Raw genomic sequence first — 234,477 nt, 5'->3', positions numbered from 1 at the left:
TCTATTTTCTTTTTTTAATGTTACACATTCAAGTCACTTTTCTTCAGGACCCAAAAGAGACAAAGTTCAGCTTGCAGTATTAAATTATGGCCGTGCACTTTGTATACCATGTAGTCATATGTATACATAAATATATATGTATATAAAATCTAAAATACTAGTCTTTGATTTTCAGATAATCATGATTTAGAAGTTATTCTATAGTTTGGTCTATAGAGGTGCACAAATCATGCAGTCGTTTTTTTTTTTTCTATTGTATTTATGCATTTTCTCCCATTTTCTCCCAATATAGCCTAGTCAGTTTGTCTTCCGCTGCTGGGGGATCCCTGATTGCAGTCGAGGTGGGTATATTGCTGCTCATGCCCCTTTCGACCCGCGTGCAGCCCTTAGCATTCTGCACAGGCGCCTCTCTATCTGCTAGTCAGGGTCCTTACACAGTGTTTGTAGACCCCACCCCATAGTCCGGTCATCCTGCCCTAGCAGAAACGTGTCTGCTGCAGGCACTAGATGGTGCCCAGCCGACCGGTGGCAACGCCGAGTTTTGAACCGAGGAGTTCAGAATCACCACCTGGGCGCGCCTATGCAGTCAGTTTTATGGCCCAATTCTTTCTTTTGGTTGTTAAATGAGTGTGTTGAACCTACCAAGTTTAATGCACTAGTGCAGGTCCAGTACTTTTTATCAATTGCTGCATTAAAGTAATCAAAGCATTAAGTAATTTTACTTAAATGAAGTTCACTTTGTATTTAGAAAGGTTGACATGATAGAGAATTATGCTGCACATTTTAGTAGGGATGTAACGATACTCTCTACCCACGATGCGGTGCGATTCACTATACTGGGTTCACGATAAGATTTTTTCCTGATTTTTTAAAACAAAATTAATTTGATGACAAATTATGACAAAGTTTCCTTTTATTATTTCTCTTTAAAAAAATAAAATGCTGTATTTGTGCTTATCTTTTATTTAACGAAATAATGAATGTCCTTTTGGCTGAAAAAAGGCTGGAAAATTCCGAACTTGGCAAAACTTTAGTGACGTCAACCAGGCGAGGTGAATAGCACCAGTGCTCCTCTGCTGTTTAAAGTGAATATAAATTCATTATACATGTAAACAAGGGTGGCTCGGTGGGTAGCACTGTCGCCTCACAGCAAGAAGGTCCTGAGTTTGATCCCCAGGCGGGGCGGTCCGGGTTCTTTTCTGTGTGGAGTTTGCATGTTCTCCCCGTGTCTGTGTGGGTTTCCTCCGGGAGCTCCGGTTTCCTCCCACAGTCCAAAAACATGCAGTCAGGTTAATTGGAGACATTGAATTGCCCTATAAGTGAATTGGTGTGTGTATGTGTGTCTGCCCTGAGATGGACTTGCGTTCTGTCCAGTGTGTTACTGTGTGCCTTGCGCCCATTGAAAAGCTGGGATAGGCTCCACCCCACCGTGACCCTAATTGGATAAGTGGATAAGAAAATGAACTGATATACATGTAAACCGATTTGAATCGTTACACATGTGAATCGATTTTTAACCGTCTTGTGGTGCATCGTTACATCCCTACATTTTAGTCATTTCCAGTCAGCTAATATTTAGGTTTAAGTGAAAGTAAATACAAATCTTGATTGGTTGCCAGTTGCTTGTTTCCAGCAAAAAATCCGCCCAAAATTCTGATTGTAAACTCCACATTTTGTCTCGGTTAAACTTGAAAGTATTCTGTTATGACCCTGATGATTTAATTGAGCTAACAATGGCATAGCTGAAATGCAAACATAATAATTCAGCTCGCTGTCTGTGAACTGTGTGGACTTATTAATTTAAATATTAGATGTGACTCGCTTACAGTTCAAATCTCATGTTTAAAATAAAAGAACAAGTTGTAATGACTGAAATGATACCTGCATTTACCATAATTAGTGAACAACAAAATGAAATCAAGCTCAAAATATAGAATGTATAAGCAAATAGATATGGTCTTAACATTTCAGCAGCAACTTTGTAGCTATAAATTGTAAAAGATAGCAGATGGGAAAGTGTTTTCCTTTCCATATTAGAAGCTGTTAATATTGAACAAAAGTTAATACATTTCTCACCCCACCTACAGATGCTCTTTACTGATACTAAATACAAATGTTGCACATCAGCATTGAAAATAAATGGTAAAATTTTGATGATTTTGCAGCTATAACATTAAAACCACCTCCTTGTTTTTACACTCGCTGTCCATTTTTATCAGCTCCACTTACCATATAGGAGCACTTTGTAGTTCTACAATTACTGACTGTAGTCCATCTGTTTCTCTGCATGCTTTGTTAGCCCCCTTTCATGCTGTTCTTCAATGGTCAGGACCACTACAGAGCAGGTATTATTCAGGTGGTGGATCATGATGGTGGTGGTGTGTTAGTGTGTGTTGTGCTGGTAAGAGTGGATCAGACACAGCAGCGCTGCTGGAGTTTTTAAATACCATGTCCACGTACTGTCCACTCCTGCCTAGTTCGTCCATCTTGTAGATGTAAAGTCAGAGACGATCGCTCATCTATTGCTGCTGTTTGAGTTGGTCATCTTCTAGACCTTCATCAGTGGTCACAGGATGCTACCTAGGGGGTGCTGTTGGCTGGATGTTTTTGGTTGGTGGACTATTCTCAGTCCAGCAGTGACAGTGAGGTGTTTAAAAACTTTATCAGCGCTGCTATGTCTGATCCACTCATACCAGCACCATGTCAGTGTAACTGCAGTGCTGAGAATGATCCATCATCTAAATAATACCTGCTCTGACCATTGAAGAACTGCATGAAAGGGGGCTAACAAAGCATGTAGAGAAACAGATGGACTACAGTCAGTAATTGTAGAACTACAAAGTGCTTCTATATGGTAAGTGGAGCTGATAAAATGGACAATGGGTGTAGAAACAAGGAGGTGGTTTTAATGTTATGGCTGATCGGTGTAAACATGACTGTTATTAATGAAATAACCAGTACAATGTACGGCCTTCTCGACAAGGACCTTAACCTAAACAACGATGATTTTATCAATCTATCGACAAAACACTGAATATAATATATAACTAATGTGTTTGTTATGACACCTTATGGAAAGCTTCGCTGAGTCAGCAATCATTAAACTGTATCATTAAACTGCTTTAATAAATGTTACCATGTGACATACAAATGATTAACTATTTTGATTATGTGTTTGAAAGATTAATGTCTTAATGTATTTTAGTATATGTAATAAAATTTCCTATTGTGAGGTTGAGTGGTTGACTAGCTTATTTGTTTTTGTGTTTTTTTCATTGTGGAGTTAATTAAAGCTAATTGAAGGTTTTTTTTTTATTAAACAGTAACCATACACACATCCTTTGCAGGTATGATAAAACCTTTTAGTCATACATATGTCATTTTACATTTTACATATGTCATTCACAAGCAACTTGATTGTATGAGTGCACTAGTAACCAGAAGGTAGCTGGTTCAAACCCCACCAATGCCAGGTTGGCACTGTTGGGCCCTTGAGCAAGGCCCTTAACTCTCAATTGCTTAGAGTGTAGGTGCTAAGTGCCGAAAATGTAAATAGCTGTACTGATTCAATACACACTTGTACTTATAAGCCTGAATTTTAAGATTTAGAGTCAATTATTATTAGTGATAGCTCAGTGGTTAAGGTACTGGACTAGTAAACAGAAGGTTGCCGGTTCAAGCCCCGCCACCACCAAGTTGCCACTGTTGGGTCCCTGAGCAAGGCCCTTAACCCTCAATTGCTCATCGTGTAAGTCGCTTTGGATAAAAGCGTCTGCTAAATGCTGAAAATGTAAATTATTGTATTAGTATTGTAACCCAACAGTGGGTCATTCAGAATAGCAGTAGATTTTATTAGGGCAAGCCGTAGCCTAGTGGTTAAGACACAGGACTAGTAATACAAAGGTTTCCTGGTTCAAACCTCACCACTGCTAGGTTGCTGATGTTGGGCCCTTGAGCAAGGCCCTTAACCCTCAGTTGCTCAGACTGTATACTGTAATGTAAGTCGCTTTGGATAAAGGCGTCTGCTAAATGCCAAAAATGTAAATGTATTATCAGCAGTTTTATTTGGTGGTAAATAATTGCAACAGTATTAAAAATGTCCTGCTACTATAAAATAGCCATCATTAATTTTTTGTTCATTGTTCTGTATCATTCAACTGGGGTGGCATGATGGCTCAGTAGGTAGCACTCTCGGGGCGGTCTGGGCCTTTTCTGTGTGGAGTTTGCTTATTCTCCCCATGTCTGTGTCCTCCCACAGTCTAAATACATGCAAGTGAGGTGAACTGGAGATACAAAATTGTCCATGACCGTGTTTGACATTAAACTTGTGAACTGATGAATCTTGTGTTATGAGTAACTACCGTTTCTGTCATGAATGTAAGCAAAGTGTAAAACATGACGTTAAAGTCCTAATAAATAAAGTGTATTATTATACTTTATAGTTGTATTTTATAGCCTGAATTTTAAAATTGAATAGCTGTAGATTTTATTATCAGCAGTTTTATTTATCATTGAACTGATAAAGACTTTGTTTAAAGCAAAATCAGCATCCTGTGACCACTGATGAAGGTGTACGAGATGACCAACTCAAACAGCAGCAATAGATGAGCGATCGTCTCTGACTTTACATCTACAAGGTGGACCAACTAGGTAGGAGTGTCTAATAGAGTGGACAGATCCACTCATACCAGCACCATGTCAGTGTCACTGCAGTGCTGAGAATGATCCATCACCTAAATAATACCTACTCTGTGGTGGTCCTGACCATTAAATAACAGGGTGAAAGCAGGATAAAACAGTATGTAGAGAAATAGATGGACTACAGTCAGTAATTTAGAATTACAAAGTGCTTCTATATGGTAGTAGCTGATAAAATGGACAGGAGTGTATCTTCCATTGAGGGTTGAATATTTCCCATTACAAATGTACAATATATGGTGTGCCTAATAAAGTGAGTGTACAATATATGTAAATATACCTTTTATTATCTGTAAAGTGTAAATACTTTATATTAATAGAAGCTGTAAGTGTCATGTTTGGCCTTCATATTATGAGGCAGATTTGAAGAGCTGATCTGAGAACAGTTTCTGCGCCTCCTTTAGTCAGCTCTGTTACTGTCGGTCATTGACCCACTTTACCTCATTTCACCTAGCTTGTATTCGGTTTGTTTTTGTTAGGAACCTCATTGTTGTACCACAAATCACTTAATATCATTTAAAATTATCTATATATTCACTTTAATAATTCTATATGTTTAATTTGAGACTTTACATAATAGTTTTAACTAATAGTTTAATAGTAAACATTTTTTATTTGCGTACACTATTAAATAATTCAGTATTTATGACTTTAATTTTAATACCTGAGTGTTTAATGCGTAATTTTGTCATATTATTTATTATACTATTATTTTTATATTATATTAAATTCTGTATTGGGAAATTGCATGATGTAACGCGGGAGCCACAGCTGTGACGTCACATCGCACCACTCGGATCCTGTCTTCCTATTGGTCGGTTGCGCTGGCTCTACAGGAGGAGTCGACTCTGCAGATCGGTGAAACTTGATTGAGCAAATCCCTCCCTAGGGCGCTCTGATTGGCTGATAGAGACAGGCCCACTGACTGTCTTGTCTGCCGGTTCTTATCTGGGATTTACATGTGAGGTTTGGTAAACAAAGAATAATAATTATAATCATTATGGTATATAAATGTATTTCTTAGTAATACGTTTATGGATTTAATATAATAGTTGCACGAAAACTGTACATTCATGCAACACGTGTAATTTGCGCTTGACAACAATAAACACATGAAATTAAATTTGTGTCGTTTGTATTATTTTATATTGTATTTAATTTAATCAATTTTACACAACTATTGATACAAAATTGTTGTTGTTATTAAAATGTGTATATCCACCATGCAATGTATCCTATTAGGCGCTCAGTTCTATACTTCCATACTACATAGTATGCCAAATTGCTCAACCACCAAATCTACCATTGTTCTTTCAACATCCTATGAAGTATGATAGTATGCAGTATGCTGAAGCAGTTAGTTTGACTTTGCCGGAAAGCTGAGCTCTGATTGGTCGGATCAAGTGTCAATCACACTCCGCTCTCAGGCTGGGTTAGCACGCTGCTGCAGCCACTTAACTCTGTTTAGAGACAAGTTTTTCCTGTGCGCAGTGTGGAAATGGAAGCAGGCAGCTTGTTGATATATTAGTAACTTCTGCTATGTTTAACAAATGTAGCTTTAAGTAGACTCTTTGCTTCGAATTTCAGGACGTTTAAATGGAATAACGTGTGTTTTTTTAGTTAACTGTAAAAAGAGAAGCTCGTTTTGGGTGCAAAATGAATAACTTGTCGTTTGACGATCCATCACTGGATAACTTGGATCCAAGTTTATCCCTAAATGATCCGAGTGATATTGATACAGCCTTACTCAACGATATTGACGGTAAGAGAACATGTTTTACCCTATCTGCCCTGCTTGTTGTGTATTAACAGCTTCACTTTACCTCGTGTTGCCCTAATCCTGGGGCAGTTGTAGCCTAGTGGTTAAGGTACTGGTCCAGTAATCAGTAGGTCACTGGTTCAAGCCTACTGTTGCAAGTAGGGCCCTTGAGCAAGACCCTCAATTGCTTAGATTGTATTCTGACACAACAAAGTAGCTTTGTATAAATGCTGAAAATGTAATCCATTATATGTAATGTTAGGGGCTCAGCAGTCACAGCTTTAAGATTAGATTCCTTTATTGATCCCTATGGGTGAAATTCCAGTGTTACAGCAGCTCCAGTACAGTGTAAGCACAGTAAATAAAAAAAGTAAGGAAACTATATAAAAAAAAATTACCTATACTATGCAATTACTATTACACAAGAGTATGGTAATTATTACAATATAATAAAAACACTACATATTCTATATGAAATAATAATGTAATGAAACAAAGGGTAGGGGGGATCTTGAGTTAAATTAAATTGAATTAAAGCTGCTATATTTAATTTAAAGTAGATGCTTTCTGCTCAGATTCATATTTCAGTACCTTAACCACTGAACCACAGGCATGTAACCAGTAGAGATGCTTTTATACAAAGACACGTGTTACTACACATCTGAATCAAAGCTGCTATATTCAGTGAAAGTAGATGCACAAATTGGGAATAGTAACTATTCAGTAGCATTGAAATGCTGGCATAGTGATCAGACTATATCTACACATACACATCAATGTCTACAGTGCCTACCTGTGTGGTAGAGTCATCCACATATCCACAACCTTTAACTGTGTGCCATTTGAAACCACAGTGATTCTAATAAGCACCTAGGACAGGGTTCAGCCTTGTCAACAAAGGATCTGTGTGGCTGCAGGTTTTCAGGTTTTCCTACCATCCAGGAATAAACTACACCCTTGTTTGATTATTTAGTCTTGTCTATTAAACTATTACATTTAAATTAATTGGACACTCATGAAGTGCTAGTTTATTTGCTTAATTAAATGTAGAGAGGTTTTGAAGGAGCCATTGTTGCAAGTTGCAGTGGCCACGCCCCCTCTGTGACGTCGGCAGGGGTTACTCCCGTTCATCCTGTGCAGATTTTATATGTCTATATAATTTTATATTTATATATTTTTTTAATATATAAATAGGAATTATATAAACTATTTGCTTATATTTAATTGCATTTATATTTGGGCTTTAAAATAAAAATTAAAACGGTTTTGTCTTATGTATGAATTAAAAATTAGGAGTAAACAATAAATGTTAGTTGTGATATGTAATGCACACAACAAATTTGTGTTTTATATCTATAATTACATGAAGCATTTAACACGTAAATTTGACAATTTAAAACAGACATTTACAAAGAAAGCACTGTTTGTTTTTTATAAATGTCAAATTCACGTTTAAATGTTTTAGGTAATAACTAATGCCTATTCAGGCCTCTTTTTGTAACATGAAATAGGTTTTTTGCGAGTAAACTAATCCTGTACGTTCATTTCTAACCGTAATTCAATGTGGACGACGAAGCTAAATAACCGCAAGTAACCCCAGTGTCCGATAGTAACCCCCTATAAACACGCGCTCCTTCCCTGAGCGAGTCTGGTGGCGCTGAGGCTGTAAGGCGCTTTCTGATTGGTCGAACGCGATCACCTCATCCAAAACACTGCTATGCCAATTCCAACCTGGCAGGAGGATGCAGACAGAACAAGAGACTGGCAGAGTGAGAGCAGCATGTTGATGCATGGTAACTGTGCATTGTGTAGAGCTAAAACCTGCCCATTAGTCAAAAGATTACTGACACACTGTAGCCTTAAATGACCTTTATAAAACGGATAGTTCCGGTCCTAAAATCTGATTGGCTGAGCCGCGTTCGAAGCCGTTGTAAAATCCCCGATAAACGCACACCTAGGACCACCTCACATCATTCCATATTAATACGCCACTGAATCGAAAAAGTGAATGTTATTTTCGCCCTCATGTTGCCTAGCAACACTGTTAATCGAACTATTTTGCGTCGCGGAAGAATGCTTTATTGTAAGTTTATACACGATAAATACATTTATGAATTAAACATTGTTGTATTTATTATATTTTTTGTTGACCGCCGTTTTATGCACGCTTCGCGTCGTGCCAAAAACGTCATCCCCGTGCTAAAATCACAGTAATGCACGGCCTCTCGTGGCTTATTGCTTTATTTAACACTTAATAACTACAATAATGTATGTAGATTATTGTTATTATTTACTTTATGTAGAGACAAATTGAACATGTATCTATTGTAAAAGAAACTGCTGGGTCACATTGGGCCATATTGAAAATGAGGCAAGCTGTAGCCGAGTGGTTAAGGCACTGGACTAGTAATCAGAAGGTCACTGGTTCAAGCCTCACAACTGCCAGGTTGCTGCTGTTGGGCCCTTGAGCAAGGTCCTTAACTCTCAATTGCTCAAGACTGTACACTGTAACTGTAATGTAAGTCGCTTTGGATAAAAGCGTCTGCTCAATGCTGGTTTATACTGGTACTGCAGGGTGATACTGTGAATTAAGTCGGTCAAGAGTATTACCGCCACTGGATCAAGATATGGGCACAGTGGCACAGCTAGTTGGACCTGGGGTTTATCCTTCCCTCCATTCGCTATTGATTAAATTCAACTGCCAGGTTGCTGCTGTTGGGCCCTTGAGCAAGGTCCTTAACCCTCAATTGCTCAGACTGTATACTGTAACTGTAATGTAAGTCGCTTTGGATAAATGCCGAAAATGCCGAAAATGTGGAAATATAAAATATCATATTGAACGAAAGAACACAGTTGGTCCTGTCGGAGAGAGAAAGGACCACACGGGGGGTCTCATAGTCGCTGAATCATTGACTCTTACTGTCTGGTGACACAAGCAGTGGAAGAATAGGGAAAGACACACGTGATAGACAAGTGTAATCGGCAGTTTATGCTGAAACCTTTAAAGAAAGCTTACTGGTTGTGGAGCTGGCAGATGTTGTCACGGGGAAATATTTATATCCAGGAGTGTAATCTTAAATAATGACATGATAGAAATTATAATATAGCTACAGTTCGTGCACTGCTTTGTATATCCTGTACAGGGTGGCGTGTCCATGAGAGCAGTGAAATTTCTCTAATAGAAAACATAGGAACTATTTTACAGGTTTGCATGCATCATGGCGATGACACATGACTGATCATAACTTTTAAAATTAACAGTATATTTATTTATATTTATACTGATACTGCAGTGTGACACTATGAATTAAGTTGGACAAGAGTATTGCCGCCACTGGATCAAAATATGGGCACAGTGGCACAACTAGTAGGACCTGGGTTGTATCCTTCCCTTTATTCACGGTCCTTGATTAAAGAAAGGCAACCTCAGGTCAGCTAGTTGAGCCCAGAGTCCAAAATAAATATGGTGCTGCATACTACTGGAACAAACTGCCAGAAGATCTTAGATGTGCCCCAAATGTAGAACTTTACGTTAAAATAAAGGGGTTTTTTCATGTGTTTATGATTGTGCTCTAATATATGGCTAATCCACTTTAAAACAACTTAACAACCTCCATGTGTCTTTTTTTCCAGACATGCTCCAACTCATCCACAGTCAGGACATGGAGTTCAACGGGCTGTTCGACCCCCCTCAGTTCCCTCCACCCCCGTCTTCAGCACCCGATCTTTTATCCCTGACTCCTTCCACCTTAGCTCCCTCTCCCCGAACACCCCCCACCTCCACACCCAACTCATCCAACTCCTCCATCCTGAGCAGCAGCCCCCACCTGGATGCTCTGCTGGGACCACCCGTCAACCGCACCACCTCCACTCCTGAAAAGGTCTTTCATCCGACCCCGTTCCAGCAGTCACCCCCGACCCAGGTGACCTCTACGCCCGTGACCTCGAGCCAGGTGAATCAGCCCAAGGTTCAGACAGCTCAGCCTGTCATCCGCCCTCCGAGTCAGGCTGCACAGAGCCCCGTGTTTACCCCCAGCCCTCAGCAGACGCTGACTAACTACGTGAACCAGAATGGATACGTGGGTAATGGAGCACTTTATTTTCTTTGTTTTATATTGTACATTTTGAGAACCCATCAGCACTGAGATCTTGAGCATTCGACCTTGAATCGAGCCGTGCTGTCGACCTTGCTGGGCATCGAACAGGCAAACTTGACTGTGTGTTAAATGGTCGATTAGGTTCCTCATTGCTGCTTTAACTGGGGCCTCTGCTGGCCCGTCGAAGTGCCAGCACTATAGATGGTACGCTATACAGCTCTCTAAAAGACTATTTGTCACATCACCTACTTGGTATTTTTATTACTCAGTGTTATTCACCATGTGAAGTGTATCATGATGTCATTTATTGCATCATAGTGCATGGTCTTACTTAACACTCCAATAAATATAAGATACCTAGCTGGAATCTTCCTTATTAGACCTTATCCTAATCTGAACTCTTAATCAGCAATCATGACTTTATGGGTGTCTTTATATTCTGGTTGTTTTGGCTTCACTATTGTAACCTTTCACCTATATTAATACACCTGAAATAGTATCAGGTGATGCATGACACTATTTGATTCTGATGTTACATGCCATATATGGCCAGAAGTATATGGACACCTGACGTTGAGCTTGTCTGACCTTCTGTCCTGTAAACCGTAAACATATAGGGCCCTTCTGGTGAGGCTTTTCATATAATCTTTAAGTCATTCTTGTTGGACCAATCGACGGTCCAAAGTAGGGCTGAAACGATTCCTCGAGTAACTCGAGTAAATCGATTACTAAAAATCATCGAGTCACATTTTTTGCATCGAGGAATCGTTTAATCCGCACAACCATATACAGCTCACGGTGTTTTACACGGACGACTTTCACTTTTGCGCAGCGTGTTTAACGCTGTGTGCAGGTGACGTGAAGAATCTGAGGGCTGCGTCCCAGATATCTTAAACATAAACAGAACTTAACAGGACTTAATCCGGGTTCTTTTTGCGGACAGTTTAATGAACACTACGTATTTGGACACGTTCGCCGCTCCTGCGAACTGAACGTATCGGTTTAGGACGCAGCCGAGATTTGATAGCGCGGACTGCAAAATATAGAGAGAAAATAGCGAACAGGAGGAGACTGGACAGAGAAAACCACAGAAAGTTTGAGATCATTTTAAGCTGACAAAACAAAAACTCAGTATAACATCCACACCATCAGAGCGTCGTGTTTACTTTACTCATGTTTACTGACTTTACTTCGTTTCAACCACCACAGGCTTTTATGAAGATTTAGGCAAACACACACATACACACACACACACACACACACACACACACACACACACACACACACACACACACACACACACACACACACACACACATACACACACACACACACCAGATCTACCTCATCTAGAGACACAATCCTGACAGATTTTTATCCCCCTACAAACACCACAAAACCTCCCAACAAAATATTAAAGTATTAAATTATTAAATTAAAAAAATATTAAATTATGTTCTGCGTGAGCTGTAGCTGAAACTTTGAGTTTTGAAAGTTGCACAAATTACAGGCTTATGTTCATGTATTTTTGTTTATTATTATTTATGACTTGATGACCTGATGTTTCAGGTTGCCTGTTTACATTTTAAAAGTAAATTGATTTATTTTTTATTTATTTATTTTTGCATTTAAAAAATGTTAAACTGTCCTGTATGCAAGGAATACAAATGTACAGTTTGGTTTAAGAAACGTCTTATTTAATCTAATATGTATTTGTTTTGGCTCTTTGTTAAAGCAAAAGTATTTCTTATCCGATTACTCGATTAATCGCTGGAATAATCGATAGAATACTCGATTACAAAAATAATCGATAGTTGCAGCCCTAGTCCAAATCTTCCCAATAGTCCAGTACTAAGGCACAAATCAGTGCCCCACCCCCCAAGTGGCTAGGCTCATGTACCGCCATGCATCTTCTGTATTTGTGATCAAGCAGCATGGATCTTATACGCCACACAATCTCACTGAAAGCATATGATTGAACCTATATAACATATATTTATACATTTTAGGCCATTGTTTTAATCCTAGAAACTCTCTGACCCTAGATCGTGTCTAACATATGCTTATGCTTATCTAGACTGTTACCAAATACTGCAACTCTGCATCTAGACCTACAGTGCATTGCTCTCTGTGGGTCTGTCTGTGTATAAATAAGCAGGTCAGACCTCATTTCACTATGGGAAAGTTGTACAAGAGATAGAAGAACGGGTCATGGTGCACAAACCACGTCGCACAACCCGTGTGTGAGTCTACTGCTGGATTAGATCGACTAGGCAAGACATTTGTTGTGGAATGGATTGAGCAGATGCTTTGTGTGATTTCTATATGTTTTCAAAGGTGTGTTTATACATGAGAGCGTACATAGAGAGCGTACATAGGACTGAGGGAGTTATGTTGGTTGCCTGACCTCCCATATTAACACTGCTGAAACATAATACACATTGCAGTATATGTCCAGGTGCTACATTGTTTTACTAATTCAATGCATAATTGCATTAGATTTTTACTATAGTGTTACAAGAGCTCGGATGCTGCAGCACCCACCACCCATGAGATCCAGGTTTGAATCTCAGTAGTGCTGTTGGTCAGCCGGGGTTCTGCACATTCCATTGGGCATTTCTGGGGTGGGGGGTGGGGCAAAAGTCATGCGACGGATTGGCGCCCTGTTCATGTTACCACCTTGCGTCCATTGTTCGATGGATAGTTTGGTGGATGGGTGGGTGAATGGGTGGATGGATGGATGGATAGATAGGTGGATGGATGGATGGATGGATAGATAGATGGGTGGATGGATGGATGGATAGGTGGATGGATGGATAGATAGGTGGATGGATGGATAGATAGATGGGTGGATGGATGGATGGATGGATGGATAGATAGATAGTTTGATGGATAGATAGATAGATGGGTGAATGGGTGGATGGATGTATTGATGGGTGGATTGATGGGTGGATGGATGGATGGATGGATTGATGGGTGGGTGGATGGATGGATGGGTAGATGGGTGGATAGATGGATGCAGCCCCAATTAGACCTGCATCATAATCTTGTTAGAAAATTATAGATCAAAGGACAACATGCTATTAATCTGAGTTACATTTGAATAAGGATTGTGATGTATTTTCATTCCTCTGATTTGCAGCAGTTGCTCAGCAGGCCTCTCCTCAGCCCCTGCCCAGTGTGCCCAGCCCACCACAGACCATTCAACCAGTGACCATCCAGGTCCAGAACCTGCCCACATCTTCCATCCTCACCACCTCCTCCAGTCCCCCAATACAGACCATCACCCCCCATGTCCAGCAGGTTCCTGTAAGTCTGCGTTTGCACGTTTATACTGTGTCAACCATGCTGTATGCTGTATGCTGTAATTCTATTTAACATTTAAACAGAATCAATACAAACTGTACCGCCTCTCGTGTGTGTTGCAGGTCTTGCTGCAACCTCAGTTCATCAAGGCCGATTCTCTCCTGCTTACCACTCTGAAGCCTGACATATCCATGGTAACTACGGTGGCATCGCCGTGCATCACGACTCTCGCTACGTCCACAGCCCCAGTGCAAGGCACCTCACTGCAGGTACAGGTGCACGTCTTTCATCCCGTTTCGTATAAGGATGAGGATAATCTAGGACATATAGGGTCTGTTCGAAAACCTAGTGAGCTGCCTTGCTGCCTACTGCCTACCTGGGCAGCTGCCTAAGTAGAGAGGATTCTAATTAGTCATCGACTTAGAAGGCAGGTTATTTGGACGCACTACTTAGACAGCGATTACGTCATCACAGTTCATCGATTACTAGGCTGACACAGTTAGCCCTAGGCCATTCAAATCAATGGGCTGAGGCGGCACCACCCGCTAGGATGCCAGCTAACATCTCCCACCGTTTTTGCAAATAAATGACACTTGTGCACCTTTATACAAATTAAAAATCAATTACAATTTATTTACATTCAGCAGGCCTCTCCTCAGCCCCTGCCCAGTGTGCCCAGCCCATCACAGACCTTTCAACCAGTGACCATCCAGGCCCAGGTCCAGAACCTACCCACATCTCCCATCTCCCATCCTCACCACCTCCTCCAGTCCCCCAGCACAGACCATCTCCCCCCATGTCCAGCAGGTTTCTGTAACTCTGTTTGTTGCTCTGCGTTCGTCCACCGTATTTGTAATTTTTTGTGAGAAAAGTTGTGCCGCACTGAATGCTGGGATTGCCTTCATCGCTAAGGACGCAACGGATGCTCCCTCGTCATTCTGTCAGATTATTTCGAAATAAGGCACCTCGGTAGGTGGTTAAAAATCCATAATTGTCAGTCGCTCAGGTGGCGCAGCGGTAAAGTACGCTAGCGCACCAGAGTTGGGTTTCTGGATACATCGTATCGAAACTCAGCTCTGCCTTTCCGACTGGGTTGGGCAGTATGAACAACGTTTGGCTGTTGTTCAGGGGCTTAGAGGTAGAGTCGGAGCATAGGTCCTCATAACTGGTACGACTGCAGCCCCTGCTGGTTGATTGACGGCGCCTGCACAGGGCTGAGGAATAACGTTGAGGGGGTGTGACCCTCCGTGCGCGGTGTCTCTCTGTGTATGAACTCGGCTCGTGCAGGTGAAAAATGCAGGCTGTACTGATTGCGTGCCGGAGGGGGCGCAAGTCAGTTGAGTGGCGTCCTCAGTCAGCGGCAAAAGGGTCGAATCAGTATAGAGGACACAATCAGGGTAATTGGACATGACTAGAATAGGGGTAAAAAATCCATAATTGTCACCCAAATATTCATTTTAACTCCTGCTCTCGTCTCTTAATGTCTTAGGCTCTGATGACTGGTGGCACCATCCTGACCACACTTCCAGTAGTGGTGGACGCAGAGAAGCTGCCAATCAACCGTATATCCATCAGTAATAAGCCAGGTGTACAGATTCACAAGGGTGAAAAGCGAACAGCGCACAACGCCATCGAGAAGCGCTACCGGTCATCCATCAACGACAAGATCCTCGAGCTTAAGGACCTGGTGGCCGGCACTGAGGCTAAGGTCTGACACTTTCTGGCACAAGTTTAACAGACTGGTTTATGTTTACTGGTTTATGTTTAATGTATTTAATTCCCAGCACGTTTTCCCTATATACATTTTGGCACAAATCCTTTCACAGAACGATTTCCCGGGTTAGTTAGTGAACCGTGCAAAGGTGGTGTATGCTATATTTAAGGCCAAATACACCGATCAGGCATAACAATATGACCACCTTCCTAATATTGTGTTGGTTCCCCTTTTGCTCCCTCATACGCAACAATCTGTGATGCACTGTGTATCCAGACTTCTTTCTATCAGAACCAGCATTAACTTCTTCAGCAATCTGAGCTACAGTAGCTCGTCTGTTGGATCGGACCACACGGGCCAGCCTTCGGTCCCCACGTGCATCAATGAGCCTTGGGCGGCCATGACCCTGTCGCCGGTTTACCACTGTTCCTTCCTTAAACCACTTTTGGAAAACAAATTTCAACAGGCACATAAACAGGCACGTTGTGGAGGCTTTACGTTACATCTTGTAAACCACAGTGGGACCAGATTGCCATCATTTGAATTAATTGGCAAAATTGGCAATCATGGACCAAATATGGGTCACTTGAAAAAAAGCCATAGACAGTCAAAACCAAGTTTAGTGAGATGGCACATTGACGTAATGCATGGGATCAAAGCTAGTCGTCCAGTTGGAACAGGGTATGAATACTTTTTTTTGGGATTTAAATGTGTGTGTGTGTGTGTGTGTGTGTGTGTGTGTGTGTGTGTTTTAGCTGAATAAGTCAGCAGTCCTGAGGAAAGCCATCGATTACATCCGCTACTTGCAACAGTCCAATCAGAAGCTCAAGCAGGAGAACATGGCTCTGAAAATGGCCAATCAGAAGAACAGTGAGTCCTTCTACATAACATTATGGAAATGTATTTCAATCTATGACTCTGTACTTATATACTATATGGTCAAAAGTATGTGGACACCCTGCTAATTATTTACATTACATTTACATTTTAGGCATTTAGCAGACGCCTTTATCCAAAGCGACTTACATTACAGTTACAGTCTTAGCAATTGAGGGATAAGGGCCTTGCTCAAGGGCCCAACAGCAACAACCTGGTCTGGTGGGGCTTGAACCAGCAACCCTCTGATCACTGGTCAAGTACCTTAACCACTAGGCTACAGCTGGCCCTTATTTTTGACTAATTATTGACTTTAGGAGTTTCAGCAACACCCATTGCTACCAGTTGTATGAAATAAAGAACATCTCCTGTTCCTGTGCACTAGGTAATTGACATTAAGACATGGCTTGGTGACTTTTGACTTCAATCTAATGGGAAGAATTGGAATTCTGATGGCACTATATCCCACACACAGCCTTCTCAGAAGATTGGAGGTTGTTAAAGCCACAAAACGTTAATCCAGCTTAGTATTAACGCCCATGGTTTTGGAACGACCTGTATAACGAGGTCATAGTCAGGTGTCCGCATACTTTTGGCCACTTGGTGTATATGCTTGACTATAGTCGCTTTACTGGACCTTGGTAGACCTTAGTGGACCTTAGTAGACCTTAGTGGACCTTGGTAGACCTTAGTGGACCTTGGTAGACCTTAGTGGACCTTGGTAGACATTGGTAGACCTTAGTGGACCTTGGTAGACCTTGGTAGACTTTAGTGGACCTTGGTAGACCTTGGTAGACCTTAGTGGACCTTGGTAGACCTTAGTGGACCTTGGTAGACCTTAGTGGACCTTGGTAGACCTTGGTAGACTTTAGTGGACCTTGGTAGACCTTGGTAGACCTTAGTGGACCTTGGTAGACCTTAGTGGACCTTGGTAGACCTTAGTGGACCTTGGTAGACCTTAGTGGACCTTGGTAGACCTTAGTAGACCTTAGTGGACCTTGGTAGACTTTAGTGGACCTTGGTAGACCTTGGTAGACCTTAGTGGACCTTGGTAGACCTTAGTGGACCTTGGTAGACCTTAGTGGACCTTGGTAGACCTTGGTAGACCTTAGTGGACCTTGGTAGACTTTAGTGGACCTTGGTAGACCTTGGTAGACCTTAGTGGACCTTGGTAGACTTTAGTGGACCTTGGTAGACTTTAGTGGAACTTGGTAGACCTTAGTGGACCTTGGTAGATTTTAGTGGACCTTGGTAGACCTTAGTGGACCTTGGTAGACCTTGGTAGACCTTAGTAGACCTTAGTTGACCTTGGTAGACTTTAGTGGACCTTGGTAGACCTTGGTAGACCTTAGTGGACCTTGGTAGACCTTGGTAGACCTTAGTTGACCTTGGTAGACTTTAGTGGACCTTGGTAGACCTTGGTAGACCTTAGTGGACCTTAGTGGACCTTGGTAGACCTTAGTGGACCTTGGTAGACCTTGGTAGACCTTAGTGGACCTTGGTAGACTTTAGTGGACCTTGGTAGACCTTGGTAGACCTTAGTGGACCTTGGTAGACTTTAGTGGACCTTGGTAGACCTTGGTAGACCTTAGTGGACCTTGGTAGACCTTAGTGGACCTTGGTAGACCTTAGTGGACCTTGGTAGACCTTAGTGGACCTTGGTAGACTTTAGTGGAACTTGGTAGACCTTAGTGGACCTTGGTAGACCTTAGTGGACCTTGGTAGACCTTAGTGGAGCTTGGTAGACTTTAGTGGACCTTGGTAGACCTTAGTGGACCTTGGTAGACCTTAGTGGACCTTGGTAGACTTTAGTGGAGCTTGGTAGACCTTAGTGGACCTTGGTAGACTTTAGTGGACCTTGGTAGACCTCAGTGGACCTTGGTAGACCTTAGTGGACCTTGGTAGACTTTAGTGGACCTTGGTAGACCTTAGTGGACCTTGGTAGACTTAACTGGACCTTGGTAGACCTTAGTAGACCTTAGTGGACCTTGGTAGACCTTAGTGGACCTTGGTAGACTTTAGTGGACCTTGGTAGACTTTAGTGGAGCTTGGTAGACCTTAGTGGACCTTGGTAGACTTTAGTGGACCTTGGTAGACCTTAGTGGACCTTGGTAGACCTTAGTGGACCTTGGTAGACTTTAGTGGACCTTGGTAGACTTTAGTGGAACTTGGTAGACCTTAGTGGACCTTGGTAGACCTTAGTGGACCTTGGTAGACCTTAGTGGAGCTTGGTAGACTTTAGTGGACCTTGGTAGACCTTAGTGGACCTTGGTAGACCTTAGTGGACCTTGGTAGACCTTTGTGGACCTTGGTAGACCTTAGTGGACCTTGGTAGACTTAACTGGACCTTGGTAGACCTTAGTGGACCTTGGTAGACCTTATTTCAGCTATGGTTGGTTTGTCATTGATCAGATATGATTTTCAGAGTCTCTGAAGGACCTGGTGGCCATGGATGTAGACGTGAAGAGCGAGCTTCCCACTCCTCCAGCGTCCGATGTCGGCTCCCCCGTACCCAGCGGACCCTTCTCCCACTGCAGCAGCGACTCAGAACCAGATAGCCCCATGGGAGATGACACCCGGGTAATACATCTGCAAAGATTTGAAAATTAGCTTCACATGTATAACATGAATCCAGTACTGTACAGTGATCATGTGTCTCCTTGTATTTTTTAGCCGGTTGCTCATGCTGAGAGGGCTGCTGGCGGGATGTTGGACCGGTCACGCATGGCTCTGTGCGCCTTCACTCTTCTCTTCCTCTCTTTTAACCCGCTGGCGTCTCTGATGTACGGCAGCAGCAGCAGTGCTGGAGAGGTCACTGGCTCCGGGCACTCCGGAACTGGCAGGTCCATGCTGGGGTTAGAGGACACAGGTATGGTCACTATGACTGCAGGGTCTTAGACTGACTCCGTCACGTTCTTCCACTGCCCCTGTCGGTGCCTCGATTAACCAATAGGAGGCGCTGTTGTCTTGTATCAGTTATTTACATGATTATCAGCCACATGTGGTGCTAGCAGATGTGTAAATAAATAATAAGCTTCAAAACATTGTAGCAACAGTTTGGGGAAGGTCTTTTTTAATCCAGCATGATAAAGTGGCTCAGATTGCCTGACCATGACCTTCTTATTCAATATCAGTGCCTAACCTAACAAATCTCTTTCACAAAGCTACTTTAAGATCTTGTGAAAACCCTCATAAATGAGTGGAGCCTGATAGCGCTGCAAAGAGGGGACAACTCCATGTTAATGCTCATTTTTTAAAATAAGATGTCCACTCCTGCTTTTAATTTATTTATTAATGTTAATTTTTATTTTTTTATTTGTTTTATTATTATATATATATTTTTATTAATTTATGTTTAATTATTATTAATATTATTAATAGTATAGTGCTAAATATGAGGGGAAAATGTTTTTGCTGTACTTTGAACTCCTGCTAATTTTTTTTATTAATATTTATTTACATTTTTTTTATTTACATTTTTTTTTATTTGTTATTTATTTTTGTGATTATTTATTTTTAATTTATTAATAAATATTAATTTATTATTAATATTATTAATAGTTTTAGGATCTTGTGAAAACCCTCCTAGATTTATTTATTTATTGTTTTTTTTAAATTAATATTAAATAATATTTAATAAATAATAAAATAGTTAATAATAATCATTTAATAATTGATAATAAAAATCGTAATGTGTGTGTATGTGTGTGTGTGTGTTGCAGCTAATTCATGGGGCTGGATGGACTGGATGCTACCTACTCTGCTTATGTGGTTGTTGAATGGAGTTCTAGTAGCCGGAGTCCTGATCAAGCTGCTGGTTTATGGAGAACCCGTGACCAGACCTCACTCTGAATCCTCAGTCCTCTTCTGGAGACACCGCAAACAAGCAGACCTGGACCTGGCCAGGGTAAAACACACAAACAAGGGCAGAACCAGCATCAATCAGCTGTCCGGACTGTCGGCTTTTTTGGCTACTACAAAGTATTGAGTAATGGGGGTTGAACGTATGATTATCCGTAAAAACCCTCGTATTTATCCGGGGCTTGGGACCGGCACTAAGAGTGCACTGATACGTGTCCCCTGAATGGCTAGGTTCAGGACCTACCATGCCCTATGTATTTGTGAGCCCAGCACGGGATTTGAATTTTCGTAACTCGGGCACTGCTGTTACCACTATGCCAGGGTTTTAAAAAAAAAAAGCCAAAAGAAATGGGTCGCAGACAAAAATAATAATAATTAACTCAACAAATTTTAGCAGGAACATAAACATGAAATAAACTTCCCCTTGTGGAGGCTTTACGGTACATCTTGTAAACCACAGTGGGACCAGATTGGCCAGATTTTTATTAATTATGCAAACAAACCCAGGTACCCTAGCAGCTGCACCACCCACTTTAATGGATGTAAAACAAATGAATATATATAGTGTGTGTGTGTTTCAAGTTTAGGTCTTTCAGCTACACCCATTGCTAACAGATATATAAAATCAGTGAAAACAGTTTGGGGAAGGCTCTTTTCTGCACCCATCCCCATTAAACACCTTGGTTCCAGAATAGAATGTCCGAAAAGCTCATACTTTTGAATGTCCACATACTTTTGGCTATAGTGTATCTAGTTCTATGTACTAAAACTACTACTGTCCTCACTTTACGCAGGGAGACTTCGCCCAGGCCTCCCAGAACCTGTGGACGTGTCTGAAAGCTCTGGGCCGACCCCTGCCCACCTCTCAGCTGGACCTGGCGTGCGCCGTGCTCTGGTCCACCCTGCGCCTGTGGCTGCAGAGGATGTGGGTGGGCCGCTGGCTGGCCTGCAGAGCCGGGGCTCTGCGAGCCGACCGGCCTCTGCAAGAGGACGCCCGGAAGAGCAGCCGGGACGCGGCGCTCGTGTACCACCGTTTGCACCAGCTCCATATGACCGGTGAGGCCACCTAACAGGCTGTTTGTTAGAATCTCAAGGGCTGCTGGGTAGAGCGGGTAACTGAACGGTTACTGTGTCTGTACAGGGAAGCTGGGTGGCAGCCACCTGTTTGCGGTGCACATGGCCTTGAGTGCGGTCAATCTGGCCGAATGCGCTGGCGACTGTCTTTCCGTGGCAACGCTAGCCGAGATCTACGTCTCCGCCGCCCTGAGAGTGAAAACCAGCCTTCCTCGACTGCTGCACATCACATCTGTAAGAGCTCTTATCATGATCGCTGTATGATACACTTCAGAAACGACTGATTTTGTGGATTTTTTTTTGCTTTTAACAGTAAAAACACATCAAAGGAGAGTAGCCAGACTGGTTGATGATTTAATTATGACTGTAGTCAGCCTAATTACATCTCAGTAGGCATTCCAGAACTTAGAACCTTAAGGCAGATCGACTACAAGAGTGTAGAGCATAATTGTGGTCTGGAAAAATGTGTCTAGTCTAACGAACATACTTACATCTGCCTTAAAGCTCAACCTCACATGTTCAGATATGCCTTTCTGCCTACCACACTTGTAAGGAGGGGTTATCTGACATCGTAGGTGGTTATTTGATTATACCATTAATACCAAAGTAGCAAACAAGGTGACTCACTCATTTACTCATTCACATTTGCCTGGCCCAAGTTTCTTCAGGGGGTGGAGTTAGTGCTGGGCGATAAAACGATCTCAAATTGTATCACGATAAACTATTATTTTTTTTTTTTTTTGCATTTTCTCCCCTTTTTCTCCCCCTATAGCGCGTCCAATTGTCCAATTTGCATCGTGCTTCCTCTCTGTCCATGCCGAACCCTGCCCTGACCGAGGAGATCGAAGCTAACCCACATCCCCTCCGGCATATGAGCAGCAAGCCGGATGCATTTTTTGCCACCCACACATTGATGAGTATTGTGCCACCTAGCGTTGCATGCGGAGACACACACCCTAAGGGCACTCCTCCTCATCTCTGTGCAGGCGTCTCTAATCAGCCGGCAGAGGTCGTAATCGCATCCTGACAGAGAGAGACCCACATCCGGCTCTTTGTCCCGCCCCCCCAAATGAACAACCGGCCAAAATTTTTTATTATGATGGAAGACAATGGAGGATTAAAAGCCGTAACCACCAGAGGGCAGCAGAGCACGAGAACCTCGGTATTGCTCATTTAGAGCGGCTTCATTTCCGCTGCTCCTGTATTTAGGCGTCGCCACAGTTTTTACTCTCATTTCCCTCACAATGGCTTGCCTGTTTGACCACACGCCCATTTTCTGACATGGCAGATGCTGTGTAGTTGCCCAAATGACGACCAGATAGCACAACAGAGATTTAAACACTGGGTCTCAGCAGTGTTTTTACCGCTACGCCACCCAAACGCCCCCGTTGTATAGTTTATCATAGAAGATCCAGTAGGATGGTAGATAGCATCCTTGGTGTCATCATTTTGTTTAACTATCGTTGCTAATTCCTCATCTTAGACATGGGTACAGCCTCCTTAAATATGCGTTTAATGAATGTATAAATAAATGAATTAATTATTGTAACTTATTCATTGGGATTTTTTTTTTGTCGTTTTTCTTTGGCAGCGTGGCTTCCTGAGTCGAGCTCGTCAGGCCTGTCTCTCCTCCAGTGGCAGTGTTCCTCCTGCCATGCAGTGGTTGTGCCACCCTCTTGGTCATCGCTTCTTCGTGGACGGTGACTGGTCTGTGCGCAGCGTCCCCAAGGAGAGCATCTACAGCCAGGCCGGGAACACGGGTCAGTCCACGCTGTGGTCAAACATCCGAGCAGCCAGGTGCTGCAGGGCTGTTTTAAAGTAGCCGCACATGATGGTCAAAAGTATTTGGTCAAAAGTCTTAATAGATTTAAATCAAGCTCTTCTTCATGCACTTATAGACCTTGCTTTGTACACAGGGGCATAGTAATTGAGGAACATAAAAGGGCCTTCTTTAAACTGTTGCTGCAAAGTCTAAGGCATATCATTTCCTTTTTACATTATTGATTTAATACACCTCTTAGCAGTTGCTGTGGCTGAAACATTCAGTATTTAGAAGGTGTGTCCAAATATTTTTGTTCATATACCGTATGTGATGTTGATTCTAGACACTCATGCTTGTTTTGCTGGATTTCTGTGCTTGCAGTGGACCCGTTGGCTCAGGTGACCCAGGCATTCAGGGAGCATCTGCTGGAAAAGGCTCTGTACTGTGTCGCTCAGCCACATGGAGACAAGAGTCCAGATGAGGGCCAAGGGTGAGTGATGTATATTACCCTGGTATTTCATGTTCACTGACCAGGTAGGCATTACATGTACATTTTCAGCATTTTATCCAAAGCGACTTACACAGTGAGCGGAACACAATGAGCAATTGAGGGTTAAGGGCCTTGCTCATGGACCCAACAGTGGCAACTTGGTGGTGGCGGGGCTTGAGCCGGCAACCTTCTGTTTACTAGTTCAGTACCTTAACTAGGGGTGGGCGATATGGCCCTAAAATAATATCACGATATTTCAGGTTATTTTTGCGATAACGATATTTTTGGCGATATAACAAAACACTGAAAAATATTTTATTTATTTCGAGAAAACACTATTGCAAAAAAAATATAATGTTCAGGTTTTATTTAGAAGTAATATAAGTTAACACATCGTAAAAAAATGTAGGAAGTATGTAAGAATTACACACACTTTTCTTTATTTTGTCTTTCCAGTAAAAATAATGTAACATAATGTAATGGCGAAGTCAGACGATTTTCATAGGGGTGGCCAGACTGAGACCATTGCAATATATAGCAACCTTATCTATCTATCTATCTTAGTAACCTCCTTAACATTATGAGAAAGAATTTCAAAGATTTTCCTTTGCAATACTTTATCATTTGGCTGCCAACTTGTGTGTAATGATGACACTCAATTGAACCCCAGAACATGCCAGTGTGAATGCATGGAAAAATAATTTTCTTTCAACAATATGATACAGACTGACCAACACTATTAAGCCAAATCAGCATTGAAATTTGACTTTACTTTTAATAACCTTCTTCAATGCTGGAGCTTTTTAAAACGGAATATTTTCTTTTAAATAGAAGTGTTATTTAACTGCTATTAAATTGTTTGGCGGATAACCGCCCAACCTGGCAACACTGGAACTCGTAGCGCGCCACAATTACTACTAAGTACAGTATAAGTATTAGTACTAAGTAATCTGTGTTGGTGGTTGATATTAATGTTGAGAGTATTCCTGCGCTGTTTGGGCTGTTGATTTGCGTCCCTGTAAACCTGCGTGCACAAATACTTCTGCAAAAAAGCTGCCGGCAATCTGTGATTGGGGTTTGGGTTGCCAAAGATTAATTTATGGTGGACCTGGAGTTTTGGAACGAGCTCCTCCACCGCAGAGCCGCGTTCCGCCATACTCGTTACTGTACCCAAATGACCCACGTAACGATAACGAACGTACGCCATTTGCGTAGCTGTGTGACGTCATTACGTAAAGTACGCAGAATATCGCTTTTATTACGATATGGTACTTTTTGTATCGTTTTAAAAATTATACCGGTATTATCGTGAACGATACGATATAGCACACCCCTAACCTTAACCACTGAGCTATCACTGGCCCATTAATGCTGACAAGGAACTTGCTGACATCCCATTCCAAGACTGCTGGCATTAATATGAAGACAATTAGTCCAAAATTCTTTGTGAGGTCTGGTTTGTGCATGCTTGGCTTGCAGTAGTCTAATTCATCCCACAGGTGTTTACTGGGGGTTGATAATGGGGCTCTGTGCAGGCCCATGGACTTCCTTCACACCAGACTCATCAAACCATGTCCGGGATAATCCGCTAGCACACCAGCGCCGAGATTCTGAGCTCCCGGATTCGAATCTCAATTCTGCTACCGGTTGGCCTCCAGTCTGCTAGGTGGGAAAGACCGGATTAAGGGGTGGGATTATCAAACGCTGTGTAAGAACCCTGATTGCCCAGTGCGCCTGCACAGAAAGTGGAGGAGGACAGAGATCGGGGCGTGGCTCTCCGTATGGGATGCCGACCTCGCATGCAAATCCACTGAAGTGTGGGAGAATAAGAAGGGATTGGTGGTCTCTAAATCAGTGTGGCTGGGGCATGTCCAAGAATTTGCAGCTGGAATTGCAACAAAGGGTCTGTATAATTTTGTGCATAGTAGTTCCAAGCAAATGTCCTTTTATGATCCCATGTGTGGACTGGTTGTCAAGCATAGTGAAAGAAACAGTCTGATCTAACTGCCAGGGACCAAACTGACTGTGTTTGTGTTGTGTGGATCAACAGAGAGTATGCAGATGCTCTGGAATATCTACAGCTGCTGACCAGTGCCTCGGACGCAGCTGGAGCTACCACCCAGGCCTTCGCCATTGGTTCCAACATGGCCACAGTCACCGGTCAGTACCACCTTGTTCTGATTCACATGCCTTTTGAGTCCGCATTAATCTGGAATATGACTTATGACCTATGGCATTGATGTTTACATGTGGAACCCCCCCCCCCCCCCCCCCACACACACACATTGATATGTGTGTAGCAGCTTCATAAGGACATCATTACAATAATGTCTAGTCTGACAGGTGTTTTAAAAATGCTCCAGGCTGTGACCCTCACTCTAAATGGTGGTCGTCGGTTGCCGTGGTGATTATAAACTGGCTGCAGGGAGATGACGTAGCGGCGGAGAGATTGTACCCAGCTGTGGAACATCTTCCACGCAGCCTGCAGTCAGCTGAGTGAGTATCGATCACACACACACACACACACACTCACACACACACGCATAATAAAATCTGTGCTTGTACATTTCTCTAGTTTAGAACATTCATGCCTGATAAACAAACAGCCTATTGATGATAAATAAAACGTGTTGAAATGCATTTATGTCTGTGTTGTAGGAGTCCTCTGCCCAAGGCTTGCCTCAACACCTTCAAAGCAGTGCGCGCCCTGCTGGCCAAACCCGAGAACAGGCAGCTCAGTCTGAGCTACTGTGAGAAAGCCAGCAGCCTGTTCAGAGACAGTCTCAATCTGGGGCCACACGGCAGCAGCAGCACCCTAGACAAGGTACTGTACATGTAGCTCTCTCTTTTTATCACTGCATATTTTTACAGGGTGTGGTAACTGAAAAAGTTGACAGCCAACACGTATACACACACACAGATGTGGTTATAAAAAGAAGAGTTGTGGGGTAAACGTGATTTACTACAGCATCGGCCACTGGGACACCTGGGACGACGCACTTATGTCATATGTTTGTGGGCTTCACACAACACTCATGTAATACATTGCATGTTTGGCTATTTATGGCAGCCTTTACGTGGTCATAAGCTGGACGCTTGGATGCCGTCGGGGTCCCCGGCAATGAATTGGCTATGCTAAATTAGGTTAGGAGGGTGGGTGGACGTGCAGGTTCTGTTTTCTGTTAGATGGGAGTTTATCCTGCCTTGACCCGAGCTGTGGTGCATTGTAGTTGCATTGCATGTGTATGCACTGGGTGCAATGCTTCTTCAGTGCAACACAGAGCTGGGTTGCCATGCAGCTGCTTTGTCATTTCTGTCATCGTTTGTCATCAGAATAGAAGTAAAAGTCAATATTGTGCTAGAAAATGGCACGGGCATGTGACTGTGTTTATATAAAGAGAGAACTTTAATGGGCCCAGATCAGAACCTAAAGGGACATGATACTGCATCCTTCAAAGCTATGTTGCGTGGTCGATCGGCTGCTTGACTGGATAGAGCTCGGAGACATTTGGAGGCCAGGGCAACACCTAGGTGCTAAAAGAGAGCGACTTCACTGACCATTGCCTTAAAAAGTCTGCGTGGTCCATCACACTCTCTCCGCTGGCTTGCCATGGTCCTACTGTGCATCCTGGTGTTATCTTTTCTGATTAAACAGCGCCCACATGCCTGACTGTCCACATGATCTAAGAGGAAACTGGATTCATCAGACCAGGCAACCTTAATTGGGGTCCAGTTTTGACGCTTGTGTGCTAATTCGTAGGTCCTTTTGGTGGTAGACAGAGGCTAGAATGGGCAGTTGGACTGTCCTATGGCTATGTCACCCTTGGGACAACAGGTATTGTTGATTCTGGATTCTGCCCAGTCCCAGGGTCCTGAGAGTTCAAATCTCGTCACGAGAATGACTTCCCTGTATCTGTGTGGGTAAAACAGTTTTATCACCTTTGAAAGATATGCAGATGGTGGATTGGTCTTAGGTGTGAGTGATTAAATGAATGCGTGCGTAGTCCCTTGTGCTGTATTGTTTTGTCTAGAGAGTATTCCCATGGTCCAGAAAAGGTTAAGAAGATAAATGTAATAACATAGGGCCTAGAATAGAGCCTTGTGGAACACCATGTTGCTGTCATTTATATGCAAGATAATATTTATGCATCCCTGTCTTAATTACTTGCAATATAGATTTTAATTAATAATTAATGAACAAACCAGGTGCTGATTATGTACCGTATGTCTATGTTTCTAACCCCTCCGTACGTAGTTGGTGCAGCTGTTGCTGTGTGATCTGCTGTTGGTGACGCGTACCAGTCTGTGGCGGGAGCAGCAGGCCTGTCCACCTTCGTCCCCCCAGCAGAGCTCGACGTCGGCAGCCTCTCCGGTCGAGCTGCAGGGCTTCCAGCAGGACCTGAGCTCTCTGCGCAAACTTGCCCACAGCTTCCGACCAGCCATGCGCAGGGTGAGACACACAGACACACACACAAAGTAAACATACAGTTGCTATAGTATATATTGTGAATTATGGCCATGTGTACAGCCAGCTATTTATTAGTACAAGCAATTTTGAGTTGAAATCATAAATGCCTTGTTACCAATGGTTTAATCATGTTGTGATCCAACTTTAGGTTTTAAAGATTAGTAGGTTATAAGATGAGCAATATTATTAACATTAAATCCAACTCTAGCTCTGCAGATAAATCATTATCTTCTATTAGATGTATGTTACCGCTCTGCTGTTGAACAGGGTACAGATGGTAAAACTAAAAGTGTGCAGGGATTTAGCTGCATTCGGACCGGATTCCAGCTCTTGATCTGGATTAAGCGATTTGAACCGAGTTAGCACTGTCATGTTGACTCACTGGTAATTTCCCCTCTGCACAGCACCGAATCGGGCCACTACTCTACTGCCTTTGCGGCCAAGTGCTGTGTGTTAGAAAAGTGTTTTACCCACTTTGGCATAGAATGTGCGTCAGCGTTTGGACGTTTTTTTTTTTAGAATGGAATAGAATGCCTTTATTTGTCATATATACATATACACAAGTGCAGTACAATGAAATTATTTTTCCACATACCTCAGTGCAGTGGGATATTCCACTAGCACATCAGCGCTGAGATTGTGAACACTAGACTAGGTGTGTGGGGTCTTTAAACACATACCCCAGTTCGTTAAGAAGCTGGGGTCAGAGCAAAGGGTCATCCATTGTATGGCGCACCTGGAGCCAAGAGGGTTAAAGGTCTTGCTCGAGAGCCAGGATTCAAACCCACAACCTTTCAATTGATAGTCAGAAGCTCTAACCACTAAGCTATAACTGTTTCACAATAGATGTATCTGATAATACAATGCGATTAGGTTCCTCATTGCTGCTGCAATTGCGGCCTCTGCTGGCTGGTCCAGGCACCCGCATGAGGAATGGTACATACGTGATACGGCTCTCTGTTCGACTCAGGTCAGAAGTCGCTGGCAAGTGCCTAAGTGATAAGCTGCGTCCGGAATCGCATACTTAGAGAGTATGTACTAGATTGGAGGAAGTATGCACTACTCTGCCGATAAAAAAGTACATACTTCCAGTACAGAAGTATGCAGTATGCACACAACACTGCTACGCACTACATCCGCCATCTTTCCAACGTCAAGTGATGACGTGGGACGTGATGACGTAATATCACCATGGTTACAGACTCATTACAAACCCCACTCGCCAAACTTTTGGATATTTATCGTCTTTTTGTTATTTATTCGTCTTTAAAATGTTTTATTTTATTTATCTTACTTACACTTGTAAACAGAGGACCGCTATCTTTCTTCTTTCTTATTCCGCTTTGAACGCCTACGCAGCTCCAGTTGCATTATGGGATACATTAGTGGACCGCAAGTGTGCATCGCTTGCATACTCGCACTTCTCGCGTACCTCTTTGTGTATACTGTGTATTCGGACATACTAACCGCTCTCGCGTCCTCATTTCGCGTACTATTGAGTATGGAAGTGTGCGATTCCGGACGCAGCTATAGTCTGCTTCTCTGGTAGATCAGAAAAAGGGGGGAAATAAAAAACAATAGAATAAACATGATCGAATGAGGGGTGGCACGATGGGTAGCGCTGTTGCCTCACAGCAAGAAGGTCCCCGGGTGGGGCGGACTGGGTACTTTCTGTGTGGAGTTCGAATGTTCTTCCAGCATCTGTGTGGGTTTCCTCCGGGAGCTCCGGATTTCTCCCACAGTCCAAAAACATGCAGACACTGAATTGCCCCATAGATGAATGGGTATGTGTGTGTCTGCTTTACGATGGACTGGCACCCCATCCAGGGTGTTACTGTGTGTCTTGCCCTCCCATTGAAAAGCTGGGATGGGCTCCGGAACCCCCCCCCCCGCGACCATAATTGGATAAGGGGTTAAGAAAGTGAGTGAGTGTATCTCATAATACAAAAGGCTGCAATAGCGGCCTCTGCTGGCTGGTCCAGGCACCTGCATAAGGGATGGTACATACATGATACGGCTCTCTGTTAGAAGTCTCTGGCAACTGCATGAGTGACAGTCTGCTGCTCTGCTAGGTCAGGTTTTGTGGAGGAAAAGGGGGGGGGGGGGGGGGGGTAAAAAAAACAATAGAATAAATATGGGAGAAGAAACTGAATTGAAGAAAAATTTGTTAATACAGAATCACTCAAAAAAGCAAAGCTCATGTACAGAGCAGTCCATTCATTTTAAGCCATTAACAGAATGTAATAGATATATAACTTACTAAAAGTGCAGTAAATCCCTTCACTGGTAACATTTTTCATACATAAGGATGAGCTGGTGCGTCATCTTTGATTCTCAATATGTTTATGCATGCTTATGCTCATTGTTAGACAATCACTCTAACCACCATACGCACGAGTAAAGAAAGCAAATCGACCCACCACTTTGACGTTTAAAGACTATTCTTTAAAATCTATTAGTTAGCCATGATTATAGCCATAGGAGCTGACATGGCATTAAGAATTAAACAACAACAACCCTGTGCTTCATCTGTCCTAATCTCCTTCCTTCCTTTGTCACAGTTGTTTCTGCATGAAGCCACAGCCAGGCTGATGGCAGGAGCGAGTCCAACACGCACCCACCAGCTCCTGGACCGCAGCCTGCGCCGCCGTGCCACACCTGGAAGTAAGAACGGTGAGTCCTCAGATGCTGTGGGTATGAGTGTACAATAGCATCTTTAAAATTCCTCCGTTCATTTCATTTAAAGGTCATGCTGTGTAGCATGATGTTCAAATGTGAATTATACACCGACCGGGCATAATATTATGACCACTGAGAGGTGAAGTGAATAACACTGATTATCTCTTCATCAGAGCACCTGTTAGTGGGTGGGATATATTAGGCAGCAAGTGAACATTTTATCCTCAAAGTTGATGTGTTAGAAGCAGGAAAAATGGATTTGGCGAGTTTGACGAGGGCCAAATTGTGATGGCTAGACGACTGGGTCAGAGCATGTCCAAAAACTGCAGCTCTTGTGGGGTGTTCCCGCTCTGCAGTGGTCAGTATCTATCAAAAGTGATCCAAGGAAGGAACTGTGGTAAACCGTCGACAGGGTCATGGGCGGCCAAGGCTAGTTCTGATAGAAAGGTGTCAGAATACACAGTGCATCGCAGTTGAAGGGCTGTTTTGGCAGCAAAAGGGGGACCAACACAATATTAACAAGGTGGTCGTAATGTTATGCCTGATCGGTGTAAATGTTATATTACAACTAACACGCACACCATCGCTTGGCACTAACCGACTCTTTGTGTACATGTGCAGAGGAGTGCGAGACGCAGCCAGGCCAGCGGGAACAAGCCGAGGCGGCCATGCTGGCATGCTGGTATCTACCCCCATCATTCCTGTCAGCCCCAGGCCAAAGAGTGGGCATGCTGGCGGACGCGGCACGCACCCTGGAGAAACTGGGGGACAAACGCACTCTCCAGGACTGCCAGCAGATGATTATCAAACTGAGCAGTGGAACCACGGTCGCGTCCACCTAGACCAACAAAGAAAAAGACTCCACCCCCCTCCCACCCCCACCCGTTCTGCTTTTCACTAACACAATAACAGTGTCGAATATAGTTCATCAGCCCATTTCGTTCAAATCGTACAGATACATTATTTTCAGATTCGTTCTACTGTATTTAAACTCCTCGTTTCTTTTTATTTAAATAAGTTAATTTAAATTGTCCTGATAAAAAACGAGGATGCTTTTAGTTATTGTCATATTTATTTAAAGCATTGTCACTTAGTCTTGTCCCACAAACGCATTATTCCTGTAATAAGGCGCTTTTAACCAGCTCTGGTCCATCGAAGCCCTTATTGATTGGGTCTACAGGGTCTGAGAATTCTGCATTGTAGCTCTGGTCTTCACACGCAGATTAAGCCTAGTCGTAAAATGATAGGACAGTGTTCGGACTAGGAACTAGATTCAGTTCTAGCCAGCCAAAAGTCCTAAACTTGATCCTGATTTCCTCTGGATTTAGCGCACTCAATTTTGCCTTCTGCTGCCGAGAGATACCAGATTCCATCCGAGGGGAGCACGTCGCTGTACTCGCCTCCTCCGACACGTGCACAGCCCTCCTCTTCTCGCCCCTGCGTTCTGCGCAGCAATCTATTCCACCAAGCAGACGCTTTTATGCAAAGTGACTTGCAGTACTGTGACAATATATATTGTCTGTGACGATATATATTGTCTATATTGTCAGGGTCCTTACACGGCGTATGAAGCACCAACCCACCCACACATAGTCCGGCCCCCACCCTGCAGATACAGTGGCCAATTAGTATCTGCTCCAGGCACTGCCAGTTATGCCCGCTAGATGACGCCCAGCCGACCGGTGGCAACGGCGAGTCTCGAACCGACGAGTTCGAACCGACGAGTACAGAAACTCGGTGCTGGTGTGCTAGCAGAATATCCCGCTGCGCCACCTGGGCGCCTATTTTTTTTTTTTTTTTTACGAGGGTATTAGTACGAGGGTATTTCTGTCCCAGTGTATTGTGTCTGTTACTACCTGAAATAATCTGTATATATAGTCCAGATGTGTTTGGCTGCTCTGTGCGGTTGCCTAGGAGACAGTTCAGAGGATGCGTCTGGCATCGCATGTTTCCCTTCTATATTAAGAGCAGTTGTGCAATAGATTCCAGAGTTGTTCTTACCCAGAATGAAGGACGGCACGGTGGCTCAGTGGGTAGCACTCTCGCCTCACAGCAAGAAGGTCCTGGGTTCGATCCCCTGGTGGGGCGGTCCGGGTCCTTTCTGTGTGGAGGTTGCATGTTCTCCCCGTGTCTGCGTGGGTTTCCATCCGGTAGCTCCGGTTTCCTCCCACAGTCCAAAGACATGCAAGTGAGGTGAATTGGAGATGCAAAATTGTCCGTGACTGTGTTTGACGTTAAAACCTGTGAACTGATGAACCTTGGGTAACGAGTAACTACCGTTTCTGTCATGAATGTAATCAAAGTGTGTAAAGCATGACGTTAAAATCCTAATAAACAAACCCAGAATGAGCTCGTATAATGACCACAGGTAGCTAATTGGGAGAAAAAAATGAGACCCACTGCAAAAAATGAAGGTTTGGACTAGCAGGTGGGTCCTGGCTATGACTTATTTGGTTGGCGGTTGGTGGCGAAAAGCATGACAGGCAGATTGATATCCTTCTGATTCTCTAGCTGCCGGAGCAGATGTAGATAATCTAGGATCTGGGCTTACTCTGCGTCTGGAAACGAAGCGTGAAGTGAAAAAGCCGACTTCCTTTTTTTAACGACGTCTGTACAGAACTCTCTAATCTGCACTACCCTAACCGGGACGACTTCTACACGGTTTGAGAGCGAATGAGGCTTTACGAGGTTTTTGTGTCATTTTTCTTGTATATTTTTACAAAGATGTGTATTTATAAATGTGTTGAAGATCTGGGTGAACAGTATTTTTTTGGCAACGAAGAGACGCTATGTAGAGTTTTGGCTGGAAATGAATAGTAATAGAGGAAGAACCATCGGTCACTAAGGGACACCCAGGGTGGGGTTTTAGGATCAGGTCATGGTCAAGATCATGGTCCATTTGCACTTGAGGTGAAGACTACCCACTAATCAAAGATGTACAAAAGCATTTGCTGGTGACTGTGCGTTTTTAATCCTTGTGTAGTCTTAACATTCTGGATACCCCTGTGTGACCCACCTTTTACTAAACCCTATATATATATATATTTTCTTTTATTATTATTTACTTATGCATTCTCTCCCCTTTTTTCTCCCTTTAAGCGCGTCCAGTTGCCCGAATGCGTCATGCTTTCTTTCCACCAATGCCAATCCCTGCTCTGGTTGAGGAGAACAAAGCTAACCCACGCCCCTTTCCGACACGTGGGCAGCATGCCATATGCATCTTATCACCTCCACTTTGACGAGTGCAGTGCAGCTCAGCACTGTGTACGGAGAGACACACCCTGAGAGCACTCTTTTCTCATCTCTGTGCAGGCACCATCAATCAGTCAGCAGAGGTCGTAACTGCATTAGTTTAATCCGGCTTAATCCCACCCATATCTGAACAACAGGCCAGTCGTTTGTCCATGTTGCCGCTCAGCGTAGCTGGCAGGGCTGAAATTCGATACTCTGCTCTGGTTCCAGCGTGTGTTTTTACCGCTGTGCCACCTGAGCGGCCTAAATAATGCAGCTTAATTCCATTTAAAAACCCAAATCTATTTTGCATAGAGAAACAACCAGCCATTCTTTAGCCAGACTTTTTTGTATTTTTGTATTTTTTATTTTTCCCCTTTTTCTCCCCCTTTAGCGCATCCAATCGTCCAATTTCCATCGTGCTTCCTCTCTGTCTATGCCGAACCCCGCCCCGACAGAGGAGATCAAAGCTAACCAACATCCCCTCCGAAACACTGGCAGCAGCCGGATGCATCTTTGCCACCCACACATTGATGAGTTTGGCGCCACCCAGCGTTGCATACGGAGAGACACACCCTAAGGGCACTCTTCCTCATCTCTTGTGTAGGCGCCTCTCAGTCAGCCGGCAGAGATCGTAATCGCATTCTGACAGAGAGAGACCCACCCCCTCCGGTCCCCAGTCCCGTCCCCAGATGATCCTATCTGCCATTAATCATACTGGTGGCTCATTTTTGACTCCTAAGACAACACAAGGGTTAAAAGGGTTGCAGAATAATCACTAAGCACCATAAAAATACCAAAACTGACCAGACTGTAAACAAATATACTGCTCCTCGTGACTGGATTGTTCTTTCAGCCATTGGATGGAAACCCTTTGGTTCTGATATCTTTCTGTAAATAGTAAAATCACAACCTGTACGCCAATGTCTGTAGTGCTCATAGTCAGAATTTCATAAACGAAGGCTTTGTGGGCATACACTTTGTTCAATTCTCAGCTTTTTGATTGATTCTAGCGTGTAAATAAAAGTCTTTTGTAACATATTTTCTCTTTCATGTTGTTTAACTTAATGAATGTCTATAACTTGCATGTTTAGGATTTTATGCTTTCTTATATAACCTGAATTCCTAATAATCCACAAGCTCTTGCTTGTGGCAGGCCGGGCACCTGTACAGACAATGATTATGGAGGATTCCTCATAACGACCTCTGCCGGTTGATCGATGGTGCCTGCACAGAGATGGGGGATAATGGAGATAAGTGCGTGACTCTATATGAACCTGCCTCATTTACATTATGTGACAGTATATAGTGTCTAAGCAATTGAGGGTTAAGGACCTTGCTTACGGGCCCAACAGTGGCAACCTGGCAGTGGTGGGGCTTGAACCAATGACCTTCCGATTACTAGTCCAGTACCTTACCTGCTAGGCTACAACAGCCTCGTTTAGGATATAAGATGTATTTGGTACTGCACACGTGTTCGAGGCGGCGTGTGTTAGTCGCTGTCTTCCTCGGTCATAAGTGGAGCTCAGTAGCAGTAGAGAGTAGAGTATCGATGCCGCCTGCACAGTGCATGACTCTCAGTGCGCGATACGGATCTCCATATGAACCCATTTCATTTATCCAAAGCGACTTGCAGTACTGTGACGATATATAGTGTCTAAGCAATTGAGGGTTAAGGACCTTGCTTACGGGCCCAACAGTGGCAACCTGGCAGTGGTGGGGCTTTAACCAACGACCTTCTGATTACTAGTCCAGTACCTTACCTGCTAGGTCACAACTGCCTCATGCAGGATATAAGAAGTGGTTGGCTACTGTGCATGTGTTGGAGGGGGCGTGTGTTGCTGTGTCGCTGTCCTCCTCGGTCATAAGTGGAGGTCAGTAGCAGTAGATGACCCAAAATGCAATCGGATAGTTGGATATGACTAAAAAAAGGCAAGTTTTACTGATGGAACGGGCACGAATGCCTACAACTGGTGTGAACAGGGTATGTGGTCCTAATAAAGAGGCCAGTAGAATTAAACAGTATTTAAAAATCCCAACAACACTGTTGCACCTGCTACATTAATACCAGAACAACACACACTACCAAGTCATTACTGGTAGTGTCCTTACAGTGCTGAGAATGCTCCATCACCCAAATAACATCTAGCCAGTGGGGGTCCAATGGGAGTCCCTTTCGATGAGGGACAAACAAGGAGGTGTACAACAGCTGTACTACAGTCAGTGAATGTATACTCACCAAGTTCATGTGTATGGTAGATACAAAAAGGCTTGGCTCATAGTAGACCTACCAATTCATCTTAAAGCTGATCACAGAGTTGAAGTAGTGAGTGCTCTGTGTAAGCCACTGGGGTTCCTCTATATCAAACTCAGTAAATCTTGTCTTTGTGGACCTGGCTTTGAGAAAAGGACCTTCCCTAAAGTGCTGACAGAAGGTTGAAGGCATACAGTTCACATTATTGATATACACCGTATACACATAAAATTAGCAACATATCTGGCTGAAAGACTTGACCTACATTGATCAGCCATAACATTAAAACCACCTCCATGTTTCTACACTCACAGTCCATTGTATCAGCTCACTTTGTAGTTCTACAATTACTGACTGTAGTCTATCTGTTTCTCTGCATGCCTTGTTAGCCCCCTTTCATGCTGTTCTTCAATGGTCACCCCCACGGCACCACTACAGAGCAGGTATTATTTAGGTGGTGGATCATTCTCAGCACTGCAGTGACACTGACATGGTGGTGGTGTGTTAGTGTGTGTTGTGCCGGTATGAGTGGATAAGACACAGCAGCGCTGCTGGAGTTTTTAAACACCTCAATGTCACTGCTGGACTGAGAATAGTCCACCAACCAAATATATCCAGCCAACAGCGCCCCGTGGGCAGCGTCCTGTGACCACTGATCAAGGTCTAGAAGATGACCAACTCAAACAGCAGCAATAGATGAGCGATCGTCTCTGACTTTACATCTACAAGGTGGACCGACTAGGTAGGAGTGGACAGTGAGTGGACACGGTATTTTAAAACTCCAGCAGCGCTGCTGTGTCTGATCCACTCGTACCAGCACAACACACACTAACACACCACCACCATGTCAGTGTCACTGCAGTGATGAGAATGATCCACCACCTAAATAATACCTGCACTGTGGTGGTCCTGTGGGGGTCCTGACCATTGAAGAACAGGGTGAAAGCAGGTTAAAGAAGTATGTAGAGAAACAGATGAACTACAAAGTGCTTCTATATGGTAAGTGGAGCTGATAAAATGGACAGAGAGTGTAGAAACAAGGAGGTGGTTTTATATTAATAATAATAATAATAATAATACAAACTGTGACTTGGATGTTAATGGCAAGGACACCCGTGGATCTTGACATATTTGTTGTATTTGATGGCAGCAATACAAATCACATTCCAAACATCCAATAAACATCCAAAACATCAAAACATTGCAACAGTTCTTATGGGAAATGTGGACAAATACAGTTCTGAAAAAAAGGCCTTTGAATTCATTGTTTTTAATAACATTTTATAGTCAATAACATATTTTTTATAGAAAATAAACATCTCTAAGAAATACTATACACCATTATAATAGTACAACACATCTTACATTTAAACAGCAGCGAATACATATATACACAAGCACTCCGAATTAAGAATCGTAAGAAGAATTTAACTCGGTGGTTCGTTTACTTGAATCGTCGATGTATGACAGCGTAATGATGCTAATTCTGAATGTAAAGTAGCATACAGTAAATATCCTACAATACCGTGTTATCACATACAGCGTGTGGTGAACGTAAAGCACATTATCTCAGCTCTGTTCATGTGTCGAGTCCTTTTTACCGTTCCCGTTACAGGTACAGTCTTTTTGTTTTCAAGAAAAGCAAAACAGTCTTCAGCGAGGAAAGTGCCCTTCACATTTTAAGGTGCAAAACCTGTACGTACTACTGTCTCCAGAACACATACCAACAGACCGGACAGGTACCAACCAGCGTTGCCTACATGGTGCGACGTTTGCAAACGCACATCGAAATACGTCTTGGAAGAGCGTCATAATAAAATATTCAGATGTTTTTTTTATTTGGAGTATTTATCTGTAAAGCACACCATGTACATTTTAATAACATGTAAGCGTATACTGAATTCCATCCAATGGATGCTTGATGCATGACATCGTCAAATCTGTTGCCTCTCGAAATCAGCGGGCGGGCTGCCGGGCCTAATTGTGGCAGGACTACGCCAGCCAAATTGACCTCCAGGTGTCCTTCACTGATAGCATCCCTTCCAGAAAAAAAACAGCGTCTGGGAGGGGAGAACAGATCCAAGATCCATGGATGTGTAAGAGGCCCGGTGAGGTTTTTTTTTGGCCAGCGGGAAACACGTGATGCCCAGGCTTGAGTTGCAGGAACTGAAGGGATGCAGGGATGATCTCAACTCGGGTCAGTATTGCTACAGTAGCTTTTTTACTTTAGCCGAAGCCTCATTTTCGGTTCCAGTGGGTCCAGTTTACTGTGGTGATCGATGTTCTTCATATATTAAATTGCCTGAAAAGCAAAATGGATTGATTAGGGTAGTTTAGGGTGATTTGTAGAAATATGTAACAAGCTTTCTAGATGTCTAGATTGGAGGTGTGATGATACATTGGGATGACGTCACAAGCATCACAAGCAAAAACGTCACATTTACATTTTCTGCATTTAGCAGACGCTTTTTATCCAAAGTGACTTATAGTAGTGTGACAGTATATTGTCTAAGCAATTGATTGTTAAGAGTCTTGCTCAAGGGCCCAGCGGTAGCAACCTGACAGTGGTGGGGCTTGAACTGGCGACCTTTTGATTGCTAGTCCAGTACCTTAACCACTAGGCTACCACTGCCCAAGCAGTATTGTAATTGACTATAAACTGAGGTACAGTAGACCCTTGAGTTACAAACAAATTTCGGATTACGAACCGAAATTCGCGAAACACGTGACGTCACGAACAAGTTGGCTCCGACCTACTCTCTCTCTCTATATACATACATACAGTGAGCGAACTTTCAAACAGCGGACAGTGTCTTTCCGGTGTTTTCTTTTAATATTGAATTTTGTAAAATTCAATATTAAAATATCCCCAAAGAAGGTGCAGAGAAAGCGTAGTGTTGAGAAATGAACAAATCTATTACATTTGTTGTTGTACAGTATAATTACTCCTGCCAGTAGATGTCACGGTGTATCAGACAGAGGGGACAGTGAGTGAGAGAGAAGAAGGAAGTCGCCTGAGGAAAGTATTCTTTCTTGCGTGCAGTTAGACCTACAAAATACAACACTACTGAAATAAAGAGGGAAATAATAGAGAAATATGAGAGTTGTTTCTGGTAGATACATTTGATAAAAAAAAAAAAAAGAAGGAAATGTATTATCGTGTATGGTACTGCACACGTACTGTACTGAAATGTGATGTGTGTTTTTATGTACTGTACAGTACTACTGTGTATTGTTGTTTATTATTGCTTATTACAGGATGTCTGTTCTATAATTTAAGATTTAAGAGAGAATATATTTTTATTTATAACAAAAAAGAGCATTTAAGACATTAGAAAGGTTAGGTAAGGGGGTGGTTTGGGCGGTCTGGCACGGATTAATTCTATTTATATTATTTCTTATGGGAAAAATAGGTTTAACTAACGAACATTTTGGCTCAAGAAGTCAAGGGTCGACTGTATTTACAATAAATCTTTTGTATCAATTGCACTGATTGAACACCAGAGGTCAGACTTGACTCATGAATCATGATTCATGATTCACACACTTGCTAAGCGCTGCGTGCAAAAGGTGAAACAAAAGTAAATAATAAGCAAATAATAAATCTCAGAATGTCAACTTGTCAAATCTTAAAAATTTGTTCATTTACTGAGCTTTAATTAACTCATTTGGGTTTATTACTTTGATAATATTGTCTCTTTCAAACCTTAAAACTCAACAGTCACGGGCTCCTGCTTTTGGCAGCTAACTGAGCTAACTATCTAAAAAGAAAGCTAATTAACGTCTATAAAACAAAACAAGCCGATAAAAGGTATAAAAGTTTTTAACGTGGCAATTTTCATGTCATTCCAAAATGGTATTTAAGAGAAACTGTGGAGATAAAGGCAAAATCTTTAAGACTGAGACAACTTTCATAGATAAATGCTAGTATTCTGACCTAAGGCTAAGTGATACCCCAATTTTACCTGTAGAAAGTTTAGCTGACAGAGATAGTGGGTTAAAAAAGTGTGTAAGCATAGATTAGGCATAACATTATGACCACCTTCCTAATATTGTGTTGGTCCCCCTTTCGCTGCCAAAACAGCCCTGACCCATCAAGGCATGGATTCCACTAGACCCCTGAAGGTGTACTGTGGTATCTGGCTAGGGTGGCCAGCCGTCCGGCTTTAGGTCGGACAGTCCGGTTTTTCAGCTGCCAGTCCTCCGCCCATGCACCGCAAGGACGGACACTTAAAAATCCTTCTTTTGGACTGAACTGGTTACATTTTTGATCAATATTATCTGTCGTTGGCTCGGGTACATGTCAAAACAAATGCTTTGTATTTCATTGGTATAACAGCCTCATTTGACTGCTTCTGGCCAATCGCAGAAGGTCCGCCCTCTAAATGCTAGTCTGTGATTGGATGGTTGAATTTCGCCCGCTCGCTCTGTTCTGCATACACCTCTTAAATATCAAAAGTAGACATAACATTTGGTGAGTAAAACAGTAATTTGCTTAAAATGGTCAAAAAACTGTTCTTGGAATGACGTCCTCCTTTTGGGGTGTAATGTCCTCCTTTTTGTGACTATGAATGTGGCCACCCTATATCTGGCACCAAGATGTTAGCAGCAGTTGTGAGGTGGGTCCTCCATGGATCGTACTTGTTTGTCCCGCACTTCCCACAGATGCTCGAATTAAATTGAGATCTGGGGAATTTCGAGGCCAAGTCAACACCTCAGACTCGTTGTTGTGCTCCTCAAACCGTTCCTGAACCACTTTTGCTTTGTGGCAGGGCGCATTATCCTGCCATCAGGGAATACCGTCTCCATGAAAGGGTGTACATGGTCTGCAACAATGCTTAGGTAGGTGGTACGTGTCAAAGTAACATCCACATGGATGGCAGGACCCAACGTTTCCCAGCAGAACATTGCCCAAAGCATCACACTGCCTCCGCCGGCTTGCCTTCTTCCAATAGCGCATCCTGGTGCCACGTGTTCCACAGGTAAGCGACACACACTCACCCGGCCATCCACGTGATGTAAAAGAAAACGTCAGATTCATCAGACCAGGCCACCTTCTTCCATTGCTCAGTGGTCTAGTTCCGATGCTCACGTGGTAATGGTCAGCATGGGCACCCTGACTGGTCTGCGGCTATGCAGCCCCATAGGCAACAAACTGTGATGATCTGTGTATTCTGACACCTTTCTATCAGAATCAGCATTAACTTCTTCAGCAATTTGAGCTACAATAGCTCGTCTGTTGGATCGGACCACACCTGTCAGTGGTTATAATGTTATGCCTAGTCGGTGTATACACTGCCTGGCCAAAAAAAGGTCACAAAGTTTTATATTTTGTTGAATTTATTACACTTGAATACATGGTGCGTATGCTGTAGCATTGTTTTGACAATTATATGCAACGTTATATCCTTGTTGAATCCAAAGTTGAATCCAAAGTTGCATTCGTTTGTGACTGAGATCTAGTATTGAGGACAGACAAGTCAAACCACTCTGTCAAGTCCTCTTCAGCACGTCCCAAAGACTTTCAATAAGGTTAAGGTCAGGACTCTGTGTTGACCAGTTCATGCGTGAAAATGATTCCTCATGCTTCCTGAAACACGCACAGTTTGAGCCAGATCAGTATTGGCATTGGTGTCCTGGAATTTTGACCATACCGTCAGAGAAGAAGTTATTGAATGTATAACCTGTGGAAATGCTTTACTTTTACTATCATCACATTCTGACCACATTTCTTTAGAGAAATTGACAGTTCACCACAATCCTTGCTGGAATAATTATTCAACCCTAATCAATGACAGCAACTTCACAGGAAACGTCTTGGTTGGTTATGGTTGTTTGAGTAATGAGAAACTACTCTCATAAATCACTGCAGTAATTATCAAAAGCTGGTAAGTATTTGCTTTTTAAATCTAAATAGCACCTATATTTTTGACCAGGCAGTGTACTATTGTTTGGGATTGTGTGGCAGCCAGTGTCACAAGAAATATTGCACAGGCAAATGAAAGAATAGATTTTTTGCTTTGGTCTCTCTTGTACCACTAGCAGTTACAGTGGATTCAGAAATGTTTAACCTCCATTGACTTTTGGGCAGTTTATTATATTGTGGATGGAATTTTGGATCCCAATTTAGCATAGCCAATCCACTGTTTATTTTGACCCCAATCCCAAAGTCCACCAATCCCCTTTTCACCCACACTACGCTGGATTTGCGCATGGATTTGCTCATTCAGTCTTGTGAGGGATAACTAGAATCAGAGAGCTGAGAGCAGTGAGCTTCTAATTAGCATCCTGCACTAGCATGACTATTACTGGAGATATGACTAGTCAACAAGCTGCTTGCTAGACTTGCTAGACCCTTTGTTGCCATTGATAGTGGATCTGATGGTCGACTGCACCGTAAACCCTCATTCAGTCTCTTTGTTAGGAGGGTCAGCAAATGGTTCAGCAAGGGCACATAATACAGTGAGGCTATTTTTAGGATTAAAGAAGTCTTTTAATGTTCTCGAACACTTACCTGGTGATTTGGACATTTTATCGAAAAAGTTTCCTCATCAAAGATGCAGCCTGTGTGGGACAGAGAAAACAGAATGGTATGATGTATGACTGGGCTGATTTATCCACTCCAGGTTTTAAGCTCTGGCAGAATTAATTACATGATCCATTGGATAAATGAAAGTCATCTGACTTACACAAACACAGTACTCTAGCTTACCTGTTTCTTTAGCACAAACGTAGTGATACTTGTAGGTACAGTTATTCCAACTGCAGGAGATCGAGGCTTGTTCTCTCTGGCACGTGAAGCATTTCTGTAATAACAAAGGCATTTGTTAAGAGTGGTAAAAAGGCATAAATGGGGATCAGTGTTCGTCAAGTTGCTTTTATTCTTGAAATTTTTAAAGATGGAAGTTCATAAAGAACAAGGTAAAGCAGCACACTGTAGGGGCGACAATGCTGATTCTGGGATTTACTGGGATGATCGCCAACTCATTCACATGTCATTCAACAACCATAGGATGACAACACAATTGGTGACCCACAATTGGAATTGGAATCTAACCAAGGGTGTCACTGTAGTCCCCTTCACAAAAATTGGCATCCTTGGAAATCATAAACAAAACAGTAAAACTGTAAAACCATTCTTAATTCCCTATCCCCTTTGTTAGAAGTACCAGTTTGACCACACACAGTGATGGCATGCCTCAAGAGGTCCAGGAAGCCTAAACTTGGGCATAGTGTGATCTTTCAGCAGGACAATGATCCAAAACACACCTCATAATGACCCAGAATGAATCAAGATTTATATAGATGAATCAAGACACTACAGAAAACCTAAGGGAGAAGAACCTGCTATAGAGAAGACTCCACAAGCTTAAATCGCAAGATCAAAAGGACCTCTGTCCTAAAAGAATCTGTATGGATCCCTTTCATATCCCTTTCAATTTGATCTCTAGTCTCATTACCAGTTCTTTGAGTTGTTATCTTGGCAAAGGGAAGCTGCAAATTGTGCTAAATAAAGGGGTGCCAACAAATGTTGCACAAAAGGAGTTGAGAAAACGTAGCTTTTTTTTTCTCTCTTTTCCTCCATGGTTCATCATAAACTTTGATAAATAAAGAGCCTTAACATGAAAAAGATGAGATACTCTGACATATATACAGTCTTTCCATCCATACATAAACAATAAATATATTGCCCATATGCTTACTGTGTGTGCAGAGTCCTGTGCAGCTTCCTTGAGTCCGTACAGTTTGCCTGCGATGAGGATCACTCCACTCGTCCAGACAGCACAAGACACATGCGCCCAGTGTTCATTAACCTCGGCCTCCAGCTGCAACCTCTGCAAAGCAGAGTAACAGTCCTCCTCACCAGCAGAGGGAGCTCCTTTAACAGCTCTGCCTTGCAACAGCTGCAGTCTTTTGAACCTCATATGCAGACCAAGTCGAGTCCGGAGCTGTGACCTTCTTTCTTTCATCGCCGGCTTGCAGTCTGCTTTACTCGATTCCTCTTGAGGGAAGTCTTTTGTGTCCTTTTCCTCTAAAATATCGGTCTGCTCTGCGGTGCACGTGGTCGTCTTGTCTTGCTGTTCGTCATAGTTTCGCCTAAAGTCTTCTCGGTACTCTAGGGACAGTGTTTTCCGTGGTATGGTGTTCTCAGGGTAGTATGGGCCACACAAGTCTCCAAGTTCTCTGTAATTTGCTGGCTTTCCACACAGACAGCATACAAGACACTTGTCAGATAGGCTTTTGTTAACTATTGGGCCCTGAAGCATTACTGTAGAGTCTGGAATTGCCTTGGTTAAAGTGGCTTCATTTTTAATTCTTACCAAGTTCTTCCTTTTTGCTTTTTTCACAGTAAGCAGGTGCTCTTCTTCCGGCCTGTTCACGATTGTGCAGAAAGAGGCCGTCTTTCTTGAGCCGTCGATGTGTACATACGGTTTGAATGAACGTTTGATGCCGCTCTCTTGTGGTTGGAAAACGTCCTTGGAAAACAGTTTTCCTTTGACTGTCGGGATTTCCTTTCTGCGTTTGGTTTTGTGTTCAGATTCATTCACGGTGGTCATTACGACGTTAACGTTCTGTTGAATCATTTTTTTCAGCCCAGACTTTTTTTTAATGCCTGGTCTTTTGACTACAGTTTGCTGACCCAGAGCTTCTCCTTGTTTCTTTTTATTTGATGACCGTCTACCTCTTTTTGCTTCAATGACTCTTGAGCACAATTCCACTGAAAGCTGTTCAGGTTCTGTACTCCCATCTGTAGCATGGGGGGCAAAAGAAGCTGGTGGTAAAGTTGCTTCAACTGAGGTAGGGACGGGCATGTCTAGTTGAGTCTGCTCATGCAATTCCACAGGTGGCACGCTGTTTGCTAGTTTGATTCCTTTTCTTTTCTTCTGTTGCTTTAGATGCATCTCGTGGTTATTTTTAATGGCTCTCTGTTTCGCTAACCTTGGTGTGTTGATAATGAGACTCGTAGTCTCAAGTGTATCTGCAGCATTGGTGATCTCCATAATGGCCCATTTTCTTCGCTTTTTAAGAGGAGTTTGAATACCTACTGCTTCTGGAGTCTCCTCAATCTTTACTGGGTTCTCACCTTCTTCTGGTGCCGTTATTGTAGTATTTACTGACTTTCTTTTCTCGGTCACCAGGAATTCTAGGGCTGGCTTTAATGTTAATTCATCCTGGGTTGCATCTGGTTGGATAGGTAGAGGCTGTTTTTTGGATATAGGTGATGCGATTTTCTGAACCATCGCTTCATATTTAAGTCCTCTGCCTTTTCTAGGAGGCAAATATTTTGTTTTAGTGGGACCCTGAGGGGGCAAACTAGATGTATCATCTTCAAATGGAAGGCTTTCTTTGGTCATAGTGCTACATATAGATGGTTCTAAGGTATGTCCTTGCTTTCTTCTCCCCTTGGTACCTCGGGTATCTTGAAGCAGAGACTGTTGGACTGGTTGACTGCCTTTCTGATCTTTCTTCTTATTAATTGGGCCTTTAAATTTTAAACTAGATTTTCTTTTAACTGGAACAGAGATGATTTTCTCATTTGGCAGGCTTAGTGAATCTGCACAGATATTCTCATGTATAGAGGATTTTTGGTTTTGACATGGATGGGCTACGGCTACCTCCTGCGTATGTGTTTCTGTGAGCCTAATTGCTGATGCCTCAGCCGCCAAGGTCTCTTTCCTTTTTTCTTTTTGCTCTGATAATTTTCCCTGTGTTTGTTTCCTAGATCTTAATACCATGGATTTTTGATCTTTTGCTTCAGAATTTACAAACGAGGCATCTATCTCAGTATCTAATGAGGAACCCGTGGTGCTGTCTATAGTAGAGCACAAAGTAGTGTCAGTAACAGTTTCTAAAGTGGCTGTTGTATTTTCTTGCTGTGTAGTGGTTTCACTGATGCAACTTGTGCTGTTCATATTCTCAACGTGAGCTTGTATGTTGTCTTTATATTTTAGGGATTTGGTCTTTGAATTTAGGCTTCTTGGTCGTCCAGGGCCTTTATGAGTTACTCCTTCATTAGGCTTTAAGCCAGTTTTTGGACTAGACTTTGGGCCAGGCTTTAAACCTGTTTTAATAGTTAACAATGGCCCTGATTTTGGGCCTTGTTTTGGCCCAGACTTGGAGCCTTGTTTTGGACTAGACCTCAGACTAGACTTTGTACCAGGTTTGAAACTCAGCTTTGGGGCTGATTTTGTACCAGGTCTTAAATCAGTCTTTACATTTTGTTTTAGACCAGGCTTTTGTCCTGGCTTTGGACCTACTTTCGGGTCAGGTTTCGAAATGGGCTTTGCAACTGGTTTTCTTCTTTCTTGGTTGCAAACTTTCAGGCTACCTTGTGACCCTAGAGAGCGAGTACACATACGGGATGGTAAAACGTCCGCCAGTTTGGGTGTTTGACTGCTGTCCGGCTGTACCGCTCCCATTTGTTCAGAGAATAGGGCACTATTGCTTGAGGGCATATCAGGTTTTTGAGGAGATGGTGGGACCACATCTCGTTCCACACTCATCTGGCTCCCAATAGATGCATTTGAATGAATCAGCCTTTGCCTACCTCGGGTATGCTTCCTACCCAATAGTCTTGGATGTGCTGAGGGGGCTACAGGCTCTGCTTTCGTTGTTGGCATTACTGCACTGGGACAGCTAATCCCTGGCTCTATTTCTTCATCTCCTTTCTGTGGAGAGGGTGGTGTATTAGCCCAAGAGGGTGCAGAGTGCATTATTGACTTGCCGGGCAACTGAGGCGAATCAGGCTCCAGCACCTTTGCATCAATGCGATCCCTCGCCTGGGTCTGAGGTGTTGCTTTCTCATCGAAAGCTGAGAAGCCAGTCTTGACAGAGTGAGACTGGGGTGCAATGTCACATGGGGCTGACCCTCTTTCATTTCCTCTATGGGCTATGTCTTGAACGGTGGTCTCTCCAGCATCCGTTTTGACCAGAAGTCCACCTGCTTTATCTTCTGGCTTATCACAGGCTTCTGTAAAAGACTCTTCTTGTTTTGCTTTATTATTGACCACCTCATGAGTTGGTGGTAACCCTTCATTCTCGCTCACTTCAATGGATGAATTTAATAAGACAAACTGCTGCTTTTCAAAGAAGTCCTGTTTTTCAGAGGTTGACAGTTTCTCCTCTGAAAACTCACACTGAGGGGTTAGATAAGATACGTCTGAATCTTCCGTTTTCTCAGGTGAACTTTGATTTGAGTTAAGTGAATCTCTTGAAATAGCTGGTGATGTCGTCAGACCTTCAATAGTAAGCTGTGATTCCAATTTAAATACTTCTGATTTTGCTTCTGCAACTTCATTTTCATTTTCCTTGCTGCTGACGTCTAAAAAGCCCTTTCCAGGAAAGTCTTGATCCTCTCTATCATATTTGCTTTCCAGGTTCTGATAAATAGTGTCTCCTGTTTCGTAAGAATATCTTTCATTTGTCACAGCTTTATTCATCTTATGGATGAGGGAGGGGAACTTCTCATCCTCTGGCCATTCCTGTTGTTTCTCGGTTTCCTCAAGAACCCCTTCTTTACATTCATGTTCTGTAGGCAGGTTAATGGGTCCAATTTTCTTTTCATCAGTCGTCCTCTCGGTCCAGATAGACTTCTCTAAATTTTCCTTTTGAGTGATCTCTGGTTGCTTTATGCCTAGTCGAGAATTACTCTCCTGCTTCATAGGACTTGTGGCTGTTACACTAATGGGAGACCTCTCTTCTCTTAAACTCCCGAGAGAACTGTTCTGCTCTTCTACAATTGGCACTCTTTGCATTTTAGGGTCACAGTTAAGATGACCTTCAGAGGTTGTACTCCGCAGACTTCTATCCGAATCGCCTGATCTGACGGACATGTCATCTGCCGAGTTCATAGAGCAGGTAGACACTGTGTCTAAACTCAGTTGAGAATGTGCTGAGGCCTGTGTCGGGCCTTTGCCCTGACCGAAATAGTAGTAGTTCTGTTCCATCTGGTCTTCTGTGCTGCTGGAGTATCCTCCCTCTTGTACTACAGATGACAAAGATCTTGGTGTGTCGAAAGTGTCATTGGTTAGAGAACCATGTTGGCTCTCGGGACATGAAGAGTCCTCCATTGCCTTTAACTGGCCCCTATAGTCCTCTCCTTTTTTTGGCTGGTTTCGCTTGCCATTTTTTTTGTTGGCCATAAGAGCCTCTGAGAGTAATAACTGTTGGACGTTATTAGAGATGTTCTCTACCTGAGATGTCAGGGCATTCAGGCTCCACAGGCTCGGGTTAGAAAAAAGCTTCTCTGAGAAACGGTCCTTCAGAGAGCTTGAATAGCTCTGAGAGTGGTGGGTAACACTAGGGGATGACTGGGTGTGTGCAGGCATCAACATATTCTGATCTTGCAGACCGGCAGAAGAGGACGAACTTGCAGGATTGATTGTTTGACCATACTGAAACGTATCAGGATTGGGCATTAACGGAGACGGGGTGGAACTGTATGAGGGAGACCTGCCTACAGACCGAGCAGGTGAGTGACTGGAACTTGGACTACAGTTCTGGTAGTACTGCTCAGGTGACCTCACAGAAATATCTGTGATGCAGTAGTTTTGTTGGGACTGATTGTAATGTTGGAATTTCGGATGGCTCTCTGGTGTACTCGGAATCCCTTGCATGGGACCTTGCTGTTCAAATCCAGTCCGTGATGCGGGCTGTTGGTAGCCGTAATTATTCTGAGTTCGATACCCACTCTGCTTCAGGGTACTGTGGTTACTCATTTGCCTTGAATACTGAACGTTAGGGGGCATTCCAAAGCCACTTTTGTAGGCATGAGGGATTGAGTTGCATTTCTCCATGTAGTTTGAAGAGGTAGAGGAGGGTGGTCGGGCATGTTGAGGAAAATGAACGTGACTCTGTGGGTACATCAAAGGGGATGGGGAAGGATTGGGACGATGTCCTTGTTGATGGGGGTTCGTATACGCAGGAGCAGACGGTTGTGAGGGCAGATGGCACTGGCTTTGAGAAATGCTTAGCATATTTTGCTCGATGTACTGGGATGACCCGCTAGGCCGAGGTTCAAGATGACCCACCATTTCTTGCTCGTACTGAGACATTTGAGTAGACTCGTCCCACTTCTGCGGCAAATGCCCTTCGCTCATGTACTGGGCTGAGTATCCAGAACTCACATGGCCACTGTAGCCAGACTGCACGTGCTGGGTAGGAGGTTTGCCACCTCCGTATGGTTTCTTGGTTTGAGCTGAACCGCTGCCATAGCTAGGGTAGTTTTGCTGCCCATAACAGTCTTTAGACGCTGTTCCTGCTGGTGGCATCCCTGCAGCAGAAAGCGAGTGTGTCTCGTAGCCCTGTCCGGTCTGGCCGAGATGATGTCTGTAATTCTCAAGCCGAGATAATTCACGAGGTTCCTGCTGGTAGCAGTGTTGGTTGCCCTGGAAACCACTCCGCTCTCGGAAGGACTGCATGGCTTCGGCTAGGCTCCTATAAAAAAAAAAGAAAACAAGAGAGACTGCTTAGGGCCGTGAAATAATTTTCTAGTCGTAGATCACTCGTATATTCATGACAATTAAATGTTTTTAATCACATTTTTATCGAAAACAAATTCAATTGTAACGCAAACAGGCTACTTAGTCATTCAGAAAATCAAAACATTGAGCTTCATTTAAGCATTGCAGGATTTAATTTGCTTACAGCGGTTGTGTTCAGTCATTGTGTTATTCTTTCAAATCTGTAAACGTCAACACCTAAATTAGAAAGCATTAGCATAGTCCCAGTTTCCCCATAAATTGTATTTTTACATAAATTGTATCATTAAATTATACAAAATGATTGAACGGAATGATTCATTGAACGTATTTGATTCATCTGAAACAATTTATGCTCAATTGTAAAGCATTAGCTGCCTATTACGCTAGCCCACCACCACCACTGAGACGCTCTGTGCTTCTATCGACTGGCCAGGCATCCACACAGACATGATTACGAAGACTATCTCTGAGAGGGTTTGGATAGCTGAAGCCTTTTGAAGAATTGGCACGCTGTCCAGGGTATTCCTGCTTTTTCCCAGTGTTTCCCGTTAGAACTGGACCTAAAGGGAGCCTGCCCAGCTTAAGCACAGATGAAAAGGAAATTAAATTAAAAATAAAGTGTGGAACAATGGCACCGGTCTAATTTACTAGCCCACCACAGCCAGCCTTACCATATTGTGTCTTGTTTTTGGGAAAAGCGAACCTTGTCATGGTATGCCATCATTGAGGTGAAATCTGTTTACATGAAGTCCATGATAATTTCAGCAAAACAATGCCAGTGGGTAAATCAAAGGAGATGGGGAAGGATTGGGACGATGTCCTTGTTGATGGGGGTTCGTATACGCAGGAGCAGACGGTTGTGAGGGCAGATGGCACTGGCTTTGAGAAATGCTTAGCATATTTTGCTCGATGTACTGGGATGACATCTAGGTCGAGGTTCACGATGACCCACCATCTCTTGCTCGTACTGAGACATGAACTTCATTCAGGGCAGATTTTGCATGCATTACAACTTTGTATGCAAAGAGTGCATATGCTTGACTGGCCTGCCTGCAGTCCAGATCTGTCTTTTATTGAAAATGAATGTTGCATCATGAAGAAGAGAATTAAACAATGACAACTACAGACTGCTGAGTAGCTGAAGTCTTGTACCAAGCAAGAATGGGCAAAATATCCAACAATTAGTGTACGCAGTTCCCAAAACAATAAAAAGTGGAATTAATAGAAAAGGTGATTTAACAGAGGAAAACACACCTTTGTCCCAACTTTTTAAGAAAGAGTTTTGCATTTTTAAATACTGCTCTTATAACTATGTAACATAACATACAGAAACCCATGTGGACACAGGGGCTCTTATTGCTGTGAGGCCATTGTGCCGCCCACATCATGAACATCATTTGACCATTTACTCAATGTCCTTTCATTAATGTCACCCACAAATCTTTTCCGTCCTGAATGGGTTTGGCTTAAGCCTCCGATAGTCACCAACAAGGTCTTGTTTTATGAAGGATACAGCAGCTATAAAGGGTATAGTGTCGCCTAGAGAGTGAAATGCAAGCTCTTCTGTTTTTGCAGTTTCTGCACTCCACCAATGCCTATTGAGGGACAATAACCAGGTCCCATCAGGTCCTTGCATTACTCATCCAACTAACACTCTCTTGGAAGTCACCAGGCCCTGAGCTTGCTGTTCCCCTTCTGCAATGGCATAGCCAGCTCCCAGGAGGCTGTTAGCCACCTATTACTGAGTCAGTGATGCTGCAGCGTGTGCGAACCCGAATGGCATCACTTGGGATGCAAACGTCAAGATCTGAAATATGCATATTGGCTGTGGTAAAGAATACTCTCCTGAGAAACCTTTGTTTATATCATCACAGAATCACCAAGGTGCTTAAAGATACTGTTGATCAAATTCTTGTTTTTGGACATAGCCAATGTCTTTGTCAGCATAAAGAGATTTCTCATTCTGCATTTCATTCACATTACAGCCACCAATGGGTTTCTGTCAAACATACCACTTTTGACCAGAAAAGGTGAGTGTTAACCTTTTATCCCTCCCAATTTAGTCATATCCAATTCTCCAATTGTGGGAAATTAATCTGCAGACTACTGCATGCCCCTTCCCACAAGCACATGGTCACCAATCGCTTCTTTTTACCTGCCAGAGCTGATTTCTCACAGAGAGCTCTCTCATTCACGGAGAGTCATGCACTACTATCCGTGAATCCACCATCCCTTGTGCAGGTGCCTTAAGGCCATTGGGGGTATTTACCAGTAGTGGCTGCAATTAGAGCAGCCCTGAGGAACCCCTTTGACCCTTCCTCCCTCAGACACAGCCAGTTATGCCTGAGCTCGCACCCGGATGGTCAAAAGCCCAGAGATCTCAGTGGTGGTGGGCTAGCTCATTAGACTGCAGTGCCAGTCAAGCACCAAGCTGTTTGTTTTGTACGTAGGAATGAACTCAACATATTAAAATACAGTCTATTCATTAGAAAATACTAATATTTCAGCATGCTTTTTATGTTTCTACTCCCTACCACATCAGAATTTTTATAAGCTCTGTATTAGCCTTGAGTGTATCATGATATTGTACTTTTTATTACACTTTTTGCGCTTGCACTGCAACATTAACTATGCATTATTTTTCCTTTACTTAGTCAAAGCAATGCCTGCTCACAAAGAAAAAAAACAATTATGGCTAGTATTTCCACTGTGCTCTGTTTGAAATCTAATAAAACAACATAAAATGAAATAAAAAGCAAATGCACAATAAAAACACCAATTTTCAACCATTTCTCTGTGCTTAATTTCAGTCCCAGTCAAGGATTTACATCTGTGTACATCTACGTAATTCCATACTCTGTATTAACCCTGCTCTTATGAGGGTATGTTCTTCATTGGCGGTAAGATTTTGCACTAAAATTTACCAAGCATTTTCTGGCTGCTCCTAAATGAAAGCATTTATGGGTTGGATTTTCACTCTGCTGTTTTTTTTTCAGTCCAATAAACCAATAAATTAGGCGTGTGGTATTTGATAATCCCCAATATATTAGGTAGGGTTAAAGGATTAGAGGGTGAAAGTTGACCTTTAGAAAAAGAGCCCACAGCTGAAAATAGATTACCGATGGGAAAATAAACATGATGACCATAACAGGGAAAATGCCATGATATAAACTACTGCCAAATGTATGTGGACACCTGCTCATGAGCATGTTGGGCGTCCAATTCCAAAATCATCATCATGTGTTTTGATTTGGGCATTCTTTGCAACGGCAACAGCCTCCACTTTTCTGGGAAGGCTTTTTACAAGGTTAGACAAGAAGGTCTGGCTCGCCGCTCAGGTGGCGCAGCGGTGAAGTTTGCTAGCACACCAGAGTTGGGGTTTTTATATACATTGTATCGAATCCCAGCTCTGCCTTCCGACTGGGCTGGGCTGCTGCATGAACAACGATTGGCTGTTGTCCATAGGGTTAGAGGGTAAAAAGTTGGATTATAGGTCCTCATAACTGGTGCAACTGTGGCCTGCTGGCTGACTGATGGCGCCTGCACAGGGCTGAGGAACAATGCTGATGGGGGTGTGGCCCTCCGTACACAGTGCCCGTCGGTGTATGAACTTGACTCGTGCAGGTGAAAAATGCAGTCTGTACTGACTGTACGTGCCGGAGGGGGCGTATGTCAGTTGGGAGGCGTCCTCAGTCAGCGGTGAAGGGTCGAATCAGTATCAGGGTAATTGGACACGACTAGATTAGGGGAGAAAATGGGGGAAAAAGTGGGGAAAAATAGAAAAAAAAGAAGGTCTGGCTCGCAGTTGACATTCCAATTTAATTCTCTGCAGTCTGCAATCATCTGCAGTAAGTTTTTCCAAATTGTTGGCGCAATGCTGGAAGCATATTATCTATTGTGTGGAAATGATTTACACCTGTTAGTAATAGGTAATGAAAAAGTAAAGGATGTCCACATACTTTTGGCCATACAATGTATAATTAATAGTAGCCCTCTTTTATTTCAAACCAAAAGCTGTATTAGATGTTGCCAAACCATGATGCCAAATTTCAAGAAGGGGACAAATACAAATACGGGAGGCAGTTGTAGCCTAGCAGTTAAGGTACTGGACTAGTAATCAGAAGGTCGCTGGTTCAAGCCCCACCACTGCCAAGTTGCTCCTCTTGAACCCTTAATCCTCAATTGCTTACACAGTATACTGTCCCAGTAAGTCGCTTTGTATAAAGGTGTCTTCTAAATGCCTAAATGTAATTGTAAATTTATAGGGCAGTGGTAGCTCAGCGGCTAAAGAGGTTGTTGGTTCAAGACCCACCACCACCAAGTTGAAACCCTTAACCCCTAGATTCAAACCCTCGGATTGTGTTCAGTAATAATTGTAATTCACTTTGTATAACAGTGTCGGCAAATGATCGAAAGTAATCGAATGATAAAAGTAATCGAAAGGTCTGCCAGGCTGCCACTGTTGGGCCCTTAAGCAAGGCCCTTAACCCTTGGTTACTTAGACAATAAACTGTCACAGTACTGTAAGTCGTTTTGGATAAAAGTGTCTGCTAAATGCTGAAAATTTAAATATAAATGGGACCATAGACACCAGCCATCGACATGCCTACAGATTTACAGATCTGTCTTCAAAGCCTGTTTATTTTTGTATTCGGTTCCTTGACTGACTGTGTCACAACTGTCTTCATGTTAAAGCTTTCCTTTCATCTATCTGTGCAATGTTTTCTGTACTGGTTGCCACACAATCCCAACGAATAATAGATCCACCCCAGTGCTTAATACTTAACAATTAACCCCTAAACACCATCATTGTTCCTTCATCTTTGTACAATACTTGCTTTCAGAATGTCTTGGGCTTATTTGTTCTGTCTGCTAAACATTCCTGCAGGTCTTTTTGCCCCTTTGCTCCTCATATGCTGCTTTTCTTGGTGGCCCAACAGTTAATGTGCTGGACTAGTAAGCAAACGGTTACAGGTATCAAGCCCATCACACCAAATTGCCACATTTGTGCCCTGAGCAAACTGTACCCCCACAGGACCACTACAGAGCAGGTATTATTTAGGTGGTGGATCATTCTCAGCAATGCAGTGACACTGACATGGTGATGGTGTGTTAGTGTGTGTTGTGCTGGTATGAGTGGATCAGACACAGCAGCGCTGCTGGAGTTTTTAAATACCGTGCCCACTCACTGTCCACTCTATTAGACACTCCTACCTAGTTGGTCCACCTTGTAGATGCAAAGTCAGAGACGATCGCTCATCTATTGCTGCTGTTTGAGTTGGTCATCTTCTAGACCTTCACCAGTGGTTACAGGACGCTGCCCATGGGGCGCTGTTGGCTGGATGTTTTGGTTGGTGGCCTGTTCTCAGTCCAGCAGTGACAGTGAGGTGTTTAAAAACTCCATCTGCATTGCTGTGTCTTATCCACTCATACCAGCACAGCACACACTAAGACACCACCACCATGTCAGTGTCACTGCAGTGCTGAGAATGATCCAACACCCAAATAATACCTGCTCTGTAGTGGTCCTGGGAAAGTCCTGACCATTGAAGAACAGCATAAAAGGGGGCAAACAAAGCATGCAGAGAAACAGATGGACTACAGTCAGTAATTGTAGAACTACAAAGTGCTTCTATATGGTGGTAGTGGTGAGTGTAGAAACAAGGAGGTGGTTTTAATGTTATGGCTGATCGGTGTAGGTCCATAATAATATACTGCAGCACAACTGCTGATCAAAAGCTTTCTCTGCAATATCTGCATTGCAATGTAGGGATTATTTTTAGTCCGTGAATAAAATTACAGTTCATCTTTTTAATTAGCTTAATTTAATTAACCTACCCTGCTTTAAATTACGTCTACTCTCATCTCATAGATAAAGTATCTCAGACCTCCTGAAAGTTCTTGCAGAACACTTGGAAAATGCTAAAAAAAAAAGGATGCTAATTGGATCTGATGTGTTTAATTATTCGCTTTGTCTTGCTATAGTGCAAAATGTCTCGAATGGCATTTTGAGCGACGGCGCTAAAGTTTTCAACTTGACCTTTTAAGGAACAAAACCACACAGCAATCGCTGAGAAGAGATAGCTTTATGAAAGAGGACAAATAGAACGTCCAGGGCAAACTGTTTGTTTTCACGATTCACATAAGAAATATGAGCGAGACATGTTAAAGCATGCATTCATGAACAGAAGGAAGAGCATGGCTGCGATTTTGGGTTTTCTGGTGTTGAAATTTGTTCTACTGGTTCAAATATCAGATCGATTGGGCGGGATGAAAGTGCTCAGTGGGTGTTTATTAGGGCAGGTCCAAAACTAATAATCTAATAAACAGTAGTGGATTCCTGACCCTGAAGTGCAGAGGCAGAAACAGAATCAGAACCAAAAGAGCCAAACAGGAATAAATGGCAACCACATGACTAAAAAAAAATCCAATTCCATCTGAGAATCACTGGCAACCATACAATGAGGCACATGAAGAACATTTGGACCAGTTGTGTTAAACATTATGATTATGAACAAAATAGATTCATCCTGGTAGCCAGATTAAGTTAACATGAGTGAAATGTAATGTAAATTTTTAATTTAAAATTAATATTTTATTTATTATATTTACATTTATTTTATATTAATATTTTATAATATTTTATTATTTAAATTAATTTAATTTAATATTTATATTTTATTTAATATTATTTACATTTTATTTTATTTAATAAATGTATTTAAAATGTATTTTATTAAAAATTATTTAATATTTAAATACCAGCATTTGGTTTACTATATATGGGTTTCCACAAGCTCAGCCCTTGATAATACATATGAAATACACCGATCAGCCATAACATTAAAACCACCTCCTTGTTTCTACACACATTGTCCATTTTATCAGCTTCACTTACCATATAGAAGCACTTTGTAGTTCTACAATTACTGACTGTACACCATCTGTTTCTCTGCATGCTTTGTTAGCCCCCTTTATGCTGTTCTTCAATGGTCAGGACCCCCACAGGACCACCACAGAGCAGGTATTATTTGGGTGGTGGATCATTCTCAGCACTGCAGTGACTGTTGAACTGAGAATAGTCCACCAACTAAAAATATATCCAGCCAACAGCGCCCTGTGGGCAGCGTCCTGTGACCACTGATGAAGGTCTAGAAGATGACCGACTTAAACAGCAGCAATAGATGAGCGATCGTCTCTGACTTTACATCTACAAGGTGGACCAACTAGGTAGGAGTGACTAATAGAGTGGACAGTGAGTGGACACGGTATTTAAAAACTCCATCAGCGCTGCTGTGTCTGATCCACTCATACCAGTGGAGCTGATAAAATGGAAGTTGTGTGTAGAAACAAGGAGGTGGTTTTAATGTTATGGCTGATCAGTGTACATACATTTTCATGCCAATTTGTGTGCCTTGTTTACAAAATAAGTGCAGACAGATTGTGTATCAAATTATTAGTTGTATCCAAAATACAGTCAAATAAATGCCTTAATACGTCTGGTTTTCTATATGCGATACATATCCAGTTGGCCAAATTCTGTTTGTATGGTTCGGACGGCTCTCTTTATTAAGGGGCTATGCAGAGTGGCCTTTAAATGTCGAGCTCTGCCTCTGCCAGCTTGGTGACGTTTAGTGGGGTGATTGCGCTGTCTCGTTCACGCCGTGGAAGCCTGCTGCATGTTTAAGCAGCAGCAGCAACAGCAGCTGTGCTCTGGGCATCTGGTTACAACTGAAAAATTGGGCAGTTTATAGTGTTAACAGGATTTTTTTCAACTAGTGCCTTGAATTCTACTACATGTAGATCTGTATGAAAAGAGGAATCAAAACAAGTGTTTTTGATAAAAAATAATAGAGGTGGCGCAGCAGTAAAACATGCTAGCACACCAGAGCTGACATTTCGAACTTGATGGCTCTGCCATCCGACTGGGCTGGGAAGCTACATGAACAACGATTGGCTTGTTGTTCATACAGGGTGGTAAGCCGGATAGGGCCCTCATAACTGGTGCAATTACGACCTCTGCTGGCTGGTTGATGCCGCCTGCACAGAGCCGAGGGATAATGTGGACAGGGTGTGGCTCTCCATACACAAAGCTGATCCGCATATGAACTCGCCTCGTGCAGGTGAAAAGATGCAGTTGGCTACTGCACACGTGTCAGAGAAGCAGTGGGGCTCAGCATCAGTAGAGACGAAGCGTAATGCAATCGGGTAATCAGATACAACTAGATTGGGAGGAAAATTGGGAAATATGCAATAATAATAATAATAATAATAATTAAGTGAGTTATACAGTTAGCTCTGCTATCAGCCGGCCAGGCGACTACACAAACACACGATTGATACATGTGTCTGTAAGTGGGTGGGGCAGTGGTGGAACAGAGTTTCCTTATAACTGCTGCAATTACGACCTCTGCTGGCTGATCAGTGGCACCTGCACAATGAGACGGGGGATAATGGAGATCAGTGCGTAATCTCTAATGGAAATTATGAACCTGTCTCATGCTGGTGCAAAGATGTGGTTAGTACTGCACATGTGTCAGAGGGGCAATGTAGGGGTTGACACCCTCATCTGTCAGGAGTGGAGGAGCAGCAGTATAATTGGATTATGATTGGGTAATTGGATACGACTAGATTAGGAGGAAAATGGGGGGAAATGCATTAATAATAATAATAATAATAATAATAATAATAATAACAATAATAACAACAACAACAACAACAAAACAACAATAATATTAATAATAATAATAATAATAACAATAATAATAATAATAACAATAATAACAACAACACTACTAATAATAACAACAATAACAACAACAACAACAACAACAATAATAATAATTAATAACAATAATAATAATAATAATAACAAAACAACAACAACAATAATAATAATAATAACAAAACAACAATAACAACAACAACAACAACAATAATAATAATTATTATTATTATAGTAATAATAATAATAATAATAATAATAAAACAAAGCAGAAACATTTTGGTGAAAACTGATAATGCTACTACAAACCCAAATAAAATGCAAATTAAAATGATAAATGGTGATTTTGAAAATTAGAAACAATCTTTTATGCAAGTAAATGACAGGCAACGATGCAAGTTGTTGACAACATCCAGAAACGCCGCTAAGTTCTCCGGGATTAAGCTCTTTTGAGATAAACTGCCACAAAGTACAAACATGTTGTGGTAATTAAAAATGAACTTTATGTTAGTGGCACTTTGAAATGCCAACAGCAAACTTTGTGAAAGTTTAATTAGATTAAACTTTGATTGCAGCAGCAACGTATCAGAACTAAGCAGCTGCATCAGATCTAAGTGGCAAATATAAGAGAAGACACCAAATTATTTCATTTTAAAAGTGGATTTATTTTAAGTCTAAATGCTTTAAAATGAATATATATCTTAAAATGACTTTATGCAGGTAGCGATCTGGACATGCCTTCTTATTCTGCCTGGTGAACTCGAGCCTGGAATAGACGATGGTCGAGCCCATGTGCTGATCTTGATTACAGAATCATGTCTATTTTTAACTCAGTGCCACATAAAGGATTAAATGTCAAGGCCATTCAGTATTGATTTTTGGCGATGCCCTTTCCACGCAGAAATGTTTCCAGATTTAATAAATCTTTTAATAATATTATGCACGGTTGAAGGTGAAATACCAGAACCTAAAGTACCAGACAACTGGTAATTGAGATCCCCCCCCCCCAATTTTCTCCCCAATCTAGTCATATCCAATGACCCTGATTGCGTTACGCTTCACCTCTACCGACACAACCCTCCACTGAGGACAGGATGCAGACCAGCCTTGTGCACGTAGAGCCACACCCTGATCAGCATTATTCCCAAACTCTGCGCAGGCATCAATCAGCCAGCAGAGGTTGTAATTGCACCAGTTTGAGCCCCTATCCGGCTCCCTCCCTGGATGAACAACAGCCAATTGTTGTTCATGTGGCCGCCCAGCCCAATTATTTGCAAATTCAAGGGGGAGCCTATCCCAGCTTTTCAATGGGCACAAGGCACACAGTAACAGCCTGGACGGGGCGCCAGTCCATCGCAGGGCACACACACACACACACACACACACATTCACCTATAGGGCAATTCAGTGTCTCCAATTAACCTGACTCCACACAAAAAGGACCTGGATCACCCCGCCTGGGGATCGAACCCAGGACCTTCTTGCTGTGAAGCGACAGTGCTACCCACCGAGCCACCATGCCGCACTAAATTGATTCACTCACTCACTCACTCTTTTAACCGCTTATCCAATCAGGGTCACAAAGGGGGGGGGGGGGGGGGGGGGGGCTGGAGCCTATCCAAGCTTTTCAGTAACAGCCTGGACAGGGCGCCAGTCCATCGCAGGGCAGAAACACACGCACATACACACACACACACACACATATAGGGCAATCAGTGTCTCCAATTAACCTGACTGCATGTTTTTGGACTGTCTGAGGAAACCCACACAGACACGGGGAGACCATGCAAACTTCACACAGAAAGGTGACACTGCTACCCACCGAGCCAATTGACAGTGACAATTTAACTGTTATTGGTCCATGGATGGAGATGCTAGCGGGTTGTGTGGCCTCAGCCCACTGGTTTGAATGGCCTGAGGCTAAATGTGTTAGCTTAGTAAGCGCAAACTACAGTCTAAATAATCTGCCTTATGAGTTCAATGTCTTATTAGAACCCTCTCTATTAAGGCAGCTGCCTAGGTAGGCAGTAGGCAGCAAGGCAGCTCACTAGGTTGTTAGACAGACCCCTTTTGTGCCCCATGGACGTCAATGTAAGCACTCAGTTTTAGTCTAAGGATCACAGAGACTACAAACATGAATGTATTTTTAAGCATTTCCAAGTGCTTCACTTTCTGTCAGTTGGACATGATCCCCAGACTGATTCAACTACTTCAAAAACACAGAATTGATACATTTTTCTTCAAACCTTGGTACTGGTACGCCGGTGCCAAGTCGATACTTTTAACATCCCTGTGTACAACCCAGCTTCCCTGGCAACAAGACAACCGACTTCGCATATGCAGCCGAGTACTCAGCAGATGTCTTTGAAATTTCCGAGCGAGAGAGGAGCGGGGGAACGAAGAGTCTGTAAATTGGGGCAGGCTGATTAATATTCCAGCGCACGGAGGGAGCAGGGCGCAGCTGATGGAGGTAGATAATGAAAGGATTGAGGATTTAGGCAGAGGGAAGTCTTAGAAGCAGGTGATGCTGCTATGCTCTTGTCTCCCGGTCCCACGCTCCAATGAAGCAAAGGCCTCTCTTTGATTTCCCGCTCTCTCTCCGCAGGGGCGTTCCAGCTGGGCCCCGCGCACCTCTGCATGCTTTTTTTTTTTGCACCGCGCCCCGTCCTCCCGCTGCATTTTCCGTTCCAGAGATTGCTTACATTGATCTCTAAGGCGGAATGAGAAGTCTCAAATACTGGTTGTGCTAGGGGATTATTTTCTTTGAGACAGACTTCATCAATAATGCTGGTACAAAGGCACAATGACATTACTGGCCTGAAATGCTATATGCCTTGCTGCGCTCAATAAGGGCACAGTCATTTATTTCTTCCTGTGAGGCTCGCCGCTCTGCTCCATCTCCCCTCCACTTCAACTCACCTAATTGATGATGCAGAACGATTGCAGTGTCACTCACGCTAGCTCTTTCTTTCCTATCGTTTTCTCCCCCTCATCCTCTCGCCATCTCATTTATTTCTCCTCCTTCCTCTCGGTTTACCCCCCATCTTTCCCCTAAAAGCTTACTTCTACTCTGATCTATTTTAAATACAGATTAACATTTTAGATTCAGCATCAAGGCTTTCTCACTGTGACCTTGGGTGTACAGCAGGTGGTTGCCCGCAGTCTGATATACAAAACCCTTCTCTGCAAATCACTCAGCCAGCTCCAGTTCTTGAAGCATTAATGTACGCTGATTGTCAACAATGCAGACCAGCTCCTGGGCTCACCCTGCTATTGTCTGCTCATCTTTGACTGATTGCCAGTAGCCCAGACTTGATGATGATGATGATCATGCCATAAGCCAAAGAAAAAACCAAACCACCTTTGCACCGATTTGTCAGAGGGCCCTGCCCTGCCAACTGTACATCTTGAATAGCATCTGACATTTCATTTGTGCAAGTCTAACTGCTTTATGAAATACATGTTTGGCCGTTAGGTTGGAAATTGGATTGCCAACAATTCAATTCTGCCACAAAGCCGATGCGAGTTAAAGAGTTGAGGAAAGGGGAAGGGGTCAGTTTAAGAGCGGAATTGGAAATATACACTGATCAGCCTTAACATTAAAACCACCTCCTTGTTTCTACACTCACTGTCCATTTTGACTGTAGTCCATCTGTTTCTCTGCATGCTTTCTTAGCCCCCTTTCATGCTGTTCTTCAATGGTCAGGACTCTCCCAGGACCACTACAGATTGGTATTCTTTAGGTGGTGGATCAGTCTCAGTACTGCAGTGACATGGTGGTGGTGTGTTAGTGTGTGTTGTGCTGGTATGAGCACCTCACTGTCACTGCTGGACTGAGAATAGTCCACCAACCAAAAATATCCAGCCAACAGCGCCCCGTGGGCAGCGTCCTGTGACCACTGATGAAGGTCTAGAAGATGACCAACTCAAACAGCAGCAATAGATGAGCGATCGTCTCTGACTTTACACCTACAAGGTGGACCAACTAGGTAGGAGTGCCTATTATATTGGACACGGTATTTAAAAACTCCAGCAGTGCTGCTGTGTCTGATCCACTCAAACCAGCACAACACACACTAACACACCACCACCATGTCAGTGTCACTGCAGTGATAATACCTGCTCTGTAGTGGTCCTGTCATCTTTTGAAGACAACAAGAGACTCAGATGTTCGGACAGACAAGGGAAGCTCGTTCCACCACTTGGGTGCAAGTACAGAGAAGAGCCTTGATGCTTGTCTTCCTCGGGTTCTGAGTGGAGGATCAAGTCCAGCGAGACTAGTGGCTCAAAGGTTGTGTGGTACAGAATGGGTGTGATGAGTTTTCTAAGGTAGTTTGGGGCTGGTCCATTTTTGGCTTTGTAGGCGAGCATCAGTGTTTTAAACTGAACGCGTGCAGCTACAGGAGGCCAGTGAAGAGAATGCAGCAGTGGGGTGAGTGAGTTGTAAGGGTGTAATAGTGGACATGGGAGCACCTGCCAGGAGGGAGTTGCAGTAGTTCAAACAGAACTGCCACATGCACACTGAGGGTGGGTTAGAATTTAACACTGCTTTTGTTTGTGTAATTGAGATCTGTAGCTTTGCTCTTAATTCAAATCAACCTATTGGCTGTTGGAAACAAACTCTAATGATCATTAACTGAAAAAGTTAATTGTTTAATAATTAACATCACCAGTGTGGATAATAAATTTTTTTAATGCATTTTCTTTCCTTTTTCTCCCGACTTTTAAAGTATCCAATTACCCAATTGCATTATGCTTCCTGTCAAAGTACTGATGTTCACCTCCGCCCTGGTTGAGGAGAGCCGAGACTGACACACTCCCCCTCCGACACGTGTGCAGTAACCGACTGCATCTTTTCGCCTGCACGAGACGAGCTCATATGCGGATCAGCTTTGGGTACGGAGCGCCACACCCTGATCACATTATATCCCGTCTCTGTACACCCACAATCAATCAGCCAACAGAGGTTGTGATTGCATCGGTTATGAAATCCCTGTCCGGCTCCCACCCTGTATGAACAACAGTCAAACCTATCCCAGCTTTTCAATGGGCGCAAGGCACACAGTAACACCCTGGACAGGGCACCAGTCCTTTGCAGGGCACACACACATTCACCTATAGGGCAATTCATTGTCTCCAGTTAACTTGACTTGCATGTTTTTTGGACTGTGGGAGGAAACCGGAGCTCCCGGAGGAAACCCACGCAGACACGGGGAGAACATGCACACTCTACACAGAAAGGACCCGGACCACTCCACCTGGGGATCGAACCCAGGACCTTCTTGCTGTGAGGCGACAGTGCCGCCCAACTTATGATTCAGGAATTAAAACAGAAATAATGTATTTCTAGACCCCCAGCTGTTAGACACAGCTTCTGTTAGATTTCTTTTTTTAAGTAGAAAATTGGAAACCGTGAGTGTCTTTAATCTTTCCGCAACCCACTACGCATCACGAATACTCGGAGAAAATCTGATACGCGCAGGTAAATCTGACAGAACTGGGGGAGGGTGAGACGTGCCCTCTGAAAAGCTTCCGTTCATGTGATTGCACTGTCAGAACCGCTTTCTTTAACACTCGGAGGTCTAAGACAAAGGGATGCTGGAGCTGTTCCCCTCACTCCCTCTGTTCTCGCTTCCTACTGGCTGTCGCGTAGACCGACTGGGAAGAGTGTCTGGTCAGGGATGGGTGAGCGTGTCGGTGGGGCTCGGCCAAGCCGGCAGAGGGAGATGAGGACGTTCGAGAGCCCTTTGTTCTCTGTTGATGAAAAGCCGTACTGGATCCCGATTCCCGCACAGACAGACACGGAACATCACAAGCAAGCGGCACGACGTGATTAGATTAAACCCAGGCCTAAATGACTCTGCTCGCCTTAATTAAACTTTAATCTCCAATACCGCACAGATTACCTGCATTATAATTGAGTGGAGGAGTGAAGGCAGTGATTTAAGGAATGCTGTTTTTAAGATGGATGAGAGAGAGAGAGAGAGAGAGAGAGAGAGAGAGAGAGAGAGAGAGAGAGAGAAAGGACGTTGGGTTGCCTGAAGGTCGTGTCCCCCTGCGTGGAAAAAGTCTTTCTCTCTTTTCACCTTTTTTCTATCCTTTCCTTTTGTGAACAGAGGACACTGGGACGTGTGCTTGTCCAAAAATGGAGCACTCCGCTCCAGCTCCTGTCAGACCAAATGTCCCCTACACCTTGGTAAAAGTCAATAGGACTGCAATCCATTACCTACTGCCAGTCCGTCCCCTTCCCCCCTGCAAACTTTGCACCTTACTATAGCAAAACTCACAAACTTTTCCTAATTTGATCAAAAACCAGAACCAATGTGTAGTTTGTTCATAGATAGATAGATAAAGATAGATATTCTTTATTTGTCATATATACATATGCAGGTGTACAGTACAATGAAATGCTTTCTTCGCATATCCCAGCCTGTTTGAAAGCTGGGGTCAGAGCGCAGGGTCGGCCATCGTATGGCGCCCCTGGAGTTAAGGGCCTTGCTCAAGGACCCAACAGTGGCTGCATAGCAGAGCCTGGATTTGAACCGCCTATCTTCTGGTTGATGGCCCAATGCTCTACCCACTAGGCTACCACTGTCCCTAACTATATGGATATATAGCTCCAATAGCATAGGACTTAAATAGCAATTAAAATTGTGTGGACTGGGGACATGGAGGTAATGTAGAACAGCAAGATAAGTACAAGTAGCATAAACAAAGCAGGTATATTAATCATTATTAAGGGCTAATGTTATTTATTTTTATTTATTTTTTATTTTACATTCATAACAGGACAGGTAGTTTGGACTGTAGTTGGACACCAGAGCTCCTGGACCGCTCCATCTGAGAATCGAACCCAGGACCTTCCTGCTGTGAGGAGACAGTGCTACCCGAACCCGAACCACCTAGAGTGGTATGAAAGAATAGCCACCGGTGTCTTAATGTTTCTCCTGACAGTATTAATGTACTGTAATTATTGTATGATACAGATTTGTGATCTGTAAACAGAACTGCCACATGCACACCAGAGATGGGGACTCGAGTCCGAGTCGCACGTAAGTCGCACACACAGCGACTTCAGACTCGACTCGTGACTCGCAAAAAAATTACTTGTGGACAACAAAAGTCAGCAACATTACTTATGTGTGACAATTATATACTGTATATATATACTGTATATATACAGTGTATCACAAAAGTGAGTACACCCCTCACATTTCTGCAGATATTTAAGTATATCTTTTCATGGGACAACACTGACAAAATGACACTTTGACACAATGAAAAGTAGTCTGTGTGCAGCTTATATAACAGTGTAAATTTATTCTTCCCTCAAAATAACTCAATATACAGCCATTAATGTCTAAACCACCGGCAACAAAAGTGAGTACACCCCTTAGTGAAAGTTCCTGAAGTGTCAATATTTTGTGTGGCCACCATTATTTCCCAGAACTGCCTTAACTCTCCTGGGCATGGAGTTTACCAGAGCTTCACAGGTTGCCACTGGAATGCTTTTCCACTCCTCCATGACGACATCACGGAGCTGGCGGATATTCGAGACTTTGCGCTCCTCCACCTTCCGCTTGAGGATGCCCCAAAGATGTTCTATTGGGTTTAGGTCTGGAGACATGCTTGGCCAGTCCATCACCTTTACCCTCAGCCTCTTCAATAAAGCAGTGGTCGTCTTAGAGGTGTGTTTGGGGTCATTATCATGCTGGAACACTGCCCTGCGACCCAGTTTCCGTAGGGAGGGGATCATGCTCTGCTTCAGTATTTCACAGTACATATTGGAGTTCATGTGTCCCTCAATGAAATGTAACTCCCCAACACCTGCTGCACTCATGCAGCCCCAGACCATGGCATTCCCACCACCATGCTTGACTGTAGGCATGACACACTTATCTTTGTACTCCTCACCTGATTGCCGCCACATGCTTGAGACCATCTGAACCAAACAAATTAATCTTGGTCTCATCAGACCATAGGACATGGTTCCAGTAATCCATGTCCTTTGTTGACATGTCTTCAGCAAACTGTTTGCGGGCTTTCTTGTGTAGAGACTTCAGAAGAGGCTTCCTTCTGGGGTGACAGCCATGCAGACCAATTTGATGTAGTGTGCGGCGTATGGTCTGAGCACTGACAGGCTGACCCCCCACCTTTTCAATCTCTGCTGCAATGCCGACAGCACTCCTGCGCCTATCTTTCAAAGACAGCAGTTGGATGTGACGCTGAGCACGTGCACTCAGCTTCTTTGGACGACCAACACGAGGTCTGTTCTGAGTGGACCCTGCTCTTTTAAAACGCTGGATGATCTTGGCCACTGTGCTGCAGCTCAGTTTCAGGGTGTTGGCAATCTTCTTGTAGCCTTGGCCATCTTCATGTAGCGCAACAATTCGTCTTTTAAGATCCTCAGAGAGTTCTTTGCCATGAGGTGCCATGTTGGAACTTTCAGTGACCAGTATGAGAGAGTGTGAGAGCTGTACTACTAAACTGAACACAACTGCTCCCTATGCACACCTGAGACCTAGTAACACTAACAAATCACATGACATTTTACATTTTGGAGGGAAAATGACAAGCAGTGCTCAATTTGGACATTTAGGGGTGTAGTCTCTTAGGGGTGTACTCACTTTTGTTGCCGGTGGTTTAGACATTAATGGCTGTATATTGAGTTATTTTGAGGGAATAATAAATTTACACTGTTATATAAGCTGTACACAGACTACTTTTCATTGTGTCAAAGTGTCATTTTGTCAGTGTTGTCCCATGAAAAGATATACTTAAATATCTGCAGAAATGTGAGGGGTGTACTCACTTTTGTGATACACTGTATATATATATGTGTGTGTGTGTGTGTGTGATCTGATGTCATTCTGATCATGTCATTTTCTGCTCTCTAATAACGCTCCGGCCGCCTTAACCCGCAATGCACGCAATGTCACAGCGGTAAAAACACACTCTGGAACCAGAGCTGGGATCTCGAATACATCGTATCGAATCTTAGCTCTGCCTGCTAGGCTGAGCGGCCACATGAACAACGATTGGCTTGTTGTTTAGATATGGGCGGGACTAAGCCGGATGGGGTCTCTCTCTCATGACTGGTGGCTGATTGATGGCGCCTGCACAGAGATGAGAAAAGAGTGCCGTCAGGGTGTGTCTCTCCGTACACAACGCTGAGCTGCACTGCACTCGTCAAAGTGTAGGTGATTAGATGCATACGGCATGCTGCCCATGTGTCAGAGGGGGCGTGGGTTAGCTCAATCAGAGCAGGGATCAGCATTGGTGGAGAGGAAGCATGACGCAATCGGGCAATGGACGCACTGAAAGGGAGAAAAAGGGGAGAAAATGCATAAACAAACAAACAAACAAAAAAATAAGACGAGACGTAACTTTTTAGTGTCCCCACTTGATAAATAATATACAATTATATTAATATAAGTGGATATACCTTCAATATACTCCATTTGTACATCTTTACTGAAACCTAAAGTAATTTTTACGGAAAATGTATGATTTTTGAAAAAATAACCCTTGAAACCCCCAAAATGTCATTCAGTGCAATGGTCCCCCTACCTCTTTAAGTAATAAAACATTAAGAAAAAACGAATTATTCTTAAGTAAAACTTAAAATTTACTGCTTTGGCATAATTGTACAAATGTCATGTGTGACATATTAAATAATATTCAATCAGATGTGTTTTTTAATATTAATAATATTCAGGATACTTTCAGTCCCCATTTTCCCAATCTTCAGTTGTCATTCAGTACAACGTTAATAAAAAGCCTTATTTTAATATGCAATCAAGCTACTGCAGTCATATGACCAATTATAACAACAAAAGAAGACTCCTGGGGACCCTTCAGCACACAATGCATTTTAACATTATTTGATAAAAATGTCTTTTTACTGACACAGTACATTAAAGAACAAAACTGAGTGTCATTCAGTACAACACAGAAAACGTAATATTACGGTTAATCTTGTAAACAAACAAGGTTATTAACATTTAAATGTGAATGTGTAGAAATGTCTGAGTTAAGGTCAATGTTAGCTTTTGCTAACCACTGGGATAACTGTAAAATGTGCTAAAGTAAAATTTCTGTCATTCAGTACAACAACAGTCATTCAGTGCAACAGAATTTCGCTGTTGCACTAAATTGACAATGACATTGTTATACTGACTTTATAACGTTTTAAAATTATTTTAAAATAATAAAACCACTTTTTTTCATTCTAGTCTTCCTTAATAAGAGCAGTAATTACAATGAATATTAATAATTATGTTTTTGATGAAGTGGTCCCTGAGATTTTGTTATTGTCAAGTACGATGACCTGCCATTCGTTGGGCAGGTACTGCTGTCTGTAGGAGATGAGGTGCAAGTTAGCTGCATGCTACAAAACTGAAACAGAAATTCCTTTGTGTGGCCAAATCCACCTGATGAAATTTACTACCTTAAGTCTGATGTCAAAATCATAATCGCAGAACCAAAGCCATGTACAGCAAGAACCTCAAGGTTAACAACAAAAGACTGGAAAACATTTGTTCAGTTCATGAAATAAAATGCGACTTCAAATGGTTTTCACGGCTGAATGAATTTAGATTTACTGCAGCAACTTTTTCACGTGTTATGACACAAATTCCACACTTCCACACTGTTCTGGTGCCTTACAAGTTGTTATGATGGCTTCATTAGCTATGTTTTTCATTGCCTTACTTTTTTCATGATGTAGTAATATTATAACACATACTTGCCACTGGTGTGGCATATTTTTATTCTACTACTGCTACTTTAATCAATAAAGAACTTAAAAACAAATTAAGTCATGAATATTCTGATGTAACAGGATAATTTGGAGTATGTCATTCAGTGCAACATAAAAATCATCATACAGTGCAACAAAAACATTTGCTTAAAATAACTGTAATAAGTAATTATTATATATTTTTTTCATGTGAATGCAAGAGAATCCAGGCCTGCTTCATAGAAAACAGAGTTTGATTAGGTTTCAAATAGAATACAGTAGAATGTGTAGCAAAAACATCTTGTATACAAATAAACAAAATCCCAAGACGCATTAGAGTACAAACAATGCACAGAAAATTCAAAACAGAGTAAGTACAGTTTCTTCTGAGGTTTTAAATCTTTTGTAAGAGATATACTAAACTTATAAATTTGAAATGGCTAAGATTGTTCCTTGTGTGTGTATTTTGTCATAAATTAGTCGTTGCACTGAATGACATTTTTGTGCCCTTGTTGTGTTTCAACAACACTAAAATTATCAAATAAGCAAAATGCTGAGAAAAAAAATACATATTTACATAGGTGACACATTTGTGCACAATATTAAATGAAAAAATTATACAATTTAACCATTTTATTTTTTTGGTACTTGGAACACCCTATTCGTCTTTCACCCATATATAATATATATATAAAATTACAGAGAGAAACGTTGAGAGGAACCAGACTTGGCATTGATGCCTTCTAGAGAAAAGACGTCACCTCAATGGCAGCATATGCCCCTCTAATATACATTATATATTATACTGTATATTAATATACAGTATAATATATTATTATATATTACATCTTTCACTAACACCAGTCCGGATGGTCTTTTATATTTCTGAAACATGAACTTATCTGACCCAGCAGTTGTTCGATTCATCTTAGATGAGGTTTTGGTGGATTCTCCTCCTTACCTGCTTATTTTACAATGTTTCAAAACAGTGTAGCTTGAACGTTTTATCATTTTCTCGTTCCTAATTTGCCCGTCCCAACTTTTCTTTGAGTGTGTTGCAAATCTAATTCCAAATTGATTCTAAATTGATTCTAAATTAATACAACCAGTTGGTCAGTTGAATAAAGGTTCAAGAGAATGAGCAAATCACAGAATCATGTTGTTATTACATTTTACAGAATGTCCCAACTTTTACAGACATGGGGTTTGTACATCAGCATTTATTATTAATTATTTGCACAATTTTACAGTAGTTTTAACTAGGGCTGTCAAACAATTAAAATTTTTAATCGCGATTAATCTCAGAATTTCATATAGTTAATCGCGATTAATCGCATGGTTTTTTTTTTTTTTAAAAAGGAGGTGGTTTTAATGTTATGGCTGATCGGTACATACACTAACATACACAAAAACTCATTCACAATCAACACAGTCTTGTTCCCTGGGTTCTGACAACTCATACTAGTGACTATATTACTTGCATCTTTGCACAGTATTGCATGTTTTTGCACCTTATTCTCACCTTATTCTACCTGCTGCTATATAAACCCTACGCTGCTAACTGGATATCAGAATACGTTTTTATTAGGGCTGTCGAAGTTAACGCGATAATAATAACCACGCGTTCCAGTGTTGCCAGATTGGGCGGTTATCCCCCAAATTGGGCGAATTTTGTTGGAAAACAATTTAATAGCATTTAAATAACACTTCTGTTTAAAAGAAAATATTCAGTTTTAAGAAGCACCAGCATTGTAGAAGGCTATTAAAAGTAAAGTCAATTTTCAATGCTGATTTGGCTTAATAGTGTTGGTCAGTCTGTATCATATTCTTAAAATGATAAAGTATTGCAAAGGAATATCTTTGAAATTCTTCCTCATAATGTTAAGGTTGCTATATTTTGGTTTTTCACTTGTCAGGGAAAATTAAGAGAGAAAAAAGCTTATTATTATCATGCGTGTGATATATATCATTTACGTGATCTGCGTATCACGTTACCACTGTACGTCACTGAGCTGATATGTGTATCAGGTGACCAGCGGGTAACGGCGTGTTATGTTTAAGTGTGATGCTCCAAGTTGTGGATTAAGCAATAAAGACAAACACGTTCTCCACATAACTAGTGTCATTTGTATTTCGTGGTTAAGTACAAAACATAACAATGCGGGTCTTCGTGATGTAATTCTACATGGCACTCACTGCCTGTATAGGTAAATTTTTCCTGTATAGAATTTGCGTTAACGGCACTATTTTTTTTATCGCGTTAAATTGAGATCGCGTTAATGCGTTATTATCGCGTTAACTTCGACAGCCCTAGTTTTAACACTACTATGAAGCATAATTAGCAGACCACATTAAGTAGGCACATTTATGCTGATTAGTTACAGCATTAGTAAATTTCATATATGCTAGTTTCAAATTCATTGTGGACACATTGCGACCACATTGTCATGCCATCACACATCAAACCCTTGGTGTTCTGATTGCAGTCCTTAACCTGCTGCCAGTAGTCCTTCAATCTTCCATCCTCCCTGCAAACTATTTCCAGCGCCAGTCTCGTTCTTCTCCATTTCATACAAACGTTCCACAAAAATTTCCTGCGCAGAAGTGTGTGTGTGTGTGTGTGTGTGTGTGGACGCATGTGCGAACACACACCACTGCATTCAGAAATGTGATTGATGGAGCTGACTCAGAGGCAGGACAGCAGGTGTCTGCTCCCTCCCCCCTATTTCAAGCTACAGTCCAGAAGGTGATGGTGATATGAGAGGTGCCATTTTCTATCTCTGAGCCCTTCTGTCCACAAAGGCCACGTTGCCACAGAGATGAGCTGTGGTTGGTTGAACACGGGCATCAGTGCATCAACGTTCTGACTGAAAATCTCAGAAAGCTCTGATTATGGTTCGTCTGGCCTATTCAGTAAAATTTTTGCATTTCTGTAGATACGGGTACACATAATTAGGTGTGCGGTATAAAACGATCAGTATGTGTTTGAAACCGGTGTGTGCTAGTGCAGATCTGACATTTAGAGCATGTGTGTTTGTGTCGGTGTTGCGCACGACAGGCTGCGCTGGTACTGCTGCCCTGGGTCCAGCATGCCCTTAAGGCTCCTGCCTGGCCATCCTTTGGATGACTGAGCAAGAGGACAGGACAAGCTGAGCTCTGCTGGTGTCAGCAGCAGGCAGCCAGACCCCATTTCGTCTTGGCGTGTCCACTAGAGCACGACAAACATCTGCTGTAATGTGTGTGGATGGAATTAAAAGAATGAGGCACATAACCGAGACTTCAGTATTATAATGGATGGTTAAATCAGATCAGATTTAAATAGATTCAGGTTTGGAAAATTTGTTATATGAATGTCATGCTTATTAAAAATACTTTTATTAATCAATCTACTATGTCAGTATATGTAGAGAACTAATATTACTTAAGTAATATGCTGTTTTGTGCATTAAATCCTTTGTGCCTGAGGTGTTACTGAAAGTCTAATGTACAAAGATAAGCTACATGTCTATTATAAAGCTGTAAAATGTTGTAAACAGATAAGGACCAACCATTATCACAGAATGGAGGTTCCAAAGTCCAACACCCAAGTGTTAAAACACTGATGTGACGAGATCAATATAAAAGAAAGGCCACAGATCTGTCCTGGGTTCTTCAGCTCACAAAGTAAGAACCCACAACTGTGTTGTGGTACCGTGGGTACCATTTGCAGGATACTTAACCAAGGTAGAACAAAAGTGGAGCTAAAACACCACAAACAAATATGGTGAAGGAAAAATAAAAGGTGGCCAGAACAGCGGAAACTAAGTAACATATGAAGGAAGTGGATAGAAAAGGGATAGTGCAGAAATGAAAATTGGCTGTCTCAATGCGTGGGACAACACAGACAAAACGAGGAGCTGCCAAATCTGTAAAGAAGAAACCATTCTAAATAGAAACACTTCTACATGGAGCGAATTAACAAGGTGCAAAGATTGTCAGTTAAAAGGAACAGATGCATCAATTATCTGCGCCTTCATGCCCTTTCTGCCAGCCATATTTGGCAAGGCAGAACGACATGATACTGTAACTGAGCTGTGGGTCTCCGTGGCTGTTTCTTTTTGACAATAAAGCTTTCATTTTTTCAAAGTTTAATTTCTTAATATAAAGTCTGGTCCACTTATAAAGGTGCCATGATACCACCTCTGGAGGCAGCTCACCATCCATAAGCGTGAAATCTGGCCTCAGAAGGACGATAGAAACAGGTTGCACCAGAGAAGCCGGCAACACTGTTGCAAAGAAGCCGTGATTATACAGACATTCCTCCACCTGGAGCTAGATTGCACTTAATGAGGCGCAGAGACTGACGATTAAAGAACCGAGACCGTCATCTGAGGCTCCAGGTCTCCCATAGTGACCCGGCAGGTGGGTGTGATACTGTGAATAGGTCACTATATGGATTGGCCCCGGCTTTGTACCCTGTGATTCTGGACCATACCGAACCCACGGTAACTTCGACTACGATTAAGAATTTAGTAAAAATAAACGATTGAATAAATGAAGGGTTTCTTTTACTTTATTTACTGCTTATACTCGGTTATGCGATTTGCTACTAAAAATGCAATTCCTTTTTTAGTCCTAAGCTTTGACACTAAAACAACAAAACTGTTACTAAACTGTTGTTAATTAATTAATTGTTACAGTTGATTAATTAAGTGATGGTAAATGTCACTGTTGTTGGTGCAGACTTTAAGGTAATATACACAGATCAGGCATAACATTATGACCACCTTCCTAATATTGTGTTGGTCCTCCTTTTGATGCCAAATGCAAACTGTGATGCACTGTGTATAGCTCCTGGCAACAGCAAGCGACTCGAACGCATAGTCTGGCAGCTTAGGGTTTTAAACCTAAAAAGCCTCCCCCCCCCATGCAAACGACAGCGTGAGACGAGGGTGAGATGAGACCGAGAAGAGAAAAGACACATGGAACAAGAGCCATGAGACAGTGAGGATAGACGTGGCGAAGCGAATGTTTCGAATGAGGGAAATATGGAGACACGGGGATATAACATGTGCTTTGTGGCTCCAAAACATGAAAGCAAACGACGTCCTCGCCCCGCTAATTCTCCGAGCACAAGGCAGAGGCTGGCAGGCAGGGAGAATGCAGCTCAGCATTGCATGGAAAAGTTCAGAGCTGTTACACCGTTCAGTGTGTGATCTCCCCGCCAAAAATGCCGCAGGCTGGGTCCCGGTTGTAACCGCGGGTGCCAGAGCACACAGGAACCCGACGCAGATCCTGCTAAGCCTGCGTCAAGGGTTACTGATTGGAGCCTGATAGAAGTGCACCTCCATTTGCATAGGATGCCTGATTTGCATGCGTATGAGGCGAACGGAAAGACCTACGCGCGAGACACGGACCGTCCGCTGCCGAAAAGAAGGGAGCGTCTTTTCAGCTCGTGTCATTCGTGCCTCCTTTTCTCCCTCGGTCCTGTTCGCGCCTGGTTTTGATCTCTTTTATGGCCATAGGCAGCGCTGCACTGAGACCTCCATTAAAATTCTCTCTCCTTTTTTTCTGCATAAGGATGAGGTGATGACAGGGTAGTGTGTGTGTGTGTGTGTGTGCGAGAGAGAGAGAGGAAAAAAGCGAGAGGCTTTTTATATGGCTGTGTCAGGCCAGTTTAACTGCAATCCCTCACTTCAGAAACATTAATTCTATCTGAAGCTTGCATTCTACATACCCTAACCCCCCCCCCCCCCCCCCCCCCCCCCCCACACACACACACACACACATACACACAACCCCCCACGGTCATAACACCTTCGCAGCCCACTTTCTTTGCGTCGCGTATGCACACGTGCACACACATGGGACCTGGGAGATATATCCGGAATTTGATAGCATTAAGTCACGCGACTGCAGAACTGATCTGTGGATTCACAGGTTTGAGGAGGGTACATTGCTGCTCACATGCCCTCCGACGTGTGGGCAGTCCTAGCGGACCCCTTCTTTACACCTTTGCACAGCGTTTGAAGACCCCACATACTTGGTCCGGTCATCCCACCCAGCAGACACCAATTTGTGGCCAATTTGTTTCTGCTGCAGGCACTGCCAATTGTTGCCACTAGATGGCGCCCAGCCGACCGGTAGCAGAGCTGAGATTCAAACCAAAGCGAATATTGTGTTGGTCCCCCTTTTGCTGCCAAAACAGCCCTGACCCGTCGAGGCATGGACTACACTAGATCCCTGAAGTTGTGCTGTAATATCTGGCACCAAGATGTTCTCAGCAGATCCTTTAACTCCTGTAAGTTGTGAGGTGGGGCCTCCATGGATTGGACTTGTTTGTCCAGCACGTCCCACAGATGCTCGATTGGATTGAGTCGTAGGGAATTTGGAGGCCAAGTCAACACCTCAAACTCGTTGTTGTGCTCCTCAAATCAGATAGGACCAATCCTAATTAATCCTAATTATTTAAAGTATCCTCCAGGCCACACAAAGAGGATGGGCCCCTGCTGAGTCTGGTTCCTCTCAAGGTTTCTTCCTGTAATTTTAAGGGAGTTTTTCCTTGCCACAGTCGCCCTCGGCTTGCTCAACAGGGGTTTTTGGTCTGTTGGTCCTGGATTCTGTAAAGTTGCTTTGAGACAATGTAACTTCTAAAATCACCCAAACTCACAAACAACAGAGAAAAACAAGATGCACCGACGTTTTAGACCTACCTTGATTTAAATATTCAACCCCGCTTCATAATTTTCTCTCTTACGCCTCTGTTTGATCTCGCTCCCCAGCTGACAGCTTACGTCAGGCTGAGAATAATAACCCTACAATTGGGTACACACAAAAACAGGAGGCAGAAATCTACATTGATCAGCCATAACATTAAAACCACCTTTCTACACTGTCCATTTTATCAGCTCCACTTACCATATAGGAGCACTTTGTAGTTCTACAATTACTGACTGTAGTCCATATGTTTCTCTGCATGCTTTGTTAGCCCCCTTTGATGCTGTTCTTCAATGGTCAGGACCCCCACAGGACCACCACAGAGCAGGTATTATTTAGGTAGTGGATCATTCTCAGCACTGCAGTGACACTGACATGGTGGTGGTGTGTTAGTGTGTGTTGTGCTGGTCTGAAAAAGCGCTACATGCTGACAAATATAGTCTATTGCCTACCCTTCTAAAATCACCCAAACTCCCAAACAACAGAAAAAAAATAAGATGCACCAATGTTTTAGACCTACTTTGATTTTAATACTCAACCCCGCTTCATAATTTTCTCCCTTACGCCTCAGTTTGATCTTGCTCCCCAGCTGACAGCCTACGTCAGGCTGAGAATAATAACCCTACAATTGGGTACACACAAAAAAAACCACCCACTCTTTCTTTCCTCATCCCGTACCGAATACACACACATACAAACAAATGTGTACCAACCTCCCCCTCTGCCTGCGAGCTCTACAGTCCTGGTTGGGGAAGCAATATTTTGTGAAGGTGTGTGTGTGTGGGTCTGGGTGCAGAGCTCCATCACTCATGCGGGGGCTATTTTTTGGTGGTAGGAGACAGGTAGAGGTTTTCCGCCTCTCCCCTGCACTTAAAGCTCATCGATTATCTCCCTCGCCTCCACCCTGCGTTTATTAACGCGTCCCATCGGTGCCAAAAACCTCGCCGCCGCATCTCATGCAATTACCCGCCCGCCGCCTCGGAGCCGGGGCGACCGAGCGCGTAATACTGATAGCCCTCTCGCCCCGTAATGAAACGTGACCTGACACCACCTGAGTCGCCCGTCCACTACCGTCAAGACTTCAAGCGGTTTGTTTAGCGTGTGGGATTTTTTTCTTCTCGTTCTAGTCGGGTGCTACTGTAAAGGGTTTGACATCAGCCTCGTTACCTTGGAGGTTGGAAGGGGGGGGGGGGGGCTTGATGCGTGTTCGTTAATGAGCTGTGACGGATCGGTCTCGCAGAAGGTTCTAGAGAAGAGAGAGATGAGAGGACGTGCTTATGCTGGAATAGGGGGATCTGTGCGGATGTGGAAAATAGGGCAGCGCTGAGGAGATGGAACCGAACAGGACAGGTCTGAAGCTTCTAGAAAAGGAATCTGCTGTGAAAGAAGAAAGTTGTTGTTGTATTTCCTGGCTTCGGAAGTAAACCTGCTGACTGCAGAGTTACAGAGGATCGTTTCCTTGCCTTGTTTTCCAAACAGGAGGCAGAAATCTACCCTGATCAGCCATAACATTAAAACCTTTCTTTGTTTCTACACTCACTGTCCATTTTATCAGCTCCACTTACCTTTGTTAGCCCCCTTTCATGCAGTTCTTCACTGGGACTCTTCCAGGACCACTATAGAGCAGGTATTATTTAGGTGTTGGATCAGCACTGCAGTGACACTGACATGGTGGTGGTGTAAATACAGTGTCCACTCACTGTCCACTCCTACCTAGATGATCCACCTTGTAGATGTAAAGTCAGAGACGATCTCATCACTCATTTATTGCTGCTGTTTGAGTCGATCATCTTCTAGACCTTCATCAGTGGTCACAGGATGCTGCCCACGGGGCGCTGTTGGGTGGATATTTTTGGTTGGTGGACTATTCTCAGTCCAGCAGTGACAGTGAGGTGTTTAAAAACTCTGATCCACTCATACCAGCACAACACACACTAACACACCACCACCATGTCAGTGTCACTGCAGTGCTGAGAATGATCCATCACCCAAATAATAACTACTCTGTAGTGGTCCTGTGGGGGTCCTGACCATTGAAGAACAGCATAAAAGGGGGCTAACAAAGCATGCAGAGAAACAGATGGATTACAGTCAGTAATTGTAGAACTACAAAGTGCTTTTATATAGTCAGTGGAGCTTATGGCTGATCGGTGTATATTGAATGATAGAACAAATTAAAGCTATAATAAATAGTTGAATGTAAACCTAGAACATCCAGCAACGGTGCAAGGATCAGTCTCAAATACGAAAATACTCGTCCATGTTTTGACACTTCCCTTCTACGTCCACAGAATTGGTACAGAGTTTTCCAAACTCAGTTACCTGATTGTTTTTAGCCGCTTTACACTTTGACATCTTGGACATTTGACTAACCGATTGCTAACTGAATTGCTGTAGGATTGCTAGAGTAAAATACTTTTCTGGTGTGTGGTGTAGTGAGCTGGCAATGTTTAATGTATGTGTTTATGCACTGAGTGCATTTTGTTCATTCCATAATCAATGGTAAAGTGTGCTTCTCTACACACGTGATCATCTCTGTGTAGTCTGAGCTGCGCCTCTAAAGAACAAGCCAGTAAAGTATTCTGCTCCTGATAGTTTGTCTATGTGGGTAGAACTGTCGCCTCACAGCAAGAAGGTCCTGGGTTCGATCCCCAGGCGGGGCGGTCCAGGTCCTTTCTGTGTGGAGTTTGCATGTTCTCCCCATGTCTGTTTCCTCCGGGAGCTCCGGTTTCCTCCCACAGTCCAAAAACATGCAGCCAGGTTAATTACCCTATAAGTGAATGGGTGTGTGTGTGTATGTGTGTGTCTGCCCTGCGATGGACTGGCGTCCCGTCCAGGGTGTTACTGTGTGCCTTGCACCCATTGAAAAGCTGGGATAGGCTCCAGCAACCCCCCCTAATTGAATAAGTGGATAAGAAAATGAATGAATGAATGAATTGCTAACAGGTGGAATAAATCACTTATATAAAGGAAATGTCTTGCTTCCAATGCTGCAGCAACAATTTAGGGAATTCTCATCATGTATTCTCATCTCTGTGCAGGTCGTAATTGCACCAGTCATAAGAGAGAGAGACCCCATCCGGCTTAGTCCCGCCCATATCTGAACAACAGGCCAATTGTTGTTAATGTGGGCACTCAGCCTTAGCCGGCAGGCAGAGCTGAGACTCGATACGATGTATTCGAGATCCAGCTCTGGTTTCAGCGTGTGTTTTTACCTCTGCGCCACCTGAGCGGCCTGACTAGCTGTTGTTTTAGCTAAAAATATCACATATCACAAATCACATGAATACTATTTTCTTTTAAATTAGGTGTCCACATACTTATGGCTATATAGTGTTTGTCTCAATCTATGTCTGAATAACTGCAGTACATAAATGTATGCTATTTATTAAGGAGCATTCATTCAGTCAGTCGTGGACCTGCCTTACAGGCAGCTGTCGGTTGCCTGTGACTGCAGTCATCTCGCCTCATCCTTTTATACGGCATATTTTTGGCTGCCTACGTCACCGCCTCGAGTCTGCGGGCGCGTCGTCGTCTGACAGAACACCTCAGGACGCGCCGGTGTTAGCAACACCGCTAGCACTTTTTTTTTTTTTTTTACGCTCCGGCATTTCATCTCTGTCTGAAATAATTGCCACCGTTACGCCGTTCTCCATCCGAACGTTCGAACCGGAAGGGAGGCTGGAAGGCTTCGGTACCCGACCGTGGGAAGTGTTTTTTTTTTTCTGCTTCGCGGCTTCCGCCTGCCTCTCGGCCTCCGAGTGCACGCGCTCGGCGCAGATAAACAAGCGCGCCCGCCGCGGTGGGAGGGAGAGGTTACCATGGCAACCAGCGAGCTCTAAAGCTTTGCTTTTTTTTTTTTCCCCTCTCGGGCTGCCCGTCCTCAAAATTACACAAAAACAGGTTTCAAGGCCAATGTCACCTCTGTTTTCCAGGAGAGAAAATAAGCCGACGATTATTAATGACAAAACGCAGATGTGATGTCACAGGACAGGGTGGCATGTGGCCCTCATGTGCAAATACCTTCATGGGTAACGTCCCATGAAGGATTTTGTGGTATTTGATTGGTAGAAATTAGGTGTTTGTGTGACGCTTGGGTGGCGCAGGGTCTTCCCCACTGAGATTTCATACCAGGCGGTGCTATCGACCCGGGCGTCGAAACAGTCTGTGTGGGAGGTCAATTAGATTTTTTACCACTGGACAATGTGACCTCTGCTGTCTGGTTGAGGCACCTGCACTAATGCACATGTGGCAGAGTGGGCACCTATGGCCTTATCTCTTATTGGCCAGCGCATTAGAATGAATGAATGCCTCTATTTGGAGCTGAGAGGGTTAAGGCCCTTGCTCAAGGGCCCAACAGTGGCTGCATGAAGGATTTTGTGGAATTTGGTTGGTAGAAATGAGGTGTTTGTGTGACGCTTGGGTGGCACAGGGTCTTCCCCACTGAGATTTTATACCAGGTGGTGCTATCGACCCGGGCGTCGAAACAGACTTTGTCTGTGTGGGAGGTCAATTAAATGTTTTACCACTGGACAATGTGACCTCTGCTGTCTGGTTGAGGCACCTGCACTAATGATGGACGATTGCGTCGACTGCACATGTGGCAGAGTGGGCACTAAAGGTCTTAGCTCTTATTGGCCAGCGCAATACAATGAATGAATGAATGAATGCCTTTATTTGGAGCTGAGAGGGTTAAGGGTCTTGCTCAAGGGCCCAACAGTGGCTGCATGAAGGATTTTGTGATATTTGGTTGGTAGAAATTAGGGGTTTGTGTGACGCTTGGGTGGCGCAGGGTCTTCCCCACGGAGATTTCAAGCTTAAGAGTTTAGATACCAGGCGGTGCTATCGACCCGGGCGTTGAAACAGTTTTTTACCACTGGACAATGTGACCTCTGCTGTCTGGTTGTGGCATCTGCACTAACGATGGACGATTCGCGTCGACTGCACATGTGGCAGAGTGGGCACAGATGGTCTTAGCTCTTACTGGCCAGCGCATTAGAATGAATGGATAAACAAATGCCTTTATTTGGAGCTGAGAGGGTTAAGGGCCTTGCTCAAGGGCCCAACAGTGGCTGCATGGCAGAGCTGAGAATCAAACTCTCAACCTTTAGATTGACAGCCCAAAGTTTTACCCCCTATAGGCTACCACTGTCCACTATTATTGACGTGTAGTAATCTAATTGCACAAGAGAATTTGGCAATGATTAGCATTTGTTTGTTACTACCATTACTACTACTTACATAAGAGTCCTGGTCTGGGTTGTGGTGGGTCTAGTTTCACTAGCTCTGGAATCACTAGGCGCAATTCGAGTATCGCCCTTCGACCGTCTGTCATTCATTTTCAATTAGAGCTGTCAATTTCCAGCGACAGGAGGCGGAGCAAGCACTAGCAATGCAAAGTGGGCGGAGTCTGCGATGCTAAAAGTTGAGCAAATTCTGATTATCAATAGGAATTAAGCATTGAGCAGTGCAGTACCTGCATTATCTCCACCATCGTGAATAGGTACGCTCTATTTTGGAAGGAATCTAGCTAGTAGATACTAGTCAGTGCAATATGCCATACTGTCATGGCAACCGAACGCCCACAGACGATGATGCTGCTTCTGGTGTGAACACAGGGCGATAAGCGATGAACGATTTGGGCCACAAGAGGCGATAAATTGCTGCCGGTCTACCAGATATAGCCAATCATGTCGATCCCTGGATCCCAGAGGTAGTGGGTTGGCGCAACTCATCATCCAAGCACCCTGTTCGTTATGGTCAAGGTGTGCTTTTACCCACTACAGCTTCACATTTTTAGGTACAACTACCGACCTGCCCTCTTGTCTGGACAGTCCTTACCCTAGGCTGGTCTAATACCCCATGCGAAACTTGGAGGTTAAGAGATGATGTCCAACAAAGTGCCCTGTTTTAAGAAAATACCTCAGGAGAAGGAGGTTTTTAGGTACCTACCTGCCCTCTTGTCTGATGGATAGCTAGGGCTAAAGAACACGAGTAAATACCCAATGAATCGATTTGTGAAATAATCTATACAGGCTGCATACAAAACAAAAGCAGCTGCCTTGATGCCTTGCTGCCTAAGCTGCCTTTTGAGTCCTAAAGGGCAGCAGGCAGGTACATCCCCTGCTTCTGCAGCTATCGTGCAATCCCCCCTTTAGGACAGGGACTCGGGCAGCTTAGGCAGCAAGACATCAAGGTAGCTGCTTTTGTTTCGTATGCGGGTGTTTACCTGTGTTCTTCAGCCCTAGCCACCCATCGATTTGTGAAGTAATCTATACAGGTTGTATACAAAATAAAAGCAGCTGCCTTGCTGCCTAAGCTGCCTTTTGAGTACCTGTCCTAATGGGCAGCAGGCAGGTACATCCCCTGCTTCTGCAGCTATCGTGCACTCACCCTCGGTGCAATCAATCCTCACAGGAAAAATGGATACGGTTTAAGGAGCGACTTCGAAAGAGCTGTCAGGCTGATAGCCCGTCCAGCCATCTAATGGCCGGACATCAGAGACATGGAAGAGCACTCCGTCCTGTGAGGGTTGACACGAGACGCATAGGAAGGGGCAGACGGGATGAGACGAGGGAAGACAAGTCGTCTAAGAAGAGCACCGAGGAAGATATTGGATGAAACGCAAGCGAGAGAGGGAGAAAGATTGGAAATTCACGCCTAGCGGTGCAGAACCCGCAAGGTTTATCAATGCATCTGTCTGTCGTCCATCTATTCAAGCGGCGCGGTCTCATCTCTGCCGCGATCTCCGCCTATCTCTCCTTCTATCTAATGTCTGGGGGAAGAGGATGACAGGGAGCACATCACTAATACAGCAGGCATCTCTAAGGGAAGCCGAGTCAGAGGCGAAGCAATAAAGCAGCGTTCGTTCTTCTGATGCAGGATCCATATACGCGCCTGTGAACCTTAGCCATGATGAAAGTCATCGCCGCAGGACCACTCTCATTAAAACACACCGACTTTAACTCTAGCGTTAATAGCCTGCTCGAGTCACAAATTTTTTCCCCTTCTTTTTTTTACTGCTATCCGCAATAAAGCCCTCGCCTGCTATAAAGGACCCCGGCACAAGACCGTGCGCTGTCCTACTTAGCATCCGAGCTTTAAGAGCGTTTGTCATGGCGGGGGGTTCGTAGCCCCCGATGCTAATTATCTGCGCCCCAGAACGGCCTGTTTTCCTCTCCGTCTCCGGCGTTGACAGTCGATCCAGACGTTAGGAGGCTGTAGGGGGTGTTTATTGACACATCCGCTCATGTATCGTTGGAGCGAACTCCGACAGACTGCCGGGTTCGGGGAGTGCAGTTAGTGCAGCGGTGGGGATGAGTAATTAACCTCGCTTCGTAGGGAAAGGGAACACAAAGGCGAAGGCGATAAGCTTTAAACCACCCCCACAACGCAAGCTCACATCACGTCGCGGCACTTTCGGCTTCTACTGATGAGGCACACCTGAGCGGAATACTAAGGAGCTCCAGTTTGTGCTCGTGAGCGCATTACGATGTGCCGGTTTACTGACCCGAGACCTGTCTGATACTCTCGGCATGTCCTAGATTTGCATAGGAACGTAACGACAAGGACGTCTCTCCTAGGCTGGGCTAATACCCCATGCAAAACTTGGAGGTTAAGAGATGATGTCCAACAATGGGCCCTGTTTTAGGAAAATACCCATTTTTCTTCTGAAGATTGATTGTACCAAGGGGGAGCATGCAATAACTGTGCAGAAGCAGGGGATGTACCTTCCTGCTGCTCTTTAGGACAGTGACTAAAAAGCCAGCTTAGGCAGCAAGGCATCAAGGCAGCTGCATTTGTTTTGTATGTGGGTGTTTACCCGTGTTCTTCAGCCCTAGCCACCCATCAGACAAGAGGGCAGGTAGGTAGCTGTACAAGGTGGACCAACTAAAACTCCAGCAGCACTGCTGTGCCTGATCCACTCATACCGGCACAACACACACTAACACACCACCACCATGTCATTGTCACTGCAGTGCTGAGAATGATCCACCACCTAAGTAATACCTGCTCTTTGGTGGTCATGTGGGGGTCCTGACCATTAAAGAACACTGTGAAACCGATGGACTGCAGTCAGTAATTGTAGAACTACAAAGAGCGTGAGTGTAGAAACAAGGAGGTGGTTTTAATGTTATGGCTGATCAGTGTATGTATGTATTCAAAATGCTAACAGTCTGTAAACAAACACTTCCTTTTCGCGTTCAAGTACTGAGGGCTTAGTGGACAACCTTGTTAGCTCATCTCCATGTTCAAGTGTCATTGAACCGAGCCAGGAAAAACAAGAGTCTCCAGACTAATCAAATATCCTACTGACAATAGGAGTGAGGGTTGGGGTTTGAACAAATAGATAGTTTGCTTTATAAGACAGGAATAAAGGCTTAATGATGATGCACATAGACTTTAAGTAAAGGAAACTACAAACTTACATTCAAAAGTTTGCTTAATAGTCAGTCAGCCACCCTGACTGAAGAAAGCCGTGACTGACACACGCCCCCTCCGACACGTGTGCAGTAGCCGACTGCATCGTTTCACTTGCACGAGGCGAGTTCATATGTGGATCAGCTTTGGGTACGGAGAGTCACACCCTTATCACATTATCCCCCGTCTCTGTGCTGGCGCCATCAATCAGCCAGCAGAGGCCGTAATTGCATAGGTTATAAGAAATTCCCGTCTGGCTCCCAACCTGTTTGAACAACAAGCCAATCGCTGTTCGTGTAGGCGCCCAGCCTCCTGGTAGCAGAGCTGAGATTCGAAATGATGAGTTCCCTTTTGAGCAACACGTTCCCTATGCACTAATCATCAAAGGAATTATCAAAGGAAAAAATGGGGATCTGAGGGATTTGAAACGTGTTATCATTCCAGTCAGTGGCATTAGCCTCTCAGGAGCAGGGGGAAATGAACCGGCGGGAGGCTGGACACTATGTGTGTCGGCGGTGCTCAGACTCGACTGATTGAATCAGCGATGGAGAAAATGGGGGGAGGAGAGGGCATCGATGACGGACAGAGACACAGCTGGCTGCAGATACTGAATGACAAAAGACATGAAAGACAGAAAGTAAATCAAGGTGATCTTAATACAGTATTTCGTGTCTTTTTCGTGTTGGCGGGGGTATGTTTTGGGGCAGCTGATGCCCGGAGCTGTGTGTGTCAGGGTTAAATCTCCGCATCGCACAACGCTTCCCCATTACGCCTCATAAATGACGCAATTAAAGAGAAAGTCTGAGAATAACGAAGCATGAAATCCTTAAATCCTAATGAGAGTGCTGAGATTAAGCCGTCTCGCAGGCACGCAAACGTGCAGGACGCCTACCGACATCGATCCGGACGACGGCGAGGAATCGACTTTGCGCGTTTTTGACGGGAAGACTGAGTGACCTCGGAGTGACGTGTCCCTGAGATTATTGAGGCGCCATTTGCAGACGAGTGAATGGTAAATTCTTTATGAATCACTCTTAGCTGGATACGTGTTCCAGTCACGAATTGATGTCCTTCTATATGAACATACGCTGAGAAAAAAACTGCATTGTTGAAAGGAATGTATTGCAAAGGAACAATAGAATCTCATTTTAATTGCTTAAATACATTTTAACAGTAAAATACGCTAGCACACCAGAGCTGGGATTTCAAACATCGTATCGAATCTCAGCTCTGCCATCCGGCTAGGCTGGGCAGCTACAGTGTATCACAAAAGTGAGTACACCCCTCACATTTCTGCAAATATTTCATTATATCTTTTCGTGGGACAACACTATAGACATGAAACTTGGATATAACTTAGAGTAGTCAGTGTACAACTTGTATAGCAGTGTAGATTTACTGTCTTCTGAAAATAACTCAACACACAGCCATTAATGTCTAAATGGCTGGCAACATAAGTGAGTACACCCCACAGTGAACATGTCCAAATTGTGCCCAAAGTGTCAATATTTTGTGTGACCACCATTATTATCCAGCACTGCCTTAACCCTCCTGGGCATGGAATTCACCAGAGCTGCACAGGTTGCTACTGGAATCCTCTTCCACTCCTCCATGATGACATCACGGAGCTGGTGGATGTTAGACACCTTGAACTCCTCCACCTTCCACTTGAGGATGCGCCACAGGTGCTCAATTGGGTTTAGTCCATCACCTTTACCTTCAGCTTCCTCAGCAAGGCAGTTGTCATCTTGGAGGTTGTGTTTGGGGTCGTTATCGTGTTGGAAAACTGCCATGAGGCCCAGTTTTCGAAGGGAGGGGATCATGCTCTGTTTCAGAATGTCACAGTACATGTTGAAATTCATGTTTTCCTCAATGAACTGCAGCTCCCCAGTGCCGGCAGCACTCATGCAGCCCAAGACCATGATGCTACCACCACCATGCTTGACTGTAGGCAAGATACAGTTGTCTTGGTACTTCTCACCAGGGCGCCGCCACACATGCTGGACACCATCTGAGCCAAACAAGTTTATCTTGGTCTCGTCAGACCACAGGGCATTCCAGTAATCCATGTTCTTGGACTGCTTGTCTTCAGCAAACTGTTTGCTGGCTTTCTTGTGCGTCAGCTTCCTTCTGGGATGACGACCATGCAGACCGAGTTGATGCAGTGTGCGGCGTATGGTCTGAGCACTGACAGGCTGACCTCCCACGTCTTCAACCTCTGCAGCAATGCTGGCAGCACTCATGTGTCTATTTTTTAAAGCCAACCTCTGGATATGACGCCGAACACGTGGACTCAACTTCTTTGGTCGACCCTGGCGAAGCCTGTTCCGAGTGGAACCTGTCCTGGAAAACCGCTGTATGACCTTGGCCACCATGCTGTAGCTCAGTTTCAGGGTGTTAGCAATCTTCTTATAGCCCAGGCCATCTTTGTGGAGAGCAACAATTCTATTTCTCACATCCTCAGAGAGTTCTTTGCCATGAGGTGCCATGTTGAATATCCAGTGGCCAGTATGAGAGAATTGTACCCAAAACACCAAATTTACCAGCCCTGCTCCCCATTTACACCTGGGACCTTGACACATGACACCAGGGAGGGACAACGACACATTTGGGCACAATTTGGACATGTTCACTGTGGGGTGTACTCACTTATGTTGCCAGCTATTTAGACATTAATGGCTGTGTGTTGAGTTATTTTCAGAAGACAGTAAATCTACACTGCTATACAAGCTGTACACTGACTACTCTAAGTTATATCCAAGTTTCATGTCTATAGTGTTGTCCCATGAAAAGATATAATGAAATATTTGCAGAAATTTGAGGGGTGTACTCACTTTTGTGATACACTGTATATGAACAATGTTTGACTGTTGTTCATCCAGGGAGGGAGTCGAACAGGGATCTTATAACTGATGCAGTTATGACCTCTGCTGGCTGATTGATGGCGTCTGCACAGAGTAGAGAAATAATGCGATCAGGGTGTGGCTCTCTGTGCACAAGGCTGATTCGCATATGAACTCGCCTCGTGCAGGTGAAAAGATGCAGTCGGGTACTGCTCACGTGTCGGAGGGGGCGTGTGTCAGTTCGCTCTCCTCAATCGAGGAGGGGCTCAGCACCAGTAGAGAGGAAGCATTGGGTACGCAATTGGGTAAAAATTGGACACGCTTAAAATCGGGAGAAAAAGGGAGAAAATGCATCAAAAAAATACAGAATGACGTATTAGCGCAATACATATTTTTCTAGCCGTACAAAACGTTTTTTCCTTACTGATACATTCAGCCGTGTTTATCCGGGCTGCTTGTACCACCTTGAGTCGGTAGAAAAGAGCCGAGACGTTCACATGCCCCCATCGACACGTGTAGAGTCGCTAGCTGCTGCATCTTTTTACCCACCAGTGGCCAGTGGAACAAAGAAACTCTTGTTGTTGAGAAAGTTCCACAGAATGTTATTCTTAAAGGTTTGGGGATCAAGATATTTGGCAAATATATCCACTCATACCAGCACAACACACACTAACACACCACCACCATGTCAGTGTCACTGCAGTGCTGAGAATGATCCACCACCCAAATAATACCTACTCTGTAGTGGTCCTGTGGGGGTCCTGATCATTGAAGAACGGGGTGAAAGCAGGCTAAAAAAGTATGTAGAGAAACAGATGGACTACAGTCAGTAATTGTAGAACTACAAAGTGCTTCTACATGGTAAGTGGAGCTGATAAAATGGTGGAGGTGGTTTTAATGTTATGCTTGATCAGTGTGTGTATATATATATATATATATATATACTGTATATACAGTGGGGCCAAAAAGTATTTAGTCAGCCACTGATTGTGCAAGTTCTCCTACTTAGAAAGATGAGAGAGGTCTGTAATTTTCATCATAGGTACACTTAAACTATGAGAGACAAAATGAGAACAAAAAAATCCAGGAAATCACATTGTAGGATTTTTAAAGAATTTATTTGTAAATTATGGTGGAAAACAAGTATTTGGTCACCCCCAAACAAGCTAGATTTCTGGCTCTCACAGACCTGTAACTTCTTCTTTAAGAAGCTCTTCTGTCCTCCACTCGTTACCTGTATTAATGGCACCTGTTTGACCTCGTTATCTGTATAAAAGACACCTGTCCACAGCCTCAAACAGTCAGACTCCAAACTCAACCATGGCCAAGACCAAAGAGCTGTCGAAGGACACCAGGAAGAAAATTGTAGACCTGCACCAGGCTGGGAAGAGTGAATCTACAATAGGCAAGCAGGTTGGTGTGAATAAATCAACTGTGGGAGCAATTGTAAGAAAATGGAAGACATACAAGACCATTGATAATCTCCCTCGATTTGAGGCCCCACGCGAGATCTCATCCCGTGGGGTCAAAATTATCATGAGAACGGTGAGCAAAAATCCCAGAACTACACGGAGGGACCTGATGAATGACCTGCAGAGAGCTGGGACCAAAGTAACAAAGGCTACCTTTGTAAACCTCCTTCCATCAGTGAGAGCATTGAAGATGGAACGTGGCTCGGTCTTCCAGCATGACAATGATCCCAAACACACCGCTCGGGCATATATATATATATATATATATACTTTTATTCTACTGCTTTTATTCTACTGCTGGGGACCCCAATGGCATCCAAAGAGGGTATATTTGCCTGACACACGCTCCCTTTTCACCCATACTTCAATGGTTTCGCACGTGAGGCCCGTCTCGCTCATAGAGAGTCATGCATTGATCTCCACATTCCTCCACTTCTGTGCAGGCGCCTCGGGTTATTGTCCACAAGGTCCCACACAACAGACTAGTGGCAGATTTTGGTGGCCCACTAGGAGGCGCCTAGCCGACCGGTGAGAGATCAAACTCCTAGTGCAGGTATGCTAGCGCAATCACCTAGTTAATATTTCTTATACAGTGAGTCACAGGCTCACATCAAATGATGTTCCCAGGAGGTAAAAATTAATGAATCAAAGCAGCACAGAAGCCACTCTTCACAGTGGACAGTCCGCCAGTAAGTAAAACCCATTGATGTGAACAGGGCTCAGACTAATCACTTCTATCTACTTATAGTAATACCTTAGCGGGTCACAAAATCTAACCTCTAGATCTATCCCATGAAAATGACGTGATGTGATGTGATTCTTGGAGCCATACCGTGAGAGTTTACAGTGTTGATGCAAGCGCGTGTCCGTATTTGCCTGCGAGACGGAGGTAGGGAGAACAAAAATCCATTTCACATCGATTCTGTGTGCAAATGCTGCTTTCAGGGAATCGGTGAGTCTTATCGAGGAGCTGATACGCGTTCACAAGTAGTCCGGTGTGGGAGTTTAGGAACACGCGACTGTGTGTATGTGCTTGGGAGACTGAGAAAGGAAAGACTGGTGCTGCTTTCTAGACCCTTTTCATTGAGTTGAGTCTTTAAGGAGCCAGATCTGAGAGTAATACTACCAGAAAGGTTACCACCAACATTAGAAAACATGATCGATCTTCCATTGGCCAATGTTTTATCATTGTAACAAGGCAGAATGGGACCACTATAGGGCAGTGTTTCTGAACTTTATTACTATTTGGGACACAAGGGACCTCAACAGGCCGAAAGCCAGTCCCTTGGGCCACACAAATGCATTACATGTAAAAATAATAATAGGAATATGGCATGAAATTGCAGGCCACACGTCCAAGGGGCGAGCACTGCAAAGGGCCCATGGGTGCCAGGTTCTAAATCCTAGTTATATTTAATAATAACATGCTGTATGAAGTTATTTATTTTTTGTGTAATTCAAGTCTTATGTTGATGTCTGTATGGAGGCACTAGTGCAATGTGATTCGTTCTCCAAACCCCCCTCCAAAGGAAAAAAAAACACTATCCCATAAATCTACACTTCAGTCCCATTTAGTCCTAGAAACAAGAACGGGTACCTTAGTAAAAACATGCTAATCAAGTACAAAATGCTTCTATATTGACTGTCATGGACTTTGCTCCATAGACACATGACCTAAACCTTATTAAGCATTTATGGGGGCGCTTGAAGAACAAGAAACCCAAGTAACCTTTAGTAACATCACAAGATGCTCTTTGGAATATTGTGCAATCATGCTGGATCACAAGATTTTGCATAAACGAGTCCATGTTCCACTATTAATTTAGTCCTGTTTAGAAACAAGACCTGGTACCTCAGTAAAAATATGCAAATCAATAGTAAATCAAGTTTATTTTGGAGGGATACTGACTGTACCGGACTTTGCTCTACAGTCATGTGACTTAAACCTCATTGAGCATTTATGGGGGCGCTTGAAGAACAAGAAACCCAAATAACCTTTAGTAACATCACAAGATGCTCTTTGGAATATTGTGCAATCATGCTGGACCTTTAGATTTTGCACAAACGTGGAGTCCATGCACCACTGTCAGCTGTCTGAATATTTGAGCTGTTAATGTCATTTGAGGGCAGTTGTAGCCCAGTGGTTTAGGTACTGGACTAGTATTCAAAAGACTGCTAATTCAAACCCCACAACTGCCATGTTGCTACTGTTAGGCCCTTGAGCAAGGCCCTTAACCCTCAGTTGCTTAGACTGTATACTGTAAGTCGCTACGGATAAAAGCATCTACTAAATGCTAAAAATGTAAATGAATTTCAGAACTGCTTAGCGTTTGCTATGTTCTCTGTTTAGCTGTAAACGTTCCAATGATTCAACCCTTTGTTATTTCTTATTTTATGTTATTGTGATATTTTACTACTGGTTTATTCTGATGTCAGGATGGTGGTGGGACCTTGAATCATTGGCCGCAAAGCAGTAACACTGGACTGGACGTCAATACATCACAATTCCTCAGCCTTTTCCCTTCCTCAGACACAGCCAGACATGTCTGGATGTAGATGCTTGACTGGCACAGCTGAGGATTCGAACCCTGGATCCCAGCTGTAATGCGCTGGTGTCATTTGAATCATTCTAAAAATAAAATTGAATAACTGATGAACACATGAGCCTGAAACAGAAGCGGTGAGAGATTCGGTGACGTGGTTCATATTAAAAGACGCAGATGTTGCGGAAGATACAGAGGTTGAAAAAGCGAGAGAGTAGAAGCGAATGTATAAGGTTTTTATTTTTTAGTTTTGCAATACAATAGAGCCTAATGCAGTTTGTCTCGCTAGCTCAGTAAACACTCACACACAAGTGAGCAGGGTGACATTTCTTTTATGAACAGTTATGAACATACGTAAGGTTTAAATGCGAAGTGCGGCAAGCTTAATCTTTATTAGGAAGGTGACAGTTCCAGATATCTGCAATGCAGTTTTTATTCCTAATAGCAAATATGATTTTATTAGTAGCCGCTATATTTGGTATACGTATCCATAAAACAATTTTAGTAGCAAGAATGAGAGGATTATGGATAGAATAATGCTTAGGATTGTAATACTTATAGTACTGTGACAGTATACACCGATCAGCCATAACATTAACACCACCTCCTTGTTTCTACACACTGTCCATTTTATCAGCTCCACTTACCGTATAGGAGCACTTTGTAGTTCTACAATTACTGACTGTAGTCCATCTGTTTCTCTACATACTTTTTAAACCTGCTTTCACCCAGTTCTTCAATGGTCAGGACCCCCACAGGACCACCACAGAGCAGGTATTATTTAGGTGGTGGATCATTCTCAGCCCTGCAGTGACACTGACATGGTGGTGGTGTGTTAGTGTGTGTTGTGCTGGTATGAGTGAATCAGACACAGCAGCGTTCCTGGAGTTTTAAAATACCCTGTCCACTCACTGTCCACTCTATTAGACACTCCTACCTAGTTGGTCCACCTTGTAGATGTAAAGTCAGAGAGGATCGCTCATCTATTGCTGCTGTTTGAGTTGGTCATCTTCTAGACCTTCATCAGTGGTCACAGAATGCTGCCCTTGGGGCGCTGTTGGCTGGATGTTTTTGGTTGGTGGACTATTCTCAGTCCAGCAGTGACAGATCTGGGAGTAATACTGATCCACTCATACCAGCACAACACACACTAACACACAACCACCATGTCAGTGTCAGTGCAGTGCTGAGAATGATCCACCACCTAAATAATACCTGCTCTGTGGTGGTCCTGTGGGGGTCCTGACCATTGAAGAACAGCATGAAAGGGGGCTAACAAAGCATGCAGAGAAACAGATGGACTACAGTCAGTAATTGTAGAAATACAAAGTGCTTCTATATGGTAAGTGGAGCTGATAAAATGGACAGTGAGTGTATAAACAAGGAGGTGGTTTTAATGTTATGGCTGATCGGTGTGCTGTCTAAGCAATTGTGGGTTAACAGTGGCAACCTGGCAGTGGTGGGGCTTGAACCAGCGACTTTTCGATTACTAGTCCAGTACCTTAACCGCTAAGCTACAACTGCCTTGCTATGTGCATTCATTGATTGTTTTACAAGCTACACCTACCATACAAACAACATATCAATAGAAAGGGGTGCAGCAGTCTTGTTGTACCTAATAAACTGCTCAATGAGCGTATATGCATACTACGCATAGACAATTTAAAACCTACATGAATTCGCCCTACATGCTCCAAATTGTATCACAATAATGTGACAAAATAATGCTTCTATGATTTCTAGGACAACACTATCATTGTATTATTAAACGAAAGCGATCATTCATATAGCAAAGGAGCTTATTACTGATATTATTACTACATTATCGCTGCATAGAGTAATCTACTTAACTGCAGTCTTACTGCGAACGCAAATTACAGCCTGAAAACGCATGATGAACAATTAGCATTACCTATTATGTTAAGAGCATCACACCGTCACCTCATACCACGTTAAGTCGTTAGTCAGCTGATGTAGACCTGTCTACGTAATTTCTGACACCGGTTGACATACTGTTATCACTAAAAATTTAATTATATGACAGTTTCATCCTATAATTGTTATGATATATGTAAGGTGAGGACTCAATCGCGGGCACGCCGGCCGGAGGAGAGAGCGGCCGGTTTAGAGTACACAAATAAGGTGACTATCTCCACCGAATGAAAGAGGAGGGGCCGGGCGAGCCCAAGCCAACTGAAATATCTAAATATAAATAAAACCCCAAACGTAACACAACGAGTAGATCGCAGTCCTCCAAAGTGTTTAAACAAAAGAAAGATCCAAAAGGATCTCGTGTGCACTGCACAATAAATTACTTTCACCGCGCTCACGGCAACCCCGCTAGCGAGATTCGAACCGGCGAACTCAGACACACACACGCTATGACGCAACCGAGCGAGCCACAGCGCCGCTGACGTTGCTAGCGCCGGTGGGCAAATTGAAGGGCAAACTAAGGATCGCTTTTATTTGTTCTACTTGTATTAATAATAATGAGAATCTATAGCGATATCAAACTAAGGAGTTATTCTAGGTATAAGAACCCAGGAAATCCTTCGAGCGGATAACAACAAAAAAGGTAATAGATATATATATATATATAGTTATTTTTTGTGATCGTACCCGATCCGGTTAGTTCTCCGCGACTCGGGTTTATATCAAGTTTAGTCTCCCTCGAGACTAGTGGGTCAATATTCGCGTAAGCGAACAGAGGTGCTTAAGCTTTACCAACGCGACACTCAAGGCGGAGCGGGGATGGGTGCTGGTAGCGAACACCGCCGTGGCCAGCCAACACCGAGATCCGCTTGAGCGCTCGGCGCGAGTGCTCCGACCCCGCGGGTCCGGAGCTAGATGCGAGAGATAGCGAGAAAGATGCGTGAGGCGAGCCTCTCCTTCTCAGAGTACTGATCGGAGGAGGAGCCTGTGCGAGCTCGAACCCAAGGCGCGGGGTGGAGCTCGTGAGCACTGCTGGTTCACCAGGCAGCCAAAACAATGGAAAGATGAAGAGATACGGAGTACGCAATTCTCCTGGTAAAGTTAGGAGAGTGCAAAGGAGTCACACCAAAACCTAATCTTTCCCTGAGTTCCTTTTATTACCTCGGCCCCTGGGCCTACCGCAAACCCTCTATGAGGCCTCGCGTTACCTGTGTCCCTAACCTAACGTGCAAGAGAGCACAAAAGAACAAGGGTGTGACGAGGACACCTGGCTGAGCGCTGCTTTAAATACCAACTCAGCCAGGTGTTCCTCGTCGCTGCTGATTGCCTGAGGGTGCCTTGGGATTTGTAGTTCTTCTCCCCCTGGTCGAACTACGGGCTGTGCGCCCTCTGGTGGCAGCCGGCGGAAGCTCACGGGTTTGGCTCCCTCTGGTGGGCGCAGAGGGAGTTGATCGGCCTCTTTCAGTGCGAGCACTGGGGTTAACTGTGTGAATCGCGGGTCGGCCCCCCCTGGTGGCTGTCTGGGAACCAGACCGACTCCTAACAGTACCCCCCCGTCTAGGAACGGCTCCCGACGTTCCCATGCCCGCTGCTCTGTTCTCCCGGAACTCCCGGATCAGCGTCGGGTCTAGGATATGACGCGCCGGAACCCAGGATCTATGTTCGGGACCATAACCTTCCCAGTCGACCAGGTACTGTGTGGACCCTTGGACCTGTCGTGAGTCTAGCAGCTGACGGACAGTGTAGGCCGGAGCCCCATCCACCACCCTGGGCGGTGGCGGCGGTTTCTGCTGCTGGATGGTTCGGCATAGGTAGGGCCTGAGCCGCGATACGTGGAACGTAGGGTGGATCCTTATCGCTGGCGGCAGTTCCAAGCGATACGTAACAGGGTTTATCCTTCTGATGACCCTAAAGGGACCCACGTATCGAGGCGCCAACTTCCCCGACTCGCCCCTGAGAGGCAGGTCCCGGGTGGATAGCAATACTCGCTGACCCACTCGAAATCGGGGTGCTGCTCGCCTTCTCCGGTTGGCTGTGTGTCGCATAGTGGCGGTGCTGGCTTCTAAAGCAGACCTAGCCCTACGCCAAGCTCTTCTGCACTGGAGGACGAATTGCTGGGCAGCCGGGGCCCCCACCTCTCTTTCCTGAGTCGGGAAGAGAGGGGGAGGGAACCCAAACTGGCACTCAAAGGGCGACATGCCGATGGCCGAGTGTCGGAGGGTGTTGTGGGCATACTCGGCCCAAGGCAGCTTGTCGGGCCATGAGCGTGGGCACCCGGAAGTCAGGCACCTAAGTGACCGTATAAGGTCCTGAATGACCCTCTCGGACTGGCCGTTAGACTCTGGATGGTATCCGGAGGACAGGCTAACCGTAACCCCCATTAAGAGACAAAAGGACCGCCAGAATCTGCTGACGAATTGCGGACCTCGATCTGACACTATGTCGGTGGGAATGCCATGGGGTCTGACGACGTGCTGGAGGAGGATCTGGGCGGTTTGTCTGGCCGAGGGGAGTCCTGGGAGGGGTATAAATTTGCAAGCCTTAGAAAATCGGTCCACAAACACCAATATCGCAGACAGACCATTTGACGGTGGGAAGCCCGTAACAAAGTCCATTGCGATGTGAGACCAGGGCCTGGAGGGGACAGGTAGGGGCTGGAGGAGTCCCTGGGGTCGAGCCCTGGACTCCTTATTTTTTGAGCAGACTTCACAGGCTGCTATGAAGGAGCGAACCTCTTTTATCATGGTGGGCCACCAAAAGCGACGTTTGAGGAAGTCCAGGGTACGTGTGACTCCCGGATGGCCGGTGAGGTTAGAGGCGTGCCCCCAGGTGAGGACCTGGCGGCGCATGCTGGACGGTACAAACAGCTTACCTTCTGGCCCGCCACCGGGATCAGGTTCCCTACGCTGGGCTGCAAGGACCTTACGTTCAATATCCCAGAGGAGTGGAGCTACTATTAGGGTATTCGGGAGGATGGACTTGGGCTCTGGGTCGGGTTCTGGAGGGTCCCACTGGCGGGAGAGAGCGTCTGGCTTGACATTTTTAGAACCTGGACGGTATGAAAGGGTAAAGTTGAATCTCCCAAAGAACAGGGACCACCGGGCCTGCCGGGAGTTCAACCTCTTGGCCTGCTGAATGTAAGCCAGGTTCTTATGGTCTGTCCAGACCAAAAATGGATGCGGGGCACCCTCCAGCCAATGGCGCCACTCCTCTAAGGCAAGTTTGACCGCCAGGAGTTCTTTGTCCCCAATCGGGTAATTACGCTCGGCTGGGGTAAGCCGATGCGAGTAGTAGGCGCAGGGGTGCAGCTTCTGGTCCTCCCCTGAACGTTGGGAGAGGACCGCCCCCACACCCACGTCCGATGCATCCACCTCTACAATAAACATCAGCTCTGGGTCCGGAAGGCGGAGCACGGGAGGAGAGATCAAAAGCTCCTTGAGAGCCTCAAAGGCCTCTTGAGCCGAGTGGGTCCATTTAAATCGACCTGTCGACCGTCTAGTGAGCTCAATAAGGGGGGCGGCTATGGAGCTAAAATTCCGGATAAATCGCCGGAAAAAATTGGCGAACCCCAGGAACCGCTGGACTGAGCGTAGTGAGGATGGTACCGGCCAGTCTTTAACCGCCTGATTTTTGGCGGGGTCCATCCTAAGTTCTCCATGGGAAACTATGAATCCCAAGAACGAGACCGAGGGGACGTGAAACGAAGATTTCTCCAACTTAACAAAAAGGTTGTGCTGGAGCAACAGTTGGAGAACCCTCCTAACGTGGGTGATATGTTCCTTTAACGAGCGGCTGTAAATCAGGATGTCGTCCAAATAAACAAAGGCAAAACGGTCTAGAGTATCGCGAAGTGCCTCGTTAATAAACCGCTGGAAGACCGCTGGGGCGTTAGTAAGGCCAAAGGGCATCACCCTATACTCATAGTGCCCCGCGGGAGTGATGAAAGCGGTCTTCCACTCGTCCCCTTTTCGGATGCGGATAAGGTTATAGGCACTGCGGAGGTCCAACTTCGTAAAGATTTGGGCCTTCTGCAGTGCCTCGAATGCAGTTTGCATAAGGGGCAGTGGGTATCGGTCTTTGACCGTAATCGCGTTGAGGCCCCGGTAGTCGATGCAGGGACGCAGGGTTCCATCCTTCTTACTCACGAAGAAGAACCCTGCGCCCGCTGGTGAGCTTGAAGGCCGTATAAACCCTAACGCTAGGGCCTCACGGATGTATTCCTCCATGGCCCTTCGTTCAGGGGCGGCAAGCGCAAAGAGGTGACCGCGAGGGGGTGAAGTACCCGGAAGCAAGTTGATGGCGCAGTCAAAGGCGCGGTGAGGGGGCAATTGCTGGGCCTTCTCTTTGCTAAACACCTCTGCTACATCATGGTAAACAGAAGGGACAGTGGTGAGGTCTAGGACGGGCACCGACAGTTTACTCGGTAATCGAGGCTGGATCAGGCACGATTCCTGGCACCGGAGGCTCCATGAGTAGACCGAGCCCGCCTTCCAGTCAATGACCGGATTGTGGAGCCTAAGCCATGGGTAGCCCAGGATGACTTGCATTTTAGGGGAGCGAGTGATAAAAAAGAACAGGGTCTCTAAATGATCCCCCAGCCTCATTGTGATGGGAGGAGTCTTGAGCCGTACGGACCCCTCTCCCAATGGGTGACCGTCGATGGCCACTATTGGGAGTGGAGTAGCCAACGGCTGTGGAGTGAGACCTAGTTGTCTGACCAGTTGGTGGTCTATGAAGTTGTTGGCAGCCCCCGAATCTACCCAGACCGCCAAACTGTCCGATGACCCCCCTTCCCATTCCAAAGTGGCAGTTAATGCCAGACCTAAGTCGGGAGCAGTGAGCCGGCCTCGCCCCGAGCTCCCATTTAGGGACGGGCCGGCATGTTTCCCGAATGAGGCTGCCTGCGTCGTCGTCCCGATCCTTCGAAGCGCGTATTGTGGGAGGTGCCTATTTGCATAGGTTCCTCCCCGCTCGGGGGAGCCCCAGGGAGGTAGGAGGGCTGGGACCAGGACCCCCGTGCACCTGTATTCCGGCCCATTTCCGCCCGTTCGCGAGCGCGTTGCTTCAGGCGGAGGTCGAGACGGCTGGCCACCTCGTATAGCTGCGTCAACGAGGAGGGAAGGTCTCGGGTGGCTAATTCATCTTTGAGCCGTTCACTGAGACCCCGAAGAAAAATGGCTCTGAGGGCGGCCTGATCCCACCCGCACTCAGCGGCCAGGGTCTTAAACTCAATTATATAATCGGTGACGGAACGTGACCCCTGACTCAGCTCCAAGAGCCGAGGACCTGCTTCCTTGCCTCCCTGGGGAGCATGAAAAGTGTCCATCAAGGCCTTGGAGAACGCCTCCCTGGAGTTACACTCCGGTGCCTTCTGCTCCCACAGTGCCGTGGCCCACAGCAAGGCACGGTCCGAAAGAAGTGAAATCATATACGCCACTTGGGACTTTTCTGTGGGAAAGCGGGAGGCCTGCAGCTCAAAAACCAAAGAGCACTGCAAGATAAAGCCTCTGCACCGGTGGAGCTCCCCCGAAAAGCGTTCGGGAGGGACAATTGGGGGTTCAGGGGTATTTGGAGACGCACTGGGCGATGGCTGGGAAACGGCTAGCGTGCTGAAGCGTTCGGCCAGCTGGTTAAGCATAGTTTCATGACGATGGATAGCTACCTCCTGCAGCTTGACTGCCTGCTGCAGGGTTGTGTGACCCGCTGAGTCCATTGTTGGTCACACCCTTCTGTTATGATATATGTAAGGTGAGGACTCAATCGCGGGCACGCCGGCCGGAGGAGAGAGCGGCCGGTTTAGAGTACACAAATAAGGTGACTATCTCCACCGAATGAAAGAGGAGGGGCCGGGCGAGCCCAAGCCAACTGAAATATCTAAATATAAATAAAACCCCAAACGTAACACAACGAGTAGATCGCAGTCCTCCAAAGTGTTTAAACAAAAGAAAGATCCAAAAGGATCTCGTGTGCACTGCACAATAAATTACTTTCACCGCGCTCACGGCAACCCCGCTAGCGAGATTCGAACCGGCGAACTCAGACACACACACGCTATGACGCAACCGAGCGAGCCACAGCGCCGCTGACGTTGCTAGCGCCGGTGGGCAAATTGAAGGGCAAACTAAGGATCGCTTTTATTTGTTCTACTTGTATTAATAATAATGAGAATCTATAGCGATATCAAACTAAGGAGTTATTCTAGGTATAAGAACCCAGGAAATCCTTCGAGCGGATAACAACAAAAAAGGTAATAGATATATATATATATATAGTTATTTTTTGTGATCGTACCCGATCCGGTTAGTTCTCCGCGACTCGGGTTTATATCAAGTTTAGTCTCCCTCGAGACTAGTGGGTCAATATTCGCGTAAGCGAACAGAGGTGCTTAAGCTTTACCAACGCGACACTCAAGGCGGAGCGGGGATGGGTGCTGGTAGCGAACACCGCCGTGGCCAGCCAACACCGAGATCCGCTTGAGCGCTCGGCGCGAGTGCTCCGACCCCGCGGGTCCGGAGCTAGATGCGAGAGATAGCGAGAAAGATGCGTGAGGCGAGCCTCTCCTTCTCAGAGTACTGATCGGAGGAGGAGCCTGTGCGAGCTCGAACCCAAGGCGCGGGGTGGAGCTCGTGAGCACTGCTGGTTCACCAGGCAGCCAAAACAATGGAAAGAGGAAGAGATACGGAGTACGCAATTCTCCTGGTAAAGTTAGGAGAGTGCAAAGGAGTCACACCAAAACCTAATCTTTCCCTGAGTTCCTTTTATTACCTCGGCCCCTGGGCCTACCGCAAACCCTCTATGAGGCCTCGCGTTACCTGTGTCCCTAACCTAACGTGCAAGAGAGCACAAAAGAACAAGGGTGTGACGAGGACACCTGGCTGAGCGCTGCTTTAAATACCAACTCAGCCAGGTGTTCCTCGTCGCTGCTGATTGCCTGAGGGTGCCTTGGGATTTGTAGTTCTTCTCCCCCTGGTCGAACTACGGGCTGTGCGCCCTCTGGTGGCAGCCGGCGGAAGCTCACGGGTTTGGCTCCCTCTGGTGGGCGCAGAGGGAGTTGATCGGCCTCTTTCAGTGCGAGCACTGGGGTTAACTGTGTGAATCGCGGGTCGGCCCCCCCTGGTGGCCGTCTGGGAACCAGACCGACTCCTAACAATAATTACCTACAAATAATCTTTTCAACCTTATTTTTTCACTTTAATTAAAAAAAACCTCATTAAATACAGACTAATTTAGCTGTTTTAGCTAATTTACTAATTTACTAAATACCATGGTGGTACGATCTTGTTTTAGTCAAGTTCATTATAATTTAAACACACTCTGATCAGCCATAAGATTAAAACCACCTCCTTGTCTCTACACTCACTGTCCATTTTAATCAGCTCCACTTACCATATAGAAGCACTTTATAGTTCTACAATTACTGACTGTAGTCCATCTGTTTCTCTGCACGCTTTTTTTTAGCCCCCTTTCATGCTGTTCTTCAATGGTCAGGACCCCCACAGGACAACTTCAGAGCAGGTATTATTTGGGTGGTGGATCATTCTCAGCACTGCAGTGACACTGACATGGTGGTGGTGTGTTAGTGTGTGTTGTGCTGGTACGAGACACCTCACTGTCACTGCTGGACTGAGAATAGTCCAGCCAAATATCCAGCCAGCAGCGCCCCGTGGGCAGCGTCCTGTGACCACTGATGAAGGTCTAGAAGATGACCAACTCAAACAGCAGCAATAGATGAGCGATCGTCTCTGACTTTACATCTACAAGGTGGACCAACTAGGTAGGAGTGTCTAATAGAGTGGACAGTGAGTGGACACGGTATTTAAAAACTCCAGCAGTGCTGCTGTGTCTGATCCACTCATACCAGCACAACACACACTAACACACCACCACCATGCCAGTGTCACTACAGTGCTAAGAATGGCCCACCACCCAAATAATACCTACTCTGTAGTAGTCCTGTGGGGGTCTTGACCATTGAAGAACAGCATGAAAGGGGGCTAACAAAGCATGTAGAGAGACAGATGGACTACAGTCAGTAATTGTAGAAACAAGAAGGTGGTTTTAATGTTATGGCTGATCGGTGTACAGTATAATAACAAACATATCCACATGTGTCGGCATAAGTCTACTTCACAGTCTGTTTACTACTAGATTAGTGGTGTGTGTAAAGAGACGGGGGTTAGGGTTGGGGTTAGGGTTAGGGTTAGGGTTGGGGGGCGGGGTGGCAACGTCAGCCAGGACAGCAATCAGGATAACACTGTCTTTCTCTCCTGGAGATTTAATAATACGGTTTTAGCTTCACTCCTAATGGACCTCTTGCACAATGTAGCGTGACGTATGTGCATGAACCAATGAAATACAAGTCATTTCTTTTGACATGATCGTACGCTAATGGGGCAAATTAATTATGATCCTTACAAGCATCCGGTCAGCTTACAAAGAAGTACAAATAAGTGTCCGTCCAGGCATTGCACCGGACTGCGGATAGGCAGATGAGAAATCGGTCCGTCCGCCCTAAAATCTGACGTATGGACACCCTTTAAATTTTGCTAACTTTGTTGTTAACCTGTTAGTACTGGACCTACACTGAGTGAGCTGTTAGTCTCGGAATACAAATGCTAAATTAACACAATAGTAATAACAGTATGTATAATATTGATAGGAACTACTGAAACAGGTGAGGAGATCAGACGTCTAGATGCATAGCAGCCGCTAACCAGGAGTAAACAGACGTGACATGCGTCATGCTACCATGTCTAAGAAGTCGGCTGGAAATAAAATCAAATGAATTCTTTTTTAAAAAACCGCATTGATCGAACAAGTTGTTTACGAGATAATCTTTGAATTATGAACATCATTTCCTTGCGGGATGCTTTTAATACCTCATGGTTCTGTGTTTAAACGTGAACGAGCTCGTCATGTGTTTACGCGAGTGGAAGTGCACGAGCAAGGGCGGAGGCTGCGCTAAACACCCTGCGTGATGAAAACTGGTACAGGATGATTCATCCTCTCAAACACACAGCCACACACACCACCACCACCACCACCACCACCAAAACCAGCAGCACCAGCAGTTCTCTAGCTCTTTGTGTTTCACTGCACTCAATCTCTCTCACACACAGCGGCATCTCATCATCTCTCCCACAATTAGGGATGTGTGTGTGTGTGGAGCTGTGATTAATCACACCCCTCTCTCGGCTCGTCTCTATGCTTCAGTGCAGCTCAGTCCAGTCCAGTAGGGAGAGTGTGAGCATGGTGGAGGTGGAGTGGAGCTCTCCACTTCTGCACCTCTCGTATACGGACTGTACTTCGCACAGATCCGAATTTAATGTCTTCCCTATTGCAATCCCTACTGCAATTCATGTGCTCTGCGGCTTCTTTTTACCTGCCAGTGGTGGATTCTCACAGACCTCTATCTTGAATGGACAGTCACGCTATACCTTCCGTAAATCATCCACCATTTGTCTACAATAGAGACAGTAGAGACAATAGAGCTTGTGTTTCTGAAGCTGCAAGGCATAGCCAATTGTGCCTGTAGAGCACCCAACCAGGTCGATAGCACCACTGAGATTCAAACTCGACAGCTCTACTATATATACAGGGATAAAAACCTCATCAGTTCACCATAATTAGCTCCGCCACTTCTTTTCACCTGCCAGTGGTGGATTCTCACAGACCTCTATCTTGCAGGGACAGTCACACTATACTTTCCGTAAATCATCCACCATTTGTGCAGGTGCCATAAGCAGTAGAGACAGCAGAGCTTGTGTTTCTGAAGATGCAAGGCATAGCCAATTGTGCCTGTTGAGCACCCATCCAGGTCGATAGCACAACTGAGATTCGAACTTGACAGCTCTACTATATACTGTATATAGGCAAAAAAACCTCATCAGTTCACTATAATTATCTACGCCGCTTATTTTCACCTGCCAGCGTTGGATTCTCACAGACCTCTATCTTGCACGGACAGACACACTATACCTTCTGTAAATCATCCACCATTTATGCAGGTGTCCTGAACAGTAGAGACAGTAGAGCTTGCGTTCCTGAAGCTGCAAGGCATAGCCAATTGTGCCTGTAGAGCGCCCATCCAGGTTGATAGCACCACTGAGATTCGAACTTGACAGCTCTACTTTATATATGGGCAAAAAAAAACTCCTCAGTTCGCCATAATTAGCTCCGCTGCTTCTTTTCACCTGCCAGTGGTGGATTCTCACAGACCTCTATCTTGCATGGACAGTCACACTATACCTTCCGTTAATCATCCACCATTTGTGCAGGTGTCCTAAACAGTAGAGACAGTAGAGCTTAGGTATAGCCAACTGTGCCTGTAGAGCACCCGTTCAGGTTGATTGACATCAAATGTTCTTTTCACTGAACTGGCACAAATTCCCACAGACATACGTCAGTCTTCTGAGAAGGCTTCTCAGACCTCTATCTTGCACGGACAGTCACACTATACCTTCCGTAAATCATCCACCATTTGTGCAGGTGCCATAAACAGTAGAGACAGTAGAGTTTGCGTTTTCTGAAGCTGCAAGGAATAGCCACTTGTGTCTGTTGAGCACCCGTTCAGGTCGATAGCACCACTGAGATTCGAACTTGACAGCTCTACTATATATACAGGCATAAAAACCTCATCAGTTCACCATAATTAGCTCTGCCACTTCTTTTCACCTGCCAGCGGTGGATTCTCACAGACTCGTATCTTGCACGGACAATCACACTATATCTTCCGTTAATTATCCACCATTTGTTTAGATGTCCTAAAGTATCTTATATTCTTTTTACTGAACGGGCACAAATTCCCACAGACATACGTCAGTCTTCTGAGAAGGCTTCTCAGAAGAGTGGCTGTTGTTATAGCTGAAAATATCACACAGATGTCAATCTATTGTATTCCCATTTGTGATTTCTAATTGGGATGTCCAACAAGCTCATGGTCAGGTGTCCAAATACTTTTGGCTATATAAATAAAATACAGATATGTCCCCAAAATAGTAAATTCGATCAGCCTCTGCTTCACCAGGATGACGTGTTTGTGCGAATTTAAAAAAAGAGGTGAGATGAAAATGAAAAACAGCCAGGAATGACTAATACCCGAGACCTTTGTGAGAACCCACCGCTGCCTGGAGTAAAAACAAGGACGAGGACATGACATGTGCCACGTGCTAGTCTGCAGCCCTCTTCAGCCAGCCTGGAGGTGGTTTGGAATTGAAATAGGGAAATGGAAATGACTAAACAAAAGACAAAAAGCTTACATCCATGTGTGTGAGATTAATTTCAGTATATAATAAAACTAGTGTGCATAATATTGATTATACTACTACCAATAACTATCATTTGTGTATACACCAATCAGGCATAACATTATGACCACCTTCCTAATATTGTGTTGGTCCCCCTTTTGCTGCCAAAACAGCTCTGACCTGTCGAGGCCACACTGGCCAGCCTTCGCTCCCCATGTGCATCAATGAGCCTTGGCCGCCCATGACCCTGTCGCCGGTTTACCACTGTTCCTTCCTTGGACCACTTTTGATAGATACTGACCACTGCAGACTGGGAACACCCCACAAGAGCTGCAGTTTTGGAGATGCTCTGACCCATTCGTCTAGCCATCACAATTTGCTGCCATTTTTTGCTGCCTAATATATCCCACCCACTAACTAGGTGCCGTGATGAGATAATCAGCGTTATTCACTTCACCTCTCAGTGGTTATAATGTTATGCCTGGTCGGTGTATAATCTAATATTTATGTTGTTTGAGAGCCATTAAGATGACATTTGCTCTCCACAACAACCCATGAGCACGTCCAGACACGTCCACATCAGAGACAGACAGTGGGTGGCGCACTGTCTCATTGACTTTTTTCTACATGTGTGTGTGCCAGCAGCATGCCTGCGTCCATTATCAGCAACGCCAACATGCCATGCCTATTGTCTGCCGACGGCATGGTACTTTGCCCGTTTTTTCCCTGCTGGCACTGGGCCTGCAGCCACACATGCACACACACACACACACACAGAGCAAAACACCACTTTCAGTAGCCCACTGATGTGTTGCCATGGAGGATAATGCACTAGGAGGCTCGATTTATTATTTCCCTCATTTTTCTCTGCTCTCGCTCTGTTTGTTTTGTATGCTAAAATGATCATCCGCACACGATATAAATGAGACTTGTTCCTAAAAAATCCGGCGTATTCAATCAAACACGAGATTCGGCGCAGCATTTGGGCTAGACAGTGCTGTGTTATTTTATGATGACATTTTTTATTTATGGATTATATACACTGCAAAATATATGTATGCTAATAAATAACAGCATAAAAACTGTTAGTGCTTTTTAATCACACGGCACAGTAAAAGACATGTTCAAGAGCCTGTAAGAATCGGAGTGCCGGTTGGCGAAGTCAGCAATTTATATAGGTAAATACAATCCTAGAAATGTCTGAAAGAGGATGCGCCTTGGCATAGTCGGCACATAGTCATAAAAAAGGTTCTAGAACATGTGAGTAGTTCCTCTAAGCAGAGCTAACACCAATCATAGAAAACCAAAACGTTTGTTGTGGTGCCAGCACATAATGACAAAAGGTTCTAGAACCTGTAAGAAATGGTTCTGTGATGATGGGAAAGACCCAGCACAGTATATAATGGAAGAAGTTTCTAGAACTTCTGAGACAAGTGCATGTATGTGGAGTCAGTACACTTCATAATGAAAGAAGGTTCTAGAACTTCTTAGAAGAGTGCATGTGGGCAAAGCCAGCACACTATATGATGGAATAAGGTTCTGGAACCTTTCATAAGGAGTGCTTGTAGGCAGAACTAGCACACTATATACTGGAGGAAAGTTCTAGAACTTCTGAGACGAGTGCATGTGGGCAAAGCCAGCACACTATAAATTGGAAGAGGTTTCCAGAACTTCTGAGATAAGTGAATATGGGCAAAGGCAGCAGACTATATGACAGAATAAAGTTCTACAACTTTTATGAGAAGTGCTTCTGAATAGAGCCAGCACACTAAATGATGGAAGCAGGTTTTAGAACTTCAGTGACAAGTGCTTGTGGATAGAGCCAGCACACTATACATTGACAGAAGGTTCTAGAACCTTTTATGAGGAGTGCTTGTAGGCAGAGCCAGCAACCTTTATATTAGCAGAAGGTTTTAGAACTTCTGTGACAAGTGCTTGTGGACAAAGCCAGCACACTATATACACCGATCAGCCATAACATTAAAACCACCTCCTTGTTTCTACACTCACTGTCCATTTTATCAGCTCCACTTACCATATAGAAGCACTTTGTAGTTCTACAATTACTGACTGTAGTCCATCTGTTTCTCTGCATGCTTTGTTAGCCCACTTTCACCCTGTTCTTCAATGGTCAGGCCAGGACCACTACAGAGTAGATATTATTTAGGTGGTGGATCATTCTCAGCACTGCAGTGACACTGACATGGTGGTGGTGTGTTAGTGTGTGTGGACACGGTATATAAAAACTCCAGCAGTGCTGCTGTGTCTGATCCACTCATACCAGCACAACACACACTAACACACCACCACCATGTCAGTGTCACTGCAGTGCTGAGAATCATCCACCACCTAAATAATACCTGCTCTGTGGTGGTCCTGTCCTGACCATTGAAGAACAGGGTGAAAGCAAGCTAAAAAGCTATGTAGAGAAACAGATGGACTACAGTCAGTAATTGTAGAACTTCAAAGTGCTCCTATATGGTAAGTGGAGCTGATAAAATGGACAGTGAGTGTAGAAACAAGGAGGTGGTTTTAATGTTATGGCTGAGTGGTGTATATCAGAAGAACGTTGTTGAACTTCTAAGACAAGTGCATGTGGATAGAGCCAGCACACTATATGATGGAAGAAGGTTCTAGAACCTTTTATGAGGATGCATGTAAGCAAAGCCAGCACACTATTTGACGGAAGTACGTTCTAGAACTTCTATGAGGAGCACTTGTAGGCAGAGCCGTGTCCTTTCTGAAGCAGTTAAGAGGTCATCTGGAAGCAGCGAAAGGGCTCGTGGCCGGCTTTATTGGTCTACGGATGCTAGCGGCTGCACGCTGTCCCTAGAGAGCATGCCTCTGTCGTCCCTCCTGAACAACCCAGTAACCCTATCAAGCAGACACACACACGCATACACATTTCACAGACAGTATATAGACGTGTACCCACATCCCCACACATGCCCTACCCCCCACTGAAAGGCTATCTGATGCAGCACTAGAGTCGTCCAATCAAGGCTGGACTGCAGAGAGGGGGAAAGCTACATCATTCTCACCGAGACAAGACACCAAAGCACATCTCATCAAACCTGCTCCGGAATACGCACTCACAACGGGCACATACTGCATAGCGGCGTGCCCGAAACCGCCCGCTTTAAAGTGTCAGCCTGCATTAGTCTCTGCGTCGTTTCGCTCTGTGGTGGTTAAAGGGTTAATAGCCTACTCCCTTTTTAAAAGCACATCACCGCAGCACCTGTTAAAAAAGATTACGTCTCATTACAAGCCAGGTTTAATGCTTTTCGCAAGGCGAGCGCCCACTCGCTTCTTCTCGTCCGTGGCGTAATTCAAACGGGCGTTTGAAGCTGGAGGAAAACTTTTCTGCTCTGATCACGGCATGAGAAAATAGGATGCACGAGGCAGAGCAAAAGTGGCTCTACAGTCGAGCTTTCCCCTCATCTTCTGCCCGTCTTCGCTTCGAAATAGGATGCACGCGCCCCCGTTCTGCCTCGTCTTTCTACCTTCAAACGAACAGGCACTGCACCCTGAAAAAGTAGCGCGCTGTGCAGGGACCTGTCGGCCGTGTGCTAAATGCGGCTTTGCTGCCGCGCTCTCTCTGGGGAAGTTATATGGATAATATAGGGCTGAGCTCCTTTGCTGGAAATGGGACACAAATAAATCATATGCCGCTCAACACAGCCCTATGCGAGTATGACCCTGGAATTTAAATGAACATTGCTCCAGAAGTCTATTATCTAAACGTGCTTCCCTAGCATCAAAGCGAAAACAAATATTGGGGCTTTCATTCACCCAACAGTCCATCCCAGGGTATCACACACTTTATATATTTATCCACTCACAGATAGGAGCAGTCTTAAATAGCCAGTGCAAAAACAGGCATGTTTTCAGGAGGTTGGACCAGACCACACCAGAGTACCTAAAGCAGGGGTGGGGAACCTCCGACCCTTGGGACGTATATGGCCCCCCGCTCAATCAAATGTGGCCCGCCATATATTTCCTAGATTTTGTTGTCTGGACTTTATGCAATTAATCATCATAATCATCTGTTCCGGATAATTCATTCAGGGTCGCGGTAGCAACAAAGCAAGCAAAGCAGCCCAGGCGTCTCTGTCCCCGCAATTAATCTTGTGTATAAAATATGTGTAAAATATTAGCTTCAGAAAAGTTAAAACTGATCAAATATAAACACTACATACCATCAGCATCATGTATTTAAGAAGCCTATATTATTTGGCTGTATGTTGCATCATTGTAGTCTGTGGCCCTTGACCAGATATGTAATTATTAATCTGGCCCTCAGTGGGTAAAAGGTTCCCCACCCCTGACCTAAAGGAAACCCAGTCCTCAGAACCCATACTATTGTGTGGCACACACACTGAGTTCGAATCTGAGCTCTGCTACCAGACGACTGGGCGCCCCCTAGCGGACACGTTGTCACTGCAGACAAAATTGGCCACTAAAGTCTGCTGGGTGGGAAAAAAACAGACTGGAAAGGGGGCAGGGTCATCAAAGCTGTAAAAGGACCCTGGTTAGTAGTCGAAGACCCCGCCCCCTTTCCAGTCTTAAGTGGTCAATTTTGTCTGCACTGCCAATGTGTCCACTAGGGGGTGCCCAGTCGACTGGTAGCAGAGCTCAGATTCAAACTCTGGGAGTTTAGCTAATGTACATAAGGCGCCTGTACATAAGTGGAGGAATGCGGAGATCAGTGCAGGACTCTCCATGTGCAAAACTGACCACACACACGAATCCACCAAGTATGGGTGAATAAGAGGGGGTCGGTGGACTGTGCACTTGTTGGAGGGAGCAGGTTTCAGGCTAATATACCCTCTTTGGACACGATTGGGGTCCCAGCAGCGGAAGATAAATTTGCTATGCTATATGTGAGAAAATCCTTAAATAAAATAGCAAAAAAAATAAAAAAATTAATTAGCAGTCACTGGTATGAAGTTTCCTGTCATGAACATTGGAGGAATTACTCCTTGAAGAACAATCCAGAAAGTTTTACCTCATTTACTTCCAATTTCCTACAAATATCACAGTATTGTCAAGCCAACCACCTGATAATTGGCACCTGATCATTGGCTCATTCTATATACAAAAGCAGCCAGATCCTGATCCTTTGCTTATAGAGGTCAGTGTCAAATATCCTTTGTTGGACCCCTTGCCACTAATGGCTATGGCACATTTCTCATGAGGATAGAGATTCTTCAAATAATGGGACAAACCCGGAGGTTCTGCTGGTCTTTGGCTTCTATCATGTCAAGTAAACATTTTTTTCAGTTAGTTTCCCCCCTTTTTCCCCCAATCCAGTCGTGTCCAATTGGAGCTTGTCTCTCTCATTGTCTCTCTCATTGTTGCCGCTACCCCCACCCTTAAATGTGGAGGGCCGAGGCGGTCACGCAACCCCTTTAATATGCATGCATCCCCCTCCGAAGGGCAGCCCGCAAATAGCTTATTTTTACGTCCTAGGGGTGGGGTCTCACAGATCTCAATATTGCACATTGGGAACGATGCACTGCCATCCGTGATCAGTCGCCCCCCTTAGGAAAAGTAGTATTTGCGAGTGCCATTGTCCCTTTCCCGAAAGCCAATCGTGTGTCTGTGTGGGTGCCTGGTTGGCTGATACCATAGCAGCTGCTGATGTTATAGAAAAACTAGATTTTATGCCTACTAATGTTGCCTAAATATTAGCTTTAAGCTGCTTGTGCATTAAATCCTTAGTCATGTGGTTGCTCGAAATGTGGCTGGGAGTCTAAAGTACTTAGCAACAACATGTCTGTTGTAAGCAAGAATAGTTAGCACAGAATGGAGGTTCCAAAGTCCAACACCCAATGTGATTGTGACTAAAACAGTATGAAGGGAGGGTCAGAGCTCCGTTCCTTGTTTTTCAGCTATTCCAGTCAACTGTAATCTTTGTTTTCATTTATTATCCAACTTTATTTCTCCATGAGACTGACTATTGAACTTAGCGTTAGTAACAAGTGAGGAGGGAGATCAGTGTTGTGCACAGAGTGATGCACTGATCTCCATTAGCCCCCGTCTCTGTGCAGTCACTATTAATCAGCCAGCAGAGGTCATTATTGGGGGGGGCACACAGTAACACCCTGGATGGGGCTCCAGTCCATCGCAGGGCAGACACACATACACACACATTCACCTATAGGGCAATTCAGTGAATTCAATTAACCTGTCTGCATGTTTTTGGACTGTGGGAGGAAACCGGCGCTCCCGGAGAAAACCCACGCAGACACACGCACAGAAAGGAACCAGAAAGGACCCAGATCGCCCTGCCTGTGGATTAAACAAAGGGCCTTCTTGCTGTGAGGAGACAGTGCTACTCACCGAACCACCGTGCCGTCCAAACTCCAAATCATTGTTTGTAATTAACAATTCAACATATGAATATTCTGTAATAAATGTACATTTATTATAAAACATCTAATGTATTAAAATGCACATTTTAGGTGCTTGTGGAGGGATGCCGCAAACTGCAGTGTGTGGTGTGCTGTTGTGCGTCGTGGCGTCGCAAAGGACAGGAGTGGGTGCTGGCGTTCTGGGCCAGTGAGCCGGTAAATACAGCAGGCTACGAAGAGGAAATGAAGGCTGGATCTATTTGGAGGAGCTGCCGATGACCTTCTCGGAGCTGGATGACATCCAAGTGATTTCACCGTGCTGTGCGTCGCCAATGACGGAATGCACCAGCATGCTAAACGGATACACACGCAACCCCCCTCCCCCCACCCTTCCACACTTTCACACAAATGATGGCGTATCTGGTTTCTGACACTCGGATGTCACACACATGGGAACGTCGGGCGTTGGAAAACAATGTAATGCAAGTATGCGGATTATGTATTTAGAAAAATCATATTCCAGCATATTCATATTCAGTCCAAATACATTTTGTAAAGGAAGTATTTCGAATACAGTGGGCATTAAAATGTACTTTTAAATTGTACAATATGGATCCACTTGATTAAAGGTTTGCATACATTACAATTAAAAGTGGCGCCCTAGCTCACCAGTGCTGGGATTCTTAACTCCCCAAATTCAAAACTCAGCTCTGCTACAGGTCGGCTGGGCGCCCCCTAGCAGGCAGTGCCTGCAGCAGACAAAAATGACCACTAGTCATGCTGTGTAAATTAGTCAAATCAATTCAAATGTATTTTTATAGCACTTTTTACTATAGACATTTACAATAGACAATGCAACTTGACAGAATCCAGGACCGACAGACCAAAAAACCCCTGTTGAGCAAGCCGAGGGCGACAGTGGCAGAGAAAAACTCCCTTAAATTACAGGAAGAAAACTTGACAGGAACCAGACTCAGAAGGGTGGTCCTCCTTGGGTGGCCTGTACAGCGTGTGCAATACTGGCCTCATGTGCGAATCTACCAAAGTACGAGCGAGCAATTGTATTCCTACACAATTAGCTCAAACTAACCCTAAGCATTTTGGCCCAACGTAAACACATGTTGCCTTGGAACCAATACCAGACAAAGAATAGGTCTGGATTTGAGATGACCAAGCAGAAATGTATTTAAATGTAGCACCTACAGTTTGGAAACGTATCCGGAGTATATTGTGTGTTGACTGCTTCTAGATCACTTTGAATTGGTAGCATAGACATATTATGATGTGTTCCAGCTATGTTAATGGACTGCTGCCTGAGTGACAGCAGACCATTGCTCAGATTCTTGCACTAAAAACCTCTATTATACTTCTAACTTACTTGACCAAGCTTCACAGGCCTTCCATGTATGCATGTTATAATCTTAGCTATTGATTTCATGTGCTAATTCACCTAGTCTGTTGATTACAACAGGACCGACAGACCAAAAAACCCCTGTTGAGCAAGCCGAGGGTGACAGTAGCAGAGAAAAACTCTCTTAAATTACAGGAAGAAACCTTGACAGGAACCAGACTCAGCAGGAACCCATCTTCCTTGGGTGGTCAGTAGTCCGAGTTGCCTGCACAGTGTGCAATACTGGCCTCATGTGCGAATCTACCAAAATACGAGCGAGCAATTTTATTCCTACACAATTAGCTCAAATACTAACCCTAAGTATTTTGGCCCAACGTAAACACATGTCGCCTTGGAACCAATACCAGACAAAGACTGATCGCACCCACTGTAGTGTTACTTTTTACAGACACACCAGTTTACCAGTATATCATTTTGTCAATTACAACCTAAACAGCCGAGACTCTCCAATCACACAAGAGCTACAAATCAGTAGGTGATGGCTAGCATGTCACATGGCAGATTAGCAAGCTTTGAGAAGGTTTCCAACTGTCAGTTCTTGTACCTGAGCTTGTTTAAACTCATGATTGACCAGATTTGCTGTGATCAATAGGGAAAACCGGAATGCCGTCCATTTCAGTCCAGACAGCAGCTAGTGAGGCCACCTTACTAAAACCACCTCCTTGTTTCTACACTCACTGTCCATTATATTGGCTTCACTTACCATATAGAAGCACTTTGTAGTTCTACAATTACTGACTGTAATCCATCTGTTTCTCTACATTAACCTGTTTTTACCCTGTTCTTCAATGGTCAGGACTCCCACAGGACCACCACAGAGCAGGTATAATTTAGGTGGTGTATGATTCTCAGCACTGCAGTGACACTGACATGTTGGTGGTGTGTTAGTGTGTGTTGTGCTGGTATGAGTGGATCAGACACAGCAGCGCTGCTGGAGTTTTTAAATACCGTGTCCACTCACTGTCCACCCTGTTAGACACTCCTACCTAGTTGGTTCACCTTGTAGATGTAAAGTCAGAGACTTTAGTGGATTATTCTCAGTCCAGCAGTGACAGTATGGTGTATAAAAACTCCAGCAGCGCTGCTGTGTCTGAGCCACTCATACCAGCACAACACACACTAACACACCACCACCATGTCAGTGTCACTGCAGTGCTGAGAATGATCGGATCCACCACCCAAATAATACCTACTCTGTGGTGGTCCTGTGGGGTCCTGACCATTAAAGAACAGAGTAAAAGGGGGGTAACAAAGCATGCAGAGAAACAGATGTACTACAGTCAGTAATTGTAGAATTACACATTCTACACTGCATTGAAAACGTGTGGTTCATTATGAAGCTCAATATACAGCTACAGATACTCTAGACTGTGGAACAGTTGAAGCATGGAATAAAGAAAAACTACAATATTTAGTGTCTTTGGTTCCCAAACAATTACAAAATGTGGTTAAATGAAAACATCGAGAGGTGTGACACAGTGGTAAGCATGCACTGTCCCAACTTTTTTGAAACGTGTCGCAGCCATCATATTCAAGATGATTTATAAAATTGTTAATTGAATACAGGTCAAACAGTATTTGCAAATCATTGCTGTTGCTGTTGTCTTATGCATTTTCTTCTACTGTCCCATCTTTTTAGAACTAATTTTTAGCTAGTATTTAATTTCATATAAGATCTAATTTATCTTTATTCGATTTTGTCCATATGTTGCTGATGTCAGTCTGTGTTTTCCTCCTTTTTCTTCCAATCTAATTTCCAATTCTGGATTGCAACACCTCTGCAGCTTGCACCCTTGCCCTGCCCCGCCCTGCCCTGCCAGAGTGGAGCAGACTGGCACGCACCCCCTCTGACACATGAGCAGGTCGCCTGTCAAAGGTGGAGCCTTCCGAGCCATACGCACTGTGATCTCCGTGAACCTTCCACCACTTATGTAGGTGCCTTAACTATAAGGAACTTCGTCGACCACCCACCCTTCCTCTCTCAGGCACAGCCAAGTGTGCCTGTTAGATATCCAGCTTGGTCCCAATTCTGCATGTAAGAGTCTGACCACTTAAAAGTGTGCACTCAGGTGAACACATGCTAGAACTAGAGCTGGGATCTCGAATACATCGTATCGAATCTCAGCTCTGCCTGCCGGCTGGGCTGAGCAGCCACATGAACAACGATTGGCCTGTTGTTCAGATAGGGGTGGGATTAAGCCGGATAGGGTCTCTCTCATGACTAATGCAATTACGACCTCTGCTGGCTGATTAATGGTGCCTGCACAGAGATGAGAAAAGAGTGCTCTCAGGGTGTGTCTCTCCGTACACAGTGCTGATCCGCATTGCACTCGTCAAAGTGTAGGTGACAAGATGTATACAGCTGCTGCCCACGTGTCGGAGATGGCGTGGGTTAGCTCCTTGTTTCTGCACTCACTGTCCATTTTATCAGCTCCACTTACCATATAGGAGCACTTTGTAGTTCTACAATTACTGACGGTAGTCCATCTGTTTCTCTGGATGCTTTGTTACCCCTCTTTCATGCTGTTCTTCAATGCTCAGGACCCCCACAGGACCCCCACAGAGCGGGTATTATTTAGGTGGTGGATCATTCTCAGCACTGCAGTGACACTGACATGGTGGTGGTGTGTTAGTGTGTGTTGTGCTGGTATGAGTGGATCAGACACAGCCGTGTCCACTCACTGTCCACTCATAAAGTGAGTCAATATTGACGATACACCTTAAAAAACACGTTCACGCAACGTTAGACCCGTTTCGTGACGAGTTTAAAGGGTTTAACTGGCTGCACAGATGCCAGACGATACCCACATAATCCTTATTCTAATCTATCACAATATTAATTCGATATCGTTCAGCCGTAGGTGTCGCAAAGCACAGCGCTTGGCAGATCATCGATACCCCCCTTCACCCCCCTCCTCAAAAAAAAAGATTCTGCTGCCTTTCTTTTCTCCACATCCCGTGTCTACGCATCAAACGGCGCGCTCGCCGTGCCCGCCGGCGCAGCGGGAGCCGCATTTGCATCTGGAGGAAAAAAAAAATCCTCCTCGCATACCTCCCTCCCTCCCTCCCTCCCTTCGCCCGCTCTCCTCCCTTCGCCCGCTCTCCTCCCTCCCTTCGCCCGCTCTCCTCCCTCCCTTCGCCCGCTCTCCTCCCTCGCTCCTCCTCCCTGCTCTGGCCTGTCCTGACCTTACAGATTTGTTTGGAGCTGTGCGTCAGCGGGCATGTTCAGGACAGAGAGCTAAACACCTCTCCCTCTTTTACGCTACACTGTCATCTTTCATTACCGCGCTCCATCCATTCTTCTCACCTTGGCTTTCGCACTAATCTCTCTCCTGTCTCTCCCGTCGGCCGGAGACGTCCTCCAAGCGACGTCTTTCGGGACCCGCGCCTATTTCCCGCCCGTTATTTTTTCTGCCCCTGCGCTGACCCACCGCTCGGTGGCGGTTTCAGGATGTTACATCAGCCTTCATCCTCGCCGCAACATGCGACGTGTAAAACGCAGCCTGACAGAACCGGTGTTTAAGCATTCACAGAAGCTTCTAGAGTCTGTTTGTGTGTGCGTGTGGTCTGCGACAGGGTGCGCAGTTGCTAATCCGGGGCCCCTCGGTGGCCGTTTTTTTTTCCTCGACGCGATCGGTGCGTATCGGGCTCTGCGCGGTTCAACCTCGCATCGATTAGGTCTTTATTTCCTCCCTCGTTTTCTCTTCTTTTTCACCTTCACCCACTCAGCTGCCTCCTACTGCCTCACATCTCTCTGTTCTCCCACCTCGAAATCTCTTTTATCCACAAACATACGTACCCACATGCGCATGCAAAAATAATAGGCCACAGATCCCCGTCTTTAAATGCGTTCTTGCTGGGTACCAGGCCGTTCTGGCCATCGTTATCACCCAGCGGTGACACTGCAGTCTAGGAGGAGCGTAATAGGTTTGGGCTGGTGTAGTGTCTTTTCCGACATCAAGGGCACACACAGTATGCCTTCGTACCCATGCGCCAGAGAAGCTCATACATTGGCACAACGTGTTTAATAGTAACGTAGAAATTTACATACATTCACTTGAGTATGGACGGTGACGCTATTTGCTATTTTATTTATGCATTTTCTCTCTTCATCTCCAAATTTGGTGTCTTCCACGGCTGGGGAGGGTATATATTCCTGACACGCTTCGCCCGACATGTGGGCAGTCCACCGACCCCTTCTTATTCGCCCATATTTCACTGGATTTGAACATGAAGCCAGTCTCGCGCATGGAGAGTCACTCACCGATTTACACACTTACATACAGGCGCCTCAGGCTAATAACCTAGAAGACTCCACCCCCTTTTTCATTCCAGTCCTTTCCCAACTAGAAGACTTGTAGTGTGCACTGCCAGGTGTGCCTCCCAGGGGGCACCCAGCTGAGAGTTCAGAATGCCAGTGCTGGCATGCCGATACCATTGACACAGCAGTTACTTATTCATGGCAGACCTGCTTTAAGTGTTTTTAATTACATCTGACCAATCATCTCGACACATTCGCCTTCGGTTTGAGGTCAATTTGGATTTGCTTCCAATCTTGGCAGAGACCACTGCTCCACATGGTCTGTAATGTGTGCAAACTAGCCCCATTGATATGAGCACATAAAAGTCACCAGTTATAGTCAATTATAATCACATGTTAACTAACATCATTCTCAGCACTGCAGTGACACTGACATGGTGGTGATGTGTTAGTGTGTGTTGTGCTGGTATGAGTGGATCAGACACAGCAATGCTGATGGAGTTTTTAAACACCTCACTGTCACTGCTGGACTGAGAATAGTCCACCAACCAAAAACATCCAGCCAACAGCGCCCCATGGGCAGCGTCCTCTGACCACTAATGAAGGTCTAGAAGATGACCAACTCAAACAGCAGCAATAGATGATCTACATGGTGGACCAACTAGGTAGGAGTGTTTAATAGAGTGGACAGTGAGTGGACACGGTATTTAAAAACTCCAGCAGCGCTGCTGTGTCTGATCCACTCATACCAGCACAACACACACTAACACACCACCACCATGTCAGTGTCACTGCAGTGCTGAGAATGATACACCACCTAAATAATACCTACTCTGTGGCAGTCCTGTGGGGGTCCTGACCATTGAAGAACAGCATGAAAGATGGCTAACAAAGCATGCAGAGAAACAGATGGACTAGAGTCAGTAATTGTAGAACTACAAAGTGCTTCTATATGGTAAGTGGAGCTGATAAAATGGACAGTGAGTGTAGAAACAAGGAGGTGGTTTTAATGACCATTATCGTCATCATTTTAATTCCAAGAGTCTGAGATAAAATAATCAAATGTTCATACAGCCTGGTATGAAGGTATCCCAATGGAATACCTTTGCTTGTTCAAATGCTTGGGATTGTGTTCACGTCACAGCACTGTGATTGGAAAACCCACGGACTAGGTGGGTATGACTCCATATTGGGTATGTAAACAAAAGTCTACAGTCATGAGGTTAGTTTAGACCAGATTCATTGATACACTAGTTGGTTCACATAAACAAAGGTCTAAAATGTTACGGAGGTAAAGCTTGGATACAGGGTCGGGTTAGAATTCGCACCTTTAATTACGTCATACGTCAATAAATAATAATAATAAATAATACGTTATTTATTCATCCAGGCTCTTAGATAGATCTAGGTGCAAATCCAAAGACCAGGTTTTGCATGCTGTATATAGAGATAATCCTAGATTGAAAAGACTAATGATATAATGAGTAATGATACCAATATATAATCAAACGCAACTGCATTTTCCCCGAGTCCCTGAGTCTAAGGTAAAGGGACTATTGACAACAAAGATTTACAAATGATGCGATTAGACTTGTGGTCAGGTTATTATTCTTAGCTATTTGTACTAATTCATTCCAATAGAACTGCCCTTACTTCAAGATTATGCGTTGTCCTAGTAATCAGAGATCTACATTCATCCTGAGATAAGAGGTAAGCAGGTAAAGGTTAGATTTAAGGTTGGGGTTTGCATTCGCACCTTTCCTATTCTTCCTATAGCTTAATGCTTTACGCTCTTTTGAAAGCGTACACATTATATAAGACCAGGTTCATAAATAAACTGATCATGCTGAACCTACAGATAAGCTTCACATATCTACATTGATCATCCTCAAGCTTGGGCTTCCATTTTTCATAAAGCTAAATTCATAGATTTATTTATTTATTTATTTTATATTTTATTTATGCATTTTCTCCCCTTTTTCCTCCCTTTTAGTGCGTCCAGTTGCCAGATTGCGTCACGCTTCCTCTCCACCAATGCCGATCCCTGCTCTGATTGAGGAGAACGAAGCGCCCCCACGCATCTCATCACCTACACTTTGACGAGTGCAGTGCAGCTCAGCACTGTGTACGGAGAGACACACCCTGAGATCACTCTTTTCTCGTCTCTGTGCAGGCACCATCAATCAGCCAGCAGAGGTCGTAATTGCACCAGTCATGACAGAGAGACCCTATCCGGCTTAGTCCCGCCCATATCTGAACAACACGCCAATTGTTGTTCATGTGGCCGCTCAGCCTTAGCCGGCAGGCGGAGCTGAGATTCGATACGATGTATTCGAGATCCCAGCTCTGGTTCCAGCATGTGTTTTTACCGCTGCGCCACCTGAGCGGTCATAGATTTATTTATTTGAGTGTGATCGTGTTATTTATGGTATGATCGGTGTTACGTTCAAGTCATTCTTTCCTTTCTTCTGTGTCTGTTTTCCTTTTAGTTCCTGCCAGAAAGTTTAGGATCGCTCTTGTGTTTTCTTGGTTGAGGGCTTATCATATAATCAGAATATGCTTTATTGTCAGTTTGGAATCTTTAAATTCATAGAAAAATCCATCAGGTATTTTTTATCAATACGCCAATGTGATTCGCAAACCCAGAGATGAAATGTGTGTATGGTCAGCTTACAAACGTCCTTGAAGGAGGTAAAATGACTCATTATTGATTAAAATGATGTCGAGTTTACGGTTAGACTTCAAGGCGATGCTGGCCATCACGTCTTGTTCGGGGATTTAAACCCTACGTTTTAACCCTCACTTGTTTACGCTATAGATCTTGTGATCTAGCCTAGCTTGGAAAACCACAGATCTGTTCCAAATGTATACAAAATCTATATAACCAAATTATATTGATTAAGAGGTGAAATGCATCCTGATGAAAAGTTGGGATGAATATCTTTGGACTAGGGGTTGGGTTTAGTTTACGCATTTTCTATTAGAACAGGTTCATAGATCTTGTAATTGTGCCCAGCTTGGAAACCCACAGATTGGTTCTAAATGTATATAAAATCTATGTAACCAGACTGTATTGACTATAGACTTCTATATTATCCTGATGAAAAGTTGGGACAAATCATTAGGTCTAAGGGTTAGGTTTAGTACTATGTCTATGATCTTAATCTACCCAAAGGTTTTGTATGCTCAAAGTAAACAACAGACAATCTCATGATGAAAAGTTACAAAGGCAAATCTTACAAGCAAAGTAAGTGTTTGTACCCAAGGTAATACTTTAATTCTCACACAGTCTACCTGTTTTTTTTAAAGCCTACGATCAGGTTCATTGACATTGCTTCATCATCGATTAATCAATATCAACAGACGTCTAGTTAAAACTATGCCTAACATGAAAGCAAAGTTACATATAATATCTCAGCCTGTTTGTTGGCTATTTGGAGACTTCTGTGGTCTGGAAAGCTTCAAATATTGTCCGAATCAGTTCTACCTCGTTCTACCTCCAAATATAAAAAAAACAGCCATCCTTGACAGCACACACATCATGACCTGGCATCAAATCATATACAGTCCCAGCAAGTCCTGAGCTCAAGACTTCAAACCGCATTCTAAGCCCCAGCCTGGAATAAGAGGTCCTTTTATACTTATTTCAGACCCACTATAATTAAAGGAAGCTGATCCTGGACCGTTCTCCAGTAACGCACACGCCCCCCCGTATCACGAGCATCCGTGATGCCCGTGGTCCCTGCATTCCCTGCATCCAGCCTACCATAAAAACCTGGCTGGAAGTCCTCTGATTAATAAAGAAAGCGAACGCTTACCTGCAGTCGTACCCGGGACAGATGCCACTCCTGCGAGCACCTCCTGCAAGGCGAAAAATGGCAGCAGATATTTCCTGTCAATGCCAGACTCCTCTCTCCGCTTCTCTCTCTCTCACTCTGTGGCTATCTCACTTTCCTTGCTTGCTGTCGCTGCCATGTTTAGAGCGAGGCAGGAGAAGGGGGTGTGTCGGATGGGTTGGGGGGGTGCTGTTTGTGGGGGGAAAAGAGGGACAGAGATAGGGAGAGAGAGACGGGAGGGAGAGGGACTCTGGGGATAAGAAAGCAATTAGTAGGCAGCCCTTACTTTCACACTGAATGTATAATGGAATTGGCTGGTTGGGTGGGGGGGGCAGAGCAGTGTCCATGTGTGTGTGTGTGTGTGTGTGTGTGTGTGTATGTCACAGAAGGGGATGTTCAGAAGGGGAGAGGAGTGTGGCTGCGATAGCGAGAGGTAGGGCATCAGTCAAGACGGTCGGCCACCCACCCCTACGCTGTCAACTGGAGAGAGAGGGGTAGAGACACACTCAGTATGAGGGACGCCGTTTCAGACAACCTCACGTGTTAGGTTCAGAAACGGTGTTACATCCTAAGCGTGTGTGTGTGTTTGTGTTTGTTTGGATACGGTAAGCAACCTGGTCAGGATAATAGTTGAGAATATAATTCACCATCTAGGGCATTTTGGAAAATGAAAGGGGTCAACTGAGGACACCAGCTGTAGAAACGATTGCAGTATAAGGAATGTGTACGCCATTAAAGCATGTTTTAATCCCTTTGTGGGGACAAAAATGCCGCCACGATTCCATAAATATATTAGCATTCTGACCTTGCCGGGACAGATGGATAAATCCTTCGAGGAAAGACAAAAAAAGAACCAAAACACTGAGGTTAGGGTTAGGGTTTGGGTTAGGGTTAGGGTTTGGGTTAGGGTTAGATATAAGAGAGCATTGGCAACAGGGATAGTCGTACAAGAGAGTGTGTGTATGTGTGTTCGGGATTGTGTAGGTGTGCCTGTGTCCTTGATTGTGCCATGAATGAAAATGAGGAGGCAGAAAACAGAAGCCTGACGTTCCTTCTTACAGCTTACATCAACTGTAAGCTTTTACTCCCTAATTTTATTATTTCTTAATATATTAAAAAGACTATACGAGTAGGTGGCTTGTTTGGGGTACATATTGGGTCCTCATTATATCCTACGGTCAATCATATACATGGCATTTTAAGCAGCACACACACACACACACACACACCAATGTCTCTGACCCCGTATAACCCCCAAAACACTCATTAACATTAATGTTCCTTAGTATACATGGTACTCAGAAAGCACGTTCCCACCAATGGTGCCAGTGCCGATTCTGGTGCTGGTTCCAAAATCGGTTCCTGAACAGTTCTGTGCCTTTACACTGCAAAACAGGTTCTCGGACAGAAAAATCGGTCCCGTTCTAGCCCCATGATCTGTGACGCAGGCGGCCGATGGGTGGGGTGGCGGGGTTCCTAGCGTCACCATAGCAACGTTGTTTATCCGCCTTTCCGCCATCCAAAACTAAAAGCACGAGAGACGCAGCAAAAACGTCAGTAATGGATCGTACTTGGGATATGGCACCTCTCGTGCACGTAAATAGAAATCACAAAAAAGTGCACGCCGAGGTCACGTTATTTGACGGACACAGATGTCGGTGGAACTCCGTACACAATCAAAACAGACGAAGCAAACAAAAGAACTTGCCTTTTGTCTATGACAATCCCTTTGTCTCGCACACAGATGCTAAAAAAGTTGCACAAGAAAAGCATGTTCGTGTTGTTTAGAGTGTCTTCAGACTTCTGTTTCTGGATGATGGAATGCCCACGTCCACATAAATAATGTTACGATTGCATGTCTAAGATGAATCATTAAATAGGATGCATGCGTAGATAACAAAGAACACATTATGAACACTAGGGGGAGCTTCACTACACACTACACGTGGATTTCTAGGCTAAAGGCTAAGGCTATGCTAATGCTATGCTAAATTCTAACTGCTAACTAAAGCTTGGAAACACTCTTTAGGATATATAAAGTATCCAAAACCTTAACTAGACTAAACTAAGAATAATAGTTTCTAAGCTAAGCTAATATCGAACAAAGACACAAGAGACAAGGCACTATGGGGAAACTAGGACCAGGGCAAGGACATGAACTATGACAACAATAAGATTATTGCGCTATGACAAGGTACAAGGATCGCAATCTTGATGGGCTAAAACAAGGAACTCAAGGTTATACTAAAGCTAGGCTAAAACAAGGAACTCAAGGTTATACTAAAGCTAGGCTAAAACAAGGATCTTAAAGTTATACTAAAGCTAGGCTATAACAAGGAACAAGGATCTTAAAGTTATACTAAAGCTAGGCTATAACAAGGAACAAGGATCTTAAAGTTATACTTTGGCTCGGCCAGAAGAAGGATCTCTAGGTTATACTAAAGCTAGGCTAAAACAAGGTACAAGGATCTTAAAGTTATACTAAAGCTAGGCTATAACAAGGAACACAGATCTCAAAGTTATACTAAAGCTAGGCTATAACAAGGTACAAGGATCTCGAAGTTATACTAAAGCTAGGCTAAAACAAGGTACAAGGATCTCAGGGTTATACTAAAGCTAGGCTAAAACAAGGTACAAGGACCTCAAAGTTATACTCTGGCTAGGCTAGAACAAGGATCTCAAGGTTATACTAAAGCTAGGCTAAAACAAGGTACAAGGATCTTAAAGTTATACTAAAGCTAGGCTAAAACAAGGATCTCAAGGTTATACTAAAGCTAGGCTAAAACAAGGTACAATGATCTCAACGTTATACTAAAGCTAGGCTATAACAAGGTACAAGGAGTTTAAAGTTATATTAAATCTAGGCTAAAACAAGGATCTAAAGGTTATACTAAAGCTAGGCTAAAAAAGGGTACAATGATCTCAACGTTATACTAAAGCTAGGCTGTATCAAGGTACAAGGAGTTTAAAGTTATATTAAATCTAGGCTAAAACAAGGATCTCAAAGTTATACTAAAGCTAGGCTATAAAACGGTACAAGGAGTTTAAAGTTATATTAAAGCTAGGCTAAAACAAGGATCTCAAGGTTATACTAAAGCTAGGCTATAACAAGATACAAGGACCTCAAAGTTATACTCTGGCTAGGCTAGAACAAGGATCTCAAGGTTATACAAAAGCTAGGCTATAACAAGGTACAAGGATCTTAGTCATACTAGGGCTAGGCTATAACAAGGTACAAGGATCTCAAAGTTATACTAAAGCTAGGCTAAACAAGGAACAAGGATTTCAAGGTTATACTAGGGCTAGGCTAGTACAGAAAAACCCAAGGCTAGACTATAGCTAGGCTATAACAAGGCACAATGAATTTATCATAACTTCAACAAGGGTTGGGTTGGAGTTGGTTATAGTTTTGGTTCTGTTCAGCCTAGCCTAGCCTAGCCTCTGCAACCTAACAGCCCTCAAACACAACACAGAACAAGAGTAACTTATACACTGGGTAATCATTAAAACACAAGGGACAACTGGTGATCATGAACATAAAGGCGAATCAGTAGGCAGGGGCGGGGACAAGGGGGCTTGTAGCATAAACACAAACATTCGGTCCATGTGCTCCCAGAACTGAGGGGGCGTGGCACATAAACAAAACCTTGAAATCCTGTGTTCCAGGAGCCAGACGAGGCCTCTGAAACCAGTGTAATGTGGGTGTACCAGACCAGAAACCTTTTAGAGAACTAATGCTGGTCTGGGTGTTTTGTTTGGAACATCACTCCATATGGCTGTTGTAGGTGGCCTCACCTGATCATGAGCTCCTTGGACATTTCAAAAGCCTGTATAGATGATTTACAAGTGCAAAGGGATAAAAGCACAATAATAATGAGGTCACTGTAACAGGACTGGATGTGCCTTGCTACTAAAGTGAAAGATGACTAGAACCCAAGTGCAAATGTTTTACCCAAGGTAGAACAATATTGTGGCTAAAAAGCTACTAACCAACAAAAGGGATGATCGCACAATAAATAAGGTAGCCAAAATAACTGAAAAAAAACCCGAACAAAATTGAAAGACGCAAAACATCTACAACCTCCAATGGAGAGAGTGGATAAAACTGGGATAGTGCAGAAATATGAACTGTATGTGACAATATGACAGGCCTCTTGCGACAAGCCAGCTCTTCGAAAAAGGAAATATAGGGAACTTTTAGCACCAACTGGCGCACCCTGCGCATAACATGGATTTATGAGAGGGATCCGCTCCGGAAAAGGGAGGTCACACCTCAATCATAAGGCTCAAAACGTTGCAACATCGGGGGGTAGCTGGTATCACACCTAACCGAAGTGGCCCAGTATCACGGCTTCAGAATAATGCAACTGTCCCAATGATAGAGCTGACAAATTTGAGAGGAAGAAACCGTGATATATAGAAGAACTTCCACCTGGAGCGAATTAACACTCACAAGGTGCCACATCAATCATCTGGCCAAAATAGAGATGCAAAAGGTCACCACTGCTGGCTTATAGGAGAACTAAAATAAGTTGTTGTGCCTTAGTTTTGTCGATTCACATAAAGTAAAAATGGTTTCTGGGAAAAAAAAGCATAAGAATATGTCTGGAAATTAAGGGCACTACTGAATGTTGTAGTGACACAGTAGTTTCATGAGTCACCAGCAGGCAGAGCCTGTAATAAACCAGCTGAATCCAGGCTGCCCTGGCACTTCAGCACTCATAATCAATGAAAAGCAAAGAGATGTGTGTGTATATGCTGGATGCCCAATGTTGCCATAGAGACAAGGCAAGGACAGTGGTCAGCAGTCGGCGGACGTTACTGGAGTAGATAAAATGCTTATAAAGGGCTGGGATATATCACAGCGTATGCATTTGTAAACGGAAATAGAATGTAACACATAGGTGGGCTGGCTTGTTTACATTTTATCAGCTCCACTTACCATATAGAAGCACTTTGTAGTTCTACAATTACTGACTGTAGTCTATCTGTTTTTCTACATACTTTTTTAACCTGCTTTCACCCTGTTTTTCACCACAGAGCAGGTATTATTTAGGTGGTGGATCATTCTCAGCACTGCACTGACAATGACATGGCGGTGGTGTGTTAGTGTGTGTTGTGCTGGTATGAGTGGATCAGACACAGCAGCGCTGCTGGAGTTTTCAAATACCTGTTAGACACTCCTACCTAGTTGGTCCACCTTGTAGATGGAAAGTCAGAGACGATCGCTCATCTATTGCTGCTGTTTGAGTTGGTCATCTTCAAGACCTTCATCAGTGGTCACAGGACGCTGCCTACTGGGCGCTGTTGGCTGGATATATTTGGTTGGTGGACTATTCTCAGTCCAGCAGTGACAGTGAGGTGTCTTATCCACTCATACCAGCACAACACACACTAACACACCACCACCATGTCAGTGTCACTGCAGTGCTGAGAATGACCCACCACCCAAATAATACCTACTCTGTAATGGTCCTGGGAGAGTCCTGACCATGGAAGAACAGCATGAAAGGGTGCTAACAAAGCAGATGGACTACAGTCAGTAATTGTAGAACTACAAAGTGCTTCTATATGGTAAGTGAAGGTAGAAACAAGGAGGTGGATTTAATGTTATGGCTGATTGGTGTATATCGAAGTGCATTCTATTACTGGTGGAGGGAAAACAGCTGAACCTCCACTTTTACTTTAAGATTTACAGTTTAACTGAGGTAAAATGTTGACCATTCAAGGAGTACTTCTTATGTAGAATGTTTCTAAGCTTTGGGACAGACAAGATTATGATTCTGGTCTGTATGGACCTTAAAGTCCAAACACATCGAACCGGACACCAATGACCTGTTGAGTAAACAAACATAGCTAATTCCACTATGACTTGCCACCACTAATACTACAACATTATTAGTTATGCTATAGGCTAGCCAAATTGCTATTTATACTAAAATACCACATCTGTAATACCCTTCTTCCTCGGCCTTTGTCCCGTTCGGTTGCGGGGTCGGCTCTCGGCGGATCATGATCTGCATTGATTTGGCACAATTTTTTTATTTTTTTATTTGTATTTTTTTTTTACCCCTTTTTCTCCCCTTTTTAGCGCATCCAATTGTTCAATTAGCATCGTGCTTCCTCTCTGTCTATGCCGAACCCTGCCCTGACGGAGGTGATTGAAGCTAACCCGTATCCCCTCCGAAACACGAGCAGCAGCCAGATGCATCTTTGCCACCCACACATTGACGAGTTTGGCGCCACCTAGCGTTGCATGCGGAGAGACACACCCTAAGGGCACCCTCTCCCATCTCTGTGTAAGCGCCTCCAATCAGCCGGCAGAGAACGCAATCGCATTCTGACAGAGAGAGACCCACATCCGGTTCTTTGTCCCACCCCCCACATGAGCAACCGGCCAATCGTTGCTCATATAGCCACTCAGCTTCGAACCGGTAAAGCAAGGCTGGATTCGATACCACGTTCTCAGATTCCAGCCCTGGTTGCAGCGCGTTTCTTTTAACCGCTGCGCCACCTGAGCGGCTGATTTGGCACAATTTTTACGCCAGATGCCCTTCCTGATACAACCCTCCCTATTATATCCGGGCTTGGGACCGGCACAACAATGCACTGGTTTGTGCATCTAGCGGCTAGGTATCTATAAGACAATTCAGTGTTTCCAATTAGCCTGGTGGCATGTTTTTGGACTGTGGGAGGAAACCAGAGCACCCGGAGGAAACCCACACGGACACGGGGAGGACATGCAAACTCCACACAGAAAGGACCCGGACCGCCCCGCCTGGGGATCGAACCCAGGACCTTCTTGCTGTGAGGCGACAGTGCTACCCACTTAGCTACCGTGCCGCCCTTGTAATACCACTGCCCTGCCCTGCCAATTTTAAACCGTTCTTTCTCCCAACACTGTCCCAATGCTTGGTAATTAGCTCATGAGCTAATTAGGGAGTGTTAGCAAACTTGGAAAGTCACAGGATTAGAATTGATTAACCCTTGGAGGACAGAATTTCATTATGCAGTAACTGCTCCATCTAGTGTTGGTCAACATTCGATATCACATGAAATTTAATTTAACATTAACCTAATGTAAATGTCACAAACTAACCAGTTTTGCTAAAATGATTAATTTATCATATAAATATAAAAAATGGTTAAAGACGAATAGTTATGCATGACTGCCTACAGTCGATTAGCATTTTAGCATTCAAGTCAAAAAAGCTTATGGTGCCATCTTGTGGTCCTTCTTTAACACTTGAATATACACCGATCATGCGTAGCATTAAAAACCATATAGAAGCACTTTGTAGTTCTACAATTACTGACTGTAGTCCATCTGTTTCTCTGCATGCTTTGATAACCCCCTTTTGTGCTGTTCTTCAATGGTCAGGACTCTCCCAGGACCACCACAGAGTAGGTATTATTTAGGTGGTGGATCATTCTCAGCACTGCAGTGACATTGACATGGTGGTGGTGTGTTAGTATGTGTTGTGCTGGTATGAGTGAATACGACACAGCAGCACTGATCGAGTTTTTAAACACCTCAGTGTCACTGCTGGACTGAGAATAGTCCACCAACCAAAACATCCAGCCAACAGCGCCTCGTCGGCAGCGTCCTGTGACCACTGATGAAGGTCTAGAAGATGACCGACTCAAACAGCAGCAATAGATGAGCGATCGTCTCTGACTTTACATCTACAAGGTGGACCAACTGGGTAGGAGTGTCTAATAGAGTGGACAGTGAGTGGACACGGTATTTAAAAACTCCAGCAGCGCTGCTGTGTCTGATCCACTCATACCAGCACAACACACACTAACACACCACCACCATGTCAGTGTCACTGCAGTGCTGAGAATGATCCACCACCTAAATAATACCTGCTCTGTAGTGGTCCTGACCATTGAAGAACAGGGTGAAAAAAGTATGTAGAGAAACAGATGGACTACAGTCAGTAATTGTAGAACTACAAAGTGCTTCTATATGGTAAGTGGAGGTGATAAAATGGACAGTGAGTGTAGAAACAAGGAGGTGGTTTAATATTATGGCTGGTCAGTGTATAAGGTGTTGTAAGCTGTTGAGGTTGAGGTCAGGGCTCTGTGCAGGTTATATCAAATCATTATTTGTTATTCTGGAATGAAAAGTGTAGACACAAAGTTGAAAGCGTATAGTTTATTTTATATTACTGGTTCAGGCACACCCAATAATAAGTAAAGGTGTCCAAATAAGTTTAGTATAGTAGTAGAGTAGTAGTAAAATTAGTATTATAGTAGTAAAATTTCCTGTATTCCCTGTAAATGCTTCAGCTTCAGCACATCTGTGTTAAGTAATACTAGCTTCTTAGAGCAGTTTGGGCAAACTATGACCTATTTATTCTCTTTATTAGCATTGGGTTAGGATCTGGTGACTGGGAGGGCCATTTATATTGACTGAAGTCATTGTTATATTCATGATACAGAAGGTGAATGATCATGTGAACATGATCAGCAACAATATTCAATAATCTCAACATTTGTAAAGTGTACCAAACATCACGACTGTCTTAATTTTACACATTAGAATTTCTAGAATATTAAATGTCTGCAGATGTGAAGTATTAATGACAGCCAGGTAAGCTGATGTGACCCTTTAAGTGCACATCATGTTGCATTAGGTTTTGAATGTGTAGTGTAAGGGTTTAACTAGAGCAGTTGACTTTGTACACTTTGTACAAACGTAACCAGTGAAAAAGACATGAAAATAAAATTAAAAGAGCATTAATTCCCAGTTTTGCATACATTATTTTATCGATAATAAACTATAAGAATAAACTATAATAAACTAGTTAGACTGTTGTGCCATCTAGTGTTCAAAAGTATGTATTGCAAACTCACGATGAAGTAAAATGTAATATATATATATACGTATATATACAGTATATACACATATATACATATACATATACACACACACACACACACAGTGGTGCTCAAAAAAATAGCAGTTCAACATCATTAACCTAAATAATCACTGTTTTTAGTAGAAGTGATATTTCTACATAGCAAAAAATTTGCTTGAAAGTGTAGTAGAGTAATGAAAACGAAACAAACCCAACAATTAGAACATGCATGCCGCTCATTCTGAGTAATCGAAGCATTGATTGAAAGGGGGTTGTTCAAAATAATAGCAGTGAGGATTTCAATTGGTGAAGTCAATCATTCTGCAGAAGAACGGGTGTCAATTTTGGCCCTTATTTAAGGTAGGAGGGTGGCAAATGTTGCACAGGTTGGTCATAATGCATTTCCTTCTGAAATACTGGGTAAAATGGGTTGTTCCAGACATTGTTCTGATGAACAGTGTACTTCGATAAAAAATTTTAATGTAGAGGGAAAAACATACAGAGAAGTGCAGCAAATTATTGGCTGCTCAGCTTAAATGATCTCAAATGCTTTGAAGTGACAACCAAAACCTGAAGGACACAGAATGAAGCATGGAACTACTATTCGATTGGATCAAAGAATAGCCAAAATGGCAAAGGTTCACCCAATGATCACCTCGAGAAAGATCAAGGAACATCTGAAGTTACCAGTGAGTACAGAAGATGATTAAGTGAAGCCAATTTACCAGCAAGAACTCCTTGCCAAGTCCTGTTAAGAAAAAGACACGTCCTGAATGGGTTAATATTTGCCAAGGAACACATTGACTGGTCCAAAGAGAAATGGTTCAACATTTTGTGGACTGATGAAAGCAAAATTGTTCTTTTTGGGTCTAGTGGTCGTAGACAGTATGTCAGACCCCTGAGCACTGAATTCAAGCCACAGTACACTGTGAAGACAGTAAAGCATGGTGGTACAAAATTATGATATGGGGATGTTTTTCATACCATGGTGTTACGCCTATTTATCGCATACGACGGATCATGGATCAGTTGAAATATATCAGAATACTTGATGAGATCATGTTGCCCTATGTCGAAGAAGAAATGTCCATCATGTTTCAACATGACAATGACCCAAAACATTTTGGTTACAGACAAACAAGATTGAGGTAATATAGTGGCCAGCCCAATCCCATAGAGAACTGGTGGGCTGATATCTGAAATGAGTTTTTTGCGGCAAAACCCAAAAATGCAGAAGAACTGTGAAATGTAGTCTAATTATCCTGGACTGGAATACCTGTTCACAGGTGCCAGAAGTTGGTCGAGCCCATGCAACACAGATCTCGGAAACAATTGTCATATTGCTCTAAAACAACTTCAATAGCTTTAAAAGTATTTGTCATTTTGCTCTAGAACAAAGTGTATTTTATCAAGTGTAACACACATTACATACTACAGTACAACTCTTTTACTGACACTTTTACCCTTTATTACAAAATAAAAACAGATTTTTTTGATAACTTCAATAGCTTTTAAAGTATTCGTCATATTGCTCTAAAACAAGTTGTATTTTATCAAGTGTAACCCACATTACACTCTACAACTCCTAAACTGACACTTTTACTGTGTTTTACATGATAAATAGATTTTTTTTATCCATAACTTCAATAGCATTTGAAGTATTCAGCATATCAATAACTTAAATATAATTTAAGATATTCAGCACATCTATAACATCAATAGCTTTAAAAATTTGCATCAAATTGCTCCAAAACAAGCTGTATTTTATCAAGAGTAACCCACATTACACACTACAACTCCTAAACCGACACTTGCACTGTGTTTTACATTTACATTTTCAGCATTTAGCAGACGCTTTTATCGAAAGCGACTTACACAATGAGCAATTGAGGGTTAAGGGCCTTGCTCAGGGACCCAACAGTGGCAACTAGGTGGTGGCGGGGCTTGAACCGGCAACCTTCTGTTTACTAGTCCAGTACTTTAACCACTGAGCTATCACTGGCCCTACATGATAAAAAAAGTTTTTTTATCCATAACTTCAATAGTACTCAGCATGTCAATAACTTCAATAGCTTTTAAAATATGCATCCAATTGCTTCAAAACAAGTTATATTTTATCAAGTGTAACCCACATTACACACTAAAACTCCTAAACTGACACTTTTACCCTGTTTTACATGATAAACATTGATTTTTTATCCATAACTTCAATAGCATTTAAAGTATTCAGCATATCAATAACTTCAATAGCTTTTAAAATATGCATCAAATTGCTCCAAAACACTTTTACCCTGTTTTACATAAGAGTTGTAGTATATAATGTGGGTTACACTTGATACAATACACCTTGTTTAGGAGCACGTGTGTAAGGTTTAGGACAGTCAATGTATAGAGTCAATGTCAGTCAAATAACTGAAAACTGACTAAATTTGTATAGTAGCAGGACAGTGCTAGGCTAACCATTAAAAGGTGTAATTAGTGTAATTATTAAGAAAGGTAATGTAACACAGTGGTAAACATGCCTCTGTCCCAACAATTTCAGTATGCTGCAGGCATTCAATTCAAAATGTGCTTAGGGTTACAAATACAATTAAGTTGGTCAGTAAAAACACTGGAAATATAAATATATACAGTGGCAAGAAAAAGTGCAGCTCAGCGTTGTGTACGAAGAGACACACCCTGAGAGCACTCTTTTCTCATCTTTGTGCAGGCGCCATCAATCAGCCAGCAGAGGTCGTAATTGCACCAGTCATGAGAGAGAGAGACCCCATCCGGCTTAATCCCACCCATTTCTGAACAATAGGCCAATCGTCGTTCATGTGGCCACCCAGCCTTAGTCGTCAGGCAGAGCGATACGATGTATTCGAGATTCCAGCTCTGGTTCCAGCATGTGTTTTTACCGCTGCGCCACCTGAGTGGCCTGGAAATATTTTCTTTATACTTTTGTCAGTTAAAAATACAGATTCTTGTAATTACTGCATCTTACAACATGAGGTAATCTTTTACTCCAACTTTTTATTGACTAAAATTAGTTTTAGTTGACTATTGCATGTTTTTCAACTAAAAACTAAAGCTAATAGTAAGAAATGTTATTAAAAAGTGAAAATACAGTAGACCCTGGACTTATGAATTTAATTGGTTCTGAAGGGCTGTTCTTAAGTCAAAATGTTCGTTAGTTAATCATGTTAATAGTTAGAAATCATGTAAATAGAATTAATCCGTGCCAGACCTCCCAAACCCCCCCTTACCTAACCTAATGTCTTTAATAGTCTTTTTTTGTTATAAATACAAGTATATTTTCCCTTAAACCTTAAATTATGTAATAGATATTCCTGTAATAAACAATAATAAACAACAATACACAGTAGTACTGTACATAAAACGACACACATCACATTTTAGTACAGTACGTGTGCTGTACTATACACCATAATAAATTTCCTTCTTTTTTTTTAATAAAATGTATCTACCAGAAACAACAATAACTCATATTTCTGTATTATCTCCTTCTTTATTGCAATAGTATTGTATTTTGTAGGTGTAATTGCACGAAAGAAAGAATACTTTACTCAGCCGATTTCCTTCTTCTCTCTCACTCACTGTCCCCTCTGTCTGATACACCGTGACAGCTACTGGCAGGAGTAATTATACATCAAATAGTGATTTTTTTTTTTCTTCTCAACACTGCGCTTCCTCTGCACCTTCTTTGGGGACATTTTAATATAGAATTTTACAAAATATAAAGAAAACACCGGAAAAACACCGTCCACTGTCCAAATGTTTGCTCAATAGTTCATGACATCACGTGTTTCGCGAATTTCTGTTCGTAATCCGAAGTTTTTCGTACGTTAAGTAGAAAAAGATCGTTCGTAACCCAAAATGTTCATATAGAAAAACGGTCGTAACCCAAGGGTCTACTGTATTATGTATTTATTTAAAAAAATCAAAAAAACAAACTATAACTATAATTAAGACTGGAGTTAGCTGTGTTAGAAGTCTTTAACTTTTGGAGTTGCTAGTGCAGCGTAAACACAAACAATCAACAACTTCATTTCCTTTATTGCACACATTATAATTGCAAACAAGTCTTCACAGTAACAATGCATATAAGACAAGGACAAAAAATGAAGCGTCCTGGCTGTTAACAACAACAGCTTGGTTTGATGTCGAATATTTATAGATATGTACAAACACGCTATGAAAACACAGGGATATATTCCATCCAGCCCAACATCCAGAAGCCTGTCGCGATCTCATAATCCCACGGCTTAGTAGTAGGGTCCAAATCTCCAGGTTTTAATCTTCATTTGTGATAAATCCCAAAACATTACATGATCTCTAGCATTGCACAGGCACTGAATTTACCCTGGTAATTCTTCGTCCAAGGTTTTGTAGCTCCATGACTAAAATATACTGTTTTATTTCCACAAATGCATCTTTCTTAGATGTTAATAAATAATATAACAATAAAAAAAGAACACAAGTGCATGTAGTATGTTTAAATGATTGAAATACAAATACATGAATGAAGTTTGGCATGTTGTACTTTGGCCACCTTTTTTAAGCTGGGTATGATTTGTACAGCAGATGTTTTTAATCCAAACATGATATTGCTGGTGTGTGTTTGTTAAACCATTTAGGAAAACCCACCTTCAGCTTTTTATAACCAGCTGCAGCACCACAGATTTATGTAGTAAATGTCATTTTAAACCCAGTTGAGTATGCTTCTTTAATTACTAAACAATAATCATATAAGTGTGTTGTTGGTTTAAATAAAAACTGACCAATGATCAATGAGTCTTGACTGCCCAACAATCTGACGTTGGTTTGTGGCTCGTCCCTACTTGGACCACCAGTGAGCACCCCTTGCGTTTTTAAAGATACCTCAACCCAGTCCTGTGGTCCATAACAATTTCATTTAGGTCTGTATGCAGGTCATGTCTGAAGCATTTAACAAATGCAGTACAAGTAACTACCATCAGCCCAACACTTCGTCTATCGTATTGCCAGACGGAGAAGTGTGATTCGTCCAGTGGTGGCATGCTTTACACCACTGCATACGATGCTTTGCATTGCGCTTGGTGATATAAGGCTTGGATGCAGCTGCTCGACCATGGAAACCCATTCCATGAAGCTCTACACACTGTTCTTGAGCTAATCTGAAGGTCACATGAAGTTTGGAGGTCGATTGACTCTACAGAAAGTTGGCGACCTCTGCGCACTATGCGCCTTAGCATCAGCTGACCCCGCTCTGTGATTTTACGTGGCTACCACTTCGTGGCTGAGTTGCTGTCATTCCCAATCGCTTCCACTTTATTATAATACCAATGACATTTGACTGTGGAATATTTAGTAGCAAGGAATTTCACGACTGGAATTGTTGCACAGGTGGCATCCTATCACAGTACCACGCTGGAATTTACTGAGCTCCTGAGCGCAACCCATCCTTTCACAGATGTTTGTAGAAGCAGTCTGCATGCCTAGGTGCTTGGTTTTATACACCTGTGGCCATGGAAGTGACTGGAACACCTGAATTCAATGATTTGGATGGGTGAGCGAATACTTTTGACAATAGAGTGTATGTCCAACAAGCTCATGACATGGCGTCCACATACTTTTGAGCAGACAGTAAACATGTTTTGCTTAGTAACTTCTATATGGAAAAATAACCCAAATTTAAATGGAAAAAGGAACAGGACGATTTCTGATTGCACGATATATTGCACCAGAAAAAGATGCATGATTAATAAGTTAATAGAGCTTTGTGTTCGAGTGTGCCAAACCTTTCCCGCTGGGAAAACAGGTGCATTCAGCATGGTGTTGGAGACGGGAGGCAGAGCTCAAACAGAAACACCAATTAGTGTCATTCTGCACTTCTTCATAAAGTTCCCACCAAGAGTGCACATTTGAATAACCCAAAATTACACAGTCACTCCACCAGTGAATAACTCTAAATGAGACAGGAAGGAAGTGCAAAGTTCCCGAAGTGGAAAAAGAACGTTTCGTGGTTGGATTTTATGGTGTCTATTTATTAAGGATGGCAAATCAGTTCTAGACAGTCATGGCAGGAGAAGCACTACTTTGCAGTACTTACCTTTCTTAAAGCTTAAATACACCTTTGTGTTAGAAGCAGGAAAAATGGACAAGCGTAAGGATTTGAGTCCAAATTGCTAGACAAAAGGGTCAGAGCATCTCCAAAACTGCAGCTCTTGTGGGGTGTTCCCGGTCTGCAGTGGTCAGTATCTATCAAAAGTGGTCCAAGGAAGGAATAGTGGTAAACCGGTGACGGGGTCATGGGCGGCCAAGGCTCATTGATGCACATGAAGAGCGAAGGCTGGCCCGTGTGGTCCGATCCAACAGACGAGCTACTGTAGCTCAGATTGCTGAAGAAGTTAATGCTGGTTCTGATAGAATGGTGCCAGAAAAAGGGGGACCAACACAATATTAGGAAGGTGGTCATAATGTTATGCCTAATCGGTGTATGTCCTTTAGCTTAAGGTCTTACAAAATGATTGACAGTTATAAATACTTTTTATGTTGTGTTTTAATTGACATAAAGGAAGTGTTCTCCTGTCTATTCAAGTATTCTCTCTAATACAAATATCAGCAGCCTCTGTTTAAGGAGATTGGCATCAAGCCAAATTTCAGATCTGTTGTTTTTAGATATCAATTAAAAGGATGAGAAGGATATGTAGAAGAAACCCTGGTTCACCAGTTTAGTTTGTCCCAAAACGAGCTAATTTTCAGATTCAAGGCATTGAACCTTAACCCTAACCCTAACTCTAACCCTAACCCTAGAGTGACCCCAAAGCTTTGAGGTCCATTTAACAAGACAGAATAAAATTACCTAACGTCACACATTAAACACAAAATTCTGCTCTTTACATTTGAAGACCTCCATGGTTTGTCTTTGGACTGTCTTGGAGAACTTCTACATCCCTAAGTTCCTCTGGTGGCAGGTTCCTCTCTATGCCTTTCACTAGATTCTACTCAATTGGTGCAGATCTTTCAGTGTTGTTGCTCCTAAGCTCTCAGTTGGACATGATGCTTATAATCAATAAAAATATGACCCAAGGTCATCACTTTGTTTCAGGAGATCTACTTTTCCAACATAGGCATCAATCCGAACTTCAAATCTGTTGTTTTTAGATAGTCATGCACACTGGTTCACCAGTTCAATTAGCTAACATTAACTGCAAATTTCTGCTCTTTACATTTGAAGACCTCCATGGTTTGGCCCCGGATTATCTTGGAGAACTTCTACATCCTTAAGTTCCTGTTTGCTCTCTAAGGTTCTCTGATGGCAGGTTCCTCTCTATGCCTTTCACTAGACTCTACTCAATGGGTGGCAGATCATTCAGTGCTGTTGCTCTGGAACTCTCTACCTCAATCTCTGCACGACTGGTCTACTGGTTATTATTATCATTAATAGCTAAAGTTCACAAATAGTCAATGATAAACCAGGTATTTTTTATCAGCATGTCCTGATCTGATAATGACCATAGGTGTCACTGTTGAGTCTCCTGATATTTGTGAACGGGTATATTGAAGAAACCATGGTTCACCAGTTTAATTAGCTAACATCACACAGTAAGTACAAATTTCTGTTTTTTACATTTGAAGACCTCCATGGTTTGGCTTTGGACTGTCTTGGAGAACTTCTACATACCTAAGTTCCTCTGGTGGCAGGTTCCTCTCTACACCTTTTACTAGATTCTACTCAATGGGTGGCAGATCTTTTAGTGCTGTTGCTCCTAAGCTCTGGAACTATCTGCCTCAATCTTCACAGACAGACGATGATAAACTACCTGTAGGTAGTTTTTATTAGCAATGTTGTGATCTGATAATGACAGTAGGTGTCACTGTTGAGTCTCCTGATATTTGTGAACGACTGATTCAGTTGGACATGATGCTTATAATCAATAAGAATATGACTCAAGGTCATCACTTTGTTCCAGGAGATCTACTTTTCCAACACAGGCATCAATCCGAACTTCAAATCTGTTGATTTTAGATAGTAATGCAAAGGATGGGATGGGTATGTTGAAGAAACCATGGTTCAAGAGTTTAGTTAGCTAACATCACACATTAAATACACATTTCTGCTCTTTACATTTGAAGACCTCCATGGTTTTGGCCCCAGATTGTCTTGGAGAACGTCTACATCCTTAAGTTCCTATTTGCCTTCTAAGATCCTCTGATGGCAGGGCACATTTGGCTACCCACAATTTGGCTACCTACAAAATGATTGACAGGCATAAATACGTTTTGTGTTTTAGTTGACGTCATTGAAGACCTCCATTGTTTGGCCCCGGACTGTCTTTGAGAACTACATCTCTAAGTTCCTCTGGTGGTAGGTCCCTCTCTATGCCTTTCACTAGACTCTACTCAATGGGTGGCAGATCTTTCAATGCTGTTGCTCCTAAGCTCTGGAACTCTCTGCCTCAATCTCTGCATGACTGTTCTACTGTTTCTTCTTTTAAGTCTCTTCCTCTTCTGTATAGCGACCTTGAGATTATTAAAATAAAACGCATTATTATGATTAGCCAAAGTTCACAGATACATGATGATAAGAAACCACGTAGAAGAAACCATGGGTTGCCAGTTTAGTTTGTCCCAAATGAGCTCTTTTTCAGATTCAAGGCATTGCATTTTGAGTGACCCCAGAGCTTTAAGGTCCATTTCAAACGACCTGAACCTTTAGTATGTAGAAGTTGTGGGTTTCCAGTTTAGTTTGTCCCAAAGGAGCCCAGTTTCTAATTTGATGTGGACGCAAATCTATGATGTTTGTTTTACATGACAGAATTGAATTAGTGTGTTTTAGTGTGAATTAGTTGAGTTCTGATCTCACAACCTTCTGATTGGTAGTTTAGAGGCTTGGCCATCAAGCCACAACTGCCCCACAGGAATGCATGACCTTTTAATCCTAACCTAGGATGAATCTAGGACATACGAGTCACCAGGACCCATTGCCAGCACCTTGCTGTACATGTTGGGCCAATTTTGTCCCTTTGTGTCCCATTTATAAACAAAAATAAATCTAATTTACATACCGTCATTAACCATATCAGAAAATGTGTCGTTACAAAACAGTATGTGCTGTTGCAAGCTTTAAAAACAGAAAACACAACCCCAGGTGCTCATGGGCACCAATAAAAGCAAACAAGAAACTTGTCCTTTCTACGTCTAGTCTAAATCTCATGTATGTTTAAGCGCCCATGTCCGCTGAGTACCATTTTCGAGGGATTAACCTTGGGTCTCTGGGAATTCACTGAATTCAAAGATGCATCTCAAGCGCTCTCAGGTGCCCGAGGATGATTTGTATGTCTGGGCTCCACTACCTCGCCCCGGGGTTCTGGCGAGGCTCAATGTCGTTCTCCACTATGGCGCTGTAGCCCTCCTTCTCTACACAATTGGCCAGCACGTTGAGGGCCATCCGAAGACGACGGTCCAGAGCCTGCAGGTGTGGCCTGATGAGAATGGGGGAAAGGTAGTCATGCAGAAGAGACTCCTCCATCAGCGAACTTAGTTTGTATTCCTCTTTAGCTAAAAGCTGAAGTCGCAGGTAGGTGGACTTTCTCACCCTGGAAGAGCAGGAGAAAAAGAGTGAAGTCATGGAGAGTATAAGAAACAGGTCCAAGAACTGTCTACAGTCAAGCAAGCTTTCTATCATCAGGAGCTTTGAGGCTGCCAAGCAAGAAAGAAGCTTCTGCTCCAGGTTTGTTGCTGGTCAGATAGAAAAACGCAGGAGCAGTAGCTTCTTACTTGAACCTCCCTTCCCCTAAAGTCAAAGAACCATCACCGAACATCCATGCTGCAGTAATAATCACTCAGATCTGAACATTATATGACATTTTACTGTGTCTCTGTAGGATTTCCTCTATTGCATAACCGAGAAGGTAAAGGTTCCCCCAAGGTTCATGAAGTAGAGTCTCTCCAAGGTATTGCTAAGTAATACTAAATCCTTTAATGGTTTCTTTTTTTAATCTAGACTACAAAGGGGTGACTAAATAGGTCTACTTACACTATTTAGACAAACGTATTGAGACACCTTCTAATTTTTAAATTCATGTGGCATGATATGTCATGAAGTCCATGACATCATATCCTAACGAGGAAAAAAAATCAGCCCCACAACATTACAGATCTTCTTCCATTCTTAATGGGTACCTTAATCTGGTATTTTTTTAATGCCAAACCCACTGTGTTTGCTGCCAAAAAGTTCAATTTCTATTTCATCCAGGCATAGAACATGGTTCCAGTCATACAAGCAAACTTCAGGTGCTTACGTTTATGGTTAGATGACAGGAAATTATATTTTAATGGTAATTTTGGAGATTAGGTGACCAGAGATGGTATTTTTTTTCTTTCTGTAACTCTGCAACCGCGATCCTTGCACTGTGTGTGTGTGTGGTGGCTGGGTAAAAGGGTAAAAGTAACTTGGGTCCTCGTCTAGGCAAGTGTGTCACTGTTCCAATTAATTGAAACTTTTAATCATGAATCTGTAGATGTAGATGGTATCTAGTTGGAAGTTCCTAGCTGACCCTGGTAAACTCTGGTCAAAAAAAAGAAACAAATAAAAAACTAAAAACAAAAAAATTATATATATATATATATATATATATATATATATATATATATATATATATATATATATATATATATATATATATCTTCAGTTACCTCTTTGTTTCTAAGAATATAAAGGGTGCCAGTCATTTTGTAAAATAATAACTTACGTTTAATTTTAAATAATTGTTTTCTGAATAAAATGTTTTAAATAGAATTTTTCTGTTTTTGTGACCATGCAAATAGGGCAAAACATTGAGACAAATAGCCTTACCTGCAGCACTGGATCAAAGGCACCAAGATGGACATTTCATCATGTGAGTGTTTCCCGAACCTAAGGGGTGTTAGAGAAACCTCATCAGTATGTGATGAAAGGGTGGCTTACTATAACTTTAGACTTAGAATCTCACTGCACTATGGATATATATATAATTACATTTATATAATATAAATGTAATAAATATATTATAGTAAAACACCTTTATTTATTGTACTTTTTCTAATGGCCATGGCGAATGCTTACTTGTCACACTACACAGATTTTAGTAGATCTAGTGAAATAGCAGATAGTGTAGATGTCAGAAATCATCCTGTTTAAGAGATAAGTACCAGTCCACTGCCTACCAACATTCATATCGGGTCTGTTTACTTGCTGGCTACTGTTTGATGGCTTACCCTCTGCCATTGTCTAGATGGATGATGAATGTCTCATTTCCAAACTTCTCAAAAGTCTCGTAATGGTGACGGTCCATGTTGCCTGACAGAAGAACAAGAAAAGTGAATGACATACACAGACAGTTAGAATAATGTAATGTTTTGGTTTAAAAGCAACAAATTGCTGGTACTACAAATCTAATTAAAAGCAACAACCTGCTGGTACTACAAACCAGAGATGGGGACTCGAGTCTGCGTACACTGCATACACTGCGACTTCAGACTCGACTCGGACTCATTTCAAATGACTTCGATTCATGACTCGCAAAAAAATGACTCATAAACAACAAGAGTCTCTTTTATTAAAGATGAATGAAACGTTGATCCGACATCATTCTGATCGTGTCATTTTCTGCTCTCTAATAACGCTCCGGCCGCCTTAACCCGCAACGCACGCAATGGATAAATGTTCCAGCCAGCTTCCGGCGTAGTGATACAGCGTCGCTCCTTAATCCCTACACAGTTTGAAGTTCACTTCATTTGAACATTTTCATTACCTTAGGATTGGAATCTCACTTAAAATGGTGGAATACCCTACGTAGTGCACTTTACAGGAACAACTGGTGTGAATGGAACGCTCCTACAGAATTGGCGCTAATGGTTGAAAGAACCGCTTTCAGACCTTCTGATTGTAATCATTAGTAAGAAATGCTGTTATCTGCATTTATTCAGTTTGCATCACACAGATGATTGTCAATGAAACGCTTGATTGGCTTTCTAACGAGTTCGTGTTTTACTTCACAACCGGGAAAAGTTTGGAGGTTTTTATCTGAGCACAGATTTACAAAATAACGGATTATATTCCTAATGGGACAACACACGGTTATACATTTAATAGCATCTGAAAGAACATAAGCTAAGGTAAGCAGTGGTTATGATTTTTTTTTGCAGTGTTTTGGATTTTGGTCGCTGTACTGTGATTTATCGTGCGCTTTTGTTTTGCAATGAAAACAAAACATATCAGTATAAGCTTTAAACTGGTACCTTCTTGTTATGGAAATTACATTCACTGGCACAATGACTAGGAAAGTAAAAGCACTAGGTAAACCAACAAAATACAGTCGCTAATCTGTTGTTGTTTTTTATCTGAACATACAGATTATTTATTTATTTCTATGCTACATTTCCAATATATGTTTTGTGTAGATTATATTGACTCGTGACTTGACTCACACTCTAGCCTAAAGACTTGTGACTTGACTCGGACTCGTATTTTGTGACTTATGAACATCTCTGCTACAAACCCAGTGATAAGCAACACATGCTGGTACTACAAACCCAATTATAAGCATTATAATTATAAGTTGCTGGTATTCCAAAAAAGTTGGGACAAGGGCATGTGTACCATTGTTGTTCCTCCCATTTGATTAGGGTTTTTCTATAGTTCCGCTGGTTGTTTGGATTCATCAAACTGGATACACCTCTGATAACACATGCTATGGACTCTGGTCATATTGTTTGTATTTTAGCTTTTCTGAACATACGTATCTCTTTATAATTAAACGACAATTAATCACCTAGTTCAAACTGCTTTTTTAAATCGTCAAGCTGTACAGACATTATAATGTTTTGAATGCATTTTTAAACAGCCCGAACACTCACCCATAAGAAAGTCAAAGATGGTCATGTCCATGATATCCAGCAAACGAGTGCCACGGTCGTAGGGCGGAGTCTGTTTTACCTCATCACAATAATCTGGATCCACCTCCCACCTAAAAACAACAGACAAATAGATTTTATATTATGGCACATCATGCATTTCAATTTACTCATTAAAACTGTAGGATACTTATAAATACATTTTCATAAAATACAACGTATCACAACATTTACATTTGACAATGTTCAGCTAAAATTCCAACAAAACAGTGAACAGTGGTGTTGTTTTTTTTGTTTTTTTTTACAAATATCTGTCGTAACCAACAAAGCTATTTAATTAACCATAATTTAATGTTAAAAATGTTTTAAGTAATAAAGTATACATATCAGAGAAAACACAACCTAGGCCATCAAGCATGGTTACTAGCTAGTTTTAGCAAGTAATATGCCTTATCTTGTAGCTTGAAATGTTCCGGATCTAATAAGGGTGAAAGAGCTGATTTAAGCAGGCGCATATCTGTACATACCTGAGCAAGTATTATTAATACTTCTGGTTCCAGCGTGTGTTTTTACCGCTGCGCCACCTTCTTAACCCAATTTCAATCAAACGTCTGACTACTAATAGCAAGGTAAACAAATCTTAGTTTTTTTTTTACTTTAAAGCTGGTCTCAATTATTGTATTTTGCTTAGATTTATAATTTAAAAATGCTGATGAACTACAGAAAAAACCCAATTCCTTTGCATAGATTTGCTTATTTTGCTTACAGATAAAACACTAAGTTTTCTCCGTCCTAAATGCAGAATTTAAAGGTTTAATGTCATTCGAGTCACATATAGAAAGGAATTTGTAAGAAATGTGTACCCTTGCAGATCTGTCGACTCAGTCAGCGGCTTTATGCTGAGTTTAAAAATGTCTTGGCCCATCTAACTAAAAAAATATTATCCCAGAGAGGACTGCCTATTGTTTCAGGGCAGCTATTCTAAGTTCAGATTTTTGCTGATGAAGGACTCCTGCTGTAAGTTTAATGAACGTAAGAGTCGGCGTACGTTGACCTCAGATCCAGTGAAAGAAAAATGTAAAGAAGCCTTACTCAGCTTTCTTGCGCTTATGATAGGAGCGGCGCCAGGGGTTCCTCCAGGTCTTGCGCTTGGCGAGGGTCAGGTCAGGGAGGAAGGCGGCCAGGGAGCCCTCGATCTGGTCAGGCTTGCCACACAGGGCGTGCTCGGTGGAGCAGTAGTAGGAGCACTCGCCGTAGAAGCAGATGTTGTTGGCTGTGGGAAAGGTGAAAGGAGTGGAGTTTAGTTTGGCACAGGAGGATTAAGTCTGCCTAATGCTAAGTTCACACTTCAGGAGTCTTTTAATTTGTTGTGGTTTTCACACTACACGACTGATAGGTGATAGGGGGTCACACAATAATACACCATCTACAACCAGGAGGAGCTGTATTATGGTTTGCCGTGGACGATAAGGTCACAAATACTGTTAAGCTTGTGAGCATGCCGATATATTTTGGTAGAAACTATATTTTTCTGTAGCCATCCTCGCTGACGTTTACACTACTCCCCCTGGTTTTGATTGGCTGTAGTTTGACACCACAGTCAATGGCAATTACAACCTGATCACAGCACTTTTCACACTACATGATTTTAAATCGCTGACATGGCTAGATATTAAGCATCCTAGATATTGGAAGTCGCTCGGATCGAGTCCACACATAGTGATCGAGAGCCGATTTTCGAGCCCAGAGCGAACGCTGATTTTCTTCCGAGCTGGCGCACGTCAGCGAGCAAAAATCAGGGCTAAAATCGTGTACTATGAACTACGCATAAGTGAAGAACCTTTGTTTTTAGAAATCTGGGTGGCTGAAGATCCAGAAAGAGGGTCATCAGGGTCTCGCCAGGACCATTTACATGCCCAGTATCATTAAAATCTGACAATAATTAATCAAACTAAACCTAATTAAACTAAAATACTATTTAAAAAATGAAAAACGTCTTCTAAACCTATATATTTGTATGATATGTTTGATATTAGGGCTGTCGAAGTTAACGCGATAATAACGCATTAACGCAATCTCAATTTAACGCGATTAAGATAAATAGTGCCATTAACGCAAATTCTAGTTCATGTTGAGACTTGACTGGTAGAACAAACGTTTTAATGTCGGACATGTCACCGTTTTTCATTTGCGGTTTGTTAACAAAATGTAAAAGAGCGTCGTAGCATCTGCACTTGCATAATAAAGAAATAAATACACGCTATATTCACAAGTTGTCGGGAGCAGAACACTTTATTAACTTATTCTGTTACGGTAAAGAATACCGGACAGCTGAGTCAAGCACGTTGTCCATGAACTATGGAAGCCCCAAAGGGTCAAAACACACTCACTTCGTGTAGAAACGTCCATTAAACCATTGGATAGTATTACTACCTAGTATGTGAGTGAATAAACTCCCTTACAGTTTTCTCTTGTCCCAGCAGTTTTTAACATCAGTACATTTAGCATAAAATGTGTTCACCATTTTAATTGTAACATTTCACTTAAAAATCCTTGTTTTCTATAACATTTACACAGATTTTTTTTAATGCGATTAATCGCGATTAACTATATGAAATTCTGAGATTAATCGCGATTAAAAATTTTAATCGTTTGACAGCCCTATTTGATATACAATTTATATTTATTACATCCAATTGTATTTTAAATAAAAAATAATATAGAAATATGAACTAAGTAGTGACGTACCTGGGGAGATGAAGAACGTCCGCCAGAGCTTTTTGTCACGGGTCACGTCTCTAATCTCACGTGTCATATTCACTAGCCTGCCGGCCACCGGTGGAACCCGCCGGAAATCTAAAATTCTAAAACAGCAAAAAAAAAAAAAACATTATAAGCAATGGTTTAACACAATCATAATTATGATTAATTTGTTTAGAATTATTATAAAAATGCTGTTCAGCCCTATTCAGCTCTATATGAAAAAAAGAATTGATACCTTAGCTACTAAATCAACCAGTTAACCAAATTCAACTGACAACTGGGTGCAATTCCCCCAGCCAAAACCAGGCATGATTACTCCCAGAACTGTTAAATATAAACATACAGTGTGAAGCAGGTTAGAAGGTTCCAAAAGGTTCCAACTAAAGCGATGGTGAACCTTCACAGCAGTAGTCTTCCTACCAAAAGAGTACAACAGTGTTGGGCAGACAAAAATTGGCCACTGTGTCTGCTGGGAGGGGAAAAGACTGGGCTAAGTGGGTGGTGTCTTCAAACGCTGAATTGAGACCCTGCAATTCATTCAAGTGCAATTTAATGTATCCAATTAACCTGACTGCATGTCTTTGGACTGTGGGAGGAAACCGGAGCTCTTGAAGGAAGCCCAGGTGGACATGGGGAGAAAATGCAAACTGCACGTAGATGACACCCAGACCGCTCCACCTGGGAATCGAAGCCAGGACCTTCTTGCCACGAGGAGACAGTGCTACCCACCGAGTGCTACCCAATTATGGCAATTGTTGCTGCAAAGGGCAGCACAACCAGTTAGGTTTAGGGGGCAAATACTTTTCACATGAGTGATACAGGTTTTGGATAATTGTTTATCCTTAAGCTGCATTACACTGGAAAAAATAATTAGTTGGAAGATCTGAAACGTTTAAATGCGACGAATGAGCAGAGTAAAACAGAGTAAATCGGGCGAGGGGTGAATAGTTTTTCACAGCACTGCGTTCATTAAGCATTAGTAAAACAACACATTTAATAAACTAATTACACAGCAAATGGGCTCGAAACTTTCAAGTAATAAGCACACAAACCCTACAGAGCTCAGCGGATCCGTGGAAATGCCAAGTCGTTTCTTAATGTGTCTGCGCAGTGATTTAATAATTCTCTCCATCACTGACAGCAGCTGTCTCAGCATGGGAGCCCATTTATAACTCATCCGCTTTACGACGCCTCTACAGCGGCTAATTATCGACTTTTTGAACGCTCTGTGTGTTTGACCTTAGCTTTCAGTCACAAATTACTAGCTTACTAAAGCCTGATGAACTAAATTACGTTAAAAATGAGGTACAAATAATTTTTAATAAAACCTATAACAGATACGGAGACCCCACCTTTTTTCCAATTTCCCCCCGAATTTTCTACCCGTCAAGTCATATCCAATCACCCTGATTGCCTTACCCTTCACCTCTACCGATACAACCTGAGATGGGGACTCGAATCTGCACACACACAAGAGTAAACAACAAGAGTCCCTAGCATCAGCATGTGTTAACATTACTTATGTGTGACAATTATATATATATATATATACACCGATCAGCCATAACATTAAAATCACCTCCTTGTTTCTACCCTCACTGTGCTTATAGAAGCACTTTGTAGTTCTACAATTACTGACAGTAGTCCATCTGTTTCTCTGCATGCTTTGTTAGCCCTCTTTTGTGCTGTTCTTCAATGGTCAGGACCCCCACAGGACCGCCACAGAGCAGGTATTATTTAGGTGGTGGATCATTCTCAGCACTGCAGTGACACTGACATGGTGGTGGTGTGTTAGTGTGTATTGTGCCGGTATGAGTGGATCAGACACAGCAGCGCTGATGGAGTTTTTAAACACCTTACTGTCACTGATGGACAGAGAATAGTCCACCAACCAAAAACATCCAACCAACAGCGCCCCGTGGGCAGCGTCCTGTGACCACTGATGAAGGTCTAGAAGATGACCGACTCAAACAGCAGCAATAGATGAGCGATCGTCTCTGACTTTACATCTACAAGGTGGACTGACCAGGTAGGAGTGTCTAATAGAGTGGACAGTGAGTGGACACGGTATTTAAAAACTCCAGCAGCGCTGCTGTGTCTGATCCACTCATACCAGCACAACACACACTAACACACCACCACCATGTCAGTGTCACTGCAGTGCTGAGAATGATCCATGACCTAAATAATACCTGCACTGTGGTGGTCCTGTGGGGGTCCTGACCATTGAAGAACAGGGTGAAATCAGGCTAAAAAGTATGCAGAGAAACAGATGGACTACAGTCAGTAATTGTAGAACTACAAAGTGCTTCTATGTGAGTAAGTGGAGCTGATAAAATGGACAGTGAGTGTTGAAACAAGGAGGTGGTTTTAATGCTATGGTTGATCATTGTATATTACAATTACAATTTCAGTAGTAACCATTTGTAGGAAAAAGCCAGCACCTGTCCGAAGGGCTGTGTGTCCGGTAGGCCATCTCTGTGAGAACTTCCTTTACACTACTTAAACCCTGACTTTCCAGAGTTTACTAGAGCCCTGGGGGACGGAAACCCAAACCAGCAACATGAAGCCACTCAGACGCTCAAAAGTTTGAAAAGTCATGCTCGGTGGAGGTGACAAAGAGCCCAGTGTTGAGACTTGCCTTCAAATGTGTACCAAATATCCTATCCTAGTAGAGCTGTATGAGTTGCATGGAAAGATAAGCCATGACAGACTGACAAATGGATACACAAGAACACTTGGTATTGCTCAAGTGGCTCACCAGTCTAATATTCTAGCCCACCACCAAACTGGTGTGTCTGGTGAGCAGCCGACCACTTCAAGATCGACCGGTCTCACCACAACTGGTCATATCTAAATATCTACCTCTAAATCTCTAAAGTGGGTGTAACACATGCACCTACTGTGGAGTTTGGCGGTGGCTCGGTTATGGAATCATTTAATTCTGCAATGCCAGATATGGCACGCAAAGGGGGCATGGAGGCGCAAATGATTAACGTGTCAGTTCCTTTTAACTGACAATCACCTGCCCCTCTGAATGGGATTTTATTGTACATTTCTGTACAGGCGCTTCGGGCTATTAATCATTCCTCATTTTAGTCCAGTCTTTTCCCACCCAATTTTGTCTGCTGCAGGCACTTGTGGAGCCCAGACGACCGGTAGCGGAGCTGAGATTCTGGAGAGATCAGAATCCCAACGCTGGTGTGCGGGTTTTATTTCTATTGTTCGGAGAACAAAAAACAGATCGGCAAAAAGAAATTGGGTCTCAACACTGTATCAACGCTCGCTAGCACAAATGATCTCTCGGTACGGTTCCTTATTAAAGTCAGCAGGAAGCATCTCACAACTTTTGATTGCTCTCATATGCACCTTGTTATCCTCGGAGTCATGTCGTGGAGGGGTGGATTGAATCAATCCTGCTAAGTGCTTTACAGGCTGGTGGCCGGGAGCTGGAGCGACAAGTGTTTGTGAAATCGGGGCTGGTGGGACTCGGCTATGTAAAAGCAGCCCAAGATTTAGGTATAAGTGATTTTAAGTCAATGCATGCAATCATCTGAATAAAGCACTGGTACTGAAGGAGTGTAGTTAAGAACAATCAGAGTCTGTTCACCAGTTTTATTGAAATTAACTAGGACATTTTGAATATAGGAAGGTCCTGGGTTTGATTCCCAGGTAGAGCGGTCTGGGTCCTTTTTGTATGAAGTTTGCATGTTCTCCCTGTGTCTGTGTGGGTTCCCTCCGGGTGTTCCAGTTTCTTTCCAGAGGCTAAATACTGTACATGCAGTCAGGAGTGTGTTTGTGATGGAGGTCTATCTATCTGTCTATCTATCTATCTGTCTGTCTGTCTGTCTATCTACTTATCTACCTATCTGTCTGTCTACCTATCTGTCTGTCTGTTTATCTATCTATCCATCGGCCTATCTGTCTGTCTGTCTGTCTATTTATCTAATCTATCTATCTGTCTATCCATCTACTCGTATGTCTGCCTGTCTTTCCGTCTGTCTGTGTCTGTCTATCTATCTATCTATATATATATAAATCTATATAATTATATTTCCATGCTGGCTTTTTATTTTAAAACACTTCTGACCAGCCATACAAATGTTCTTTGGACTAAAGGGACACAAATTCCCACAGACATACATCAAAGACTTGTGAGAAGCCCTCTCTGAAGAGTGACTGTTGTTACAGCTGAAAAGATTACTCGATTTTAATACCATTTAATTTTGAAAAAATAGGATGTCCAACAAGTTCATGGTCAGATGTCCAAATACTTTTGGCTATGTAGTGTAAATACATTAATAAACCCTATCGATCGCACAGTGAACGCTGGTAGATCGCACCTGTTTAAACAGGTCATTGTGATCGAAATGAAATGTGGCCACTGTCTCTTTAATTTTCTGTTTGTTACCATAGCTACACCTCAGCACCGCTAATCTAGAAAGTTTTCATTCGTCTGTAGCCAGTTTGCGCCATTTTTGAATTTTTCCTTTTGTAACCTACACTGTTTGTGAAGATGAGCGCGCAACCTAGCACAAATAAACCAAAAACTAGAAGAAGCTGGCAGAGAATGATCAGACCTCATGTTACATACAGAAATTTTAACCCCACCCCACAATCTGACATTCATATGAAGTCAAGGGCCTCTGCTGGACAATTTTGGAACTTGCTGGCTGAGAAAAAATATCTATATCGATGCTTGATTCGTTTAACCGCATTTCACGTGACCAGTGACGTCTGAAGCTTCGTTCTGTACCGAATCATATGACTGCTTTACGGGTTAAGAACGCTACAGCAAGCGCTACTGTTTAGGTGCAATGATACCTCAGTGACCCAAATACATCACGATCACATACTGTTTCTAAACAAAAGTATGGCTTACTTTCAAAAGCACCCCCCCTCCCAAATAAAATGTCCCGTTCAGATGTCACAAGCACTTTTATATATATATATATATATACTGTATATATATATATATATATATATATATATACAGTGTATCACAAAAGTGAGTACACCCCTCACATTTCTGCAGATATTTAAGTATATCTTTTCATGGGACAACACTGACAAAATGACACTTTGACACAATGAAAAGTAGTCTGTGTGCAGCTTATATAACAGTGTAAATTTATTCTTCCCTCAAAATAACTCAATATACAGCCATTAATGTCTAAACCACCTGCAACAAAAGTGAGTACACCCCTAAGAGACTACACCCCTAAATGTCCAAATTGAGCACTGCTTGTCATTTTCCCTCCAAAATGTCATGTGATTTGTTAGTGTTACTAGGTCTCAGGTGTGCATAGGGAGCAGGTGTGTTCAATTTAGTAGTACAGCTCTCACACTCTCTCATACTGGTCACTGAAAGTTCCAACATGGCACCTCATGGCAAAGAACTCTCTGAGGATCTTAAAAGACGAATTGTTGCGCTACATGAAGATGGCCAAGGCTACAAGAAGATTGCCAACACCCTGAAACTGAGCTGCAGCACAGTGGCCAAGATCATCCAGCGTTTTAAAAGAGCAGGGTCCACTCAGAACAGACCTCGCGTTGGTCGTCCAAAGAAGCTGAGTGCACGTGCTCAGCGTCACATCCAACTGCTGTCTTTGAAAGATAGGCGCAGGAGTGCTGTCAGCATTGCTGCAGAGATTGAAAAGGTGGGGGGTCAGCCTGTCAGTGCTCAGACCATACGCCGCACACTACATCAAATTGGTCTGCATGGCTGTCACCTCAGAAGGAAGCCTCTTCTGAAGTCTCTACACAAGAAAGCCCGCAAACAGTTTGCTGAAGACATGTCAACAAAGGACATGGATTACTGGAACCATGTCCTATGGTCTGATAGAATAGAATAGAATAGAATAGAATAGAATGCCTTTATTGTCATTGCACAGTGCACAACGAAATTTTTTGAGCATCTCCTTGACGGTACATGTATGTACACACAGACATATATATACACATGTATTTACAAAATAAACATATACACATCTAGATACAGAAATAAACGTGTGGTTTTAAGAACTTTCCAGAAAAGAAAAGAAGAAGAAGGTTATTGCACGGTCTCTATAAATTGCACATTATTTCCTAGGATGTAAAGTTTGATAGTTTAGTGTTTTTATGGCGGAGGGGTAAAAGCTTTTCAGGAGTCTGGAAGTACGGGCCTTGATACTCCTATAGCGCCTACCAGAGGGCAACAAGGAGAACAGGTTGCAACAAGGGTGAAATGAGTCCTTTATGATGTTTGTGGCCCGACGCAGGCATCGGGTTTTGTAAATGTTCTCTAGTGAAGGCAGCTCAGTGTTGATGGTTCTCTGAGCTGATTTGATTACCCTCTGAAGAGCCTTCTTGTCAGCCTCAGAGCAGCTGGCATACCACACCAGAATGCCATGGGTGAGTATGCTTTCCACCGTGCTGCGATAGAAGGACACCAGTAGCTGCTTGGACAGGTTGGCCTTTCTTAGTGTCCTTAAAAAGTAGAGCCGCTTCTGTGCTTTTTTCACTAGAGAGGTGGTGTTGGTGGTCCATGTGAGGTCCTGGGAGATGTGTGTGCCTAGGAATTTGAAATTAGACACTCTCTCTACTGTGTTTCCTCCGATGTCTAAGGGTGTAGGTTCCTCTCTCTGTCTCCTGAAGCTGATGACCATTTCTTGATGAGACCAATCTTGATGAGACCAAGATTAATTTGTTTGGTTCAGATGGTCTCAAGCATGTGTGGCGGCAATCAGGTGAGGAGTACAAAGATAAGTGTGTCATGCCTACAGTCAAGCATAGTGGTGGGAATGCCATGGTCTGGGGCTGCATGAGTGCAGCAGGTGTTGGGGAGTTACATTTCATTGAGGGACACATGAACTCCAATATGTACTGTGAAATACTGAAGCAGAGCATGATCCCCTCCCTCCGGAAACTGGGTCGCAGGGCAGTGTTCCAGCATGATAATGACCCCAAACACACCTCTAAGACGACCACTGCTTTATTGAAGAGGCTGAGGGTAAAGGTGATGGACTGGCCAAGCATGTCTCCAGACCTAAACCCAATAGAACATCTTTGGGGCATCCTCAAGCGGAAGGTGGAGGAGCGCAAAGTCTCGAATATCCGCCAGCTCCGTGATGTCGTCATGGAGGAGTGGAAAAGCATTCCAGTGGCAACCTGTGAAGCTCTGGTAAACTCCATGCCCAGGAGAGTTAAGGCAGTTCTGGGAAATAATGGTGGCCACACAAAATATTGACACTTCAGGAACTTTCACTAAGGAGTGTACTCACTTTTGTTGCTGGTGGTTTAGACATTAATGGCTGTATATTGAGTTATTTTGAGGGAAGAATAAATTTACACTGTTATATAAGCTGCACATTGTGTGAAAGTGTCATTTTGTCAGTGTTGTCCCATGAAAAGATATACTTAAATATCTGCAGAAATGTGAGGGGTGTACTCACTTTTGTGATACACTGTATATATATATATATATTAGGGATGTCCCAATCACGTTTTTTTGTTCCCAATCATTAATTTTGATCCCGATCCAATACCGTGTCTCAAACCGATACTTGTATTTTCTGGATATTGTCTAGATAAGAACTAGATAATACTGTTCACACAGTGCACACTTCAAGTACATTACAGTTATTCAAATTAATTCAATGTAATATGTTTAACAACTGAATAGCTCTGCAGTGCTGTAGGAAAAAAATTGCCTGCATCCAAGCTATTGCTTAATGTTCTTTTATTTGTACAATATAAAAGTAAACAAACTTAGTGCAGCGTTGTAGTAGTAAAACTAGAACACTCAAAATGAAGGTTCTTTTTGAGGAAAATCAGCATCTCTGCCGTGTTAGCGGACAGCCGGTTCCTCTTCTCATCATATAATAATAAACTCGCTGTATTCGACTGAGTGTTTATTTTTTAGGTGCCGTATCAAATTGGTAGTAATTGTAGATCGTTTGGTTAAATGATATCTGGTTTGTTTCTTATGAGCCACCGTACTTGTATGCGTGTTGTAACTGTAACAAACTTTTCTGTGGTTGTATTGTGACTGGTTTGATGGACGTTTCTACGCGAAGTGAGTGTGTTTTGACCCTTTGGGGCTTCCATAGTGCATGGAATAGCATGCTTGGCTAATGCGATGACTCTAGCTGTCCGCTATTTGGTACCGTAACAGAAGAAGTTAATAAAGTGTTATGCTCCCGACAATTTGTGAATATACCGTGTATTTATTTCTTTATTAAGCAAGTGCATCACTACTTTGTTTTGTAAACCGGAGTGATCCTTGACTCACACACCATATAAATAGTAAAATTCTACAGTAATGAACGCAGCTCTGCTCCTACCGCCTCGTGAAACGCTCGCATTGCAGACATTACACTTCGCTGTTGGACTTGTTTCACTTACCAATTGAAAGTATTTCCACACAGCGGACATGCTGACGTAAAACAAAGGATATATATATATATATATATATATATATACAGTATACAGTGTATCACAAAAGTGAGTACACCCCTCACATTTCTGCAGATATTTAATTATATCTTTTCATGGGACAACACTGACAAAATGACACTTTGACACAATGAAAAGTAGTCTGTGTGCAGCTTATATAACAGTGTACATTTATTCTTCCCTCAAAATAACTCAATATACAGCCATTAATGTCTAAACCACCAGCAACAAAAGTGAGTACACCCCTAAGAGACTACACCCCTAAATGTCAAAATTGAGCACTGCTTGTCATTTTCCCTCCAAAATGTCATGTGATTTGTTAGTGTTACTAGGTCTCAGGTGTGCATAGGGAGCAGGTGTGTTCAATTTAGTAGTACAGCTCTCACGCTCTCTCATACTGGTCACTGAAAGTTCCAACATGGCACCTCATGGCAAAGAACTCTCTGAGGATCTTAAAAGACGAATTGTTGCGCTACAAGAAGATTGCCAAGGCTACAAGAAGAGTGCCAACACCCTGAAACTGAGCTGCAGCACAGTTGCCAAGATCATCCAGCGTTTTAAAAGAGCAGGGTCCACTCAGAACAGACCTCGCGTTGGTCGTCCAAAGAAGCTGAGTGCACGTGCTCAGCGTCACATCCAACTGCTGTCTTTGAAAGATAGGCGCAGGAGTGCTGTCAGTATTGCTGCAGAGATTGAAAAGGTGGGGGGTCAGCCTGTCAGTGCTCAGACCATACGCCGCACACTACATCAAATTGGTCTGCATGGCTGTCACCCCAGAAGGAAGCCTCTTCTGAAGTCTCTACACAAGAAAGCCCGCAAACAGTTTGCTGAAGACATGTCAACAAAGGACATGGATTACTGGAACCATGTCCTATGGTCTGATGAGACCAAGATTAATTTGTTTGGTTCAGATGGTCTCAAGCATGTGTGGCGGCAATCAGGTGAGGAGTACAAAGATAAGTGTGTCATGCCTACAGTCAAGCATGGTGGTGGGAATGTCATGGTCTGGGGCTGCATGGGTGCAGCAGGTGTTGGGGAGTTACATTTCATTGAGGGACACATGAACTCCAATATGTACTGTGAAATACTGAAGCAGAGCATGATCCCCTCCCTCCGGAAACTGGGTCGCAGGGCAGTGTTCCAGCATGATAATGACCCCAAACACACCTCTAAGACGACCACTGCTTTATTGAAGAGGCTGAGGGTAAAGGTGATTGACTGGCCAAGCATGTCTCCAGACCTAAACCCAATAGAACATCTTTGGGGCATCCTCAAGCGGAAGGTGGAGGAGTGCAAAGTCTCGAATATCCGCCAGCTCCGTGATGTCGTCATGGAGGAGTGGAAAAGCATTCCAGTGGCAACCTGTGAAGCTCTGGTAAACTCCATGCCCAGGAGAGTTAAGGCAGTTCTGGGAAATAATGGTGGCCACACAAAATATTGACACTTCAGGAACTTTCACTAAGGGGTGTACTCACTTTTGTTGCCGGTGGTTTAGACATTAATGGCTGTATATTGAGTTATTTTGAGGGAAGAATAAATTTACACTGTTATATAAGCTGCACACAGACTACTTTTCATTGTGTCAAAGTGTCATTTTGTCAGTGTTGTCCCATGAAAAGATATACTTAAATATCTGCAGAAATGTGAGGGGTGTACTCACTTTTGTGATACACTGTATATATAATGTAAAATTGTACAATTGTATTGTATATGTAATTGTACAAACTAGGGTACAATGTTTCAATGTTACAAAGCTTCAGGCAATGAACCCTTTTCCGAACCAGTTTGCAGGAAAGCTTCGCTGCTTCAAAACACTTCGTTTTGCCGTCACTAAATCAAACCAACCAAAATAACATGACGAAGGAACCAAACTAATGAAGACATTGGCAAAGACCAAGATGAAGACAAAGGGAAAGCCAAATCAAACAAACGAGCTATGCACAGACCAACAGGATAAAGATAGACCAAACTGAACTGACAGAGTCAGGCAAACCAGATCAGATCAAAATTCAAGAGTTTGGAAGCAAAATAGTCTTCATCTGACTGGATCCCAGCTCCCCTCTTAACTGCTTTCAGATGAGGTGCAGCTGGGGATTAGCTAATGAGCAGGGGAACCAATCATAAATGGGGCGTTGGCTCAGGACTGAGAGTGCTCCCGGAGAGGTGGGCGTGGCACATGAACAAAGTTATGAATTGGTTAGGTACAGACACTATTGGCACCAGCAATTCCAACTTGTTTGTGTGACACTGGAACAGGTGATAAAGAAATACAGAGAGCATAGCACGGTCCGCTGTATGTGTTAGGACTCAAAAATGTGCAACTGGTTGGTAAAAAGAAACGATCGGCAGACAACTGAGGGAGTCGTAGAATAAAAATAGCTAAATAATTGCAAGACGTCCGCAGATGTTACCTGTTCAAAGAGTTACCTCCTGAATAAAGTCTGGCTCTTACAGTGTCACAAATTCCCAGATCTGTATTGATTTGATGATCTGATTTGATAGCATTACCAGCTGTGAACACAAAGCGTGCCTTCCAACCAGCACCGGCTTTGATAACATCTTAAAAAAAGATAACAAAGCTGATTCAGGTTCAGCTGAACCCTCTTCTCACTCCAGGCTTCAGATCAAAGCCTAAGTGTTCACGCAGGAAACAGTGATGCGGGCAGATTCTTCAAACAGTGTTCAAACTTCTTAACACTAACTAGCATTTCAGGTTGTACTAGCTTAGCATGTGTACAAACTGTATCACATTTAGTCAGATAAGAAAGTAAAGAAACAGTGTGGGAATATGCTAGCAGATCTCATCTGACATGTGCTTCAATATTCTATATTCAATATTCATCCCTATATACATTGGTAGTCTAGTAGGGACAGTGGTAGCCTAGTGGGTAGAGCTTTGGGCTATCAATTGAAAGGTTGAGAGTTCGAATACCAGCTCTGCCATGCAGCCACTGTTGGGTCCTTGAGCAAGGCCCTTAATCCTCTTAGCTCCAGGGGTGCCGTACAATGGTAAAGAAAGAATTCGTTGTACTGTACATCTCTTAATCAATCAATCAGTCTTTCTATCTATATATCTATTTCTCAGTCAATCAGTCTGTCTGTCTATTTATCTATCTCTCAAACAATCAGTCTGCCTGTCTATCTGTTTTTATCTCTCAATCAATCAGTTTGTCTGTTTGAGACAGACTGACTGATATATCTATCTCTCAATCATATCATTGAATCAATCTGTCCGTCTATTAATATGTATATCTCTCAATCAATCCATCAATCAGTCAGTATGTCTGTCAATGTATCTATCTCTCAATCAATCCATCAGTCAGTATGTCTGTCTATCAATATATCTATCTCTCAAGCAATCCATCAATTAATCAGTCTGCTGGTCTGTCTATCTGTTTATCTCTAAATCAATCAATCAATCAGTGACTGATATAGCTATCTCTCATTCAATGCATCAATCTGTCTATCTATCTATATATCTATCTCTCAATCAATTAATCAGTCTATCTATTTGTCAGTCTATCAATCTATCAATCTATCTATATGTCTGTCTGTCTGTCTGTCTGTCTGTCTGTCTGTCTGTCTGTCTATCAATCAGTCAGTCTGTCTGATTGTCTCTCTATCGATTGGTCTATCTATCGGTCTATCTACCTATCTATCTGTCTATCTATATATCCATTGGTCTATCTATCTGTCTGTCTGTCTATCTTCTCAACAGGTGTTATTAAGAAGTCAGACCTACCTGTCGAGATGGAATGCTGCAATTTCAGCATTGTGTCTCTCAAAGTCGGAGAAATAGAAGAAATCCGGGGGCGTTTCTTGATCTCTGGTTTGCCTGGAGGACAAAAGATCAGGATGATGAGTTCACATACGAGGAATCTGTTTTGGTGGTGCATATAATAATACACATAAGACATATGTATGACATGTAACATATTCAACAGACCAGACACCACACAGACTGTTACCAGGTATTTAACCAAGGGAACAACTGTGTTGAGAAGTGTTACGGCTCTGGAGAAAAAGCTTTAGTGGGGATCTCTGGCATGAATAGACCCGTTTCACTTAATACCACACATTTAAAACCACATATAATCAGAAAGATGCAAAAAACAAGCCCAAAATTCATATCACTGTTATTACTGGTATCTATTATTTTAATTTTTATTTATCATTTTAAATGAAAAGTATCCTAGTTTTGCCTAGATTAGACTATAGATTAGATGTTGATTTGAGCCTTGGTTAATAATTGATTGAATTGTGTTAATCGGACATAAATGTCATAAAATAGCTATTTTCCATACAGCACTCCTTACCTGGATACTATGAGTTCTTATTCAATTACACACACTCATTCGGTATTACTACTATTCTGTATTACATTACTACTGATCTGTATTACACATTATTCTACCTTTTACTGGAGGGTAAAAGGACACTTATAAGACAATAGGCAAAGAGGTAAATCTTCATCCTGTAACCATGGACAACCAACTGTATCTTATATACTGTATGATTATATAATACAATTGCTATTATAATTGTATCAAATAACAATAAATTTCTGTTTCAGGCTGTGAACCCCCTGGAACTGTCCTCTTGAGCAAGGCCCTTAACTCTCTTGGCTCCAGGGGTGCAGTACAATTGCTGACCCTGCGCTCTGACCCCAGCTTCCAAATGAGCTGCAATATGCGGAAAAATAATCTGGCTGTACTTTACATCTGTATATGTATATATGACAAATAAAGACATTCTATTCTAAGAGGAAGACATGTATATCACGTTTGCTTACTCCAATTAAACGTATACAGAAAAATTTGTGTAGGAACTTTACTTTGTTGTTGCTGGACCTGGGTTTAATACCCGTCTCTGATTACAGTCTGTCTGCAGTTTAATTCTCTGTCTCTATTAGCTTTTTCTGTTACTTTTTCCTTTTCCTTCCCTCCCAATAACAGGACAGGTGAACTGGGATTTAAACACTCCTTTATGAGTGGGTGAAGCGGCCTGTGTGTGATTCTCTGTGATAGATTGATGCCCTGTTTTCAAGGTGTATTTCCCAGACCCACAATGACTCAGATCAGGATACATTGGTTCACAAGAAACAAATAAAAAATGCTACAAAAAAGGAGCTACAGTCAGAATAAATAAAAGGGAATGAATAACTGAACAAATGAGCATGTTAGGACAGTTTTGTCTCATTAGAGAAGCTAGCCAATAACACATTATGCAACGCTTGCATTTTGTAAGCTATTCAGCCACAATGAGATGGTTTATTTGTTTAATCTGTGTATGTCTTTATCATGATGGGGCTTATATATATATATATATATATATATATATAGTCGATCTTGGTTGTCCAGTATTTCAGTTTCTCCGTATCATCACCTGCAGCTTGTACATCTGATGTTTCCCACAATAAAATCTAAAGTGACAGTTGTTTTCTGGAACTACTGTTGTGTGACGGAACAATCTGTCTACGACTGTGAAAGCCGAGGCAGACGGGCGGATTGTAGTGTGACCCAGGTGTGTGCTGCGGCTTCCTAACAGCCTGCCTCGGACATTATTACAGCCATCGGTCTCTTTCCTCTCAAACGCAGCCCAAAGCTGCCGTACCGTTCCATTTACCTGAGTGGCTCCTTTCTGAATTTAGTCTTTCCTAAAATGCTGTTAGATTCGGTGCATCATGCATCGATCTCTCCTACATTTTATTTTTTATTTAACGTTTGTTCGTTCTTTGGATCGCTCATACTTTGGTTCTTTCTGTGGCTCCTTCAGTGGTTTGTTTGTTCTGTGGTTCGTTCTGTGGTTTGTTTGTTCTTTGATTCATTTGTTTGTTCCGTGATTAGTTCGTTCTGTTGTTCGTTCTGTGGTTTGTTTGTTCTGTTTGTTTGTTCTTTGGTTTGTTTGTTTGTTCTGTGGTTCTTTCTGTGGTTCGTTCTGTGGTTTGTTCTGTGGTTTGTTTGTTCTGTTTGTTTGTTCTTTGGTTTGTTCGTTTGTTCTGTGGTTTGTTCGTTCTGTGGTTTGTTTGTTCTGTGGTTCTTTCTGTGGTTTATTGTGTGGTTTGTCTGTTCTGTGGTTCTTTCTGTGGTTTGTTCTGTGGTTTGTTAGTCATGTGGTTCCTTCTGTGGTTTGTTTGTTTTGTGGTTCGTTTGTTCTGCGGTTTGTTAGTTATGTGGTTCGTTCTGTGGTTTGTTCGTTTTGTGGTTTGTTTTGTGGTGTTTGTTTTGTGGTTTGTTTGTTCTGTGGTTCGTTCTGTGGTTTGTTAGTTATGTGGTTTGTTCTGTGGTTTGTTCTGTGGTTTGTTTGTTTTGTGGTTTGTTTTGTGGTGTTTGTTTTGTGGTTTGTTTGTTCTGTGGTTCGTTCTGTGGTTCGTTCATTTTGTGGTTCGTTCTGTGGTTTGTTTGTTTGTACTGTGGTTTGTTCTGTTCGTTTTGTGGTTCATTCTGTGGTTAATTCTGTGGTTAGTTCAATTGTTCTGTGGTTCATTCGTTTGTTTTGTGGTTCATTAGTTTGTTCTGTGGTTTGTTTGTTCTGTAGTTCATTAATTTATTCTGTAATTCATTTGTTTGTTCTGTGGTTCGTTCGTTTGTTCTGTGGTTCGTTCGTTTGTTCTGTGGTTCATTCATTTGTTCTGTGGTTCATTCATTTGTTAGTTTTCTGGTTTGTTTGTTTGTTCTGTGGTTCATTCATTTGTTCTCTGGTTCGTTTGTTCATTCTGTGGTTTGTTTGCTCTTTGGTTTGTTCATTCTGTGGTTTGTTCTGTGGTTTGTTTTGTGGTTCATTCATTCTTTGGTTTATTCGTTCTTTGGTTTGTTCTTTGGTTCTTTTGTATTCTTTCGTTGTTTGGTTAGGTTTGTTTGGTTTGTTCTGTTCATTTATTCTTTGATTCGTTCTGGGGTTCGTTCGTTTTGTGGTTCGTTCATTCATTCTTTGGTTCGTTCATTCTGTGTTTCGATCTGTTGCTTGTTGTTCTGTGGTTCGTTCATTTGTTCTGTGGTTTGTTCATTCTGCGGTTCATTTGTTCATTTGTTCTGTGGTTCGGTCATTCTGTGGTTCGTTTGTTCGATCTGTGGTTCATTAGCTCTCCGGTTTGTTTGTTCATTCTGCAGTTCATTCATTCTTTCTGTGGTTCGCTTGTTCTGCAGTTAGTTCGTTCACTCGTTCTGTGGTTCATTCTTTTGTTCTGCGGTTCATTTTTTGTTTTGTTCATTCTGTGGTTCTTTCGTTCATTCTTTAATTCTGTGGTTCTTTCTTTCATTTGTTCTGTTGTTCGTTTGTTCTGTGGTTCATTCGTTCGTTTGTTCTGCAGTTCATTCTGTGGTTTGTTCTGTGATTTGTTCGTTCTATGGCCTTAAGAATTAAAGGTGTGACCGCCTCTCTGCTCGTGACAACACTTGGTCTGCTTTCTGACCCAGAATTCTCAGAATTTAATGTGCCACTCAGGCGGAGAACCACTTCTATTTTAAAACCTGCGCTACACACTGCGACATATCACTCAAGCTGTCAAACTCTTCACACCAGCACGGTATAATCCTACACAGCACCTTCAATCACCAGCTCCACAGACCACAATGATTATTTTTTAAACCCGTAATTCTATATTTATTTAAGGGAGTAACACAACTACTGTATAAACAGGGGATTAACACACATCGTGCATTAAACGAAAATTGTACACCTGAAATTCGAACACTTGCTAACATGTTTTACCTCTGTGCCATTCAAGTGCCCAATATTTAAATATTTTTTTATTCATTATTAATCCTTAGTTTGGTCTAAAGTGTCAAACTACAATACAATAAAACAAAACAAAGACCCAGAAGTGAGCTCACAATCTGTGCTTTTTAACAACATAATAAATAAAAACACAGTACAGCCAACAAGGACCAATGCCCCAGTTGGACATCCTATTCCAAAAACATAAGCATTAATACAGAGTAGGACTGTGCCTTTGAGGCTATAACAGCCCCTGTCTGTTATTTACTGGCGGAACAAAATGTTTTTTTTAGCTAAAATAACATTATATTCAAATAATTTCTTAACTGCCCCAGCTGGTGATAAAAACCTGCCATGCTACACTTAAATAATAATAATACATTAATATATATATATATATATATATATATATATATATATATATATATTATATATATTATATATATATATAATACATATAATATAAATAATAATAATAAGAAACTAATATGTTACATAACATATTATTTAAAATAATAATACTACATTTATATATATATATATATATATATATATATATACATACACATATATAGATAATAAAATAATATAACAACATAAAATAATAATAATAATAATAATAATAATAATACAGCTACTACCAATAACAATAGATTAATATATATATATATATATATAATTTTTAAATTAATAATACATCAATATATATATATATATATATATATATATATATATATATATATATATATATATATATATATATATATATATATATATATATTTATGTTATATATATATGTTATATAATATATTATGTAAAATAATTATATATATACCAAACGAGCCAGCCTTCGCTCCCCACGCGCATCAATGAGCCTTGGCCATCTATGACCTTGTCGCCGGTTTACCACTGTTCCTCACTTGGACCACTTTTGATAGATACTGGGATGGTCTGACCCAGTCGTCTAGCCATCACAATTTGGCCTTTGTCTAACTATAACATGTACCGTATTAGGTACTTCTTACAGCTTTAATTAATGATTTGTTGAAGTTTTTCTTGTTTACTCAGTGGTTGTTGCCACCAAAATACCATCAAAGATGCCAAATTTGATCCAAAACACACATCAATGGTGCCAAAATCAGGCGGCCATGCTGTCTGAATCCAGCCATGACTTCTGTCCGATCCACGTCTATTCCCCCAGGCCTCAAACAGGTTTTCCTTTGCCCGAATGAACCCATTGACCCACATAGTGCCTGAGATGCCAGGCTAGACTGCGAACCTGGACTCAACTCTGATATCAATACCTGAAACCCTCCATTCAGGAATCCTTCAAAAGCATTTAAATACACGACGTGGCACCGGCCAACCTTGAAACCGAATCCCTCAGCGCATCAGCGAGCAGAGCGCGGAGAAAGAAAACGGGCGCAGAGAAAGTCTCGGTGTGATCCCGGGCAAGCAGGGTTTATGTTCCTGAAAACTGGGCCATTTTATTCTGAGCGAAGGAGGACAAAGATGCTCCGGAGGAAGTAGTGAAATCGTGATGAAGTGCCGAGATGAAAAAGGAAAACAGGGACGATGATGAGAAAGAGCAGGAGAAAGAATGATAAAACGAGAGGGGAATGGGAAATCGTTCCATTCTTTTTAGTCTTTATTCTCTAGCTTTGGATCACAAAGCCGAGCCTTTCATCTAGCCAGAGATGAGAAGAAAATCACCCACAAACAAAAGCGAGAAATAAATCATCATAAAATAGCGTTTTCCTGAGCATAATGCCTGGAACGTTGTGAGGAGGAACCGTGCGGTGCACAGGGGAGGGGGTTAGATGGAGCTTATATAAGCATGTGGTCAGAATATTAAACAGTTTTATTTGTTCGGATCGTCTTGAGTTTGCGAAAGATTTCGCAATTAGTTCTTTTCTTTTATAAATGCTGCATATTATTATTATTGACCCACGTCGTGCTGTTCTAATTCGACTAAAGAATGTGTTACTCACATCCAAACCGCCAAACTGTTTCATATTAATAACTGAACTAAAAAGGCACTTAGAGAAACACATTTCAGAGCAGCATTCTTGCATTCTTCAGGGAGGGATGACTGGAATATATGGGTGGGTGTAAGGACTCTGATTGGCGAACAGAGAGTTGGGAATAAAATATACACTGATCAGCCATAACATTAAAACCACCTCCTTGTTTCTACACTCACTGTCCATTTTATCAGCTCCACTTACCATATAGAAGCACTTTGTAGTTCTACAATTACTGACTGTAGTCCATCTGTTTCTCTACATACTTTGCTAGCCCCCTTTCATGCTGTTCTTTAATGGTCAGGACTCTCCCAGGACCACTACAGAGTAGGTATTATTTAGGTGGTGGATCATTCTCAGCACTGCAGTGACACTGACATGGTGGTGGTGTGTTAGTGTGTTGTGCTGGTATGAGTGGATAAGACACAGCAGCGCTGCTGGAGTTTTTAAACACCTCACTGTCCCTGCTGGACTGAGAATAGTCCACCAACCAAAAATATCCCTTTGGGCAGCGTCCTGTGACCACTGATGAAGGTCTAGAAGATGACCGACTCAAACAGCAGCAATTGATGAGCGATCGTCTCTGACTTTACATCTACAAGGTGGTCCAACTAGGTAGGAGTGTCTAATAAAGTGGACAGTGAGTGGACACGGTATTTAAAAACTACAGCAGCGCTGCTGTGTCTGATCCACTCGTACCAGCACAACACACACTAACACACCATCACCATGTCAGTGTCATTACAGTGCTGAGAATGATCCACCACCTAAATAATACCTGCTCTGTAATGGTCCTGATCATTGAAGAACAGGGTGAAAGCAGGCTAAGAAGTAGAACTACAAAGTGCTTCTATATGGTAAGTGGAGCTGATAAATATATAGTTTGGACACCCCTGTGATTAATATAGATGAATTAATATAATAAATCAGACGACGCAAATACAAAGCATTTAATTAAAATAATGACTTCACATGAAGCTTTTGAACCTGCTTGCCACCGTCAGTGTTGAGACTCGTTTATTATATATTAAGACGTCTGATGACTGTAAACAGCTCAATCCACAGCAGTAATTATATCAAAGGGTAAAAAATTAACAGGTCATTGTGATTTTTAATTAGAATTGCCCTAGGTACTGAGAGGGATTACAATGCACTGGATTTAATTCCTGTCTCTATCTCTGACTTTAATTGACATGGTCCCCAGGCGGAGATGCCAGCTTCTGTCTGGGATTGCCGCACGCTGCCAGAACTACCCGGCAAGTCCGCTGACATGCCACTGTACCATCACTCCTTCTAAGGAATAGTCCGGGAATGAGGAAAGTACTGTATTAAGGAAATTCTGGTTATTACTAGTTTACTCTTGGGGATGAATAATTGCTTTAAATGAGCGTAAAAAGGTCAACATGAAGGCCCATTAGCTGGTCATACTTACGTAAATGCCAACTTCCTCCCACCATGCCCAGTTGGTTGCTGATGTATAGAGCTGTGTACGTAGAATAAAAACATCCACTGTAATATTAGCAGTGGTGGGGCTTGAACCAGTAACCTTCTGATTACTAATCTAGTACCTCAACCACTAAGCTACAACTGTCCTAAAAAGTTGATTTTTAGCCATATATTATGTAGAGGACACTTTTATCCAAAGCAATCGAGGGTTAAGGGACTTGCTCAAGGGCCCGACAGAGGCAACCAGGCAGTGGTGGGGCTTGAACCATCATCCTTCTGATTACTAGTCCAGTACCTTAACCACTAAGCTACAACTGCCCTAAAAAGGTTTTAAAGTTTAGACATATACTTGAGGGTTAAGGGCCTTGCTCAAGGGCCCAACAGTGGCAACCTGGCAGTGGTGGGGCTTAAACCAGCATAATTCTGATTACTAGATCAGTACCTTAACCACTAAGCTACAACTGCCCTAATAAAAATATTAGGACACAAATAAAATATAATATATATCTATTAATATAAAAATGTATTAATATATACAAATAAATAAATATTTACTATAAAAATATATAATAAATATAAAAAATATTTAAATATATAACAATATAATAATAATATACGTATAATAATATATTAAAATATAAAAATAGGAGTGTCTAATAGAGTGGACATTGAGTGGACACGGTATTTAAAAACTCCAGCAGCGCTGCTGTGTCTGATCCACTCATACCAGAACAACACACACTAACACACCACCACCATGTCAGTGTCACTGCATCTAAATAATACCTACTCTGTAGTGGTCCTGTGGGGGTCCTGACCATTGAAGAACAGGATGAAAGCAGGCTAAAAAGGTATGTAGAGAAACAGATGGACTACAGTCAGTAATTGTAGAACTACAAAGTGCTTCTATATGGTAAGTGGAGCTGATAAAATGGACAGTGAGTGTAGAAGCAAGGAGGTGGTTTTAATGTTATGTCTGATCAGTGTATGTATTCAGTCCATTAAAAAACCTCATAAATAAAAATATCAGGTGGTTAAAATCCCGTATAAAGGTCAGAAGTAGAAATACTTCTATCTATCCCCCGGCTTTTATCTTCCAGTGCTCTCGTTATTACGTCTGCTGTCTCAACTCACTTCAGCAGACAGCCAGTGCAGGACAGAAGCCAAGTAACAACCGTGTGAGAAAGTTAACAGATGAGCATTGTCCACTGAATGGCTCTCCATTCAAGAAACACATGACCTGAGCATTGCAGAGGGCCATATAATAAAGCCACATTAAAGGATTTAAAGTGGTTTTCCTCTCAAAGCTTCCTCCTCTTACTCCTAACCCAGATTTATTGGAATAATGAACAGTTTAGGAATTTATCTCCGCTCCCTAAGAACAGCGGCTAGAGGAACATCTAATAAGACATCTATCTATCTATCTATCTATCTATCTATCTATCTATCTATCTATCTATCTATCTATCCATCCATCCATCCATCCATCCATCCATCCATCCATCCATCCATCCATCCATCCATCCATCCATCCATCCATCCATCCATCCATCCATCCATCCATCCACCTACAACCTATCCATCCATCCATCCATCCATCCACCTACAACCCATCCATCCATCCAGAGCTTAAGCATTTTTATATTTTCTATATAAGCAGGTGTTAAGCTCTGATTTTGGTATTAATGCTTAGGTGAAAATATCTAGCTCAACAACATAAGGCATTAGCCTGAAAAACCACTACCATATGGACACTCGCTAGCAGCTTAGACCAGCACGATATTGATTAGTCCACCTGCTACTTTCTTTTTAGCAGGTCTGTCTCATTCCATGCCATGGACCAAGTACAAAAGCTGAAGGAAGCAGAGTGCAGTAATGAAGACATGTCTGGACACTTCAGCCTGCTTAACTCCCATAGAGATCTTAAGCACTTTTTCTCCAGCGTACAAAATCAATTTTTATTTATCAAGCCCTCATTTCTCAATTGTCTTGTGTATTGAGCTGTGGACTTTTAGCGTGTGCTGCAAGCCAGGTTAACTATCAAAGCGAAGCCAGGTCGGGATGTGCAGTAAATCTGCATGTCTTGCAAAAGTCTTGACTGAAAGGTTAATACCTATAAATAAGGTAAAGAAAAATGGGCTGTTGTGCATATAGACTGGAATTATACTGTATAGCAGGGATGTCCAAACTATCCCAGTATCCCACTATCCCAATATCCATCCACAATCCATCAATCCACCCATCCATTCATCCATCCATCCATCCACAATCCATACATCCCCCCACAATCCATCAATCCACCCATCCATCCACAATCCATCCATCCATCCACAATCCATCCATCCATCCACCCTCCATCCATCCTTCCACCCATCCATCCACAATCCATCCATCCACAATCCATCCATCCATCCATCCACAATCCATCCATCCATCCACCCTCCACCCATCCACAATCCATCCATCCATCCACAATCCATCAATCCACCCATCCATCCACAATCCATCCATCCATCCATCCACAATCCATCAATCCACCCATCCATCCACAATCCATCCATCCATCCATCCATCCACAATCCATCAATCCACCCATCCATCCACCCTCCATCCATCTATCCATCCATCCATCCATCCACCCATCCACAATCCATCCACAATCCACCCATCCATCCACAATCCATCCATCCATCCCCCCACAATCCATCAATCCACCCATCCATCCACAATCCATCCATCCATCCATCCACCCTCCAACCCATCCACAATCCATCCATCCATCCATCCATCCACCACCCATCCATCCATCCATCCACCCATCCACAATCCATCCATCCATCCATCCACAATCCATCCATCCACAATCCATCAATCCATCCATCCATCCACCCATCCACAATCCATCCATCCATCCATCCACCCTCCATCCATCCACCCACAACCCATCCATCCATCCACCCGATCCACAACCCATTTATCCAACCACCCACCGACCCACCCACAACCCATCCATCCATCCATTCAGCCATCCACATTAGGTAGTCAGAGTGGTCAAATGACCGGTGTGCGTTGCCATGAAAGGGTGTACATGGTCTGCACCAATGCTTAGGTAGGTGGTACGTGTCAAAGTAACATCCACATGGATGGCAGGACCCAAGGTTTTCCAGCAGAACATTGCCCAAAGCATCACACTTCCCCCGCCGGCTTGCCTTCTTCCCATAGTGCATCCTGGTGCCATGTGTTCCCCAGGTAAGCGACACACACGCACCCGGCCATCCACGTGATGTAAAAGAAAACGGAATTCATCAGACCAGGCCACCTGGACCATTGCTCCGTGGTCCAGTTCCGATGCTCACGTGCCCATTGTTGGCGCTTTTCGGCGGTGGACAGGGGTCAGCATGGGCACTATACACAACAAACTGTGATGCACTGTGTATTCTTACACCTTTCTATCAGAACCAGCATTAACTTCTTCATCAATTTGAGCTACAGTAGCTCGTCTGTTGGGCCAGCCTTCATGACCCTGTCGCCGGTTTACCACTGTTCCTTCCTTGGACCACTTTTCATAGATACTGACCACTGCAGACCGGGAACACCCCACGAGAGCTGCAGTTTTGGAGATGCTCTGACCCAGTCGTCTAGCCATCACAATTTGGCCACTTGCTGCCTAATATATCCCACCCACTAACAGGCACCGTGATGAAGAGATAATCAGTGTTATTTACTTCACCTGTCCGTGGCCATAATGTTATGCCTGATTGGTGTATATGTACATGTATACATTACATAAGCTATGCAAAAAGCAGCCTAGTTTTCTATAATCCTTCCTAATGTGCCTTAAAACTGTGCGTTTAAGCACATGCAGCATTTTTTAAATATTTAACAAAGAATTTCCCCAGAGAGGATGCAGTCTTGGGCTCCTGACAGCTCCTTACATCACAGTGAGAAAGAGAAATTATGAAAGAAAGACACTGAAAGGCCGCTTTATGTACCATCTGTACGTAGTTACACCAACTACTTGAGCTTTAAAATCATCCACCACAACAGCGGCAGACTTATGGGGCTTTTTATCCCGGCTTTCCTCCAAATACCTGGACAACAACCTGAGAATATACTGCTGTTTTCCGTGCACCCGCCTCACGCCTAATGAATGCGGTGCGAGGCTCATTAAAATGCCATTTTCCAGCGGTGCATGAGTGATAATAGAATTAAGGTTGATTTAGAAGTGCTGCCTTTGATGTAGCCACTTAATGAAAGTGTTTCACGTGTATTGAATGCTGGGAAATCTTTACATTCGGTGTCGAACAAGCCCAGTGGATTCCAAAGAGGATATGTTTAACTTGAGGTGTGCCAAAAAACACTACAAACCAGTGAAGAGTCATTGGTTCAAGTCCCAACACTGCCAGGTTGCCACTGTTGAGCACTATAATAAATAAATATTTTTTTATAGCAGTTCAGAAGGAAGTGGGTATGTTTAATTTAATAAGTATTATAATCTTCCCATTAGGATTATAAACTGGTGAGTGAGGGCAACACGGTGGCTTAGTGGGTAGCACTGTCGCCTCACAGCAAGAAGGTCCTGGGTTCATTCCCAAGGTGGGGCGTTCCGGGTCCTTTCTGTGCGGAGTTCTCCCCAGGTCTGCGTGGGTTTCCTCCAGGAGCTCCGGTTTCCTCCCACAGTCCAAAAACATGCAGTCAGGTTAATTGGAGACACAGAATTGCCATACAAGTGAATAGGTGTGTGTGTCTGTGTGTCTGCCCTGCGAGGGACTGGCGTCCCATCCAGGGTGTTACTGTATGCCTTGTGCCCATTGAAAAGCTGGGATAGGCTCCAGCACCCCCAACAGAACCCCCACCCCCCCCCCCCCCCCCGCATCCCGCGACCATAATTGGATAAGCGGATACACTGGTGAGTGAAATTGGCAAAATCTTAGTTTACATTGTGTTGTCATTAAAAATGCTGGTGTTTCAGGCGCGGGATATTCCGCTAGCACACCAGCGGCAAGATTCTGAACTCCTCGGTTCAAAACCCGGCATTGCCACCGGTCGGCTGGGCATAATTGGCAGTGCCTGCAGCAGACACGTTTCTGCTAGGGTGGGATGACCGGACTATGTGGGTGGGGTTTTCAAACGCTGTGTAAGGACCCTGATTGGCAGAGTGCATAGGTGCAAAAGGGTTCCGCTGAGGGCTGCACGCGTGTCGGAGGAGGCGTGAGCAGCAATATACCCACCTCGACCGCAATCAGGGATCCCCCAGCAGCGGAAGACAAATTGACTATGCTAAATTGGGAGAAAATGTTTAAATAAAACTTACTTAATGCTTCATCCCCTTTTTTAGGGTGGTAGTAACCTTGGCAACACCTTAATAAAACGCAAGACGACCCCACTTTGGACTGACTCCTGGTTAAGAACCACTGGACGAGCATAATTTACCACTGTGACATCAGAACACCCCATTAATTTACTGATTTTCAATTAGCTGAAGCATAATCTGTACAGCAGTGGGTATAATTCATAAAAAAAATTTGATATTGGATCAGTATTGGTATCCGCAGCTACTCATTGATCATACACATGGTGCTAACAAAGTGTATAACGAGGCGATATTGATATAATATTATATTATTACATAGAATTTAACGTATTTCTTCAGTAGATGAAGAGGATGTCAAGGGAGGGCTGCTGTTTCCAAATCTGTCTCTGTCTAGACTTTGGGGCCGTGAACACTTAAGCTTCGGAGAGTTTGTGTATTACTTTTTTAAACCTTGTCATCTTCACTGTAACCAGCAGCGCTTCCAAAATAGAACAAAAACATAAACAGAACTCTGAGGGTTGTAGCTCTGAGGGTTAGGACTGCTTTTCGGAAGGCAGACGGATGCTATACGCGTCCCATTCGGGGGTTGTTTTTCTGTAGTGTTTCAGCGGGTATGAACGTATGGGTGTGGCGGTAGACGAAACTCATGGCTTTGGGTTTGCATTACGGTTTGGAGGTCATGGTTTCGGTTCTGTTTGATATGGTTTGGATCGGTTTGATGACACTGGTATGTGTAGCATCGCCAAGGGTAGCGTCCTGTTTTAATCTGCTTACAATTAGTAGATTTTTATACACCTGCATGGAACAGTTGTGGAATTTAAATAAAAATATGTGAAAATGTGGAATTAATGGTGAAAAGTACAGGAATTTAGATGAAAAGTATGACTGATGTTGGATGAGAACGCCAGCTCCACTTATCATATACAGTCATGGCCAAAAGTGTTGGCACCCCTGAATTTTTTCCAGAAAATGAAGTATTCCTCCTAGAAAATTATTGCAATTACACATGTTTTGTTATACACATGTTTATTTCCTTTGTGTGTATTGGAACAACACAAAAAAGCAGAGAAAAAAAAGGCAAATTTGACATAATTTCACACAAAACTCCAAAAATGGGCCGGACAAAATTATTGGCACCCTTTCAAAATTGTGGGTAAATAACTTTGTTTCAAGCATGTGATGCTCGTTTAAACTCACCTGTGGCAAGTAACAGGTGTGGGCAATATAAAAATCACACCTAAAACCAAATAAAAAGGAGAGAAGTTGACTCAGTCTTTGCATTGTGTGTCTGTGTGTGCCACACTAAGAATGGAGAACAGAAAGAGGAGAAGAGAACTGTCTGAGGACTTGAGAACCAAAATTGTGGAAAAATATAAACAATCTCAAGGTTACAAGTCCATCTCCAGAGATCTTGATGTTTCTTTGTCCACGGTGCGCAACATAATCAAGAAGTTTACAACCCATGGCACTGTAGCTAATCTCCCTGGACGTGGACGGAAGAGAAAAATTGATGAAAGGTTGCAACGCAGGATAGTCCGGATGGTGGATAAGCAGCCCCAATCAAGTTCCAAAGAAATTCAAGCTGTCCTGCAGGCTCAGGGTGCATCAGTGTCAGCGCGAACTATCCGTCGACATTTGAATGAAATGAAACGCTATGGCAGGAGACCCAGGAGGACCCCACTGCTGACACAGAGACATAAAAAAGCTAGACTGCAGTTTGCCAAAATGTACGTGAGTAAGCCAAAATCCTTCTTGGAAAACGTCTTGTGGACAGATGAGATCAAGATAGAGCTTTTTGGTAAAGCACATCATTCTACTGTTTACCGAAAACGGAATGAGGCCTACAAAGAAAAGAACACAGTACCTACAGTCAAATATGGTGGAGGTTCAAAGATGTTTTGGGGTTGTTTTGCTGCCTCTGGCCCTGGGTGCCTTGACTGTGTGCAAGGCATCATGAAATCTGAAGATTACCAAAGGATTTTGGGTCGCAATGTAGGGCGCAGTGTCAGAAAGCTGGGTTTGTGTCCTAGGTCATGGGTCTTCCAGCAGGACAATGACCCCAAACATACTTCAAAAAGCACCCAGAAATGGATGGAAACAAAGCGCTGGAGAGTTCTGAAGTGGCCAGCAATGAGTCCGGATCTAAATCCCATTGAACACCTGTGGAGAGATCTTAAAATTGCTGTTGGGAGAAGGCACCCTTCAAATATGAGAGACCTGGAGCAGTTTGCAAAAGAAGAGTGGTCCAGAATTCCAGTTGAGAGGTGTAAGAAGCTTGTTGATGGTTATAGGAAGCGATTGATTTCAGTTATTTTTTCCAAAGCGTGTGCAACCAAATATTAAGTTGAGGGTGCCAATAATTTTGTCCGGCCCATTTTTGGAGTTGAAATTATGTCAAATTTGCCTTTTCTTCTCTGCTTTTTTGTGTTGTTCCAATACACACAAAGGAAATAAACATGTGTATAACAAAACGTGTAATTGCAATAATTTTCTGGGAGAAATACTTCATTTTCTGGAAAAATTTCAGGGGTGCCAACACTTTCGGCCATGACTGTAGGAGCACTTTGTAGTTCTACAATTACTGACTGTAGTCCATCTGTTTCTCTGCATGCTTTGTTACCCCCCTTTCATGCTGTTCTTCAATGGTCAGAACTCTCTCAGGACCACTACAGAGCAGGTATTATTTGGGTGGTGGATCATTCTCAGCACTGCAGTGACACTGACATGCTGGTGGTGTGTTAGTGTGTGTTGTGCTGGTATGAGTGGATAAGACACAGCAGCGCGGCTGGAGTGAGAATAGTCCACCAACCAAAAATATCCAGCCAACAGCGCCCCGTGGGCAGCGTCCTGTGACCACTGATGAAGGTCTAGAAGATGACTGACTCAAACAGCAGCAATAGATGAGCGATCGTCTCTGACTTTACATCTACAAGGTGGGCCAACTAGGTAGGAGTGTCTAATAGAGTGGACAGTGAGTGGACACGGTATTTAAAAACTCCAGCAGCGTTGCTGTGTCTGATCCACTCATACCAGCACAACACACACTAACACACCACCACCATGTCAGTGTCACTGCAGTGCTGAGAATGATCCACCACCCAAATAATACCTTCTCTGTGGTGGATGTACACTATGTACAGTCAGTAATTGTAGAACAACAAAGTGCCTCTATGTGGTAAGAACAAGAAGGTGGTTTTAATGGTATGGCTGATCAGTGTATATATGACAAATAAAGATGCTCTGTTTTATTCTGTACAATACACCTTGCAATGTATAGACCTCAAATGACCTCCTGGTGATGTCCTGGTACCAAATACTACAGAACTACAGAAGAGATGTATTCTAACTCATCTTTGCACTAGAAGGTAATCAACTCTAAAGCCGGTAATGGAGCGTCACCTTTTTTTTTTTAGGTACAAGATGGTGAACCGAACACTTGGGCTGTCCACACATGAATCACCATTTAAGGTTCTTCTAAAAGAACCAGATGATTTGCTTTGTACTAAAAGATAATAGGCTGGGGATGTGTTTGGAATCCTAACACGAGGGTGTTTTTTTTCTCCAGAAAGCACAGATACAGTATAATGGCTAGAGATTTTACAAATACAGTGTGAGGCACCAGTTGGAAACCCTCTCTAACCAGAAAAAATAGCTCACATCTACAGATGCTTGATTGTATGATTGCAGAAAGTATGTAGTGCCGTTCTAACACGTTACAATGCACCGTCCTAAAGTTTCAATCTGAAATGCGGGGGTATTGTGATTTTACGGGAAGAAACGTCCCTCTCCCCGGGCACTTCTGCCGTTCGTTGAAGCATGGCTGGTCACAGCACAGACAATGGCTAAATGTAGAGGAGAATTGTAGCACAGAGCCTCTTCTGTCTGAACTGCCTGTTGGAGTCCAGGTAAGCAGTGTGAGCCAAAAAGAAGTGCCTTGTCAGATCGGATTGCTGTATTCACAACCTACTGATACATAACCCAAAATTAAATCTCACCTACATCCTGTCTCTGTAGAGTTAGGGGGGTATAATGAGGAGTGTGAGGGGAGTGTGAGGGGGAGATTGAGAGATAATAATACCCTTTCTATAAAAGGAACAAGGGAGTGAGTTAATGAACAGGTAAAACTGGCAGCCTATGCTAATGTTACACAGGGTAATACTATAAACTGAACTGAATGCTGGAAATAAGGCTATGCTAAGTGATGCGCCAATGTAGGGTGACCATACGTCCTCTTTTCTACGGACACGTCCTTTTGTTTGGACCTAAAAAAGTCTGCATGCGCTATTCTTTGTGTGTTTTTGCTCTGATTGAGGAGAACGAAGCTAACCCACGCCCCCTCCGACACGTGGGCGGCAGCCGTATGCATCTCATCACCAACACTTTGACGATTGCAGTGCAGCTCAGCACTGTGTACGGAGAGACGCACCCGAGAGCACTCTTTTCTCGTCTCTGTGCAGGCGCCATCAGCCAGCAGAGGTCGTAATTGCATTAGTTATGAGAGAGAGATACCCTATCCGGCTATATCACACCCCTGTCTGAACAACAGGCTAATCGTTGCTCATGTGGCCGCTCAGCCTAGCCGGCAGGCAGAGCTGGGATCCGATACGATGTATTCGAGATCCCAGCTCTGGTGTTCCAGCGTGTGTTTTTACCGCTGCGCCACCTGAGCGGCCGTCTAGTGTTTTTTTTGTTTAGGATTAGTATAATGTTAGCCTTGCCACTCACTGTAGCACTCATCACTTCCAGCACTTATTACCTCCTGTTATGTTTACGGGTCAAATTGACCCGTCTTAATGTTTCAAAATCTAAAAAGATATAGTTAAAAGTATTTTTTGGTATGAAACTTCATTGATTTCATTTATTAAGCCAGGCAGAAGGAGTTATTAATGAGATATAAACAATGATTATTGGGATTTTTGGATAATTAAACATGCCCCGGGATGAGAAACGAACATAACAGGAGGGTTAACACTATCACTACAATTACGTAACAGTATCTTAGCATAAGTGTAAAGCATTCGTAAAGCAAATAGGGCACCAACTTCGTATTAATAACACTTTAGGAATAGGATGTCCTACAAGCTTAGGGTCACATGGGGTGTGTTCAACAACCTAGTGAGCTCTCTACATAGTCGCATTTTACGTCATCCTGCGCGCGCTCCCGAGAAGGAAGCTGTTCGAAATCCTAGATGCCTTAATAAGCTGCCTAGTTAGGCATCTTAACATTTCAACACTATTTTGACTTAAGAACGAGTGAGCATCGGAAGCGTCCTTAGTGATCAAGGCAATCCCAGCATTCGGTGCGGCAGCTCTTCTCTCACAGAAAAATGTAAAACCATGGCGGACGGTGCGGAGAAACGAAACGAGATATTTTCAAACGTAAATAAATAATTATTGATTTTTAATTTGTATAAACTTGTACAAGTGTTTTTATTTGCAAGTTCGGGCTTGTCAGCGAATTTAACCGTTTTCGGTACACGAAAGGAGATGTTAGTTGAAATGCTAGCGCGCTGTGCCACCCCATCCCATTGGTTTGAATGGCAAGATGCTAACTGTTAGCTCAGTAAGCGAAACCCGATGGAATCGCTATCTAAGTAGTGCGTTCGAATAACCTGCCTTATAAGTCATTGACTTATTAGAATCCTCTCTACTGAGCCAGCTGCCTATGTAGGCAGTAAGACAGTGAGGCAGCTCCCTAGGTTTTCGGACACACCCATGGTGTCCACATACTTTTAGCCTGTAATGTAGTAACCAGTGTCACATATGCTTTTGTTACTAGCAGTCGTGCTCTGAGGAAATTCCTATTTTACAATAACTTGACATACACTTGACCAGACTTGTATCTAATGACATTTTATAACCAGTGTCTGTGAAGACTGCATAGCAGTGTTATTGCTTAAACGGCCAAATCCACAAATGGATTGGACAAGAGTGTGTTCGCTTGGTGTTGACCATTTATGGTAGATGGCGTAGACCGGTTACAAGTTTTAAGTGCAGGACCAGAAACTTAACCAGCACTTAACACAGCCTCTTTGTACATGCAAAAATAGCACACTGTTAAACCTTCTTCATAATGAAGGTACTTAGGTTAAGAGGGAACTTACTGCATTGTTTTTAACTGAGAATATTAAAGACCTTAACTGCTGTGTGTGATTTAATATTGAATATGATTATGCCGCTGTGCTATTAATCACGCTTAAGTGCAGAACAACGTTCTATTTAAATACCATTTAAACACTAGTGTGGATGAATACATTAAGCTAAAAAGGTCCATTTTATCAGCTCCACTTACCATATAGGAGCACTTTGTAGTTCTACAATTACTGACAGTAAGCCCTCTGATTTTCTACATACTTTTTAAGCCTGCTTTCACCCTGTTCTTCAATGGTCAGGACCCCCACAGGACCACTACAGAGCAGGTATTATTTGGGTGGTGGATCATTCTCAGCACTGCAGTACTGCACACTGACATGGTGGTTGTAGTGTTAGTGTGTGTTGTGCTGGTATTTTTTAAACACCTCACTGTCACTGCTAGACTGAGAATAGTCCACCAACCAAAAATATCCAGCCAACAGCGCCCCGTGGGCAGCGTCCTGTGTCCACTGATGAAGGTCTAGAAGATGACCGACTCAAACAGCAGCAATAGATGAGCGATCGTCTCTGACTTTACATCTACAAGGTGGGCCAACTAGGTAGGAGTGTCTAATAGAGTGGACAGTGAGTGGACACGGTATTTAAAAACTCCAGCAGCGCTGCTGTGTCTGATCCACTCATACCAGCACAACACACACTAACACACCACCACCATGTCAGTGTCACTGCAGTGCTGAGAATCATACACGACCTAAATAATACCTGCTCTGTGGTGGTCCTGACTATTGAAGAACAGGGTGAAAGCAGGTTTAAAAAAGTATGTAGAGAAACAGATGGACTACAGTCAGTAATTGTGCTTCTATATGGTAAGTGGAGCTGATAAAATGGAGCTGATCAGTGTATGTACTTATATATTTATAAATATTTTACACATATTTTCTGTCCTTATATACACTTGCCAGACAAGCAAGCAAATAAGAGAGAAGAAGAAGAGAATGTTGTCAGGCTAAAAATAAGAGAGCATGCCAACCAGAGAGTGCAGGCTGTTATCAAAACGTGTTTTGACTGCCCGCCATCTCCCAGACGAACTCGCAAGCCAAGAAATGTGAAGAGAGAGAGCGATAGAAAAGCAAGACGTTTTATATATGAGCAGTCCCCGTCAGATTAACACAAACTGGGAAAGTAGGGCCGCTGAGATCTAGCATAGCTGTGTTCTTTTTAAGTTTTGGGTTATGAACCACAGCTTCATTGAACTATGAACAGCCTTGAAATATAAACAGCCAGCATGCACTGAAGTGCTTTGGGGAGCTGTTCCAAATGAATGTCACCATGTCTGGTGCAGCTATCCATTAAAAAAAAGTTGTGGGTAATAAACACAGTAGTCAACAGACATCTTTTTTATAATTGTGAAGTTTAATATGAATGAAGTCATGTAATAAACTTGTAATTCATGTAGTAATTAGTACCCAATTTGTCTTCCGCTGCTGGGGGATCCCTGATTGCAGTCGAGGTGGGTAAATTACTGCTCACGCCTCCTCCGACCTGCACACAGTCCTTAGCGAAACCCTTTTTCACCCATGGTATGTTAGCGGAATATCCCGCTGCGCTGTGGGGTGTTCCCTTACCCAGTAGTTAGCTCTTTCTATCCTGTATTTGTGTTTAGGAAATGGAAACAGCTCCAAATTAGCCATGATAAGCTTAAAATTCAAGATGATTTATAGTTTTTTCTGTGTTGTTTTGGAATTGAATCTACTTTTAATCTTTATAAATATATATATTAGGGCTGTCGAAGTTAACGCGATAATAACGCATTAACGCAATCTCAATTTAACGCGATTAAAAACAATAGTGCCGTTAACGCAAATTCTAGTTCATGTTGAGACTTGACTGGTAGAACAAACGTTTTAATGTCGGACTTGCCACCGTTGTTCATTTGCGGTTTGTTAAAATAATATAACCGAGCGTCGTAGGGATGCACTTGCATAATAAAGAAATAAATACACGGTATATTCACAAGTTATCGGGAGCAAAACACTTTATTAACTTAATCTGTTACGGCACTGAATACCGGAGTCAAGCACGCTAGTCCATGAACTATGGAAGCCCCAAAAGGGTCAAAACACACTCACTTCGTGTAGAAACGTCCACTTTTCACATTTCACTTAAAAAACCTTGTTTTCTATAACATTTACACAGATTTTATTTAATGCGATTAATCGCGATTAACTATATGAAATTCTGAGATTAATCGCGATTAAAATTTTTAATCGTTTGACAGCCCTAATATATATATATCTATCTATCTATATATCTATATATCTATATCTATATCTATATATATAGTATATATATATATATATATATATATATATATATATATATATATATATATATATATAATCTATATACTGTATATATATATACATATAGATATACACATATATATATATATATATATATATACAGTATATACACATATATATACTTATTCTCCTATGAAAAAAATATTATTGTTTTATTATTATTATTATTTAGTTTATTATTTTTATTTTTACATTTAATTTGAATTTTTATAATAAGAGATTATTTTTATAATACTTTCATATTTTTTTAATTATTTTTATAATAGGTTATTTTATCATATTTTTCTTTTTTTTTATATTATTTTCATAATAAGAGATTATTTTTATATTTTTATATTTTTTATATTATTTTTATAATAAGAGATTATTTTTATTATATTTTTATAATTTTTATATTATTTTTATAAGAGATCATTTTAATAATATTTTTTATATTATTTTTATATTAAGAGGTTATTTTATAATATTTGTATATTTTTTATATTATTTTTATAATAAGAGATTATTTTTATAATATTTGTATATTTTTTATATTATTTTTATAAAAATTTTATATTTTTTATATTATTTTTATAATAAGAGATTATTTTTATAATATTTTTTATATTTTTTATATTTTTTTTATAATAAGATTAGCAAAAATATTCCTGCAATTATGTGATTTGAAACACAGAGGGATAGTCGTAGCGCAGTGGTTAAGGTAATGAATCAGAAGTTTGCCAGTTCAAGTCTTACCACTGCCAAGTTGTCACTGTTGGGCCACTGAGAAAGGCACTTAACTCTCAATTGCTCAAAACTGTAAGTCGCTTTGCATAAAGGCAACCACTTAATGCTTAATACTTAATTTTGCTCCAGTTAAGCCCTCATACGCATTTACTGTATATTATCCAATTATCTAAATGACCTGTGTTCTTTGGATGTACAGTGCACTGCTGGTGCTGAAAGTGAGTTTTTCACTGCCTTGCCCTCCTCATATGGTGCCCATGCAGCAGCTTAGACAAATCAGATGCCTGTATAAACAGTAGAATAAAGCATACTTTAATGAGATGCACTGCACCACTCTTCAGTAAGGAACTCATCATCTGGTTGTTTGGCATTTCTGAATTCCAGAACCAGCCAATTTTGCTGAAAGTGGGTGCAAAATAAAGCACCGTCTGGCTGAAGCCTACACTAAATAAAATGCAAACTCATTTTCCTTCCTCACACAGTATGAATGTGTGAACGTTGACAGAAACACTCAATTACCCCCCTAATTTGCACCTAAGATTCAAGTTAATTATTCATTTTAATATACCAGCCTGGAAAAATCTCCCACTCCGGCTTCGGCTACGCCGATGAAACTTCTTTACATTTCATTACTTCTCCAGCAGCATGTGTTTTGGAGGACGTTTGTGTTCTGCTGTGAGCTGCCAGGTCTGTCTGACCTAACAAATTGATGCAGGATGCGTTCAGACAGTCATACACGCCCTGGTTTTCCTGGAAGCCAGAGCGGCTGTGTAGCTTATACATATCGCCCATCAGATTTAGCCTGTTCCATCTAGGGCATGGCTATGTTATTAATGTAATATGTGAACAAGTACACCAAGACAGAAAGGGCATGGGCACTTGTGTTTAACCAGACATCTGATTGGTCACATTCTCCAAAGTCCATGATGACCTGAGCTTCAGCGCCAATGCTTCTCAGAGACACTGTCAACATGTCTGGTCCTACAGTATTGCAGGTTTTATCACGGTTTTATCCTATTTAGGGTCACGGTGGGTCAGATTTACTGGGCGAAAGGTAGGAAACACCCTGGACAGGTAAGCCAGATGTTTTTGGGGTCTGTTAGAGTGTTCCCTTACACAGTAGTTAGCCACATGTTCTTTGGGTCTGTTATGGTGTTCCCTTACCCAGTGGTCAGCCACATGTTTTTGGGTCTGTCAGGGTGTTTTCATTACCCAGTAGTTAGCCACATGTTTTTGGGTCTGTCGGGGTGTTCCCTTACCCAGTATTTAGGCACATGTTCTTGGGCTGTTGGGGTGTTCCCTTGGCCAGTATTTAGGCACATGTTCTTGGGGTCGGTTAGGGTGTTCCCTTACCCAGTAGTTAGCCACATGTTCTTGGGGGCTGTTGGGGTGTTCCCTTACCCAGTAGTTAGCTACATGTTCTTGGGTTGTTGGGGTGTTCCCTTACCCAGTATTTATCCACATGTTCTTGGGGTCTGTTAGGGTGTTCCCTTAACCAGTAGTTAGCCACATGTTCTTTGGGTCTGTTAGGGTGTTCCCTTCCCAGTAGTTAGCTACATGTTCTTGGGATGTTGAGGTTTTCCCTTGGCCAGTAGTTGGCCACTTGTTCCTGGGGGGTGTTGGGGTGTTCCCTTGGCCAGTAGTTGGTTACTTGTTTTGGGCTGTTGGGGTGTTCCCTTGGCCAATATTTAGGCACATGTTCTTGGGGTCTCTCAGAGTGTCCCCTTACCCAGTAGTTAGCCACATGTTCTTGGGGTCTGTTAAAGTGTTCCCTTACCCAGTAGTTAGCCACATGTTCTTTAGGTCTGTTAGGGTGTTCCCTGACCCAGTAGTTAGCCACATGTTCTTGGGCTGTTGGGGTGTTCCCTTGGCCAGTATTTAGGCACATGTTCTTGGGGTCTCTCAGAGTGTTCCCTTACCCAGTATTTACCCACATGTTCTTGGGTTGTTGGAGTGTTCCCTTACCCAGTATTTACGCACATGTTCTTGGGCTGTTGGGGTGTTCCCTTACCCAGTAGTTAGCCACATGTTCTTGGGGGCTGTTGGGGTGTTTTCTTACCCAGTAGTTAGCCACATGTTTTTGGGTCTGTTGGGGTGTTCCCTTGGCCAGTAGTTAGCCACATGTTTTGGGGTCTGTTGGGGTGTTCCCTTACCCAGTAGTTAGCCACATGTTTTTGGGGTCTGTTAGGGTGTTCTTTTACCCAGTAGTTAGCCACATGTTTTTGGGGTCTGTTAGGGTGTTCTTTTACCCAGTAGTTAGCCACATGTTTTTGGGGTCTTCCGCTGCTGGGGGATCCCTGATTGCAGTCGAGGTGGGTAAATTACTGCTCACGCCTCCTCCGACCTGCACACAGTCCTTAGCGAAACCCTTTTTCACCCATGGTATGTTAGCGGAATATCCCGCTGCGCTGTGGGGTGTTCCCTTACCCAGTAGTTAGCTCTTTCTATCCTGTATTTGTGTTTAGGAAATGGAAACAGCTCCAAATTAGCCATGATAAGCTTAAAATTCAAGATGATTTATAGTTTTTTCTGTGTTGTTTTGGAATTGAATCTACTTTTAATCTTTATAAATATATATATTAGGGCTGTCGAAGTTAACGCGATAATAACGCATTAACGCAATCTCAATTTAACGCGATTAAAAACAATAGTGCCGTTAACGCAAATTCTAGTTCATGTTGAGACTTGACTGGTAGAACAAACGTTTTAATGTCGGACTTGCCACCGTTGTTCATTTGCGGTTTGTTAAAATAATATAACCGAGCGTCGTAGGGATGCACTTGCATAATAAAGAAATAAATACACGGTATATTCACAAGTTATCGGGAGCAAAACACTTTATTAACTTAATCTGTTACGGCACTGAATACCGGAGTCAAGCACGCTAGTCCATGAACTATGGAAGCCCCAAAAGGGTCAAAACACACTCACTTCGTGTAGAAACGTCCACTTTTCACATTTCACTTAAAAAACCTTGTTTTCTATAACATTTACACAGATTTTATTTAATGCGATTAATCGCGATTAACTATATGAAATTCTGAGATTAATCGCGATTAAAATTTTTAATCGTTTGACAGCCCTAATATATATCTATCTATCTATCTATATATCTATATATCTATATCTATATCTATATATATAGTATATATATATATATATATATATATATATATATATATAATCTATATACTGTATATATATATACATATAGATATACACATATATATATATATATATATATATACAGTATATACACATATATATACTTATTCTCCTATGAAAAAAATATTATTGTTTTATTATTATTATTATTTAGTTTATTATTTTTATTTTTACATTTAATTTGAATTTTTATAATAAGAGATTATTTTTATAATACTTTCATATTTTTTTAATTATTTTTATAATAGGTTATTTTATCATATTTTTCTTTTTTTTTATATTATTTTCATAATAAGAGATTATTTTTATATTTTTATATTTTTTATATTATTTTTATAATAAGAGATTATTTTTATTATATTTTTATAATTTTTATATTATTTTTATAAGAGATCATTTTAATAATATTTTTTATATTATTTTTATATTAAGAGGTTATTTTATAATATTTGTATATTTTTTATATTATTTTTATAATAAGAGATTATTTTTATAATATTTGTATATTTTTTATATTATTTTTATAAAAATTTTATATTTTTTATATTATTTTTATAATAAGAGATTATTTTTATAATATTTTTTATATTTTTTATATTTTTTTTATAATAAGATTAGCAAAAATATTCCTGCAATTATGTGATTTGAAACACAGAGGGATAGTCGTAGCGCAGTGGTTAAGGTAATGAATCAGAAGTTTGCCAGTTCAAGTCTTACCACTGCCAAGTTGTCACTGTTGGGCCACTGAGAAAGGCACTTAACTCTCAATTGCTCAAAACTGTAAGTCGCTTTGCATAAAGGCAACCACTTAATGCTTAATACTTAATTTTGCTCCAGTTAAGCCCTCATACGCATTTACTGTATATTATCCAATTATCTAAATGACCTGTGTTCTTTGGATGTACAGTGCACTGCTGGTGCTGAAAGTGAGTTTTTCACTGCCTTGCCCTCCTCATATGGTGCCCATGCAGCAGCTTAGACAAATCAGATGCCTGTATAAACAGTAGAATAAAGCATACTTTAATGAGATGCACTGCACCACTCTTCAGTAAGGAACTCATCATCTGGTTGTTTGGCATTTCTGAATTCCAGAACCAGCCAATTTTGCTGAAAGTGGGTGCAAAATAAAGCACCGTCTGGCTGAAGCCTACACTAAATAAAATGCAAACTCATTTTCCTTCCTCACACAGTATGAATGTGTGAACGTTGACAGAAACACTCAATTACCCCCCTAATTTGCACCTAAGATTCAAGTTAATTATTCATTTTAATATACCAGCCTGGAAAAATCTCCCACTCCGGCTTCGGCTACGCCGATGAAACTTCTTTACATTTCATTACTTCTCCAGCAGCATGTGTTTTGGAGGACGTTTGTGTTCTGCTGTGAGCTGCCAGGTCTGTCTGACCTAACAAATTGATGCAGGATGCGTTCAGACAGTCATACACGCCCTGGTTTTCCTGGAAGCCAGAGCGGCTGTGTAGCTTATACATATCGCCCATCAGATTTAGCCTGTTCCATCTAGGGCATGGCTATGTTATTAATGTAATATGTGAACAAGTACACCAAGACAGAAAGGGCATGGGCACTTGTGTTTAACCAGACATCTGATTGGTCACATTCTCCAAAGTCCATGATGACCTGAGCTTCAGCGCCAATGCTTCTCAGAGACACTGTCAACATGTCTGGTCCTACAGTATTGCAGGTTTTATCACGGTTTTATCCTATTTAGGGTCACGGTGGGTCAGATTTACTGGGCGAAAGGTAGGAAACACCCTGGACAGGTAAGCCAGATGTTTTTGGGGTCTGTTAGAGTGTTCCCTTACACAGTAGTTAGCCACATGTTCTTTGGGTCTGTTATGGTGTTCCCTTACCCAGTGGTCAGCCACATGTTTTTGGGTCTGTCGGGGTGTTCCCTTACCCAGTATTTAGGCACATGTTCTTGGGCTGTTGGGGTGTTCCCTTGGCCAGTATTTAGGCACATGTTCTTGGGGTCGGTTAGGGTGTTCCCTTACCCAGTAGTTAGCCACATGTTCTTGGGGGCTGTTGGGGTGTTCCCTTACCCAGTAGTTAGCTACATGTTCTTGGGTTGTTGGGGTGTTCCCTTACCCAGTATTTATCCACATGTTCTTGGGGTCTGTTAGGGTGTTCCCTTAACCAGTAGTTAGCCACATGTTCTTTGGGTCTGTTAGGGTGTTCCCTTCCCAGTAGTTAGCTACATGTTCTTGGGATGTTGAGGTTTTCCCTTGGCCAGTAGTTGGCCACTTGTTCCTGGGGGGTGTTGGGGTGTTCCCTTGGCCAGTAGTTGGTTACTTGTTTTGGGCTGTTGGGGTGTTCCCTTGGCCAATATTTAGGCACATGTTCTTGGGGTCTCTCAGAGTGTCCCCTTACCCAGTAGTTAGCCACATGTTCTTGGGGTCTGTTAAAGTGTTCCCTTACCCAGTAGTTAGCCACATGTTCTTTAGGTCTGTTAGGGTGTTCCCTGACCCAGTAGTTAGCCACATGTTCTTGGGCTGTTGGGGTGTTCCCTTGGCCAGTATTTAGGCACATGTTCTTGGGGTCTCTCAGAGTGTTCCCTTACCCAGTATTTACCCACATGTTCTTGGGTTGTTGGAGTGTTCCCTTACCCAGTATTTACGCACATGTTCTTGGGCTGTTGGGGTGTTCCCTTACCCAGTAGTTAGCCACATGTTCTTGGGGGCTGTTGGGGTGTTTTCTTACCCAGTAGTTAGCCACATGTTTTTGGGTCTGTTGGGGTGTTCCCTTGGCCAGTAGTTAGCCACATGTTTTGGGGTCTGTTGGGGTGTTCCCTTACCCAGTAGTTAGCCACATGTTTTTGGGGTCTGTTAGGGTGTTCTTTTACCCAGTAGTTAGCCACATGTTTTTGGGGTCTGTTAGGGTGTTCTTTTACCCAGTAGTTAGCCACATGTTTTTGGGGTCTGTTAGGGTGTTCTTTTACCCAGTAGTTAGCCACATGTTTTTGGGGTCTGTTAGGCTGTTTCCCTACATAGTAGTTAGCCACATGTTCTTGAGCTGTCGAGGTGTTCCCTTACCCAGTAGTAGACCACATGTTTTTGGAGTCTGTGGGGGTGATCCCTTACCCAGTAGTTAGCCACATGTTTTGGGGTCTGTTGGGGTGTTCCCTTGGCCAGTAGTTCCCAAGAACTGATTCAATGGATTATACATACAGTAGATCCTGTAGATCCATGTAGATTCAGCAGATCACATAGATCCAAAATATATTTCTTATATATATTATGACAGTCAGTAACAGACGTTTCCAACTGCCAGAAGAGACAGTGCACGTTTCCCCCAGTGTTTAACCAAACCCTTGAGTTGTATAGATTTAGACAGATCGCAGATCATACCAAATCTCTAAAACTGGATTTGATAGCATGCTCAGTTGAGGATGTAATCCCTGCACAGCGAGGCTTTCAATCAGATGCCCTGTTTACCACGCGTCTACTGTTCTGCTCAGCTTAACCCCCACTGTGATCCTCAGACTCTACATCAACTTCTACATCGAATGATTGTAACAGGTTTACCTAAATAAATAAATACAGCAAAGAAAACAAATCTTTCTAGAATCACATACAAGTCCTGACAGGCTGAGCACATAAAAAACTGGACGCCTGCATTTCATAACCATTTCCCATGCATTGAAATCATAAATAATTTCATTCCCATATATAATCAGATGGTTGGGTCTTGGTACACACTCAGACGTGTGTAAACGCGATAGTAGCAGGAGGGTAAAGAAACCACCGCTAGGCTCACTGGTCCTCCAGTAAACACTAACACATTGACAGATACAGTAAAGCTCATAGTAAGGCTCTATTTTAAGACCTTGCCTGGGTGAGAAGCAGCAGAGCTTTTACTTTTCTAAGTAGGAATGAGAATCCAGTCGATTCAGAAACTCATTGCTGCTGGTGTAATCGACTCATTTCTATGAGTAGCACAATTATTTAGACTGAGAGAAAAAATAGGGCAAATTGTATGGATTTAAATTGTTGGAGCGAACCTTATGCAGTACAAGCTCAGTACAACATCCATAGACACAGATTGCTGCCCAAGGTGCAGAACTATGTAGTAAATCAATGTCATATTTACATCCTTTACTTGTGTAATAATTCTATATGCTATTTACTACACTAATGTTGTTTAAAACATGTTCGTATGGCAAATATCACCCAAATGCACCCCAAAAAGTGCTGCAACACTGGACACAATCCCAAAAAGAGATGAAAGTGTGATGGCCTAAATGGCAGCAGACAATTAAGTCAGACCGTACCAAGCCTGGCATCAGGGGTTTCAGAGACAAAGCAGGTTGCCAAATCTGCAAGGGAGAAACCGTGATATATAGAAACGCTCCCACCTGGAGCGAATTAACACTCAACAAGGTAGGTGATCCTCAGATCCTCAGAGAAACGGAACGATCAGTTATCTGCACCTCTTTACACAGTCTTGATTGGGCTTTCTTAGCCATGGTGACGTTCTTCAATGTTTATATCAGTATAAATCAGTTTAAACTGTCATGCTAGTGCACCATCAAGAAGTCATTTTTTGTCATCCTTTGATGCTGGATGCTTAACCAAGGTAGAATCCCAATGTGGTTCCATAGTGAGGTCAAAAAGTGCTGCAACACTTGACGCATTCCCAGAGGGAGATGAAGATGTGATGCCTATATGCCAGTGGAAAACCGAGTCAAACCAGACCAAGTCTGGCATTGTGGTTTCAGAGAAAAAGCAAGTTGCCAAATCTGCAAGGGAGAAACCGTGATATATAGAAACGCTCCCACCTGGAGCAAATTAACACTCAACAAGGTAGTTGATCCTCAGATCCTCAGAGAAGCTGATTGATCAGTTATCTGCACCTCTTTACACAGTCTTGATTGGGATTTCTTAGCCATGGTGACGTTCTTGAATGTTCATATCAGTATAAATCAGTTTAAACGGTCATACTAGTGCACCATCGCCAAATGATGGTGACACTTTGTGAAACTGATTGATGTCTTACTGAGCCTATGACCAACTTATTCTTCTGATCAAATTTGTACACAGACACATAACGTTTTCATCTGAATCAAGCACTGCAGCTGCACCCCGAACCTCAGCTTGCAATTCCCTTAGCATATAACAAGGCATAACCCAAAACAGACAGCATCTGCTATTCCCCAGGTTCCATATGTCCTACTTTTGAAAAAAAAAAAAAAAAAAAAAGCCCCAACAGAGCGGAGACGGTTGGTATGGGAATGCTGTGCGTTGAAGTGAAACTCTGATCAAGATCTGCCAAGCAGGTGCTGTCGAGTGTGACAGCCATAGTTACTTTAAAGAAGTCCTTTTATTTTTTCTGCTTTATTTTTTTTTTCTATTTTAGCAGAACATAAACATGTTAAAACAATGTAATAACATTTCGTTAACTAATACAACAGGACGTATGGCTTCCAAACCTTGATGTACCCCTTGGTTATCACCTTGTGGATACCATTTCCGTCTAGTCTCTTTCTTATGTTGAAATCATGACTGCTAATTATCTAGGGTTAGCGAGGCCTGCGAGTCCTCATATGTCCATGTGAGTGAATTCCTAATTTAGTATTTAATCAATGTTTTGATTCAGTAGGGATGCAGTAATCAATCCTCTTTGTGTCAAGTTGAATTAAGTCTAATTCTTAATGTCATTTGGTTCATTGGTGGATTGAGTAGCTGACCAGTTATTTGGACCAGATAGTAGATTTTTTGACAACAAAAATTCAAAAGCATGCTTATAGACGTTTTTGCTACATTAAATTGACCGCTAATATAATCTGGGAGTGACTTCCCTGGATGAGAAGCCTACAGATTTAATTAATTTAATTTAGTATTTAATTAATGTTTTGATTTAACAGGGATGCACTAACCAAGCCTATTTGTGTCAAGTTGAATTAAACCAAATTCTTGGTGTTATTTGGTTCATTGGTGGATTGAGTAGCTGACCAGTTAGTTGGACCTGGTAGTTGAACCAGTTGGTGCTAGATAACTTTTTCTGTCAACAAACTGATTCAGAAGCATGATCCTGGACGTTTTAGGGCGTCAGGTTGTGGTACGTAAAATTCAATGACTAGCTAGGAAATTGCTAGATGCTAGAGACTGAACATCAATATGATTTTAGATGTAATTTGGCAAGGAAAAAAGGTTCTTGCATTTGGGACAGCCTGTCAATGTGACAACCAGTTCTAAGAGTTGCGCTATCCCTGTTCTATTTACTTTCTCAGTTGAGCGCTGCAGATGTTTTTTTTTTTTTGTCTTTCATTTGTTACTTTGTTTCTGTTATATTGGCCACCTTATTTATTTGCGATTGCTCCTTTTTCATTTGTGGCTTTTTAGCTACAGTATTGTTCAAACTTGGTTAAATATCCCTTTTTTCCTGATGTTAGGGTCCAGTGTGGCCTAGCCACACTGATCGGTCATCATGGTTCTGAAGAGAAAAGCAAGGCTGCCAAACAGAAGAGCTGGCAAGTCTCAAAGGGAGAAACTCTTAAATATGGAAACACTCCCACCTGTAGCAAATTATTATTATTGCTTAAAGTCAATCATCTGCGCCTCCATGCCCCCTCTGCTGGCCAAAATAGGCACTGCAAAGGGACAGGACTTCAACGTGGCTTGAAGCCAGCTGTAACCAATCCTCTTTGTGTCAAGCTGAATCAAACCAAATTCTTGGTGTAATTTGGTTAATTGGTGGATTGAGTAGCTGACCAGTTAGTTGGACCAGTGAACCACAACAAATAAATTGATTCAGAAGCATTATCCTGGACGTTTTAGGGAGCCAGGTTGGGCACAGTGGTATAAAAAAACACAGTGGTCGGGCATCACGGTTCCAAAGAGAAAAGCACGGCTGCCAATCAAAGGAGCTGGCAAGTCTCAAAGGGAGAAACCGTTATATATGGAAACACTCTCACCTGGAGCAAACTATTATCATTGCTAAAAGTCAATCTGTGCCTCCATGCCCCCTTTGCTGGCCAAAATAGGCATGGCAAATGTGGCTTACTGCCAAACTTCCCAGTGACTACAGACAGGGTTTGAAGCCAGGTCCTTAGAACCTGTGTTGCTATGAGGAACCCACTAATTAAACTGTTTAATGATTAACCGATCGGAAAAACAACAACTTTTATCAGCTCTTCCACCCACGGCGTCTCTAAAAACAAACAGAGCTGATGGCTCAGTGGCTGTGATGAGGTGCAATCAAATAAAAAAACGGGCCTGACGGTTTGTGGGCAAAAGGAAATCAAGCATCCCTGAGCAATTATTTGATCATGAGCGAACAAGGTGGCAGCTCGGTTTTAGCTGGGGGAGTCAGTCGATGTGATTTTATGTGCCGCTAGTGCTTCTGCTGGCAAACATTCATGGCAACTGTATGGCTCCTCTCTTGTTTTAATTAACACATAGGCCTGGTGGTGTTAATTAGGAGCAGACTGATTATTACCCACCAGGAAAGATCATACAGATGTTCAGGCAAACACTACAGTCTAATCTCAGACATGGAGACATTCATTAGTGCTACAGCCTCTTTGTGCTGAATTTACAACAAATAAATAAATAATATAATAATATACACAGATCAGCCATAACATTAAAACCACCTCCTTGTTTCTACACACACTGTCCATTTTATCAGCTCCACTTACCATATAGAAGCACTTTGTAGTTCTACAATTACTGACTGTAGTCCATCTGTTTCTCTACATACCTTTTTAGCCTGCTTTCACCCTGTTCTTAAATGGTCAGGACCCCCACAGGACCACCACAGAGCAGGTATTATTTAGGTGGTGGATGATTCTCAGCACTGCAGTGACACTGACATGGTGGTGGTGTGTTAGTGTGTGTCGTGCTGGTATGAGCAAATCAGACACAGCAGCGCTGATGGAGTTTTTAAACACCTCACTGTCACTGCTAGACTGAGAATAGTCCACCAACCAAAAACATCCAGCCAACAGCGCCCATGGGCAGTGCCCTGTGACCACTGATGAAGGTCTAGAAGATGACCAACTCAAACAGCAGCAATAGATGAGCGATCGTCTCTGACTTTACATCTACAAGGTGGACCAACGAGGTAGGAATGTTTAATAGAGTGGACAGTGAGTGGACACAGCATTTAAAAACTCCAGCAGCGCTGCTGTGTCTGATCCACTCATACCAGCACAACACACACTAACACACCACCACCATGTCAGTGTCACTGCAGTGCTGAGAATGATCCACCATCCTGTGGGGGTCCTGACCATTGAAAAACAGCATGAAAGAGGGCTAACAAAGCATGCAGAGAAACAAATAGACTACAGTCAGTAATTGTAGAACTACAAAGTGCTTCTATATGATAAGTGGAGCTGATAAAATGAACAGTGAGTGTAGAAACAAGGAGGTGGTTTTAATGTTATGGCTGATCGGTGTATGTTATTATTCTGCAATAAAAATCAGACATTATTACCGGATGGTGTATCGATGTGCTTTTATGGTAACATAAATGTGGTTTATGTTACCCGTCATGGTGCGTGATGCTAATCGCAATGAATCATGGATGATATTTTCAGGATTGCTGTGTCACTTACTTCATTGGCTTGAAGAGAGCTTGTCCGTAGTTCTGAAATGTCATGATGAGTTTCAGTTGAGTGCCGCCCGACTTCATAGCTGTGGAAAGAGCGAGCAATTTATTGATTACATGAATACACAGATGAATTAACCTCCTTAACGGCTCTAGAAATATTGTTAGCCTTTTTTAATCCTAATTTTATGGAAACTATATTTTTATATTGATATTGTGTTCCAAACATCACTTTCATTTGGGGTCTCAGGTCTCTTTATAAAGGCGTACAAGTGTAAGCCAGACATCCCAAAATGCAAAAACTCATTTCAAGGAGGTAGCTAAACTTTAGGAGCTGCTAACTGAGCACTAGATAGTGTAAAAGATAAAAGATTAATGTTCCCTATATAGTGCACTAGTTTGTATATTAGAAAAGAATTTATGTTCCTCACTTAGTGCACTAGATAATTTACTACATAATAGACTTATGTTTTTTACATAATGCTTTAGGTAGCGTATTAGTTAACGGATTTAGGTTCCCTACACAGTGCACTAAATTGTATATCAGATAACGGATTTATGTTAGTATTTTAGATATGAATTCATGTTCCCTACGTAGTGCACTAAATAGTGAATTAGACAATTGGTTTATGTTCCCTACACAGTGCACTAGATTGTATATCGCATTCATGTTCACTACATAGTGCACTAGAAAGTATAACTAGATGATGATTTGTGTTCCTTACATAGTGCACTAGAAAGTGTATTACATAATTAATCATGTTCCCTACATAGTGCACTAAATTGTATATCAGATAATGGATTTATGTTCCCTACATAGTGCACTAGACAGTATATTAGACAATTGATTTATGTTCCCTACACAGTGCACTAGATTGTATATCAGATAACGGATTTAATACGCGATCACTAAAAGTGCGACGGTTAGCAGGAACAACTGATCTGACTCACTCACTTTCTTAACCGCTTATCCAATTATGGTCGGGGGGTGCTGGAGCCTATACCAGCTTTTCAATGGGCGCAAGGCACACAGTAACACCCTGGACAGAGCGCCAGTCCATCGCAGGGCAGACACACACACACACACACCCATGTACATTTACATTTTCAGCATTTAGTGGACGCTTTCAGCATTTAGTGGACGCTTTTATTACAGCACTGTGACAATATACAGTCTAAGCAATTGAGGGTTAAGGGCCTTGCTCAAGGGCCCAACAGTGCCAACCTGGCAGTGGTGGGGCTTGAACCAGCGACCTTTCGATTACTAGTCCAGTACCTTAACCACTAGGCTACAACTGCCCATTCATCTATAGGGCAAGTCAGTGTCTCCAAATAACCTGACTGCATGTTTTTGGACTGTGGGAGGAAACCGGGGCTCCCGGAGGAAACCCACGCAGACTCCGTACAGAATGGACCCGGACCGCCCCGCTTGGGGATCGAACCCAGGACCTTCTTGCTGTGAGGTGACAGTGACTGATCTGACTAGAACGTCTTAAAAGTCTGCCTTCTAAAGTTCAGTGCCTTATAAAGTTCGAATCCTCTGTACTTAGGCTGCCTATGAAGTGGCCAGCAAGGCAGCTCACTAGGTGTTGAGACAGACCCCATGTTTTTACTGTTGCCATAGAAGCATAGAATTTAAGTCAGGCATGGCTAATCACCTGATTTCACTCGGTTTAACAGGTGTCCACATACTTTTAAGCATATAGCGTATAATAAAATGTTGTACAATGATTTGTGTGGCTCATTTCAGACTTATATAAATAAACCGAGTGCATTGGCAGCAGTGGTGCACATGAATGAAGCGAATCAGACACGCATTCTCTTCTAGACAGGTTAATTACAGCCGCCAGATGTTTCAAACATCTTCATTTTGTCCCACTAGGGGATTTATACAGTTAACACAATTTTGTCTCATTTAATTTATACCCCTTTTGCACCCAATTCCGTCGTGGTGATTTGGAACGCTGCTGATCGCTTCTTTTCACCTGCAAGGGGCGGGGTCTAGGCCACTTTTACGACGAGCCAGCAATGAGGAACCTCTATTTCAGCCTTTGTCCCTCCCCTACAGACACAGCCAATCAAATGTCTGAATTTGTGGCCTCTGTATCCTCATATTTATACCTTAGTTGATCAAAAAGTCATTGAAAGCTTAGGAGCTCCCTTATAATTGCAACAGGTTTGAAGAATCCCCTCCGGCATCCAAACCTGGCGGACGAGCCAATCACTGTCTGTGTAGGCGCCCAACCTGCTGTAGAGCTGAGATTCGAACTCACGAGTTCAAGATGTCAGCTCTGGTGTGCTAGCGTGTTTTACAGCTGCGCCACCTGAACGCCCACATAGGTATTCCTTAAGTAAAATATAAATGGTAACATTTACCACATCAACGTAGAGTAAAGGTGAGATTTATGGATTTTCCGCTAGTGCACCAGCACTGGGATTCTGAGCTCCCCGAGTTTAAATCTTAGCTCTGCTACCGGTTGGCTGGGCGGCCCCAGCAGGCAAAACTGGCCACTATAGTCTGCTGGGTGGAAAAAGGGGCGGGGTATTCGACGCTCTGTAAGGACTCTGGTGAGTACCATGAGGCACCTGTACAGGATTAGGATTAGAGGTGTAGAGTAATCAGTGCACGACTCTCCATAAGTAAGACTGGCCTCATTTGCAAACCCACCAATTTATGGGCAAAAAAGAGGGGCACGGTGGACAGGGCACATGTCAGAGGGCGTATGTGTCAGGCAAATATACCCTCCTCAGATGCCAACTGGGTCTCCAGCAAGAGAAGACAAATTGGCTTATAAATAAATAAATTAAAAAAAAGATTTAATAAATGTAAATAAAAATCTAAATAAATAAAAATAAATAAATAAAAAATTTAAAAAATAAATACATTTAATAAATAGAAATTTATAAATAAATAAATAAATAATAAAATATTAATTAAAATAAATTAATAAATAAAATAAATAAATAAATAAATAAAAATGTAAAAAATAAAATAAATAAAATAAAAATAAAATAAATAAAATAAATAAATTTAAAAAAATAAATAAAAAATTAAAATAAATAAACAAATAAAAAATAAAATATTAAATAAATTAAAAATACTTTAAATACGTCAGATTATTATTATTATTTCATCTGTTTAGAGAAGCTGCAGTATGTGTATGCACTTTATGCTAAGCAGAACACAGCACAAACAACCAAGACTCCAGCAAAAACTGTTGGTCATACTCATTTCCCAAACGATTATAGAACTTTAGAAGGATAAACAAGCCTTGCCTTGGTACTGTTTTTAATATAATGCCCCCACAATCTCTAGCTCGGCTTTGACCGATTGAGCCGACGTCTAGCCGCGGGGTTTGTACGGTCTCACGGTGGGCGGTTTGACATCTGAAGCTCTGGACAGTTTTATTGAGGTATCAGGGTGACCGTGACTGATGTATGCTGCAGCGTAACCACTAAGCCACATCAGCACCACGCTGCAGCAGGGCTGAAAGAGAGCGCTCATAGATGGACTGAGATTTACTCAGCCGACTGTCCCTTACTGGACAAGCTTCCATGATTTTCCACCCCCACCGAACGGTCACTCTCTCCGTGATATACACAGCTTTGCGAGTTCACTGCTCTTAACGACCGAGCTACTTGGCTTGTGCCGAGACCATAATAGCACTACACCGCTTGGCAGTAATTGCTTTTGGGGGTTGGAATTATTCACCTGAGCAAGCTATAATCTGAAAAAAATAACATAACAGAAAGTAATCCTGTATATCGCTGCACGCTTGACCTGTGCTCACCTACGCTTGTGATCTTCTGGGACTGCAGGTCCTTAAGCAGGGCCTCGACGATCGGATTGTGCCTGGAATACAGCTCGTAACGGTTAATTCCGATGTGGAAGCGAAGCCAGTTCGGATATGACTCAGCGTTAGCCTCTCCTGTCGGGCTGAACTCTTCCTCTTCTTCGTTGCCCCCGTTGTGCCTGGAGACAAGGGTAGAAACGAGGGCATTAGATTTAATATTCTGATATGCTAATGGTGACTTTCAATGCTAATGGTTCAGTTTCAAACTGGGACCAGCACTGAGAGCACACTGACAAGTGCACCTCTCAATGGCTAGTGTCGGCCGGCCGGACAGCACTAAGATTCGAACCCTGGACCTCCCAATGGACCTCCCAAGTACACCTCATGTCCTCAGTGGATAGCACCAAGATTCGAACCCTGGACCTCTGAATGGACCTCCCAATGGCTAGGCTGTGTCAGTCAACCCCTTAATTATTAGCTGATCATGTAGTCAATGGATAGCACCGAGATTCGAACCCTGGACCTTCCAATGGACCTTCCAAGTGCACTTCCCAGTGGCTAGGCTGTGTTATCCAACCCCTTTAATATTAGCCCATCATGTCCTCAGTGGATACTACCGAGATTTAAACCCTGGAGCCCTAAAACTCAAGTGCACTTCCCAGTGGCTAGGCTGTGTGGGCCAACCCCTTTAATATTAGTCAATCATGTCCTCAGTGGATAGCACAGAGATTTGAACCCTGGAGTCCCAAAACTCAAGTGCACTTCCCAATGGCTAGGCTGTGTCGGCCAACCTCTTAATTATTAGTGTCGGCCAACTCCCAATGGACCTCCCAATGGACCTCCCAATGGCTAGGCTGTGTCGCATATCAGCCAATCTTGTCCTCAGCAGAACCCTGGACCCCAGATCTCCAGATCAGCCAACCCCTTAATTACTAGTCGATCATGCACTCAGCGGATAGCACCGAGATTCAAACCCTGGACCTCCCGAAGGACCCCCCCAATGGCTAGGCTGTGTCAGATGTTAGTAGATCATGTCCTCAGAGGACAGCACATGCTGAGATTCCAACCCAGGACCCCCAGATCTCAAGTGCAGCTAGGCTGTGTCGGGCAACCCCTTAATTATTAGCGATCACTTCCTTAGTGAATAGCACTGAGATTTAAACCCTGGACCCCCAAGCTGTGTCAGCCAAGCCCTTGGACATTTATCATGTATTTAGTGAATAACACAGCTAAGATTCAAACCCTGGACCCACAGATTACAGTGGTGGCGAGCTGGCATACTTTACCGTTGTGCCACCCCACAGCCCGACCTTTAACACTTGCACAATTAAATGTCTTGATTATGTCATGTTTCCAAATGTAATAATAATTATGGTTCCTTAATAAAGATACAAAATTTGTAAAGTCTTTGTAACCAAGTTAAATATCTTAATTTATAAGAGTAAATCATCGAAAATATAAAAATTAAAAAAACAAAGAAAATAAAAGAAACGTCTGGTTTAAAAATGCACATACCACGGTTATCTCTGTGGCATGACCTCCTGATTCCTTGTTCTTGATTATTATTGGCTACAGCCTGTGACCTCTCTCTGCCCAAGTACATGACATTGCAAAGTACATGACAACTGTGGTCTCTTGCCAGGGCTGGGATGAAGCCTTGGCATGGTCACCTTTTGCTATGAGAAAATTGTCCAGATGGTCAGAACAACCAAATAAATAAATAAATAAATAAAAACAGCTCTGCCAAAATTAAAGCTAACAGCTAATGGTTTTGCTCTTAACACTATCAGTTGTATTAATTATACGGGTGCGCTTAATGAGTACCCTTCAAAATCTTGATATTTCTAAAAGTAATCTTCCCAAAACACTAACCCTAACCCTACTCTAGTTGTTCAAGAACACCTGTTGAGAATAAGAAGAATGGCTAGCCAAATAGCATCTGTTCCTCTATAATGAATTGATTGGGGGTCCTGCCATATAAACTGGGAACACTGACAGATCCTAACATTCTGCAAAGCTATTAAGTGGAGCATGTACACCGATCAACCATAACATTAAAACCACCTCCTTGTTTCTACACTCACTGTCCATTTTATCAGCTCCACTTACCATATAGAAGCTCTTTGTAGTTCTACAATTACTGACTGTAGTTTCTCTGCATGCTTTGTTAGCCCCCTTTCATGCTGTTCTTCAATGGTCAGGACCCCCACAGGACCACCACAGAGCAGGTATTATTTAGGTGGTGGATCATTCTCAGCACTGCAGTGACACTGACATGGTGGTGGTGTGTTAGTGTGTGTTGTGCTGGTATGAGTGGATCAGACACAGCAGCGCTGCTGGAGTTTTTAAACACTTCACTGTCACTGCTGGACTGAGAATAGTCCACCAACCAAAAATATCCAGCCAACAGTGCCCCATGGGCAGCGTCCTGTGACCACTGATGAAGGTCTAGAAGATGACCGACTCAAACAGCAGCAATAGATGAGCGCTCGTCTCTGACTTTACTTCTACAAGGTGGACCAACTAGGTAGGAGTGTCTAATAGAGCGGACAGTGAGTGGACACGGTATTTAAAAACTCCGGGAGCGCTGCTGTGTCTGATACACTCATACCAGCACAACACACACTAACACACCACCACCATGTCAGTGTCACTGCAGTGCTGAGAATGATCCACCACCTAAATAATACCTGCTCTGTGGTGGTCATGTGGGGGTCCTGACCATTGAAGAACAGGGTGAGAACAGGTTAAAAAGGTATGCAGAGAAACAGATGGAATACAGTCAGTAATTGTAGAACTACAAAATGCTTCTATATGGTAAGTGGGGCTGACAAATTGGACAGTGAGTGTAGAAACAAGGAGGTGGTTTTATGTTATGACTGATCAATGTATATAGACAATATTTGGCAGAAATGGCAGGACCCCTCTTCCAATATTCAATTCATAGATGCAATCTTGATAAGTGGTACTACAGCCCTTTCTTTTAGACTGGACTACCCCAATGCACCTGCTGCCTTAATTCACCGAGTTATTCACCATGTAGTTGTGAGGCCAGGACCCCACTTCCCATGTTCAATTGAAGGATACTGTCTTGATGGGTGGTACTTGGCCCAAAAAGTTTTAGAACATGGTCTAGTATTACATGTGTTACCCTTCTATAGCCAAATAGGACAGGTCCCCTTTCAGACTGGACTACCCCAATGCACCTGCTGCCTTAATTCACCAAATTATTCACCATGTAGTTGTGAGGGCAGGACCCGACCTCCCATGTTCGATTGATGGCCCAAAAAGTTCTAGAACATGGTCTAGTATTACACAGCCCTTTCTGTGTTACCCCCCTTTCAGACTGGACTACCCCAATGCACCTGCTGCCTTACTTCACCAAGTCATTCACCATGTAGTTGTGATGCCAGGACCCCACGTCCCATGTTCCATTGATGGCCCAAAAAGTTTTAGAACATGGTCTAGTATTACATGTGTTACCCTTCTATAGCCAAATAGGACAGGTCCCCTTTCAGACTGGACTACCCCAGTGCACCTGCTGCCTTAATTCACCAAATTATTCACCATGTAGTTGTGAGGGCAGGACCCGACCTCCCATGTTCGATTGATGGCCCAAAAAGTTCTAGAACATGGTCTAGTATTACACAGCCCTTTCTGTGTTATCCCCAGGGCCGGCGCTAGGGGGGGGGCTGAGGGGGGCATTGCCCCCCCCAAATTGTGTCTTTGCCCCCCCCAAGCAAAGCAGTCCAGAACCGGGGCTAGGGGGGGGCTGAGGGGGGCATTGCCCCCCCAAATTGTGTCTTTGCTCCCCCAAGCAAAGCAGTCCAGAACCGGGGCTGGTTATCCCCCTTTCAGACTGGACTACCCCAATGCACCTGCTGCCTTACTTCACCAAGTTATTCAGAATGTAGTGAAGGACCCCACTTCCCATGTTCGATTGTTGGCCCAAAAAGTTTTAGAACATGGTGTAGTATTACATGTGTTACCCCCCTATAGCCAAATAGGACAGGTCCCCTTTCAGACTGGACTACCCCAGTGCACCTGCTGCATCAATACAGAAAGTTAAAAGCATTCTTTAATGGTTTTACTTTACCATTCCTGGTTCCCAGTAGCTTTGGGGTAAAATCGTATATCTGTGTTGATGTTAAAGAGCGTGTCCTCGTCGGTAAGTCCCGGTAGTTGTATTCTATACAGCGGCTGTTCGTACAGAGCGGCGAGTCTGGACGTCCCTCTCGCCCCCCGCTTCCCACCTTCATTCCCAGCCTGCTTCATCAGACTCCTCCGCTCCTCCGACTCCACTACGAGCCCCTTGACTCCCAAAAGCTCGGGCTTCTCCCCGGCCGCGACCTTCTCCAGACTCTGCGAGGTCAGGTTCGAGCCTGGCTCGTTACTGAAGTCCTGGAGGATCCGGAGCGTGTGTTTGTTGTTCCAGGCGGCTTGTCCTGCTGCGCGCTGCTGCTGCTGCTGCTGCGGCTCATGCGCGCACGAACAGGCGGTGTTGGAGGGATCCGCACCCGCCGCACGCCTCTCCAGCTTGGGCAGCAGGTCTATCATGATGTGCATGGTGCATGCGACGAGAAAGACCATCAATAGCAAGACGCGGAATTTACGAAAGAGGATCATTGCGATCGGAGGGAATAGCAGCCGCTCGGATTAATGATGTGGGTTCGGGCGCCGCGTTAAGGATGCTGAAGCGTTCATTTGGGAAATCGGCGCTTGTATTTCAGGTGCCATGCGGTTTCGTAGTCTTACATGTCCGTGAATATTCCTGCACGTTTACAGCTCGTTAAAAATCAATAGTGCACAGGTGATGCGTATATCTCCATCTTTAATCAAAGCCCAACAGTGTAAAAAGAGAAGGTTGTATGTAGATTTGCTGTCAAGTACAGTTCCATTTTCAATGCGCAACACCGTATCACATAGCACTAATCTACAGCACAAAAAGCCCACAAACCTTATAATAAGAACAAACTCAAATCAAATTAAAACATAAATAATAATAAACCGAAGTAAAAATGAATAGCAGGTGCGCGCTGAATCGACGCGCTCTTGTGCTACCTTCACAGGCCCCGCTGATTCTCGGTACTGTTCTGTTCTGTGTTAAATATGAACAGGACCAGCGGTGCGCGCGTCACGCAGCTCAGATTGGCTACACTGACACTCATACACCTATAATACCGTTCTGAAACACCCTCCCAGTTTCTCTTTACTGCCCCCCCCCCTGCACTACCAGAGGGCGCTAGTGCTCAGGCACGTTTTATTCCCCTCCTCACCCCTCACCCCTGATCACACTTAAGAAGCTAATAAGCAGCACTGCCACATCATGATGGAATCATTTGTCATTATAAGTGACATTACCGCTGGGCGGTATGACCAAAAAATGTGTATACGTAGAATGATGGGTAGCACGGTGGCTTAGTGGGTAGCACTGTCGCCTCACAGCAAGAAGGTCCAGGGTTCGACCCCCAGGCGGGTCGGTCCGGGTTACAAGCTTACACCGATCCGCCATAAAATTAAAACCACCTCCTTGTTTCTACACTGTCCATTTTATCAGCTCCACTTACCATATAGAAGCACTTTGTAGTTCTACAGTTACTGACTGTAGTCCATCTGTTTCTCTACATGCTTTGTTAGCCCCCTTTCATGCTGTTCTTCAATGGTCAGGACCCTCACAGGACCACTACAGAGTAGGTATTATTTGGGTGGTGGATCATTCTCAGCACTGCACTGACACTGACATGGTGGTGGTGTGTTAGTGTGTGTTGTGCTGGTATGAGTGGATGAGACACAGCAGCGCTGCTGGAGTTTTTAAATACTGTGTCCACTCACCGTCCACTCTATTAGACTCTCTATTAGACTACCTAGTGCACCTTGTAGATGTAAAGTCAGAGACGATCGCTCATCTGTTGCTGTTGTTTGAGTTGGTCATCTTCTAGACCATCAGTGGTCACAGGACGCTGCCCACAAGGTGCTGTTGGCTGGATATTTTTGGTTGGTGGACTATTCTCAGTCCAGCAGTGGCAGTCGGGTGTTTGAAAACTGTGTCTGATCCACTCATACCAGCACAACACACACTAACACACCACCACCATGTCAGTGTCAATGCAGTGCTGAGAATGATCCACTACCCAAATAATACCTACTCTGTGGGGGGTCCTGACCATTTAAGAACAGGTTTAAAAAGTATGTAGAGAAACAGATGGACTACAGTCAGTAATTGTAGAAATACAAAGTGCTTCTATATGTTAAGTGGAGCTGATAAAATGGATAAAACTTCAAATACATTAAAATGACTACAGTTCTTTATAATAAATTAACTCTCTTCCACCCCCAAGGTGGAAATCCGCCCCTGGAAAAACAACAGCAGCCTATTATTTCATTTTTAGCTGCACTTAACCTAGCTTTTCGTCCTTGAAATTGCCCGTGTTGTTCTTGGATGTGCATCACACTAACTGGCAGCGGTGTCTGGTTTTTAACCTTCAGCCTGTGAGCATGACTGAACGCACAGACGTGGTGCATTTGGCCCAGAAGTAAGGTGCATTTTTTCTGCCATTGATCCACACTGCCGGGCCCACAGAACAAATTAAAGCAGGGAGGTATTGCATGAATGGAGCTTTTCAAAGAAATATTACTCAGAGAAGGGGGAGCTTTGTCAGAGGAATCAATGCATATTCTATATTCCAGATGCCAAACAAAAAAGTACCAGTCTGTGAACTCCATGTGGAGGGATACGGATGACGTGGTATAAACAAGTAGCTTGGTATTGTGCACAACCACAATGTGAAGTTCATATACAGAACATGTATTTTATTTATGCATTTTCTCCCTTTTTCTTCCAATTTTAGCGTAGCCAATTAGTCTTAGTATATTTGCCTGGCACACGCTCCCTCCGACGCATACGCAATCCATCGACTCATACTTTGATGGATTTGCCTGTGAGGCCAGTCTCTCTCATGGAGAGTGACACACTGATCTCCGTGTTCCTTAACTTCTATACAGGCACCTCGGGCTGCTAACCAAGGTCCATTTTAGTCCGGTCTTTTCCCAGTTTTGTCTGCTGCAGACACTGCCAATTGTGCCATTCTAGGGGGTGCCCAGCTGAGCAGTAGCAGAGCTGAGATTAAAAGAGAGTTTAGAATTCCAGCGGTGGAGTATTAAGTAGGGATGTCCCGATCCCGATCATTAATTTCAAACCGATACTTGTATTTTCTAGATATTGTCTAGATAAGAACTAGATAATACTGTTCACACAGTGCACACTTCAAGTACATTACAGTTATTCAAATTAATCCAATGTATTTGTTTAACAACTGAATAGCTCTGCAGTGCTGTAAGACAAAAAAAATGCCTGCATCCAAGCTATTGCTTAATGTTCTTTTATTTTTACAAAATAAAAGTAAACAAACTTAGTGCAGCATTGTAGTAGTAAAACTAGAACACTCAAAATGAAGTGAAGGTTCTTTTTGAGGAAAATCAGCATCTCTGCCGTGTTAGCCGACAGCCGGTTCCTCTTCTCATCATATAATAATAAACTCGCTGTATTCGGCTGAGTGTTTATTTTTTAGGTGCCGTATCAAATTGGTAGTAATTGTAGATCGTTTGGTTAAATGATATCTGGTTTGTTTCTTATGAGCCACCGTACTTGTATGCGTGTTGTAACTGTAACAAACTTTTCTGTGGTTGTATTGTGACAATGGTTTGATGGACGTTTCTACGCGAAGTGAGTGTGTTTTGACCATAGTGCATGGAATAGCGCGCTTGGCTAATGCGATGATTTTAGCTGTCCGCTGTTCTGTACCGTAACAGAAGAAGTTAATAAAGTGTTATGCTCCCGACAATTTGTGAATATACCGTGTATTTATTTCTTTATTAAGCAAGTGCATCACTACTTTGTTTTGTAAATCGGAGTGATCCTTGACTCACACACCATATAAATAGTAAAATTCTACAGTAATGAACGCAGCTCTGCTCCTACCGCCTTGTGAAACGCTCACACTGCAGACATTACACTTCGCTGTTGGACTTGTTTCACTTTCCAATTTAAAGTATTTCCACACAGCGGACATGCTGACGTAAAACAAAGGATCGGGTGTAGGATCGGCCTTAGTAAAGCCGATACCGATCAGTTAAAAAATGGATCGGGACATCCCTAGTATTAAGCCTTGCTTTAAATAGATATATATAACAGTACAGTGGAACTTGGGGCTACTGGTCTGTAAAATGCGATTGTCCGAAAGAGCGAGGTATTTTTCCAGGGTTGGCGAAATAATGCGTAAACACAGAACTAAGGTTCACCAGTATTATAAGTGCTAAACATGCACATAAGATAAACAGTAAAATTAACAACGTAAATAGATGTGTGAATATGTAATGTAAAACCTGTAAATAAATATTAAAATTGGTGTACTGTACTAATGGGGAGAAATTTCATTTACCTTGTGTGGTAGAGGAGAGGTTTTTTTTGCTGTGGTCGTATAGTGGGGACACTGCTGGTGGCTGTTGAAGCACTGCTGGTGCATAAGTAAGAACTAGAACTTGCAAAAATGAGCATAAAACACCAAGAAAAAGGCAAGAACAAAGTGAGCCTCCTGGCAAAATAAAGCCTATTATTCATTTAAACAGACAGACGTGTGCCGGATAGTGGACTATTACTGAATTACTGGTCTTGGTACGCTTAGACAATCAGACCGGACATTTGGTTTTCCAGATTTTGTCTGTTAAATCTGAAATCTGTTATATAGAGGTTCCACTATACAGTATTACCAAATGCACACAGTGTTTTCAGGATACGTTCCTGACCCTAATTTGAATGACGGAATTACAGGAAAATTGCGTACATATTGCCATAATCAAAACACGTCAACCATTCTTTGCAATACCAGCTTTTCTTTCAGAAAGAAAAAAATCTATTTTGTTCTGAGTAAACATGCTGACTAACCCCTGTTTGTCAGCATTTTTATGACTCACGGGCATTTACGCTGCAAATTTGGATCATTATTCACATGATAACATTATTAAATTCATTAGGTTGTGTGTCCTGTGTCCTGCTGTTTGGTTATTAGGGCATGTTGTAGGATTGCAATGTGCTGTGTAGCAGGGTTAGCAAAACATCACGTGTATATATTTTGAAAGACAAAGTAAAACAAGTAAACCTAAGGCTAGTATGTAAATGCTAATATGATTTGTGAGGATTTGAGCGAGTTTCAAAGGGCCAGATTGTGATGGCTAGACGACTGGGTCAGAGCATCTCCAAAACTGCAGCTATTGTGGGGTGTTCCTGGTCTGCAGTGGTCAGTATCTATCATAAGTGGTCCAAGGAAGGAACAGTGGTAAACCCGCGACAGGGTCATGCGCGGCCAAGGCTCGTTGATGCACGTAGGGAGCGAATGCTGGCCCGTGTGGTCCGATCCGGCAGACGAGCTACTGTAGCTCAGATTGCTGGTTCTGATAGAAAGGTGTCAGAATACACAGAGCATCACAGTTTGTTGTGTCTGGGGCAGCAAAGGGGACCAACACGATATTAGGAAGGTGGTCATAATGTTATGCATGATCGGTATATATGAAGTCAAGTGTCTCTGCTGGACAATTTTGAAACTTGTTGGCTGAGCCACGAAAGTATGTGCACCCCAGACTGTGTCCAGGGTGATTTGCAGGTCATCCATAATCCCTCTGGCTCTGTTTAGACAGCGAGTTCTAGAGATGTCCTCCAGTGTGGACATCAGCCCTGGTTCTGGACTGCTTTGCTTGGAGGGGGGGCAGTGAGAAAATCTCTGCTGTAGAATAGATGCTGATGCTCCGCTCTTAAGCATAAAAGCATAAGCGATGGCTAGACGACTGGGTCAGAGCATCTCCAAAACTGCAGCTCTTGTGGGGTGTTCCCGGTCTGCAGTGGTCAGTATCTATCATAAGTGGTCCAAGGAAGGAACAGAGGTAAACTGGCGACAGGGTCATGGGCAGCCATGGCTCGTTGATGCACGTAGGGAGCGAATGCTGGCCCGTGTGGTCCGATCCAACAGATGAGCTACTGTAGCTCAAACTGTTGAAGAACTTGATGCTGGTTCTGATAGTTCTGATAGAAACCAGGACCCTTTTCCAGGATCTGCCACGTTGATTGGTCATGCCGCTGCCAAAACTCAGCGTTCGATTTGCTGTCCTCCCGGGGAGCCTCCTGAAGGAACAGCGATCCACTGGGTGTTTTCCTGGACATAGATGAAGGCACCAAAACAACGCACGGGGGGCGAATACTACTAATTCGCTGTGTTAGTGCGTATTTATTAATTCGCTGCCAATACAAGCCAGCGTGACAGATTGGTTAAGTGATAATTAAAAAAAAATAGCCTTTGCTTGAGTTGCACTTGGGGGGGCAGTGAGAAAATCTGCCTCCCCCCAGCGCCGGCCCTGGTGGGCATGGACCAGGCGATGAGCGATCAGCAATTCGGGCGACAAGTGGCGGAAATTGCTGCCGTTCTGAACGTAGGGTCAGTCGGAGATATTTAAATCCAGGCACTTGATTGACTCAACGGCTAATTGTAGGCATTATAAACGGAACTGTAATTGCGACGTGTATTACTAACCATTAATAAAGGCTTAATGTGGAAGCAGCTGGGATGGGTGGAGTGAGGGGGTTGTTTGAGACAACACAATTGGATGACCTGGCTGGTGTCCATGCAGCTGGGTTAAAGCAATGCCTGCTCGACCCACTGGAAGACAGAAATAGATACGTAGGCATGGCGGTAAGTAATGCAGCACACCGAACAAAGACGTAATTCCGAGGATAGCATCTCCGCTACTAAAATTCCACTTATTGCTGTCAAGCGACCGCACAATTTCGAGCGAGGCTAATTTATATCGGAGTCATTTCAGTTGCTATTTATTCAGGTTGGTGTAACAACAAACTGAACTTGCATTTCTGCCTAAGGCGGAGAGGTTCGTTTTATTATTGATGGTAGAGCAGTGTCTGACCTTTTACATGCTCACAGACACCGTCCACTGCTGCTAAATTATTAAAATCTGCCCCAATACAGTCTGTATGGTTTGGATTTGAGTGGAATTTCTACATACTTCTTTAGCCTGCTTTCACCCTGTTCTTCAATGGTCAGGACTCTGCCAGGACCACCACAGAGCAGATATTATTTAGCTGATGGATCATTCTTAGCCCTGCAGTGACACTGACATGGTGGTGGTGTGTTAGTGTGTGTTGGGCTGGTATGAGTGGATCAGACACAGCAGCGCTGCTGGAGTTTTTAAACACCGCGTCCACTCACTGTCCACTCTATTAGACACTCCTACCTAGTTGGTCCACCTTGTAGATGTAAAGTCAGAGACGATCGCTCATCAATTGCTGCTGTTTGAGTCGGTCATCTTCTAGACCTTCATCAGTGGTCACAGGACGCTGCCCACGGGGCGCTGTTGGCTGGATATTTTTGATTGGTGGACTATTCTCAGTCCATCAGTGACTGTGAGGTGTTTCAAAACTCCATCAGCGCTGCTGTGTCTGATCCACTCATACCGGCACAACACACACTAACACACCACCACCATGTCAGTGTCACTGCAGTGCTGAGAATGATCCGTCTGGAGTCTGGGTTTGGCGGTTGCCTGTATTGTGCCAAGTTTAAAGTTTGGTGGAGGGGGGATTATGATGTGGGGTTGTTTTTTAATGAGTTGGGTTCGGCCCCTTACTTCCAGCAAAAGGAACTTTTAATGCTTCAGCATACCAAGAGATTTTGGACAATTTCATGCTCCCAACTTTGTGGGAACACTTTGGGGATGGCCCCTTCCTGTTCCAACATGACTGCGCACCAGTGCACAAAGCAAGGTCCATAAAGACACGGATGAGCCAGTTTGGTGTGGAAGAACTTGACTGGCCTGCACAGAGTCCTGACCTCAACCCGATAGAACTCCTTTGGGATGAATCAGAGCAGAGACTGCAAGCCAGGCCTTCTTGTCCAACATCAGTGTCTGGCCTCACAAAGATACCGTCTACATTGTTATGAACCGCACCCTGACACACTTAACGTACGCTCCTAGCCTAAGCTTAGCACAGGTGGTGTAACACCAAGCATCACCTGGAGTCTTGTATCTTGTATACTACAATGTACTAAATCACAGGATGAATCTGGCTGTCTGACAGATTCATCTAAACTCGATGGTTTCAACAGTACCCCCCCTTCCTTGAAGGCATAGTGCCAGCTGTAAAGGTTGGTGGAGATTGATTTAGAGGTTGGGGTTGGTTTTGATGGATCGGTCTGGACCAAAAAGGGGAAAGGGGAAATTTAATGCTTCAGGATACAATGTTATTCTATAGGATGTTGTTTTTTCCACACTTGTTTGTTCCCTTTTTGTTGGCACGGTAATGCTCTACGACCAAACTGGGGTTCATAAAGTCATTCAAGTGATTTCCTGAATGTGGATTTCTGGTTCTCATACCACCCTACATCCTATCAGACACACTGCAACACTGTGCAGGATAATGCGGTGGTAAACCTATGAATGAATAAATGACTGACCACAACCCTTAACGAGAACACGAACATGTGATGTGATATGCTGAGTTAATTTGTCCATGTTGTCCACCTCAACCTTGTGTGTTCCACCCCGGTGGGAATCAGACGACGCTGTGTGATACCGTCTGGCCCATAGTACAAGAAAAGGTGACGCTGTGTGTTCCACCTGACCCGTAGTTTAAGGATTAACAGTAAAGACGTCTGGGACACCTGTCTGTGTAGGACAGAGATTTCACCATGGACGAAATCGCTATATGAGCGTCATTGTGTGGCAGTAGAACTGGAACACTGTACTATTGGTGACGACCGGTAGTATAAGCTACTTTGTCTGCTGTCAGTCTGTGGGATAGTCTTAGTATTTAGTACTGTAATTTCCCCGTTAATATGTATAATTAATCCCTTATAATAATGTGTATATCTCTTATTTTAATTTCATATTCTCTAAATTGTAGGGTATTTTTTACTATATTTCCTTTTAGTTTTCATGTTTAATTGCTTATCTCTCTTGTTTTAATTTCATATTTTCTAAATTGAAGGGTATATTTTACTATATTTTCTTTTAGTTTTTATGTTTAATTGCTTATCTCTCTTGTTTTAATTTCATATTCTCTAAATTGTAGGGTATTTTTTACTATATTTTCTTTTAGTTTTCATGTTTAATTGCTTATCTCTCTTGTTTTAATTTCATATTTTCTAAATTGAAGGGTATATTTTACTATATTTTCTTTTAGTTTTCATGTTTAATTGCTTATCTCTCTTGTTTTAATTTCATATTCTCTAAATTGTAAAGTATTTTTTACTATATTTTCTTTTAGTTTTCATGTTTAATTGCTTATCTCTCTTGTTTTAATTTCATATTTTCTAAATTGAAGGGTATATTTTACTATATTTTCTTCTAGTTTTCATGTTTAATTGCTTATCTCTCTTGTTTTAATTTCATATTCTCTAAATTGTAGGGTATATTTTACAATATTTTCTTTTAATTTTTCATGTTCTTAATTTTTTATCTCTCTTGTTTGAATTTCATGCTCTCTTAATTGTAACTAAATGTTTGCAAGAAGTCTTTCTGAGGTTCTAGATCTCAGGAATGTTTTAATGCTTTAAAATTTTTTTTTTTTCCTTATGTAAAGCACTTTGAATTGCCACTGTGTATGAAAGGTGCTATACAAATAAATTTGCCTTGCCTTGCCTTGCCTTTAAAAAAAACAGTTCTGCAATGAGTTAGAAGTCACATGATCATGGGTGACCTGGTACAATCAAGCAAGCCTTACATTGCCATGTTTGTTGCAGATCACATGAATAAGAAGCAGTTGTAGGCTTGCAGTTAAGGTACTGGATCAAAAGGTGGCTAGTTCAAGCTCCACCACTGTCAGGTTGCCACTGTTGGACCCTTGTTGGAGCAAGGTTCTTAACCCTCAATTGCTCCAAAGACAGTATATTGTCACAGTGCTGTAAGTCGCTCTATGCCAAAAATGCAAATGTAGCTCCTGACTCCAATAATAATCCAATAATACTGAATTAAAGAGAATCTCTGTTCTTTGTTCTGTATTAATGCCCACACACAGGTGTCTACAAACAGTTGGCACATAGAGTGTGTCCTTAGCGTTGGCTAGTGATGTTACAAGCGGCACCAAAGCTCCAAGGCTTGTGTCATAAAAAGCAATGGTTTTGAACCAGTGTATTGATTTGTTCACATGACTAGTAACGTCCGCAGCTTTGATCTGTATCGAATCACGTAACTGGTTTACCCCGGTTCAAAAGAAGCACAAACCCTACTGGGGTTTGGACCTGTTTTGAGCGTTATCATTGGTAGTCTTGGTCAGAGGTTCGAGAACAAATTTGCCATCCATCAATATCAATATATCATTATGCATGATCAACCATAACATTAAAACCACCTACTTGTTTCTACACTCACTGTCCATTTTATCAGTTCCACTTACCATATAGAAGCACTTTGTAGTTCTACAATTACTGACAGTAGCCCATCTGTTCCTCTGCATGCTTTGTTAGCCCCCTTTCATGCTGTTCTTCAATGGTCAGGACTCTTCCAGGACCACTACAGAGCAGGCATTATTACCGCAGTGACACTGAATGGTGGTGGTGTGTTAGTGTGTGTTGTGCTGGTATGAGTGGATAAGACACAGCAGCGCTGCTGGAGTTTTTAAACACCACACTGTCACTGCTGGACTGAGAATTGTCCACACACCAAAAATATATTCAGCCAACAGCGCCCCGTGGGCAGCATCCTGTGACCACTGATGAAGGTCTAGAAGATGACCAACTCAAAGAGCAGCAATAGATGAGCGATCATCTCTGACTTCACATCTACAAGGTGGACCGACTAGGTAGGAGTGTCTAATAGAGTGGACAGTGAGTGGACACGGTGTTTAAAAACTCCAGCAGCGCTGCTGTGTCTAATCCACTCATACCAGCATAATACACACTAACACACCACCACCATGTCAGTGTCACTGCAGTGCTCGTGGGTTTGAGCCCCATGTTGGGTGATTACTTACATTTCACCCCTTTCAGCTCTATAAGGACAGTGGTAGCCTAGTAGGTAGAGCTTTGGGCTATCAACCGGAAGATTGGAGATTCAAATCCAGGCTCTGCTATGCAGCCACTGTTGGGTCCTTGAGCAAGGCCCTGAACCCTCTCTGCTCCAGGGGCGCTGTACGATGGCCGACCCTGTAGTATATCTACTACTCTTGCGCAATGCCCACCGTTGATGATGCATGCTTGGGTCTGGTGGAAATGCGGGCCGGTTCTCTAAAAAACCTCAAGGTTTGAAGAAACACGAACAGAACCGGTTCAAGAACCAGATTTCTTTTGATGGAAAAGTGCTATTCGCTGTTGTGGTGATATTGTGGTGAGCGTAGTTGCACACTATGCTCTCTGTATTCTTTGCCACTTGTGCTGGCACTATCTAGATGATAGGAGTCACAGTTTCAGCGGCACGGAGGTGACTCCTCATCTGACCTGCACTTGGACAATTGTGCCAATGCCAGTGCGTTGGGTTGTCATTGAATTTCAGTGTCTATGTACCACTTGACACCAAGTCATTTTGGGAAACGTCTACCCTGGTTGAGCTGCATTGGTCCACTGTGTGTAAAAAAAGTGAACGTATTTCACAATTTCTGCTCATGGCAACAAGGCACCAGATACAACCTACTGCGTCTTGATCCGCGTGCAGCTGCGCCACGGGGATCTTCTGAGCGGCTACCCGATCCGCAGCTAATCAAAGCCACCCTGCGCCGGCTGCCACCTTTGATTACAAAGCAAACACATTTATTCTTATTTACACACCCCCGAACCCTCTTAACCGTTAACGCATCACGCTGCCATGGCACGACGGGCGTAGATCTTGTCAGGGTGTTAACGGGAATCAGATAGCACCTCTGACAGGTAAAGATTTGTTTTCTTAGAATGTTAGGTGATAGCAAAGTGTAGATGTGTCACTGTTTATAGATCAGAGGCTCAAAGGGAGCATGGATGTTAAGAGAATTAAAGGAGGACCCACAGGAGTGTATACTGGCCTGTAATGTCAAACCACTTAAGTCAAATGACTTAATGAATATAGTTCACATATTTTTTAAGTGTTAAGGTTGGGTAGCACTGTTGCCACACAGAAAGAACGTTCTGGGTGTCATTTCCCCGTTCCTGCATGGGTTTCCTCCCACAGTCCAAAAACAGGACACATTGAATTGCCCCATAGGTGAATATGTGTGGGTATGTCCTTCTTGGACCACCTTTTTGTTTCTACACTCACTGTCCATTTTATCAGCTTCACTTACCACATAGAAGCACTTTGTAGTTCTACAATTACTGACTGTAGTCCATCTGCATGCTTTGTTAGCCCCCTTTCATGCTGTTCTTCAATTGTCAGGACTCTTCCAGGACCACTACAGAGCAGGATTATGTAGGTGGTGGATCATTCAGTTCAGAGCACTGCAGTGACAATGACATGGTGGTGGTGTGTTAGTGTGTGTTGTGCTGGTTTGAGTGGATAAGACCCAGCAATGTTGATGGAGTTTTTAAACACCTCACTGTCACTGCTGGACTGAGAATATTCTACAATCCGAAAATATCCAGCCAGCAGCGCCACGTGGGAAGCGCCCTGTGACCACTGATGAAGGTCTACAAGATGACCGACTCAAACAGCAGCAATAGATGACCGATTGTCTCTGACTTTACATCTACAAGGTGGACCAACTAGGTAGGAGTGTCTAATAGAGTGGACAGTGAGTGGACACGGAATTTAAAGTGTCTGATCCACTCATTCCAACCACAACACACACTGACACACCACCACCATGCCATTGTCACTGCAGTGCTGAGAATTATCCACGACCTACATAATACCTGCTCTCTAGTGGTCCTGTGGGGGTCCTGACCATTGAAGAACAGCATGAAAGGGGGCTAACAAAGCATGCAGAGAAACAGATGGACTACAGTCAGTAATTGTAGAACTACAATTGATAAAATGGACAGTGAGTGTAGAAACAAGGAGGTGGTTTTAATGGTATGGCTGATCAGTGTATAAGGTAAATTTATATAAAGGTAAATGGTGAGGGTGAAATAATTTGTCAGATCCGGCCTGGATTGGTGTCATAACTAACTGCTTGTCGGACACATAAAAGTTGCCGCTTGTCAAAAACCAGAACCACGTTTGGTTGCTCTGTGTGGGTTGTTTCCTGTCTGCCTCCTCCAGTGTTTATATATGGTCAGCGCGGTGCCCGTTCGCTACATCACTTTCTGAGGTGCAGGGACGACAGGGTGGGGGCAGAGAAAACCTGTGAAAAACCTGAAGCATTGATTTTCTAGCCCTGATGTGTTTGTCTTGAGTTTATTCTCCCACCCCAGAAGCGCCATAGTTAGATTTGAGCGGACAAGTTCTTGGAAAGGAATCACACAGACTGTTTGCTTTGGGGATGAGGTGGTTAGGAAGGAGTTGTTCAAATTTGCAGTTGCGCAAACATTTAATCACACAAGCTGGCCACAGGAAATTAACCATATTTGGCCTCTGACAAAGCGGGAGTCCAAAAATTGAGGGTAGCTCATCAAAATGTGATTTACAGGACTGGTATACGTGCATCCTAACTGACCAACAGGCTGCAGTAATGATTTGGTATACATGACCACAACTTCAGTATCTTTATTAGACCAAGGCAGACATGTTCAAGCCAATTCCTGATCCAGCATGATTGTGCCCCTGTGCACAAAGCAAGCCCCCGTGGACTGGAACATCATTTAAGGCTTTCCTGACCAATGTCCGTGCTCAGTCATATGAATGCTCTTTTGACTGAATGGGCACAAATTCCCACAGTCATACATCAAAATCATGGAAGCGTTGTCAAAAGAGCGGCTGCTGTTATAGCAGAAAATATCACACACGTCACTCTATGGATTGTCCAACAAGCTTATGCTGGTGCAGTCAAACTAGCCGTATTTATTCGGACATAGTTGGTAATAATCACTAATGAGAACCACTGATGTCAGTAACGCGTTACTCTAATCTGACCAAATTTTTTCTGTAACAAGTAATCTAACGCGTTACTATTTCCAATCCAGTAATCAGATTAAAGTTACTTATCCAAGTTACTGTGCGTTACTATTTTTGTCATTTTCCTTAGTAAAAAGATATATTTTTGCTTTCTTCTTGCGTCTCGGGGAGTGAAGTCTGGCCTATGCGACAATTAAGTCATGTTTTCAGCATGAGGACAACTCACGTGTGACACAAACGTAAACAATGGAGGGAGGAGAGAGATGCGCGTTTTCTAGCTGGAAATACAGGCACTATTTTGAGTTTGTGTCAGCTTGCAAGATTTTATATTTTATAAAAACAAGTATTTTTTTCAGGAAATAGTTTTTCAGTACAACTTTAAATGTCAGGAGATACATTGTTACTGTTAAAAATGCACTTCCAATAACGTGAGTATTGGCAAAACTGGAGTAATCAGTATCAGAAATCAGATTACTTTTTCAAGGTAACTATGCCATCACTGATGAGAACTGAGAAGGCCATTCGGCATACATGCGTCCACATACTTTCGACATGTAGTGTATGTAATATGCAAAAAAAAAAAGACATTTTCAGCATTTAGCAGACACTTTTATCCAAAGCGACTTACAGTACTGTGACAATATATTGTCTAAGCTATTAACAGTTAAGGGCCTTGCTCGAGGGCCCAATAAGAACAACCTGGCAGTCATGATTATTAGTGTTCTGGAGCTGGTGTTCCTTTAGATCAATGCAAATCTTTGAAGTATGGTGGCTAAGTAGGTAGCACTGTCGCCTCACAGTGAGAAGGTCCTGGGTTCGATCCCCGGGTGGGGCGGTCCGGGTCCTTTCTGTGCGGAGTTTGCATGTTGAAAATGTTACAATCGCTACTTTCGACTACCACTGCTGCGGGGTTTCCACACAGAAGACACATTTGGATGACCACTTATCAGATGCCCTGGCAGCTCCCAATGAGTCATAGTGACCTGGTCATTGTGCCCGGCACATAAACTTTAGACAGCAGGCTGGATTTACACTTTGCCCCTGGATACCTCTACCACAATCTGAAAAAATTCACTAAAAAAGGACATGCCTGAAAAAACTAACCTTCTACTGTGATATACACTGTATGACCAAGAGTATTTGGACACCTGAACAAAAGCTTGTTGGACATCCCAATTAAAAAAAAAAGAATGGTATTAAAATATACAACTGCCATATTAAAATAAAGCTGTTTAACTGGGGAAAAACAGTGGCAGGTTGGGGATGTAAACAAACAAAGAATTTCACAATGTAAAATTCATTATTCATTCAGTAACTTAGTGGCACGGTGGCACAGCTGGTGGAGTGGGTGTCGAACCGCAATATGGAGCTGTGTGTGTTTTCTTCAAGTACTATACTCAAATCCCCCTCCCAAACACATGCAGAAGATAAACTGGGCAGCCATGAATTGGCCCTAGGTGTGAATGAAGGAGTGATTTACCTTAATTTCAAACTCCTTCCTTCCAGGATGAGCAGAGAAATACAAACTCATATCTTAACTGACATCAAACTGACATCTGAAGTCAAAAGATTTCACAATTAAAATTTAAATTAAAAATAGATTTTTGATTATTCAAATAATTAATTCCAACACAAGATATACTTACTACTTCTACTACTACTAATAATAACAAACAATAATAATAATAGCAATATAAACATATAAATACTACTACTAATTACAACAAACAACAACAAGAATAAGATAATACTATAGTAAAATTGTTATAGTAATAATAATAATAGTAATAATAATAATAATAATAAAATAGTACAATTATTATATAATAATAATATTAATATATAAGTATTACAACAACTACTACTACTAAAATAATAATAATAAAATAATAATAATAACAATAATAATAGAATTATTATTACTACTAATTGTAGTAAATAATATTAAATATAATTATTATATTAATATAAATACTACTACTGGAGTGATTTATCCTTATTTTTAATTCCTTTTCTCCGGGATGTGAGGAACTGCATTTTTATTATTATTATTATTACTATTATTATTATTATTATTTTTATTATTACTATTATTATTATTATTACTATTATTTTTTTATTATTATTATTATTGTTATTATTATTGTTATTATTATTATTATTTTTTGTTAATATTATTATTATTATTGTTATTATTATTATTGTTATTGTTACTATTACTATTGTTATTATTACATTTTTTTATTATTATTATTATTATTATTTTAGTGATAGTGGTAGTAGTAGTTTTACTGCTCTATTATTATTATTATTATTATTATTATTATTTAAGTAATAGTAGTAGTAGTAGTTCTACTGCTACATTATTATTATTATTATTATTATTATTATTATTATTATTATATTAAAGCTCTATATTATATAAAATAATACTTGTATAAATATTTCATTAATTTATTCATTGTCAGTTATACCACTGATTTATCCTGATCAGGGTCACAGTGGGTCCAATTCAATGGGTGAAAGACAGTAGACACTCACACACACACACACACACTTAAGACCATTTTTAGTAGCTCTGGTGGTAGCTCTACCCACTGTGCCACTGTACCACCCATATAAATAATCAGATTTTCCTGTTTTTATTCTAATATGGTAAATTTATGAGATTATTTGTTCATTTCTTTAAGATAACTGCACAAACCCTATTTCCTAAAATTTCTATGGTCACCGTTGTCTAATTCTTCTGTAAATGCTGCACCATACATTTTCAGTAGGAGACATCTCTGGACTGCAGGCAAGCCAGTCCAGCACGCACACTCTTTGTCTACAAAGTCACGTTGTTGTAGAATGTTGTGTCATGTGCACATGTCTGAGGGAGAAACTGCAGACAGGGAGGCTGCAACAGTGACTCCTACTGTCTGGTATGAATAGGACAACATGGCTGGTCATCTGTACATGCTGAGGCTCTCTGTAAGAATCCACCAATGATGAGGGTCAGAGTGCATAGGGAAAAATTGTTACTATAAACCTAACACTAATCCTGAACACACGGCCCTTGTCATGGTTGTAATATCTCTAAGCTTGCCTTTGTTCTGCAGGACTAGTGTTCGGCTCTGGGGTGGCAGGACAAGGAATTACGTCAAACTGAAAGGCTGCTTAGGACTATTATGGTCCTCATAATATCTCTTCTAAACAATGATGCATAGGAAGACAGTAATGAGGGCTTAGCTGTATTACTCACCATCTGCTTGGCTCTCTCGATCTCTCCATCCCTCTCTCTCTTCCTTTCTCATTCTCATCTCATCAAACATTTCCCCCTTAATGTCTGCGTTTCTGTTTCTGCGGCAAATGACTCCATAATCCTGCTTCTCACCATATTTCAGTCTGTACAGAGGACGGACTAAATCAATGATTTCTTTCTGGCCCAGTTGCTCTGTTCATCAGTCAGTATTTTATACAGTGAGATATAATAAATATAGCAATATGTCTACATTACACTGGAAAAGTATTAATCATACATTTTCTTTCACCTACAGCAAGTGATTGTTACTACATGAGATGTGTAACAATAGGACTAAAAGGTCTTTATTACTATAAACTTATTTGTGCATAATAATAATAATAATAATAATTGATAATATTATTATTTTTATTGTTATTAAAAAAAACTTAACATAATCTTAATATAAACTTATTTATGCAATAATAATAATAATAATAATAATAATAATAATATTTTATTACTATTATTATTATTATTATTATTATTATTATTATTATTATTATTACCACTACTACAGTATTATTATAATTATTATTATTATTGTTATTATTATTATTATTATTATTTATTGTTTTTTATTATTATTGCTATTATTATTATTATTATTATTTATTTATATATTTATTAGTTTATTAGGGTGTGAGGGGCTGTTTAGTGTTTTTAATTATTTATTTATAATGCGAGTGCTCTTACAACGTCTTCTAATGAAAGCACTGTGGTTTCTGATTCTGACTTTCAGGCAGCCAATTAAAATCTTTATTATTAGCTTCTCACATGAGATACTGTTTGTGTAATGAGGTGTTAAAACACGGAGTGAAGGAAATTAACCTTCAGCAGCACTTCATTCTCAATAAACTGCTTATGTTAAAACCAATATTTAAATACGATGGCTTATATGTTTAATCTTTTTATATACAAACTCTTTTGTATATAAATATTTGACATTTTTTAAATGCAATAAAAAGGACAGAGGAGTGTGCAGATCTGGACTGCAGGCAGGCCAGTCTATTACAGGGACTTTGAGTCTATAGAGCCACACTGAGATGTTTACAAAACGTTTAATAATAACAACTAAAGACAAGACAGGGGTACACACGACCAGACAAACACATGGCCTATGCTGAACACTGAGCTAACGCTAATCTAAACACACATGAACAATTCTAAAGCTAAACATGAAACCTATGCTAGTGGTAAACATAAACTAGACTACCGCAAGACATGAACAAGACTAAACAAGACCTTTTAGCAGGAGCATGAGCATGAACATGAGCATAATCCAAAACCATGAATAGCAAAACCAAGACATCAGCATGACGACCAAACCAAGACATCAGCGTGACGACCAAACCAAGACATCAGCGTGACGACCAAACCAAGACATCAGCGTGACATCCAAACCAAGACATGAGCGTAACGACCAAACCAAGACATCAGCGTGACGACCAAACCAAGACATCAGCGTGACGACCAAACCAAGACATCAGCGTGACGACCAAACCAAGACATCAGCATTATTCCTCAGCCCTGTGCAGGTGCCATCAGTCAGCCAGCAGGGGCCACAGTTGCACCAGTTTTGAGGAACTATGATCCGACTTTTTTACACTCAACAGCCAATCGTTGTTCATGCTGCCTCCCAGCCCAGTCAGAAAGGCAGAGCTGAGATTCGATACGATGTATTCGAAACCCCAACTTCGAAACCCCAACTGTCAAAACCACCTCAGGGTAAAACAACAGAAGATGTAGTTACAATGTGCCGCCCTCTGGCTACACATGATGCCACTTATTCATTGGGAAACGTGTCCTCTAGTATCGTATGCCCCTGTACCCTACAATTAGATTTGACTGATCCATATTGAGCCCATGTGGCCTTTTCTGAACGGTGGTCAGCAACAGCCCAAAAATAGGGTCCGTTCCTGGACTCCGCTGCTACCGACTGCTTCTTTTAATCTGCGCAAGGTGGAGTCACATCATGCACTGATCTCCATTATCCCTCGTCTCTGTGCAGGCACCATCGATCAGAATCTCCTCTGGCAACCAATCCGACGGACGAGTCAATAATTGTCCGTATAGGCGCCCAGCCTGCCGGTAGCAGAGCTGAGATTCAAACTCACAAAGCTGATATGTCAGTTCAGTTGAGTGCCTGTCCGTCTAGAATTTAGGTTCCTGTGTGGGCTTTGGTCACAACCCTTGGGCGCCGTACTGTCTGGCTACACGTGAAGCCAATTATTCATCGGGAAAACGTGTCCTCTTGTATCGTATGCCCCTGTACCCTACAATTAGATTTGACTGATCCATATTGAGCCCATGTGGCCTTTTCTGTACGGTGATCAGAAACGGCCTAAAAATAGGGTCCGTTCCTGGACTCCGCTGCCACCCACCCGTTCCATCCCGGCAAAGGAAACATATTAAAATTGCTTCCGTCTAATGTAGCCGTAAAACGATAATGACAGCCCTTTAAAAGTGTAAATGGAAAAATGAAAAAGGATCGCGCCTTCAGCAGGCATGCTGATAGAGACCAAAGCCCGGGCTTTCAAAAGGGGACATTTGCATAAAGAAATGAAAAGGAAAAAAAAAACACAGACCGTTCTGTGTCCGACTCTTTCACGTGTCTTTGGGCTTTTTCCTGCATTTTCTTCTCTGTTTTCTCTGGGTCGGTATCTCGTTCACACTCGGTTTCATAGGTTTGATTGGCACGGCGGCACCCGCACAGACTTCAGGATGTTGGCTAGACGTTAATGAACAGCCGTCTGACACCTTCTTAGTCTCCCATTTTCAGGAACCTGTTAAAACTTTTTAAAACTAAAACTATTATAGATAATATACAGAAGAAAAAAAAAAAAAAGATATGGTGATGTTTAAAGTGTCAGAATCTGAAGTGAAGTGTAAATTAGATCTTTATTAATTTATTATAATTTATTCTGCTATCTTTAGTAACTGTTTTATCCTGATCAGGATCACGGTTGATTTTTTTTTCTTAGCATAAGGTGGATTTTTTTTTACTTTTTAATGGACACATCAAATTAGCCCTTTTTATATGGGCGCACAGCTGAGGAGTTGGGAGACCATATCAAATTAAACATTTTCAGCATTTATCCAAAGCAACTTACTGGGATGAGGGCCTTGCTCAAGGGCCCAACAGTGGCAAGCTGGCAGATGCCAGGCTTAAACCAGCGACCTTCTGATTACTACACTGTATTACTGTACCACTCATAAATTTGATATACAAAGTTGATGTATGTATGTATATTCTTAGTTGTAACATGTATATACAGTATTATACTGTATACACCGATCAGGCATAACATTATGACCACCTTCTTTATATTGTGTTGGTTCTCCTTTGGCTGACCCATACACAACAAACTGTGATGCACTGTGTATTCTGACACCTTTCTATCAGAACCAACATTAACATCTTCAGAAATTTGAGCTACAGTAGCTCGTCTGTTGGATCAGACCACACGGGTCAGCCTTCGCTCCCCACGTGCATCAATGAGCCTTGGTCGCCCATGACCCTGTCGCTGGTTTACCACTGTTCCTACCTTGGACCACTTTTGATAGATACTGACCACTGCAGACCGGGAACACCCCACAAGAGCTGAAGTTTTGGAGATGCTCTGACCCAGTCGTCTAGCCATCACAATTTGGCCCTTGTCAAACACGCTCAAAATCCATCCATCCATCCATCCATCCATCCATCCATCCATCCCATCCATCCATCCATCCATCCATCCATCCATCCATCCATCCATCCATCCATCCATCCATCCATCCATCCATCCATCTATCTATCTATCTATCTATCTATCTATCTATCTATCTATCTATCTATCTATCTATCCTTCCTTCCATCCATCCATCCATCCATCCACCTGGTGTTATTTAGCCTTTGGATTTGACCTGTTTTTACAGTTTTGACACCATCTGTAACTACTCATCAATAGTTTCATGCACTTACTGCAGACACTGTATCCAGATCAGAGGTTTTTACAATCTGTCTTCTGTGAATTGTCCTCCCTTTAACTCTAGTTAACTAGTTCGTGGTTTAATCAACAAGCTGTGACTGGAAAAGCCAGGATTAGATAGGGAGTGAAAGACCACTTGGATAGATGAATAAGCAGATTGATATTTGTTGCATCGTTTACAGAAGAACAGGCTTGATTAGTCTGGAGGGAGATTGACATCATGCAGGCATAAGCCTGAATAAAAACTGTACATGCTCAAGAAACGTTTTAAGAAGCTACTCATTTGAATACAAAGCATAAAACAGAAAAAAATATGCAATAAATTGTAACACTGTCCACATTCTTATAACCCAGTGCAAAATACATAAAATTCATAAAACATAAATAAAAGAAACACTTGGATAGATGAATAATCAGATTGATCTGTCTATCTGTGCATTTATCTATCCATCTGTATCCATCCGTCCATCCATCCATCCATCCATCCATCTATCTATACTGCCAGGCCAAAAAAAGGTCACCACCTGGATTTAACTAAGCAAAGAGGTAAGAACCTCCCATTGGATAATTACTGCATGGGTGATTATGTTTCAGCTGGCAACAAGTTATTTAATTGATGCAGTGAGTAGCTTCTCATTTGTTAAACAGCCATGTGGAAAGACACATCCTGTGGTTGTGGAAAAGATGTTCATCTGTTTCAGAAGGGTCAAATTATTGGCATGCATCAAGCAGAGAAAACATCTAAGGAGATTGCTGAAACTACTAAAATCGGGTTAAGAACTGTCCAATGCATTATTAAAAAGTGGAAGGACAGTGGGGAAACATCATCTTCGAGGAAGGAATGTGGTCGGAAAAAAATCTTGAATGATTGTGATCGGCGATCACTTAAACGTTTGGTGAAATCACCAAATAGTAGAAAAACTACAGTAGAACTCAGGGATGTTTAATAGTGAAAGTAAGAGCATTTCCACATGCACAGTGCGAGGGAAAATCAAGGGATTGGGACTAAACAGCTGTGTAGCCTTAAGAAAACCACTTGTCAGTGAGGCTAACTGGCAAAACGGCTTCAATTTGCTAGGAAGCATAAAGATTGGACTCAGGAGCAATGGAATAAGGTCATGTGGTCTGATGAGTCCAGATTTACCCTGTTCCAGAGTAATGGGCGCATCAGGGTAAGAAGAGAGGCGGCTGAAGTGATGCACCCATCATGCCTAGTGCCTACCGTACAAGCCTGTGTGGGCAGTGCTATGATCTGGGGTTGCTGCAGTTGGTCAGGTCTAGGTTCAGCAATGTTATGTGCCCAAAGAATGAGGTCAGCTGACTACCTGAATATACTGAACGACCAGGTTATTCCATCAATGGATTTTTTCTTCCCTGATGGCACGGGCATATTCCAAGATGACAATGCCAGGATTCATCGGGCTCAATTTGTGAAAGAGTGGTTCAGGGAGCACGAGACATCATTTTCACACATGGATTGGCCACCACAGAGTCCAGACCTGAACCCCATTGAGAATCTTTGGGATGTGCTAGAGAAGACTTTGCGCAGTGGTCCAAATCTCCCATCATCAATACAGCGTCCGTCCATCCATCCATCCATCCACAGATTTCTCCTTGGCTCAGGCTAGCATGTCATGTGTGAAGTCATAGGCCACAACTTCATACTGGCCAGCAGTGGATTACACTAAGTAGTTACTTTTAATGATTGATAGTCATTAAAATGGGCAATTTCTGCTGAATTAGAAGAACCACTTGTTATTTAGTTGTGTTGACTTATTTAAACATCTTAAAATGTATCTATGCTCATTATTGATCCTGTTCTCCTGCATGTATAATGTACAATAAAGGTCATACAGAGAGAATTTTGTTCTGTGTGTTTGTTTTTCTGTGGATGTGGTCAGCCACGAGTGTTTACCCGGGTCCCGGAGGTTTGGAGGCAGGAATGCAGACAAGTGGGTGCATGTGGTCAGCCTGGTAACCTCTGGGTTTCCATTTTTAGTTCATTCTTTTGTGGCTTTATAAAAAAAAAAAAAAAAAAACACTTTCCTTTTCCTTTCCCTCGGTTGCTTTCTGAAAAATGTTCTGAATCGATGCAGGGCGGTCAGTGCTGAGAAAAAAAACCAAACAACATGTGATGTATTTTGCATGGCACCAGGCTAAAATAGAGCTCATCTTGCTAGGTTGGGAGGGGGGTACTTTGCGGGAGGAGTGGGCCAGAGCCCGGTAATTTAGAGCAGTCATGTGGGTAGTAGCTTCTCACTTAATGACACAGGGGAATGTTGATTGACGTGGTTCGCCCATGCGTGCTGCTGTTTCCGCTCCACGCTTGGTACTGCCTCAAGGCTGTTCGGGGTCAACTCTGGCTCCGCGGTGCCCAGCTGGAGAGTGCGTAGTTCTACAGTCTCCAAATGTCAGAGCAGCAAGAGGCGAGACTGGACTAAACTTCTAAATGTTGAAGACTAAGAGTAGTCACGAAAGAGCTTACCTAAGAATGAGACTATTCTTCTGAAAGGTCTTTGCGGTGGGATTGAAAAATGTCATTGCCTAAGCAACCGGGGAAAAACTATAACTTTCATTTCATATGTAGTGTTTAGAAGACCGGGCATCCAAACATCAGCCATAACATTAAAACCACCTCCTTGTTTCTACACTCACTGTCCAATTTATCAGCTCCACTTAACATATAGAAGCACTTTGTAGTTCTACAATTACTGACTGTAGTCCATCTGTTTCTCTACATGTCTTGTTAGCCCTCTTTCATGCTGTTCTTCAATACTACAGAGCAGGTATTATTTAGGTGGTGGATCATTCTCAGCACTGCAGTGACACTGACATGGTGGTGGTGTGTTAGTGTGCGTCATGCTGGTATGAGTGGATCAGACACAGCAGTGCTGCTGGAGTTTTTAAACACCTCACTGTCACCGCTGGACTGAGAATAGTCCACCAACCAAAAACATCCAGCCAACAGTGCCCCGTGGGCAGCGTCCTGTGACCACTGATGAAGGTCTAGAAGATGACCGACTCGAACAGCAGCAATAGCTGAGCGATCGTCTCTGACTTTACATCTACAAGGTGGACCAACTAGGTAGGAGTGTCTAATAGAGTGGACAGTGAGTGGATACAGTATTTAAAAACTCCAGCAGCGCTGCTGTGTCTGATCCACTCATACCAGCACAACACACACTAACACACCACCACCATGTCAGTGTCACTGCAGTGCTGAGAATGATCCACCACCTAAATAATACCTGCGCTGTGGTGGTCCTGGAAGAGTCCTGACCATTGAAGAACAGCGTGAAAGCAGGTTAAAAAGGTATGTAGAGAAATAGATGTACAGCAGTCAGTACAGCGGGGCGCTGTTGGCTGGATATTTTTGGTTGGTGGACTATTCTCAGTCCAGCAGTGACAGTGAGATGTTTAAAAACTCCATCAGCGCTGCTGTCTCATCCACTTATACCAGAACATCTCACACTAACACACCACCACCATGTCAGTGTCACTGCAGTGCTGAGAATGACCCACTACCCAAATAATACCTGCTCTGTAGTGGTCCTGTGGTGGCCCTAACCATTGAAGAACAGCATGAAAGGGGGCTAACAAAGCATGCAGAGAAACAGATGGACTACAGTCAGTAATTGTAGAACTACAAAGTGCTTCTATATGGTAAGTGGAGCTGATAAAATGGACAGTGTGTGTAGAAGCAAAGAGGTGGTTTTAATGTTATGGTTGATCGGTGTATAAATATATTAATAAAAAAATGTAATAATAATAGGGATAAACTAGTGAAGACATACCAAAGCTTTATTACTGCCAGCCTTGTTCAGATTTAACATCACATAAAACCTTTGGAAATGGAAAAAAAAGGGCTTAACAATCATCACACTATGCCGAAAAACAAACGAATTGTTTTAAAGCGACTTTGCAAAAATCAATCCAGAGTTTTGTAAGAAATGTAATAAGTAATAAAATCTTTATGAAGAAAAAGTCACACTGATCACAAAAGAAATAGATAAAGTAACCAGTGCGCCGCATGTAGCACTGGGAGAAATGACCCTGACCATGATAGCTAACAACATACAACATAGATGTGAGCGTAATAGCAGCAGGGGTCAATACAAGATCCCTTGCATTTTACATGTCCAATTACTCTCCCAGAGAAAGGGTATGAATGCATTAGTGGAGAAGAGCACAATAGGAGTTGACAGAAGCCCTGAGTGCAAAGATCTAATTCCCTGAGCTGTCAGTCTGATTGAAACACAGCCACTATTTTTCCAGAGCATTGAGGAGAATCACTGAAAAACAAAAAAAATGACACCAAAGTGCCATTAAAAAAGCTTTTGACTCCCTTTTTATATTCTTTTCTTATTTTTTTTACATATTTGTCGCATTTAACTGTCACATTTAAAAAATAAAGAAAGAAAACAATATGAAGGAATGCAAAATCCAGGTAATTATTTCATTTATTAAAGGAAAAACAAATCGACTAACTAAACTTAGCAGGTGGTTTTGCATTGTCGTCCCTGGAAAAGATGACGTCTTGAAGGCAGCATATGTTCTCTAAGATCTCGATGTACTTTTCTGCATTAATGCTGCCATCACAGAAGTGGAAATGACCTTTGCCAAGGGCACTGACACAGCACCATACCATGACAGACCCTGGCTTTTGGACTTGAACTGCTGATAACAGTATGGATGGTCCTTTTCATCTTTCATCTGACCACAATGCACGTTTCCACTGTGTGATGGTCCATCCAAGATGCCTCAGAGCCAGGAGAAGTCGACGCCGCTTCTGGACATGGTTAACATAAGGCTTCTTTTTTGCACAGTAAAATTTTAAGTGGCATTTGTGCATGTAACTTAGTATTGTAGTGCTTGATAAAGGTTTGCCAAAGTAATCCCTCACCCATGTGGTTATATCGGCTATTGTTGAGTGGCGGTTCTTGATGCAGTGCAGTCTGGGGGATCGAAGATCACGGGCGTTCAGCTTAAGCTTGCGCTCTTGGCCTTTATACACTGAAATTCCTTCCGATTCATTGAATGGTTTAATGATATTATGCACTGTAGAGGGAGAAATATGCAAATCCCTTCTAATCTTTCTTTGAGGTACATTTGTTTTTAAACATTTGTTGACAATCATCTGATCATCTTTGCTCATCGAAGACTTTTTACAGCCTTTCCTGGATGCTGCTTTTGTACCAAACCATGATTACAATCACCTGTTTGAAATCACATCATTATGTAGTTTTTTTTTTTATCTCATTCCTACGTCATTAATGTGTTCCAGGCCTAAAATGCAGGAATGGATGTTTATTAATAAATGAAATGAAGTTAAGCAGATAAAACATGAAATATTTTGGGTTCAAACTGTCTTAAATCAAATAAAAGTCAAAGTAAATGTAAAGAACACTGCATTTTTATTTTACTGGCATTTTCCATACTGATTTGGGGTTGTAATATACATTATAATATAATAAATCACAAACAACAAATAACAAACATGAATTTTCCTAGTTTATTATTCCACTGGTGTTTAAATCCATTACAGTAGTTTAGGAAATAGGAGAACAGCGTTACTGGTATTGGTATTGTCTTGGTCTATAATACTAAATAATTAAGTTTTCAATATATATTATTTTAATGGTTTTAAAGACTTCGCAGGCACTGTATGTGATTGTTATAAAAAGAGCAATAGCAGCTCTCCTCCAAAAAGAAATGTCTTGCTGCCAATATACTATAAGAGGACAACTCCACAGGGAGCATGGGACAGATGGAATGTGTGGAAAATCATAATTACAATTTATTACGTGTGTTTTTTGGGTGGTGGAGCATTTTAGCACAGCAGTAACACTGACATATTGGCTGGTGTGTTTGTGTTATTCTGGTATGAGGGCACAGAATGTATAAAAATGCTATTTGTTTTAGAACACAATGATAAATCGCTTAAAATAAAAATATAATAATTTCCTATTAATAACAGCATTATTTTAGCAGCTATAGCTATTCTAGTGAGGTGTATTTAATCCCATATTATCCCTCTCCCAATGTAGCTTTTCCTGAAGCCACACCTGGCACAGTCTGCAAATTGATTATTCATTTGTTGTTTGTTTCAGAGCCAAACAACAAATTAGTCATGGCCATATTTTAAATGACGGTCTGAACACAATACGTACACTATATTGCCAAAAGTATTCGCTCGTCTGCCTTCACACGCATATGAACTTGTCGGCCCACCCTTTGCAGCTATAACAGCTTTAACTCTTCTGGAAGACTTTCCACAAGGTTTAGGAGTGTGTTTATGGGAATTTTTGACCATTCTTCCAGAAGCGCATTTGTGAGGTCAGACACTGATGTTGGACGAGAAGGCCTGGCTCTAATCATAGTCTCCGCTCTAATTCATCCCAAAGGAGTTCTATCGGGTTGAGGTCAGGACTCTGTGCAGGCCAGTCAAGTTCTTCCACACCAAACTCGCTCATCCATGTCTTTATGGACCTTGCTTTGTGCACTGGTGCGCAATCATGTTGGAACAGGAAGGGGCCATCCCCAAACTGTTCCCACAAATTTGGGAGCATGAAATTGTCCAAAATCTCTTGGTATTCTGAAGCATTAAGAGTTCCTTTCACTGGAACTAAGGGGCCGAGCCCAAATCCTGAAAAACAACCCCACACCATAATCCCCCCTCCACCAAACTTTACACTTGCAGTCATCACAATGCAGTCAGACAAGTACCGTTCTCCTGGCAACCGCCAAACCCAGACTTGTCCATTGGATTGCCAGATGGATAAGAGTGATTCATCACTCCAGAGAACACGTCTCCACTGCTCTAGAGTCCAGTGGTGGCATGCTTTACACCACTGCATCCGACGCTCTGCATTGCGCTTGGTGATGTAAAGCTCGGATGCAGCTGCTCGCCCATGGAAACCCATTCCATGAAGCTCTCTACACACTGTTCTTGAGCTAATCTGAAGGCCACATGAAGTTTGGAGGTCTGTAGCGATTGACTCTGCAGAAAGTTGGCGACCTCAGCATCCGCTGACCCCGCTCTGTCATTTTACGTGGCTAACACTTCGTGGCTGAGTTGCTGTCATTCCCAATCGCTTCCACTTTGTTATAATACCACTGACAGTTGACTGTGGAATATTTAGTAGTGAAATTTCATGACTGGAATTGTTGCACAGGTGGCATCCTATCACGGTACCATGCTGGAATTCACCGAGCTCCTAAGAGCGATCTATTCTTTCACAAATGTTTGTAGAGGCAGTCTGCCTAGTGCCTAGGTGCTTGGTTTTATACACCCGTGGCCATGGAAGTGATTGGAACACCTGAATTCAATGATTTGGATGGGTGAGTGAATACTTTTGGCAATATAGTGTACATGCACCAATCACAGCTCAAATCCCAGTCTGCAATTCCCACCTGTTCTCGGTCTACAGAGTTTTAGCCTTGGTTTTCCGTATGTGTGTATTCCACCTGTTTTGTTTCACACTTATTACCCTGATTATGTTTACCTGTTCTGGGGTTGTTCCTCTCCTCATGTTACCATGTTTAAACCCTTTTTGTGGTTCAGTTTAACGACCAAGCTTTACATAATTCTACAGCCTAGTTAAACCAGTTTACTGGCCACAACCTTGACCTTGACCATGATTTTGGATTCTGTTTTTGGAATTGTTTGCCTTGAGCATGTAGGTCCTCAAATTAAACCAGCATTTGCAACCTAAACCTGCCTCGGCAAAGAAAAAAAAAAAGACAAAAATAGTGGCTTTCAGGAAAAATTAGGGCACTGGATCAGTAATCAGAAGGTTACCAGTTTGAAGCCAGCTCTTCCAGGCTGCCACTGAGCGCTGGCCTTGAGCAAGACCTTTGACTTTTAATTTTTTGGATTATTTTTCAGTCACAATTGTTAGTTCCTTTGGATAAAAGTGTCATCCAAATACCAAAAATATACATTATATAACAATAACTCTGTATTAGTTCCAAAACCAGCAATACAACCTCAATCAAAACTGAAAGTGAAGCATTTAAAATATCCTTTTTTATTATTTACTATTAAAAAGGAGGAAGAATTGCTCTGTGCTCTGAATTAACATGCGTCCTCTTATCTGAGAATCAGTTTGTGAGTCAGATGGTGAAGTCATGAATGATGCATGCCTTTAGTCAAAGCTCTGGCCTCTACATGAGAGAAATAAAATATATGAATATAAATCAGGAAGCAGAATTTACTAGGGCTCTGCTCTGTTGTGGAATTTCAAGAGTGCTCCTGAGCTGACTGTATTAATATAATATTGATTAAGTGCGTAAAAGCATGAGAAACTAACAAACATTATATTAAACACAGTGTGTTTAAAGTTTGCAAGTATTTGCATCCTACAGATGTTTTGGAACAAATATTAACTAACGATTTTTAAACAAAATGTACAAAAGTGCTTCTAGGTGGCGCAGATTGCAGTATCATGCCTACCTGCCATGCCACTATGGGCCAGCAGGGATCATGCAGGTGCAGATTACTGATGGTGCCAATTCCTTTAATCAGCAGTCTCTGCGCCTCATTAAGCAAGGCCAAGGGTGCAAGCTTAAGCTGAACACCTGTGATCTTCGATCCCTCAGACGGCACTGCATCAAGAACCGTCACTCAACAATAGCTGAGGCCACATGGCCGAGGGATTACTTTGGCAAACCCTTTGGAGTTACATGCACAAATGCCACTTAAAACTTTACTGTGCAAAAAAGAAGCCTTATGTTAACCATGTCCAGAAGCGGCGTCGACTTCTCTGGGCTCTGAGGCATGTAGGATGGACCATCACAGTGGAAACTTTTGGCAAGAGGTTTGTTTGTTTGTTTATTAGGATTTTAACATCATGTTTTACACTTTGGTTACATTCATGACAGGAAAGGTAGTTACTCATTACACAAGATTCATCAGTTCACAAGGTTATGTCGGACACAGTCATGGACAATTTAGTATCTCCAATTCACCTCACTTGCATGTCTTGGGACTGTGGGAGGAAACCGGAGCTCCCGGAGGAAACCCACGCAGGCCCTTCTTGCTGTGTGGCAACAGTGGCAACAAGTCCATAAGCCAGGGTCTGTCACGGTATGGGGCTGTGTCAGTGCCCTTGGCAAAGGTCATTTACACTTCTGTGATGGCAGCATTAATGCAGAAAAGTACATTGACACCTTAGAGCAACATATTCTGCCTTCAAGACGTCGTCTTTTCCAGGGACGTCCATTTATTTTTCAACAAGACGATGCAAAACCACATGCTGCACATATTACAAAGGCATGGCTGCGGAAGAAGAGGGTACGGGTACTGGACCGGCCTGCCTGCAGTCCTGATCTGTCCCCAATAGAGAATGCTTTACTGTCCCAACCTTTTTGGAATGTGTTGCAGGCCTGAAATGCAGGAATGGATGTTTATTAATAAGTAAAATGAAGTTGACCAGACATGCTGTCCCAACTGTTTTCTGATTAATTATCAGGCCATAATTAATGATTAATGGGTGTTTATGGTTAGCTATTGCTAGGTAAACAACTAATAACAAAGCAGCCAGTACTACAACACATTGGCTCAATGCTAGTACAGAAAACTTACTTTGATCATTTATAATCCAAGATTTCATTTTGTCATAGAGAGGGGTCAGCACTATCGGACGCTTAATGCTACTTTTTTTTTTTTTAAACGTTTCTCGTCCTCCGGGAATCTTGTCAGACTGTACATGCTGCCCCAGGACTTCACGGCCCTCTGCCTCTCTTTGATATTTCTGCTCCAGTGGCCAGTTAAATAAATGTCCTGCTGTCCCAGAGCACACTGCTCAAGCCTGCTCTCCACTCCAGACTTCACAGAGTATCCAATAGCCTTTTAATTTGGGTCAGATCGATGAAAAAAAAAAAAAACCTGACGCAGAAAAACCTCATGATGTTTTCTAAAGCTGGTGTAAACCTGTACGGTCATGTTGCACATTAGACTGGAGATTAGTGAACCTACAGCACAGCTAGCTGTACAGGTGGAGCTCTTTATTGTACTGTATAGCAAATGACATTCATTCCTGCGTCCTCTGTAGCACAGTATGATTAATAATCAACTCTTGCTTAGTTTCTTTAGATTGGTCTATACAGTCAAGTCAGATTACCAACACCTGCCTATATAAGGTCCCACAGTTGACAGTGCATATCAGAGCAAGCTCCAAGCCATGGGGTCAAAGGAATTATCAGCAGACCTCAGAAACATCATTGTGTTAGGGCATAGATCTGGAGAAGGGTACACAAAAATAGCCCAAAGAGCACAGTGGCCACCATCATTCCTAAATGGAATTAGTCTGGAACCAACAAAAATCTTCCTACACCTGCCCGCCCGGCCAAACTGAGTAATCGTGGAAGACGGGCCTTGGCCAGGGAGGTGAGCAAGAACCTGAGGGTCACTCTGACAGAGCTCTTGTGGAGATGGGAGAACCTATCAGAAGATCAATCATCCATGCAGCACTCCACAAATCACGCTTTTATGGTAGAGTAACCAGACAGAAGCCACGCCAGTAAAAGGCACATGACGGCCCACTTGGAAGACTCTCAAACCATGAGCAACAAATCGAACTTTTTGGCCTGAATACCAAGAATCACATCTGGAGGAAACCAGGCACCGCTGATCACCTGGGTAATGCCATCCCTACAGTAAAGATGGCGGTGGCAGCATCAGCAAAATTCCTAAAATTTCTTTGGCATAGCCTGGCTGTCAAGGCTGAGAATTAACATTCGTCTAGCTGTTCTGCTCTAAATTGGATTGATTATTCATTTGATCGTTGATTACCTGGGCATCAAATAGCAATTCAGAATAAATGAATTTCTTGTGAGACTTGTGGTCAGAATTAGTCATTGAATTTTTGTGAAACAATGCCCACCAGTGATGATGCATACCTTGCTCCCAAAAACTGGTGGAAACGTGGCCCGGTTCTCTAAGAAACACCAAGGTTCGAAGAAACAGAACAGAACTGGTTCAGGAACCAGGGTTCTTTTGGTGGTAAAGCGCTAAGAGAAGAGAAGGTGTGAAGAGAAGACTCCAGTAGGTCAAGTGGCAGTAAGAAAGACATTGCAAAGATGGCAAAAAAAATTTGAACTCTTCTATTCATAACACTGTGTTTTATGCAGCAAAGTAGGCAAAAAGATGGTACCTCATTGTCAAATAAATGGAATCTTGAACCAAAGTGGCTATCTTCCCCCAGGCCATCTTCATACTAAAGCTATTCAAAGACTATTCCCACATCCCTCCGCTTTAACAGATGCACATGGATTTTATCATACATGCTGCACATCACACATCCCTCCCACATTTGATTCCCTTATGCAGTCGATGCACATTTAATGTTTACATGTTGACATTTGAACCAAGAGAAATTCCTTATACATCTGGTACTGATTCTATAACAGCATTTTGCAGTACCATGAAACAACGTGTGTGCATGTGCTTGACTGGCCTGCCAGCAGTCTAGACATGACTCCTATTAAAAAAAAGATTGCCAGATCATTTAGAGGAGAAACAGATCATGACAATCACGGACTGTTGAGAAGCCAAAATGTCAAGCAAAAATGGGAAAAAATTCCACTTGCAAAACTGCAACAATTAGTATTCCAAAAATTCCATTAATTAGGAAGGTAATGTAACACAATGGTAAACATGCCTTCGTCCCAACTATTCCTGAGAGTACTGCATGCATCGAATTCTAGGATAGGATAAAAAATTAAATTATTTAGAAGAAACAGAATAGAACTGGTTCAGGAACCAGCGTTCTTTTGGTGGTAAAGCGCTAAGAGAAGAGAAGGTGTGAAGAGAAGACTCCAGTAGGTTAAGAAAGTGAGTGTGTATAGTTACCATGTTTACCCCCATTTGGTTCGCAAATGGCACCACACAATACTACTTTTTTCAGCGTGAACAGTCACGTCATCTGTGGGCGTGTCAAGTTGGAGAGCTGCAGAACCATCACACGTGAATCGGTTATCGGCAACGAGTCCAAAAGCCAAAGGTAATTTACACTTCTGTGATGGCAGCATTGGCTGGCATGGTATTTAATAGTAGGATGTGATTTTGGTGGATAATGGAAAAGGCCAAAGAATACAACAAGGAGATTTAATTTTGCTTCATCGATTACAGTAAAGCCTTTGACTGTGTCGATCACCAGAAACTTTGGATTACCATGAAGGATATGGGTGTGCCGAGCCATCTGATCGGCCTCATTAGGAACCTTTATATCGACCAAGAAGCAACAGTCCGAACAGAACACGGCGACACGGCATGGTTCAAAGTAGAGCGGGGCGTCAGACAAGGATGCATCCTGTCGCCATTTCTCTTCAATTTGTACGCAGAAGCCATTTTCAGGAAGGCTGGACTAACTGAAAAAAAAGAAGGAATTAAAATTGCTGGACGAATCATCAACAATCTTAGGTATGCAGATGATACAACTCTGATAACAACAAGTGCAGATGGAATGAAGGACTTATTACGGAGCATCAAGCTGGAAAGCTCAAACATGGGGCTGTTACTCAACACAAAGAAGACAAAGATATTGACTACTGCCAGATACGACCGGGACACATTTGAGATGGATGGCGACGAACTAGAAGTTGTAAAGGACTACAACCTACTCGGATCGCTGATCACTCAAGAAGCTGAAACGACACCAGAAATCAGGCGGAGAGTAGGTATGGGGAAATCAACAATGAAGTCACTGGACAAGGTCTTCAAATCGAGGAACATTTCACAATTGACGAAAATACGCCTTGTACATAGTTTAGTCTTCTCTGTGGTAACGTACGGATGTGAAACCTGGACGATAAAGAAATCAGACAGAAGAAGAATCAACGCCTTCGAAATGTGGTGTTGGAGAAGGATATGTTATATCAATACCTTGGACGGTCAGAAGAACAAACAGATCAATTTTGGAACAAATCAAGCCAGACATGTCACTCGAATCAAGGATCACTAAGCTACGACTTGCTTACTCTGGACACATCATACAAAGAGAGCGATCACTGGAGAAGGACATCATGGTCGGAAGAATAGAAGGAACAAGGCGGAGAGGAAGACCAGCAACCCGATGGCTCGACACAATCACAGTAACGGCAAAGAAGACCCTGGCTAGACTTGCACGGGATCGATATTCCTACAGATCGTACCGAAGGCCAAAAAAAAAAAAAAAAAAAAAAAAAAAAAAAAAAAAAAAAAAAAAAGGGATTTTGGACATGCCTTAATATGAATATCTTGTCAAAGCAGCTGCCTTCATTGGCTCATCACAATAGAAGTTGTAAAAGTAATTTTTAGAACTGGAAAACTGGCTCACCCCCTGCAATTAATTGCGTCTTTCACCGTCTATATGCACAACAGCATGAATTGCCCCTTTTGACAGCCTTGTTGGCTTGGTAAGGGCCGCTTTTTGTGTGTTTGTCTACATGACTAGAAACTGTATTATTGATGTTTCAGAGGTAATGCCTTTTTCATTAAAAAGAAAAAAAAATCGATCACTGAAGAAGTACGAGACGACGGAATTTTCAAAGTGACAGTTTGTTTTTATTATATCTAGGTGCGCCGTCTTTGCTAGTGCACTTTGCATACCAAGTCCTTCTACATTCCTTAGTATAAATGTCTGTGTATGGAATCAGAATAACTAATGTAGGTTTTTAAACCAACACACTGGGTCTGTTTGAAAATCTAGTGAGCTGTGAGTGTTCCCCAGGTAAGTGACGCACACGCACCCGGCCATCCACGTGATGTAAAAGAAAACGTCATTCATCAGACCAGGCCACCTTCTTCCATTGCTCCGTGGTCCAGTTCTGATGCTCACGTGCCCATTGTTGGTGCTTTCGGCGGTGGACAGAAGTCAGCATTACCAGCACCCTGACTGGTCTGCGCCTATGCAGCCCCATACATAACAACCTGTAATGCACTGTGTATTCTGACACCTTTCTATCAGAACCAGGATTAACATCTTCAGCAATTTGAGCTACAGTAGCTCGTCTGTTGGATCGGACCACACGGGACAGCCTTCGCTCCCCACGTGCATCAGTGAGCCTTGGCTGCCCATGACCCTGTCGCCGGTTTACCACTGTTCCTTCCTTGGACCACTTTTGATAGATACTGACCACTGCAGACCGGGAACACCCCACAAGAGCTGCAGTTTTGGAGATGCTCTGACCCAGTCGTCTAGCCATCACAATCTGGCCCTTGTCAAACTCGCTCAAATCCTCACGCTTGATCATTTTTACTTGCTGCCTAATATATCCCACCCACTAACAGGTGCCGTGATGAAGAGATAATCAGTGTTATTCAGTTCACCTGTCAGTGGTCATAATGTTATGCCTTGTTGGTGTAAGTTACACTCATACACCTTTATATAAATGTAAAAAGTCAATGAGAATTGTTTTACATTTTGTGAGAAATGTTGTGCTGCATTGAATGCTGGGATTGCCTTCATTTCATCATTTGGTCAGAATATCGCTCAGAATAAGGCATCTCAGTAGGCAGCCTTTTAATGTATCTAAGAATTTAAACACCATTCTTTTCAAGAGCGTCTGTAGTATGACGTAGAGATGAAGTAGACTGGTCACAGATCCAAGGTCAGACCTTTGTCGTTTTCCCTATTTACCATGTCACCTTGTATCAGTCGCTATCTGGTTGATGGGGAATGATCCAAGTGTCAGTTAACGCTCACTTTACATTCATTCATTGATAAACAGCCCGTGCATGTCAGGTTGATAGTGTGTATACCACGGGGAGCTCGACGCAAGATGAACAAAAGAATGATGGTGATCTCGGCTCTGCATTGTAAAGATAG

The 234,477-nt window shown here is 42.7% G+C and overlaps 3 protein-coding genes across 5 annotated transcripts; 1 reads left to right on the top strand and 2 right to left on the bottom strand.

Annotated features, from left to right (window-relative positions):
• The first annotated feature begins 6,214 nt into the window (after window positions 1–6,214).
• srebf1 (sterol regulatory element binding transcription factor 1) lies at window positions 6,215–35,056 on the top strand. 3 transcript variants are annotated; one of them, XM_062984841.1, is made up of 19 exons: window positions 6,215–6,460; window positions 10,091–10,540; window positions 13,700–13,863; window positions 13,983–14,129; window positions 15,350–15,568; window positions 16,330–16,444; window positions 18,876–19,030; window positions 19,124–19,319; window positions 20,173–20,357; window positions 21,106–21,367; window positions 21,453–21,619; window positions 22,977–23,145; window positions 23,529–23,637; window positions 25,688–25,797; window positions 26,001–26,133; window positions 26,296–26,461; window positions 27,893–28,087; window positions 30,667–30,778; window positions 31,406–35,056. In XM_062984841.1, the coding sequence occupies exons 1-19, from the start codon at window positions 6,355–6,357 to the stop codon at window positions 31,624–31,626; spliced, it is 3,381 nt and encodes a 1,126-aa protein (XP_062840911.1). In that variant the 5' UTR covers window positions 6,215–6,354; the 3' UTR covers window positions 31,627–35,056. The 3 variants fall into 3 exon arrangements, with proteins under 3 accessions (XP_062840911.1, XP_062840910.1, XP_062840912.1); XM_062984840.1 differs by having other exon boundaries at window positions 6,216–6,460; window positions 13,697–13,863; XM_062984842.1 differs by lacking the exon at window positions 6,215–6,460 and adding an exon at window positions 8,467–8,540 and having other exon boundaries at window positions 13,697–13,863.
• Window positions 35,057–37,523: 2,467 nt separating this feature from the next.
• Window positions 37,524–120,271, bottom strand: LOC134336184 (retinoic acid-induced protein 1). The gene is made up of 5 exons (XM_063018890.1): window positions 120,219–120,271; window positions 43,973–49,706; window positions 42,982–43,075; window positions 42,784–42,833; window positions 37,524–38,571 (listed from the first exon to the last, which is right to left on the bottom strand). Exons 2-5 carry the CDS (start codon window positions 49,688–49,690, stop codon window positions 38,563–38,565), a joined length of 5,871 nt encoding a protein of 1,956 aa, XP_062874960.1. The 5' UTR covers window positions 49,691–49,706; window positions 120,219–120,271; the 3' UTR covers window positions 37,524–38,562.
• Window positions 120,272–138,360: 18,089 nt separating this feature from the next.
• Window positions 138,361–199,024, bottom strand: fam20ca (FAM20C golgi associated secretory pathway kinase a). Its single transcript, XM_063018879.1, has 10 exons — window positions 198,495–199,024; window positions 194,396–194,577; window positions 190,612–190,690; window positions 156,927–157,019; window positions 144,734–144,849; window positions 143,078–143,258; window positions 141,989–142,098; window positions 140,348–140,429; window positions 139,947–140,006; window positions 138,361–138,687 (listed from the first exon to the last, which is right to left on the bottom strand). Exons 1-10 carry the CDS (start codon window positions 199,022–199,024, stop codon window positions 138,441–138,443), a joined length of 1,680 nt encoding a protein of 559 aa, XP_062874949.1. The 3' UTR covers window positions 138,361–138,440.
• Window positions 199,025–234,477: the final 35,453 nt, after the last annotated feature.

The sequence above is a fragment of the Trichomycterus rosablanca genome, chromosome 22 (genome assembly GCF_030014385.1).
Source record: "Trichomycterus rosablanca isolate fTriRos1 chromosome 22, fTriRos1.hap1, whole genome shotgun sequence".
NCBI classification, from domain to species: domain Eukaryota; kingdom Metazoa; phylum Chordata; class Actinopteri; order Siluriformes; family Trichomycteridae; genus Trichomycterus; species Trichomycterus rosablanca.
This window is presented reverse-complemented; position numbering and strand designations above follow the sequence as displayed.

Excerpts from the sequence above, each read along its gene's own strand:
- fam20ca (XM_063018879.1), bottom strand. The coding sequence starts at position 199,024 with ATGATCCTCTTTCGTAAATTCCGCGTCTTGCTATTGATGGTCTTTCTC. Across the intron at positions 143,259-144,733 it reads GACGTTCTTCATCTCCCCAG|CCAACAACATCTGCTTCTAC; the intron begins GTACGTCACTAC and ends CCTTTCCCACAG. Across the intron at positions 140,007-140,347 it reads CATCTAGACAATGGCAGAGG|GTTCGGGAAACACTCACATG; the intron begins GTAAGCCATCAA and ends AACACCCCTTAG.
- LOC134336184 (XM_063018890.1), bottom strand. The coding sequence starts at position 49,690 with ATGCAGTCCTTCCGAGAGCGGAGTGGTTTCCAGGGCAACCAACACTGC. Across the intron at positions 43,076-43,972 it reads CACAGGACTCTGCACACACA|AAATGCTTCACGTGCCAGAG; the intron begins GTAAGCATATGG and ends TTGTTATTACAG. Across the intron at positions 42,834-42,981 it reads CGTTTGTGCTAAAGAAACAG|GCTGCATCTTTGATGAGGAA; the intron begins GTAAGCTAGAGT and ends TGTCCCACACAG.
- srebf1 (XM_062984840.1), top strand. The coding sequence starts at position 6,355 with ATGAATAACTTGTCGTTTGACGATCCATCACTGGATAACTTGGATCCA. Across the intron at positions 23,146-23,528 it reads CAGCCAGGCCGGGAACACGG|TGGACCCGTTGGCTCAGGTG; the intron begins GTCAGTCCACGC and ends CTGTGCTTGCAG. Across the intron at positions 26,134-26,295 it reads CGCAGCCTGCAGTCAGCTGA|GAGTCCTCTGCCCAAGGCTT; the intron begins GTGAGTATCGAT and ends TCTGTGTTGTAG.